At 35.4% G+C, this 288,358-nt stretch overlaps 1 long non-coding RNA gene and 2 pseudogenes across 5 annotated transcripts; all 3 read left to right on the top strand.

The window, feature by feature from the left end:
* The first annotated feature begins 121,109 nt into the window (after positions 1-121,109).
* LOC309870630 (peroxisome biogenesis factor 2 pseudogene) lies at positions 121,110-125,367 on the top strand (annotated as a pseudogene). The gene is made up of 2 exons: positions 121,110-121,119; positions 124,455-125,367. The product of its transcript is annotated as a peroxisome biogenesis factor 2 pseudogene (transcript).
* Positions 125,368-129,182: 3,815 nt separating this feature from the next.
* LOC309870794 lies at positions 129,183-251,674 on the top strand. 3 transcript variants are annotated; one of them, XR_014314820.1, is made up of 7 exons: positions 129,183-129,247; positions 151,520-151,600; positions 174,080-174,148; positions 226,639-226,780; positions 236,731-236,850; positions 237,634-237,719; positions 251,411-251,674. It is a non-coding gene; the product is annotated as an uncharacterized lncRNA (long non-coding RNA). The 3 variants fall into 3 exon arrangements; XR_014314822.1 differs by lacking the exon at positions 151,520-151,600 and having other exon boundaries at positions 129,184-129,247; XR_014314821.1 differs by lacking the exons at positions 151,520-151,600; positions 237,634-237,719 and having other exon boundaries at positions 129,184-129,247.
* On the top strand, positions 164,381-165,973 carry LOC309871940 (interleukin enhancer-binding factor 2 pseudogene; annotated as a pseudogene). The gene has a single exon. The product of its transcript is annotated as an interleukin enhancer-binding factor 2 pseudogene (transcript).
* Positions 251,675-288,358: the final 36,684 nt, after the last annotated feature.

The raw sequence follows: 288,358 nt of genomic DNA, 5'->3' as shown, positions 1-288,358 counted from the left end.
GGCTAGGTACCTAATCAATACAGATATTGGTAATATGTCATATCTAGAGTTCAGAATGACAATTCTCAAGGTTCTAGCCGGGCTCGAAAAAGGCATGGAAGATATTAGAGAAACCCTCTCGAGAGACATAAAAGCCCTTTCTGGAGAAATAAAAGAACTAAAATCTAACCAAGTTGAAATCAAAAAAGCTATTAATGAGGTGCAATCAAAAACGGAGGCTCTCACTGCTAGGATAAATGAGGCAGAAGAAAGAATTAGTGATATAGAAGACCAAATGACAGAGAATAAAGAAGGTGAGCAAAAGACGGACAAACAGCTATTGGACCACGAGGGGAGAATTCGAGAGATAAGTGGCACCATAAGAGGAAACAACATTAGAATAATTGGGATTCCAGAAGAAGAAGAAAGAGAGAGGGGAGAAGAAGGTATACTGGAGAGAATTATTGGGGAGAATTTCCCCAATATGGCAAAGAGAAAGAGCATCAAAATTCAGGAGGTACAGAGAACGCCCCTCAAAATCAATAAGAATAGTCCCACACCCCGTCACCTAATAGTAAAATTTACAAGTCTCAGTGACAAAGAGAAAATCCTGAAAGCAGCCCGGAAAAAGAAGTCTGTAACATACAATGGTAAAAATATTAGATTGGCAGCTGACTTATCCACAGAGACCTGTCAGGCCAGAAAGAGCTGGCATGATATTTTCAAAGCACTAAACGAGAAAAACATGCAGCCAAAAATACTATATCGAGCTAGGCTATCATTGAAAATAGAAGGAGAGATTAAAAGCTTCCAGGACAAACAAAAACTGAAAGAATTTACAAACACCAAACCAGCTCTACAGGAAATATTGAAAAGGGTCCTCTAAGCAAAGAGAGAGCCTACAAGTGGTAGATCAGAAAGGAACAGAGACCATATACAGTAACAGTCACCTTACAGGCAATAAAATGGCACTAAATTCATATCTCTCAATAGTTACCCTGAATGTTAATGGGCTAAATGCCCTGTCAAAAGACACAGGGTATCAGAATGGATAAAAAAACAAAACCCATCTATATGTTGCCTCCAAGAAACTCATTTTAAGCCCGAAGACACCTCCAGATTTAAAGTGAGGGGGTGGAAAAGAATTTACCATGCTAATGGACATCAGAAGAAAGCAGGAGTGGCAATCCTTATATCAGATCAATTAGATTTTAAGCCAAAGACTATAATAAGAGATGAGGAAGGACAGTATATCATACTCAAAGGGTCTGTCCAACAAGAAGATTTAACAGTTTAAATATCTATGCCCCCAACGTGGGAGCAGCCAACTATATAAACCAATTAATAACAAAATCAAAGAAACACATCAACAATAATACAATAATAGTAGGGTACTTTAACACTCCTCTCACTGAAATGGACAGATCATCCAAGCAAAAGATCAGCAAGGAAATAAAGGCCTTAAACGACACACTGGACCAGAGGGACACCACAGATATATTCAGAACATTTCATCCCAAAGCAACAGAATACACATTCTTCTCTAGTGCACATGGAACATTCTCCAGAATAGATCACATCCTCGGTCCTAAATCAGGACTCAACCGGTATCAAAAGATTGGGATCATTCCCTGCATATTTTCAGACCACAATGCTCTAAAGCTAGAACTCAACCACAGGGGGAAGTTTGGAAAGGACCCAAATAAATGGAGACTAAACAGCATCCTTCTAAAGAATGAATGGGTCAAACGGGAAGTTAAAGAAGAATTGAAAAAAATCATGGAAACAAATGATAATGAAAATACAATGGTTCAAAATCTGTGGGACACAATAAAGGCAGTCCTGAGAGGAAAATATATAGCGGTACAAGCCTTTCTCAAGAAACAAGAAAGGTCTCAGGTACACAACCTAACCCTACACCTAAAAGAGCTGGAGAAAGAACAAGAAAGAAACCCTAAGCCCAACAGGAGAAGAGAAATCATAAAGATCAGAGCAGAAATCAATGAAATAGAAACGAAAAAAACAATAGAACAAATCAACGAAACTAGGAACTGGTTCTTTAAAAGAATTAATAAAATTGATAAACCCCTGGCCCGACTTATCAAAAAGATGAGACAAAGGACCCAAATAAATAAAATCATGAATGAAAGAGGAGAGTTCACAACTAACACCAAAGAAATACAAACTATTATAAGAACATACTATGAGCAACTCTACACCAACAAATTTGACAATCTGGAAGAAATGGATGCATTCCTAGAAATATATAAACTACCACAACTGAACCAGGAAGAAATAGAAAGCCTGAACAGACCCATAACCAGTAAGGAGATTGAAACAGTCATTAAAAATCTCCAAACAAACAAAAGCCCAGGGCCAGACAGCTTCCCGGGGGGGAATTCTACCAAACATTTAAAGAAGAACTAATTCCTATTCTCCTGAAACTGTTCCAAAAAATAGAAATGGAAGGAAAACTTCCAAACTCATTTTATGAGGTCAGCATCACCTTGATCACAAATCCAGACAAGGACCCCATCAAAAAAGAGAGCTAAGACCAATATCCTTGCTGAACACAGATGCGAAAATACTCAACAAAATACTAGCCAATAGGATTCAACAGTACATTAAAAGGATTATTCACCACGACGAAGTAGGATTTATTCCAGGGCTGCAAGGTTGGTTCAACATCCGCAAATCAGTCAATGTGATACAGCACATCAATAAAAGAAAGAACAAGAACCATATGATACTCTCAATAGATGCTGAAAAAGCATTTGACAAAGTACAGCATCCCTTCCTGATCAAAACTCTTCAAAGTGTAGGGATAGAGGGCACATACCTCAATATCATCAAAGCCATCTATGAAAAACCCACTGCAAATATCATTCTCAATGGAGAAAAACTGAAAGCTTTTCCGCTATGGTCAGGAACATGGCAGGGATGTCCATTATCACCACTGCTATTCAACATAGTACTAGAGGTCCTAGCCTCAGCAATCAGACAACAAAAGTAAATTAAAGGCATCCAAATTGGCAAAGAAGAAGTCAAATTATCACTCTTCCAGATGATATGATACTATATGTGGAAAACCCAAAAGACTCCACTCCAAAACTGCTAGGATATAAAATCAATGCACAGAAATCAGTTGCATTTCTCTATACCAACAACAAGACAGAAGAAAGAGAAATTAAGGAGTCCATCCCATTTACAATTGCACCCAAAACGATAAGATACCTAGGAATAAACCTAACCAAAGAGGCACAGAATCTATACTCAGAAAACTATAAAGTACTCATGAAAGAAATTGAGGAAGACACAAAGAAATGGAAAAATGTTCCATGCTCCTGGATTGGAAGAATAAATATTGTGAAAATGTCTATGCTACCTAAAGCAATCTACACATTTAATGCAATTCCTATCAAAGTACCACCCATCTTTTTCAAAGAAATGGAACAAATAATTCTAAAATTTATATGGAACCAGAAAAGACCTCGAATAGCCAAAGGGATATTGAAAAAGAAAGCCAACGTTGGTGGCATCACAATTCTGGACTTCAAGCTCTATTTTAAAGCTATCATCATCAAGACAGCATGGTACTGGCACAAAAACAGACACATAGATCAATGGAACAGAATAGAGAGCCCAGAAATAGACCCTCAACTCTATGGTCAACTAATCTTCGACAAAGCAGGAAAGAATGTCCAATGGAAAAAAGACAGCCTCTTCAATAAATGATGCTGGGAAAATTGGACTGCCACATGCAGAAAAATGAAATTGGACCATTTCCTTACACCACACACAAAAATAGACTCAAAATGGATGAAGGACCTCAATGTGGGAAAGGAATCCATCAAAATCATTGAGGATAACAAAGGCAGGAACCTCTTTGCCCTCAGCTACAGCAAAATCTTCCTAGGAACATCGCCAAAGGCAAGGGAAGCAAGGGCAAAAATGAACGATTGGGATTTTATCAAGATCAAAAGCTTTTGCTCAGCAAAGATAACAGTAAACAAAATCAAAAGACAACTGACAGAATGGGAGAAGATATTTGCAAATGACATATCAGATAAAGGACTAGTGTCCAAAATCTATAAAGAACTTAGCAAACTCAACACCCAAAGAACAAATAATCCAATCAAGAAATGGGCAGAGGACATGAACAGACATTTCTGCAAAGAAGACATCCAGATGGCCAACAGACACATGAAAAAGTGCTCCATATCACTCGGCATCAGGGAAATACAAATCAAAACCACAATGCGATATCACCTCACACCAGTCAGAATGGCTAAAATCAACAAGCCAGGAAATGACAGATGCTGGCGAGGATGCGGAGGAAGGGGAACCCTCGTACACTGTTGGTGGGAATGCAAGCTGGTGCAGCCACTCTGGAAAACAGCATGGAGGTTCCTCAAAATGTTGAAAATAGAACTGCCCTATGACTCAGCAATTGCACTATTGGGTATTTACCCTAAAGATACAAACGTAGTCATCCAAAGGGGTACGTGCACCCGAATGTTTATAGCAGCAATGTCCACAGTAGCCAAACTATGGAAAGAACCTCGATGTCTATCAACAGATGAATGGATCAAGAAGAAGTGGTATATATACACAATGGAATACTATGCAGCCATCAAAAGAAATGAAATCTTGCCATTTGCGACAACATGGATGGAACTAGAGCGTATCATGCTTAGCGAAATAAGTCAAGCAGAGAAAGACAACTATCATATGATCTCCCTGATATGAAGAAGTGTTGGTGCAACATGGGGGCTTAAGTGGGTAGAAGAAGAATCAATGAAACAAGATAGAATTGGGAGGGAGACAAACCATAAGTGACTCTAATTTCACAAAACAAACTGAGGGTTGCTGGGGGGATGGGGTTGAGAGAAGGGGGTGGGATTATGGACATTGAGGAGGGTATGTGCTTTGGTGAGTGCTGTGAAGTGTGTAAACTTGATTCACAGACCTGTACCCCTGTTGATAAAATATATGTTTATAAAAAATAAAAGTTAAAAAAAAAGAATTGTAGCATAATAAGTTTTTATTATTTTAGGCAAAAAAATAAATTCACTGGATCATAGAAATTTGAATGATGATTTATTTAAACTGAGATGGAACTAGAACAGTGATGATTTTTGAGTAGTCCTACCCCTTCCATCATTACCAGCTCCTATAATAAAATCATTTGTGATTTTATTCCATATTTTGAATTTTTTCTCATATATTATGCAGTAGTAAGTTTTAGGCTTAGCTAGCAGTTCCTACCCCCTTTCACTTTATTGTCTGAAGACAATTAAAAAAATTTTTAAGGGGGGAGGAGTCAAGATGGCGGAGAAGTAGCAGGCTGAGACTACATCAGGTAGCGGGAGATTAGCTAGCTTGCTTATCTAAACATTGCAAACACCTACAAATCCAACAGGAGATTGAAGAAAAGAAAAACAGAAATTCTAGAAGTAGAAAATCAACCACTTTCTGAAAAGTAGGACTGGCAGAGAAGTGAATCCAAAGTGACGGGAAGATAGACAGCAGGGGGGAAGGGCCAGCTCCTGGAAAGCAGCGGAGCAACGGAACACAAAATCAGGACTTTTAGAAGTCTGTTCCGCTGAGGGACATTGCTCCAGAGTCTAAACCGGGGTGAAGCCCACACGGGGTCCGCATGGCCTTAGGTCCTGCAGGGTCACAGAAGGATCGGGGGTGTCTGAGTGTCGCAGAGCTTGCAGGTATATGGAACCAGAAAAGACCTCGAATAGCCAAAGGAATATTGAAAAAGAATGCCAAAGTTGGTCGCATCACAATTCTGGACTTCAAGCTCTATTACAAAGCTGTCATCATCAAGACAGCATGGTACTGGCACAAAAACAGACACAGATCAATGGAACAGAGTAGAGAGCCCAGAAATAGACCCTCAACTCTATAGTCAACTAATCTTTGACAAAGCAGGAAAGAATGTCCAATGGGAAAAAGACAGCCTCTTCAATAAATGGTGTTGGAAAAATTGGACAGCCACATGCAGAAAAATGAAATTGGACCATTTCCTTACACCACACACAAAAATAGACTCAAAGTGGATGAAGGAATTCAATGTGAGAAAGGAAAGGAATCCATCAAAATTTTTGAGGAGAACAAAGGCAGCAACTTCTTCGACCTCAGCTACAGCAACATCTTCCTAGGAACATCACCCAAGGCAACAGAAACAAGGGCAAAAATGAAGTATTGGGATTACATCAAAAAGCTTTTGCACAGCAAGGAAACAGTTTATAAAACCAAAAGACAACTGACAGAATGGGAGAAGATATTCGCAAACGACATATCAGATAAAGGACTAGTGTCCAAAATCTATAAAGAACTTAGCAAACTTAACACCCAAAGAACAAATAATCCAATCAAGAAATGGGCAGAGGGCATGAGCAGACATTTCTGCAAAGACATCCAGATGGCCAACAGATACATGAAAAAGTACTCCAAATTACTTGCATTCAGAGAAATACAAATCAAAATCACAATGAGATATCACCTCACACCAGTCAGAATGGCTAAAATTAACAAGTCAGGAAATGACAGATGCTGTTGAAGATGCAGAGAAAAGGGAACCCTCCTATACTGTTGGTGGGAATGCAAGCTGGTGCAACTGCTCTGGAAAACAGCATGGGGGTTCCTCAAAATGTTGAAAATAGAACTGCCCTATGACCTAGCAATTGCACTACTGGGTATTTACCCTAAAGATATAAACGTAGTGATCTGAAGGCGCACATGCACCCAAATGTTTATAGCAGCAGTGTCTACAATAGCCAAACTATGGAAAGAACCATAATTCTTTGAACATAGATGTCCATCAACAGATGAATGGGTAAAGAAGATGTGGTATATATACATAATAGAATACTCTGCAGCCATCAAAAGAAATGAAATCTTGCCATTTGCGACCATGTGGATGGAACTAGAGGGTATCATGCTTAGCGAAATAAGTCATTGGGGAGTGTATATGCATGGTGAGTGCTGTGAAGTGTGTAAACCTGGTGATTCACAAACCTGTACCCGTAGGGATAAAAATACATTATATGTTTATAAAAAAATTTAAAAAAATACTTAAAAAAAATAAAAAAAAATTTTAAATCCTCATGTTTTCCTCTCTGAAGTTTTGTTGTTGTTTATGCTTTACAGGAGTGCCCTTTGGTATTTCTATCATAAAATGTCTATAAGTATTCTTAGTCTTATCCATCCTTATGTATATCTTCATTTTGTTATTATATCAAATACTAGTTTTAAGTTATTTTTCTCAGAACATTGAAAATGTGATTAATAATTCTCTGAAGACTACTGTTACTGATAAAAGTTTTGATGCCAGTTTGATTTTTCCATGCCAGTAGATAAATTTTTGTTCTTTCTCTAGGGAAACTGCAGACTTTTTCTCTTCTATTTGCCTTCTTAAAACTTCACCTCAGTGTGGGTTTCTTTTGCACTAATGCTATATTCAATCATAAGACTTGGATTTTTATTCCTATATAGGTTTTGACTTTATTTTTTATTATTCCTTCCTTTCTGTTCTTTCTATATTTTCATTCTGCAACTCATCATTGATGGGCCTCAAAACTTCTGGATCTAACCTTTTTGTGTCTCAGCTTTTTTGTCCTATTTATCTTTTCATGGGGCCAAGACTGTCTTTGCTTATCATGTGGAGAGAGGTGGTATGGAGTTCAGTGGGTGCTTGGAAGTGATTTGCCCAACTAGTGTGAGAGCTCTTGGTGCCTCTAGAACTGTGCTCCTTCTTTGGTACCTGGTCCTTCTCCCAGACCTGAACTGATACTTCATGGAACAGTCCTATAGGCAGGCAGTTCTTTTTGCTTTTCTGTCATTTGAGAGACTGCTTTTGTCTTTCATCACCATATATACTGTGAACCCTCTCTGGACAGATGATCCATGGGCTTTCAGGAAATAGCTCTCAGGGCAGCAGTATGGGGGCAGAAGACACTACTCTCATTTGCTTTGCAGAATGATGAAGGATGAACCAAGTGAAGTGAAATAGTTTATTGGACATCTGATATTTTAGGTCTGTTTTTTCCTCTGCCTTTTTTCTATTAGTTTCATTTGCCTTCTTTCCTTAAGAAATTTTTTAAAATTTCAAAGATATGAATGACATTGGTTTTTGTTTTTGTTACCCTGTGATATTACAGGACCTTTATTTTTACAGTTTTTTTTTTTCATTTTAAAGAGATTGTTAAGTTTGAGACGATATAGATATTTGGATTCATTTCAGTATGCAGACCACTAAAAATTCCAAGACAACAAGCTGAATGCTCAGTGAGATTTTCCAGCCTGTTCAGAAGACAGATCCATGGTTGAGGATTTTCACCCAGCACTATCAAGGATAATCTCTCTCCTAGGAATTTCCTTCTTAATCTACAAAGCTCAGTAGCTCTCCTGGGATAAACAGGGAAGTATCCATGTGAATTAAATATTGTATTATAGTCTGGAACCTAGTATTTCTTTACCATAATACTTTTTTTTTAAGATTTTATTTATTTATTTGACAGAGAGAGAGATCACAAGTAGGCAGAGAGAAGAAGGGAAGCAGGCTCCCTGCTTAGCAGAGAGCCCAATGTGGGGCTCGATCCCAGGACCCTGGGATCATGACCTGAGCCAAAGGCAGAGGCTTTAACCCACTGAGCCACCCAGGTGCCCCTACCATAATACTTTTACACTTAATAATAATGTGGGTATTTTACCCACATATTTCCTGAACTGTAAAGTATTGCTCACTGTATGTTGTGGCTGACTACACTGAGATAAAGAATCTAGTAGTCTTGTATTCATGGGAACCAAGATAGGACTGTAATTAGAAACGAAGTATCCTTATCGATAGGCCTTTTTCTGCTTTTGCAGAGCAACACACATGATGGAGTAAGCTCACATATTCACCACATTCATTGTGTTTCCTGTTGCCCCAAACACAAACTACTCTGATTTCATCATTTAGAGACCTAGGTGCCTCTTGGGTCTATTAATTTTTGGTGGATTTGTGAACTTATTTATTTAAAAATGATAGAAAATAGTTTTTGAGCACTCATCATCAGGCAGGATCCTAATGCGCCATACATATTAACTAAGTCATTCTCACAACTATCAATTGGGGGAGGGGATTTTATTATATCTTCATTTTATAGATGAAGAAACTGAGAAAGAGAAAGATTACTTTCCAAAGTCTATTTGAAAGCTAATGATAGGTGATGCCAGGAACCCAGCTTTCTGACTTCAGAGCCCATGCTCTAAACCAGGGAGGCAAACAAGGCCTGTGGGCTAAATTTGGCCAGCTATGTGTTTTTGTTTTTGTTTTTTACTGATCATGAACTAAGAATAGGTTTTACATTTTTAAATTGACCATTTCTAAATGGTTAAATCAGTACCTACATGATATCCTCAACTTTGCCTCAGCCCCATGAAGCCCATAATATTTACTGTCTGGAGTTTTAAAAAAAATGAGTGCCAACAGCAGGGAGTCTAATCATATAAGACAATAATTCACATACTCCTGCATTTTATTATGAATTACATAATTGGGCATAGATCACTGTTAGCTATACTAAGATACACTATTGAGTCTAGAGAGTGAAAATAGGCAATTTATGGCTTTTATTGCTCCTCCTGCCCATTTCCTCCTCCCTTATAAGTCTTAATATGGTGTGTGTATTTTTTAAATTATTAATACTGATTGGTAAAATTTCTCCCTCTGTCTTTACCCCTGAGTGTACCTAGTTTTGTTGTTGTTGTTTTGTTTTGTTTTGTTTTTTTTCCAGGGAAACAGAGAAAGGATTGTGCAAAGACAGAGTAAATCTAAAAATAAATTAAGAGCTCTGCTTCAGGATCTCAGCTGTTGTTTTCAGAGTACACATTAGCAATTTAGCTGATGATCAAAAGGCCCTGAGAAAGGAGTAGGACATATATCTAACCTAAAATATGGAACAGGCCTTCTGCATAGGCCTTGCTTTCCAGGTAAGTAAATTCATACCTAATCCCACATTATGATTAGAGGAATTTCCTAAGCATGCAGTTAGTTTATAAATAATATCTTAATCTGTCACAGATAATAGTTTCATGGAACACTAAAAGCTGTTTGGTTTTGGGAGTCAGGGCATCCACATGGCTGAGTAAGTTTGAAAAATTTTGGTTAACAAAGTTAACAAGTTTTTTTAGCCAAAAATTCTCCTAGAGCTCATAATAACTAATTTCAGTTATCAGTCCATAAGTAGAGTATATACCATACAGTGTTTTTTAAAGTTACTAGATGATGGATTTTCCTGTTTTTTGTTTTGTTTTGTTTTGTTTTAATGAAATGACTCATGCTCCAGGGAATACAGTTTAGGCAACATTGGGAACCATAGTTAATTGCTATTTTCCATACTAGAAACTTATTTCTGCACAGCAAATCAGTACCAGTTGATTAGAGTCAGAGCACCATTTCTCCTGGATATTATAGAACAACATTTATAAATCCCGTTCTCCCTTTCCTGTTTCCTATTTTAGATTTGATGCAAACTATCCCTTCTGTGTGCATATGATGTTATATCATTCTTTTCCATTCCAATATACTTTTATAACAACAAAGTTTTCAAGTCGACAGATTATTCCTCATTGCTTTAATTCTTGATTTTACTGGCTTGTGTGTAGGCAGGGAGCTACCTTAATCTCATCAGCCTAAATCACAGTTTAAAATAGTGACAGTTAATTCTTACAAAGATGGTGAGTTTCTGCTAATTTATGTCTCCAAGGCCTTCTGTAAACCAGTATTTAGGTTTGGAGGTTTATAGCATTGGGTAGGGAGGTGTAAAACCTTTTGGCAACTGACCACATTGTTTATCTACAACATAAAGTGTCACCTGACATAAATAAACAGCTCTCACTTTTGAAATTCTATTTTACCTCTGAAATTCTATCTTTCTTTTGAATTCTACCCAAGGATTGTCTGAAATGGATTTCAATGGTTTTCTTTTTTTTAAATAGTCTTCAGATAGAGAAACTTAACCAAATTCTTTAAATAAAGATCAGTCTCACCTGCCCTGACAACCTTTGGCAATCTTGTCTCCACCCCTGTGTGGCAAAAATCAGCATTCCCTGTTTACAGTGGGGCTCCAAAAATGATAGCAATTTCCTTGTGCACATCAATTTCTCCTTGCGGATGGGCAGTCTTTTGCTATAATCAGATATGTCAGCTCTTTGCAAAAGGATTGGAAAGTGGCCTTACTCATGTGGAAATCTAATAGCTACTCCTTGTCACTCTCTTTTAGCAGCATGGCCCCAGGCTGTCAATGCAGTATCCTGTGTCATGCTGCTACAGTGGGCTGGGTCCCTGCCTGAGAAGTTGCTGAATTGGGCCACTTTGCTCACATGTGGGGAATTCATGACTTACCCAGTGTTCTCCCTCTCTTGATTGACTTTTATAAAATGAGGTTGCCAAGTCCTGGGTATTTTAGTCTGTTAGTAAACTAGTATAAATTCTGGTATCACAATTCATACAATGAAGGCCAATTAATAAAAATAGTCTAGGTATTAGTCATATATTCACTTTAATCTTTTTGTACTATGAAAAACATGGTACCCTGTTGTACTGACTGAATTGTTAGTCTCTATCAATTCCACTGAGATATTGTACCAAATGACGGAAGTAAGATTTGTAAAAAAGAAATTCAAAATTTATCTTAAGCATTCTTTCAGACATTAGATGTCAGCTAATTGATTTTTAAGTTTTTACTTTTCAGCTCCATTACACTGTATAACTCAGTATATTTTTGTACTCTCTCACATTTTGTAGAGACAGGGTATCAGATTTCTAGCTTTTAGCAGAACTGTTCAGTATATCAATTCCTGTTAACACAGCTGTTAAATATTGAGATCATGCTGCATGTTAAATGAAATTGATTTTCAAAGTAAATTAAATCCTTGAATGAAGGTGGGTGTATCTTTCCACATGAAGGAAGAAATGTTTAGAGACTTGCATATATAAACAGATCATGGAGAAATAAACTGAATTATCTATGGAACAGTCATATTAGGATGCAACAATCTTATCTTTCTCAAGTGCCTTAAAAAGCAAAATATATTTAGTATAAGTTCAAATATGGAAGAGAAAAATGAAGATTTTTAAAATATGGTTTTTGTCTAGCAGTTAGTCGGTTGTCTTTGCTTTAAAAGAACATCTGTCTTGGTCTAGAGTTCAATGCAGTTAGATTTCTCACTCATTACTTCAACCAGCAAAGAAAAATGAAGTTTGACTAAGTCATATCTGAAGCAATTATTATACTTTAATTAGCTACCTTTGGCTATAGTTGTTGGGTTGACAGGAGTCACATATAACTTTTCAAATACTGAATGCTATCTTCTGCTATTAAACCCACGTTGCCTATTGCACTCTGAAAGAATAGGTTTTAACTTCATATCCCCTACTTCTCTCCTCTTTCTCCAATTTTCTTTTCTATGTAGGGAAAACAAAAAGTAAGAAAAACTTTAAGGAGTGTGAAAGAACAGAGTATTTACCCTCCAGTTTTCTATTTTAGTATGGCAGTAAGTCTAATGATTATGTATTATACAGATCATAGATTATAGATTATATAAAAATGATATATAATTCATATTTAATTACATGCACAAAAAGACTTTATGAGGTTTTTATATTTTTTCATATTCCATGATATTGTGAAATGTAAGATAAATACTTGTTAACTCAGCACATACTTTGTCTTATGGCTTCAAGATAACGTTGGGTAATCCAGAGGAGTGAGACAAGTAGAAAAGAAGACACAGGGAAGGCCTTCTTATAACTTGTTATCTGGTTTTTGAGAGATAAAACTTACTAAGATAAATATCATTGTAAATCCTTTGATCTTTTCATGGGGGAAAACTATATAAAAGATTATTCTGTGTGCTTTCTAAATGCAAATGAATATAATAAAACTTGAGGCAACTTGAGGACTTAAGGTAGGGTGATTAGAGCCAGGAGAGTTAACTGAGGGGTCATGGGGGAGAAAAACTTGTTGATAAAAAGAAAAATCAGAAGGTTGACATAACTGTTTTTTTCAGTGAGGGGAATGGTCTAAAGAGGGGTTGGCAAATTATGATTTTGGGCTAAACTGCATGTGGGCAGTTTTTGTCTGACTTCTATTTAAGAATACTTTCATACATGTGTGTATATATTTATACAGTTTTTGTTATTGAAATAGAGTTGACATACAATGTTATGTTAGTTTCAATTGTACAACATAATGATTCAGCAATTCCATGCATTTACTTAGGGTTCAACCATGATAAATGTAGTTACCATCTGTCACCATACAGCATGATTACAATTTTTGACTATATTCTCTATGCTGTATTTTTTTTTCAATTTATTTTATTTTATTTCTTTTTAGTGTCTATGCTGTACTTTTTACCTCTGTGACTTATTTATTTTATAACTGGAAGTTTGTACCTCTTAATTCTCTTCACCTATTTTACCTGCCCCCCCCATCCCCTCTGTCGACTATCAGTTTGTTCTCTGTATTTATGAATCCGTTTCTGTGTTTTTGTTTTGTTTTTTAGATTTCACATAAGTGAAGTCATATAGTATTTGTCTTCATTTGACTTATTTCATTTAGTGTAATGCTAGTTTTTATAACTTAATAATGGTTAAGGATTTTAATTTTTAATTTTTAAAGCATTATAAAATATAAAAAGGAATATGAAATAGAGATAGTATGGTTCAGAGCCCCAAGTATATATCATCTGGGTCTTAAGAGAACAAGGTCATTGACCCTTGATCTAGAGTAATCCTCTTCAAACTTTGTATGACAATGGGAAAATTCTATACCTGTACTGATCAGTGCTATGGTTAGGAGTTACATGTGACTACTGAGTACTTGAAATGTGGCTAGTGTAACTGAAGAACTAAATTTTTAGTTTTATTTAATTTCAGTTAATTTAAAGTTTAGTAGCCATAGGTGGCTGGTGGCTACCATATTGTACAGCACAATTTTGGCCAACTGTGATGATAAAGATCATTTTATATAAAAAGAAAGGTTCTACAAGATGCCCTTCAGTGGATGAATGGATAAGGAAGATGTGGTCCGCATACACTATGGAGTATTATGCCTCCATCAGAAAGGGTGAATACCCAACTTTTATATCCACATGGACAGGACTGGAAGAGATTATGCTGAGTGAAATAAGTCAAGCAGAGAGAGTCAGTTATCATATAGTTTCACTTATTTGTGGAGCATAAGAAATAACACGGAGGACATGGGGAGATGGAGAGGAGAAAAGAGTTGGGGGAAATTGGAGGGGAGATGAACTATGAGAGACTATGGACTCTGAAAAACAATCTGAGGGTTTTGAAGGGGTGGGGGGGTGGGAAGTTGGGTGAATCTGGTGGTGGGTATTATGGAGAGCACTGATTGTGGTACATAAATAATGAATTCAAAAAAATTTAAAAAATAAATATTTAAAGGGGAGAGGTAATTCCATCAGATATTAAACTTCCCTAAGTTTCCTATAATTAAAAAAAAAAAGAAAGGTTCTAGACTAATTTTTATTCCATACCTCAGGTTGGCTGCTCTCTGTGATGTGATCTCTGAAGCAAGCTGAGAGTGACAGAGCAGCCAACTGAAAGTAAGGGGTAATATTTGGAAGTTTGAAAAGTTTTGGTAGTGGGAAGTAGTAAGAAGACAACCCTAAGTAGAGTTCCCATACCAGGGATACAGATTATGTTCTCACTGAGATCTCCAGAATCTATCTACTTCTAAAACATATGGTAAGAATTCAGAATTAGAGATCCTTCCTGGAGGAATGGAAAGTAGGTGAGTTGTTTAGAATGCAGCATAGAGGTGATTGTAATCTCAGACAGGGGATGAATCATGTAAAGGACTTTGTCATAGAAAAATATGCCAGGGGCGCCTGGGTTGCTCAGTGGGTTAAAGCCTCTGCCTTCGGCTCAGGTCATGATCCCAGGGTTCTGGGATGGAGCCCCGCATCGGCCTATCAGCTCAGCGGGGAGCCTACTTCCTCCTTTCTCTCTGGTTTTCTGCCTACTTGTGATCTCTGTCTGTCAAATAAATAAATAAAATCTTAAAAAAAAAAAAAAAAGAAAAATATGCCAGAAACTTGCTTTATATCCTTAGAAATAAGACTGACAGAGAGAAAATAGACGAATAGACCTTTTAAGGCAGCTAAGGAATAGAGAAGTGTTCCTTCTTTTCCAGAGCACCAGTATTCTGGAGGGAGGAGATACTATGGAGTAGGGAAGTTTCAGTGTCTAAGAGACTCTGGCATAAGATACCCACATGGATTTTATAGCTGAATGGGTGCAGCAGGTACCTTGAAACCTCTATTCTCTACCTTCATGGAGTAAAGGTAAGATTGCCAGACAAAATGCAGTATAACCAGTTAAATTTGAGTTTCAGATAAATAACAAATACTTTAAAAATATATCTAAAATGCTGTATGATACATGCTTATACCAAAAAATGTGTTGTTTATCTAAAATTCAAATTTAACTAGACATCCTATATTTTTATTTGCTAAATCTGGTCACACGAGGTAAGAGCCATTGATACTGCCTACTAACATTCTTACTGGTTCTGTGAAATTGTGGGGTAGCTTACTAGAGGCTCCATGCAAATTTCTAGAATCACGCGGGGGTCAACACTTATTAGACATATGCTTTTGGCCACATCACTTAAACTCTTTTAGTCTTCTGTTCTCGTTAGTGTGGAGAAAAGAAATTCACACGCTGAGAGTTATATCTGTCCTACCTTGAATATCAGAACGTTGGAACTATAACTACTTTAGATATTTTCTCTCTAATCCTCTCTTTATAGAAGTGAAGCAGGCCTAAAAAGGCAAGGTGGCTTTTCCAGGAACCCAGATTTCTGCCTGGGGTGACATGACCATTCCTGGAATCTGGGTATCTTGATGCTCTGTTCAGTGCTTTTTTCCTGTACACTTTCTATTTTCAAGGATTGTAGGAAATAATGTACATTAAAATTCATTGTAAATTTTAATATGAAAAATATAAATGTGTAGAATGGTTATTTCTAGGCTGATATCAGAGCATAGAAATCACTTCCTTACTATGCTGATTCATAGGCCGCCTTCCGGAAAAAATGTTTGGGTCTCAGCTTCTCAGGAATCCAGGGTCTTGACCTTTTTGGATTTCCTCTGGAAAGCACAATTGATAAATTAGAAACAAAGTTATCAGAAAAATACCCCCAAACTTTCAAAGTTATCAATACAAGTTACCAGTTCTAGATCTTCTAAAATCTGTTTCCCGTGGGAAACAAGCAAAACCATTTGATAAAGGTAAATGTCCTTAGATACACATAAATCAGCCTTTTGCAATTCATTGTTGACTACTCAGGCTAGCTGTAGAACTTGTATATTGCTGTGTGCCTTGCAGGAGATGGATCCTTATTGCAAGGCAAGTCACATACCTGCCAACATTTACAGCTGCTCTGTTACTGTGGCAGTGACAGGCTGACACCTCCCAGATGCCTAGATTATTTTCTCCTCAGTGCTAATACAAAGTTGGGGTGAAGGTAGAGAAATGACGTAAAATAATATCATTGTCCAGGCAATTAATGATAGAGAAGCATTTAGGTAAAGGAAGACCTGACCTGAACATGGAGAGATAAGCAAAGGCCATGTTTAAGATCCAAAATCTAAGAACTTTTTAGAGGCCCCTCCTTAGAGGAGAGAGATTTGAACCTCCTTTGTGCCATTGCCATGAATAATATCCTCTCTCTCCTACAACTGACTCATTTTGGCTCAGTTAAGGGTTTGGGAAATTTTAATCTTATATCAAGATTTATAACTGCTGGGTGGTACAACTGGTTCATTGTCTTTTGAATGCATTTAAGATTTCCTCTTCACAAATGATTCTGTGGGAGTTGGATTTATTTTTATAATGCTAGATGTTGTATTACATATGTAAATGAAATTTCACTTGAGGAAATTAGAATGGAAATATTTTAAGATATGTAAAGCTTTTAATCCAACAAATTATTTTGGAAATAAAAAGATTTTTCTTCCTGTGTGCTTATTGTTTGCTCAAAATTATATGTGCCATATATAAATATCATAAATATACTCACAGAGACGTAACAGTCTAAAAATTCTTGATTTCTTATAAAATTTTTAAAAAACTCAATCCCCTCATATTCTCTTACATGTAACAAAATATTTTGTACTTCCACAGAAGTCTAGAATCTAGTTTTCATCTCCATTGCATTTTAGTGGTATCTAGTCCTTTAGAATTATCAAGTAGATTATATATTGCTTTTCTTTATCCTGGAACAGTAGAAGAGCAGCTTTCAATTTACAAATTAAACGTACATGCCCCTTCCTTCCTTCCTTTCTTTCTTCCTTTCTTCCTTCTCTTCTTTCCTTCTTTTCTTTCTTCCTTCTCTTCTTTTCTTTCTTTCTTCCTTTCTTCCTTTCTTCTTCTTTCACCAAGCCCAGCTGGCAGTGACTGCTAAGGATTCACTTTTCTGAACCGATGTTAGAAACAGGCTCCTGGACTTCTTAGCTATGCTATTGAGGTTGCCTCCTCTACAGTGTACATTATACATATATACAGTATACACATAGATCACTAGGCTTCAATTTGATATAGTAATGGTTTGGGCTATATCACTTTGGGTTTATGGCTATGAATACCTATTCTGTGCTGATCACTGTACTGAGAGACACTATTTGAAATAATAATCATCTTATTATTCCCAAGGGAACTCCTCAAAAAAAAGCAGTCTAAAGACTGCTTAGACCAGTCTGGAAATTCTCTAACTCTTTAGATGGTGGACTAGGATTAGTATCAGTATTAGTGCTTTGGAAACTTGTGAAAGCATGCAGATTAGAAATTGTTAGGAAGAAATTAATACATTCCTCATCTTTTAAGTACAGTGTGAATGGTGTTCTCTTTTGGTGTGTGTTTTTAGGATTTATCCCCTTCTCTTCTTTCCTCTCTGCCATCCATCTTTTTTTTATATATATATTTTATTTATTTATTTGACAGACAGAGATCACAAGTAGGCAGAGAGGCAGGCAGAGAGAGAGAGGAAGGGAAGCAAGCTCCCTCCTGAGCAGAGAGCCAGACGCGGGGCTTGATCCCAGGACCCAGAGATCATGACCTGAGCTGAAGGCAGAGGCTTAACCCACTGAGCCACCCAGGTGCCCCATGCCATCCACATTTTTACCATTCTCTGGGATCATTGTAAGACTAATTTTTTTTAAGAGATTTATTTATTTGTTTTAGAGAGAGTATGTGTGGGGAGAGGCAGAGGGAGAGGGAAAGAGAGAATTCTCAAGCCAGCTCCCCACAGAGTGTAGAGCCTGACATGGGGCTCCATCTTTGGACCCTGAGATCATGACCTGAGCTGAAATCAAAAGTCTGATACTTAACCTACTGAGCCACGCAGGCACCCCGCAAGATCATTTTTTTTTTAATTAATTTTTTATTTTTTATAAACATATATTTTTATCCCCAGGGGTACAGGTCTGTGAATCACCAGGTTTACACATTTCACAGCACTCACCAAAGCACATACCCTCCCCAATGTCCATAATCCCACCCCCTTCTCCCAAACCCCCTCCCCCCAGCAACCCTCAGTTTGTTTTGTGAGATTAAGAGTCACTTATGGTTTGTCTCCCTCCCAATCCCAAGATCATTCTTATTAAACTTTTGTGTCTCTTCAGGACCCATACCCATAAAATCAATTAAGCTTATAAATAAAGAATCATTGCTTATCCTTTTTCTGAATAAGGTATAAGATTTAAGTTTTCTTATGATTGATTCTTCTCAGGATTTAATAAGCATTCATCCCAGATTTTTTTCAGAAGCAAATGAACTGAAATTAACGTTGATCAAAAAGCATTTAACAGAATCCCATGGAAAATTCCTGAGTTTCATAGAGTAGTGATTTTTAAATTGTGCTCCACAAACCTCCATTGAAGGGCTCCTTGAACGCTGATATGAACATGCTGGGTGTTTTATCTGAAACTGCCCCCATCTTAAGTAGAGATTGTGTTTCCACAGACAGAAAAAGTAATCACTTCTAGCACCAAGGTTGCAAAACTCTACAGTAGATGACTGTGGTAGTATAGACACTATGTCTTTACTTGGCTATAGAAACTAAGAATTGGTGTTATTTAATGTAAGCTCTTAAAAGGAGGGGAAAGAAGCTCTTATATAATGATGACTAATGCCATGTAAAAGGAGTTATTTTGGCACAGTGATGATGTGTTTTTCCCTTGCAGTTTTTTAAGTTTCTTAGCTGGTAGATAACTGTGTCAGAAAAGTTGCGTTTGATTTGACTTGCAAAAGAACTTAAAACAGTTCATTATTTTTGTTCTTTCAAAAGAAACCTCCAATTTTCATGTCTTCAATGAAAATCATTTCACCCGCAGTTAATTATTTACAATTGTACCACAAGCTGCAGAGCCCCCCAAGGGAACTCCTCAAGTTAGTATATTCTGCTTAGCTGTCTCACTCTCAAACTACTACCCAGATCTCTCTATCTCCTCAGATTTCTCTTGTGTCTGTCTCCTCCTTCTATCATCACTGTACCCATGCTTTCAATGCCCCTCTCTTGGCTAGATGGTTCAACAGACCTAACATTCTTTTTGTCTTGGCTCTTCCCACACTCCCGTTTATTTCCCATATTAGGACCATGGTGATTTTTCCAAAACTCAAATGTAAGCACATCACTCTAGCCCACACAGGCCTCCCTGTCTCCCTGCAGTCCTCGGTCTTCAGTCAGTGTTCCTCTGAATGCCCTTCAAGGCTCCACAGCTTCATTTTCCGGCTTATCTCTGCATTTACGTATTTCTCTGTTTATTCCCTCAGACTGAGAGGTAGCATTTTTGAACTGTATATAGCTTCAAAGTTCTATCCTGTATCTGGGCTTTTTCTCAGGTTCTCCCTTTTCCTGAACCACTTTCCCCCAGCAATTTGGTCTCTTACCCTCATTGACATAGCTAACTTCTATTCACCTTGTAAAACCCTCCCAAAGAAGAGATTACTCAGTCTCTCTTCTGAACAGTGGCTGCCTCTTACTTGGTGTTCTAAAGTAAGACTAACTGGGATCAAATCCTAACACCATCTTTTAGTAGCCATGTTCTTTTGGGTAAGTTGTTTCCTTTCCCTGTGCTTCACCCAAGGCCTCTTACTTAAAAGAATAATAATGTCTCTATCATTGGGTAGTTATCAGAATAAATAAAAAGTAAGACAGAGGAGTACTTGTTATATAGTATGTGCTCAATAAATATAACTACAATTGCTATTACTATTTTTATTAATTACTAACTTCTATATTCAATTATTATCATACTTCACTGGATTATAGTATTTACACTTCAGTATCTCTGTACGTTTAATGAGAATTTTGAGGGCAAACTCAACATTCTATTTATCTCTGTATCTTTAAAGTTGTTTTAAGGCCAAGAGCATATTAGATAGTAGGCGTGAAGTGCTTTGAAATAAACAAAATACTGTGTAAGTACACAGCAATATCATTCTACCATGAGAAAGAGAGCACGAGGAAAATTCAAAATTAGAATTGGCATAAAATGGTTTAAAATTGATATTGGTTTAAATTTTAAGATGTACCTTTTTTAGGCTAACATCAAAATATGATTAAATTTGCAAGCTAAGTGCCTCTAATGGTAGAAAAAGAGTGTTCTGATGGGTAGCTTAATTAAAAAAAAAATCCATAGTTTACATTCTTTTTTTGGGTAACACACAAAGTTGGTCGATTCTCACACAGAACTCCCAACTACTGAATATGTTGCCTCCATTGCACCCCTGAATCCCTGACCCACTACATCCCTTCTGCCAGAGACATGCTCCTGTTGTCATTCATGCATTGAATCCATTGTTCCATAAGTCTGTATATATAAACCTGTAAGTTTCCATCTTCCTGTGTGACCTCCCCAAAACTGTTGCCTGTGGTAGTAATCTCAGGCCTAACTTTTTCATTACCTTTGTCTCCAACAAATTAAGCTGTCCTTGAAATGGAGTTGTTTGGTGGCAGGTGTAGAATTCCAAATAACTGTGTTTAAAATTATCTTTTTTAGGTGATTTCCAAGTTGAGCACAGTCAAGCTTACTAAATTCATGTAAACCAATAATTGAGAATAGACTGTTCTTCACACTTTACATTTTTATATAAGCACATAAATATCAGAGCAACATAGCTTCTTATTCCAACACATTTTTGTAAATTTTCTGCATTGTCCTTGGAGAAAACATAAAAATACTTAAATGGTTGACTTAGCTAAAGTTCTGTTTGACAAGATAGGAGGAAGAGACATGGGGTTAGTGATTAAAATTAAACTGACACAGTCATAAGCAGCAACCATGAAACTACGGAGGTCATGCTTGGTACTCTGAGCTGAAACATATCTTAGTGCACATGTATCAGTGGTCTTTCTGAGACTGAAAGTTGTCAGAGACTATGTGATTAAGAATAAAATCACATCCTACTTAAGATGAAGCTTTTTATAAGTGCATTAAGGGTAGGATGTAGGTAGAATAGCTATACACAGCAGCTCTAAGAATAAATATTTTTGAATAATTTACAAACAGACCAATGTTGGTGGAATTTTTTGATTTTTGTGAAAATCAAAGACTAATAATAATAATAGCAATGAAAAAAAGAAAACATCCTAACAGTGTTTTGATAGCATATACATTTTTTTTTCTGTAACTCTAAAAAGAGCTAATGATGTGGATGTAATTTTATCAAGTTAAATTGGAAAAAAAAAAAAAAAAACCAACCACAACTGAAAATTTACTATTGGCCTGTGACACATTCCTGAATTTCATGCTGTTTTTGGACTTTGCCCCAGGGAAAGAGATATGTTATTTTGGATATGAAAGGCTGTCCAGTGCATTAGCTGTGACAGCGTTGCAGGGACACGTATTAAACTGGCCAATGGGAAGTGTTTCAGATATAGAAGACCTTGTTTCATAATCAATTGCTACAATTTTCTGGCTCTGTAATAATAGGAAGTTCTAATATGGATATGAAACAAATGATAAGAATAGATAAAAAAGAGACTCCTGTTGACAGTAAGTATAAGACAACATATGATATTGGGGGTGCATGTACCACATGGCTGGTTAATCTTCAAAGCTCATTTCATGTCAGAAAATGGAGCCAAGTGAAAACTGCCTTTTCCAAATCCAGACAGCCACACAAAAGCCAACAATCAAATGCAATATTATCTCATTAAGCAAAGCTGTTTCCTTCTGATCAATCTTCTTGAATAAAATAAAATGATGTTCAATTTTTTAACAAATATAAGATTGGTGAAATTCAAGAAAGCTGTTGGCATACTTTCAGCCTACACCATACAATTGCTTCCTCAGCATGAGCTGTTTTTCAAGAAAAATAGCAATTGACACTAATTAATACTAATTGCTCATCTTGCTCTTATTTTTTGAGCTTTTCTGCCCTTTCCAGTATGTACTGCTCAAGTTAAATACTTGCCTGAGGCCTGGAGAATTTTTTTAACTCAGTCCTAACACATGGTATTCTATTGTAATTTGGAAAAGGAGGAATAAATGGATATGGTCAGAAAAGATTAGAAATGTGCTTAGACCTCAGGGGAAGTTATAAACTTTTGAGAGATTTAATGTTTTATTATGGGATTTATTCCAAAAATAATTTTTATGTCTATATTGTTACTACAAATAGGCGAGACAACACTGAAACTATTATTGCTACTTTCCTTGGTACTATCCTGTTGCTGTTGGTACTATCCTTATAGTATCTTTACTATATGGCATTCTCTGAGTTAAAAACCATCAATGACTCTTTCACTGAGTTAAGAATACAGTTTCTACTTTAGGGATTAGAAGTTTCACACAGTTCCATCTTCCTTCTCCAGTCTTATCTTGTATTATTCCCTTTTATATTTCCTTGTAATATCCTGGGCTTCTGCTCTCTACACCAGTCATGACTGCCATCATATTCTGGGATGCTTAGTTTATGTGCCATTTTTTACTCATACTTGGCCCTTCCATTTTTAGTTTCTTTAATCTACTAAATTCCTTATGAATAAATAATTTCTTCCACTTTACAACTCACTTAATATTTTATACTTTTGTTAATGCACCTGGATGGCTCAGTTGGTTGAGCAACTGCCTTAGGCTCAGGTCATGATCCTGGAGTCTGGGATCGAGTCCTGCATCAGGCTCTCTGCTCAGTAGGGGGTCTGCTTCTCCCTCTGACCTTCCCCTTCTCATGCTTGATGTCTCTCATTCTCTCTCTTGCTCTCAAAGAAATACATAAAATCTTAAAAAAAATAGTATACTTTAGTAAAAGTGTACTTTTGCATACTTGTGTCTGGCTATCATCCAACACAGTTTGTCATGTTAGACTTGAAATAAATATTTGGCTGACAGAATTAAAACATCTAAAAGGTTAGATAGCTTTTCTACCCTTTACAAGGGGAGGTATAGATATAAAGTATTTTCTTGGTTTTAGATATATTTGTATAAAATAAGTACTTATATATGATTACAGTAGACAAATTTTTCTGGTACATAATAAGCACATTCTCCTGGAACTTGCATATTCAAAGTTCTTTTAAATTTTGTCACTAATAATCTGGTTAGCTCTAATATTTTATCATGGTTTCCAGCATACACTAATAAGGAATGATAGTGGGATATTGTGACTGGGTGGGATATTTTGTCCTAACAACTGCTGTTGTTGAATAAGTGGTCATTCCAGTCTACATCAATCTTTAAACTTAGCTTTTTTCCTACTATGGTCCATACTGTTGTAGGTTGAAATTTTATGACAGCTTTCACAGACAGGAATTTAATGGTAATAGAAACTTGTGATTTTGCTGTGCAGAAGCTTTCAATCTTGATGAAGTCCCAAAAGTTCATTTTCCCTTTTGTTTCCTTGGCCTTTGGAGACATATCTTGAAAGAAGTTGCTATGGCTGATGTTGAAGATGTTACTGCCTATATTCTCCTCTACGATTTTGATGATTTCTGCCTCACATTGAGGTCTTTTATCCATTTCAAGTTTCTTTGTGTATGGTGTAAGAGAATGGTCGAGTTTCATTCTTGTACACATAGCTGTCCATAGCTGTCCAATTTTCCCAGCACCACTTATTGAAGAGACTGTCTTTTTTCCACTGGATATTTTTTCCTGCTTTTTTGAAGATTATTTGACCATAGAGTTGCAGGTCGATATCTGGGCTCTCTATTCTGTTCCACTGGTCTATGTGTCTGTTTTTGTGCCAGTACCATGCTGTCTTGGTGATCACAGCTTTATAGTAAAGCTTGAAATCAGGCAACATGATGGCCCCAGTTTTGTTGTCCTTTTTCAACATTTCCTTAGCAATTCGGGGTCTCTTCTGGTTCCATACAAATTTTCGGATTGTTTGTTCCAGCACTTTGAAAAATGCCAGTGGAATTTTGATTGAGATGGCATTGGAAGTATGGGTTGCTCTGGGCTATAGACTTTTTAATAATGTTAATAATTCTCATCTGTGAGCATGGAATGCTTTTCCATCTTTTTGTGTCTTCTTCAGTTTTTTTTTTTTTTTTGAGTGTTGTGTAGTCCAATTTTCCCAGCACCATTTATTGAAGATACTATCTTTTTTCCACTGGGTATTTTTCCTACTTTGTTGAGGATTATTTGACCATAGAGTTGCGGATTCATATCTGGACTCTCTACTCTCTTCCACTGGTCTATGAAAACATAAAATTAAATTAAAAAAAAAAAGAAACTTGAGATTTTGTTGTATTACTGTTTAGTGTTTGTTCCTTTTCCTTCAGATCTTTCCTACAAGATATAGTGAGTGAGTCTGTATTTCTGTGAGCTCTTCTTTAATTTATACTCTGTTCAACACTTGACTCTTAATTTTACCTTCTACGTTAAGTAAATTCAGTAGAGTATTTTTTTTTACACAATCAATAAATTATAATTCTTTGTTTAATAGTTACTGTACCTTTGTTTACAAAATACACTATATCCCCTATTTAAGTTAAATCCTTGTGTGGCTAAAGGCACACATATATAACATATATATTTGCACTGAACTGCAAATATATATGTTATAAATATCCACGTGCATTATATCCTAGCAAAAAGTCTTTGATTAACATAACAGATCCTGTTGAATAAGCAAAATGAATAGAGAGAGTAAAGGGGCAGGCATTTATAAATATTGATTCCTCAAGAGAGACATGAAACATTGACATACCTTGAGAACAGGTTGGTGGTACAGCAGAAGTGGATGACATGAGAGAATTGATTATCTTTAGCTTTCTCCTTTCCTCCAGGCACTGCCAGAGAAGTAAATAACTGTTACATTGAAAACTTGCAAACACATTCTGTATTCCTGGAGGTATATTTGTCATTTTGTGATTGACCTTAGTCTGTTCATCATGTGACTATTTTAAGATGGTAGAGTTCTGTATGAATTAACTCACCTCCAAGGTAGCTGAACAGCTTTTAGTACATTCTTTTTTCTGGACCCAGAAAGGATTCCTGTTTGGGACCACTTATTCTCACATGACTGGTTTACTTATTTGAACATTTGGACCTTATTGCTATTTGAGAAAGAAGTTACTCTAGAGAGAAGTGAGATGATGAATCAGTATTAGATGATTTCAAGCAATGGAATAAGCAAGATAATAGCCTTCTTTATGACTAGTATTTATTCAGAAATCCATTTGGAATTTTATAGCCAACTTCTGCCATAACCCTTCAAGAAATAGAAGAAAAAAAAAAAAAAGAAGAATCACGGGATGGAGTACTTCCGTACACAGAGACTGCCTATTCTTATGGGAATTCTAACCCTTAAAATGAGTTCTTACCAATACAGTCCAACAGCTCCCAGGACATTTCTAACAATTTTCTGGGTGGCAGTTTATATTTATCAACAATTGCTATGAGAACATAAGATTGAGAAAAGCAAAAACTAGATATATAATACTAATCATCATTGCTAGATTGGTTAAGAAACTCAAGGACTTTAGCTTCATGCCTTTCTTCTCAAACACATACAAGTTTTAGAAGAAAAATTAATAAAACAAAAATAAAAACCTTGGGAATTGAAAAAGTTCTTCAGAATAGGAATAAATTATGACTATGGAGGCAAAAGGGTGTAGGAGCTGTGAATTAACATATGGAACACATTTCACTGTGTCCAAGCATATCCCAAAAAGTTAAGGATCACATTAAACAAAGCTTTATAACTTTCTCTCAAGTTGGCATTATTGGTATTAGAGAGTGAAAAAATTGATGCCAGGGGCAAGTCAGCCTCTTGGCAGCACCTCAGAATTGGAACACAGAAGAGAATCTTATTCTCAGTTTCATTGTCCCCAAATTTCAGTTTTGCCAGGGTTCACAATTTGGTCACAGTTAGGGCGATCAATAGAAGCTGAACAAAGCTAGAGGAAACTAACATGTAAACCAGCCCAATCAAAGGATTTACAATGGACAGTGAACTTAGAATAGAATACTTACTTATATGTTTACTCTCTAGGACAATATCTGCATTTATCAGGATACTTGGGAAGCTAACTCAGTAGACGTTGGTTGTGGAGAATGTCACCAGAAGTGATTTGTCTTAAGAGCTATTATATTCATTTGGTGAAAACAACAAAAGTGACAATAAATCTGATGAAAACAATTCTCACTATTTTATAATAAACATCTTAAATGATAGCCATTTGAGTATGCCAGATTCAGTCTCTTGCCTTTGCAATCAGTGCTGGTTAAATCATTGGTAAATCTTTTTACTCACCCTTTTCTGGTATACTTGCAAATATCCAAACTTTTGTCAGTGTTAACCAGATGCTTCAGATAGGTTATAATAAATACATGGTAAAGTCCTCTATATCTTCATTTTCTTCCCTCTCCTTTGTAGATACTCTATTTAATTATAATTTTGTGAAGAAAAAATTTAAGTATAAAGAAAAATGTAGAAAATATAACAAATATCCATAATACAGTCACCTTTCAGCTTAAATAAATTATAATAGTTTGTCATATTTGCCATTAAATGTGGATTTTGAGTGGATTTCCTGTATTGGGATAGGAAGTTCTTTACTTTCTCTTGTTTGCTAACAGTTCTTACCCATGGACCTAGAGGATATTATGCAAAGTGAAATCAGTCAGAATGAGAAAGACAAATATCATATGATTTCATTCATATGTGGAACCTTAAAAGCAAAACAGATGAATAAACAAACAAAAAGCAGAATCAGACCTGTAAATACAGAGAATAAACTGATGGTTGTCTGAAGCAAAGGAAGTGGGAGATGGGCAAAAAGGTGAAGGGGTGTGGGAGGTATAGGCTTCCAGTTATGGAATGAATTAGTCATGGGAATAAAAGGCACAGGATAGAGAATATAGACAATAATATTGTAATCGTGCTGTATGGTGACAGATGGTAGCTGTACTTGGGGTGAGCATAGTGTAATGTATAAAGAAGTTAAATCACTACGTTGTACCCTGAAACTAATGTATAGTATGTCAACTATATTCAAATTTTAAAAATTTTTAAAAAGTCTTGGTATGAAAAAATGTAAAATAACATGTATGTTGGGTTAGGTAAAATATATTAAAATTTAAAAAATAAAATTCAAAAGAGAAACAATACTTATCATGAATGGGGCAATCATTTTTCTATTTATGGATTATAACTCTGTGGTCATGAGGTTTTTTTTTTTTTTACTATGATAAATTTGACTTGCTTCTATTTAGGAATTTTGTTGCTATTTCATTATGTTTATTGTATGTCTTTACACAGTTTTAATTCTTGATTATATATTTATTGTCAAGTGAGTTGGATACCTTTCCTTTGTTTTATAGTCTCTGAAAGAATTTGTATGCTATAAGCTTTGTCTGTTTTCTTAGAAGTTTATAGTTTTGAAAAATGTTCTCTTAAAATTATGTGATCTATGCCTTCTGGAAGGGTGTGTGTGTGTGTGTGTGTGTGTGTGTGTGTTTAGTGGGTTGGATGGTAGGTATAGATGAACCATCAGTAATGAACTAAGGAAATGAGATTTTAACTATTAAATTATCTGAGTAAGTGTTTGCTTATTTTTGTTATTCAAAATTCTTCTGAAGTTAGTTTTACAGATACTTTTGTATTCTTAATTGCTCATTTCATCTTGGTTGTTAGGTTTATTGGTAGAGATTATAAATATTATTTTCATTTTTCCTTCACCCTGCCTGTTGATAGTTCTTGCTTTTAAACCATTTTCAGTTATTTGTATCTTTTCTAATTTTAAAGAAATATCTGTATTTTATAAATATTAATATCTTCAAAGAATCACCTTTTGGTTTTATTAACTTTCTCTAATTTTTTGTCTGTGTTTTCATTAATTTCTGTCTTTACATTTAGTATTTCCATTTCTCTCTCTTCTGTTCATTCTTGTTTAAACTCTCTGAATTGAATGCTTATTTTACTTGTTTTACTCTTATTATATAATGAGAGCATTTAAGATTTTACCTTACCTCTGATTAAGACTTTAGCTATTTTGTTATATAATATTTCAACTCTGCATAGGTCTTTAAGTTCTAAGTATGTTTTGATTTTCATTGTAATTTCTTCATTTTCTTTGTATTTGTTTATTTTTATAGGGTCTAAAAATTTTATAAACACTTTAAGAACTTCCAGTTTCTAATATATTTTGACAATAGTGAGAAAGTAGCTTGACATTTATTCTACAACATTTGTTATTTGGATGCTCTTAAATACCATGGACCAGGAGACAGATTTAAAGCTGTGTAAATAGTAAGTGCTATGACAATTCTGCCTTGCGAAGGTTAACCTAATTCTGGTCTAATCCAGAATAAAACATCTCACTTTTCTAGTTATAAAAATTTCACTTACTGTCACTGCAAAGTGGGGATGTATAGATTGGATGTGGAGAAATACTTTATAGAAAGTATGAGAATGAGCTTCAGTATCAAGACAGCATTGATTTGAATCGGTTTTGATATTTGAATATGGCATTGGGCAAGTAACTTGAAATCTCAATATTTTCTTTTTAATTTACATGTATGGAGCTTATGTATTTTTAAACATCATCTACTCCTTTAGAAATACATGCATTGAGGGGCACCTGGGTGTCTCAGCGGGTTAAAGCCTCTGCCTTCGGCTCAGGTCATGATCCCAGGGTCCTGGGATCAAGCCCCCCATCCAGCTATCTGCTCAGCAGGGAACCTGCTTCCCGCCCCCTGCCCCGCCTCTCTGCCTACTTGTGATCTCTGTCTGTCAAATAAATAAAATCTTAAAAAAAAAAAATACATGAATTCATCCATGCCCTGAAAGAACAACTGTGTGAGAAGGTGATTAAGTGATTTTACTAAATGAGGTGGGCCTGTTCACTGCTTTGCAATCTTTCTGTGTGAAGTTACAGTGCTATTGGAATTTGAAATGGCTACTCTCCCAGACCAGGTATAAAGATTCTAATAAAATTTGCTAGGAGAAGACTGAAAAGTCAATTTTCTTTCCACTTTGATATTCAAATGAGCAATGTGCCAACTTCAGCTTTTCTCTCCCTAGTAAGATGGTAAGAAATTAGTTTGGTGATTTTTTTCTTTTCACTGTTGGTTATCTACAACACTGGAATTTGCAGTCCTTTAAGTTTCCTTCTGAGCAGCCAAGAAATTAGTGATATTCTGACCAAATATAAGGCAATATCTCTATTTTTCCATCAGCTTTGGTTTTCATAGGCAGCTATTGCGATTTTAGCTATATGGCTCTCCCTAAGCCCTGATGGGGCACAGGCCTGTGAGCTCTGAGTCTCTAAGATGCTGATTATACTGTGATAAGCTGGGGAGCCTGGCAGTCCTACCAGTTCACTTTTAGGGCCTCCCAATTCACTTATGTCCCTGTGAGACAGCACATTTTGTGTTGGTACAAGGCCAAGGAACCCACAGCTGTGACTAATCAGATGGTGTTGTTCCCGCAGGCTTTCCCAGAGAAACTGAGGTGGGTGGAAGTATGCATATTGAAGAATTGGGTGCATATTACATTTCTCAGTGTCCTGTGGTTGCAAGGGTACACAGCAAAGTAAAGAAAGCATTTTTATTTTCCTTTTTCATGGGATAACATCACTCCAGGCTTAGAGCAAATCTTAGTCTTTTTCTTGATTTCAGAAGAGTTTTACTTTTGAGTTTTCTATTTTTGTGGTTGTTTTAAATAGTTTTTTAGAGTTTTGTAGGGGGGCAGTTTTGCTTTATCTTGGCAGGTAAGAGCATCAAAAGGCATATATCAAACTTGATAACATCTCAAAAATAGCGATACCATAAATGCTTGAACTTTTTCTAAGTGACATCTCTTAACAACCCAGTGCATTTAAAAATGTAGTTACTAACATTTTCATAATCATTTTAGGAATGCAGTATTTCTGTGGAATATGGAGAGCAGAAATCAAGTAGTATTCCTAAAATGAGGATTTATCCATAGCTTTTAAAGTAATTTTTTATCTTCAAGAAAATGTAATAGGAATAGCAGAATTGTGGGACCCCTGTAGAAGTTGGGTTTGGGCAAATATATCTTCAATATCTTCATTTGTTATTTACATGTCTATAGCAAGCCTTGCTCTCAGGAACAGACAGAGAATTCCTATTCAACCAAATGTTGCCTTTGCACCATCGTTCTTGCTTTCATGTAAGCTAAAGGAAGTTGCATATTCATTTCAAATTTGTTATTTGGCTTGCTGTGACTAGAGACATACTCAACTATGAATTTTTAAATCCATGGATTATTAAAAACAAAGTTTTGCCAATTCTTTTAGAAATGTGAAAAAACAACTTGGGAAATAGGGAAAGTATTGAGCTCTGAAAGATTGGATGGGGAGAAATAAAATGAAAAAGAAATGAGAGATTCTTCTATATAGTCAATGCTTTTGTCTTAGAAGAAATTTATAAAAAAAGAAAAGAAAAAGAAAGAAAGTGGCTTCCCTTAAGCACATGAAAGGTACCAGGATTTTATCTAATATTAAAAATCGTGACATGTATCAGATGGCTGTCAGGCTTCTGAGGCAATATTAACTTTCATTTTATGGCGGTGCTCTGCCACTACTGATTTTACGTTTAGCAGAGTCTGTTTCTTCATCTTGGCTTCAGAGCTGCTAAATTCAAGATTTATTGATCTAGTGTCAGTCATAGATGCTTTATTTTCTGAGTCCCTGCCTCACCTAACTGACTGTAGGCCCTGGAAGAGAGGACACTGTTAACATTGGTGAATGTGTGCAAAGTCATGACAAGTGAGGGAGGAGGAGTTTAGAAGGGTCAGTTTGTTGGAGCATTAGTGCTGATTGAGAGTTCTAAGTCATGGAGCTTCTAGGTCTTGGTTATTTGCTAAAAGTAGTCAGATAAAGGTCCTCTAAAGCAGCACATGCACTGGAGGGGGATAAAAGTAGTGAGGACAATGCTGGGGAAAATGGTAGAATTTTTTTTTAATTATACTGCAATATTGGTATTGGCATTTTATGAAAAAAGATGAACATAATTAATTTAACAAAACTATCAAATCTAATTAATTAATGCTTTTCAGATACTAACATTTGAACAAAATGTATCTAGTGCAAAGTTATGAAAAAATATAAAAGTTAAACAAAATATTTAAATTACTGGCCACTAGGTGACATCTCTGGGCTCTGCTGTTTGCTTGGACTCCATTGCTGTCCATCTTGGTGTCAGTGAGATCACTTGGAGCTGTGTACTTTGGTGTGGTCAGTCCAGTGACCTTCAGAATCTTCCTGTCATTTAGCTCCACTAAGTGGAGTTATCACCACTGTTGCCTCTCAGTATCTTGCCTGCTCTGTCCAGAGCTTTCACCAGTTTTGATTTGTTTGATTGCCTTCTTCAGAGAAGTGGTCAGGTCCCTATCTCCTCCTTTTTCCCCACTGAGGCATCTGCCTGTAAAATGAACTCCTCGAGCTAGGTCCATCCCAGGTTTTATTGAGTGGATTGATTTTTTTTTTTTAATTGCAGTAGGGTTGGGGGAAGGATAACAAATATGGCAGGAGGTCAGTGACAAAGAGCAGTAGGAATGGCTTGTAGTGAGTATGTCAGGAAAAGGCATGGCATAAGAAGTAGAAAAGGAGTTAGAGACTGAGAAAAAAATGCCCAACTAAGTTACTGACTTATGTCTCAAACATTTGCATGACCACAACAAAAGTACCAATGTTTCAGTTTTTTAAAATAGCAAGGTTAAATGTGATGGTTTTCAATCTTGGCCACACAGTGGGAAGCTTCAAAGATATTGAGGCTTGGGTTCTATCCTCCTAGCAATCCTGATTCAATTGGTCTGGGTTGTGGTCCTATATAAAAAGTTTAAAAATCTTCCCAAGAGATCCCAACATAACAGCTAATGTTAAGAACTCGATCTGTAAGTGAGTATCAGGATTTTAAAAATTAGTATTATAATCAGTAATTGGAAGGTGCAACTTTTACTTTTATTTTAACCAAAGGGAAACAGACTCATCTTTAAGGGGCATTTTCCGGGTGCCAGGCAAGGTGCTGAGTTACTTAATATTACCTTTTTCATTTTTATATGAAGTGGGAATAGTCAATCCCATTTAAAAGGTGAAGAAAGTGAGACTTATGGAGGATAAATCTTTAGCCTAAGCTGACATAGTGGAGGTGAAGCTAGCAGCAGGGACTCAACACAGGTCTATGTGATTAATCTTTTTCTTACCTTTCCTTTAAGACACAGTTGTAAAGTGTAGTTATCGTGGATTGCTTAAAGACATACATTCTTTTGTGCCTTATATGTGAGGATAAGAAAAGAAATCTATATGTTCTAGTTACCATAATCTGCAAGACTTCTCAAAATTAGGGGTAAATTCTTAACCACTATCTGTTTCTGTGTGGCCTGTGGAGTAAGAATGTTTTTTTTTTTTTAACATTTTTAAATGGCTGAAGAAAAATTAAAGAGTGATATTTCATGAAATGCAAAGTTTAATGACCACAAATGAAGTTTTATTGGAACACAAGTATACTCATTTGTTTATGTATGGTCTATAGCTGTATGGCAGGGTTGAGGAATGGTGATAGAGACCATAGGCCAGCGTAGCCTAGAATATTTACTATTTAGCCATTTACAAAAAATATTTGTGAATTTCTGCTCTAAAGAAAGACCAGATAGATAGATTTTAGTGTATAGAACTGATAGTATGGAGAATGCTTGCACACATTAAAAAAAAAAAAAAAAAAAATATATATATATATATATATATATATATATATATATATATAACAACATAAAAGAACTTGCAAGGTTCTTTTAAGGTATGAGGTGCCTTGGTGCATTTCAATGTTGGTTTAAAAATCATTAGGTGGCCTTGAGGTTTGGTGCCTAGAAAAATGAAAAGTGAAAGCACAATAAACCATTATTTACAGAAGAGTAATCATAAGAGAAGGTAAAACTTTTGCAAAGGACATCACTAGCAATTCAGGATGAATTGTAATGATTGCATTCCTTTTTAGCTTTCCTTGTAAATTAAGTAGTAGTTCTGTTTCATGTTTGCACTACATTTTTTCCCAGAATTTCTATTTTTTATAATATTGGTATATTCATTAGTGTTTTCAGAAATGTACCAAGACGTTATATGCTCTCTTTACAGCAGCAACTATATCCGAGTCTCTAAACGTGTGTTACACATGCATCAGAATTACTCAGGATGTTTTCAATAGACATTTCAGAGTCCCAGGCCATACCTACTGATTCAGGACCTGTGAGGACAGGATTCTGTCTTTCAGCAAGCTCCCCAGGTGAATTTCATGCACCCTGTAGAGTAAGAATCCCAAGTTAAGTCATGGGTGAAAATATTCACAGTTATACTAGGAGTGTAGATTTATAGGAGCAGACAAGCAGGGTGTGGAGATTTCTATAGAGAAATGGAGCAATATCAGGTTTCTGTAATCCCAGAGTATATAAATGAAAGCACATATGGAAACCATCTTCATAATAAGAAGCAGATTCATTCAGGTGGGCAGAGAAATAATAGAAATGAGGAAACTCATTAGAAGAATGGAAGCTGGCATGGACTGCTGCTGGTTTTTTTTCTTCTTTATCAGCATATGATTGGTTAAGGGCCTTCTTGGCATCCTTTCTTCATCTGGGAAATGATCAAGTATGCTAGGCATTTTCTGTTTGCTCTTTCAGATCCATTCTCCATCCCTTTCTGCCTATCCTATTCTCTGGGTGGACTGCATCCCCAAGGCTTCCCTGCCCAGTGGTTTGTAGTTGGAATGGCAGGAGATCAGATGGAGGTAGGACGGTGAATCTCCTTCACTGTGGAACAAACTCTGGCTAAAAATCACTGCTCTGCTCAAAGAGGTCTTTTCTTTCCTTCCCTCCCTCCTTCCCTTCTTTCCTTCCTTCTTTCCTTCCTTCCTTCCTTCTTTTTTGGGGAGAGAGAGAGGTTGGGGAACAGAGGGAGAGTAAGAATCTAAATCAGACTCCCCTCTGAATACAGAGCCCAATGGGGGGCTTGATCTCATGACCCTGAGATCATGACCTGAGCCAAAATCAAGAATAGGATGCTTGTAAATGTCCACAATAGCCAAACTATGGAAAGAACCTAGATGTCCATCAACAGAAGAATGGATAAAGAAGAAGTGGTATATATACATAATGGAATAGTATGCAGCCATCAAAAGAAATGAAATCTAGCCATTTGCAATGACGTGGATGGAACTAGAGGGTATCATGCTTAGTGAAATAAGTCAATCGGAGAAAGACAACTATCATATGATGTCCCTGATATGAGGAAGTGGAGATGCAACGTGGGGGACTTGGGGGGTAGGAAAAGAATAAATGAAACAAGATGAGATCGGGAAAAAGACAAACCATAAGAGACTCTAATGTCACAAAACAAACTGAGAGTTGCCGGGGGAAGGAGGGTAGGGAGAGGGTGGTGGGGTTATGGACATTGGGTAGGGTATGTGCTATGGTGAGTGCTGTGAAGTGTGTTAACCTGGCAAGTCACAGACGACCTGTACCCCTGGGGCTAATAATACATTATATGTTAATTTAAAAATTAAAAAATAAAAAAAAAAAGAATAGGATGCTTAACCAACTGAATCACCCAGGCACGCTTCAAAGTGTCCTTTTCTGTATCATACTCCACTGCTGTCTTCTGTTACATGCTCTTGCCTTGTCCCCTTGGGTTTGAGGGTAGTAATAGGTCCATGGTTGCAAACCCCAGATTAACTGCAGAATCCTTTTGTATTTCCCTACAACCTTCCCATGTGTTTATAAATTTTAACCCCTCTGAATTACTTTAATTTGACTATGACATTCGTTTCCTGTTTGCACTCTACTGAAACAGCAGTGAAATATCTGTAGACAAGGTCTGAAAGGAGAGAGGAGGCATGATCTCCCCATTGAGCAATGGTTTAGTTTATCAACTATGACAAACTTCTTGCTTCAGAACCCCCACACATACTATTATCCCTGTCAAAGACTCTTCCTTCCACCTGTTTGGATAACTCATGGTCAGCCTGCCTATCTATCTATCTATCTATCTAACTACCTATCATCTATCTATCTATTATCTATCTCTTAGTCCTTTTAAAAGTTTTGCTTTATATGGCAATTTCTAAGAGATGTCTTAAATGACTCTCCAAAACTACATCAGTTCCCCCTGCCATAACTTCTCATAATATGCTTTAGTTTTCTTTAATTGTGCTCACCCATATTATAAGTAATTTACCTTACATTGTCTTTGGCTATTTCTACACTGGACTGTAGTCTCTAGGAAGGCTCTGAACAGTTTGTGATTAACACTTGCCCTTCACAAGTGCTTTTGTTGAATATGTGAACAAAATAAAGTTAACCTAGTAAATTTCACTGTTATCCTTTCCCCCTGGGAAAGCCTATGACACATATGACTACATTTAGTGCATGCTATTTTCTGTGCTTATTTAAACTCACATCCTTTCATGTGACTAATTATGCCACTTCTACATGGACTTCTAAGTCTCAGGTGAATGGTTTTACTTGTTTCGCAGAAGTCTGTCTATTTTAGGAAACATTTGGTATAAGAAAGGCAGAAACTTACCAAACAAACAGTCTATAATTGATAAATAACACATTACACAAAGTGGTAGCAACTGTGTGGTAAATGTAGGACTGGTGCTGTGTCAAACTCAGTGAGTGGGCATTTACATTTTCCTGGGAAAAGATCCACTGAATTACCATTTTCTCCTTTCCTTTTCTCCAAAGAACTTCTACACAGAAACATTAACAGACAAAGGCTTCTTAGAGAATCAGAGTGCCAGAAATTTTTAGGTGGTGAATTTGACAAAACTGCAAGTTTTTATTTGCTGTGGGATTCTCTTTTTGGGACTATAATAACATTTCCTAAAGGAGTGATGTGTATTAGATGGAGAGGAAAAAAATGTTTAATCACCCCAAATATTTGGAGATTGAGTAGCCAGTGGGAACTCCTCTTGATAATGCTTCATTCTTTTTCCATCCCAAACTCCATATAATGTGGATTTCAGTTTCTTTATAATCTAACACTTTGGGAGACATAGATGTGAGTGAGAAAATTGTTTCTAGGGATCCATAAAAGCTCTCTGTTTTTCTTCAGTTTGTATTCCTCATTTCATCCATTCACAGTCCTCACCCCATTCCAGTTTCTCCCTTCATGGAACAAAAATGTCCTGGCCCCAGGGACTCATCTCTTTCTTTTCTTGAAGGACTGCAGTCACTGCAGTTTCTCTTGCCAGCTGCTACCTCATGCTGAGAAATCATGCAGATAACTACCCTTCTTCATGTCCTCACAAGCCCAGAGACAATCTTCCAGCATTGCACCAAATGCCATTGTGAGGAAAAAGAAAATCAGTGAGAATCTTCCTGTATTTTAGTATGGGCTGGCATTCTTCCTTTGTGAAACATTTCAGGGATCAAGAGAAAACTATAAAGGTCCTCTCCACTGATTTACTAATTTTTGAAATTTCTTTGTTAAAGATTGAATGTTATAAACCATGTTTTAAAACATTTTCTGTGTGTGAAGTTAACATCATTTACATCTCAATGTGAATAAGGCTGCCAGATGCATTTTGAAAGCAGATTTCTTGAGGGACAGGGGGCAAGAAAACATGAGGACCCTGTATTAGGCACAGAAAGGAGCAGAAAGGGGACATTCTTGCTCTCAGTATAAGCATTATCTACTTTTGTCTAGACATATTCCTTGTATTAGTCTCAATTTGACCCCAAATTAGGACATTTTGTCAAGTATTGAAGGTATTCCAAATAAAATGCTACATAGTAAATTTTCTCTGACTTTGGTCAAGCCAGAGAACTATTTACTTCATTATTAACAATCTTTCAATATATAATGTATGTATGTATTACAGAATATAGAAATGCATGCATTTTAGACTTGTCATTTCATTTTTTTCTTAACATGCGTTAAAATAATACATGGATTCAATATTATCCAAGGCAGTAGGATTTCTAGACCTGTAAGTAGAACAAAATAGTATGTGTTACTTTGTACCATTACCCTTCAGAACATGCAAACTGGGAACATTTATTAAGCACTTCAAAATTTGTACCTCCATCTAGTGGTAACTGACAAAGATGACATGTTTTTAAATTGATTTTGTAGGCACTGGGAGAAGATAAATGGGAAAGTTCTTGATAAACCAACATTATCAATTCAGTTATGTTTTGATAAGGAATGGAAGGTGCAAAGTCTACCTAGACATGGAGTAGGCAAAGGAAAGGCAAGGAATCTAACTCATGAATGGTAAAGTAAGCCAAAATTATTCAGGATAGAATAAGCCACATTTTCAAGAAGTATTTATGTAGAGGAAATATCACAGGACTAAAGCATGGGTGGTTTGTTTTGAACATGAAAAAGAATGTCAAGGAATTAACCCCCATTTGCTCTTTTTGCATCATCTAATGGCAACCCTTCATCATGGCTGTCTGGAGTTAGTCTCCCTGATGACAAAGAATGCTTCCAAGTGAAGTAATTTTGGGATATGAAAGAATCCCGTGGTTTCCTTAAGTGTCTCATTTGAAACCCCAGTGAGAGGGAATCTCAACAAAATGTTATCTTAAACTGATAGGAGCAAAGGATATCTGTTTTTCCAGACTCAAGCTGCTAAGGTGAAATGCTTAGTTGAGAGGGCAACTTGTTAAAAATGCATAAGTTCCTTGTCCCAGATTTTCTCAGAACCCCTTCTTACAATGAATTCTTTCCAGCATTATTCCTGAGAAGAGTAACCTGAGATTATTTAATATGAGACTTATTTTTTTAATGTGATAAAAGAAAGGATTGCTTAGATTTTTCAAATATCAAAGGGCTTTCATCTTACAAAGGATGGGAAAAACTAATAAGTCTAATGTCTAATTGACTGTAACATTTATAGGTTTATGTTATTTACATAAAAATTAATGCTATCTGTTGTTAGTTGCCTCAGTACTTGAAAAATCTAATGAAGATCTTGTATATGTTGTTTCTTAGGCTTTGCCTACATAAGAGTCAATGACCTGAACAACCCATATTTCAAAGAATTTATCCCAAATACCATGGGACTAGGACATTTATATTTTTTATTTTTAAATTTTTGTTTTGAACCATGTGTTTTGATTTTATTTATTTATTTTAGAGAGAGAGTGAGAACGATAGTGAGAGTATGAATGTAGAGAGGGGTGGGGGAGTTGCAGAGAGGGAGAGGAAAAAAGGAAGGAAATTGGACAAACAGACTCCCCACTGACTGTGGAGCCTGATGTGGGCCTTGATCCCAGGACAACAAGATGATGACCCAAGTGGAAACCAAGAGTTGGTGGTTCACCTGAACATCCAAGCCACTGAGGTACTCCTGAACCATAGTGTTTTGATTCTTGACTTGAGATTGTTTATTTAGTCACTTGCAATATAGTAATGAAGTGATGATACTCTGATTTTCCTTAGAATAATATTTTATTCATTCATTCATTTATTCTGGTTTGATTAAAAGAATTCTGCCTGGATTCACATGGCTTTCAGCTTTAGCACATATCTTTGATGTGTAGGCATTTATTTAACAAATGTTTATTTGGTGTTACTTATCATGTCTGGAATTAGGTATAAGGTTGCAATCAAAATTTTGGACTAGGTGAGAGGGACTTTGTAGGAGTTGTTTCTTCAAAAATGTTTGTGCTAAGTGCCAAAGTTCTAGTGTTTATGACATAATTAGTATTTAGTTCTTTTTTTTAAAAAAAATATTTTATTTATTTATTTGACAGAGAGATCACAAGTAGGCAGAGAGGCAGGCAGAGAGAGAGAGAGGGAAGCAGGCTCCCTGCTGAGCAGAGAGACCCATGCAGGACTCGATCCCAAGACCCTGAGATATGACCTGAGCCGAAGGCAGTGGCTTAACCCACTGAGCCACCCAGGTGCCCTAGTATTTACTTCTGATGACTTTTTACCTTTCTTTTGGTTCTGGAAAGATTTCTTCAAGGAGCTAGCTTTCTTAGTTTTTACAAGTCATAGCTTAACTCTCCCTGTAGGATCCTTCCAGTTCTTATATATCTGATTCTGTCCTTCTGAAGGTGGATCACCCGGTCACAGTGCACACTCCTAGGTCTGACCAATAGCCAAGTGGAATTTTTGGTGGAAGTTGTAGAAGGTGTGTGGACACATAGGCTAGGGGGTCCACACTGCATCTGATAAACCACTGAGAGGCTGGTCGGAGCCCAGTTAGGAAGTATAAGGCAAGACCTGCAGGCCACCCCCCAGGGATGATCACAGCTCCCAATCCTATCAAACTGAGGATCATATGAAGGTAGGAGGATAGGTGAGATTTTACTTGGTAGTCTCACTTTAAATATTTAGATATATATTTAGGTATGTATTATGTTGACTCCATTTATTCTCTTGCCCCATGTCTCTTGCCCCCAATGGCTGCTTGCCATGAGCTGTGCCACTGCCTCTCCCCAGCAGCTCCGCACTGCTGTTTCTTAGGGGCTACTCTGTCACTGCTTCTCTTGCACCAGGGCCTTTTCTGCTATTCCTCTCAGGAGGTGCTAAAATTCTCCTAGTATGAAGGCTCTTTGGGAAGCACACTTGCTCCAGGTTTGTTTTCAGTGTTATCGTCTCTCAGAACTGAACCCCGGCAGTACTGCATGTGCTCTTATATTTGAAAGAGGTGTTGTGAGAAATACCTGTTTGTTTTTATATATAGACTTCACAGGACTCAGAGATGAGTCCAGTAGAGGCAGGAGACAAATTCCCATGACAGAATATTAACCTGTGAGGAGATTGGGATAAGTCATTTGCCTAAAGACGTGGAAGTGACAGAACTATGTTTAAGTCCATGTTTCTGACTTCAAATCTAGGGCTCTGTATGTGATACCAGGCTGGAACTTGGTTTCATTTTGTCAGAATTTACTTCCTTTTGAATTATTCTTTAAGTGTTTTATTCATGTTTATTTGCATTGTTTCTTAGGAGTCAGACATTGCCAAGGCACTGTATCTTCCAGAGCATTATGGGATAGTGCTGAGAAAATAGTAGACGCTCAGAATAAATTATGGTTAACATAAGTTTAGTCTTTGGGATACCAATCTTATGTATCATAAATTTAATCTTTGGGATACCAATCTTATGTATCAAAGACAAAAATTCTTCAGAGTTATAAAAACCTGATTGAAGTCACTGCAACACTGTTTACTATTTGTGAGATCTTGGGAAAATGGCTTTATTTAACTTTGTTTTTTCATCTGTAAAATGGGCATAGTAAAAGAGAATTACCTAATTGAATGATTATGATAAATCACTGATTAACATAGGTAAAACACAGAGAATATAACATGATCTTAATAAATATGCTAGCTAGTGTCATTATTTTCTAATCAAATTTCAGAAATCACATGGATTATAATATTTTACCGTTTTACTACGGAGTCAGTTTGCCTAATAATCAAGAATAAGAGCTTATTTTAAGATTGGAGTGTTGGTAACTAGCTCTACCGTTAACTCAATGATTGCTTTAATGATGTTGACAGCTTTAATGGATTATTTCTTCACTAACATCAGTGATAAAAACTTAGTAGATATTGAGGATGCATTGCATAGATTACAGCAGTCATGCAAATCTCAAGCATATTCATTTTTGGACATAGTGAGCAAGGGACTAAAGTGGGCTGAGCTGGCATGAGGTGTAGAACTAGGTTCTTAAATAAACTCATTCTCACAGTACAAAAAAATAGAACCATATTCTTCTCTTTCTAAAAGAAAATCCTTATTTTTTTATTTTTATTTTTAAATTTTATTTATATGAAAGAGAGAGAGAACACGTGTATGAGTGGGGGCAGGAGCAGAGGGAGAGGGAGAGAGAGAATCTTAAGTAGACTCCATGCTGAGCATGGAGCCCAATGTGGGGCTTGATCCCACAACCCCGAGATCATGACCTGGCTGAAATCAAGAGTTAGATGCTTAACCAATTGATCCACCCAAGAACCCCCTTAATTTCTATTTTTTGAAGAAGACATAATAAAAGCTTTTTTTAAAAAAAATCAGAAATGGAAGTCAGGGATTCCATTTTGTCACCTCATCATAACTCTAGAAATTAACACTGGTATGGCACCTCAGAGTCTTAAAAAGAAAGCACTGTTGAAAGAAAAATTGTTTTGCATTTCTACTGTGTTAATTTATATTAGACTTACTTGAAAATTCCTTGAGGAGAGAAGCCCTGCCTTTTTCCCTACTGTAATCAGCTCAGGGCTAAATACATGGCATGAAAACCATAGCATGCAAATCTTCCCTTAGATCCCTCCCAATCATGCTTGGCAAAAGTAGAATTCCTTGTATTTGACACAGGCCACAAATAGGCCACCTTCCACTTGAAGAAACCTATTTAAAGAATTGACTGCAGTTCCCCATCTATCTTTCAGCTCCAGCTATAGATGGTTTGTTGTGCAAGATAAAAGCCTTGGGTATTCAGCTGACAGAGAAAGTAGAAACCTCTTTGTTTGTTGACAGAAATAAAATGTGTCTTGTCATAGGTGTTGATATCACGTATTAATTGCCCCTGCTGGGGAACATGGGCACCCTAGTACAGTGTGCTATAAATATTGATGGGATCACCCTGAACTGGCGGGGCACCTGGGAATCCATGAGAGGTATAGATAAAGGATTTTTATAACGGCATAGTCAGTTACTCTCCACTGTCCTTCTTTTTTCTGCTTTGAAATCTAGGCATCTCCAACTAATTTCTTCCCTATTTAGTCCCCAGAAGTCCAGTTATTCCAAAAATATGGTTGAATCCCCTCCCTCTTTTCAAACAGAACATGGAATCCTTTTATCTTTTATACTTTATATAGTTTTTACAACAATCCCAGCTTCCCTAGCTGGCTGTCTATCTGTAGAGTGAAGGGTTATCTGCCGTCAGCTGCTGGTGAGGCAACATCCAGGCCGTTTCAGCTGCAGGGGCAGAATTTTATGCTGTGATGTTATTTTCAGTTCAGGGTACACTTTCCAGTTATTGAGTTGATGGTTTTTCTTAAAGTTGCATGCCAACTGGAAGAAAATTTTTCTCTTTCTGAAGGCTGAGCAATTGCTGTTGCTCGCAGTGGCAAAGTACTAGGTACTTTGTGGCATACATGTTGTTTCACTGTTTACTAAGCCTTGCCAACCACAAGACGTAGTTTGAGTTGTGACCAGATTGAAGTCAAAGTAGGGACGCATCATTTTTTTTTTCTAAGATGTATCTATTTATTTAAGAGAGAAGGAGAGCACAGTGGGAAAGGCAGGGAGAGAGAGAGAGAATCCCAAGCAGACTCCATGCTGAGCACAGAGCCTGACAGAGTCCTAAGCACAGGACTTGTGAGCTCAGGCTCACAGCCTGAGCCGAAATGAAGAGGCAACTGACTGCACCACCCAGGCACCCTAGGGACCCATCATTTAATTATAAGGATATATTACTGCAGCAGGCTGCATTGTGAACTGTTTTTGCAATGATATACTTTACTGTTTTTGTCAACCAAATATTTATTGATCCTCCAGTACATGTCAGGCACTGTTCTAGGTACCATGAGTATAGGCATGGGCAAGTAAGGCAGACGGACAAGCTCTTTGCTCTCAGTCACATTCTCATAATAGGATCTCCAGATAAGCAAATAAACAAGGAACACAACAGTTATGAGGACTATTTATTACATTAAAATAGAATGGGAAACTGGGTGGTTATAATAGATTGGGTAGTCAGCAGCAGTCTAAAGTGTAAATTTTTTAAAAGCTACCAGCAGATTATAGATGGAGTAAGATACTATTCCAGGCAGCACTGTTAGCTTATGCAAAGGCTTTAACATGGAACGTATGGCATTTTGAGGAATAGTTTGGTCAATACCTCTCAGTATTTTTTATTCAGTATTAAGTGATATATTTTTTATTCATTAAATATTAATTATGTATATTATATTATATACATATATACATTATATAAATAATTATATACAGTAAATATTCATCCAATATTCATTAAAATGAAAATTTTTTATTCAGTATTAAATGATAAGAGAGACAAAGCCATTTGAGGATATATGAAAAGAGAAAAGGGGAACCACAAAGAAACTCAGTGGAAACAATTCCTCAAGGATATTTCACAAAAGATAACTTCAAGCTATTCCAACAAAGTTCTGAGCAACAAGAACGGATACCGAGATTACCCAGTTTTACCTAGGATGAGGATTTTGTTGACAAGAGAGACTCTGTGAGGGGTCCTCTATCTCAAAAGACTGTCTCAGCACCCTTAGTTTGGATGAAGTCCATCTGCCTTGATATCCATGACAATTCCCTTCTTTTGTTGTATCTGTTCTTAGTGCTTGGCATGGGATTTAATCAATGTTGAATGCTCAGATGATGTCAGTGAGTAAGAAAATGTAATAAATCAGCCTCCTTCCCCCAGCTGGGAAATTAGACTAGCTGGAGAAGTATGTAGAATGTCTTGTCCAAATATGTACCATTTTTGCCATTTTGAAGCACTGAGGGAGAGAGAAAGAAAGTGGGGAAGGGTTTACGGCAGAACAAGGCATTTGATTCAGTATATCACTTAAAATTGTTGTAGACCTTTATTTTTCAGTATTTGGAAATGAACACCCTATGAGGAATTCCAATGAATTGTAGTAACTAGGTTAACGTAGGCAACTAGGTTGATAACCTTTTGTGATCTCATAAATAGGTTTATTCCGGGAAAACTAAAGTTTTTTTTTTTTTTTTAGTGTAGTATAGAACATAGTTTAGATTATTCTCTTAAGAAAAGCTACAGTTAAAAATAGGTTATATTGACTAAATTTGCTTGATGTTACGTATATAGGGAAGATTTTATTTGAGGCGATTTTTTTTTTTTTTTTGGTTTAGATGTTTTCCCTGAACATAATCTATCCCCCTCCCCGATTTTTGTATGGAGCCTGACAATGTATTTGGGATGGTTCTTTTTAGAAGTGGTCTGAGAAATGTAAGTAGGCTTTGTCAGGTGGGAAAGTAGCTCAGAGAATTTTTTTGTATGTAAGGTTTGATAATGACTACTAAAAAAAAGTTCTTAAATTTAAATGACAATTGACAGCTTAAGAAAGTTGGGTTGGATCCCTCTGCCTGTCTTCAGAAGCTTAAAGTTAAAGAGATCAAATACTTCTGACTGAAAGCCATATTAAAGAGCCTGGCTAATGTGGGAAATAGATTATAGAGTCTGATCACAGGCTTTATGCAGAAATTGGATTTTATAGATATATGTGAATTGCACAAAGCGATCTATTCAGCAGGGGCAGGACCTGACAGTCCTTAGAGATTTCATTTGGAAGGGTTTGAAAATACTGGGTATTTCAGTTTATTTTAAGTAACAGATGAATGGGTGCAAGCTAAATATTTGATATTAAGGATTTTTTATTGAAATTATATTGCATTATTTAAAAAAAATTTTTTTTTTCCCAAAACTTTGGCAAAACTATAGGGCTTTGAGTTAACCCTATTCTTTTCCAGACATATTGTTTCTGTTCTGGATTGCTGAGACTGTAAACATTTATGGATATTTCTGGTTCCTGCTGAGTTTTGATTGAAAAGAGAAGAATAGGCGTTTGGATACTGATGATGTACTTTCTCTTGGGCCTTCTGATCTTTCCAAAATAGAACACTCAACTGAATTAAATGTTTTGTTAAATACTTTCTAGTGCAAGCATCTGTACATGAAGAAATGTGACTAAATGAGTAAAACAAGGTTCCTCCTCTTAAGTTGTTCAGTGCTGAGGTAGAGGGATCCTTCTGTTGTCTACTGGTGATCACTATCAGAAATTTCTTTATCGCCTTAAACTCAAACTAAATTTAATTCTCACTTTGTTTAATGTTAGTGGTGAACCACCATATCTTTCAAGCCTGAAGTACAAAGATCTTTCTGGGAGTTTCTATCTTTACCTTTTCATCCATTTAATCATCAAGTTCAGACCTTTCTTCAATATGTCTTAAAACTGAGTTTTCATTAGGGCTTAATTTCTGTTCCTGAATTATAGCAGTCATCTCCTAAATAATTTCTGTGCATATGTATAGAAGTATAAAATTACCAACTGTCATTTCTTGAAAGGGGTAGAGGATGAGGGAGAGATTCTCAGGTAGCCTCTACACTGAGCATGGAGCTCTATGTGAGGCTCAATCTTATAACTATGAAATCATGACCTGAGCCAAAACCAAGAGTTAGACACTCAGCCAACTGAGCCACCATGTGCCCCTCCACTTTTTTCGTGGTTGTTGGCACCATTCATTTTCTTATAATTTTAAGTTTCATGGAAGCTTGTTTTTTCAAAGCCAGGAAAGAGTAAGAAGTAGGTTAGCAAGATTGAGTCTTATGTAACAAAATCATAAGAGTGAAAGCCTATTGCTATTGGTTAAAAGCAAAGCACAGGTCCTGCTAGAGTCAATGGGAGGGAACTTTTATAAGCATATGACTACCAGAAGGGAGAGATTATGGGACTACCTTAAAGTTTGTTTCCCACAGCGGAATTTAAGAATTGGTTCATAATGAAATTTTTCCTGTAATTTTAATTTTTTTTCATATTCCTTCATGAATGAACATACTAACTTTGATTAATGAAGATCTAATACTGTTACCAAGTTTCTGCTGTTTTGCTAATGGCGAAGTGTACACTACCATGAAATGTTTGCTCTTTATTTTTGCAGCTTTATTGAGATATTATTAGCAGGTATATAAGTTTAAGCAGCATAATGTTATGATTTCATATACATATATATTGTGAAATAGTTATCACAATAAGTTTACTTAACATATACACTTCTTCACGTAATTACCTTTTTCCCCCTGGTGATAACATTTAGAATCTACTGTGTTAAAAATTTTAAAATATATAATGCAGTGACCTTAATCAGAATCACAATTCATTAGATCCCCAGAACTTATTCATCTTATAGCTGGAAGTGTGTACATCTACACTAAACCTCCCCATTTCCCCCACCCCTCCAGCTCCCGCCAACCACCATTACACTTTCTATTTCTGGGAGTACCAACTTTTTCAAATTCCACGTATAAATAAGTACATACAGTGTTTGTCTTTGTCTGACTTATTTCAGTTAGTATAATGCTCTCAAGGTTCATCCATATTGTCACAAGCAGCAGGTTTCCCTTCTATTTTCGTGGCTCAATAATATATTGTATGTATATACTCATTTTCTTTATCCATCCATCTTTGGTAGACATGGGTTGTTTCCATGTCTTGGCTATTGTAAATAATGCTGCAGTGGATATTGGAGTGCAGATATCTCTCCAAGATAATGATTTCATTCCTTCAGCATATAGGTATGGAAGTGGGATTGCTGTATCCTATGGTAGTCCTATTTTTAATTTTTAGGAAACTCTATACTGTTTTCCATAGTGGCCTCACCAAGTTACATTCCCACCAACAGTGCACAAAGATTCCCTCTTCTCACATTCTTGCCAGCCTCTTGTTATCTTTTGTCTTTTTGATTAAAGCTATTATAACCATTGTTAAGTGCTTTCTCATTGTGTGTTTGATTTGCATTTCCCTGGTGGTTAGAGACGTTGAACATCTTTTCATGTGCTTGTTGACCATTTGTATGTCCTTGAAAAAATGTCTATTTAAGTGCTTTGGCCATTTTTAAATTGGATTCTTTGGTTTTTTGCTGTTGAGCTGTATGAGTTCATTATATATATTTTTGATATTAACATATTTTGAGATTGCAAATATTTTCTCCCCTTCCATAGATTGCCTTTTCATTCTGCTGATTTTTTATTATTGTTTTGTTTTGTTTTGTTTTGTGCAGAAGATTTTAGATTGGTGTCTTTCCATTTGTTTATCTTTGTTTTTCTTGCTTGCACTTTTGGTGTCCCATCCAAAAGTATCAAGATTTTTCTCTATGTTTTCTTCTAGGAGTTTTATAGTTTGGGTCTTCTATTTAAGCCTTTAGTCAACATTGAGTTAATTTTTGTGACTGCTATAAGTTAGGGGTCCAATTTCATTGATTTTGAACAGTTCAGTTTTCCCAACAACATTTATTGAAGAGATTATCTTTTTTCACTTAGTATTCTTGACTCTATTATCAAATATTAGTTCACTGTATAGGCATGTGTTTATTTCTGGTTTCTCCATTCTGTTCCATTGATCTATGTGTTTGTTTTTTGATTGCCAGTATAAAACTGTTTTGAATACTATAGCTTTCTTTTTTTTTTTTTTTAAAGATTTTATTTATTTACTTGACAGAAATCACAAGTAGGCAGAAAGGCAGGCAAAGAGAGAGGGGGAGGCAGGCTCCCCACTGAGCAGAGAGCCCAATGTGGGGCTTAGTCCCAGGACCCTGAGATCATGACCTGAGCTGAAGGCAGAGACTTAACCCACTGAGCCACCCAGGCACCCCAGTACTATAGCTTTCTAATAAAATTTTGAAAACAGGAGTTTTGATGCCTTCAGTATTGTTCTTTTTCATGATTACATTGGCTGCATTTGGGTCTTTTGTTTTTCTATATATATTTTAAGATTATTTTTTCTATTTCTATGAAAGATGTCATTGGAATTTTGATAGGAATTGCATTGAATCCATAGATGGTATTTGGTGGTATGGTCATTTTAACAGTATTAATTCTTCTGATTCATGAGCATGAGATATCTTTCCATTTATTTGTGTCTTCTTCAATTTATTTCAATAGTGCCTTACAGTTCTCAGTTAACAGATCTTTCACCTCCTTGGTTAAACTTATTACTAGATATTTTGCAGTTTTTGATATTAATGTAAAAAGGATTTTTTTTAGATAGTTCCTTGTTCATATATAGAAATGTGGCTGATTTTCAGATGTTGGTTTTGTATCCTGCAACTTTACTGAATTATTTTTTATTTTTTTATTAAAATATAATGTATTTTTAGCGCCAGAGTTACAGGTCTGTGAATCGCCAGGCTCACACACTTCACAGCATTCACCATAGCACATACCTTCCCCAATATCCATAACCCCACCACCCTCTCCCTACTCCCCTCCCCCTGACAACCCTCAGTTTATTTTGTGAGATTAAGAGTCTCTTATGGTTTGTCTCCCTCCTGATCCCCTCTTGTTTCATTTATTCTTTTCCTACCCCCAAACCCTCTATGTTGCCTCTCAACTTCTTCATATCAGGGAGATCATATGATAATTGTCTTTCTCTGATTGACTTATTTCGCTCAGCATAATACCCTTTAGTTCCATCCACATCATCGCAAATGGCAAGATTTCATTTCTTTTGATGGGTGCATAGTAGTCTATGGGATATATATATCACTTCTTCTTTATCCATTCATCTGTTGTTGGACATCTAGGTTCTTTCCATAGTTTGATTATTTTGGACATTGCTGCTATAAACATTTGGGTGCACATGCCCCTTCAGAGCACTACATTTGTATCTTTAGGGTAAATACACAATAGTGCAATTGCAGGGTTATAGGGTAGCTCTCTTTTCAACTTTTTGAGGAAACTCCATGCTGTTTTCCAGAGTGGTTGCACCAGCTTGCATTCCCACAAACAGAGTGGGAGGGTTCCCCTTTCTGGGGCAAGGACAAGGATGTGTCCTTGCCATCATCTGTCATTTCCTGACTTGTTAATTTTAGCCATTCTGACTGGTGTGAGGTGATAACTCATGGTGGTTTTGATTTGTATTTCCTTGATGCCAAGTGATGTGGACCACAATTTCATGTGTCTGTTGGCCACCTGGAGGTTTTCTTTGCAGAAATGTCTGTTCATGTCCTCTGCCCATTTCTTGATTGGATTATTTATTTTTTGGGTGCTGAGTTTGATAAATTCTTTATAGATTCTGGACACTAGTCCTTTATCTGATATGTCGTTTGCAAATATCTTCTCCCGTTCTGTCAGTTATCTTTTGGTTTTGTTTACTGTTTCCTTTGCTGTGCAAAAGCTTTTGATCTTGATGAAGTCCCAATAGTTCATTTTTGCCTTGCTTCCCTTGCCTTTGGCGATGTTCCTAGGAAGAAGTTGTTGTGGCTGAGGTCAAAGAGGTTGCTGCCTGTGTTCTCCTGAAGGATTTTGATGAATTCCTGTCTCACATTGAGGTCCTTCATCCATTTTTAATCTATTTTCATGTGTGGTGTAAGGAAATAGTCCAATTTCATTTTTCTGCATGTGGCTGTCCAATTTTCCCAGCACCATATGTTGAAGAGGCTGTCTTTTTTCCATTGGACATTCTTTCCTGCTTTGTCGAAGATTAGTTGAGGATCTATTAGAGTTGAGGGTATATTTCTAGGCTCTCTATTCAGTTCCATTGATCTATGTGTCTGTTTTTGTGCCAGTACCATGCTGTCTTGATGATGACAGCTTAGTAATAGAGCTTGAAGTCTGTATTTGTGATGCCACCAACTTTGGTTTTCTTTTTCAATATTCCTCTGGCTATTTGAGGTCTTTTCTGGTTCCATATACATTTTAGGATTATTTGTTCCATATTTTGAAAAAAATGGATGGGATTTTGATAGGGATTGCATTAAACATGTAGATTGCTTTAGGTAGACATTTTCACAAAACTTGTTCTTCCAATCCATGAGCATGGAACATTTTTCCATTTCTTTATGTCTTTCTCAATTTCTTTCATGAGTACTTTATAGTTCTCTGAGAATAGATTATTTGTCTCTTTGGCTATAGGTTTATTCCTAGGTATCTTATGGTTTTGGGTGCAACTGTAAGTGGAGTTGACTCCTTAATTTCTCTTTCTTCTGTCTTGCTGTTAGTGTAGAGAAATGCAACTGATTTCTGTGCATTGGTTTTATATCCTGACACTTTACCAAATTCCTATACACGTTCTAGCAGATTTGGAGTGGAGCCTTTTGGGTTTTCCACATATCATATCATCTGTGAAGAGTGATAGTTTGACTTCTTCTTTGCCAGTTTGGATGCCTTCAATTTCTTTTTGTTGTCTAATTGCTGAGGCTAGGACTTCTAGTACTATTTTAAATAGCAGTGGTGATAATGGACATCCCTGCCATGTTCCTGACCTTAGTGGAAAAGTTCTGTTTTTCTCCATTGAGAATGATATTCACAGTGGGTTTTTCATAGATGGCTTTGATGATATTGAGGTATATACCCTGTATCCCTACACTTTGAAGAGCTTTGATCAGGAAAGGATGCTGTACTTTGTCAAATACTTTTCAGCATCTATTGAGAGTATCATATGGTTCCTGTTATTTCTTTTATTAATGTATTGTATCACATTGATTGATTTGTTGATGTTGAACCAACCTTGCCCCCTGGAATAAATCCTACTTGGTTGTGGTGAATAATCCTTTTAATGTACTGTTGGATCCTAATGGCTAGTATTTTGGTGAGAATTTTTGCATCTGTTTTGATCAAGGATATTGGTCTGTAATTCTCTTCTTTGATGGGATCTTTGTCTAGTTTGGGGATCAAGGTAATGCTGGCCTCATAAAATGAGTTTGAAAGTTTTCCTTCCATTTCTATTTTTGGGAACAGTTTCAGAATAGGTATTAATTCTCCTTTAAATGTTTGGTAGAATGTTCCTCAGAAGTAGTCTGGCCCTGGGCTCTTGTTTGTTTGGACATTTTGGATGACTACTTCAGTCTCCTTACTGGTTATGGGTCTGTTCAGCTTTTCTGTTTCTTTCTGGTTCAGTTGTGGTAGTTTATATGTCTCTAGGAATGCATCCATTTCTTCCAGATTGTCAAATTTGCTGGCGTATAGTTACTCATAATTTGTTTCTTTGGTGTTGGTTGTGATCGCTCCTCTTTCATTCATGATTTTATTTATTTGGGCCTTTTCTCTTTTCTTTTTGATAAGTCTGGCCAGGGGTTTATCAATCTTATTAATTCTTTCAAAGAACCAGCTCTGAGTTTTGTTGATTTGTTCTATTGTTTGTTTGTTTGTTTCTATTTCATTGATTTCTGCTCTGATCTTTATGATTTCTCTTCTCCTTCTGGGTTTAGGCCTTCTTTGTTGTTCCTTCTCCAGCTCCTTTAGGTGTAGGGTTAGGTTATGTATTTGAAACTTTTTTGTTTTTTGAGAAAGGCTTGTATCGCTATAAATTTTCCTCTCTGGACTGCCTTTGCTGTGTCCCACAGATTTTGAACCATTGTGCTTTCATTATTATTTGTTTCCATGAATTTTTTCAATTCTTATTTTATTTCCTGGTTGACCCATTCATTCTTGAGAAGGATGGTCTTTAGTCTCCATGTACTTGGGTTCTTTTCAAATTTCCTCTTGTGTTTGAGTTCTAGCTTCAGAGCTAGAAATATACAGGGAATGATACCAATCTTTTCATACTGGTTGTGAACTGATTTATGACGCAAGATGTGATCTATTCTAGAGAATGTTCTATGTGCACGAGAGGAGAATGTGTATTCATTTGCTTTGGGATGGAATGTTCTGAATATATGTGTGATGTCCATCTGGTCCACTGTATCATTTAAGGTCTTATTTCCCTGTTGAACTTTTGCTTGGATGATCTATTTTATTTTATTTTATTTTATTTTGATCTTTTTTGATCTGTCCATTTTAATGAGGGTGAGTGTTAAAGTCCCCTACTATGGTATTATTGTTGATGTCTTTCTTTGATTTTGTTATTAATTGGTTTATATAATTGGCTGCTCCCATGTTGGGGCATAGATATTTAAAATTGTTAGACCTTCTTGTTGGACAGACCCTTTGAGTATGATATATTATCCTTCCTCATCTCTTATTATCATCTTTGGCTTAAAATCTAATTGACCTGATATAAGGATTGCCACCCCTGCTTTCTTCTGATCTCCATTAGCATGATAAATTGTTTTCCATCCCCTCACTTTAAATCTGGAGTTGTCTTTGGGTCTAAAATGAGTTTCTTGTAGGTAGCGTATTGATGGGTTTTGTTTTTTTTATCCATTCTGATACCCTGTGTCTTTTGATTGGGGCATTTAGCCCAATTTTATTCAGAGTAACTATTGAGACATATGAATGTAGTGCCATTGTATTGCCTGTAAGGTATTACTGTATATTGTCTCTGTTCCTTTCTGGTCTACTACTTTCAGGCTCTCTCTTTGCTTAGAGTACCCCTTTCAATATTTCCTGTAGAGCTGGTTTGGTGTTTACAAATTCTTTTAGTTTTTGTTTGTCCTGGAAGATTTTTATCTCTCCTTCTATTTTCAATTATAGCCTAGCTGGATATAGTATTCTTGGCTGCATGTTTTTCTCATTTAGTGCTCTGAATATATCATGCCAGTTCTTTCTGGCCTGTCAGGTCTCTGTGGTTAAGTCGGCTGCCAGTCTAATATTTTTACCTTTGTATGTTACAGACTTCTTTTCCCAGGCTGCTTTCAGGATTTTCTCTTTGTCACTAAGACTTGTAAATTTTACTATTAGAGGATGGGGTGTTGACCTATTCTTAGTGATTTTGAGGGGGGCTCTCTGCACCTCCTGCATTTTGATGTTTGTTCCTTTTGCCATATTAGGGAAATTCTCTACAGTAATTCTCTCCAATATACCTTCTGCTCCCCTTTCTCTTTCTTCTTCTTCTGGAATCCCAATTATTCTAATGTTGTTTCATCTTATGGTATTACTTATCTCTCGAATTCTTCCCTTGTGGTCCAGTAGTTGTTTGTCTCTCTTTTGCTCAGCTTCTTTATTCTTTGTCATTTGTTCTTCTTTATCACTAATTCTCTCTTCTGCCTCATTTATCCTAGCAGTAAGAGCCTCCATTTTTGATTGCTCCTCATTAACAGCTTTTTTATTTCAGCTTGGTTAGATTTTAGTTCTTTTATTTCTCCAGAAAGGTCTTTTATTTCCCCAGACAGGGTTTCTCTAATAACTTCCATGCCTTTTTCAAGCCCAGCTAGCACCTTGATAATTGTCATTCTGAACTCTAGATCTGACAGATTACCAATGTCTGTATTGATTAGGTCCCTAGCCTTTGGTACTGCCTCTTGTTCTTTTTTTTGTGGTGAGTTTTTCCACCTTGTCATTTTATCCAGATATGAAGGAGCAAATAAAATACTAGAGGGTGGCAAAGACCCCAGGAAAATGTGCTTTAACCAAATCAGAAGAGATCCCAAATCGTGGGGGGAAGAAAGGGGGTAAAAAGAAGTTCAGAAAAAACAAATAAATAAAAAATATAAAAAAGAAAATATATATATTAGACTGGTGAATAGAACAGAGTCACCCACTTAATTTTGGGGGTATTTTGGTCTCTTAGAAGAAACTACATCCCCAAATTTTAAAGAACGGGGGAAAACACACACACACACACACACACACACACAAAATTAGGGTAAACACGATGAAGGGATGGAATATGACTATAAAGATGACTTTTTTTTTTTAATTTCTAAAAAGGGAGTTGATAAATTGGTTGGGAGAATAAAGAAAAAGAAAGTGGAGAGAAATTGCTCAGACTGGACACTAGAACAAAGCCCTATGCTAGATTTAGGGTATATTTTGATCTATTAGAAGAAGTTGTATCCCAAATTGTTTTAGAAGAAAAAACCCTATGTGCATACAAAAAATAAAGTTAGATACAATGAAGGATAAAACATGACTATAATAATGAAAGTTCAAAACATATTTTTACTGAAAGGTATTAAGATAAATTAGTTAAAAACATTAAAAGAGGAAAGAGTAAAGTTAAAAAATCTTAGCATAAAAAAATTAAAAAAAAATTAATTAACTTTGCAAGACTGAAGAATCATGGGGAGAAAGTCATGAATTCCATGCTTTGCTTTCTCCTCCTCTGGAATTCTGCTGTTCTCATTGGTAAGTGAACTTGGTCTTGGCTGGATTTCTTGCTGATCTTCTGGGGGATGGGCCAGATGTAGTGATTCTCAAGTGTCTTTACTCGAGGCAGAATTGTGCCATTCTTGCCAGGGGCCAGGGTAAGTAATCTGCTCGGGTTCATTTTTGGGAGCTTTTGTCTTGATCACTTTCTGTAAAATTCTGGAGGACAGGAATGAAAATGGCAGCCTCCCAATCTCTGCCTGGAGGAGTTGCAAGCTTGGGGCCCCACTCCTCAGTGCGCCCTCAGAGAAGAGCTCTCAGTTACTCCTATCTCCCTGGCCTCTGGCCACACTCCGAGCTCACCTAGCCTGTGACCAAGCATCTCTGAATCTGGCACACAACCCCGCCTGGAGTCTCCAAACCCAGCAGATCCTTGTGCTTTTTGGGGGGTCTTCCCGGCTCTTGTGGGGTCCCTGCTCAAAGAGCAGTATCTCCACAAGTATTAGAGGGCTCCCCACTCTAACACCTGTGAGCTCTGCAACACTCAGACACCCCCAATCCTTCTGTGACCCCGAGACCTGAGACCATGCTTCTCCACGTGGGCTTCACCCCGGCTTAGCCTCTGGAACGATGTCCCTTGGTGGAGCTGACTTTTAAACGTTCTGATTTTGTGCTCCCTTACTCCGCCGTTTGCCCTGCTGCTTGCTGGGAGCCAGTCCCTCCCCCTGAGGTCTATCTTCCCGTCACTTTGGATTCACTTCTCTGCAGGTCCTACCTTTCAGAAAGTGGTCAATTTTCTGTTTCTGGAATTGCTTCTCTTCTTCTCTTTGATCTCCTGTTGGATTTGTAGGTGTTCAGAATGGTTTATTAAACTATCTAGCTGATCTCCTGCTACCTGATGTCATCTCAGCCTGCTAATTCTCCACTATCTTGACTCCTCTTACTGAATTTTTTTTATTAATTTTGTTTTTCAGTGTTATTTTTAGGGTTTTCTATATATAAGATTGTATCATCTGCATATAGACATTTTAATTTCTTTCTGATTATAATATCTCTTCTCTCCTTTCCTCTCCTCTCCTGTCCTTTCCCTTGACTAGTTCTGTCTAGGACTTCCAGTAGTGTGTTGAATTAAAATGGTTGGAGTGGGTAATTGTTCTGATCTTAGAGGAAAAGCTTTCAAGTTTTCACCTTTGAATATGATGTTTGCTGTGGGCTTGTCATATATGGTCCCTATTGTTTTGATATACCCAGTTTGTCGAGAATTTTATCATGAATGGATATTGAATTTTGTCAAGTACTTTTTCTGTATCTGTTGAAATGGTCACATGATTTTTATCTCATTCATATATTGGTTTTTGTACATTGAACTATTTTTGCATCCCAGGGGTAACTTGTACTTGATTCATGGTGTATGATCCATTAAGGTACTGTTGAATTCAGTTTGCTAGTATTTTGTTGAGAATTTTTGCAGCTACATTTATCAGGAATATTGGCATGTAGTCTTCTTTTCTTGTATGTCCCTTTCTGGCATTGGTATTCATAGTAATAATGCTAGTCTTGTAAAATGGGTTTGGGAGTATTCTTTCCTCTTCAGTTTTTTTGTTAAAAGTTTTACAAGGATTGGTGTCAGTTCATCTTCAAATGTTTAGAATTCACTAGTGAAATCATCTGCTCCTGGTCTGTTTATGTTGGCTGATTTTTTCATTATTTGTCAGCTCGAATTTCTAACTCTTCTTGATTTAGTCTTGGTAGATTGTACGTTTCTAGGAATTCATCTTTTTCTTGTAGGATATTCAGTTTATTGGCATGTAATTACTCATATTAGTATATTGTGGTCCTTTATATTTCTTTGGTGTTGTTTCTAATGTCTCCACTTTCGTTTCTGATTTGATTCTCACTTTTTTCTTGATTAGTGTAGCTAAAAGTTTGTCAGTTTGTTTATCTTTCAAAACCCAGTTAAGTTTTGTTCATCTTTTCTACTTTTTTCTGGTCTCTATTTTGTTTACTTTTGCTCTGATCTTTATTATTTCCTAGATTGTGCTAATTTCATGCTTAGTTTATTCTTTTTCAAGTTCCTTGGGGTGTAAAGTTATATCGCTTATTTGAAATCTCTCTCTTTTTAAATGTAGGCATTTCTCTCTATGAACTGTCTTCAGACTGCTTTTGTTTTATGCCATAAGCATTTGTTTTATGCTTTTGTTTCATGTGTTGTGATTTCATTTTCACCTATGATTCAAGATATGTTTAAATTTTACTTTTGATTTCTTCTTTGATTTGTTGGTTGTTTGGAAGCATGTTGTTTAATTTCCACACATTTGTAAATTTTCCAGTTTTCTCCTGTTACTGATTTTTAGTTTTATACTGTTCTGTTTGGAAAAGATACTTGATATAATTTCAGTCTTTCAGATTTGCTGAGGCTTTTTTGGTGACATAACATATGATCTGATTTCTAGAAAAGACTCTTCTGTGGCTATTGGGTACAATGTTCTGTGCATGTCTATTAAATCTATTTGGTTTAAGCTGATGTTTGAGTTCAGGATTACCTTATTCATTTTCTATTTACATGATTGATCTACTGTTGAACGTGGGGTATTGAAGCCTCCTACAATTATTGTATTGCTGTCTATTTCTCCCTTTAGATCTGCTATTATTTGCTTTATATATTCAGGTGCTCTGATGTTGATTGGGTGTACATATGTTTATATTTGTTATATTTTCTTGATGAATTGGCCGCTTTATCATTTTATAATGACTTTATTTGCCTTTGGAGACAGGTTTTTTTTTTATTAAAGTCTGTTTTGTGTGATGTAAGTTTAGCTTCCCCTGCTCACTTTTGTTTTCCATTTGCATGGAGTATCTTTTTTTATTGCTTCATTCTAAGCCTGTGCATTTCCTTAATGGTGAAGTATAGACAGCATTTAGTTGGATCTTGTCTTCTCATTTTTTAATCTATTCAGCTACTCAAAGCCTTTTTGATGGGTTAATTAATATATTAACATATAAGTACTTGTTCATAGGCAAGGACTTATTATTGTCATCTCATTTTCTAACTTTTGTAGTTTCCTTGTTCCTTTCTTCCTTTTTTGCTGTTTTTCTTTGTGAATTGATGATTTCTGTAATCATATACTTTGATCCCCTTCTCTTTTTCTTTTGGCTGTCAACTTTTGGCTGTCAACCAAGGTTTTTGGTTTGTGCTTACCATAAGGCTTATATAAAACATCTTGTAAATATAACAGTGTGTTTTAAGATGATAACAACTGACCTTCAATCACGTATGAAAATACCTTTTACTTTCTCTCCTCATTTTACATTTTTGATGTCCTGTTTAATTCTTTTTATATTGTTCATCCATTAACAAATTATTGCAGCTACATTTATTTCTAATACTTTGATTCTTTAAACCTTTTTACTAGAGTTAATTCATTAAAATATTAAAGTATTAGAGTATTCTAAATTTGACTATATATTTACCTCTATGATTATACTTGACTGTTTTATTTTTTTCATGTTAATAATCAGTATCCTTTCATTTTAGCTTGAAAAATACCTTCTAGTACCTTGTAAGGCAGGACTAATGGTGATGAATTGGTCAGCTTTTGTTCTGGAAAGTATCTCTGTTTCATTCCTGAAAGATCAACTTTGGTGAGTAAAATATTCTTTGGCAGTTTTTTCTTTTAGCAGTTTGAATATATCTTCTTACTCTCTCCTGGTCTTCTAGGTTTCTGCTGAGAAATCTATTGATAGCCTTATTGGAATTCCCCTATATGTGAAAACTTTTTTCTCTTGCTGTTTTTAATTTTTTTTAATTTTATTAATTCGACACAGAGAGAGAGCTCTCAAGTAGGCAGAGAGTTAGGCAGAGAAAAGGGGGAAGCAGGCTCCCTGCTGAGCAGAGAGCCCAACATGGAGCTTGATCCCAAAACACTGAGATCATGCCTGAGCTGAAGGCAGAGGCTTAACCCACTGAGCCACCCAGGCGTTCCTTTAAAATTTTGTCTTTGATGTTAGACAGTTTTATTATAAAGTGTTTGGAGAAGATTATTTTGAGTTGAAATTTGGGGGTGATTTATTAGTTCCTGAAATTAAAAGTCTAAATCTCTCCTGGAATTTCAGAATTCCTAGTCATTTTTTCTTTAAATAAACTTTCTGCTCCTTTCTCCCTGTCTTCTCATACTGTGATTCCAGTAATGGGTAGATTGTTTCTATTAATGTATTCTATAATTCAGTAGCCTTTCTTACTTCTTTTTAATTTTGTTTTATTTACTTTTTGATCCTCTAACAAAATGATTTCAAATGACCTGTCTTCTACTTCATTAATTCTTCTGCTTGGTTGAGTGTTGAGTGTTCTGTTGAAACTGTCTGTTGAATTCTTCAGTTCACTCGGTGTATTTTCAATTCTATAATTTTTCTTTCTTTTTTCTTCTTCTTTTTTTTTTTTTTTTTTGGTTTCTCTTTCTTTATTGAGCTTCTCTTTTGTTAATGCATTGTTTTCATTTAGTTGTCCTATCTGTGTTTTCTTGCTCTTCATTGAATATCTTTTTTTTTTAAATTTTTTATTTTTTATGAACATATATTTTTATCCCCAGGGGTACAGGTCTGTGAATAACCAGGTTTACAAACTTCATAGCACTCACCAAAGCACATACCCTCCCCAATGTCCATAATCCCAACCCCTTCTCCCAAACCCCATCCCCCCAGCAACCCTCAGTTTGTTTTGTGAGATTAAGAGTCACTTATGGTTTGTCTCCCTCCCAATCCCATCTTGTTTCATTTATTCTTCTCCTACCCACTTAAGCCCCCATGTTGCATCACCACCTCCTCATATCAGGGAGATCATATGATAGTTGTCTTTCTCTGCTTGACTTATTTCGATAAGCATGATACCCTCTAGTTCCATCCATGTTGTCGCAAATGGCAAGATTTCATTTCTTTTGCTGGCTGCATAGTATTCCATTGTGTATATATACCACTTCTTCTTGATCCATTCATCTGTTGATGGACATCTAGGTTCTTTCCATAGTTTGGCTATTGTGGACATTGCTGCTATAAACATTCGGGTGCACATGCTCCTTTGGATCACTACGTTTGTATCTTTAGGGTAAATACCCAATAGTGCAATTGCTGGGTCATAGGGCAGTTCTATTTTCAACATTTTGAGGAACCTCCATGCTGTTTTCCAGAGTGGCTGCACCAGCTTGCATTCCCACCAACAGTGTAGGAGGGTTCCCCTTTCTCCGCATCCTCGCCAGCATCTGTCATTTCCTGACTTGTTGATTTTAGCCATTCTGACTGGTGTGAGGTGATATCTCATTGTGGTTTTGATTTGTATTTCCCTGATGCCGAGTGATATGGAGCACTTTTTCATGTGTCTGTTGGCCATCTGGATGTCTTCTATGCAGAAATGTCTGTTCATATCCTCTGCCCATTTCTTGATTGGAATATTTGTTCTTTGGGTGTTGAGTTTGCTAAGTTCTTTATAGATTCTGGACACTAGTCCTTTATCTGATATGTCGATTGCAAATATCTTCTCCCATTCTGTCAGTTGTCTTTTGATTTTGTTAACTGTTTCCTTTGCTGTGCAAAAGCTTTTGATCTTGATGAAATCCCAATAGTTCATTTTTGCCCTTGCTTCCCTTGCCTTTTGCGTTGTTCCTAGGAAGATGTTGCTGCGGCAGAGGTCGAAGAGGTTGCTGCCTGTGTTCTCCTCAAGGATTTTGATGGATTCCTTTCGCACATTGAGGTCCTTGATCCATTTTGAGTCTATTTTTGTGTGTGGTGTAAGGAAATGGTCCAATTTCATTTTTCTGCATGTGGCTGTCCAATTTTCCCAGCACCATTTTTTGAAGAGGCTGTCTTTTTTCCATTGGACATTCTTTCCTGCTTTGTCGAAGATTAGTTGGCCATAGCGTTGAGGGTCTATTTCTGGGCTCTCTATTCTGTTCCATTGATCTATGTGTCTGTTTTTGTGCCAGTACCATGCTGTCTTGATGATGACAGCTTTGTAATAGAGCTTGAAGTCCGGAATTGTGATGCCACCAACGTTGGCTTTCTTTTTCAATATCCCTTTGGCTATTCGAGGTCTTTTCTGGTTCCATATAAATTTTAGAATTATTTGTTCCATTTCTTTGAAAAAGATGGATGGTACTTTGATAGGAATTGCATTAAATGTGTAGACTGCTTTAGGTAGCATAGACATTTTCACAATATTTATTCTTCTAATCCAGGAGCATGGAACATTTTTCCATTTCTTTGTGTCTTCCTCAATTTCTTTCATGAGTACTTTATAGTTTTCTGAGTATAGATTCTGTGCCTCTTTGGTTACGTTTATTCCTAGGTATCTTATGGTTTTGGGTGCAATTGTAAATGGGATTGACTCCTTAATTTCTCTTTCTTCTGTCTTGCTGTTGGTGTAGAGAAATGCAACTGATTTCTGTGCATTGCATTTATATCCTGACACTTTACTGAATTCCTGTATAAGTTCTAGAAGTTTTGGAGTGGAGTCTTTTGGTTTTTCCACATATAGTATCATATCATCTGCGAAGAGTAATAATTTGACTCCTGTTTACCGATTTGGATGCTTTTAATTATCTTTTGTTGTCTGGTTGCTGAGGCTAGGACCTCTAGTACTATGTTGAAAGGCAGTGGTGATAACGGACATCCCTGCCATGTTCCTGACCATAGCGGAAAAGCTTTCAGTTTTTCTCCATTGAATGATATTTGTGGTGGGTTTCTCATAGATGGCTTTGATGATATTGAGGTATGTGCCCTCTATCCCTACACTTTGAAGAGTTTTGATCAGGAAGGGATGCTGTACTTTGTCAAATGCTTTTTCAGCATCTATTGAGAGTATCATATGGTTCTTGTTCTTTCTTTTATTGATGTGTTGTATGACATTGACTGATTTGCGGATGTTGAACCAACCTTGCAGCCCTGGAATAAATCCCACTTGGTCGTGGTGAATAATCCTTTTAATGTACTGTTGAATCCTATTGGCTAGTATTTTGTTGAGTATTTTCACATCTGTGTTCAGCAATGATATTGGTCTATAGCTCTCTTTTTTGATGGGGTCCTTGTCTGGATTTGTGATCAAGGTGATGCTGACCTCATAAAATGAGTTTGGAAGTTTTCCTTCCATTTCTATTTTTTGGAACAGTTTCAGGAGAATAGGAATTAGTTCTTCTTTAAATGTTTTGTTAAATTCCCCCCCGGGAAGCTGTCTGGCCCTGGGCATTTGTTTGTTTGGAGATTTTTAATGACTGTTTCAATCTCCTTACTGGTTATGGGTCTGTTCAGGCTTTCTACTTTTTCCTGGTTCAGTTGTGGTAGTTTATATGTTTCTAGGAACGCATCCATTTCTTCCAGATTGTCAAATTTGTTGGCGTAGATTTGCTCATAGTATGTTCTTATAATAGTTTGTATTTCTTTGGTGTTAGTTGTGATCTCTCCTCTTTCATTCATGATTTTATTTATTTGGGTCCTTTCTATTTTCTTTTTGATAAGTCTGGCCTGGGATTTATCAATTTTATTAATTCTTTCAAAGAACCAGCTCCTAGTTTCGTTGATTTGTTCTATTGTCTTTTTGGTTTCTATTTCATTGATTTCTGCTCTGATCTTTATGATTTCTCTTCTCCTGCTGGGCTTAGGGTTTCTTTCTTGTTCTTTCTCTAGCTCCTTTAGGTGTAGGGTTAGGTTGTGTACCTGAGACCTTTCTTGTTTCTTGAGGAAGGCTTGTACCGCTATATATTTTCCTCTCAGGACTGCCTTTGTGTGTCCCACAGATTTTGAACTGTTGTATTTTCATTATCATTTGTTTCCATGATTTTTTTCAATTCTTTTTTTTTTTTGATTTTAATATAATTTTTTATTTTTTATAAACATATGTTTTTATCCCCAGGGGTACAGGTCTGTGAATCACCAGGTTTACATACTTCATAGCACTCACCAAAGCACATACCCTCCCCAATGTCCATAATTCCATTCCCTTCTCCCAAACCCCCTCCCCCCAGCAACCCTCAGTTTGTTTTGTGATATTAAGAGTCACTTATGGTTTGTCTCCCTCCCAATCCCATCTTGTTTCATTTATTCTTCTCGTACCCACTTAAGCCCCCATGTTGCTTCAATTCTTCTTTAATTTCCCTGTTGACCCATTCATTCTTTAGAAGGATGCTGTTTAGTCTCCATGTATTTGGGTTCTTTCCAAACTTCCTTTTGTGGTTGAGTTCTAGCTTTAGAGCATTGTGGTCTGAAAATATGCAGGGAATGATCCCAATCTTTTGATACCGGTTGAGTCCTGATTTAGGACCGAGGATGTGATCTATTCTGGAGAATGTTCCATGTGCACTAGAGAAAAATGTGTATTCTGTTGCTTTGGGATGACATGTTCTGAATATATCTGTGGTATCCATCTGGTCCAGTGTGTCGTTTAAGGCCTTTATTTCCTTGCTGATCTTTTGCTTGGATGATCTGTCCATTTCAGTGAGGGGAGCGTTACAGTCCCCTACTATTATTGTATTATTGTTGATGTGTTTCTTTGATTTTGTTATTAATTGGTTTATATAGTTGGCTGCTCCCACGTTGGGGGCATAGATATTTAAACTTGTTAAATCTTCTTGTTGGACAGACCCTTTGAGTATGATATAGTGTCCTTCCTCATCTCTTATTATAGTCTTTGGCTTAAAATCTAATTGATCTGATATAAGGATTGCCACTCCTGCTTTCTTCTGATGTCCATTAGCATGGTAAATTATTTTCCACCCCCTCACTTTAAATCTGGAGGTGTCTTCGGGCTTAAAATGAGTTTCTTGGAGGCAACATATAGATGGGTTTTGTTTTTTTTATCCATTCTGATACCCTGTGTCTTTTTACAGGGGCATTTAGCCCATTAACATTCAGGGTAACTATTGAGAGATATAAATTTAGTGCCATTGTATTGCCTGTAAGGTGACTGTTACTGCATATGGTCTCTGTTCCTTTCTGATCTACCACTTGTAGGCTCTCTCTTTGCTTAGAGGACCCCTTTCAATATTTCCTGTAGAGCTGGTTTGGTGTTTGTAAATTCTTTCAGTTTTTGTTTGTCCTGGAAGCTTTTAATCTCTCCTTCTATTTTCAATGATAGCCTAGCTGGATAAAGTATTCTTGGCTGCATGATTTTCTCGTTTAGTGCTCTGAAAATATCATGCCAGCTCTTTCTGGCCTGCCAGGTCTCTGTGGATAAGTCAGCTGCCAATCTAATATTTTTACCATTGTATATTACAGACTTCTTTTCCCGGGCTGCTTTCAGGATTTTCTCTTTGTCACTGAGACTTGTAAATTTTACTATTAGGTGACGGGGTGTGGGCCTATTCTTATTGATTTTGAGGGGCGTTCTCTGAACCTGCTGAATTTTGATGCTCGTTCCCTTTGCCATATTGGGGAAATTCTCCCCAATAATTCTCTCCAGTATACCCTTTTCTCCCCTCTCTCTTTCTTCTTCTTCTGGAATCCCAATTATTCTAATGTTGTTTCGTCTTATGGTGTCACTTATCTCTTGAATTCTCCCCTTGTGGTCCAGTAGCTGTTTGTCCCTCTTTTGCTCTCCTTCTTTATTCTCTGTCATTTGGTCTTCTATATCACTAATTCTTTCTTCTGCCTCATTTATCCTAGCAGTGAGAGCCTCCATTTTTGATTGCACCTCATTAATAGCTTTTTTGATTTCAACTTGGTTAGATTTTAGTTCTTTTATTTCTCCAGAAAGGGCTTTTATATATCTCGAGAGGGTTTCTCTAATGTCTTCCATGCCTTTTTCGAGCCTGGCTAGAACCTTGAGAACTGTCATTCTGAACTCTAGATCTGACATATTACCGATGTCTGTATTGATTAGGTCCCTAGCCTTTGATACTGCCTCTTGTTCTTTTTTTTGTGTTGAATTTTTCCGTCTTGTCATTTTGTCCAGATAAGAGTGTATGAAGGAGCAAGGAAAATACTAAAAGGGTGGCAACAACCCCAGGAAAATATGCTTTAACCAAATTAGAAGAGATCCCAAATCGTGAGGGGGGAGAAAGGGGATAAAAAGAGGTTCAAAAAGAAAGCAAGAAAAAAAAAAAAGAAAAAAGAAAAAAAAAGAAAAGAAAAGAATTAAAAAACGAAAACAAATAAGTAAAATATAAAGAAGAAAATATATATATATTGGATAAGCTAGTTAAAAAATTTTAAAAAAGAAAAAGGTAAAAGTTAAAAAAAAAAAATTTACCAGAAGGCAAGAAAAAAAAAATGAAAAAGAAAAAAATCAAATTAACTGCAAGACTAAAAAAAATCACAGGGAAAAAGCCATGAGTTCCGTGCTTTGTTTTCTCCTCCTCTGGAATTTTGCTGCTCTCCTTGGTATTGAAACCGCACTCCTTGGTAGGTGAACTTGGTCTTGGCTGGATTTCTTGTTGATCTTCTGGGGGAGGGGCCTGTTGTAGTGATTCTCAAGTGTCTTTGCCCCAGGCGGAATTACACCGCCCTTACCCGGGGCCGGGGTGAGTAATCCGCTCGGGTTTGCTTTCATGAGCTTTTGTTCCCTGAGCGCTTTCCGTAGAGTTCCAGAGGACGGGAATAGAAATGGCGGCCTCCTGGTCTCCGGCCTGGAGGAGCCAAGAGCCCAGGGCCCCACTCAGTGCACCCCCAGAGAACAGCGCCCAGTTACTCCCGTCTGCCTGACCTCCGGCCGCGCTCTGAGCTCACCGGGCCCGCGACCTGTTCAAGGCAACACCGAGTTGTGAGCTTACTGTCGGCTCTGTCTCTGTAGCCGGCTTTCCCGTTCCAATACCTGCAAGCTCTGTGACACTCAGACACTCCCGATCCTTCTGTGACCCTGCGGGACCTGAGGCCACGCTGACACCGCGTGGGCTTCTCCCCGGTTTAGCCTCTGGAGCAATGTCCCTCAGCGGAACAGACTTTTAAAAGTCCTGATTTTGTGCGCGGTTGCTCCGCCGCTTGCCAGGAGCCGGCCCCTCCCCCCGGGGTCTATCTTCCCGTTGCTTTGGATTCACTTCTCCGCCGGTCCTACCTTTCAGAAAGTGGCTGTTTTTCTGTTTCCAGAATTGCTGTTCTTCTTCTCTTCGATCTGCCGATGGATTTTTAGGTGTTTGCAATCTTTAGATAAGCTATCTAGCTGATCTCTGGCCAGCCGAATTAGTCTCAGCCTGCTACTTCTCTGCCATCTTGACTCCGCCCGACCTTCATTGAATTTCTTTAAGAGGATTACACTGGATTATTTTCAGACACTTCATAGATTTTTATTTCCTTAGGGTGATTCCTTAGAGCTGTATTAGTTTCTTTGATGGAGTCATGTTTCTTGGATTATTCATGATCCTATAATTCTTGCATTTGTGCCTATGTATTTGAGGAGGTAGGTACCTATTCCAGTCTTTACTGATTGGCTTTGGTTGGCAAAGCCATTCACAAGTCAACCTGTCTAGAGATTCTGTGTAGGCCATCTGGTCATGTCTGCAGGTGGGCTTGTTGCTGATGTTCTTGGGTCGGCGGGTCTGGTGCCTGAGTCAGAAAGTGGGCAGTCCTTTGTGTACAAAGGGACAAGCCTAGTTTCTGGGTCCATGTGGATGGGCCTGGCACTGGAGACTGCTGTAGTAGGCCTCGGACCTCGATCTGTGTGGACCATGGTTCACAGGGCCAGCCAGGCCCTGGGCATGACTGGGATTGCTTGGCATCTTGATCTGCAGAGACTCATCCAGTAGTAGGACAGGCTGGGAACCTGGAGTCGTGGGGGTGGCCTAGCCCTGGAATGCGCTTAGAGATTGGGGCCATGGGAGTTGACCTGTAACCTGACTTAGGGGGCTGGCTTAGTGGTAGAGCCTATAGAGACTAGACTGTCACTGGAGTGGTCTGGGAGTTTGGGTCCACAGAGGCTTGTCTGGAGTCTAGGTCCAGGAGGACTTGGCTGGTAGTTGGGTGTGCTGGAGGTCTGAGTGTATGTAGTCAGCCTGTGCTGGGCCTACTTGGGGGCCTAGGCTTATGGGAACCTGAGGCTACAGGAGTTTCTTAGCACCATGAGAGCTCCCTGGGCCTGCTGGAGCTGGCAGGTGCCAGGGGCCTGGCTTTATAGGAGCCTAATGGAAATTACCTAAGGCCATGGAGTTAGCCTGTGATGGGATGGGCTGGTTCTGTGGTCTGTGGTGGGTTGGGTACTGAGTTTACTCTGGTAAACTCAGTGTGTATCTCTGTGTGCTGGACTACTCTGGCTTGGGAAAGAGATGATGAGAGTAGTGTAAATCAATGTTTCCTGTTCTTGTTAATGATACTTTTCTAATTTCTTTGCTTCACCCAGGTGCTATAATCCCTCACCTGGAATCCTTGTCTCTTGTGAAGTAATTTTGACATGTGGCTAGTTATTCAAATTGATGTTTCTGGAGGAGAAGACAAGCTATAATAAATTCTTGTGCTGCTGGTTTTTTTGCTGTTACTCTTCCCATATTTTAGTTTTTCTTCTATCTTAGACATTAGTTCCAAGTGTGATAAAGACAAAGGAAAAAACCCCAGCAAACTAGGGAATCAAAGCCAAAACAGAAAAAACAAGCAAGCAAACAAATATGGCAGAGTACTAAATGCCTAATGGCATAAACCTAACATTATTTGTTAATGTTTCACTTGCTCAGACTGGTCAGTTCATCCCACTGTTCTGGCAAACATAAGATTTAGGAATAGCTTTCCCACACTATTATGCGGGTTCAATCTAAGAAAAGATGTATACTTTCTAAAGGTAATAGGACCCACAGAAGTATCTATCATCTTAAAGCCTGTTGGTGCTTTCTCTAATCTCTAGTTCATTCACAGGTATGTTTTAACTATAACAACTTAGTCCATCAAGCAAAAGAAGCAAAAATTTCCTTCAAAATAATAATTACCTTCTCATTAGGTGTTTAGTTTTAAAAAAATAAATTTATATTCTCTTTCCTTTGCATTTGATTGCTGAGTAATAGAGTTTAATGGGGATATATTGTGAGTGATAGTTGTGTGAGAACAATAGCAAATACTTTAGCATTTTGTTTTCAGCATATGATTTATGCCTTCCATCCTCATAAAGATGTTTCTGGTGGTGAATTCAAAATTTCTAGTTGTGCTTTGATTTATTAGATAGTAATATGAGCAATATCAAGTCGTAAAGATTTTATAGAAATGTTTATACTACTTTGGTTTTGGTTAGGATTTTCTTTTGTTTATTTGTTTGGAAGAAAGATTTGTGAATCTTTAATTATCAACTTAAAATGCTGTATACTAATTCATTGGCTAGGCTTGCAACTCTCACCACTTATATTGAGTTTAAGTACATTTTTTAGACCCAAAACATTTTAATTTGATCTTGGTATAGTCAAAGAACATGGACTTATACAGAGAGCAGCCCTGGAAGAATTCTTTTTATTTAGAATCATCACACCAACAAATGAATAACTTGATGGCTGAACTTACATGTTTTCTAACATGGGGTTTTCTAAACAGTCAACTTCTCTGTGTGTGGATGGATAGATAGATAGGATAAGAATTTTATTTAGTAAACATAGTTGTTTGGAAAATATTTTCAATCCTTCCTTTCTAATGAATTGGTAGTACTCTTAGCTGCGTTAGGTCCAGAGAACTGTTTCTCTCATGATTCTGTTTGTTTGACTTTTTGATGGCCTGATATAGTATCATCTCAAATAAGTTTTTTGAGTTTCACCCTGATAGAGGTTAAGTTGAGAAAGCTATTGCAGATTGTCATTGTCTTTCTGATGTTTCTCAACTATATTTCTGTGGTTCTCCCTACTATTTTGTCTAATTTTCTTTTTTTACAGGTGTGAGAAATCTAGAAATTAAAGAGTTTTCTCTCCTCTAGGATATGTTTGGCAAAAGGCTATGGCTGCCCTAGAAAATAATCATTTCTCTGTGCAATTGAGACAGACATTTCAGGTTACAGATCTTGCTCTATGGTAGTTTTAGGAGAAGGAATGACCTCTAGGTTCAGTGCTCTGAAAACTGTGGGCTGTGATATCCATGAAGCATTCAGTTCAGCTTCCTTCCAGGCTTAGTATTAAATTACCAGGGTTCTGATGTTTATCTGGTTCATTTTAATGTGTGTGTGAGATGGCATCTATAGAGATTTGTAAGCTTTTCAAACCAAAGAGCCAAAAGTATCTATATTTAAAAGTCTATAAAATGAGGCAATGTGAAAATAAGATCTGAGATTTTGAATACCTATACCAGAATTCCTTCCTTCTTTACACTTAGTTCTTGACCCTATGTCTCGATTCCTATTCTTCCTCTGTACGTGTACTTTTGCTTTTACTACAGCTATTCTCCCTTCAACCTCTTAACAATAATCAGGCAACATGTAGCTTTTGGCTCCAAAATTGAAATTTAATAATTTTATAACTTCTATCTCTTATATTTTATTTAGTAGTTTCATCTTAGGAGATGGCATTGAAAATAACTCCTTAAAAGTTACATGCTAAGGGGTGTGTTTTCCTAGGCGTGTCTTGGAATTATTGACTTTTCAAGCTAAAATGTGTTATTTTAATTTAAGTAATATATTTTGGAAGAGAGAGGCCATACTGGCTCTGTAGTGAGTCAAATGTGAATAATGACAATTAACAATCCTTGAACTATGGAATATTGCTTAATGTATAGTAGACAAGAAAAGTAGTTCAATGCCTTAATTTTCCTCTTTTTGAATAGTTACTTGGCCTCGGAGGCCATAAAACCCCTGCAATGGGAAATTTCAACTCTAATAATAAGAAAAATAGAATAATAATGAGGTACAGATAAACATCTTGGCTATTTTAGATAGGCTACCATATATGTTCTTCCAATTGTTCATTTTTTGCAAGGATAGACCTCAAGTATCCCAAGAAACAGCCAGCGTAGTGAGAGATGTGGAGCTAGCAATGCATAGATGAAGTGTAGGTATATTCTCTAATTTGATTTTTTTTTTTTTTTACTATTTCTTAGGAAGACCCAAGGCATTACAGACATAGAAACATATTTATTGACCTCATAGGGAGTTTAAAAATAATCCAGTATTAACCTTATATAACTTCATTATTCTTTCCAAATATATTTTACATTAATATATTGACTGCCTTTTCCTTAGTATGTTTGGTGCAGATACATTAAGTAACATTGAGATGAAATGATTACAAGGCCTCTAAGTTTCAAAAAGATTGTGTCTATCTCTAAAGCTAAAGAAAAATTATCACTTCTATTCAAGGCTAATCAGTGCATATGGAAGGTAGAAAGAAAAAAAAATCTAGAATTTGTCTTCCTTAGAGTCAGTTTGAAGGGATACTTTGCATTTCCAAATATTTTCTTTAGACCATGTATAAGACTTTTCTCAAAGACAATACAGCAATATCTAATTTTCCATTGGAAAATTGTATTTTGAGTGAACACAAGTCAGGTAATTATTGAAGAGTAAATAGATTTTTCTCCTTAAAGTAAATATGATGTCCATTGTTTTGGCTTGTCTCCATTCATGGGCTCAGAAGTTTGTAGTTCTAGCTTACCAAACTTATTTTAAGGAATAGCTGATTCCAGAATCTCTCTGGATATGTGTATTGTGTATTTATTTGTATGTTTCTCCTGCCGACCAGTGTGTTAAAGGAAGCTATGGTTTTTTAAAGCTCAAATATCCACCTGGGAATATTTGAGATTCTGAAGCCTTAACAGCAATACAGTATTCCCTCAAACTAAAGGTGGAAAAACAGATTTTTAAACAAAATATCTGCTGAGCTTATGAAAATATACTCTTCTCTGAAGTTATAGTAGTCATGACTAAACATCATAGGATAATGGAGCTAGAATAACCTAGAAATCATTTATTCTACTCATAGTATTACAGATTATAAAAGTGAGACTCAAGATGTAAAGATGAAGGTCCAAAGTAATAAAGGTAGTTATTGGTCAAATGAGTCATAATAACCATATCTCTTGCTCTTTCTTTTTCACCATATGATGCAAAATAGATTTGAAAAGGTATTTGGTCAGGAAGACTTTTCTTAGAAATCTAATTACATGAGAATTACAAGGCTGAGAAATTGTGATAGCTCAATGTCAACTCATCGATCTAATGCAGATTCACAATGAATGTAATTAATACACCATTATGGAATCATCACATACCAATATTAGGTCCTTTCATCTTAATTACTTCTAGAAAATACATTTTATTTTCCTTTTCATATACAGAAATGATCCACACTTCACAGCACTCACCAAAGCACATACCCTCCCCAATGTCCATAATCCCACCCCCTTCTCCCAAACCCCCTCCTCCCAGAAACCCTCAGTTTGTTTTGTGAGATTAAGAGTCACTTATGGTTTGTCTCCCTCCCAATCCCATCTTGTTTCATTTATTCTTCTCCTACCCACTTAAGCCTCCATGTTGCATCACCACTTCCTCATATCAGGGAGATCATATGGGAAAGTCAAATTCTTAGTTACCTTTGTATCTAACAATTTTTACTATCTTTCAAAAAAAAAAAAAAGTAAAAGCAGGAAACATCACTGAGCTGCCAAGGCATGGGTTGATTATTGCAAAAGGTTTCTCCCTCTAATCTTTAAAGTGTAACTCAGCAGCAGCTCTCAATTCTTACTGTGTATTGACAAAGTGTTGAAATGACTCTGTCATTGAATTTATGAAGGTAACCTTCACTTTGACCTGTCTACACTGATCACCCACTTCTACTCAATAGAATTACAGTAGTTATCACCTATCTGCTTTCTTGTAAAGACCTTTGAGATTATCTTTGCAAAATATTTTGAAGCCAGTAAGAGAGAGACACTCCAACTCTATGCTGGCATTTTCTCTTCCTAAATTTCAGTGCTCATCTTAAAAGTTAATATTCCTGGAGTTCTTGGGGACAGTATCATAAACTGGCAGAAAAGTTTTCAGGAGTATGTTATCAAGCACCCATGCTCTTTTTGCTAACAGAAGAGGAAAACTGAATTTCTTGAAGCTTGTCATTATGCTCAATAAAGTGCAAGTATCTAAAATGTTGTCTCTAGAATACATAATTGGTCAGTAGAGTATTTACCTCTTAAAAGGTAAAGTCAATTCAAAACAGCACTTCACTGGGGTCATTTGCTGGCAATAGCATTCTCAGAGCTCTGATGCCCTTTATTATCGATATAGAGGTTCTTGCTTTTAGCCTAACCATTTTCCTCTTGGGTTTTTTGGACTAGAATGTAAGGTCACTCATATGCTTTGGTATCCTGACTAAGACAGATGAGAGAGGAAACATAGACAACTTTACTATCACCAATTTTGTTATCTCAGTTGTGGTATAGGTATTTATGGTTTAGATGGTTTCAGTGCCTCCAGGCTTTGTAACAGATGCCTCTCTATGATTTCCTCCTCCAACTTTTCCTTCCAATAACAAGTCTAGTTTTTTTTAAAACAATGTCTAAACATGCTGTTTTACTACTCAACACCCATCACTGATACCCACTGCCTACATATCAAATCCAAACATCATCCTGGCCTCCCTCATTTCTACAATATGGCCCTAACCTTCTTAGTCTTAATTCGATTGTTCCCTAGATGAATTGGTCATCTCTACAAACTGGTATTCTATTCAGTGTGTGTTTAACCTATTGTTTAAGTTATTTCCCCCAATTTATCAGCCTTTACTTTTCCTGTTCCCATAATTATAGGCCATGTTCAAATCTCACCTTTTCCAACCATCCTAGGGAGAAATGACACCTATATTTTTGAAGGTTCAGTACTACCCTTAAGTATAAATACTATTGTTAGTATTGCTACCATTTTTATATGTTTCTTACATCTCTCTAAACTCACTAAAAGGTCCATAGGGCAGAATTTATAGATCAGCAGTCATTATCATCTTGACCAGATAATATTCCTAGTCTGTGTTCAAATATGTATTTATTTGAAGATACCTAACGCCATTTATCATACCTTTATGGTTAGTGTTGCAGGTGCTGCATCAGAAATTGTAAATATATATATTTTTATTAATTTAATAAATTGTCGCAATGATACAGTAAGTTAATTACTTTACTATTATTTTTTTTTTTAAAGGGGAAACAAACTAGGACTAAAGAAAAAAAATGAAGTGAACTGCCAAGGTCATAAAGTGTCTGGGACAGAGTCTTGAACACATATTTTGTTTAGGAATTTTGTCCCACTAAAGTTTAAGATTAAAATCCACTGAAGATTTTAGTATAAAAACGAAAACAAAAGCGCAGTCATTTTTGCAAAGCTTGTCAAGATGGTTTATGAGACCTCAGCCTCCCAACATTCCTCAGGCAACCTGAGTATGAGAAATATCCAGAAATTGAAACATTTTAGGAATAGTCTCTTGTTACAGATTGTATGCATATGCTATAAACACTTCGAAATTTGAATTATGCTTTACATAATGAGAGAAATGGATTCTCTGCTTATTATTATGCTTGAAGCTGGAATATTTTGGATCAGCTGTAGACCAATTTGTAAAGGAGGAAAAGGTTGTGTTTTTATAGAATCAGGTCAAATTTACTGGGATATGGCCTGACCTACTTGAGCCCCTCCAAATTTTTTTTACTCTGGGAGCAACTAGGAGTCCTTGTTCAGATCTGATTTCTGAACTAATGTCAATCAAAGCTGGCACTCTGGGGTTTAGGATTATGTCACCTGTCTCAGATCTGGTAGCTGTGTTGTGATTGCTAATTCTGATTTTGTTCCCATGGTCCCTTTTCTGTCAGGATATATCTTGGTACATTTGGAACTGATTTCCCTAGGGAAGGAGTTTAGATGTGGACAGGGGAAATGAAATCTAAAGCACAGTGTGAGATTTGGCAAGGGTGTAAACAATCAAGTTGTTTTAGAGCAAAACTGTTGCCCAAAATGGTTTACTAAAGGAATAGGATGAACAATAGTTTTAGGTTGCGGAAGTAGTAGCGAGTGATCTATAGCAAATGGGTAAGCACTTGAGAAGATCTGGGTTAAAGAAGTCCAGGACTAGGAGACAAAGATGAGGGGCAGGGAGGGTCAAGGCAAGAATGATTTTTGGGGACCCATGATGTGTTTCTGAGATGAGTGATAATGCCATAGGCAAAGCTTGGTATTTTAAGAGCTTATCTTCCTCTTTACTTGGCCTCTGCTTTTCTCTTTTAAAGTAGTCATTTTTACAAGTTTCTCTGTTATCTTATTTACTTATTCAAAATATATCCATGTGATGACTTCCATCAGTTATTCATCCCTTTAGCAGAGGGAATATAGTACCATTCGTAAGGGAGTTTTCAGTCAAGTGGGTGAGAGACAGAAATTAAAAAATTATGCATAATAGAATTTAAGCAGTTGAATATAATTTTGAAAGCTTGTATAAAGGAAAAGAACCTAGAAGACGCCATGAGTAAGAATCATGGAGGATGAAACTGAAGGTGACATATTAACCACCTATAAGATAGTATGTGCCTCAGGCAAAGGAAACAGGAAAGCCATGGCATATTTGAGGAGCAAAGAAAAGTCTGGTGTGTCTGGGCCATAGCAAGGGATAAGCCAATAGCATTTGAAAAGACTGGAAAGGTGCACAAGGGCCAATAACTACATATGGAAAACAATTAAAATGATAGCAATTAGCACTTAGAGAGTACTTAATGTGTGCCAAGTACTCTTCTAAGTTATCATGATATATTCGTATCTATATCTATCTATATCTATATCTGTATCTATATAGGTATGTCTATATATATGAATATCTATATCTATATATATCTATATATATAGATATATCTATCTATATCTATATCTGTATCTGTATCTATATAGGTATGTCTATATATATGAATATCTCCATATATGAACCTATCTATATCTATATATATGAAACATCTGAGGCTTAGGTAACTTACAACTCCTCAATTCATCCAGCTAGGAAAGAGTAAAAACAAAAATTGAATCTGGGCCATTTAGCTATGTCTGTAACTGTTAGTCATGAATACCTTTATATAGTACCTGTAGACTATATTAGTGTTTAAACATAATACTAAAAGCAGTGAGGTGTTAATAGCAAAGTGGGATAATTATGGTTCATGATAAAAGATAATCTGGGCTAGTACATACAAAATGGATTGGGGAATGACACTAACTAGCAGGCTGTTAGAGTAGGTATAATATTTTGCTATCTAACACACTTTTACATTTCCTTATCACCTGATTGGATGGGAGCTTTGAGATCACTAAACTGTTTTCCACACTTTGAGAGCACTTCAACTGTTCATCCAAGAGGAGGTTGAGAGTCTAGTGCTATTTTCCCTGAGTCACAATTTTATGCTGCTGCTCTTCTTGTATAGCTATAAGTAGTTTGCAGGATTGGCAAATTATTCAATATTCCAATATTTCTTATTGCAGGCAGAGTAGTTGCCAGTAAGATTCAGATCAATTTTATCAGGCATTCTTTCCTGAAATCATCAGACACTTACATAATTCAGACTAATTTTGGCTGAATTTTAACTCTGTGATATAGACACAGGCTCAAGAAAGTATAAATTCAAGAGGTAGTAATAGTATTGTTTTAACATTTACTGAACACTTTCTATATGTGCTAGGAATATAGTTTTGAAAAATATCTATACTATTTCATTTATTTAATCTATATATCTATGTCAAGAATGTTCTATGTATCAGGCTTTATACCCTAGTACTGGGTATATAATGGTGAACAAAACAGATAAGAATTCTTCTCCTCATTGAGTTTAAAATATAATGGAGACATATATTGGTGATGGGAATATAAATTGGCACAGCTGCTGTGAAACAGTTTAGTGGTTCTCAAAAAGTAAAACAGAATTACCACAGAATGCAGTAATTCCACCCTTTCATTTCTTAAGAGGAATGAAAATATTTGTTAATGCAAAAACATGTAAACAGATATTCATAGCAGCATTTATAATAGCCAAAAAGTAAAAACAACCCAAAGGTCCATCAACTAATGAATGAATAAACATAATACGATATATACAGACTTCCAGGGAAGATGGTGGAATAGGAGGAACTTAAGTTTCCCTTCTCCCACCATATAACTAGAGTACATTCACATCAGTGTAAATAAATTCCCCAAAGACTGTCAGAATAGACTCTTCACAGCTAAATGTGGAGAAGAAGCCACATCAAAATGGGGTTGGAAGAGCAGAGACTTGGTCTGGAGCCAGACTGATCCACAGGACTGTCATCAGAAGATGAATGCAGCAGTCATGTAGAAGGGAGACAACTAGACCCCCACCCCAGGCATGGGGCATCCACACATGGAAGATGAATCCCCATAATATTTGGCTTTGAAAACCAAAGAGGCCTAACAATCACTGGGGCTTAATACCTGGAACTTTAAAAATCAGCAGGCAGCTCTGGGAATGGTGGAAGGCAATAGGAAACTGAGTCTCTGCCCTTAAGCACAACAAACAGTCCTGCTGAGATATAGTATAGAAGCAGCAGTTTGAAAAAACACCTGGGATATACTGGAAGGAGATTTATTTATTAATCTCAAAACATGTGCTAGAAGGGTAGGGATTTTGGGGAGATGGGTTTAAGAACAGAAGAGCTGAAGGTTGCCACTTCCCTACCCTGCTGATCAGGCTAAACACACAGACCCTGGAGGAACCAGCACAATATGAGAACTCTCCACCTAGCTTGTTAACAGTGTGCCCTGCCCATACATTCTTCTGTGAACCCATTCCCTCCAACTCTTCCTCCACAGGAATTTTCCAAAAGTACCACAAGCCTGGTGGAGTGCAAACAGCCCCCCAAAATGACATCATCACTTGGGACCACAGCTCTGGCAAACCCTTAGTCTGACCCAACTCAAGCCCAAGGTGGTCCCAGACTGGCCCACTAACAACACAGGAACTAAACCCTTTTCACAACAAGCAAAGAGATACACTTCGGACAACTAAGCTGAAGGCAAAAATGGCTTAGACACAGATAACACATCCCTGAAGCTCCAGGTTCTGGTGAACAGGGAACATTATACTGATGGGCACTATAAGAGCTCTTCATAAGGCCACTATTTTCAAGAGTAGGAGAAATACCTGACTTTCCTAACAGATAGAAACAGACATAGCAAAGTGATGAGATTGAGGAATATTTCCAAATGAGAGAAGACAAAATCACAGCAAGAGAGATAAATGAAATGGAGATAAATAATATGAATGATAGAGAATTGAAAGTAATATTCATAACTATATTCACTGAACTTGAGAAAAGAGTGGAGGGCTTCACAGAGACACTCAAAGAGAGATAGGAAACATAAAAAAGAATCAGAAAAATAATGCAATAATTGAAATTAAAAATATATTTAAAGATACATTTCTTCTTTAAGTAGTAGACTAGAAGAAGCAGAAGAAAGGATCAGTGAGCTGGAGGGCAGGGTAATGGAAAGTAATCAAGCTGAATGGAAGAGAGAAAAATAATAAAAAATAAAAACAAACTTAAGGAACTCAGGGACATCATCATCATAATCCTTGAAGTATAGGGATCCCAGAAAGAAAAGAGAGAGAGAAGGGGACAGAAAATTTATTTGAAGAAATAATAGTTGAAAACTGAAAATTTGGGAGAGGACACAGAAATTCAGACCCAGGAGGCAGAGAGAGACCCCAGCAAAATCACAAGGAGGTCCACACCCAGACACTTAGTAATTAAAATGGCGAAAGGTAGCGATAAAGAGAGAATTTCAAACACACAAACCCACAACCAGACACATCATAGTCAAACTGCTGAAGACCAACACAGAGAAAATCTTGAAGGTATCTAGGCAAAAGTTAAATTGCATAGAAAAGAACAAAGGCAGCAATAGAAATGATAAAAAATAAAATACATGGAAAGATATGAGTAAAGGACAGACAGAGCTAGGTAGGGAGAGATAGGTAGGGGATCATGGGATCAGCCTCACAAAATTAAAAAATGTGGGAGACAAAAGGAAACCAGAGAAAAAGGAACAAACCAGATTATCCTGTCCTAGGTGTCTGAGGTGGGGTCTTGTTATAATAGCTACTTATGACCAACAAAATTACCAGGCCTTAAAAAGGAAGTAAGCTGCATAGTATTCCATTGTCTATATATACCACATGGGGGGAGGGGGTTCAGGAGAAGGGGGTGGGATTATGGACATTAGGGAGGGTATGTGCTTTGGTGAGTGCTGTGAAGTGTGTAAACCTGGTGATTCACAGACCTGTACCCCTGGGGATAAAAATATATGTTTATAAAAAATAAAAAAATTAAAAACAAAAAGGAAGTAAGCCATTAAAGATGTTATCACTTATCCTTGCTCAAAGGTGCTATCAATAGAGATGTTAAAAGGATTTATATTCCCTGGTTAGCTTTCTATAAAAAGACCATCTCTTAAAAGTCTCCAGGGGCAACCCTTGTCAAGAGGCGTTCACTCCTGAGAGGTTTTTCTGTATCGTCACTTAATAAACTCTATCCATTTACTCAGTCTCCTTTTCCGTGAGATTCATTCTTGGACTCCACAAGACAAGAACCTTGCTTTCCTGCTTCAGAGATGACTGAGAAAAAGTGATAAAAGCATCAGTGAGTTGTGGAAGAAATTAAAAGAACATACAAATGTATAACTGAAGCCCCAAAAGAGGTTGGGTAACAGGGAGGAGGACAGAAATTATTTAAAGAATAATGACTAGATTTTTCCTCTAAATTTGATCAAAATTATAAAAGCATATATTCAAGATGTTCAATGAGCTACAAACACTAGAAACATGAAAAAAATCATTCATAATTAAATTGATTAAAACCAGTTATAAAGAGATCTTAAAAGAAACCAGAGAGGGAAAAAGAATCATAACAAAGAAACTGAGATGTGAATGATTGCAGACTTCTCACTGGTAACAGGGGAAGGAAAAGGACAACATCTTATGTACCAAAAGAAAAAAAAAATACTGTTCCGGTTGTATATGCAGTATTACTCTCAAAACTGAAGTGACTGATGTCATTAGGAGTGCCAGCATATTTTTGGACTTCCAAAAATCCACCTCTCACATCATTCCAAATAATAGTCTTAAATCACGGTATACTATTCATAAGGGTAAAACTTCCTTACAAAGTGCTTCCATTGTAACTTGTTTTTATAAGGGTAATACTGGAAACTAACATATAATTTTAGCTTTATTTGTACCTCCAAGTAACATGGGATAAAGAAAAAAAGCACTTTGGAAAGTTTGAAATGGCACATACATTTGAGATATCTTTGCTGTTTCAAGTTCTAAATAATTCATACACTTACTGCTTTATACATCATCCATATTGATTTCAAGTACCAACTGTTTGGAGAACACCCAAGGTTACACAAAAGTGAATTTCTACAAGGAAAGTAAGGATTCATTTTATTTTATAGATAGTCTACATAGATTGAATTAGTTAGAAAATTGCTAAATTTCATCTTCAGTTACTGCAGCTTAGGTGGAACAACATTACTAATTTATACTAAATAACCACTTATTGAAGTAGAAGAGAATTAGCCTTAAATGTCATACTTAACAGCATTAGCTCTAAGAATATCACAGTTGGTTATGAAGATGAAATACATCACAGATATTCACAAAACCTACCTAATCATACCAACATTAGAGTTCAAAAGGGACAACAATTGATTTCCTGAAGAAAAAGGTTTTTGAGAACAGGATGAACCCAGTGAAATGCAAAATCTTTACTAATAATTAATAACCTAGAGGTTCTCGATTCAGCTATAGCTATTCTTAGCAAGTAAAGGTTGCTCTTAACAGAGTATCTGCCAACTGCCTAACAGTTCCCCCCAAGAGTTACTGAAAACCAATATTGTTTTAATTGCAAAATGTGGAGAACTTCAGAGTGTTTGAGAGATGAGGTTTTTTCTTTTTTCTTTTTTCTTGACATTTTATTAAAAGTTTTGTAAAGCAGGAAAATATCAAGACCATGTTTTCATATAGTAATATGTCATTCCTGCGGGAGTATTAGCCTGTGTCCTTTTAATTAGATGGCTCACTGACCATTATACAATTAAATCAACAACTGAAAAGGGATAAAATGCTTTTAATTTGCATTTTCTTTAGGGCTTATCTGTGATCTCCATGGACAACATGACATATTTTTTGTGTATGTGTTAAATTTGTATTATATAATATTAATACATATAAAATATACATCCATGCATATATGTGTTATATAGTATGGGATAAACATTGGTGAACCCATTACATAGTTTACTAGCTAGAATATTAAAAATGCTATTGAAACTCTTGTGTACTCCTGATAGATTCAGTCCATGCACACTACCACAGCCTCATGTCCACCAAAGGCAATCAGTATCTATTTTTTAAGAGATTTTGCCTTCAATGTATTTAACCATAAACCATATATTCTTTTATTTATTTGTTTATTTATTATTTTTTAATTTTTTTTAGTTAACAAAAGTAGTATTACTATAGGTAGTAATTGGAAATCACTCATTTCACACAATATATTTCTAAGATTCATACAGTTTAATATATTTAAGAGTAGTTCATTCATTCTTACTGAAAAATTTATTTCACTATGATATACAACAATATGATATCTATTCTCCTGTCAATAAACATAATTGTTTCAAAAAAATTTTTTTGCAACATTCGTTTCAGCAAATTTTCTTGAAAAATTTTAATCCCCACTGATACATATATATATATATGTAAGAATTTCCGCAGGGTGAGGCTTTTCATACTGTGGATCACATCCTAATGCAATCAGTGTAGTTACTTGCAACATTTTTTCATGTTTTTAAAAGGAACAGAATATTTCATTGATTTCTGCTCTGATCTTTATGATTTCTCTTCTCCTGCTGGGCTTAGGGTTTCTTTCTTGTTCTTTCTCCAGCTCCTTTAAATTTAGGGTTAGGTTGTGTACCTGAGACCTTTCTTGTTTCTTGAGAAAGGCCTGTACCACTATATATTTTCCTCTCAGGACTGCCTTTGTTGTGTCCCACAGATTTTGAACCGTTGTATTTTCATTATCATTTGTTTCCATGATTGTTTTCAATTCTTCTTTAATTTCCCGGTTGACCCATTCATTCTTTAGAAGGATGCTGTTTAGTCTCCATGTATTTGGGTTCTTTCCAAACTTCCTTTTGTGGTTGAGTTCTAGCTTTAGAGCATTGTGGTCTGAAAATATGCAGGGAATGATCCCAATCTTTTGATACCGGTTGAGTCCTGATTTAGGACCGAGGATATGATCTATTCTGGAGAATGTTCCATGTGCACTAGAGAAGAATGTGTATTCTGTTGCTTTGGGATGAAATGTTCTGAATATATCTTTGGTGTCCATCTGGTCCAGTGTGTCGTTTAAGGCCTTTATTTCCTTGCTGATCTTTTGCTTGGATGATCTGTCCATTTCAGCGAGGGGAGTGTTAAAGTCCCCTACTATTATTGTATTATTGTTGATGTGTTTCTTTGATTTTGTTATTAATTGGTTTATATAGTTGGCTGCTCCCACGTTGGGGGCATAGATATTTAAACTTGTTAAATCTTCTTGTTGGACAGACCCTTTGAGTATGATATAGTGTCCTTCCTCATCTCTTATTATAGTCTTTGGCTTAAAATCTAATTGATCTGATATAAGGATTGCCACTCCTGCTTTCTTCTGATGTCCATTAGCATTGGGTATTTACCCTAAAGATACAAACGTAGTGATCCAAAGGGGCACGTGCACCCGAATGTTTATAGCAGCAATGTCCACAATAGCCAAACTATGGAAAGAACCTAGATGTCCATCAACAGATGAATGGATCAAGAAGATGTGGTATATATACACAATGAAATACTATGCAGCCATCAAAAGAAATGAAATCTTGCCATTTGCAACAACATGGATGGAACTAGAGCATATCATGCTTAGCGAAATAAGTCAAGCAGAGAAAGACAACTATCATATGATCTCCCTGATATGAGGAAGTGGTGATGCAACATGGGGGCTTAAGTGGGTAGGAGAAGAATAAATGAAACAAGATGGGATTGGGAGGGAGACAAACCATAAGTGACTCTTAATCTCACAAAACAAACTGAGGGTTGCTGGGGGGAGGGGGTTTGGGAGAAGGGGGTGGGATTATGGACATTGGGGAGGGTATGTGCTTTGGTGAGTGCTGTGAAGTGTGCTGGTGATTCACAGACCTGTACCCCTGGGGATAAAAATATATGTTTATAAAAAATTAAAAATTAATAAAATATTCAAAAAAAAGGAACAGAATAGGAATGTTTCATGAAAAATGGTTCCCGTTATTTTTATGTACCTATACACATATATAATTATATATGCATGATTGTAGTAGGGTCACAATGTAAAAGTTGTAATGTGGATTGTGTTCATGAAAGTTTGAAAACACTACATACTATGGAATGGAACTACTGTGTTGCAATGTAGGTTCATACTTTGCATTAGAGGCTAAGGCCCACATGTTTTCAAATTGGTTTTAAATTGGTTTGTGTACACTGCCAAGAGTGTACACATTTCCCATTTCATTGCTAACACTTAGTTGTTACACATTTTAATTTTTGCCTATCTAATAAAAAGAAAATGGTTTCTCATTTTGGTTTTTTAATTTGAATTTCTGATAACTACAGCTATTTTTGTGGGTTTTTTTCATCTTTTGTGTTTTAATTTCAGTATAGCTAATACAAAATGTTATATTAGTTTCAAGTGTACAATATATTGATTCAAAAATTCTATGCATTACTCAGTGCTCATGATGATAAGTGAACTTTTTTTTTCAAGATTTTATTTATTTATTTGACAGACAGAGATCACAAGTAGGCAGAGAGGCAGACAGAGAGAGAGAAGGAAGCAGGCTCCCTGCTGAGTAGAGAGTCTGATGTGGGGCTCGATCCCAGGACCCTGGGATCATGACCTGTGCTGAAGGCAGAGGCTTTAACCCACTGAGCCACCCAGGCAGCCCGATAAGTGAACTCTTAATCGTCTTCACCTATTTGACCCATCCTCTGCCAACCTCCTCTTGCATTGATTAATTTGCAAATATTCTTGCATCCCCCCCAAAAATCCTCCTTGACCGTGGTGATGGTGTTTAATGTATTGTTGAATTTGGTTTGCTAATATTTTATAGAGGATATTTGCATTTTTGTTTCTCTGATACACTGGCCTGTAGTTCGTTCTTTCTTTCTTTCTTTCTTTCTTTCTTTCTTTCTTTCTTTCTTTCTTTCTTTCTTTTTCTCTCTCTCTCTGTCTTTAATAATGTCTTTATCTGGTTTCAATATCAGGTTAATGTTGGTCTCATAGAATAAATTTGGAAGATTTCATTCATCTATTTTTTGAAATAGCTTGAGAAGAATAGATAATAACTCTTCTTTAAATGTTGGATAGAATTCACCTATTAAGCTATCTGATTCTGGATTTTTATTTGTTGAGAGTCTTTTGATTACTGATTCTATTTCATTGCTGATAAGTAGTCTGTTCAAAGTTTTTATTTCTTCTTGATTCAGTTTTGGGAGGTTATATGTTTCTAGAAATTTATTAATTTCTTCAGAGTTGTCCAGTTTGTTGGCTTATAGTTTTTCATAACATTCTTTTATAATCCTTTGTACTTCAGTGTATCAGTTGTTATTTCTCTCTTTCATTTCTGATTCTGTTTATTTGACTTCTTTCTCTCTCTCTCTCTTTTGTTGTTTTGTTTGATTAGTCTGGATAAAGGTTTATCAATTTTGTTGATCTTTTCAAAGAAACACCTCCTGGTTTCATTGAGCTTTCCTATATTTTTTTATTTTCTATTTTGTGTATTTCTTTTTTAAAAAAATATATTTTATTTATTTATTTGACAGAGAAAAAGAGATCACAAGTAGGCAGAGAGGCAGGCAGAGAGAGAGAGAGGTGGAAGCAGGCTCCCCACTGAGCAGAGAGCCTGATGCAGAGCTTGATCCCAAGACCCTGAGATCATGACCCTAGCCGAGGGCAGAGGCTCAACCCACTGAGCCACCCAGGTGCCCCTATTTTGTGTATATCTGCTCCAAACATATTATTTCCATCCTTTCACTGCTTTGGGGTTGTTTATATGTAAGATTAGGTTATTTATTTGAGATTTTTCTTGCTTCTTGAATTAGGCTTGAATTGCAATAAACTTCCCTCTTAGAATAACTTTTGTAGTATACCAAAGTTTTTGGACCATTGTGTTTTCATTTTCATTTGTCTCCAGGTATTTCTTTTTTGGCGATTCTTATTATATGAATGTTATTATACTTGATAGTGTCACTGAGTTCCCTATTTTCTTTCTTCTTTTTTAAAAAAATTTCTCCTCTTCAGCTTGTTTGTTTTCAGTTACTCTGTCCTTCCAGGTTGCTGATTCATTATTCTGCTTCCTTTAGTTTACTATTTATTTCTTTTGTGTATTTTAAATTTTGATTATTGAGTTCTTCATCTCTGATTTTGTTTTGCTTTGTTTTCTATCTCTTAAGGATCTCACTGAGATTTTCCACTGTTTTCTTAAGTCCAGTGAATATATTTATGATCATTACTTTCAGTTTTTTATCAGGCACTTTACTTATCTCCATATTGTTTAGCTCTTTTGCTATGATTTTCTCCTATTCTTTTATTTGGGGCATATTCCCCTACCTCCTCAATTTGTCTAACTCTCTGAGTCTGTTTCTCTGTGTTAGGAAAGTCATCTATGTCTCCTGCTCTTAAAAATAGTGACCTTATGAAGAAGAAGTCTTATAGTGTCCTGCGGGGCAGGGTCTTCTGTTCACCAGAACAGAGGTGTGATGTGAGCATCCCGCTGTTCTGGCTGAGCTGCTTTTGCCTTCAGTCTAGTGAACTGCAATGTATCCCTTTGCTTGTTGTGGGCAGGCTTTATTCCATGTGTAGCTGTGGATGGATTCCTGCTGAGGGTGTGTTGAAGGGGATTGGTCTGTGGGAGAATATGGGTGTGGGTGTTGTGTGTCAGCAAGGTTTGTGCTGGTCTGCTTGTGGGAGTAGACCTGGTGTCCCTTTGGAGAAATCCTGCCAAGGGGGATCTTCAGAAGACCAAAGAAGCAGGTTGCATGGTGTTAGCAGGGTTTGCTCTGGTCTGTGAGGGGGGATCTGGAGCTCCCTTACAGAACTTATTGGGAGGACTGGTTGGAGGAGGCTGGTCTGCAGGATAATGTGGGAGAAGCATGCTGCTGTCAAGCTAGGTAGAGGGTATTTGTGTTATCCTGTTTCTGCCTAGTGTTGCTGTATCTAGGCTGGAGTGACTTGGTGCTTGCCAGCTTTTTTCTTTTTTGCAAAGTCTCCTAAAGATCCCTGGTCCACCAACATATTATTTGAGATTAGTAAATAAATCTCCCTGCAATATACCGGAAGCATTTTTTCAAACTGCAGCTTCTATGCTATATGTCACTGGGGCTGTTTTTGTATGTTAAGTGTGGCGACTTAGCTTCCTGTAGTCCTTTGACTTTCCTAGTGCTGTCTACTGATTTTTTAAAAATTCCAGATGTTGGGGCACCTGGGTGGCTCAGTGGGTTAAAGCCTCTGCCTTCAGCTCAGGTCATGATCTCAGGGTCCTGGGATCGAGCCCTGCATTGAGCTTTTTGGTCAGCCAGAAGCCTGCTTCCTCTTCTCTCTCTGTCTGCCTCTCTGCCTACTTGTGATCTCTGTCAAATAAATAAATAAAATCTTAAAAAAAAATTCCAGATGTTATAAGATTATAAGAAGTCATAAAGTTAAGCCCATCTGTTTTCACTGGTAAATGTTATGGGGATTTGTCTTCTCAGTGCTGTTGCACTGGGGTGCTTGGTATGAGGTCTGCCCCTCTTCTTTCTTGATGCCTGTGGTGTCCCATCCTCCCTCAGACATTCTCACAGATCATTTTGGTTCCTGAATGTGTCTCTGCATTTTGTACCCTTTTCAGTGTGGCCTCTTCTCTACATTTAGCTGTGGAGAGTTGTTTTCCAGGTTATTACAGTGATGTAGGTATTATCTGGGTGTGTCTGTGGGATGAAGGGAGCTACGATCCTCTTACTCTACCATATCCTAGAATAGTAAAATTGAAATTCCCGCAATTATTGATCTGTTCTCTAATCTGTATATATATGTTTTCTTTTTATTATGAACTGTGTTGCTGTGAGCATCCTTGTACATGTATCCTGGTGCACATATGAAAATGTTTCTCTAGAGTACAGGAGTAGAATTGCTATTTCAGAAGTTATGTAAAAATTCAATTTTACAAAAAAATGAAAATTTGCTTTCCAAAGTGATTGTGTCAATTTATACTGCCAACATGACTGTTTAATTATATATATTGAATCACTTGTTGGTCATTTTCCAGTTTTAATAATTCTCGTGGTTGATAGTAATTCTTCACATAGTTTTAACTCACATTCCCATAAGTAATGACTTTGAGCTTGTTTTCCATATTTTTATTGACCATTTTGATATATGTTTTGGGAAGTGTATATTTAAGTCTTTAGCCCATTCTTCTATTAGGTTTTATGTATTTTTCTAATTGATTTGTAAGAATCTCTTAAAATGATATGTATTCTGGGGCGCCTGGGTGGCTCAGTGGGTTAAAGCCTCTGCCTTCGGCTCAGGTCATGATCCCAGGGTCCTGGGATCGAGCCCCACTTTGTGCTCTCTGCTTCGCAGGGAGCCTGCTTCCGCCTCTCTCTCTGCCTGCCTGTCTACTTGTGATCTCTGTCTGTCAAATAAATAAATAAAATCTTTAAAAAAATGATATGTATTCTGGGCATAAACTTTTGTCAAATTTGCCAATATCTTCTGACAATATATGTCTTACCTCTTCACTTCTCTAATGGTATATTTTTGTGGACTTTCAGTGTAGTTCTGTATATCTATTTTGTTTGTGTGTTAGTGTATTTTAACCATATCTAAGAACTCTCTTTATAGTTCAGATTCTTCTATGAATTTATTCTGTGTTATTATCTAGAAATGTTAGTGTTTTGACTTCACATTAATGTCTTGAATTAGAATTTTTGGTATGATGTGTAGTCATGCTCTATTTTTCCCTATATTTGTATTCAGTTCCCAGAATCAACTTTGTCATGTGTTTTCTGTATCTTTTTTTTTTCATAAATTAATCATTCATATATATAGGCTTCCTATTTTGTTCCCTTTGTCTTTTTAACAATATTATAGTATCTTTATTACTATAATAAAAAAAAATCTTGATTTTCTTTTTAACAACTATGGCCAGTGTGTCAAAATCATCTGATAGGAAAGTTCACTTGGAAGAATACATGTGATAAGATCAATGGCCAGTGAGAAAACCAAATCTACAGTGACGGGACCATGAAATACTACTTTCTGGGGATGCCCGAGTGCTTTGGTCAGTTAAGCATCTGCCTTTGGTTCAGGTCATGATCCCAGAGTCCTGGGATCCTTGCTTGGCAGGGATCCTGCTTCTCCCTCTGCCTGCTGCTCCCCCTATTTGTGCTCTCTCTCTTTTTTCTCTCTCTGACAAATAAATAAGTAAAACCATTTAAAAAAGAAAATAAAGAAATACTGCTTTCTGACAGAGTGTAAAACAGTGAGTAAACCCAAGAGAATAATAGAAATCATATAAAAAAAGAATATTCATCGTGTTCATCTTTCTATCTGAAACTGATGCTCACATATATTGAAACACAGACTTTGTGTTGAAATATGGACTTGAGCTAATGTGTTCTTGAAACCTTGCTCTTTCTACTGAATGTACACTTGAAAAGGGGCTGGCTGTATCTCCAATGAACTTTATAGATACGAAATAGAGAAAATCCAACTGCTTTCACCTACCACTTATCTTTAGTAGCAGTGTATTCAAACAGTATGAGCTAACTACCAGAATGACTCAATCTTGGGTCAGTGGACTGTATACTCTACGAAGAGTCTTTATAGCTGATGATTTAAGGTATAAGTGATTATGGATATATGTATTGAGAGTACAGATGCAACTTTTTTTTAGTTTATTATGTATATTGGGGAAAATTCATAGGGTTGAGTTCCTGTGCTGTTGCCAGGTTCTGAGCTTGAAAATGCTAGTGATGCTTTTAACCTCAGTTTAACATTGTTAGAAAGTGCCAAGATCAAGGACTTCAGTTCAAGGTGATTTTTCCCAACCATCTTTACCATAGTAGGCTCTATATGTGAAAAAAATAATGCCCCAGCAATGTTTTGGAGTTTTGGGGAAGGTGAAAAGTATAAGATTTGAAATTAAAAATTTTCATTCAGCCAAACAGGGAGTTGAAAAGTTAAAATTTGCAATGTAATTTAAGAAACAAAGATGACCTTAAATCTGGTTCACAGAGCATATTATCTCCATTGCTTTTGAATTTATGTGCTAATGATATGGCATATCATGGCTAATTATATCAATAATAATATAGTATACTTAATATCTATTTGAATAATAAAAATTAAAATGCAGTTTCAGGATTGAAGTTCAAAAGTCATTTTATTTTTAAACATTTAAAGAGAATGTAGACATTAGACTGTGAAAACAGATATCTTTGGGTCATAGTCAATCTGCAGTACTTTTTCTAGAGATTCATATCTGCATCTATTTTTATAATATAATTAATGTATATTCATGAAAGTGGATCTGAATTAGGGCTGCTTTTTTAAAAATATTTTATTTATTTATTTGACACAGAGAGAAAGAAAGAGGGGCAGATAGGGAACAGGCAGGGGGTTAGGAGGGAGAGAAGCAGGTTTCCTGCTGAGCAGGGAGCCTGATGCCTGCCTCCATGCCAGGACCCTGGGATCTTGATCTTGACCCAAGCTGAAGGGAAGTGCTCAATGACTGAGCCACCGAGGCGCCCCCCACGGCTGCTTATTTTCTTTTCCATTTTTTTCTTGACCAACTTTTGAGTAATAGTTTATTCTTCTTGTCCATTGAGAGGTCATTTTAAGTCATACTGACCATACAGAGAAGTGAAATACCATAACCAAATAATGGATAGTAATAGCCTCATTATCTTGATGTAAGTTTGTCAATGGCAAAGATGCAACTGGTTTCTTAAATTGCTTGACCAGATCAGCATTGTGCCTTTATATTCTTGTTGTACCTGTAGAATGCAGTCAAGTCTATGGAAGTCGCCCCATTCCACACTCCCATGAAAGCCGTCTAAGTTAAAGATGGAGAGGTAGTGTTATAGCATCTGTCATGCTCTTTGACCACCCCATTTTTTTTAATTGGCTATAATACATTAAAGTACACAGTATCTGTGCAGCTCAATATACTAATATGTGAAAATACCGGTGTGGTCATCACTGTGGGCAATAAAATGAACATTGGAAGTGCTCAAGGAGCTCCTAACCTATTTCTTCCCAATCATTAGACCTACTATTCCGTCTGCAGTGTATGAGCTTTCTGGTTTCTCTAAATCTTTAGCAACATGTAGTGTTGTCTGTCTTTTTCATGTTAGCCACTCCAGTGGCGATATGATGTCATTATATTGCAGTATTAATTTAGGGAAATTCCTAATGAAATTTGGTCCCATAATTCTCTAAGTCCTCTAAGCCTAATTCTCTAGTCAGAGATTCTGAGAATTACTAAATATCATTAATGTGTTTAATTTCTACTTAAGTTATTTAGAATGACATGTATTGTTTGCAGCTAAGTATCTTGTTGATACTGAGGAGTAAGAATATATAATGTTTGGAAGTAATTGATTAAAAAAGAAAGACATTTACAGAGAATATATGGCATGAAGGGGCAGTGTACAAAGAGAAATAAACAGTTGTCCAATGGGTTGTTAGAAATAGGTAAGCCCAGGAAAATATATTATCTTTAAAAACCAGTTCTATTTTTTATACTGTCCTTTTACATTGATTAAAATAGAATTGTTACCATTCTATATGCTAGAATATTTTGAGAAATACATATCTTTGGAAAAGTGAGCAATAAATGTAGTGGTTGGAAAATGGGCAGAGTTTGCTCAAAATATAGTATTAAAGAGATAAATCACTGCAGTTAGAGCTGAAGGAAATTGTAAGGATACTTTCAAAAATTCAGCTTTGCATCATGAAATATAGGTGCTTCTTGGTACCTTCCATAATCCATAATCCATTGCATTTTCATATATAGCGTTCATACATTAACACACTTCCTTTTAATCTTGCAAAAGAAAATAAGTACTGTTCTTGACCAGTGTTTTCCATACCTGGCTGATAATTAAAGTAATCAATTCTGGTCTTAAACTCAGGTATAATAAGTCAGAATTTCTGTATAGGCTCTGGGGGGAAGATGTTTCTTGTAGCCTTAGATATTTTGGTGATCATGAAGTTTTGAAAGCTATTGGCATAAACTTCACTTCATACAAATCAGTATTTTATTTAAGAAATTTTGGGAACATTTTCTCTTGAGGAAAACACATGGAATGTGTTAAATCCATAAGACAAATACCATTTATGATAGAATTTAACAAACTTGTCTGGCCATTAGGTGTTAATTTTATTTTGTCTTTCTTGATTTCTTTCTGAAATTTTATTATTTGATAAAGTAAAAAACATAAATACTGGAATTAAAGTTAGAAGGAATGGATTTGGGTATATCTTAGCTACTTTCTAGCCTTGGGAAATTATTTAACCTCTCAAGCATCTTTTTCCCCTAATGTATTAAATAAGAATATTGTCAGACTGTGTGGACTTTGAGTTATGTGTGTGTGTGTGTGTGTGTGTGTCTTTATCTGTGTCTCTATGTGTTTGGCTTATGTATGTATCTGTGCATGCCAGTTTTAGTTGGACTGAAGTCAAGTGTTTCTTTACTTTCTTAGGTGTCATTTTATTAAAAGTTAGGATGAATAACATTATCCTCTTGCTTCTCAGTACCCTGATTGCATGACAGATTGGCTGATGACACTGTGTATAGTATTTAATTGGTATTATATAACAGCTTACAATTTCCTTCTATAAACTAATAAAATAACTGTGTTAATGTATCTTGAGTCTCTATCAGATTATCTATACAAAGGCAGCACTTACATGACTTCTTTAAGAAACATACCTTAATATATGCTTTGGTGAGTGCTGTGAAGTGTGTAAACCTGGTGATTCACAGACCTGTACCCCTGGGGATAAAAATATATGTTTATAAAAAATAAAAAAATTAATAAAAAAATATATATGTTTATAAAAAATAAAAAATTAAAAAAAAGAAACATACCTTAACTTACAATGGTGTTTATTCATTCAAAAAATATTTATTGAATACTTACTATGTCTTAGGCATTTTTCTTGTTTTTGGAAGGTATAGTAGTAAATAAAAGAGACCATGTCGGAGGGATTAAATTCCAGTAGTTGGAGAATACATATTGTAAATGGGAAAATATCAGTTTCTCCAAGACTCCTGATATCCAAGCTCATATCTATTATAAGCATCTTAAATTTGACCACTGACTTGCCTTTTGCTAAATTAACAATTTCTAACATGAGAAAAGAATTTTGCAAATGTATAACTTTTGTTCGGTTTAGCACAGTACTGGATAAATAAGTAGAAGATAAGTATTTCTTATCAGGCTATGTTGACAATGAAGGTGTATCATTTATAAAAAATTCGGTGGGAGAAAGAGCAAAGTTTTTTAAAGGCGCTGCTTGAAATCATGGTAAGAGGTAAAAAGATTTTCTCTTCTCCAACCCTGATGTCCTAGAGCCAAAGATGAGAAGTGGGTTAGATTCTGTGAATCTAACAGCAGAAGGATCCTATGAGGACAAGACAATTCAAGCCTTAGACCAGAATCTAAGTTGTAAACAGATAGGGTACATTAATGTAAGTCAGAAAAGTGGTCATGAAATGAGAAAAGAATCAAGTTTTTTAGCTGAAAATACATGTAAACCTAGATTTAAAAACTGAAGATGGGAGACCAAAAAGTAAGCAGAGAGTTACAGTTAGGTATGATGTGGTACAGAGACAGGGTGTCTAGGAATAATTTTGGTTATAATAATATTGCTTCAAACAGCTGTGTCCTTTTGAGTCAGTCATGCATGCCTGCCATGAGGCTTTAAGTTTTTACATGAATAAGTAAGGGGAAAGGAATTGCTGTCCCAGTCTGTTCAGTATTTAATAGATGTTTATATATGTGCCATATTATTCAATTTATATTCCTTATTCTGAGTGAAATACCAATATTTATAAAGTTCTTTTCTATTTTGTCATTTGATACCAAGTCCTGCTTAGAAAAAAAATAATGACTCATCCATATCTAGTCTACATATTACAAATGTAATCTTCTCATTTATATTAAAATACTTATTGGGGCACCTGTGTGGCTCAGTGGGTTAAGTCACTGCCTTCGGCTCAGGTCATGATCCTAGGGTCATGGGATCAAGTCCCGCATCAGGCTCTCTGCTCAGCAGGGAGCCTGCTTCCTCCTCTCTCTCTCTGCCTACTTGTGATCTCTCTGTCAAATAAATAAATAAATTCTTTAAAATACTTATTAACCAACTGCTAGGGTCAAAGCAAAGTATTTGTATCTAATAAGTTGTGCAGTCATGTGCAAGAATAAAACACTTCCTAAACTTAATTTTTGGGAAAAACTAAACTCATAATGACAACTATGAGTTTTGTAACTTATGAGTATTGTAATCTTTATTTTTTACCTTTGTTTCAGAAAAGAATTTGATGGTGTTTGTCTTTTGTGAAAATAAATTTTTCCCTGATAAGATTATTGATGAGCTAATAGATTAAGATACATGAAGGAAAGACATGGGGGGGGGGAATTCCAGGAAAAACAAAGGCAAGAGCCTTTGCAAAGAATCTGTGGTGTAAGAGACATAAATTCTTCAAAAACTTGAAGAAGCCATGTGGCTAGAATGCAGAGAACTGAGAGGACCATAATGTTAAGGGTGAGGCATGATAGGAGCAAGACCATAGGGGAATTGGAAGACCATGGGAAGAATTTTGGTCTTTAGCATAAACTCAGAAGAAGCCAATGGATTATTTTAATAAGGAAGATAGAGAATAGTCTCACAAAATTAGGTTCATAATTTTTAGATAACTCTGTCTATGGATTGAACACTTACTGGAAGGGGTTAAGAGTACATATAAGGAGGCCTGTTAAGAGGCTGTTGTAGTGGTGTAGGAAAGGGAATTGTAAGAGAGGAATTATGGTGGTTTTGGACTATTGGATTTGACTGGAGGGGAAAGAAGGACTCTAGAATACTTCCTGGATTTCTCACTTGTATAATTGGATAGAAGTTGTGAATATTCATTGAGGTGGAGAACGCTGGGAAGGAAAAGGTTTATTTTGGATATGGGTCTTTATGTTATCCCAGAGGGAGGTTATGTTGGAATATGGTCCTGGAATTTTCAAGAATGGTCTAACCTGGAGGTACAATTTTGTCAAATTATTAGTGTATTGGTGGGAATCAAAGCCTTCAGTGAGGATGAAATTCCATGGAGAAAAAAGTTTTGATGGTGAAAGAAGAGGGTTTTGAGTTAACCCAGAGATGACAATGGGACAAGTCTAAAACTCACCAAGAAGTGTATAGTATCACCTACCTCAAAGAAATCTTATAAATGACAGTGGATAACAGTATTGAATCCTACTGAGAAGTCAAGAAAAATAAAGACTGCAAAATGACAGTTTCTGCTACTATCTATATTCAGTTAAGCAGGCAGCCAAAATGAGGTTATTCATGTCAAAGAGTTAGGGCTCTCTATTTCACAGTTGTTTAATGCGAAAGAGAGGAAATGTATATTTGTGTACAGAACATTTAGAAGTGTCATTATTTTGGGGAGCAAATGTGAGGATACAACTGAAGACCCTAGGAAACAATTCCAAGGAAAAGAGACTAGATTCTAGCCTTGGAGTTACTGCCTGGCACTAGCACTAAATTAGATTTCTCCTGCTGTTTCCTTCTCAGCAGGGTTTTCCATGGCAACCAAGTGTAAATGGTTCTGCCAGGTGAACAGGTCAGTACAATTACAGCCATTTGTCTTACTACTCTTATTTTTCATATTACGAAGCCTGTAGTTTTGTTTGGGAGCCTATTAAAATTTAGTCAAATTTCTTGTCATAGTTTCAGTCAAAGCTTTTAAAAGTCCTTTTGCAAACAAGGAAAAATTGTATATATAATAAAACTAAATCTAAGTGAAGAATATATATAAATTGGAATCAAGTTTTGAATAGAAGAATAACATGAGTTTTTAAAACCATATATATAAATTTGAATTTATATAAATTGGAATCAATATATAAATTGGAATCAAGTTTTGAATAGAAGAATAACATGAGTTTTAAGTATAAACGAACATAACCCTGTTATGTCTTGGTGGAGGACACATAGAGCTAGCTTAAACAGCTTTAAATATCAAGTAACAGTCAGAAGTGAAATATATGACTATGTGAAGCTTAGCACACTCTTAGAAATTTATTTTTCTTACTGAAGACAATAGACATAATTGATGAATCATTAAACTGAAAACATAAACATAGCAAACTTTTCATTTATGAAAGGAGTAGCACATTGATTTTAATCTTCACACATACTACTCAACACTGAAGAAAAAAAAAATCCCAATGTAATATTTTGACTGACAAAATGGAGATGATTTTCCTAAAGTGACCTTAACAGTATTTTGAGGGATGCCTGGGTGGCTCAGTTGGTTAAGTGTGTGCATGCAAATTATTCATGCAAGCCTATAAGGTGGCACTGAAACCTAGCACGGATCTGTTTAGTCATATATGCTGTTATGTACACTGTGAAGTGGCAGATAGTTTGCTGTCACTATTCACATGCCAGTAATTTTGACCAAGTTTTAAATTGATTTGGTTTTGATTTCTAGGAACAAACTAACTGTAAGGGTCTTGACTTAATTTATAGATTTAAAAACTGCCATCTTGAGATCTTCCACAATTCCTTCTAAGTTGAATGTTCCATTTGAAATGAAAATGACTCAGTTTAATTTTAGGTCTCAAGAAAAATATAAACTGAATTTGCAACCTTTAGAAATCACAAGCCATTAATGCATAACAAAACTGAAAATGGGTTAAAGCCTAGTTATTCATTAAATATTTAGTACAGTTGAGGGTTTGATTTGATTACCTTATGTCAATTTCCAGGAAAGATAATACAGGTTCGGATTTATCTGTGCCCTGAGCTACTGATTATTGTGGATCATTTGTTCTGGGCATGATCTGAACTTGGAGGTATTTAACTTCTTCTCAAGCATTTATGATAAAAGAAAGAGGGATTGCTTGCTCAGAGAAGTGAGCAATAATGTGTAAGGTTTCTATTTTAAGCTAATGGATTCCACTTGGGACAACAATGCTCTAAGATGCAGGGAGAACTAAACACTTGACTCATGAAAGACAATATTTTGAAAATCCTACAAGGGAGAGATTTTTACAATTCTGAAAGACTATGAAGATGGCAACTCTCTCATTTCATTATATTACACTGTTTCAAATTATGCTATTAACATACATATGAAAACTTTCTTGGTAATGACAGTAATGATGGGGTGAAAGTTTTTGGTTGTAAAGTATCTCCCAATCTCTTCCCCCACTACACACACACACACACACACACACACGTACACACACGCTGTATACATGTGCTATAAACTCTTTGAGCTTTATTCTACCACCACTTTGGTCACAGTAACACAAGAATTTTTTCTATACCTTTTTGTGTACAGAATAAACAAATTATTAGAACCCCTGGGACTAACAAGAATTGAAGCGAGAAGGGAGAATCCTGTACATCTTATATGTTTTCTTTATGTTATTTCTTGGTTTATAACTAAGCAAAACAGAATGAGAGTCATATCATGAATCACTAAAATTATGGTTTAATTAAACTTACATGCCCTGATCCCCAAAGCAGTGTAATGATATTAATTTTAATCTATTTACATTATGGAACATTAAAGTAAGGCTCTTGACAGGGTGGATGAGATGGTTACTGTCCTCTTCCATCAAATACTATTTGTGCACGTATTCTCCATAGATAGATTTTCTATTAGGGAGATATTTTAAAATGACTGGCAAACCATTATTTTAATGTTTTGCTTGGCTTTTCTTCTTCCTGGATCCAGCACTTCATAGGAAGCTTTATGTTTCTTATGTTCTGTAATAATCCTGTTAACATGGGCTTTATTACTGGCATCTCGGTAGAGATTTGGAAAGCAAAAGAGTAGCAGGGGACTTTTGTTATTTGCATGTCTGGAAGATTGACAATCTGTCTCTTCTGCTGGTTATGACTTAGTATAGAGTAGTTCATAGTAAGTTAGCTGTTTTTAGTAATAGAGTTGAGACTCAGTGTGTCACAACTGTATTACAAGAAATAAGTTACTTATACAGATTACTAAAAGTTGCACAATAAAATCAAATTGGGATAACCTATCAGATCATCATTCTAATTATGCATTTTCCCTTACATTCAGATATTAGTTTTTGAGTGGGAAATACAATCTTGGGATAGCATCACAAACAAAAGGTCATAATCCTGGGTAGGTATGTGAGAAAATATGGTGCATATGATAACATCATATGTGTGTCTATCAGTGTAAAAATTGTAGAATTACTGATAAAGGATGTGGAATGGTGATTCTAAAATTTTACATGTATATATATATATATATATATATATAGAGAGAGAGAGAGAGAGAGAGAGACAGATAAAATAGATTTTATAAACATGTGAATATGTATGTATGTGTCACAGGTAAAATAGAAAAATCAACATTTCTTTTATCATAGCACTTTCATTACTAATCACATTGTATATAAATCTTCTGTTAAAGATTTTGTTACTGTAAGTAAATTGAAAGTAAGGACTATGCCTTGAGTTTTCAGTGGCTTATGGAAGGGATGCATTTTGCAAGCCCATTTAAGTAAGTGAACAATGTTTTGGTACTCATTTATTTGCTTAATATCATAGACAAATAATGCAAATTCTGTTCCATTGGCTGCATATGACACAACTATTACATTTATGCTTCCAAATTCAGTTTCTATCTTTCTCTCCTCTGTGCTATGCTCTTGAATTTGATCTATATGGAGTACATCAGCTTTAGTCTATGGGGAATTCTGGCAGGACATCTGAGAGAAGAAGGGAGGAGGGTGAGGTTAGGACATTTATTACTCCAACTCACTTTGGTAGCTCTGTCATCGTCTGGCTGAATCCTTAAGTGAAGATCATAGCTCTGTCAGGTAACCATCTACACAAAGTGCTTTCTCTCTCTCTCTCTCTTTTTTTCTTTCTTTCCATCCCTCCCTTCTTTTTCACCCCTACCTTTGCTGTTCCCATGCCCTGCTCCCAGGTTCCAGTAACTCATTTCCAATCCCCTCTCATTGGGCCCAAAACTGGTGATGATACCCTACTCCCTGATGTTAATAGGTTGAGGACCTGCAGTTTCTTGAGGTCTCCCTTAACCATGTCCACACTTCTACAGTTTCTTTATTAAATGTTTCTTAAATTATCCAGTATGATGTGCCTTGTCTATCATGCTGGTGTCTTATCTGATACACTAATCTCAGTGAAATAAATTCTGAAAATAGAAATGTTCTGGACATTGCCAAATCATGTTGATTTATTTAACTGTTACTTTAATACTTACAGAATTGTAATTTTTGTTCTAAATAGAGAGTCATGTTTTTATAAAAACCAATTTCCTAATGGCATCTAAAACCAAAGCTCTTTGACAATTTTCATATTAAAGAAGCAAACAATACATGGTATTCAGTTAAACTACCATATTCAAAATGATGCTATTAAACATTTACTATAACTTTTCACTCCTGGGTGTATATAATAAAAATATTTGAGATTAGTGAGGCATGGTTACTCTGCTTGCCTCAGCTTGTGATGCCAGTGCCTTCATTCCTTCCTTTTACCCACAGTAGTTTACTGTGGCTGTTTGAACATGCCAAGCTCATGTTCTTTTCAGGACCTTTATATTTGTATAGGTATATTTTATACATCTTCTGTGTCTTCCTTCATTTTACTCCTTCATACTACTTAGGTCTTAACTCGAATGTGACCTTTACAGGGGCCTTCTCTGTTCTGTCTAAAATATTTATTCATCACCCATTGTACTCTCTATCTTGACGCTAATCCATTTGCTCTCTAGCATATTCACTGTCTAAAAATATATTTTGTTATGTTATATTCATATTTATTTGTTACTGGTCTTCACCTTCCCCCAGCTAAGCTCCATAGAAACATAGATAATGGTTTCCTCAGAGGTAGAATAGTCCCTGGTAAGCAATATTTTAGCAGATTTATTGATATAGTTTATATATATATATGTATATATATGTGTATATATATATACACACATATATGTGTGTGTGTGTATATATATATATATGTATACACATATATATATATATATATATATATATTTTGTTCTAAGTTGAGTGGTCCATTTGAAGTGAGAAAAAAAAGTCAACATTTCCTAATGGGAAAAAGACAGACTCATCAACAAATGGTGTTGGGAAAAATGGACAACAACACGCTAAAGAATAAAACTGGGCCACTTTCTTACACCAAACACAAAAATAAATTCAAAATCAATTAAAGCCATAAATGTGAGACTTGAAACCATAAAAGTCATGGAGGAGAACACAGGCAGTACCCTCTTCAACATTGGCTGTAGCAACTTTTTCTAATCATGTCTCCTGAGGCAAGGGAAACAAAAGCAAAACTAAACTATTGGGATTTCATCAAAATAAGCTGCTGCATAGTGAAAGAAGCATTCAACTAAAAGGCAACCTATGGTATGGGAGAAGATATTTGCAAATGACCTCTCTGATAAAGGGTCAGTATCCAAAATAAAGAACTTACCAAATTCAACACCCAAAAAAACAAATAATCCATTTAAAAAATGGGCAGAAGACATGAATAGTTATTTTCCAAAGGAGAATGGCCAACAGACACATAAAAAGGGGCTCAATATCACTGATCATCAGAGAAATGCAAATCAGGATTACAATGAGTTATCACCTCACATCAGTCAGAATGGCTAAAATCAACAATACAAAAAACAAGTGCTGGGAGGATGTGGAGAATGAGGAAACTTATTGCACTGTTGGTAGGAATGCAAACTGGTGCAGCCACTCTGGAAAACAGTATGGAGGTTCCTCAAAAAGTCAAAAATAGAACTAACCTATGATCAAGCAATTACCCTGCTGAATATTTATCCAGAGAATATAAAAATACTAAATCAAAGTGATACATGCGCCTTGACATTTATAGCAGCACTATCAACAATAGCCAAATTAGAGACACCTCTGGATCCAGTGGAAACATTAAATTGTCTTTTTACTTCTCCACTGGGTTTACATTTTTTAGCTGTCAGTGGCATTTCAAGTCTTCTGAAAACAGTGTGGCAGTATGTAGGTCCATAGCACAGTACAAGCAACATCTAATAACAGTTTCCATTGTAGAATGATTTCAGATACTTGAATAAATCAAATATTTAGTTGAGAAAAATAAAATACAATAGCCAAATCATTGAAACAGCCCAGTGTTCATTGATGAATGGATAAAGAAAATGTGGTAAGTGTGTATACACACACATAATGGAATATTACTCAGCTATTGAAAAGTATGAAATCTTGCCATTTTGCAATGACATGGATAGAGCTAGAGAGTATTATGCTAAATGAAGTAAGTCAGTCAAATTCTGTCAGAAAAAGATAAATAGCATATAATTTTACTCATATGTGGAATTTAAGAAACAAAACAAGAGAACAAAGGGGGAAAAAGAGAGAGAGGGAGGCAAACCAAGAAACAGACTCTAAACTATAGAGAACAAACTTATGGTTACCAGAGAGGAGGTGAGTAGGTGGATGAAAAAAATATGTGGTGGGGATTAAGGAGTGCACTGGCTGACATGAACAAGGGGTGTTGGATGGAAGTGTTGAATCGCTATATTGTACACCTGAAACTAATATTACACTGTGTGTTAACTAACTGGAATTTAAATAAAAACTTAAAAATATCAAGTATGCAGCTTAAAGCACAGAACTGAGCATCCATTACCACAATCAACTTTAAAACATTTCATTACTTCAAAAGAAACCATGTACCTCTTAATTGTTTCCTCTGCCCTCACCTCTTCAGACTCCCAAACCGTGACAAACACTAATCTTGTATATATCCAATTGATTTTCCTGTTCTAGATATTTAGTATAAATAGAATCATACACTATGTGGTCTTGGTCTTTTATGACTGACTTCGAACACTTGGCATAATGTTTTTAAAGTTCATTCATGTTGTAGCATTTATTACTATTTCATTTCTTTATCTGAATTATATTCTATAGTATGGATATACCATATTTCAGTTATTCATCACATGATGGACATTTAGGTTTTTCCTATTGATTGGCTATTATGAAAGATACTGTTATGAACATTCACATATGTTTGTACATGGTCATATATTTTAATTTCTCTTGAATATATACCTAAGAATGGCACTGATGGGTCATTTGATAGCTCTTTGTTTAATTTTTTGAGGAACCACAAGACAGTCTTCCAAAGTGTCTACACCATTTTACACGCCTACCAGCCAAGTATAAAGGTTCCGATTTCTCTATTTCTTCCCCAGGTAACATGTTTCATTATCCTTCATTTTGATTAGAGCCATTCTAGTAGATGTGAACGTGACCACTGCTTTTGATTTTATATACAACTCTGCTTATTTTGAGTCAAAAGTTAAAGCCTTGAATACAGTCTTTTATTATTTTTCTTATTTTTTGTTTCTTTTTATCTTTTTTTGTTTTTTAATGAATGCATTGAATTTAGAGACTAATAATTTTTTGGAAATGTTTGAGTAAATACTTTTTGCTTTATCTCATTACCAGGGATCTTCTGTGGACTACTGTTATGGAGTACATATTTGTGTCCTTGTGGAATATTGAAACCCTAATCCCCAATGTGATCATATTTGAATATGGGACCTTTGGGAGATACCTGGGTCATAAAGATGGAGCCCTCACAATTGGACTAGTGCTCTTCTAAGAAGAGACACTGGAGATCTTGCTTTCTCTTTTTATTTCTCTCTCTACCATGTGAGTCCAGAACCAAAAAGAGAGCTCATCAGGAACCAAATCAGCTGACACTTTGATCTTGGAATTCCCGGCCTCCAGAACTATAAGAAGTTACTATGCTTAAGCCACACAGTCATTGGTATTTTTTTAGCAGCCTGAACTAAGACAACTACAATGAATTTATTTTTCTAGACAGTGTCTATTACGGAATGGATTTACTCCAAGTGCTTTATGTTATGTGACAGTGGATCTGAATTTGGCAATGGGAAAGAGAAATCTTATAGTCAATTTAAAAATATCAGTGAATTTGAAGACAGGGGCAGAAGTTTACCTGGGGAACAACTTATGTGAATATGTCTGTGCGGTTGGAAGGCTGAATATTTTCTTGTTGTTAGGCATTCCCCCAAAAGATATAAATGTATCATTTTTAGGACATTTCTTCTTAGAACACTATTTTTACCCTTTCAAATTCAAGGTGTAAGGAGACTCATTTCTTTTACAGGATGATAAAGGGGTGCAGGTTACATTTTAATAATGCAAACTGTCAAATAATAGAGGCACATATTTAGAAGAAGGGTTTCAGCAATCTCTGGGTAAATTATAATCCCAGGTCCAACTCTTTTATGATAATAAGAAAGAAATTTTTATGAAGAATTCCAGTGAAGATTGATAATAAAAAAGAATGACAGTTTCTAAGGAGGCAATAAATTGGTACTTTTTTCTTTTATATTTCATGTTTATCAAAAGAATGGCATAAATTTCAAATGCTAGTGGTATTTTATAATCCAAACAGTGAATTGCCTTCTATAGTTTTCTGTAGCATACACAGGAAATATATACTCTTTTTTCTTTTTTTTTTTTTTGACAATGATCATAACCTACTGAAGTAAGTGTGATACAGCTCCTTCAGTGAAAAGAAAAATGTGTTTTCCACTAAAGTTCAATATGGATTGATAACAATTAACCTCAAAAGGATCACAGAAAAACTGTATACATCATTTATTCTTATTTTCTCTATTAAATCACCTTAATATTTTCATCTACAGTATTTGGGTTGTATTGGAGGTGTATTAAAATATTTTCCTGTAATTTACTGTTGCAAAAACAGAGAAATTCTGCTTTTTGGTCTTTTGTGGACGTATTTAATAAATTCAAGACAATTTCTCTACCTTTCCTTTCCTTCCTTTAACTCCAACTCCCCTTACTCCTATTAAGCTTCTTCTAGTTGGTAGAAAAGACAATTAAAATATATAACAAATAAATATGAACATGCAGATGAAATAAGGGAGGGGATGAAGGCTGTGGGAGGGCTTTGAACTGATTAATAACATCTAGTCTGTGTTTTCAAGGTGTCACTCTAGCTGCCGTGTGAAATGTAGACTCTGGTGGGGGTAATTGTGGAAGTAAGATGACTGGTAGGAAGCTATTGCAATAAGAGAAATAATGATTTTTTTGGACTAGCATGTAGGTAGTAGGGTTAGTGAGAGGAATACATAGAATAGTATATCTTGCATACAGGAAAAGAAAAAATGAAGAGGTCAAAGATGGCCTATATGTTGGTGGGGTGACTTATAATTTTTAGTGTTATGGTAAAAAAAAAAAAAAAACATTGATGCTTAGTCTATTCTGTGGACAAAGAAAATAATTGGGCAATTCCACACTTTTAAAATATAATAAGAAAAATTAATTCCATGGGTACTTAATTAATGTCAGGTGATGTCCAATGGTTGTTTGATTTTTATCAAATCACATTAATTTTCATATTTCCCTATAGCTTTTCATAGTTTTCTGAAGGAATAATTGAAAGCAGATTAAGCATTCTTTGATTCAGTAGGCACTTTGTAGAAATTCTGCTTTTCTCTCTCACAATTGGTATTTCTGTAGTAGACATTAGAACACCCTCTGCCAAGAATATAAAGGCTCTAACACATTGAATGCAAGATGATGCAAACCTTTTCATCATGTCCTGAAACAAATTAGCTTTCTGGAAACAGAATCGAATCAAAGCATGTTAAAATGACCAGTAGTTTGAAAAAGTTGAAGAAATGTGCTGTTAGGTGTAATTGTGTCTCTCCTTTAAATTCAGAATATAATGGACTTTTTAACTAGTGGTTGAATTGTCAAATATTTAGAAACCCTCAAGATTTATACAAATTCCATTGTTCATGTAATATTTTATTGAAACAAAACTTTGCTTTTAATGAATTTGAGACTTAGAAAATTTATGAAATTCAGAGTGATTTCCTTAAGCAATGTTGCTAAATATAACAGAAATAGTCTTGCTTCTAGATATTTCCAGTCTTTTGCTGCTGACTCCTACATTATTTTGAAAGTTAGAAACTAGACCAAGGATAGAAGTAAGCAAATATAAACTAGAAGGTTCAGGTTCTGCTTTGAGAAGTCCAGATAACCAATGTCTGAGTATTTAGGGTGAGGTCCAGGATTTTACGAAGTTCCCCTCCTGATGTTCTTCATGTAATATATCATATTGCACTGCTTGCTTTATATCAAGGGTCAACAGAATACAACCCCAATGCCTGTTTTTATAAATAATATTTTATTAGAATACAGACACTGACACTCATTTAGAGTTTTGACAAAGACATTATGGCCCGCCAAGTCAAGAATGTTGACTCTCTGGCCCTTAAGATAGGTAGAGGTAGATATCTAACAAGTTTGCTGATTTGTGCTCTATACTATGGATCCAGGTCCCCCTGCTATGCCTCTGATGTTGTCCACTCACCACGTTCTCCAGAACTATGCCATTGCCCCTTGATTTCACTCCTAGGAGGCATGAACCCCAGACTTAAGTTTCAAAAATATAGCTAACACCAAATAGTGATATTTAACAAAGGTATACAAAGTAAGTTAGGATAGTGGTTTATGAGAAGCAGTGACAAGCAAGATAATATTGTTTCCTTAACTGAGTGTTGGCTACATTGGCTTGTTTGGTTCTGAAAATTCATTGAGTTGCATACTTATAAGATATACACATATAACAATTTAAGAAAAAGCAAAAACTGTGTTGAGAACTTGTGTGTAAAGAATTATTAAACTGGCAGAGAAACGAATTTTAACCAGGATTTTATTTCACTTAACCATGGGCCATGCTTCTCTGTTTGGGATGCCCCTGTCCCTTTTTACTTAGAGGCAACTTTTTAAACTTGATTAAATATATAGATATATAAATTTTAAGTATACTTTTGCCACACTTCTCTGTTTGGATGCTCTTGTTTCTCATTCTCCATAGCTCAGAGTTGGGAGTCCCTCTCAGTTGTACAGAAACTCCCATAGCTCTTTCTTTTACCCAAATCCAGACTCCTCACCTCTTAGTTTTCCCAAAGAGGAGGAAACACTTTCCCCTCCAAACCTTATAATAATCCGTACAATAATGTACTCATGATCACAATGAAGTCATTCTCTCACATTATTACAATTATTATTTGATTATTTGAATGTCCATTGTGAAAAAAAAATTCCTTTATCATGAAATAATTAAAATGCCTATTAAAGGGCTCTCCCCCATTCAGCAAAGAAAAATACAAGAGTTATTGACCTTTATGATGATTTCTCCATGCCCTGAGCAGCAGTTGGTTAATGTACACTTTGACAGCTTTAAAATACCAGCTTACCCATAATGAGAAGCTCCCAGATCTGTTGGAAAATTGTCAGTGGAGTGCTTAAACAGATTTAGGACTCAACACTCCATCTTTTGTGAAGTATTGCTTCTTGCTTTATGTGAGAACCTATGTCTGGACAGCTTATAGAAAAAATTATTCTAGGCAGATACCTATTTTAGGGTACAGTATTCAAAACAGTTTTTTTTTTTTTTTTGGATTTGGTCTGAATCTCACACTACTCTTTGAGCTTTTATTAATAAGGTAATAAGGTCTCACTTTTCATCAAGTCAGTAGGGTTTTTTTTTTTTTAACTTTTTATTTTTTATAAACATATATTTTTATCAAAACAGTTTTTAATAAGCACCACTGTGTGTGTAAATTAGTTACTTAGAAGCAAACACACTGATGAAAAAAATATTTATTGGCAACTGTACCCACAGTTTAAACAGAGATAGTTTTCCGGGTTCTACCACTGAAAAATGAAAACTGAAATTACCCTGACAACAAAGGAACAAATACTTGGGTATACTTAAAATGATAAGTATTCATTTTGAGGCTGTCACCCTTAAGCAACTCTCGGTTCTCTCAAACTTAAGTCCATGGAAATTGGATCATGAATCTTCAATGATCCTTGCACTCAGAAATGCTTCAGGCACTTCTGCCCTTTTCAACCCCCACCCTTAGACACATGCACTGTTTATTAAGAAGCTCTTCTCTCCTAATCCCTCCTAATTTTGCATGATCCTGCCTTTGTACCTTTGTACGGGGAATACTGGATTAATCTGTTTTATATGGGGTGCTTCCAGGGATGTTGCTTCCAGTAATTGTTGGCTGCCCTTACACTTGGGCACAGGGACCTGAGATAGCTCACTGGGCTGTACCTCAAATAGACCTACAGTTTCTCTTTAAACCCAAGTAGTGTTTTTGTTTGTTTGTTTTTTAAGGGAGTTGGGAAAGCAGATGTTGCTGCTTTAATCTTCATCTCATATCACCTCACCTCTAACAAAGCTGCTCAGTGTTCTTTGTAAATGAGTGTTCTTCCAGGCAGGTGGTTTAGAGGAAGAAATATGCTGTTAGATAAACCACTTTTACCTTTAGAGATATGAACCTCATAGGCTGAAGATCCCTGTTCAGTGTGGACTTAGATTTAGGCATGATCTATAAATGGTATCTCATTTTGTTATTAATACAATGATGGCATAGTGAGCGCTCCTGAGTATTAGTAATCTGTACTAGAGGTGGATGTGGGGATGCAAGTAAAAGCATGCATAAAGCACAGTCTCTTGCTCACAAACTGTATTGTCAGTTTAAGTGTCTGCCTAGTCTGAATTCTAGGAGGGCTGTGGTGAGTGACCAGATGATTTCCTTAGGACTAGTGGATTTTTAGGACATGGACTTTCAGTAGTAAAACCAGGAGTCCCAGACCAACAGGAACAGTTGGTCACCCCAATGGAGAAATTTATTTACTTTCTTAAAAACTTCCTCCAAAAGGAGATGCTAAAATCTTTGGGAAAATATGGTATAAACGATGTTTTATCATAGAGTCAGACTAACTCTATCCAGATGTAATCACATACAATATCAACTTTTTGTATAAAGGGCCCTGAGGGTCATATGGTTTTCATTGTCAACTACTTGGTTCTACCATTATAGCATGAAAGCAGCCAATGTATAAGTTAATGCACATGCCTGTGTTCTCCGAAAACTCTATTTACAAAAACAGGCCTTGGGCTGGATTTGGCCCACCGGCTATAGTTTGCTTACTCTAGAGCTAAACTCTTCTTATTTTAAAATTGTTTTTAATATTCTCCATTTATGTTTAAATATATTTAGGTAAATGCAAACGTGTTACATTTAGTTTACAGGGCTTATCAGTATCACTGCTATTATTATCTAATTATAGATGTGTCATAGAACTTAAAATAGTGCAAAGAAACTGTAGGAAAATGTAGAACATAGAATTGCCGTTAAAAATGATTATATTGGTCTAATCTCTAAGGTAATTTTTAGCTCTTACAGTATTCTAGTTATTCTAATACTCTCACAGTATTCTAACTTATTTATTGATGTAAAAGTCTGAGAAGAAAGGAGGATCTATGAATTGGAAGAGGCTGTATATACTATATACTTCTATATAGCCCGTGGTGTTTGACTATTTTAATTGTACTTTGTAACTTTGACTTCCCTAATCAAAGTACACATAATCATCTTGAGAAGTATTTCCCCAATCCAAGATGCAGGCAATGGCACCTTACAGAACAGCAGCTTAGTTGCACACCATACTCCCTTCCCTCTCTGCTTCAACCAGGGCCTCAATAATCCCATCTTGTTCCTTCTACCTGCTGTGCTTCCTTCAACTATGCATCTTTTATTTCCTTGCTCTTTCCTATTCTTGGAATTTTCTTCTATTTGCTTTTTGTCAAGTGTCTATCTACAGATGGATGAGTAAAGAAAAAGTGATATTACACACACACACACTGGAATAATATCCAGCCTTAAAAAAGGAAATACTGGGCACCTGGATGGGTTAAGCTTCTGCCTTTGGCTCAGGTCATGATCTCAGGGTCCTGGGATCGAATTCCGCTCTGCTTGGCAGGGAGCCTGCTTCTTCCTCTCTCTCTCTCTGCTTGCCTCTCTGCCTATTTGTGATCTCACTCTGTCAAATAAATAAATAAAATCTTAAAAAAAAAAAAAGGAAATACTATTTCTGTGACAACATTGATAAACCTTGAGGATATTAAGCTAAGTGAAATAAGCCAGTCAACAGAAAGACAAATACAGTATGATTTCACTTATATGAGTTATTTAAAATAGTCAAACTCATGGAAGCAGAGAATATAATGCTGGTTGCCAGAGATTTGAGGGTGGGAAATTGGGGATTGTTATTCAAAGGAAATAAAGTTTTAATTATGTTAATTAAGTTCTAAAAATGTCCTGTACAACATAGTGCCTATAGTTAATACCATATTGTGAACTTCAAAATTTGTTGAGAGTAGATCTTATGTTAAGTACTCTTACCACAAAACAAAATGAAACAAAACAAAAGGACATAAGGAAATTCTGCAAAGTGTTAGAGATATCTATTACCTTGATGGTGGTGATGGTATCATAAATGTTTGCCTATGTCTAAACTCATCAAATTATACGTTAAATTTATATAGTTCTTTATATATCAATTAAAGCTCAGTAAATCTGTTTTTAAAAGGACAAAAACCTGATATCCTTAAGATTGTAGTTCTAGAGTTGCTTCTGCAGGACAGTCTTTTCTGAGCTCCCTGACGAGGTCAAATTCCCCATTTTAGAGTCTTATATCATAGTGTTTCTTGTTTTAGTTTTTTTGTTTTGTTTTGTTTTGTTTTTTTAAGCATTTGTTACAGCTACAGTTTTATAATTTTATGTTTGATACTATAGTTATTTCACATGTATCTGTCTATCCTTCTATATTGTAAACTCCCATATATCTGTCTATCCCTCTGTTGTAAACTCTAACAAGGCAGAGACTATATCTGGTTTTCTCACCAGTCTATTCCCAGAGTACAGCATAGTACCTAATATAGTAAGCATTTAATTAGTCAATTGAATAAAGAGGTATTGAATGAAAGAATAAGGAAGTGAATGATAATTTAATTTGAAGGCAATAAGAAACAAGATACTTCAGATATAGGAAAATTTATTTTGGTACAATTAGTATTGGAAGAAATTTTGAAAGAATGAATTTTGACTTGCCTTTGCCATGTAAACATTTAAAAATTTGTGTGGGGCACACCAATGGACAAGATTATCTTTGCTTTTTAATTATCCTACAATCCTACATACTAATAGAGAAACATGATTAGTATGTAAAATGTTTCAGATCCATAATGAGTTTTTATAGTGAGCATAATCATTAGTGTGGAAGATATCAGCCTAACTGAAGATCGTTTTATAGTACTGCATTATTTGTAGATCAAGATATTGACAACCAGTATTATAACTCAATCTCTCTCTCTCTCTCTCTTTTTTTTTTTTTACTTTTCTGGCCCACTATTAGCATTTGTTTGTTTGCAGATATGGATATTACATAAAGTGTTGCTTTTCTGTAATAATGGGAAGATTGAAGCTGTTTCCATATTCAATATGAAACTGAAGTTGAGATTCATTATGAATTATCTATCATTATGTGCATATGTCAGTTAATGGCAGGGTATGTTTAGAAAGCTGTTTTTCTTTCCTGAAGACTATAGTGAAATAAGGCCAGCAAAATGTGCATCCAATGATAGAAAACATGAGAGGGCAATTATGAACCACATTTGTAAAGTTACCTCAAAGTTGCCTAAAGAACCCCAGTAGAAGATAATCTATACAGCGAAGGGTTTTGCTTGATTTTTCCGGCGCTGATGTTTTTAGTGATTATGACATCTGTTTAAGTACTTGGATACTAAACTGAAGTTAAGAAGAGGTAGGCTTAAATTTTGTTTGTTAAGCCATTAAAAGGCAATCTAGGCCAGCGGTTCTCACTCTTGGCTACACTTTGGGATCACCTACGGACCTTCAACAACTATTGATGCCAGGACCTACCACCTCAAAATTCTGATTTCATTGATTTGGGATGTGACCTGGGCAGTAGGAGTTTTGAAAACTCCTCAGGTGATTCTACTGTGTAACCAAGTTAAAAATCATTTATGTAGGACAATTCAGACTAAGTGGGATCTAAGAGAAATCTAAAGAAAGCAAGCTCCTTTGTATGATGGTGATTGACTTTATTTCTTTGTAACTGTTATTCATGGAGTGTTCCCGTGGCAGCATCGACATCAGCTGGGAACATGTTAGAAATATAGAATCTCAGATTTACCAAGTTAGAATTTGCATTTTAACATGATCTTCAAATGTTTCAAATGAACATTAACATTTGAGAAATGTTTTTAGCAAATTTATTTCTCTGTTGCTTTTCTCCTTGAAGTGTTTGCTAAGCCTGCGTGTCTTCCATTAAATGGACATTAGGTATCACTGGAATAGATGGCCAATCTCTTTTCTAAAAATAGCTCATTGTTTATGTTAAGTTCCTTAAATTAGAGGCATCTAATCAGAAATTGCCTGTCCACTGTGAACAGTCTGTATTTCTTTAACTATAGAAATGTACTTCTAGTTATGAAATAAATATCCTTTCATATAAAATATCCAAAAAATATCTACTGGTTTTGATTAGGCGTAGTTCCCACTGATGGTGAGTGTTAGATTACTTATTTAAAGCATTTTAATATGTATTTCAAATTCTGGTCCATTTTCCTGTTGAAGGATGTTTTAGCAAGTTAGTGACTTTTTGTTCTGAAGATTGATGTTTCAAAGATAGAACGCTTTTGAATGCTTCTAATATTTTATCTTGTTTTGAACCTCAACAAAGAACTTTCTTTAAACACTCAGTATTGGCCATGATGAATGGTTTGAAGCTTTCAGTTACCCTTCACTTACAGGACTAGGGAAATTTGCATCTGTTTGAGTGGATGATTTTGTTATTTAAGTCAATCCAGTAGTAGAACCATTCTGATGCAGCTTTATCCTGCATTACAAATTATAGTTTAATGGTCTAGTGATTACATTGTGAGTACTTCTTTTTGTTCTTGAATTAATTGTAGAGAAATTTCTTTTGTGCTGAATCAGTGCTGAGTCAGTACTTGTCACTCCATCTAAGTTGGAATTTTATCTACTCCACTCCCTTCCCTTGATGGCTTGCTGTGAGTATACTCCATATTGTAGATTGATAGGAGTTACATGGAATGAGCTTACCTGGTATACTACAATGACGAAAATGAATTGGTTCGTGCGGTGCATAAACAATAAATTCTGTTGCACTGAAAAGAAATAAATAAAAATAAAAAAATAAATTTATTTTTTCTTCTTCTACCCACTTAAGCCTCCATGTTGCATCACCACTTCCTCATATCAGGGAGATCATATGATAGTTGTCTTTCTCTGCTTGACGAAGTGTGTAAACCTGGTGATTCACAGACCTGTACCCCTGGGGATAAAAATATATGTATATAAAAAATAAAAAGTTAAATTCTCAAAAAAAAAAAATAAATAAAAAATAAAAAATAAATAAATAAATAAATTTAAAACAACAACAAAAAAATGAATTGGTTCATTACCAGGAATGATGATATGGTGTCAAGTTCCCAACCATATGGTTTTCTCACACATCTTGTGACATTTTGCAACAGTTCATTGCTAGTTGTATTTTGTATAATGTAATGGTAATGGAAATTATTTTTTGCAATTCAAAGTTGTCATGCGTGATAAGGAGAAACGGGACTTTATGAAAAGGGAAGCATTTGGCAGAAGTGGGGACTTGTTAGATTTTCACACTAACCTTTATTAGTGTGAAATAAAGTCAGCATGGACATGAAGAAAAGTTGAATTTCCTCATTTGAAGGGATTTTTCATATAATTGTATAACATAATATCATATACCTAAGTCTCTGATCACTTACATTAAAGTCATATTTCCTGGCTATGTTATGTCACACTGGGAATGAAGTTCTCATTCAGTTTCATGATTTGTGAGCCATGGTGTTCATGCTGCCTAGTCTTTTAACAACTTTCTTCATCGTGCTGTGGAATTTCCAGTCTTTTGATTTTCACCCATTAAATCACACATGAATTCTTGCCTTTCGTCAGGCTTCTTTGGACTGGTGATTTATTTAGGTATTGGACCTCACCCTTTTAATTTTGCTGATCTATTTACTCTGAATTAGTTTCTTGCCCTGTAGCTCCTGGAATCTGCAGGGTAGAACTCCTTGACTTCAGATTCCTATTGGTCTTGAAGGAGGAATTAGACACAATTTGACCCCTACAGATTTTGGATCTTTTGCTTATCTTGAGTTAATGGCTAAAGCTCAGTAAATGAAGGCATAACATTTGATCTTGGGATGTTTCTTCTTTAGGTGGAGCTCTACCAGGAACCTTAGGTTGTGTTCCTGGCCCTACTGGTGTGAAACACAGTGAGATGAGCCACTTTTCAGAGTCTTTTTAGGCTTCTTGAAAGTGATGACCAAGGTGTGAGGTGAAAAGGTGAGCATGACTTCTGGGGATTTTAAGCTTCATTATTATTTAATGGAAAATCATTATACATTCCCACACTTGGCTCTCCCAATAAATATTCACTTTAAAGGAGATAAATATTTTTTAAATTTTTGTAGGTAGCTGCTCTTTCCTAGCTGCCAAAGTCCTTGTTTACTGACCCTATCTTGCCTTATCCAGTTTGGCCCTAGAGTTAGGGGAAAGGGTTTTTAGGGTATTCTTGTCCAAGTGGGGACCGAGTGGGCCTCAAACTCATGCCTACTTCTTGAAAGCTGGCTTTGGAAGCCACAGTAAGAAAGGGAACTCTTACCATCACATCTGTCTTTAATTTTGGAGATGCTACCTCCAGGATAATTAAATCCCCCATGAGACTGTGATCTTGCCTAGAGTTTGTGAGCTAAAAGTTCAGCTCACATCAGACCTTGCTGCCTAGGCTAAAGCCAGTAGAAGCAACTCCATATAGTTGGAGGTACATCGGTGCTCATAATTATAGGAACTAAAAATTCAGAGTCCCTGAGGGCAAATCTTCTTTGTTCGTTTGTTTTAAATCTGATATTTAACAGAGCACTTACTATGCCAAGTCCAATCTTACTCATTTTGCATGTGTTATCATGTTTACTCTTTATAGCTGAGTTGCTTTGTTTACCTTGTCTTCTTTGTATATGAGGAGATTTAGGCTTAGAAGGGTTATGTAAGGAGTTAAAAGTTCATCTAGGTTCTACCTGATGGAAACTGCTATTTGACCCAAGGGTTGTCTGACTTCAGAGCTCAGGTTCTTAGCCCACTGTATGATTCTGTACACCATGAAGAGCTAAGGAAGCCTTCTCTAAGATGACATATAAAGAAAGAGCCCACTTGGAAAAGCTTTTATCAAAGTATTTCAGTTGTCTATTACAACATTTTCAGAACATTGAAGACCACTTGCAGAGATTACTGGTGACAGTATACCAACATCTATGATAGTTATTCCTTGGTCATCACATCAGGTAACTTAAGAGGCTGCTGCCCATCTTTCCATCCTTGACATGTTCCAGGAATATCATTCATCCAGATCTGATATCTAAGTTACTCTACTCAAATATTGGCAAGACTGTCCTGATGATGGCTTAGCACCCTACTGAATATGGCACATTTTATCTTCTGTGACCAAACTCTGCCATTCTGTTTATCATTAAACCTTCTATTAGGATACTTGCTCAGAACATCAGATATCTGACTTCAACCCCCAGTCATCCTGGTTTTGACATTCTGAGTTCATTATCAGTGCTTAATGATTAGAAGTATACCAGTTGGACATTTGATGTTGAGAGGGCCTTGGGTAACAGCATGGAGTTTCTATAGCAAGATTTACTTGTTATTTCTTACTGTGCCCCCATTTAGAAAACTTAAGCAAATAGGTTTAGATATTCCTACTCTCCCCCTGGGTTGATATTCTTTCCTACACTGGGAACTATTGCCGTTTTAGAAATTATTTCCAATATGAAAAGAGGTAGTTTAAAGGGTGGGCAAATGGGTAAAATTACTCATGTCCATGGCTTCTCAGTGAGATGCTCTGCAACCACGTTGAGGCTCTCTCTGGTTTTAATTTAGGCCCACCCATATAGAAAGCTGTAGGTACCTTGGTCCACATCTTCTCTCCATATATAGACAAGAGATAAAAAACACTTGGCACATTTGTCATGGCTCTCTCTTCTTATATCCAGAAGAATGAGAACTAATGAATCATAGCACTGTATCTCCCTAAACTTGGCTATAACCTCACATTCTTCACCACAGTCCAAGCAGCAATTTATAGGCATTGGCATGTAAGATGAAAGCTCCTTGCCATTCATTTCAATTTCAGATTGAGGCGTATGTTTGGTTATCTGCCTGGATCTTTATTTCAGTTTTGCTATCTCTTGGTCTAGTTTCTCTTTTTCATTTTCTGCAGCTCAATATTCTTTCCCTGCCAGAATCCTGATATACTCTTCATCAAGTGGATTTCAGTAGCCATGCTCCTCTTCCCAATTACCTTAAGTATTAATCAAAGAACTGGTAGCCACCATGCATGTCTCCCAGAAGAAACAAACTTTATAGTTAAAAAAACATCATTTTCATCACCTCATATTGTGCATAGTTTACCAATAACTTGAAAGAGGAAAAGATTTCATGAATTTAGAATGAGAGTAAAAATAGGAGTGAACGTCAGAGCTAATCAAAAGAGAAAATAGTTGCGGCCAGCATACATGAAAAGACATGTAAGAATTTCAACTGTATATTTTTAAGTGAAAGCAGCCAATCTTAACAGGCTACATACTGTATGATTCCAATTATAGGACAGTTTGAGAAAGGCAAAACTAAGGAGACAGTAAAAAGATCAGGGGTTGCCAGAGTTCAGGGAGGAGGGAGAAATAAGTAGGAGGAGTACTGAGGATTTTTAAGCAGAGCAGCTATTTTTTATGTTACTGTAATGGTGGATTCAGAGTGAACCTTAATGTAAACATGGATTATTGAGTGATAATGATGTATCAATGTAGGCTTATCAATTTTAACACATGTATTATCCTTATGGGGTGTACTCATAGTGAAGGAGGCTGTGCATGTTTGCAGCCTGGAGGCATATGGGAACTCTTTGTGTACTTTTTGATCAGTTTTTCTGGCAATCTAAAACTGCTCTGAAAAATGCAACCTATTTAAAAGAAATAATAAAAAATAACCAGTTCATATTGCTATTCCTGGGAAGACTAGCATAGTTACAGTGATCATATTTTTAGAAATGATTATCTAGGGGTGCTTAGGTGGCTTAGTGGGTTGGGCCTCTACCTTCGGCTAAGGTCATGATCTCAGGGTCTTGGGATCCAGCCCTGCGTCAGGCTCTCTGCTTAGCGGGGAGCCTGCTTCCCTCTCTCTCTGCCTACTTGTGATCTCTCTCTCTGTCAAATAAATAAAATCTTAAAAAAAAAAATGATTATCTAGACCTATACCTTATCAAAGGGCTGTTTTCTCATTTGTAAATACATTTATGGGCAAAGAGTAAACATTATGTTACATTACTCCTAACCTGTTGTATATTCTGTGGGCCTCAGATATTAATAGATATTATATAGAAATATTTTATCAAATATATCTAGGAAATGCTGAACAAAGTAAGTTTTCTTTTTTGCAGGATTTTTGCGATCTTTTAATTTTCTAATGCGCAAAGTGAATCTCTAAGCCAAAGTAGTGTAGTATGTTTTGCCATGGAGCCATTTTCTGTTTGGAAGAATATTTTGCTGGATTAGTGTGCCATGGGAAGCACTTTGGGAACTGTTGATCTAGAATATTCAGATAATTAATGCGGATGCCACTTAAATGTTTCACCATTTCTAAATTACAATGGATTATCTTTGACAGTTTTCGTCTGTAGTTCTGAATAGCAAAACCTCAGGGAAATTTTCTTTTTTAAAATCTTAATACAGGTAGAAAAGTTCCCAAATCACTTTCTTACTGATTTTTTCTGAACCTTTGTAAATCATGAATCATAATAGGAACCTGGCTTATGAAACATAACATACGCTATACCTTAAAATTTCCAGAAATCTGCACAAGAGTTGGCATTCTTAACTGACAAAACATAAACTCACAGAAGGTGGAAGGTTACTAGTATTCTCTCAAGAAGAAGCTATTAGTTTCAGAAATGATGTACAATTTACCATAACTGGTTTGCCCTGTTCTATAAAAGGAGTATTTTAGTGTCTTCACCAATATCCTAAAAGCTTGAAAAATGTATACTATAATTTTTACCTGGAAGAATAGCAAATGCATTGTTTTTGTTTTTGTTTTTTTTATTTTTTTTTTAATTTGTTTATTTTTAGAGAGAGGGAGGGAGTATGAATGAAGGTGGGGGCAAAGGTAGAGGGAGATAATCTCAAGCAGACTCCCTGCTGAGCATGGAGACCACAGTGGGGTTCCATCCCACAGCCCTGAGATTGTGACCCCAGCAGAAATCACAAGTCAGATGTTCAACCAACTGAGCCAGCCAAGTCCCCTACTGATGTGTTATTAATGCTATTATGGGTCCCACTATAAACTTCAGAAAAGGGATTCTGAAGTTAAGCTATTAAAGTCTATCCCACAAGTGATGTGATCAAGTATCATATGTGAGAGGGAAATAAGTGATCAAAGTGCCTAAAAACTATCAATACCTTTTATTACCATCAATATCAAAGTGAAGTGATCCTAATTCTAACCTCAGTGAAGACACATTGGTATATGATTTAAATTCATTATGTGGAAATCTATCCAGTTAAATTGTACTCACTAGTGAAAAAAGGTGTGTTTGCAAGTAGGTTTTTTAGTCTGAACAGAGGCAAAATGAACCACTTACTAGATTTTCCTGGGGAAAATTATGAAAATATACAAATGCTAGTGCTCTACGTTTGGTAATATTGTTTTAGTAGGTCTATGATGGGGTCCCAAATTTGTAATTTTAATCAGATTCTCAACAGTTCCATATGCAGCCATCCACTGCCTTTTTTTTTTTTTTTTTTTGAATCTGCTTTTAAAGTCAATGATGTAAAGCTGTGAAAGCCCAAAGAGCCAGAAGTACGCAGCATTGATCTATCAGTAACTGGAGGAGAGACCATGAATCTAGTGAATATGGATATAGTCACAAGAAAATTATAGTCTGTGTGGATCAGGAATAATTAGTTGAGTTGCCACAGTATTCACCTCTTTAGCCAAGTTTTTAGTTTACTAATTCAATATCCTATACTAAATTGTCAGATAAAAGGAAACATTTTGTCCTGGTTGTCACATGAGCACTGTAGTTAAGTGAAAGTGGCCTTACCATACAAATTAATAAACTTGACTAATCTGATCCATCAACCCTAGGCCCATCAACAATGGACCCTGCAAAACCAGAGAGCCTAATCCTGTGCGATAACAGATTCATCCAGAAAATGACACCTAGTGGGCTTCTCTGGATTTAAGCATTGCATTTTCTCCTGATGAGTCCTGAAGGTGAGGAGAGATTTCAGTTTTCTCACCCTTTTTCACAGTCTGCTGCTCTGTCCTGGATATCCCCTCACTGCTTGGATTTCCTACAAAAGCAGAATGGGACAAAGAAATTGAAAGAAAAACCAACAGTAATTAGAAAAGTTATTTTTATAATTTGGACAGTTATTGTTATTATTATACAGATTTTTCTAGGTATTGGTTAAGCAAAGTTTGATCTTTTTGCCTTTATTTTTTCCTTGTGGTACATAAGCCCCAGAGGACTGTAGAATACAGTAAAAACTGGCATATTTTATCAGTTTTGCCATTTCCTACTTGTATTAGCCATAGGGCCAGACTATTGATCTTGAGTAACAAATCAAAGCAAATTAGTTTGCTGTTGTATCTTCAGAGCGTTCTCTGGAAGTCTCTAATATTTCACACACACATATTATACAGTGATGATGGACCTCCAAAGCCCTTGTTCTAATTTGGTGCTCATTTTTGTTCCCTTCTTCCTCTTTCTCCATATCTACACTGTCTTATTTCTCCAGCCTGTTGCCATAGATTGCTTGTCTGTAATGAAACCCTGCCTTAAAAAATGTCAAACATAATGAAAAAAAGGAGAAAAACATGGCAAAGTTACCACCAAAATCCTGGGATTCTCATAGTCATAAAGGACACTGGTTTTGCAAATTCATCAGCTAAACTTTCAAATGAAGGTATGGTCTTTTGGCTCGTGACTCTGGGCAACTCTTAGTTTTTTTTACTCATTCACTCTACTGAGATTATTTCACTGTGAAATATAATAGTGAATATTTGAGAGCTTGATTTTATATATATATATATATGTATATATAACTTACAATTTAAATCAGAATTTAGCCCTGAAAGGTTTTAGTTGGAAGGAAAATAGGAATTTAAACACTATCTTAAGAGAGAATATTTTAAGTAAATATTTTGTTTTTGTTGATAGATTATAAAAATTATAAAAAAAAACTTTACCTCTTCTTAAAAAAATGGGTTAAATATCCTGACTACCCACTAAATGTTTTGTGTTATACTTGTCTTTTATTATAACTTGATACAGAATAAACATTGGAGCATTTAAATACCTAATTAATGTATGTATTTTACTCTTGCTCCAATATATTACCTTAATGAATGATATCTTTAGTACTAGACCTTGCCAATAGAATATGTATATAGTGCTAGAATATGTTTGAGAGAAGGAAAATGAAATAAAAGTAATCTGAAGGAAAGAATTCTATAACTGTATATTTTTATTCATGCATAAAGATAGTCTCTTTCTACTTATGTCTTATAGAAACATTACAAAACAATAATGAATGAAAAGATGACTCTGGGTAATTTTTCTTTTTAGCTTGCAAATGACCTGAGAAGAATAATACATCTTCCACTTAAATATCAATTAAACACACTTGAACCACCTACTTGTATGAGTTACTAGGCTTTGAAATATTTGTATATTAGCACATTTAACCCTATGTTGAGTAGTTATAATATTCCTTTTAAGACTAGAAAACTAAAGACAAGAGTTATTCATAAATTTCCCTTGCTATGTAGCTATGTAGAAATACTACTTTTTGGACAGCTGTGGTAGATGAATACTTATGGCTAGCATTTTTTTGCTTTCAGAATTAATGCTTTTTTCTCAATGGCACATCTTTTAATTGTACTTTAATGTAATTAGAGTAAAAAGGCAAACAATTTATTCATTTGTTAAACTTTAATTATTCCCCAAAAGCTTAGCATCATGTTGGGTAATTTTGGGGAATCACAAATGAAGACAATGGTGGCCTATCTTCAAGATACTTACAAAAATAGAAGGAGAAATGAAATATCAGTAAATAGCTACCTGTTCTACCAGTGATGCCCAGCTGCCTTTGATAATTTCCTATTGATTGTTTCCCAAAATGTTGTTAAGGAATCCATCTCACCTCTCTTTTTCAGTTTCAGTGACAGTGACAACATATAGTACTCAATTAGTTAGTGGCTAACCAACTCCCAACTCTTCTGGCTTAACACAACGTAATCCAAATCTGTGCAAAGCAAGTTAGAGTGGATTGTGGGGAAAGAGGAGCATGGGAGACACTCTGCTTCAATTACTCAAGATCTCAGTGTCTCTCTGTTTGTGGTATTATGGTCTATACCTGATCTGTAAAACTAACTGAGGAGAAAGGATGATGCAAAAAATATTTTTATGGTGCTAATTTTCATCCATGTATCACTTGTTGGACTATAATTGCATGGCCCTGACATAAAGGCACAGGAGTTGGAAAGTATATATTAGCTGTGTTCCCAGTAGGAAAATAGAATGATTCTATGAATCAAAAAAGTTGTCTTTGCCACAAGTACTTTTGCCCCCTTGTTAATTTGAGAGGTTTGATTAACAGAAAGTAAACCTAAAATGCAGATTTAAAAAAAAAAAAAAAGTTTTCTAGGGTTTATGTAGGCATGGAGAAATCTTAGGTTTTGCATCTGTTAAAAAAAAAAAATCCATATACTCAATTTTCTACTCTTATATCCCCTGTTAACTGATACTTCATTTCTTACAGGATCTGAGCAGTGGCGGGGAGGAATTGCACTTGTGTTTGGCCTCATACAATTCCCTGGAATGCACTTCAAGACTGAGGTTTGGAAGTATTCAGGGACCTTCTTTCATCTCTGTCTAGGGAAAGTGATAGGTCTATACATCAATGTCTCTTTTTCACTTATTCACTGAGTTCTAAAAAAAATATGTTTTTTAAAAATTTATTTATTTATTTATTTGACAGACAGAGATCACCATTAGGCAGAGAGGCAGGCAGAGGGAGAGAAGAGGAAGCAGGCTCCCCGCAAAGCAGAGAGCCCAACACAGGGCTGGATCCCAAGACTCTGGAATCATGCATGACCTGAGCTGAAGGCAGAGGCTTAACCAATTGAGCTACCCAGGCACCCCTTAAAAAATGTTTGATGTCTACTATGTACTAAACATTAAGACTGAAAGTTTATATCTCTGTGTGTGTGTGTGTACCTAAAGAGTGGTCAAAATGGACATGGCCTCTTGGAACTTACAGCTTAGTTAATGGGGCACAAGGGGGCATATATTAAAGCTATAAAAGGAGGTACTTCTAAAAGCTGATACATATTATGAAGGAAGTTACTAAAGGCTGTGCAATATATTACAAGAGGATTTATCCAAATCTTAGATGATTTTGGAGAACCAAAGAATAAGTGAGAGTTAACTAGGAAAATAGGAAAGGGGTACTGAGCAGGGGGCATGCTCGCCTCAGTCCCATTCCCAATACAAATGACGGGTGCCTCCACTTACCATTTTATGTGAAGCCACGGACTCTGCAGCAGTAATCATGTAGATTTTCTACCAGTGTGACAGGATAAAGAAAATCATGTGAACCTTCTCTGAAGTCTCCAGTGAATGAAATTAATCACTTTTGATGAATAGGAATCTTTTTTCTCCTATAAGTGTAACACATTTATTCTCTTGATCCGAAAGTTAAATTCTGTTTAGATTGGTCTTCTCTGTGGACTTTCTGACCATGTAAATCTTTTAGTATCCCTTTTCTATTCACTCCTAAATAAACCTTTTTGCATATTTTACAACAAATGGTATGAATAAGACATCAATATAGTTCTATTAATGTTTAACTAGGAAATGATTGTAGAAATAAATGGATGTAGGTGTTCACTTAAGTGCCATAAAGTGCTTCAAACATTGAAGAAGGAAGTAAATTCTGAAGTGAATGCATCGATCCTATAGTAGTCAAGGCTGACACTTTATAGATAGGAAAGGAAAATTATAATTATGTTTTAGGAAAGCTGTAGTCAGTTGGTGTGGAGCTGGCTAATAGTGATGCCAAGTTGAGAACTGATTGGTGATTTGAAGAATTGCTTTTAATTTTTGTTTTATTTGTAGAAAATTAAAAATTTATATCTTTCAAGCAATGATTAACCTGATTATAGGTATTAATAGCCAAAATACCACATTAGTTTTATTTCCATTTCTGAAATATAAGAATATAATTTTCTAGCAGGCTTATAAAATTCAAGCATAGTTGAAATTATAATGGACACTAATGACATGTAATCAAGGCTGAGCCTGTTAGCTAAATAAACAATTTTAATTTGTGTTTGAAGTGTAAACAGAATGTAATTCATGAAATATTTGTTCCCTACTTGTATACTAGCTGACATTTTGTCTTTATCCTAGCCATTAGTATGGTGAAAATGTTTCCAATTGTTTTTTTGTTATGAAGGGATCTTTCTTTAAAGTCATTCATAACTCATTGAAATATTTTATTTGACAGGATAACTGCAACCCGAATACTCAGCAATGTTTTTAAAACCTTCAAAGTAAAAGATAAAAAGGTGTTTATTCAGCAAATATAATATCAAGCACAGAGATTAGAAAATTTGCTTCACCCACTGTGTTTTGAGTTAGAGCATGAATAACCCATCAACCACGAGCTTTAGGAAACATATTTTCCTCTAGAGTGAGTGACTGTCATCTTGCATCACAATATATTAGAATCTTTCCTGCATCCGTGACACCAGATGAACTTCCTTGGTTGTACCAAGTATCAAGAATTTGATTCACTATCCTTCTGAGGAATATTCTACATAAATATGACTCTTTATATTATAAATAACCAAAGCACTCTATTCATGGTGGCATAAACAGTAGTTATTTTATTGGCTCATATTACTGAACCATCCAGATAAAACATCAGATTTAGCTTCTTTTAAAAAAGTTTCTTTTAATTTTTATTTATTTATTTAAAGATTTTATTTATTTATTTGACAGAGAGAGATCACAAGTAGGCAGAGAGGCAGGCAGAGAGAGAGAGAGGAGGAAGCAGGCTCCCTGCTGAGCAGAGAGCCCGATGCGGGACTCGATCCCAGGACCCTGAGATCATGACCTGAGCCGAAGGCAGCGGCCCAACCCACTGAGCCACCCAGGCACCCCTAAAAAAGTTTTTTTTTTTTTTAATTTAATTTCAATTAGCCAGCATGTTTGCACAGCCGAGTCCCCATTTCTCTGTTCTTTCCTCTGAGGAGTGCTGGCTTTGTCTTGGGGGGTACTTCTCTCAAAGTAGCAAGATGACCACTGCTAATTTGTGGGCAACATGATTTTGTGTTTATATTCACTGGAAGAAAAAGGGGGTTTCTTTCACTCAAACATAATAAGGACTATGTGGACCAAATTAAGAAACTGCCGTGAATTTAGGCTTAGAATTATTATTCATTCATAAAGTGGTAACTATTATGAAGAGTAATTGAGTCACCCTGAGTTCTAGGTAATTGGTTCTTTCATGGTAAAAGAGGAGATGGTGGAAGGTCAGGAAAGCACACCTGTTATCTAACAAGTGCTTATTTTTCCGACTAGTCCTGAATCTGATACATTCTATTCTTATAATATCATTGCTAGACTTCTGCGCATAATGTTGAAAGTCATTTTACTATAAATCCTAAATGGGATAGAGCCCCAGAATGTATCTGGTATTCACTAACCTTTACTAGTTTGAAAGGTATACAGTTTGCATAGTTTTTCAGATTAAAGAATAACATAATACCACAAATGTACATTTTTCCTCTTAATAAGGTGACGAAAATTTTAATGGAAGTCAGGCCTTAAGTGAAATGTTGGAAATTTTTAAGATCATATGTTCTTGTTCCTCAGGGCTTAAGAGAGGGAGGAGCAAAGAGAATTTTGATCATTGAAAAAGAAATGTCCTAGTTTTTAAAGTGGTATAGATTCTCATCATATTTTTGGAATTACTTTTTTCTTGCCTTGAAACTATAAAGTTTTTAATATTTTCATGCACTTTTAAACTTTCATATTGTGGGTGTGCTGGAAACAAACCTTCAGTGGCGTTTAAAACCAAATTAAAGTTTATAAAAAACTTTAAAATTGTGGAGTTTATCCTATTTAAGATTCTGCCAAACATGAAGAAGAAGGGATGAGATGTGAAAGGAAAGTGTGTCTTCTGGAAGACAAAATGGGATGGGGTGGGGGTTTGGAGAGCAAAACAATTATGACCATTAATGTGCTCTTTCCATGGAGATCACAGACACTTCCTAAAGTAGTAACATTCATAGTAATTACATGAAAGTTCAGAAAAGCACACATTCCCTGGAGTATAGTTAATCACATATGACACAACTTTTTTCTTTGTAGACTCTAAGTGCATGTCACACCGTGAATTTAAACTACCCACCTCTGTTGTTACTTTCTTATCGTTATGGACAAATATATAAAATATTGTTAATATTCAGAGTGTTCTGGGGATGTTGAGAATATGCAGTATTATAAATTGTTAGTGTGACTACAACATTATACAACATTTTCTGGGAATAGTTTTAATACATACAAAGGCCTTAAAATATATGTACCCACCAGTTCCACTTTCAAAGAGTTGTGCTGAAGTAATAATTGGACGAGTGTGAAAAACATAGGAAAGATATTCAATAAGGCATAGCTTATAAGTATGAAGGAATGAAAATGATCTATATAATAAAGTATTATTTGTAGTTAAATGATAATATAAATCGATATTTATTAGAACAGAAAAGTGCTAAATGTTTTATCTACATTGATGAATAAATTTAATGTGATTTCCAATAAAAAATGTCAATAAAAATATAAGGTAAGCTAAAAAATTAGAAAATGAATAATAATTAGAGGGTGTTAAAACTGCCACAAATAAATATAGGAAAACACAATAGAAAGGAAAGAAAAAAAGAGGAATGAAGGAGGGAAGGAGGGAGAAAAGGAAACAAAAGGGAGACACAGCACTGAAGGATTTCCAGTTCCTATTGCTGCGTAACAAACTACCCCGAAATTTAAAGGCTTAAAACCACAATCATTTACTATGACTACTGAGTCATGATGATGGAGTAATCTCAGTTGTGTTGCCTGGTTCTAGGATTATTTAGACGGACCTCATCTGAGGCAAATGAGTTCGTTGGTCCTGTTTCACCCGATATTCCTTTCCAGTGGGTTTGTGGCAATGACAAAGTACAATAAAACAATAGAAACATGGAGTCTTTTTGAGGCCAAGACTCTTAATTGGTATATTGTAACTTCTACTACTTACTATAAGCCAAAACAAGTCATAAAGTCTCAGAATGAGGAGGTTAATATAGGAATGACTGAATTATAGGATGAAGGGCATGGATAAAGTGTGAAGAACTGGGGGCATGAATACAATCTATGAAAACAGCCATGTAACAAATTACATACTTTTGTAATATGTAAAGGGTTCTTACACAGCACTCAAAGATTAATTACTCAGAAGAAAAAAATGTGTAAAAAATAAGAAAATATAATTCATTCAAACAGGGATATAATAGCCTTACAAACATAAATCTCATTAATAAACTTCAACTTCATTTATAATTAAAATAATGCTTATTAAGATAATGAGATACTTCAGGGCACCTGGGTGGCTCAGTGGGTTAAAACCTCTGCCTTCGGCTCAGTTCATGATCCCAGGGTCCTGGGATCGAGCCCCACATTGGGCTTTCAGCTCAGCGGGAAGCCTGCTTCCTTTCCTCTCTCTCTACCTGCCTCTCTGCCTACTTGTGATCTCTGTCTGTCAAATAAATAAATAAAAACCTTAAAAAAAAAAGATAATGGGATATTTTCTCTTATATCCAAGAGACTGACAAAGTTTAAAACTTTGGTAGTAGATTATGTTGGCCAAGATGTGAATGTGCATAAACTTTCCCATTCCCTCTTGGTAGAAACCGATTATTAAGACCTCATTTGAAGATAATTTGGTAATATCCATTATAATATGAAATGCATGTATTTTTCAAACAACAGTCTTCTAAGAATATATATGTATGTATATGAATATATGTGAATAAATATATGACAGATATTAATTATAATTACAAAACACTCAACACAACTCAAGTATCCAATATGATTATGCTTTCTCGTACTTTGTGCTTACATAAATTATGATGCATTCATTTACTAGTATAGCTTACAAACATCAAAACAGTGAAGTAGGGCGCCTGGGTGGCTCAGTGGGTTGGGCCGCTGCCTTCGGCTCAGGTCATGATCTCAGGGTCGTGGGATCGAGTCCCGCATCGGGCTCTCTGCTCAGCAGGGAGCCTGCTTCCTCCTCTCTCTGCCTGTCTCTCTGCCTACTTGTGATCTCTCTCTGTCAAATAAATAAATAAAATCTTTAAAAAAAAAAAACAGTGAAGTAAATCTATATGCTGTTTTTTGTATAAGGTTTTTGTTGTTTCTAGAAATAATTTTAATTTGAATAATATAAGGTGTCTAAAGTTGGAAACAGTTTCCTTTTCATTATATACATACTTATACTGTTGATATTTTATAATGTATTATTCAAAATGACCTTGAGAAGCAAAATGTGCATGGCATATTTCTTGGTAAAGCATTGAATGAACAAAAGACCATTTAGGTATTATCCTTTCTCTATAGAATTATACACATAAAGACACATGCACATAGAAAAGATTGGAAAGTTATGCACCAAATTATAAAAGGTAGTTTTGGGGTAATCCAGGTTCTGCTAGGAGAATCCAAGCTTCCCAGAGAATGTCTCAGAGAACAGGGGTGGAACAGGGGTGTTTTGCAGACTCCTAAGACCTCTCCCTTCTTAATTGCCTGTGAATAAGAGACTTCTAAGAAGACCTGGCTTCCAGAGAAGAGAACATGAAAAGGACAAACACAGTGCTAAGAATAAGTCATTTGGATGCACTTGAGCTGAACAAGCCCCTGGAGCAGCTAGTTTGGTCCCAGTTTCCTCAGTGCTTTCATGGATTTAAGCCAGGACTGTTAGCCCACTTTGAGCCAGAGGTAAAAGCATTGCTGTGGCTTTTCTTGTGGCAATTCACCATCTATTCTCAAAATGCCACTGTGGGACAATCCATTTTGAATATTCAGTATAAAAACGATTTTTCCCCAAAGCTGAGGTACCAGCCAGTAAGAATCAGAAGCTGTGGTATGCTATGTGTACAATTGGCAGGACGTGGCTGGAAGAGCCCTGCTATGACCTGTTTCGAAACTGTCATTTGGCATCATTTGGGAAAGCCAGGCAGTGTGCGAATATCATGGTTGGACTTTTTAAATTATGTGGGCTGATTAATTTCCTGATTTTCCTTCAGAGGGGCAAGTTTGCAACTTTGACAGAATGTCTCCTATGCATTCATCCTGTATTTTGTGAGCCCCCAAACGTACGTGAAGTTGGCTTTGAGCATATGAATAGGGAACTTCTCTGGCATGGTTTTGCTGAGTTTCTGAGTTTTCTCTTACCACTTATTAATATCCAGAAATTGAAAGCTAAGTTGTCTTCATGGTGTATTCCTCTTACTGGTGCTCCTAGTAGTGACAATACATTATCAGCCAGCCAGTGGCAAACAGTGTGGAGAGTGGCCCAACCATGCCTCACACCATAAGATGTGAGCACATCTTCTGTTAACTACTGTGTTAACAGTAGTTTCTTATTTGACGTGTACTTTACTTGTCCTAAGTGTGGCACAGAGGTACACAGTGTGCAGCCACTGAAATCAGAAATTGAGATGTCAGAAGTGAATGCTCTTTAGAAACTAAGATTGTTTCCTCTGAGGAAAACTATATTATGTTCAAATCCTTAATATTAGTTATCCTAAGCATACTGTTTAGGTATCTTTTATGAGGGGATGTGCTTCTCAGCCACTGTCTTCTTCTTTTCCTTTGCAGGTATGACAAAATTCTAATCACTAGAAACCGCATGACTCTGTACATATTGTGCAAACAATAATGTGTTACTTTTATTTAAATCATTGCATTCAATGTTTTAAAATTTTTTCATTTTTTTTTGCATTCAATTTTTAATGTTGAGAATAATGGACAGTTTTTGTCCGACTACTAAAAGCACTCTTTCATTTTGTTACTTCCTAGAAAGAAGTTAGATTCTAAAATAATTTCAGAGACTCGGGTGAGTGTGTATTTATTTTCAAAGATGGCATTCATTATAATATCATAATCTGACAATTATAAGACCCTGTTGTTTTGAGACTTAAGATCTAGTGCCCCAGTTGTAATTTTAAGTTACAGTCTAAAACCTGTTTTTAAAGGATTCAGTTGGCTTCATTCTCAGGCAAAATGATGGCCACCAGGAGCTCCAGACTGATGTTTTGCCAGCTCTCTGATCCCCCCAGGAATAAAAGCCTCTTGCATAATATTATTGGCTAAGTCCAGAACCTCATTGTCATTGGTCTGCCTGGGATTACACATTTGTGAACAAGGACAGAAAAGTACTCATCTGGATTACTAGATGTGTACCTTGTGGACCCATAGTAGGAGAGAGGCAGTTCACTACAGGAAACTCAGGTGCCATTGTAAGAATAGCAGAGGATGAGCAGGTAAAAACAACAGATCCCTACTGGAGTCCACATTTGCCTTTTCTCATATCAAAAGTCTGTATGTATCCTTTAATTTTGCTGGTGATCTAAGGTGATGAGGATATAAATAACAGAATGGTTGACTTAGATTAAAGATTTAAAAGGATTAAATAAATATTTTGTTATACCAATAAAAAAGTAGTTTTAATGAATATCAGGTTATTTTGTAATTATTTCCATATATCATTTTATTTTTATTTTATTTTTAAGGAGCACGTAGTATCTTTCTCGTGAAAAGCTACTTTTATTTATTCATTTATTTATTTAATTATTTTTATTGATGTATTATTTGCCCCAGGGTACAAGTCTATGAATCATCAGGCTTACACATTTCACAGCACTCGCCATAGCCCATACCCCCTCCCCAGTTTTTACAACTCTACCATCCTATCCCTACTTCCCACCCTCCAGCAACCCTGTTTGTTTTGTGAGATTGAGTCTTTTATGTTTGTCTCCCTCCCGATCCCATCTTGCTTCATTTTTACCTTCCCTATGCCCCACATCCCCCCACCCTGCCTCTTAAATTCCTCATATCAGAGAGATCATATAATTGTCTTTCTCTGATTGACTTATTTCGCTCAGCATATTACCCTCTAGTTCCATCCATGTTGTTGCAAATGGCAAGGTTTCATTTTTTGATGGCTGCATAGTATTCCATTGTGTGTGTGTGTGTGTGTGTGTGTGTGTGTGTGTATCTACCACCTCTTCTTTATATATTCATCTGTTGATGGACATCCAGGTTCTTTCCATAGTTTTCCATAGTTTGGCTATTGTGGACATTGATGCTATAAACATTCAGTTGCATGTACCCCTTCAGGTCACTACATTTGTATCGTTAGGGTAAATACCCAGTAGCGTAATTGCTGGGTCATAGGGTAGCTCTATTTTCAACTTTTTGAGGAACCTCCATGCTGTTTTCCAGAGTGTCTGCACCAGTTTGCATTCTCACTAGCAGTGTAGGAGGGTTCCCCTTTCTCCACATCTTTGCCAACATCTATTGTTTCCTGACTTGTTAATTTTAGCTATTCTGACTGGTGTAAGGTGGTATTTCAGTGTGGTTTTGATTTGTATTTCCCTGATGCTGAGTGATGTGGAGCACTTTTTCATGTGTCTGTTGGCCATTTGGATGTCTTCTTTGCAGAAATGTCTGTTCATGTCCTCTGCCCGGTTCTTGATTGGATTATTTGTTCTTTAGGTGTTGAGTTTGATAAGTTCTTTATAGATTTTGGATACTAGCCCTTTATCTGATGTATTTGTGAGTATCTTCTCCTATTCTGTCAGTTGTCTTTTCGTTTTGTTGAGCTACTTTTATTTTTTAAAGTCACATCTTTCTAATCTGCATGTACAGATGGTACCTTTGAATATATTCCCTTAACTATCATTTAACAAATTTTGAGTGCCTGACCACTCTGTTATCAGGAGGTATTCTGGGTGTTGCAACTGCATCCAGTGTAAGAAGCTAATATTCTAGTATAGGAACTAGATAATGAACAAAGAATAAGAAAACGAATGAGTAATATAATTTCAAATAGTGGTTAATACATTTAAACATTTGAGAAGTAACCTGGTTTGTTTCCTGCTCAGAGGAGCTTCATTCTGCCTTGACCCAAAGTTCTGAGACAAATCTCTGATTCTCCTGGCCATTCACACATATTCCTCTAACACACTTTTTATTCATTGACTATCTACTTTAGGAAAGGCATTGTGCTCGATGCTAGAGATATGATCTTAAATGAAATATGTCTTACCTTTTAGTACTTATAGTCCTTAGTGTAGTAGGCCATTTTTCTACTATACCTATTTTTCTCAAAAGAAGAATTTGACCTGATAATAGTTCTTAAAATGGGGGAATATAGAGAATTTAAGCACAATTTGGGATTTTTATCAAAGTACACTTGACAGACTTATATTTTGTTCTTGCAGTCTATGGATTCACACCATTCTTTTGGGTTTTTATTTATAGAAGCTGAATGTGTAGGTGGTATATATGCTTTAGACACACCTTAGGTGATTTTGATGTATCTCTCTTAATTGGAAGCCACTGAGTTTGATCATCAGTATGGTCATTTCCAGCTTGAAAATGGGACATTGCTTTAGCTTATTTAGTCAGCCAATGGGGAAAAAGGTACAAAATTTATATCTCTGTTTCTGTTGGTATATAAATAATTCCTATGAAAACACTAGTTGAAATTACTCCCCCAAGAATTGTCTGGCATGATTCTTTATGTTCAGAAATGATGCTACTGACTACTAGCAAAAATGTGACTTCAAAGTCAGTGGGCAAAGGGAGCATAAATATCTCCTTGAATATAAATCATAATGTCAAAACAACTTACTGTGTCAAGAGTCAATGGGAAGACGAGACAGCTTTATCATTTGTGTCATGAAGATAAAGCCACTTTTTGAGTTACTGGTTCATTGTGTAAGTGCAGTTCTGGTGACAAGTGTGGGCACCTGTGGAGTTTCACTTTTCCAGAAAAAACACAGAGAGAGGGGGATAGGAAGAAGAGGGAGAGGAGCATTGTACTAACAGCATCTCTCTAATTTCATAGGAGTATCTTCAGTATCTCTGCAAACACTGAACATTTATTGTGTTTCCAGTGTTGAACTCAGCCCTTTGCCCTTTTTTCTTCACTTGAATTTCAAGAACATAAAATATTAGGAAAGTAATGACCTGGAACCCTGAAAACTTTGTCTAGCTACCTCTAATTCCAGAATACTCATCTTTGAACTTTTATGTAATAGAGAAATATATTTCTATTTGTTAATATGGTGTTATTCAAATTTTCTTTCATATGTACCCATACTGAATCCTTGATGATAGAAGTGATGATACATGTAAATAAAGTAACCGTGACAGACAAGTTTTAGGTTGTAAATCTAATTATGACTCGTACAGGTTCTCTTCTGATGTAACAGAGGCTTTCAAATTTTATAGTTAAATTTTTAAAAATCCATACACATTCATCAATGACTAAAACAGTAACACAAATATTTTGAAGAGATGAAACTGAAGAGATAAGATTTAAGAAGCAGAAAGGTCTATAGAAATTTATTATAGTAATAGTAATAAAAATAGGAATGGTAGTTCTAACATTAAAATTTTTAAAGTATTTACAATTGAGTAATAACATTTAAATATTCACTAAAATGTAATAATGCAGTTGCAAAAGTATATTGGCTATGTTTGATTTGTGAATAATTTTCCATTTAAAAATTATATTGAGATATATTTCACATGCAACATTATATATGTTCAAAGCATATAGCATATTGATTTAATACATTTATATTGTACTTTGATTGTCATTGTAGCATTAGCCAGCACATCTGTTGTCACATAATTATTTCTTCTAGTGTTGGGAATGATTAAGATTAAGATTAAGATTCTAGTGCCTTATTAGTTTAATGTTTATAATACAGTTTTGTTGTCTGTAATCACTTTGTGTGTATTAGGATTTCAGGAATTCTTTGTCTACCAGTTGCAAATGATTTGTGAATGATTTTAGTGATGGATTAGGGAAGGGATGATTTGATCTAATGTTGTTTGTCACCCTTAGATGACTACTAATCAGTCCCCTTCTAAGTATGGCCCTGGTTGTCTACTAGATGTTTTAATATCTTGTGATTAATTTCTCTGGACAGAGAAGTATATAAAGTAAAACAAAAATTCCTGTCATTGAGATGGGATGAGATCCTGCAGGGATGTGAGACTGTGAGTCATATATGGGAGTGTCTGTTATTCCAGTACATAGCTTTTCTCTTTAAGCATTTCGAAGAGGAAGATAAAGCTCAAAGTATGTGGCCAAGAGTCCTTGACAGGAGAGACACCATTTAATTAATGAGATATGATGTATGGTTGATTGATTTTGGAGCATATTTGGTGTTTTTCACAAATGATCCATCTTAATTTAGGATATATTATCAATATATTCAGCAAATGTCACTGATGATGCTGACATGTTTTTCTATGAAAAGTCTAATTTTCCCCATAATTCATCATTTGTTTTTAGTTCAGACCCAGTTTTATGGATTTTCCCATAAATACTGATCTTGAAAGAAGTAGAGGAGAAGCACTGTTTTACTATTGTCCTTTGTTAATGTTAAATCCAAATACTGCTATATAGTAATAGTGCTTCGTTGAATCTGTCGCATAAAGTGTTAGGTAAGTTATTAAGTTTTGTTTTCTGCATAACCGTGGGCTTGCTTTTGGACCATTTTTTTCTGTTCTACAGGTCATTCCTTGCATCTGTATTCTACTAAGTTAATGTAGCATGATAATAATTCTCTTATCTCATATGACAAGGACCCCACTTGTTTATCTTCCTCTTAAATACACTGGTTCTTTTAGGGACTTGGATTTCCTGCATAAGTTATACAACCAGCTTCTTAAATTCCTCCCCCAAAGGTGATTTTTTAAAAGTTGAGAATTTTCATGAATTTGTAGGTCAATTTTTGAGGAAGTGGCACCTTTGTGATTTTAAATCTCATCCACAGATAAGATACATGTAGGTATTGATTTAGGTGTTCTTCAGTAGTTTTCAATAAAATGCAAACATTTGGTCTATAAAGTCCTTGTGGGTTTTTTTTTCCAGATTTATTTCTGAAAATAGATTTGTATTTTATTATTTATGTATTGTTTATATATTATATGTTTTATTTACATTTTAGCTGCTCAAGTTATATTTTTTAATCTGTTCCTAGTGTAGAGAAATATAATTATGTTTGTATTTTGTTTTTGTATTCAAAACTTGCTAATCTCTCTTACTAATACTAGCAACATATCTGTAAAATTTTAGGGAGCAACTATGAAGAGCGGAGGTTACAAAATGCATTCTGTGGACCAAATCTGGCCTCTGTTTTGTAAATAAATTTTTATTGATACATACTTATTTGTTTATGTATTATGTATGGCTCCCTCCATGATATAAATTTATTTTTTTAAGATTTTATTTATTTATTTGACAGACAGAGATCACATTAGGCAGAGAGGCAGGCATAGTGGGGTTTGGGGGGTGGGGAAGAGGCTCCCTGCTGAGCAGAGAGCCCGATGCGGGGTTTGATCCCAGGACCCTGAGATCCAAACCTGAGCCGAAGGCAGAGGCTTAATCCACTGAGTCACCCAGGCATCCCCATGATATAAATTTAAATAGCTATAGCACTGATCACACAGACAGCAAAATATTTACTGTCTTGTTCTTTACATAACATTTTTGCTAACCTGTGATGTAGAGTCATATCCTTCTTCTCCCAAAAGAGCCACAAAATTTTGGTTTTTTTCTTTATAATCTTTACACCTTTCAATTATTATTCATAATAATAAAATGGTAGTGTTTCTATTATGATATTGAGAAAAATATTCATAGTGTGTCACCTTGTCTTGTTCCTGCTCTATACAGAATTGCTTTGACCACTTTGCCGCCAACTATGATATACTATAACTACTTAAATCAGACTAAGTTCCATATTATTTCTAATTTGCTAGGAGTTTTATTATGAATGAATATTGAATTTTGACCAATGCCCTTCTACATATATTGACATGGTCATATGTTAATTATACTTTTAATGGTTTTATGTGGTGATTTACAGTAATCAATATTCTAATGTAAGTAAAAAATTGCATACCTGTCATAAAGTCAGTTTGGTCGTATTGTGTTACCTATTTTAGAAAAAAATAAAAAAAGTGGATTTAATTTTATAACGGAGATAGGAGTGTTCTCTAATTTTCATTTCCCATATTGTCCTTCAGTGGGTTTGCGGTCAAATTATAACAGTTGTATCAAATGTTTAAGATTAGAATCACTGCCTTTATGCATGTTTGTTAAAATTCACTTTTTAGGACGGGAGTTTTCTTTAGGATAAGATGTTTTAACTACATTTTCAGTAATTCTAGCGAATGTAGAACTACTCAGGTTTTCTATTACCTTTCTAAATTTATTTTATTATGGTAAGAAGACAATATGAAATCTGTTCTCTTGATAAATTTTTAAGTGTATAATGCAGTAATGATGAATATAGATACAATGTGCTATAGCACATCTCTAAAACTTACTCATTTTGCTGAACTGAAACTTCATGTCCATTAATTAGTAATTCTTCATTTACCCTTACCCTGAGCCTTTGACAAACAACATTCTACTTTTTGAGTCTTTGGCTATTTAAATTTGACTATTTTAAATACCCCATGTAAGTGGAATTATGCTGCATTTGCCATTCTGTGATCATTTGTTTATCTTTGGAGAAATGTCTATTCAAGTCCTTACCCCACTTTTTATAATTGGGTTTTTTATTATTTAGATGCTCAGATGATTGATTCTTCAGATTTTATCTTTAATAGGAATTATTTGAATAATTATTATAGTTGTAACAAAACAAAATTGTACTTTGTTTTTGTATTCAAATATTTGTATACATATGTATACAAATATTTATAAAAATAAAAATAATTACTTGAATTATTATTATAGTTGTACTCCACCATTTTAGCATATAATATTTGTATTATTTTTCAGTTCTTAATTTTCCTTGCTTTGCTGTCAATTTTGCTTTTTATATTTTGAGACCAAATCTTTAAATACATACAATTGTACTTCTCTAATTCTGGTGAATTAAAGTGTTCATCATTTTAAATTACCTTCTTTTATCTTTAGCAATGACTTTTTCCCTTGTATCTATTTTGTCTGATGTTAATGTAGTCATACTCTATTTTTCCATCAAGGCAATTTTCAGTTACTCTTTCTTAGTATATCTTTTTTCCATCTCTTTACAGTCAAACATTCTGTATCTTTATGTGATAGATAATGCTCTAAAATTTTAAATCTGACATTTTCTCCATTTCATTTTTTTGTATTTACCATTTGTTGTGCTTCTTTTCGGCCTACTTGCATATTTATTTTTCATCATTTTTGCCTTTGTTTGAATTGGTTGTGATTTCTTTTTTATTGATTTGTTCCCCCTCCCTTTACTAGTTTGGAAGTCATGAACTGTTTCTTTACCTCTAGTGTTTACACTACAGGAGCTTTGCAACATTAATGGTTCTTTATCAGATCTAATGCCATATGATTATTGGTACCTTAACTTTTTTTATGGAAAATACAAGGGACTTAGAAGATTTAATTATACTTAACCTCCCACTGACACGTGCTTTGGTTTTTGCAATTCATACATCTGAATGTATATATATTTACCATTGATTTTCTCATCTTTCCTTCTTGCTTCTTTAAGCTTTTCTCTGGTATCGTATTACCTTCAGCCTAAAGTACATATTCTAGAATTTTCTTAGCTCATGTCTGCTGATCTGAAATTCTTCTACTTTTTGTGACATTATTTGTCTCTATTCCTTAAAAGTATTTTGAGGATTACAGAATTATGATTTGACAGTTACTTTCTTTCAAGCCATTTACAATGCCATTCCATTATCTGTAGGATTCCAATATTATAGTTAAGAAGCCTGCTGTCATCTTTCACTCTTTTTAGATTCTCTTTTCTTTCTTCTTTTAAAAAATAACTTTCCCATGATGTGTGTAGAGAGATTATTTTTAAATTAAGCTTATTTGAATGTTGAATCTTTGAATTGGTGTATTTTATTTGTTTGGGGAATTCCTTAGGTATTATCTCTTCAAGCATTCTATTTGCTTCATTTCTTCTCTCATCTTCAATTAAAGAGATATTTGATAGTCCTATTTTATTCTCTGTTACCTATTCTTTCTTTTCTAAGTTTTAACCTTTAATTTCTTCATACTCATTTTGAATAGTTTCTGATCTATGTCTCAGTTTACCACTTTCCTATCCACTATGTTTAATAGAAGATTAAACTTGTCCAAGGAATTCTGTTCATTTTTCCCCCAATCTGTTATTTGTCTGTTTTCCAAATAGGGCAAATTATATTCTTATCTGTCCTCAAGTTTACTGAGTTTATCCTCCCTCATTTCTACTCCACTATTTAACCAATTAGTGAGTTTTTTATTAAAGTTATTGTGTTTTTCAGTTCTCTACTTCCAGTTTGGTTAATTTTAAAGAAATAACTACTTTACATTTTAGAATAGACTTAGATTTACAGAAAAATTGTGAAAATAGCACCACGAGATCCCATATGTTCCATAGCTAGTTTCCCCTTTTATTAATATCATATGTTAATATGGTACATTTTGAAAAATTCATAGACCAGTATAGCTTCATGCGCTATCCTGATAGACACCACCTACACCACCTAGCAGTTGACTCTCGGGACCCACTGAAATCACGAACTATGATAGAGTGTGTGTGTGTGTGTATGCGCGCACGCGCGCGCTTGTGTGCACATGCAGTTTTTCCATTGGTGTTTCAATGGAGTATAGATGATATTTCCAAAAAACTTACTCTGTATTAGACATTCTTTTCTCAGTTCTTTTGGTTGTTTTTGACAAGCTTTTCATGGAGGTTTCTTTTATCTATTCCTGTTGGCTCTTCTGTATCAGAGACCTCTGTAGTGCCCTGTACAGAATATATTGGAGTGGGGGGGGGGGTGGAAGGGGCAGTGAGGAAACAGTTATCTCAGGACATGAGGAACAACAGTGAGGTTCTGTTATTTTATAGTCTGTGTCTAGTAATTTCGGTATCTGAAGGCCTGGGTATGTTTTTGTTGTCTGTTATTTTTACAAGTTCTGAGTCATTGTGTCTTTCTTCTCATATGTCTTTGCCTTTTTCTTTAGTTTTGTATTGTTTTTTAGGTTTAAAAAATGTTTATTTAAGTATTTTGAATATTTGACTAGGATGATGCTGCCCAAGTAGTTATATAGAGAAGTGTCTTTTGACGTGAGACAGTGGATCTTATTTTGCCAAAATTTGATGATTTTACTAAGAAAAATATGCCTCACCAAATTTCTAAGCTGAAAACTACTGTTGCTCTATAGAAATAGAAAATACTGTAAAAAAAAAAAAAAGGAATCTTAACTTTATTCATAACCCACTGTATCCAGTGGATAAATTTGAACATCTGAGTGAGATCAAAGTTTCAAAGGATAGTTTGCGATATTTTTTATATTCTAATTAGTTTGAGAAAATTTTTGTAATAGATACTGTGAATTGGTGTTAAAAAATGTTATCTAATTTTTATTTGGTGAGGGTTTTAAAGAAAAGTATTTTATTATAACAGATTTCAAATGGCAAATCAATTTTCATTTTCTTGTGTAGAATATGAATTCAGGCTTTATTTTCTTGACCTCATATTTGAAAATATCCTTGGAAGCTTGAAAGAAATTTTTCTGTTTTGGATGGCATTTGTCAAAAGATCATCAAAAGAAACTTAGGGAACTCAAGTGTGCCTTATTTGTCAGACATAATTTTCAAAGTTTAATACTTCACACCATAAAATATATTATTTACCCCCAATAAATGCACATGGTTTTTGTTTGTTTATTTTACCCCTTATACCTCCTTTATGTTAGTAAGAAGTAACAAAACTGCTTTTTATGGCTTTTAAGACTTGGACCACAGCGGTATCAAGACTCATATTATTATCATGTGTGATGGATAATTAAAATAACTTGGCAATGTAAAAATGATGATTTCACTATATAATTTTTATTTGTATTTTGTCACAATATTTAATTAATTTTGAAATACTTTTAAATGGGATTGTGACTTTTTACATTTTTCAAAAGGAGGCACATGGATTAAAACTTAGAATTCTAATTTTTAAATTAGTAGATAGTATAAGGAAATTTAATACTTTTAAATTCTTATAGAAAAATAAAGAGTAAAAATTATGAAATGAAGTTTTTAAAGCAAGATATTATAAAATAGAAAGCAAAGAAAATCTCTAAGTTACATGGGGAGGGGATTATGATTAACAAAAAGGATGTAAAGTATTAAAGTATAAAAAACAATGGAGTTAATAAGTAAATCCAATAAGTGAATTTTTCAAGATCATAACAATTTTGATATTATATGGCCAGTTCTGTAGAGGAAACAAGAAAAAATATCTATGACATAAAATTGAAAATGTAGACATTACAATAAAGGAAGAAGTAAAATGAGTTACAGTGAAAAACTGTGTTTATCTGTATGCAAGTGAATTTTAAATCTCAACATAGTGATTAGTAACCAATATTACTAATTCATGATAGGGCAGTAGTTTGAATTGTTGGGATAAAATAAATCATGTATCAAAGTTGTAATAAAATATGTATTGTAGGAATTAAATTGTTAAAAGCAAAAAAACAAACCAACAAACAACTAAAAATCAAAGAAATATGAAAACTAGGTGAATAATTATTTGATCTTCATTTGAGAGCCTAAGAATACATATGACATTTAAAAAAACTCCAAAAATAAGTCCTGAAAATCCCAGTATTTACAAGTAATTACAAACCATTAACAACTACACAGTATTAAATTTTGTGATTACTTTTTACAATAAAGTTATTAGTTCCATGATTTATATCATTACTGTTTATGTGCTCGAGATTTTTTATACAGATAGAAAAATGGTTGGGATCAATGAGGCTCAGTGTTTGGCTAGCTAAGTATAATGGAAGGAGAGAAGACCCAAAATGTTAAGGATATTTGTAAGGCATACCATTAAATTTAAGATGGATATGATGAAGTTCTAGAATCTAGGTCAGGTTCGGTGAGGCAAGATCTGGAGACGATGACCAAGAAAGAATTCTTGAGACATCTCTGGTGCAAAATGGTGATTTATTAAAGCAGGGGGACAGGACCAGTGGGCAGGAAGAGCTGCCCCAGGTTGTGAGGGATGGGAGGTTATGTACAATGCAGTTGGAGGAAGGTAAGGGAAAGGAAGTTTCAATAGAACTTTCATATGCTAAAGAGGATCTACAAGGTACCTGATACCGAGGTCTTGCCTGTGTCAAGGTTGTCTTTCCCTTTTAGCAAGCCATTAACATTAAGGTAATTGGGACATTCTTAAAGAATGTCACATTTGTCCCACCCAGGAGTCCGGTTGAGGGGGAGATTGTGAGGTGTCAGCCTTTTGCTTTATCCTCAGCCAGCCGCCTTCTCCCTCATCAGATATAAAGGAAAACAAGATAAAGTGGACAGATACTGAGAAATAGGAATATCCTTCATTAATTCAACTAATATTTATTGCTTTTTTATTATATCAGAAAATAAGGTGAGGAGAAAAAAAAAGATTGACTTTGGGACTTGAGGTTTGAGCAGATAGCAATCTGAGAAGGATATAAACACACTAATAAAAAACAAACAAACAAACAAAAAGCAAACAAACAAACAAAAAAACCCAACTAAGTTAAACCCTTTGAAGAAGGACTTTATAATCTTAAGATTATAGTGAGGGAATTTGATCCACATAGGGAGTGTCAAAGAAAAAAATTGTACTGGATAGAATTAGACAGGCAAGGAAGACTTCATTCAAGACTATTGCAATAGGGGAGAACTCCGCTCCTTTGAAACCAAAGCAGGAAGTTTTTTTAAAAAGCACTGAAGTGAACTAGTTGAAATATACTGGAGGATTTTAGGGGTGCTATTTGGCACTTACCATAAGTAATGCCCCTACACTTTCATAGAGACTGGTAAATAGGGGAACTATTTCTTGATGATTACATTTCAAAAGAATGGCTCCAAGATCATTGAGACAGACATTCCTGGGTTTGAATATTGACAAGTGTCTGTGAGATTATTTACATTTCAAAGGACTAAAGAAAGAATTCACAATTTAAGTTTTCTAAAGTACATGCTTTAAGAAAAGGTAGGTCAGAGGCTGATAACCAGGAGGAGACCTGTATGAAGGTTAGTTAGGCTGAGGGCAATATTAAAGTTACCTGATTAAATGTCAGCAAAAATATTCCTGAAAAAATTTAAGACTTTAAAGAAGAATGACTGCTAACTAGAAAAAGAATTGATGGTGGAGGAATGTATTGGCTAAGAAATTCCAAGCAAGATCAAAAGTTTTTGCACAGCAAAGGAAACAGTTAACAAAACCAAAAGACAAATGACAGAATGGAAGAAGATATTTGCAAACGACATATCAGATAAAGGGCTAGTGTCCAAAATCTATAAAGAACTTAGCAAACTCAACACACAAAGAACATATAATCCAGTCAAGAAGTGGGCAGAGGACATGAACAGACATTTCTGCAAAGAAGACATCCAGATGGCCAACAGACACATGAAAAAGTGCTCCATATCACTCGGCATCAGGGAAATACAAATCAAAACCACAATGAGATATCACCTCACACCAGTCAGAATGGCTAAAATTAACAAGGCAGGAAATGACAGATGCTGGTGAGGATGCTGAGAAAGGGGAGCCCTCCTACACTGTTGGTGGGAATGCAAGCTGGTGCAACCACTCTGGAAAACAGCATGGAGGTTCCTCAAAAAGTTAAGAATAGAACTACCCTATGACCCAGGAATTGCACTACTGGGTATTTACCCTAAAGATACAAACGTAGTGATCCGAAGGGGCACGTGCACCCGAATGTTTATAGCAGCAATATCCACAATAGGCAAACTATGGAAAGAACCTAGATGTCCATCAACAAATGAATGGATAAAAAAAGTGGTATATATACACAATGGAATACTATGCAGCCATCAAAAGAAATGAAATCTTGCCATTTGCGACAACATGGATGGAACTAGAGGGTATCATGCTTAGTGAAATAAGTCAAGCGGAGAAAGACAACTATCATATGATCTCCCTGATATGAGGAAGTGGTGATGCAACATGGGGGGCTAAGGGGGTAGGAGAAGAATAAATGAAACAAGATGGCATTGGGAGGGAGACAAACCATAAGTGACTCTTAATCTCACAAAACAAACTGAGGGTTGCTGGGAGGAGGGGGGTTGGGAGAAGGGGGATGGGGTTACGGGTATTGGGGAGGGTATGTGCTATGGTGAGTGCTGTAAAGTGTATAAACCTAGCAATTCACAGACCTGTACCCCTGGGGATAAAAATATATATGTTTATAAAAATTTAAAAAAATAAATAAAAGAAAAAAAAATTCCAAGCAGAAGAAAACAGGTACAAAGGCAGCTGAGTCTGTGGGAGACATGAATGATGAGCCATAAACCAAATTTGGAGGAAGCATAGTCACCTTGCATTCCTGGGAAACCTTAGGAGACCAGTATTTCAGGGCAGAAGTGTCAATGGAGTCAAATGCTGCTGAGAGTTCAAGAAAAATTAGGATAAAAATACTGAATTTATTTTTGTAGAAATAATTGGGGACATCAGCAAGAGCTATAAGTGGAGGAATGACAGGGGCTGAAGCTACTTTGAAGTACGCTTTTGAGTGAGTCTAAGCTTAGGAACCAGGGAGGTAAAGAAACAGGATGGAGATTTATTCTTTTTTTTTTTTTAATTTTTTATTTTTTATAAACATATATTTTTATCCCCAGGGGTACTAGTCTGTGAATCACCAGGTTTACACACTTCACAGCACTCACCAAAGCACATACCCTCCCCAATGTCCATAATCCCACTCCCTTCTCCCAAACCCCCTCCCCCCAGCAACCCTCAGTTTGTTTTGTGAGATTAAGAGTCACTTATGGTTTGTTGGAGATTTATTCTTGCAAGATATTTTCTTATGAAAGTCAAGAAGTTACATCATAGTGCAGAGAATGTGGCATTAAATTGTTATTGGTTTTTTCATGTGTGTGTGTATTTTTATTTTTTATTTGAGAGGGTGAGAGAGAGAGAACACGAGCTAGAGGGAGGAGGCAGTGGGCGAGGGAGAAGCACTCTTTGCTTAGGAAGGAGCCTAATGAGGGACTCCATCCCAGAACCCTGGGATCATGACCTGAGCAAAAGGTAGACACTTAATTGATTGAGCTACTCAGAGACCCCAGTTTTGAAAGGTTTTGAATAAAGCTAAAAAGTACCCAGGAAAAGTGCTTGCATGTATTACTCAGTCACTGTTAATCTTTCTAACATGGATATTTCTGTTCTAATTCCACAGTTTTAATGTTACAAGAATTAAACCTATATTATAACATGTTTAATAAAGCATGGATAATTTTTTGGTCCCATACCAAGTGAGCTATGCCTTCTTGTGTATGCCTTATACACAAGCATTTGGGTTTTGACCATTCAGTAATAATGTAGCAATGATATTCTAATTTTAGAATATAGAAAGAAGTGGAGTAATGTTTGTTGCTTTTCTCAGGTTGGAAAAATCAATAAAGTTATTTTTATAATTAGCTTAGGTAGAAATATAAAACATTGATAAAAATCAGCAGTATTATTTGTCATTGCTGCTATGAAAATTAGATACTATATATTCTTATATTTTAATGTAGCAGTTTGCCGCACTGTTTAGTAAAGAAAAATTATTCAATTTAAGTATCATTGTTATTTGTATGGTAATTAAGCTTAAAAGGACCAAAACTTATATTTAATATGCATAATAAACAGAAACATTAGGGTGGTAAATAAACTTAAAAGGTCTTATTATTTATTACTGTACATATTATGGCTTAGAAATGTTAAAGGTAAAAATGTTATGGAATTACAATTGTTAACTATCTTAATATACCAGGTAGTAGGAATTTTAATTTCACACATGAACAAAACTTCAGTGTTTTGAATAAGTTTATAGGCAAACATTTGACTCTATGTTGTTTGTAATTCAAGTTTGTTCTAAACATAAAATATGAGTCTTTCATTTTCTATCAGTCTTTAATCAACAAATATGGCACACACTCAACCAAGCCCTATACTGGATACCAGGCTGCAACCCTGACCCTAACTATAAGACCTAATTAAAGCCTAGAGTTAACCTTGTCATTTGTGGGGCTGATAGGAAAGTAAACAAATAATAAAAAAATAGAAAATCATATGATAGTTGGAAACATATGCAAAATCAAATGGAGAACTAGGGTAAGGGAACCTAAATCTTCCTGGGAAATTCCAGAAAGACTTCACAGAGAAAGCACTGATTGAAATAAGACTTCGTAGAATTCACATTCTTAATTAGAGACTGTTGGGGAGGATAAGAGGAGAAGTTGTCCTTGGGGTATAGAAGTGTGAGAGAACATGGTATGTTCTGATTTTGTTATGGTTTAAGTACAGGATTCTTTGGAGAGAATAACAAATAGTTAAGCAGGAGAAAGATGGTATACAATTCTGTGGCCTAATGCTAAAGTATATAAATGTAGATGTAGAGGTAGCACTAGAGCTAGAGATCTATACTATTTGTTCCTTTCTCTGGAGAACCCTGACCAACACCCTTCCCTCCCTTCCCTTCTCCTGCTCTCCTCCCTTCCTCTCTCCTTTTTTCTCCTCTTCTTTTTTTTCTTACTATTATCTATCTATCTTTCTATCATTGAGAGGAGAATGAGACAAAAGAGGGATGAGTGACAGAGACAGAGAAAGACCAAAAGAAAAAAAAAAAAAAAACACTATAGTAAGAGGGAAAATTATTGGTGAGTGGTCATGAATGGGTAAGATCCTATAATCATGTGATAGCTTTTCTAAGATAATTTTCGGGACAGATACTTGATTATTTCTAATCTGATGTTGATATGATGCTGAACTTTTGGTTCTATAAATTGACTTGGAATCCTTTATTTTATCCTTTAAACTACCCTTGAAATTGGTTTCTCTGGCCTGTAGTATTTGAAAGTGGTTTCTCTAGCATGCAGTCTTGGCTTCCTGTGGATTCATCTGGGCATTGTATTTTCTGGCTTTCCCTCTTCAGATCACGTTGAATCTACACTTTATCCTAGTTTCTAGCCTCAATCCCAGAATACCTATTTAAAAAAGTCAATACTTTCCTTTTTTTGAAGATCTATTTATTTATTTTTTGAGAGAAAGAGGAGAGAGAGAGAGAAGGAGCAGAGGCAGAGGAAGTAGGAGAAAATCCTCAAGCAGCCTCCCTACTGAGTATGGAGCACAATGTGGGGCTTGATCCCAGGACCCTGAGATAACCTGAGCCAAAAGTGACTCAATGAACTGAGCCATGCAGACACTCCTGAACAGTCAGTATTTTCAAATGAAGCAGAGGCACTGTAATTTAAGTAATAAAAATTTGTGTTCTGATTTGCAAACTTAAAGAATGGGTGACAACAGTAATTGAGAATTAGTCTTAGAATCTGACTTTAGGAGGTTTAAGTAAGGGATTCAAGTGAGGAATTCAATATGACATATGTTGGCTGATTTCAAAATTTTGTCTGTGAGGAGACAAAGAGAAGGTAGTAGCTAAAAGACTATTTTTTCCTAATTGTGATTCAACTTATGATGATTGTATACAGAAAGAAAGGAAACTCCAGAAATGGAATATTATATGACTCTGGCAAAATAAAAGATAATGGATAGACTCAGATTCCAGAGGTAATGGCAGTGGCTAAGATACTAAGAATAGTTAGAAGTGTTCGTCTTTGGTGTGAAAACACCTACCTCTCTGCAATCATGGAAAGAAGGGTTGAGTGAGTTGTTAATTCAGCTAAATTTCTAAGTAGAAAGGGAAAAAAAGTTTTATTTTTATGGCCCTCATTTCCTTGTGAAATAAAACTCTTCTAAGAATAAATTACATAACAGGAGTTAGAAGGTTGAAAAGAACAAAATATTTGGAATAGCTTTTGAGAAGAATCACAAAAGTCTAGGGAATAGATACAGAAGTAAACCCAGGAGAGAAGTGATAGAATCAGAGAAGAGGCATTGGTCATGAACTCCATATCATAGTCAATTAAGAGAGTATGTATAGAGAAACCAAGAGAATGAAACAGCAAAGGGACAGGAGATTATAGTAGAATGTACAACTCTTGTACCTGGGATTTTTAGATGTGAGGCTATCTCAGATGATGACTAGTTTAAAAGACTGATCATGGTTCCTAAAATAGACAATGGATGACAGTCCCTGAAATCAACTGGATCCAATGTAGAATGGGTACTATTGAAATTATCAGGAGACAATGACATTTGGGATTGTGGGGAGCCACTGTGATGAATTTTTTAAAGCTGTGCTAAGTGTGTTGAGTACCCAAGAAGTCTGTAGATAAGGCAGGCAAGAATATAGAATATATTCCATATAGAATAGTACAGACAGATGCTATGTGCCTAAGAAAAAGGAGTGAATAATGAGTAATAGTTGAGTGAAATAGTTGAAAGTGACTAAGGAAATATTCAAAGATCTGAGTTTTCCCCAGCTTTTGTACTCAAGAAATACATAGATAGGGGCGCCTGGGTGGCTCAGTGGGTTAAAGCCTCTGCATTCAGCTCAGGTCATGATCCCGGAGTCCTGGAATCGAGCCCCACATCGGACTCTGCTCAACTGGGAGCCTACTCGCCTCCCCTCCCCGCCTCTCTGCCTACTTGTGATCTCTGTCTGTCAAATAAATAAATAAAATCTTTAAAAAAAAATAAGAAAGAAAGAAACGCATAGATAAGCCTAGAATTTGTTTTACTCTCTCCTTGGTCTGAGACTAATTTTGAGAACACTTTATTAGTGGGTTATAGTTCCAATTCCTCCACAGTGTGAGATATGGAGATGTTGGAAAATCTTAAATAAATGTCAGATTATCAGTATGTAAATGATTGCTAGTACAAAAAATGAGAAATTGAGTATATGTATATGCAGATCAACTCTTACACTGGTATAGATCTGAAGAGGATACATCTTTATTAAAGTAAATGATGAATGTATATGCAGGTCAACTCTTACACTGGTATAGATCTGAAGAGGACACATCTTTATTAAAGTAAATGATGACTGAAATCAGAGGAATTGAGTTGGCATTTATAAATGACTAAATTTAAAAAGAAATGTTGATAACAAACAATAGGGGTTTATTATGCAAGCAAAGCATGGGGTTTGTCAGTGAGCCTGAAAGAAAATTTTAGAAGGATCATGTCATGATATAAACAAAGTCTTGTCTTTGTGAAATAAGGGATGTTTACTTAAGTGGATAAAAATGTAGAAGTTTATCTTGCTGTATGCTAAGACTTATGTACTTTATTGTATACAAAGTATGCCTCATTTTATTTTATCTTAAAGATTTATTTATTTGAGAGAGAGAGAGCAAGCATGTGAGCAAGGGTAAGAGCAGAGGGAGAGAGGGAGAGAGAATCTCAAGCAGATTCCCCACTGAGTGCTGAACCCTACATGGGGCTCAACTCGCAACCATGCAATCATGGCCTGAGCTGAAATGAAGAGTCAGTCATCAAACTGACTGAGCAACCCAGGTGCCCTTGGGGGAAAAATAAGGGGGAAAGAATTGAATTAAGGAGACAAAAATATGAGAATTCAGGCTGATATGTAATGGAAACTCAGTAAAAGAAGGAAAGACTACAAAAAAAAAAAAAATCCCCCCCCCCAAAAAAAAACAAAACAGAAGAATTTAAAACTATAGTAAAAGGAAAAAACAGCAACATGGATACTACTTGCTGTGGACTAAACACTTTTGTTCCCCCAAAATTTGTATGTTGAAATCCTAATCCCCAAAGTGAGGATATTTGGGCATGGGGCCTTTAAGAGTTAATTAGGGAATGAGGATGAAGCCCTTATGAAAGGGATTAATGCCATTATAAGAAGTATACTTCAATTTTTTTTTTTTAAGGAAGCACAAAGAACTTTCTTCCTCTTTCTCTATTCTTTGCCATGTGATGATACAGTGAGAATACAGACATCTGCAAGCCAGGAAGAAGACTCTTACCAGACATGGGACTTATCTGCACCCTGACCCTGGAATTCCCAGCCTTCAGAACTCTGAGAAGTAAATATTTGTCATTTAAGGCACTCAGTCATGACATATTTGTTATAGCAGCCTGAACTGACTGACTACTGAGAATGAAATCCATGATAAAGAGAATGAACATGGAAATTAATGGTAAAAATCAAGGGAGAACTCTTGGAAATCATGGAGAGAGATGAATGATATAAGGAACACTGTAGAGATTCATTTTATTAGAGCTTATTTCCAAAGAAGAAGCCAGGACAAGTTGAATATAGTGATAATTTATGGTTTAAAAACAAAAAAGAATTTAAAAACTTTCTGAAGTGAAAAGCAAATTCTTCAGGTTCAAAATTTTCACTGCTTCCAGGCTTAATCAATACAAAGAGAACTAATGTTTAGTCAAATCTTGGTTACACTTTCAAATTTCAAACGCAAAGTAAAATCTTATATACTCAATTAAGGGTTTTTCTCATTCTGCCATTCCACTTAAATTCATACCAAATGACAATAGAGTAGCACAAACAGAGTTGTGGTGGTTGATGTTTGACTCAAGTCTTATATTTTCAACCAAATGATTAGCACATTATTGGAGACAGGCTAGGAAAAACTTCTCAGATATAGCAAAGTTCTGAAAAACCTATAACATAACTTTTGAAGATACATGACTGATAATTTCAAGAAAAGTTGTGTTGAAGTAAAGGTCTGTTGAATTAAAATTCTAAGGAGTGGCTGAGTGGCTCAGTTGAGTAAGCGATTCTTGATTTTGGCTTAGGTCATGATCTCAGGGTTATGAGAATGAATACTTCTGTCCCTCCTGCCATACCCAGTCCAAGATTCTTTCTCTCCCTCTCCTTCTGCTCCTCCCCACTCCACATACACTATCTCTCTTTCTCAAAAAAAAAAAAAAAAAAAAAGTTGAAGCACCTGGGTGGCTGCCTTTGGTTCAGATCATGATCCCAGGGTCCTGGGACTGAGCCCTCCCAATCATGCTCCCTGCTCAGCGGGAAGCCTGCTTCTTCCTCTTCCACTCCCCCTGCCTGTGTTCCCTCTCTCACTATGTCTCTCTTTGTAAAATAAATAAATAAAATCTAAAAAAAACCCTAAAAATAAAAATTAAAAAATGTAATGGCCAATATTGGATCAAATCAAACATGTATAATTAAACCAATTTTATATTAAATACTGAGACACATTTTAGTAAATATTCTAAAATGTTTCTTTTTTTTTATACATGAAAAGCTTTTATAATAAAAGTAATATAAAAACTAGTAAGGAAGGTGAAGATTACTTATTTTTCTTTTTTTCATATTTTTTGAGATATAATTGACATATGTCACTCTCTACACAGTTTAAGGTGTATAGCATAATACTTTCACTTATATGTATTATGAAATAATTACCACAGTAAATTTAGTTAATATCCATCATCTCATATAGATACTAAAAAAAGAAGAAAAGCGTTTTTATTCTTGTGATAACTCTTAGAATGTACTAGTCTCTTAACAACTTTCAAATATACCATATAGCAGTATTAACTATAGTCATTAAGTTGTAGATTACATATTTATTACTTATTTATTTTATAACTGGAAATTTGTACCTAACAATGTATCTTTCTCTAAAATGTTTCTTATGGAGAAAATACAAGTTTAAAAAAATTCAATGATAACAAACTATCTTATAATCTGTGTTAATTTATCACATATAACTGAGCTAAATTACTTACTATATCAGTCTTAAATTCAAAAAGTGTACTTTTGAATTCAATAAGTATAAATTTAACTGCATTTTTTAAGTAAAGTAACCAGTAAGCATTTAATTTATGATTATATCAGTTCTTATAGGTAGAAAAAGAAGAGTACATAAACTACTCACCAAATTGCTCAAAGAAGTCTGTTAGACATAGAACAATGAATGGAGAGGAACATAGTACTAGCAAATTTCATATTTTGTACACTTTAGCAGATTAGGCAGAATTTATGAAAAAATATAAAGTGTATCAGTTATATATATATAATAAAAGTATTCAAATATCTTTTGATATATGTGTTTATGTATATAATCATGTTAGTTTGTAAAAAATCATGTAACTTTTTCTTTGAGGAATAGTTATAATATTGGTCATTTTACAAAGTGGTTCCAAAGTGGTACTTGGAAACAAGGAGGAAATATGTAGTTCCTATCTTATGTACTTCTATAATATTGGCTTTTAAAGTAGTTATATTATTTATATAATATTTTTACATGTATTGTTAAATACATAATAATACTTAGACCAAAATACAAACCATGATACATTCCAAAAGGAAAATGTCAGAGACATAAAACTCTTGTAAGAATAGTGAAAATAGTACAGTTTAGAAAAGACATTCTGACTACAATACTAGAAAAATCATAAATGTCTCCAATATCAGTAAAGAAATCAAAACAGAATTTGTATACTAACAATTTAATACTAAGAAAATGAAAATGAAATGTGATACATTAGAATTATAGAATATAGCCAAAATATATTCCAGATATTTTCTTAGATTTACATATTCCTATGTTAAGAAAAACAGTTTCAACTCATTAAGTAACAAGATCATCAAGAAAACAAATTCGTGAAGAATAGAAGGCAAATAATTAGCAAATATATTTTTATATAAAATTATATTTTAAATTATTAAATAGGAAAAATATAAATTATATAATAGGAATATTAGATTACATGAATTATATGTTTCCTAGGGCTACAGCAATAAACAAAACAAACTGGGTAGGTATAATAATAGAAATTGATTTTCAGATTTGGAAGGTAGAGGTCTAAAACCAAAGTGTCAGTATGGTTGGTTCTTTTCTGGGCTTTGAAAAAAATCTGTTTATGCCTTCCTTCTAGCTTCTGGCGACCTTCTGGTAATTCTTGGTATTCCTTGTTTGTGGGTACATTGCTCCAATCTCTGTCTTCATCTTTACAGGGCATTCTCCTCTTTCTTTTCATGCTGTCTTCTCTCTGCCTGTGTCTGCCACTGTGTCCATATTTCCCTCCTTTCATAAGGATGGTAGTTAAGTTGGATTAGGACCCACTCTAAGGACTTCATTTCAACTTGATGCACCTCTGTTGTAAAGACTCTGTTTCCATATTAGGTCACATTCTGAGTTACTGACATTTAAGATTTCAACATGTCTTTTGGAGGGAACATAATTTAACCTATAAGATGAATGATTATGAGGTTATTTGGGGAATAGAGTAAAAAAGAAGATGTAAATAATTTAATGAAAACACTAAATAATAATGAAAAAGAACATAGTACAGATACAGTGGTTATTAATATATATGCTAAAATGATATGTCATTTATATGTATATATGTATATATTTTAATACAAATAAAAATACAAGAAAAATAACTATAACATTTGTAAATATAAGCTCAAATGTATTTATTGAAACAAATGTAATTCAGGATAAAGTACAAAACCTAGCAGAGTTATAGCTATTACATAGTACTATAAAAGACATTATCCTTTACCCCTAACAAAAGACAACTGGATCTAAGAGTGGGAATTCTTTCCCATTATTTATCTCAAATATTTTATATCTTATAAAAATTTACATTTGTAGAACATTCCCATTAATGCTATCCTTTCATGTATTCAGTAATATACAACTAGATGTGGGACATAGTAATTTTAAATGTCAGAGAAAAAAACTGATAGTACCCTCTGCCATGAAACACACTTCGTATATTTCTTTTTTTAAGGATCAGGTGAATTACATTTCATATACTCTGTTACCAATATAAACTGATGGAAAACACCCCATTTCTTTTAAAAATTGTTTTATAGCATTCATAGTGAAAACCAAAAGAGTTAATAGAAAGAATAAAAACAAAACAACAGTAGAGATCAGTCTCACAAAGAGAGATGTAAAACCTTAAATAAAATGTCACCCAAATTCTGCTTTATATAAAAAAATAAAAATGATACAGTGTATTAATTGTATCTAAATCAAGCAGCCCTAAATTTTTTTAAAAAACACAAAATAAAGGGGGCTCCTGGGTGGCTCAGTGGGTTAAAGCTTCTGCCTTCAGCTCAGGTCATGATCTCAGGGTCCTGGGATCAAGCTCCGAGTCAGGCTCTCTGCTCAGCAGGGAGCCTGCTTCTCCCTCTCTCTCTGCCTGCCTCTCTGCCTACTTGTAATCTCTATCAAATAAATAAAATCTTAAAAGAAAAAACACAAAATAAAGCTTTTTCATCCATTTAGATGCTTAAAATTCAGCATCTATTCTCAGTAAAAGTAAGTTTATTAAAATGATTAATCATATTTATCTAGAATAAAAACAACCAGCCATAATGTTAAATAGAACATGTTAGAGACATTCACAGTAATATCAGGAACAAAGTAAACACATCACTAGGTAAAAGAATAGGTCATCTCTGGGCAAACACATTATGTCATCATCTACCTAGAAAATCTATAAGATCATCTGAAAAAATAAGATGATTTTGAAGAGAGCTTACTAAGTTAACTGATGCAAAAGAAACAGACCTTGATAATATCAGCAATGACTAGTTAATCTCAGAAGTTTGTGGACTAGAATCCTGGCTGAATTTTGAGATGTAAAATTAATTTTGAAAATTAATTTAATTTAATTTAATTCCTCAATTTCTAATTACTTACGAAAATATACTTTAAAATAATTAAAAGCAAAAACAGTGCCTGTGTGGATTGGCCCAAAAGGAAATAAATTTCAAATTAAATTCTACTAGACACATAATAGGATCATGAAATATGGCAAAATCCTGATTTATTGATGGATTGGTCTGCAGTAATTAACGAAGTCCCAGAAATAGCAGAAGAGTATCAAATATCTGTATACGTGGGTATGAAATAGGAATTATTTGGACTTCTTTGCCTTGAACTGTCTCTGAGTCAGTTTATCATCACAGATAACATTTTGTGAGACCTGCATTTTATGACAGGGAACTTACTAAACCAGAAAAATGATGTGAACTTATAAGTACTTTGGTTTCTGGAAAGGGGAGAAAAACAGATATTTGAACCTTTATAAGAACTCCAAAGCAGAAATTTTGCATATCCTTTTTGCTCTTTTTTGTTTCATAATCCTTAGTTCAGGTTTTAAACCTCTAACTAGGAAAATTGAAAAAAAAAATTTTTTTTTTTCTCCCTGAAGTATGCCATGATTGGCTGAGAAATTTTAGAGAAATACTGCTTCTTAGAAGGTATAAAGGGAACATAAAACTGCTTATTCTGTTGTAGAAGAATAGACTCTATGGCAAAAGCTCCAATTATGCATAATCAAGAATGTATTTTAATCAATTTTAAAGAAAGGTTTATTCTTCCACTATTTTTTTTCTAAAGTTTCAGTCATCTGATTGAAAAAGAAGCTGCCCTTTTTTTTTTTTAAGATTATTTATTTATTTATTTGACAGACAGAGATCACAAGCAGGCAGAGAGACAGGCAGAGAGAGGGGAGGAAGCAGGCTGCTCATTGAGCAGAGAGCCCAATGCGAGGCTTGATCCCAGGACGTTGGGATCATGAACTGAGCCGAAGGCAGAGTCTTTAACCCACTGAGCCACCCAGGTGCCCCGAAAAAGGAGCTTCTTTAAAATAGATTAAGAATTCTCAGAAAAAAAGTATGAAAATAATAAAATGATTTTATAAAAATTATATATAATTATAAAAGAATAATTATTTATAAATAAATAAAATAATAAATACAATAAAAATTAAGAATTATCAGAGAAATTTCTGATATATTGAGTTTTCTAAAGAAGAATTCAATATTTTGAGGCCACCAATTATGTATGAAAAGTCTCTTACAAGATGGTCAGCAAGTGAGGACTCTGTGGTTATATATTCAGAGGAGTTGTGAGAGATGGGCAGTGGAGTGAAGGATTGAAGCTGAGGGGCAAGCATTAGAATGAAATGGGTAGAAAATAACATTTTGGCTAATCTTCATGAAGAAGGGATTGTAAAAGTAGTTTTCTATGACTTTTTTTTCTTTTTAATTCTACATGCAAAAATTTTCCTAAGTAAAAAGATTAATTTTAAAGATATGAGTTGCTTGCAGTGGCATTTGTTCACAGAATACTTGATTTGATTTTAGCTCTTAATTTGACCACTTAGAATTACCCAGTGAAAATATTCTTATTTATTTTGATACTGTTATTAAATGAAAATAAGATATCAAGAGATTTTCTAATACTATGTGTCAGTGTCAGGAACTATATTTTACTTTTATACCTTTTAACATCATATGATTAATTGTCTTGAAAGTTTAGAGACATTCATGATTCAAGTAAGGAGAGACTAAAGTACAAAATACAAGTAGACTATTAAGTCCTAGGCCAATAAGAATCATTTGGTTATAAAGGATGCATTTCCGTAGATAATAATTCTCCTTCCACCTTTTCTAAAATGATCTCCAAATTTGACTATAAAAGATGCCAGATTTTTCCAATATTTCTCTTAGATCTTTACAGGGAACTAGGAAACAATTACATAGATATAATGGAAAAAACAAACATTTTATGGATTGAGCAGGATGATCATGTCTTTTAGAAATGTACCTTAGGCTGTTTTGTATACTTTATCGCCGATTTCCATGCTCTATAAATTATAGTTGACTATTGTAATTTCACTATTTTTTTTTTTAATTGTATTCAGCAGAAGAAGAGGAGTGACCTTCTATCCTTACATTGTCATCCTGGTCATGGGACAGGACATTTCATAGACAAAGTCAAGGCTCATGTGAGAAGGATGGATGGTCTCCGAATAGTATTCAGACTTTCTAGTGTACTCTACCACCTTCATCTCCCAACCACACTCCCAGAACAGGATCAGTTGCGCAAAGATGCCACAACCTAGTGCCATCATTTCACACATGGAGCTTATTTTGTTCCCTTCTTTTGCCTTTGTCTTTCTAGTTTTTGTTGTGTTTCAAAAATGTTCCATTACATAACATAATACAGTGAACACTCACATATCCTCTACTTAAGTGTAAGAATTAATATTTTACCATATTTGCTTCATAGGTGATTGTAAATGGATATTAGATTTTTATTATTTACAAATCATTTAAAGGTAGTTGCAGTCATCATGGTCCTTCACAATACAATGTAACATGCTTCTCTTCAAAACAAACAAACAAACAAACAAACAAAACACATTTTCTGGAGTGCTTGGATGCCTCAGTCAGTTAAGCATCTGAATCTGGCTCAGGGCATGATCTCAGCATCCTTGGATAATGACTGGTGTCCATCCAGTCCCAAGTTAGGCTTCTTACTTAGCAGGGAGTCTGCTTGTCCCTCTGCCTCTCCCCCTACTTGTGCTCTCTTAAATCAATCAATCAATCAATCAATCAATCTTAAAAAAAAAAAACTTTTCTTACAGAATTGCAATACCATTATTAGAGCCCAAGAATTTAAGTAATTTCTTATTTTAATGATCTCCACATGTTTTGATTGCCCCAGTTATTCCAAAATCCTTTATAACATTTTTATAATCAGGATCTAATCATAGTTTATATAATACATTTAATTATGTCTTTTTTAAGATTTCAGCTTTATTGAGGTATAATTGATCTATAAAATTATCAGATGAGTAAAGAATACATCATGCTGATTTGATATACATTGTGAAAAGATTCCTCTATTTCAGTTAATTGACATGTCCATTACCTATATATTTGTCTTTTGTTTGTTTGTTTTGGTGAGAATGTTTAAGATCTATACTCAGTAATCTGAAGCATATAATACAGTATTGTTGACTGTAATCACTATGTTCTACATTATCTCCAGAACTTACTAATCTTATAATTGCAGATTTGCACCCTTTAATAAATATCTTCCTAACTCCTCACCTTCCAGAACAGGGTAACCACTGTCTATTCTGTTTCAGCTTTCTTAGATTCCACAAATAAGTGATAACATACAGTATTTATCTTTCTCTATCTGACTTTTATCTCAGTTGTCATCATGCTCCCAACCTTTATCCGTGTTACCACAAATAGCAGGATTTCCTTCTTTCTCATGGCCGAATAATATTCCATTGTGTAAATATATTACATCTTCCTTATTTATTGGTTGATGGACACTTCAGTTGCTTATATATCTTCATTATTGTAAATGGTTGTGATGTGAGAGTGCAGCTATGTCTTCAATATCCTATTTTCATTTCTTTTGTATGTACAACCAGAAGTGAGATCATATGGTAGTTCTATTTGTATTTTTCTGAGTGAAACTTGCACACTATCTTTCACAGTGCTGTACCATTTTACATTCCCACCAACAGTGCACAAGGGGTCATTTTTCTCCATATCCTTGCCAAAACTTGTTATCTGTTTTTGTGGGTTTTTTTTTTTTTTTTTTTTTTGATGATAGCCATTCTGACAGATACAAAGTAATACATCATTGTGGTTTTGATTTGCATTTTCATGGTGATTAGTGATGTTGAACACCTTTTCATGTACCTGTAAGCCATTTGTATGTCTTATTTAGAAAAATATCAATTCAGTTTCTCTGTCCATTTTTTAAATCAAATTGTTATTTTGCTATTGAGTTGTAGGATTCTTTATGTATTTTAGATATTAATCTCTTATCAGACATATGATTTGCAAATATTTGTCTCATTCTGTAGGTTTCCTTTGTTATGCAGAAGCTTTTTTAGTTTGAATAGTTCCACTTGTTGATTTTGCTTTTGTCTTTGGTTTCAGATCCAAAAAACCATTGACAAGACCAATGTCAAGGAGATTACACCTGTTTTCTTCTAGGAATTTTATTGTTTTAGTTCTTACATTTAAGTCTTTAATTCACTTTAAGTTGGTTTTTGTGTACTGTATAAGAGAGGGTCTAGTTTCATTATTTGCCCATGCCTGTCCTGTTTTCCCAACTTAATTATTGAAGAGAATATTTCTGTGTTATATATTCTTGGTTCCTTTTCATCAGTTGATTGAACATATATGCAAAAGTTTCTTTCTGGGCTCTGTATTGTTTTTTTTCATTGTATGTGTCAGTCTATGATAATACTATGCTGCTTTGATTATTATAGTTTTGCAATATAGTTTACAATCAAGAAGTGTAATGCTTCCAGTTTTGTGCTTCTCTCTCAAAATTGCTTTGATTCTTCTATGTCTTTTGTAGGTTTGTTTTTAGGATTGTTTTTAATCTATTTTTGTGAAAAATCACATGGGGATTTTGATAGGGATTGGACTGAATCTGCAGATTGCTTTGTAGAGTATGGATGTTTTAACAATACTTATTTTTCCAAAATACAGAATTTTTCCAAAGTACAGAAAAGTACAGAATACTTTCCATCTGTTTGTGTCTTAAATTTCTTTCATTGATGTTTAATAGTTAGTGTTCCACGTATAGATCTTTCACCCACCTGGTTAATTTTGTTCCTAAGTTTTTAATTTTATTTTTTGTTACTAATGTAAATGAGATTAATCTCTTAATTTTTCTTTCTGACAGTTCCTTTAAGGCACAGGTATAGAAATACAACTGAATTTTATATATTGATTTTACATTTTATATTTTGAAAATTTACCAAATTTGTTTATTAGTTTAACAGGTTTGGTGGAGATTTTAAGATTTTATATGTATCGCATCATGCCTTTTGTCTTCTTCTTGCCTGATTGCTCTGGTGAGATCTTCTAGTACTGTGGAATAAAAGTGATAAATTATGCGTGTAATTTTCTTGTTCCTGATCTTAGAGGAAATCCTTCATCTTTTCACCATGTAGTGTGTTAGCTGCAGGCTTATCCTGGAGAGCCTTTATTATGTTAAAGTACGTACCCTCTATACCCACTTTGTTAAGTGCTTTTATCATAAGTGGATGTTGAATTTTGTTAAATGCTTCTTCTGCATCTATTGAGATTATCATATGTTTTTTATCCTTCATTTTGTTAATGTGATATATTACATTAATTGACTTGCAGATGTTGAACAGTCCTTTCATCCTTGGAGTAGATTCCACATGATCATGGTGTATGATTCTTTTTTTTTTTCCCCTTAAGATTTATTTATTTATTTTAGAGAGAGAGCACATGTTTAAGTGGGGGAGGGGAGGATTGGCAAAAGGAAAGGGAGAGATCCTCTAGCAGACTCCCAATTGAGCACACAGCCCAACATGGGGCTTAATCCTAGGACTGGAGAATTATGACCTGAGCCAAAATTAAGTTGCTGCTTAACCAACGGAGCCACCCAGGCACTGTTGATTCCAGTTTACTAATGTTTTGTTGAGGACCTTTATGTCTATGTTCATTAGAGATATTGGCCTGTAATCTTTTCTTGCACTATTCCTGTCTGTTTTTGTTATCAATGTAATGATGGCCTTGTAAAATGAATATGGAAGTGTGCTTCCTAGTTTTTGGAAGAGTTAGAGAAGGACTAGTATTACTTTGTCTCTACATGTTTAGTAGAATTTGCTTGTGAAGCCATCTGGTCACTTTTATTTGTTAGGAAGTTTTAATTTCTGATTCAGTCTCCTCACCAATAACTGATTTCTTCAGATTGTCTATTTTTTTTTTTAATAATTGAGTTTTGGTAGTTTGTATGTTCCCAGGAATTAGTCCATTTAGTCTCAGTTGTCCAATTTTGGGGTGTATGATTGATCATAGTAGTCTCTTATAATTTTTAATTGCTCTACTATCTTGTAATGTTTCTACTTTCATTTCTAATTTTAGTTGTTTAAGTCCTCTTTTTTTTCCTTGGTGAATATAAAAAAGCTTTTCTATTTTGATTATTTTAAAAAAATGTAGTTTCACCTATTTTATTTCTTTTTAGTCTCTATTTCATTTATTTCTCCTCTGATCTTTGTTATTTATTTCCTTCTACTAACTTTGGGATTTGTTCTCCTCTCTCTAGTTCCTTTATTTTTTCTTACTTGAAATATTTTATGACTTATAAAACATAACAGAATTGGAAAAAAATGAGTAACAGCATAACTTTAAACATTATAGAACAATATTTTTACTTCTAGCTTATGTAGTGCATAGATGTGAAATAGAGATTAAAGAAGCAATGGACGGACAAATAAATAAAGAATTTTTTTTTAAATGGAGACATTTAAAGATTTCAAAACCTACAAAGAGATTAATTAAAATTTTGTTTAGAAAAATTGCCACTGTTCTTCTTTGTAAATGCATACTGTCGTTATCTTTCCACCAAACCACAAAGGGCAGATTTTAAAACTAGATGTGCTAATCTCTCATAAGCATCACAAAATAATATATTGTGCATGTATTTTTCAAAAGATTTTATTTATTTATTTGAGTGAGAGAGATATATAAGGAGCATGGGGAGGAGCAGAGGAAGGGGAGAAGCACACTCCCCATTGAGCAGAGAGCCAGATGAGGGGCTTGATCCTCGGACTCCAGGATCATGACTTGAGCCTAAGGCAGATGGTTAACCAATCAAGCCACCCAGGCACCCCCACATATTTTTTTTCAAAGTGTGCCATCTTAGAATTTAATACCTTAAAAGATTGTCCATGGTTTCTTAAAGTGTGTAGGTGGCTATAAAATTATCAGTGGTATATCTTCACCATTTGATCAATATACCCTCAAAATAAAATACTATTTTATTGTTTATATATGTAAAATGTATTTAAAAATTTATCACTGCCTCTGTATATCCCATACTCACCATTAACTGGGACACCTAATTAAATACATCAGGTAAAAATATCTCCAGGGAAATCTTGTTTAAGTGTGTGCATTGCAATTGTTAAAAGAAAATATTCAATGCAATTCATATAATTCAAAAAATAATAAAAATATAAGCAAGCAGAATCATAGTGTAATGATAACTATCCTACTCCATTAAACATCTCTAGTACCCACATGGACAATAATAATAAAGAAAGCAATATGCTGTGAATTCAGGCATACACATAATTTTTGAAAATAATTCAAACCTATATGTTATTATGTAACTGTTAACAAACAAGTTTACATTATAATACTCTGCCAAATAACATTGTATCTGGAGTATTTTATGAGTTGTGGAGGAGTAGCAATACTATGGTACTCAGAAAGAAAAACTCCACACACATAAAAAAAATCAAAGAATATATTTTAAATTATCAGAATTAATAAAAGCTATAATGAGGTTTGTTCAGATTTTCAGGAAAATAATATTGGAAAATAAAGGATTTATTTTTATTTTAGTATTTTGATCTTTAGAAGTAGTGAGTAGGCAATTGCTTCCTCTCTAGTTTAGCATTAAGTAATTGTCTAGTGAATTTGTAATTATAGACAGATAACAAGGTAATACATGTGAAAATGTTGAGAGACTTAATATGCAAATGGAAAATGGCTAAACATATACAGAAATACAACTCCGGGGGTGCCTATGTGGCTCAGTTGATTGTGTGTGACCCTTCATTTTTTGGCTCAGGTTGTGATTTCAAGGTCCTAGGATCGAGCTTTGCATTGGGCTCTGTGCTCAGTATGGAGTCTACTTGAGGTTTTCTCTCCTTCTCTGTTCCTCTACCAGTTCTTTCTCTAAAATAAATATAAATCTTTGAAAAAAAGGAAGATAAATATAACTCTGGTCCATAATCTGCTGCAAGCAGCCCAGGAAACTCACCTTTGTACAGTAACCACCTCAGGAATCTAATTTAGTAATCTGTAAATCAGACCTGCAGGGATTCAGACCATCACCTCTAGCAACAATCCAGAAAGTCAGACAATAATCCTGTAATGACTGACCTCAGGATCCAGACCTGATTAACAACTGACAGCTTCTCTAACTTTTATACCAGCTTTCAACTATGATGAACCAGAGAAATCCAAGTATGTACCTCTAACCTATCATGTAGGATGCCCCACTTCTACTTAGCCCATTTATACTTTCCCCATGCTAACAGCCTCCAATCAGGTTATACTCGAATCCATCCCCTTTTTCTACTCTTCTAGGCTTTCTCATTCCTCTGCCCATTATATTGTTGGGAAAAATATTACCAGGTCTAGAGAAAGGAGGTTAGTGAAATACTATTAGAATCTGCCATTTACTCTCTTAGCTTCTTCATTATCATTCAAGGCATCTTCTTACCCAAAATGCTCCCTGTCTCATCATCTATGGAATTCCACTGTGGCTGTTTTCTTGTATCTGCAAATTATCAGTTCTAATATAAATGTCTTCATTCTTTCTAATTGGTAAATAATGTAACTCTATTCTGTTTTCTACTTTGTTCTTTTCAAGAGTCAGCAAAGTATTCTGGTGTTTTGAACCAGGTGGTAATTAACTTCTGCTTTCCGTAGTCAGACATTTGCTTTCCTGAATTTCTATAATTAGCTCATTTAAATGACCTCAAATGGGATACTGGGTGGCTCAGTCGTTTAAGTGCCTGCCTTTAGCTCAGGTCATGATCTGGGAATCCCAGGATCAAGCCCTGCATCAGGCTCCCTGCTCAGTTGGGAGTCTACTTCTCCCTCTCCCTCTCCCTGTGGGCTTTTGCTCATGCTTTCCCTTGTGCTCTCTCTCTCTCTCTCAAATTAAAATAAAATAAAGATGACCTCAAATGTTGGCTGTAGAATGCCTTTATGATTCTCTCTCTTTTTAAAATTTATTAATTAATTTATTTATTTTGAGAGATTGTGAGAGCAGGTGGGAAGGTGTAGAGGAAGAGGGACAGAGAGAATTTTAAGCAGTCTCCCTGTCCACTGCATGAGCCTGACATGGGGCTTGATGGCATGATTATGAGATCATGACCTGAGGTAAAATGAAGACTCACACTTAACTACTAACTGAGCCACCCAGGTACCTCTGTGATTCTCTTTGAAATTCAATGTTGTAGTAAAAGAGGACTACCAGTGCCTCAGGCTTGCAGAAAGAATGTAGATCTAGGACAATATCATTTGAAGCTTGTTAGGACTGAAGCTTTATTTATTTATTAACATAAAAAAAAGTATCAGGTTGCAAAGGGCCTTAAAAATAATCTAATCAAAACTCTAATTGTGCCAAGAAGGAAATAGAAGTTCAAGAACATTTCACAGGTTGGACAATGTAATAGTTCTCTAGAATCCTTCTAATACCACTGCTCAGTGTTCTCAAAGCATTTAGTTAAGTACCTTGGCCTGATAGAGACAGATTTCCTGTCGTCCTTCCTCACACAGATATGGACAGAATCAGGGAAACTGGGGTATTTCCAGTGATCTTTAATTAGCTACCTCTTCAGATCAAACTTAATACTGTAACATTTCTCAGGCAGGTTTCCAGTATCAGAAAAAGAAAAGAATGTCTTCATAATATATAACAGTGAATGACAAAAGCTATCAATGACAACTTAAAAGAAGTACCTACATATACAGAAGCAATGACACAAAATAAATTGAACATGATTTTGTTTTCCCTGTGGTGAATTTCAAAGAATTAGTTCCCAAAGTAGCATTTTTCTCTCTTCCTTAAAAAATGGCAATACAATTCTGAATGGCTACAGAAAGACTTATGCCATAGTGGGATTGTTATTATTGAAGAATTCATTTTCCATCCAATGAAAAGTAATTCTCTATAATTATCAATTATATTGCAATTGCATTACTGTATCAGAAGAATCAAACATTTTATTCAAAGCAAACATCTGGGACTATATAAATTAAAAGTTAGGAAGAGTAATTCTTGCCAGACAATAGTGACAAATACAGGTAAATCTCCTGCTTTTCCAAAGTTCATGTTCATCCCTTTGCTTCTACAAAAGACCTGTGTTAGTACCTGTTTTCACTAACTGAAAAAATTTGGAGAGAAATTTTGTTTTCATGAAAAAAAGACAAAAATAGCATTCAGCATTTGTTTTACAACAGGCCATTACAGAGGCAGCCATGCCTAGAGCAAAGTGGCACCTCAGATCTTCTTCCCCGGGAACTATGCCCAGCATCTCAGCATCAAGCTACTATATCTTTGAACTATGTCTGTGAGCATCAGTGCCTTATCTTGATTTATTCTGTGTATGCATTATCAAGATGTGTCCTAAGGTATCAGAAAAGCTTTAATCCACTGAGCCACCCAGGTGCCTCAAGGTACCAGAAAAGCTTAAGAGAGGTGATTTTGGGGGGCTGGGAATGCTCAGAAAATTTTCCATATCAATAACTGGTAATTGTTTCTTTGCTTTATGTCATTTCAGCTTAGGAAAACTTTCCTAAGAACACTCTACTTTAAGACAGTGGGGGAAACCTGTACCAGAAATAATCTATTTTTTAAAGATTTATTTATTTATTTGAAAGAGAGAGAGCCCATGAGCAAGGGGAAGGGCAGAGGGAGAAAGAGCAGGAGAGAGAATCTCAAGCAGCCTCCCTACTGAGCACAGAGCCTGACTCTGGATCATGACCTGAGCCAAAATCAAGAGCCTGCCAATTAACTGACTGAGCCACTCTGGTGCCCCTAGAAATAATTCATTATAATCACATTTTTCTCCTACTTTCCAATTTAATTTATAGGATAAATCACGAGAATTAGTATTGCTACAAAGATAACATTTTCAATTTATCCAAGGTTTACAAGGTATTGGCAATAAAATAAACATATATGCTAAAGTATGGTAGGTAAAGAAGCCCTCTCCAACTCTAAGTTTGGTAATCATGATGTTTACCTCATGAAAAATTGCTGTTCACTAATTTGCTTTTTAAAGCAAAGATGATTTTACACACTATCAAGTAGAGTAAATAATGGGTCAGTCTTTTTAATGTCTATGTACAGATGGTATTTTGTATCTTGGTATTTCTACCAAATCATAAAACATACACACAAAAATGGTGTCATAAAATTTTATTCAGAACACATAGTTCTTTTAGGCACAGTAATTTAGTTTTCTTAAATTAGTTGCTTTTCTCAGAACCTATTGTCCTAATTGAAAAAGGTAAGATCATATAAACCTTGTAAGTAGATCATTAGTATCCCCATTTTTTTCATCATTTCATCATGGGAATGCATTTTGTGGCTATAATATGTTACACTCATATATATATACAAAGCACTACATTTGCTTTTATTTCTTCTACTCTAAATGACAGATTCATTTTCCCCTATATAACTAGTGAAATTGTTTTTATAAACTATAAAAAAATTATGTGAAAATACTTTTATGAAGTTAAGCTTGGTTTCCATGGCTACATAAAACTACCAGTGTATATTTACCATAATCTAGAAAAATGCAATTGCTATTTTTATTGTTATATACAATATTTATTTGACTCGAATTGCTAAGAACCATACTCTTAATGTTTAACAGGACTTGGTTTAGCAAGTTGTTGTATCCCATCCTTTAATTTAAAATATATAAAATCTTTTTTCTCTTTTCTTTATTTTCACCTTCTTTCCTTCCTGCTTTCCTCTGCCCTTCCTCCCTCCCCTTCTGCCTTTTCTTCATTCCTTTATTCCTTTCTTCTTTCCTTCCTTTCTTCTGTCCTTCTATGTGAGACTTGAATTGTGAAATGTCTGTGAAGCCAGACATTAAATTCATGGTTTCTACAACTGGTATCTTCAAAGTGTGGCAACCATGTTTCTATTCTAGATCTGGTCTATTTATTATAGAACCACTTAGCAGTTGTGTATGAAAAAGCTCCATGGATATATCATCAAAGATTTATATGTATACATTTGAAGGAAAAGAAAAGAACACCTAGATTAGTACAAAATCAATGGTGTCTTACTGTTACTAGTGCCTCAGGAGCTGAGCAACCAGTTCAGCTTGAGGTCAAGTTAAGGAAAGAGCAAGAATAAAAGCTCAGTGATGCAACTTTATTTTGTCAGCTGTGTCATGAATTCAGACTTGAAATATTATCTGGGACAAGATGGGTGGAGTAGAGAGGAGCTTCCTTTGATAGGATATAGTACACTACAGTATCCTGATAAGCTACTTGGTTTCCAGGGATTATGTATCTGCTAGTACCTAAGGTATTGAGAAAAAGAAATTCCAACCTAATGTACAGTTCAGAAGCTTATCATTAGAATACAGAAAGGAAGGGATCCTAGAGGCAGAGTGGGTGGACATTGAAGGAAAAAGAAATGTAAGAATATCCAGTTAATTCCTGGTAGAGGGGAAAGGAGAAAACAGAAAGTTTAAAGCAGTGGTTCCCAAATAATGATTTCTTGTTAGCATCACCTGGCAAGCTTTACAATAATATCAATGGTGGGGGTGCCTGGGTTACTCAACTCGTTAGCATCTACTGTCAGCTCAGGTCACGATATCAGGGTCCTGGGACTGAGCCCCATGCAGTCTGTGCTCAGGGAGGAAGCTGCTTCTTCCTCTCCCTCTGTGATTTCTCTCACTCTCACTCTCTTTTAAATAAATAAAAATAAAATCTTTAAATAATAATAATAATAATATATATTTTCAAGTCCTACCTAAGACCAATTAAGTTACAATTTCTCAGTTGAGTCCCTGGAATTAGTCTTTTAAAATGTCTACCCAAATGATTGCAATGTGTAGTTAAAGCTAAAACAAGCTCTAAGACCACTGACCAAAAGGGATATCACACTAAATCAGAATATAGGATATATACTTTATCATTAGTAAATTTGACATTGCTTGTTAGTCTATTTCATTTTGTTTGTTTTGCTCTCTCATATTTACATATGTAAATTGTAATTTTTTTTTTTTTTGACTATCTGGATGGATGAGGGTGTGTTTGACTCTAGGTAACCATGCTTCATGTAATTTGTTAACTTTGTTGTCCCACTGTAACAGCTGCATTTTAACTGAGGCGTAAGGGTTTGAGGACATCTTATGAGGTATCATATATTTTAATTATCTCCAAAGCCTTCTTCATTGTTATAACCCATGAACTCCAGAAAAATGGTTGATTTAGGACGTAATGTAATTTCGGGCATTAAATGATTCAGAACTTTCTTATGGTTTAAGCTGTGCTCCAAGACCTTGTGATCCTTTCGTTCCCCTTAGAGACAAGGTAGAACCCAGTGTCTGGCCTTCTATCGCTACCTGAAAATACTTCACTGAAATCTCTTCTAAAGAGAGCATGATCAAAGAAGTCTACAAACAAAACCTGTTGTCTACAGAGACAAGCAATATGTATGGATTTGCCACCCTCCTTTATAATTAGCAAGGCCAATGAGAGGCTCTCCCATCTGAATACCTGTTATAGCTGCAGCTATATAGGCTTAACTGCCCAGTGTGTCCAATGGGTCTGGTGAGATGTGGGAAGAACAGTCAGGGAGTCCAGAAAGCACTGTGTTTAGGGTAGGGGAAGGCTCCCAGGGAAGGCGGCAGTGAGTGAGTGGATAGAGCTCCTGGCAGGTACAGATTGCAACAACAGCCAAATATAATCTTCCTTCATACATATTAGATTGTGTGTGTGTGTGTGTGTGTATGTGTGTGTGTGTGTTTATAAGAAAATACTATTTTTTCCCCCCACTGGGGACCATTAAATGCCTTCAAATTCCCTTCAGTTTACATCAGTGTGCCATGAGAATATTTTCACTCTTTGTGTGCCATGACATAAAATAAAATTGGGAAGCATTATACAGTTTAATTTTGCATACATCAGAAGCACTTTATAAACAACACAAATTGTTACATGGTGTTACTGTATCCCTTGACTATAATTGCCAGTAATGTAATTCCAACATTTTTCATTTTCTCTCTACTATGGCACTGCTGTTCAAGTACTCCTCTTTGACTTCTGGATAACAGTAGACTTAGCACCTCATAGATCCTTGGTTTTAATGGTGATCCAGTGTAAAAGGAGCAACTTCATCTAGGGAGCTATAAAATTAAGTATTATATGACAACACATATTATACTTTTAATATGTAATATAAATAAATATAATAAACTATGTAGTAAATGGGAAGAATATCCTGCAGTTCCTAGATACTTGAAGGCAAGACAGTAAGCAGCCAGAGATAAGACTGCTATTTTCAGTGAGTTCATTTATTCTTGATGTCCTTTAAGTTTTTATTGACAAATATAGAAAACTTTACTGAATCAACTTTGAAGAGACTAATGATCTGTGTTTGTCTCAGAAGATTTTTGTAAATAATCTTTACAAGAAAAATAAGCAAACTTCATTTACCTGAACAACTTGATTTAACAGATATTTATTGGCTCTCTATTAAGGGAAAAAACATGGAATGTTCAAAAGCCTTGTCAGCATCCTTTGCCAAAAATATTATGACTTTGATTAGATAAGGAGTTATATAGTAAGTAGGACAATGACTTATTTTCTCCCAGATATGTTCCACTTGAGAGACAGAAATAAGTTTAGTAAAATAAAATTGAAACCAGATAAAGCCTTTTCTTGCTTTCTAAAGATATTGTTATTTGCATTTTATTTCTCTACAGAAATTGGTCCATAATTGTTTATACAGTCCGAGGCTTCCTCCTTTAGGTCACTTAAGACCTAGCTGTCCACAAAATAAAAATATCAGGGTTGTTTTTTTTGTGTAATTCCCTTCTTTAACTCTTCCAACACCAGTTAAGACCCTACTACCTAGGAAGCCTTTTCTAGCCAAACCATCTTTGAGATAAGTACACACTATTAGTTATGCATTCCTTAGCTGAGTTTAAGATAACATGGTGGTTTTGAGTGTCGGCTCTTATAAGGAGAGGGGCGGTTGTTGTGGCCTCCATTGTTTGGGTTTTAAGGGTGACAGAGGCCATGGTCGCAGCAGGAGCTTTGGTTCCTTAGGAGGCCCAGGAGAAGGGTTCAGGCTCTTTGTGCCACATGTTCTGTTTTATTTCTATTTGTGTGAAGTGGCCTTTCCCGGACCAAGCCAATGCCTGCTGAAACTTCTTTTAGTGAGATACTGCTGAAGAGGAATCAGGACCTTGCTCCTAATTCTGCTCGACAGGCCTCCATCCTTTCTCTGGTAATGAGAGTAAACAGTGTGATTGACAATTTGATTGTGGCTTCAAGGACATTTAGAGTACAAATTGAAGAAGTCAGGCAGGGGTGATCATATAAAAAGGGAACAATGACTACAGAACACATTGTGGCTGACTTGGTTGTAATCCTAAAGATTCTGCCAACATTGGAAGCTGGTGCTGCCCTAGGGAAAGCCTAAGAACACAGGATCCTTCAGAAGTTTTGACCACGCTGACCAATGAAACTGGCTTTGAGATCAGTTCTTCTGATGCTATGGGAATATTTTCATTGCAACAGTGCCACCTAGTCTTTGAAAACTGGACCCAGAACTCCATTTGGATATCAAGGTGTTGCAGAGTGACTTAGCAGCCATCAGACATGCTGGTTGGTTTGAGCAAAACACTTCTCAGTCCACAGTTAAAGTTCTTATCAGACTGCTAAAAGAGCTAAGAATTCGTTTTCCTGGCTTTGAGCCCCTCACACACACTTGGGCACTATGCTCTGATGAACAATCCCACCAGAGAGCCTTTGGCCCTAAACATGGCATACAGGTATTGCTTAACAGATTCTGGCTGCAAGACTGTTCCTGCCAGGGTCGGTGGGTATCACTGACCCCTGTAGGAGTGGCAGCTTCAGAGTACACACAGTCTTGACTCTGGAACAACAGGACATGATGTTTTACACAGCTCAGGCTCTGGTCCAAATTGTCTCACATTGTGGTTTTCAGAAGATTCTTGGCCAGGAGAGTGAAGCCAACCATCTTGCTTCTGAAATCTCTACCGGGAATGGAGTAATAGTGACACCTTCAGAAAAGGCTTATGAGAAATTACCAGAGAAGAAGGAAGGGGAGGAAGAGGAGGAGAAGAACCAACTCAAAGAGAAGAGGAGGAAAGCATGGAGACTCAGGAGTGATCTTGCTTTCTCTTCACCCCCTTTGTTTTCCAAGGGGAAGACTGCAACCTAAGCTAACCTAAGCTACTAGGCTTTATATGGGGGCATTTCTGAGGGATGGGGAGACAGGAAGGAAAATAAACTCTACAGAAAGAAGTGTCATTCCCCTGGGTTCTGATTGGCTCAGTAGCCAGAAGTCTCCCATTTATGACCTATGCCATCCATCTATAGTGAAGCAGCGTACCAACTTTTCTCCCTAAGACTTCAAAGAACCCAGTTCTTTGGAAACCTTTCTCAACCAGTACTTCGTTGTGGAAATGTTGTGGACTGTTAGTGTCTGGATTTTTTTTTTCCCCCTAAGAAAAATGATTAAAGTACTTCCTAGTTAAAAAAGAAAAAAAAAAAAAAAAGGCTAACATAGTGGTTTTACCATTGACATTTATATTTTATTTATTTATTTATTTTAATTTTAAAGATTTTATTTAGAGAGAGAGAGAGGGAATGAGCAGTGGGCTAGGGACAGAGAGAGAGGGAGAAAAAGACTCCGTGCCGAGCAGGGAGCCCAACGTGGGGCTTGATCCCAGGACCCTGGGATCATGACCTTAGCCACCTAAGTGCCCTGACATTAATATTTTAAAACCTATCTTTAAAAATGAAAGAATGTACTCTTTAAAGGACTTCACCTAAGTAAAAAATTATAAATTAGAAAAAATATCTGATAAAGGACTTCCTTTGAATTTAAATTTCATGCATATCTTGGCCCAACAATTCAGGAAAATACAAAGGTACATATTTACCCAAGAAGTTTCTTGTCATATATTATTATTTAAAAGTAAAATTTCAGAATCTGTAAGTCTAAACAATATTAAATATAACTTATAATCAGTTTAAATATACATATTTCAATCAATGTTATATTTTAATCTTCACAGGTTTTATTAAAAAGTTTGAAATATTGGTAATTGATTTTGTTACAAATAAAACATGCTCATGTATGGGGTGCCTGGGTGGCTCAGTGGGTTAAGCCTCTGCCTTTGGCTCAGGTCGTGATCTCAGGGTCCTGGAATCCAGCTCTGTATCAGACTCTCTGCTCAGCAGGGAGCCTGCTGCCCCTCCACCCCTGCCACGCCTGCCTCTCTGCCTACTTGTGATCTCTGTCAAATAAATAAATAAAATCTTTTTTAAAAGAAAACACAAACATGCTCATGTAAAAGTTCTGTAAGTTACCTTCGTAAAATTTTGAAGTTAATAAAACATTCTACCTGCCAAAAATTGTTTTCAAAGAAGAAACATCCTTCTTCAACTGCTTTTGAACATTCCACCTATTTTGTTAATGCAAGGAAAATTATTCTTCCAGTAAGTACCTTTTGATGAGACAGAAACCAGATATAGACATTATCATTTCCTAAAGAAGCATATTCCCAGGCTCTTAAAAAGATCCATGAGTTCTTGATATATGGTAAGCTAGTTATTTTCACCAACGACCCCAAGAACATTATAAAATACTTATTAATTTTCAGGCAGGCAAATAAAATTAACTTGCTAATAGTTACCTACTAATCATTTTGTCTCCATGAAAGAGTTGTAGAGTGAATAGAATGTAAGTTGATGATGCCATGCTTTTGGTAGTAGAAATAAAAGATAAATTTAGAGATAATCTAAAAATTAGCAGCACTATCACTCTGTTAATTTGGTAATTCATAAAAAATCAGATGCTAAGTAAATCTTAGGTATGTAAGAGTTGTGGGTGGTTTTTTTTTTTTTTTGTCTTCATAAATCTCGTGATTATAAATCTAATGGTCTTTTAAATTCATGTACAGTTGAGACAGTCAGTTCTACTCAGATAGCTGAAAAATACCATTATTCATTAACCAAAGGCATTTCTCTCTCAGCAAACTTTAATTGCATGTCAAATACTGAACAATTGATTTCATCAATGACTAACCCCTTGAAGAAAAATATACATTTTTATGCATTAGTCATCCAGTTAAGAAAGTATTTTTTTGTTTTTGAAGTTTCACTTTTTTAGATGTGAAGTATATGATTCAGTTATTGAGGGTACATTTCCTTTTCAACACATTAGAAATTATAACCTTTAATTACTTTATTTTATTTATTTATTTATTTTGAAGATTTTGTTTATTTATTTGACAGAGATCACAAGCAGGCAGAGAGGCAGGCAGAGAGAGGGAAGCAGGCTCCCCGCTGAGCAGAGAGCCCGATGTGGGACTCTTTCCCAGCACCCTGAGATCATGACCTGAGCTGAAGGCAAAGGCCTTAACCTACTGAGCCACCCAGGTGCCCCACCTTTAATTATTTTAAATACGTTATTTAAGCGGCTTTTTAAAAAAGAAATTGTTTTATACGACAGAGAGAGAGAGAGAGAGAGAGAGAGTGAGCGCACAAGCAGGGGGAGCAACGGGCAGAGGGAGAAGGAGCAGCAGGCTTTCTGCTGAGTGAAGAGACTGATTCTGGGCTCGAACCCAGGACCCTGGGATCATGACCTGAGCCAAAAGCAGAGGCTTAACCAACTGAATCACCCGGGTGCCCCAAATGCTTTATTTAGGTTTTACAATGATTTTCCCAATAGATCTTCAACAAATGCTCATTAAAGCATAATTCTCCCCAATGAGTTATAAAAAATACTTATTCTGAGAATAGTGGAGAGCTTATAAAATTATTCATGTGATTAAAAATATTTTTATTTGGATACCTGAGGCCAAGGTACTATATAGACCTGAATTATCTGGATAGTAGTCTTCTTTATTCTTATCAAGCAATAATCTACCTACGTGCTGGGTAAGTTATCTGTTACACAAATCAGTATGTGTGTATATTGCCCTAAATCTAACAAATAGTATAAATCCTTCTTTTCATATATGGAAGGCATACATAGAAAATGTGTGTCATTCCCCAAAGTAATAATTGCATTAACTCTTTTCTCTGTAAACACAAGGGTAAGATATATAGAGTACTTGTGCTTTATGCAATATATATGTATACATAATATAAAAATGAAGCAGATTAAGAAAATTCCTATTTGTGACTTCTTTTTAAAAGATCATGCCTCCATGGTGTATGATCTTTCTTCAAACATAGTATATATGTGTTCTGTCACTATTTCAATGCCACATTGAGTTTAACATCATCCCATTGATATGAAATGACAGAACAATATAGTGCCACACATTAGAGGTAAATGGCTTTTAAAAAGATCTAAACATAAGACCAGATATTTTTTTCCAATTTAAGACCAAGCTTAAACTATTTAGTCATCCCTGATGACCTAGAACCTATCTGTGTAGAAAGGTATATAGCTCTGGACCCTGTCATTCAGTTAATTTCCATAAAAGCACCAGGTGAGCAAGGCAATCATGTGCCAAACTCTGAGATGGAATCTTTGGCCTCACACTGTCATAATTTAGAGAAAGAGAGACAGAAAATTGAATAACTAATTTCAGTTTATTTAGCAATTATACTTAGGACACATGTCTAGGTAATTTGCTGTTATTAACTTAAGTAATCTTCAGTATAATGTTATAAGAAAGGTAATATAATTTTACAGATGATTTTGGGGCACCTGGGTGGCTCAGTCTGTTAAGTGTCTGCCTTTGGTTCAGGTCCTGATCTCAGGGTCCTGGGACTGGCCCCGTGTTGGGCTCCCTGTTTGGTAGACAGTCTGCTTCTCCCTCTCTCTTTCCCTCTGTTCTCTCTCTCTCTCACATGCACATGTGCTCTCTCCAATAAATAAATAGAGTCTTTTTAAAAAAATAATAATTTTATAGATGATTTTAGGTGATTTGTTTACACTGAAGAGACTGCTAAGTAGCAGAACTGGAATGTGAATCCAGGTTGTGCTGACTTCAGACCAGCTTGTAGCTAATTGTGCTCTGCTGCTTCACGGATATATCCCAGCTATGAAATGAGCCCTGAGAGCTCACACAGAAAAACTTCTTCTTATTTGAACTGCCACACAAGAAGGGAGCATTTTGTTTTGTTTTGTTTTTTTCTCAAAGAGGAGGCTAGGTTCTTCCTTCTCAGTATAAACAATTTGAAGTATCATTCAGGAGTACTGAATTAAAGGACACTAGTTTTAACTAGTAGTTAAAGGATACTCATCATCACTATAATAAGGCATCTATTTCCAGTAGAGCTTATTTACTTATGTGGACTGTATTCTTTTTTTTTTTTTAAGATTTTATTTATTTATTTGACAGACAGAGATCACAAGTAGGCAGAGAGCAGGCAGAGAGAGAGGAGGAGAGGAAGCAGACTCCCTGCAGAGCAGACAGCCCGAGGCGGGGCTCGATCCCAGGACCCTGGGATCATGACCTGAGCCGAAGGCAGCGGCTTTAACCCACTGAGCTACCCAGGCGCCCCTGTGGACTGTATTCTATTGGCCACATTTAAAGTATGTAGGCACAAGTAAATCCTGATGACCAGTGTGGTGTGACCATATTCTTTTACATACTGGGTAAAAATACTGAATAAAAAAAAAAAAATACTGAATGAGTCTGTATACATGGTAAGAATCGCAGTCTTCATTTGGACAAGGTGTGACCCAGAGCCTTGAAGTATAAGTAGTAAAAAGTAACACATGTGTATATAGCATAGAGATAGGTGCAGGCACCCATCAACCCAACATGTCACAGTATAGTTTAATCACTAAATTAGGAACAGAATTAATTTACCCATCTCTAGGATGCCTACAGTTCTTCAGCCTCTTGTCCATCTATAAAATGCAGATTATGTTATATTGCTATCTGAGAAAATCAAATGAGACTCCAGAATTAAGATAATGTTTGCATGTATCAGATATGCTTCCTTACAACTAATTCCTATACTTTTTGACAAAAAAAAAAAAAAAGAAAGAAAAGAAAAAGAAAAAAGAAAAGTTAAGTTTACCTAAAGAGTATGAGGGAGTCAGATTTAGGACTGGGTCACTAAATACAAATACTATTGTATAAATGAAGGGAAAATGCTAATACAGAGGATGTCAACTTTATATGAGTCTACACAATGGAAGCATCACAGGTTATTTTTTGCTTTGTTTTTGTTTTTTGCTATTTGTTTTTTCACATGTATATTATATCCAGGAAGGTTGTGATTTGTCTTCACTCATCCCTATTGAAAAAGTTGGGGATCAGTCAGTATGAACAGAGTGGTTCAGGCTCATAGCAAATGTTCACATTTTCACTATTTGGAGACAAGAACTGCATTCAGTTCTTGTATACAGTGCTATTTTGGTGTTTGTCTTTAAATACACTGTTGGATTTGCCTTGCTAGTATTCTGTTGAGGAATTTTGCATCTATATTCATAAATGATATTGGTTTGGGGTTTTCTGGTGCTGTAAAGTCTTTCGCTGGCATTGGTATCAATGTAATGCTGCCCTAATAGAATGGTGTTCCCTCTCCTTTTTTGTAGGTGTTTGAGAAGCACTGGTGTTAATTACTTTTTAAACATTGGGTAAAATTCACCAGTTAAGCTAGGCAGTCCTGGGTATTTCTTTGTTGGGAGGTTTTTGATTACTCACCCAAACTCTTTACTTGTTCTAAGTCTGTTGAGTGTTTCTATTTCTCCTTGAGTCAGCAGATGTCCTGAATGTTTTGAGGATTCTATTTAATCCATCTAGTTTATCTAATTTGCTGGCATACAGTTATATAATTGCCTGCTCAAATATGCTATTGAACCCCTCCAGTGAATATCTCATTTCAATTATTGTACTATTCAACTGGAGAATTTTTCTCGGTTTCTTTTTATAATTCTATTTATTAACAGTCTCATTTTGTTTGTGTATTTGTTTCCTGGTTTATTTTAGTTCTTTATCTGTGGTTTCCTTCAGCTCTTTGGCATATCACATATTTAAAATCACTGATTTAGAGTATTTGTAAACTAAGTCCAAAGTCTGCTGCTATAAGGATGGCTTCTATCAGTTGGTTTATTCCTTTCCTTTAATTGACCATACTTTGCTTTTTTGTGTGCTGTGTAATTTTTGTTGAAAATCAGACATTCAAATAATATAGTGTGATAATTTTGGAAAGTCAGATTCTCCCCTTCCTCAGGGCTTGCTTTTCTTGATTGCTGCATGTTTTACTTGGGTTTGCCAGTGTTTTGACTGAGATTTCCTTGAATACCAGAAGTCTTAACAAGAACAGCAACAACTAAGCCACTTCTTTTATGTTTTGTGCATTGGCTGTGGGCTAACACACTCTTAACACTTAGCCAGGCTGTTTATAATTCTGCCTCAGCCTTGCACTGAGAGTATACATCAGCCAGTGGCGAAATCTGAAGTCTTTTCAGTTCTTTTCTAAGCATGTGCCCTATCCTGAGTATGCATTGTTGCTCTCTTTATTTACCAGTACATTCAAGTACTTTGAATGTCCTTGCTAATTGCCAAAGAAACTCTGTTTTGGGCTCTTTCCCCCAGGCCTTAGAGGCCTCTTGTCTCTCTCAAGTATAATCTTTTGCCCAAACAAATGTAGAGTTTTTGACATCTTGCAATATTTTCAGTGATACCCACAATGTCCCTAAGCAGGTTCTGAGATAGACAAAACAAGAGACAAGTGATTTGCATCAGTCCTTCAGGTACCCAGACAGCTTTAAAAAAACAAAAAAACAAAAATCTCCAAATAAGATTTCCTCTGCTCCCTCCAGATCCAAGGACCAGAGTCTGACACTGGGAACTTAGGTTAGCATCTTTAGGACTGAGATGGGTTTAGGGAAAGCACAGACAAAATAACCCAAATATTTCCCATTTTTAAATTAGATTTTTTTCTTGGGATTATCATCTGTTTGATTGCTGTAAAGTTTTAACTGTTAACAGTTTTGGCAAAGTTAGTTCAGATGGCTTTCTGTTTTCCTTTTTCCCTGTGTTTAGAGCTTCCTACTCTGTCATTTTGCAGGTGTGTATTATTTTTATTATTTACACCAACATGTATGTTAGAAAAATCTCCCCAGGACTTCCTACTTATTGATCCCTCTATTTTAATCCTTTCTACTAGACTCCTGTTATATTTACTTCCCTCATTATCCAGATTCATTTCCATATTGCATCATTTTAACCACGTTTCCCCAATGTCTTAAATTCTTTCTGTATTTCCTTTCCATATTCTATTTATTTGGCAAATGCCCAACTATGGATGAAACTAGTTCATTGCTTTCTCCATTCCAAATGCAGGCTTCTAGCTCTGACAAGGATAACACCTATTTGTTTAGAATTGCTCTTAATTCCTACTCATTAACCTCAGCTGGGTTCCCAATACTACTCTGCTAACTTTCTGTGTGTCCCATCAGTTTGCATCCTCATATCTACCTTTCACATTTTTCTTTTTAAGATTTTATTTATTTATTAGACAGAGATCACAAGTAGGCAGAGAGGCAGGCAGAGAGAAGGGCCGGGGGAAGCAGACTCCCCCACTGAGCAGAGAGCCCGATGCAGGGCTCTGTCCCAGGACCCCAGCACCATGACCCAAGCTGAAGGCAGAGGCTTAACCCACTGAGCCACCCAGGTGCCCCTCACATTTTTCTTAACATCTCTCTTCTTCCACCTTTTGTTACTCTGATTTCTTTTTTACTTCACAAAGGAAAAAGGTACTACCAGATGACAAATTTTTGACTTTTAGGTACTAAATCCATAAACCAAATTATATTTGTGCCCATCATGTACTTCCCACTAATAAAATTAAAGAGGTTTCCCTTTTCTTATCCAAGGCTAAATCCTTTATATCTCCATCCTTTCTTCTTTATGTCTTCTCAGCAGCCCTGTCTCTATGGTGTTATCTACTTAGTTTGCTGAAACCAGTTTGTAGTGCCTTGCAAGAGCTCATGAGTGAATTTTAAGGAATTTTGGAAATTAGTTGATATCAGTTTGGTAGGTCATGGTCATGACCATTGGCCATGGTCAGAATATATACCCCAAGTAAATCACCAAAGGCTATATAAACATGTGCTTAAAAAAACTTTCAGAGAGATGGATATTAGACATTTATGAGCACATCACTGTTTATCTTCTACCCCTCCATTAAATTTTATTCCAAGTAACATATTTAAAGTGTCAGTCTCTCACAACCTAAAAACGGAGAACAAAAATACTAACAAAAGCTCATGTCTCTCAGCTCCTATTGAATCTCCCATGAGTCTGCAGTAAAATATATCCTCAATTTATAGCATAGTATACTGTACATTGAAGGTGATAAATATTTTTGAGTCAACATTCTTTGGGCCAGTGAGTTAGATATTTTCATTTAGTACTGATTGAATATTTTGGCAACAGAGGTTAAAAGCCTTAAAGATGCCCCCTGTTCTTTGATTTATGGCATGTTGGCAAATCTATCACAAGGAAATAATCCATGTGTAACCAACATTCAACTCACATTATTTTTAATAGTGAAATGTCAGAAATAATGTAAATGTCCAATATTAGGGACATTTTTAAATGAATATGTTATATTCATGCAGTGTGTGAATGTATAGTCAGTGAAAATGAAGTGATTATAACTATAAGTATAATTTCTAGGAGAAAAAGCAGACTGGAAGGAAATTTGCTTCTATGTTAGAATGGAGAAAGAACAAAAGCCCTAATGAGGTAAGAGAATATAAATTTTCATGAAGGATAAAATCATAGAATTAACTCTAATAACACAGAGATATTGTTATATTCAATTAATATAGCTTGATTAAGCTGCCTGATGGGTTTCCATGGGGTGAAAATAGTACAACTTGCAATATATTAGCAAGGGGAATTAACCAAACTGAAATTTATATTGAATTAATTTTTCCTTTCCCCTAATGCATCTGTCAACTTGGCTGAGGAGCATAATGTATTTCAAGATATCCTGTAGCAAAGTGTATAAAAACATTAGTAACTTATTCTAGGAATACTTTAAAAATTAACAATACAATCTAATTAATTTGCCCACTGGGACATGATAAAGGAATAAGCTTCTGCCTGGTAACTCAACTTATTTATCTTACACTGGGTTTATAAACTGTTATTTATTTTTATTAAATAAATTGAACAGTAGATATAATATTATCACTATCTCCAGGAAAATCTCTAAACACATTGAAGAGATGTGAGAGTGAATTTGAATGAAGCATTACAAATACATGTGATCTTGAATAATTGTAAAGCATTTGGTAGTTTTCAATTACCCCTCTTTAGAAGATATTGTCATTAATTTATTTTACTATATGGAAAGGATGACACATTAAAAGTCTAATTCAGTGTTTAGCCTTTTCCTTTTAACTTTGAAATTATATCATTAAAATTAGTTAGGAACTTATTTTAAGTGTTATTCAAGATGCTATCCATAGTTGTAACAGCTAAATGAGATAGAAAAGTAGTTGCTAATTTTCTTTGTAAAATAGAAAAACAAAAGATTATTCCAACTGTTTCACACACACTTATTACTTAGCAAATGAGTATCAATGTTAGAAAAAATCTGCTTCTAACTCCAAGGGCCTACTCTATATTTGTATCTATATCAAATATGGCTATAGAGAGAGATAGATATAGATATACTTGATTTTCCTTTAAAAGGCAGACTAGCTTTATAACAATGATATTTTAATATATTCCAGATCTGTTGTAAATTTTAAGTGCTTTGAAACAACATACTCTTTGAGTTGGAGATTGCCCAGGTTCCATCAACTATTTCTTTTTTTTTTTTTTTAAAGATTTTATTTATTTATTTGACAGAGATTACAAGTAGGCAGAGATGCAGGCAGAGAGAGAGGGAAGCCGACTCCCTGCTGAGCAGAGAGCCTGATGCGGGGCTCGATCCCAGGACCCTGAGATCATGACCTGAGGCGAAGGCAGCGGCTTAACCCACTGAGCCACCCAGGGGCCCCTCATCAACTATTTCTTAGTAACAGTTTGATTATCTATTTTAGTACAGCACTGTGTCCAGTTTAAAAAAAAAAAATCATTTCCCAGTTTTCTTTGCAGCTAGGTGTAATGATGTGACCAGATTCTAGCAAATAACTTAAGCAGAAGTCATTGCATGGGACTTCAGAAAAGCTAGAATGGTGGAACGGGAAAGATTATAGGAACTTAGTTTCCTGAGAAAGATGGGGCTGCCATGCTGGTCCTATTTTGTCTAATGCCTGGAAATGTTTTATATGAAAAACTACCTTATTTAAGTCATTGTTTTAGGGACTTCTGTTATTATTATTACTTGAATGAAATTTCTAATGTACCCTGTCTGTATGTTCTATATTCTTCCATTATTACTAGACCCATCTCTCTTTATTACTTTCTAGCATATCCAGTTATGTTACATATTCTCCAGTTCCCCGTTACTGCTGGACCTAATATGTAATGGATATGCTATTTAGGCATTCATAAGTCATTTATTCATAGCTGTCTCTAAATAGCACAGAAACAACTAGATAAAAAATGTGGGAAAAGACCCTTGCATTTGATCATAGTGAAAAACATTGGCACAACTCTTTCTTCTAGAAGTAGCACCCTTGCCCCTCCTCTCCCACCTTCTTTTGGAGATCTGTTTCCATCTCAGTGAAATACCTCAGGAGGCCTTATCATGTTCAGTGATCCCACCTCCTCATCATTCCCTGTTATTTATCCCCTCACCCAAACTGAGGCAATAGTTACAACCGCTCTTCCTGATTTGTTCAGACAGTTTAGCACAAAGCCACAAACAGAAGTCAAGAGTATTTTTAAATAAAGTTTATTTTTAGCTGGTGCTAAGAGAAAGGGAACATTGCTTTCTCGTGTCAAAGATTGCAAAATGTAAACTAAGAGTTGGTAATAGCTGTGATTCCAGTCTTTAAACAAAAATTGGTGTAAGAGAGTAAATGCTATAGAACAGACAGAGTGACTCAATAAAGCCCAGTAGCTTTTGGGTTTCAAAGGCCAGTTGTCCCAGAAGCCCTTATTATTATTTAGTTGTTAAGAGTCAATAATTCTCCCGTTATACTAACTTTGTCTCATTTTAATTTCAAACATTTTGCAAATGTTTTTGTCTAAACTGTTTTCTCTGAAATTCGTCATAGGAATCTTAAGGAAGGCTCATTCCTAGGTAACTTGAGGCTCCTCCAAATAGCTTACATTGATTTGAGGACTCCTCCATAGCTATTTAGTCTTCCCTGGACTAACAGACAGTCTAGGACATATCCACTTACTTTTCCTTCTCTCTCCATAACTCTGGGTCATACTTGCTTCATATATATATATATATATGGCTTTCTCAGCCTTTCCAGCCCTTGCCTTATTTTCTTTCCTGCATTTCCACAATAAAATTAGATCAGGAAGAACTATTGCCGGCTTTCAGAAACACGAGAAATACAAACAAACAATGCTGGAGATTTCAGTTTCCTCTATCAGCAAATTATAACATTTGCAAGAGCTCACAGGGCTGCCATTGAAACTCTATCATTCTATCTATTCCCACATCTATGTTTTGGAAGAGAATAATGGCTTCTTCTCCCCATGCAAATTTCTTAACTAGAACCTTTTAGGCAAAGGAGCCTGGAAAATGGGGTCTATTTCCTATTATGTAGGGGAGAACATAGAACACAGGGGTTGGTGTTGAGGACCTATACATAGTGTCTAGCACTGATAGTTAGAAATAATTTGAAAGAAGTGTTGCCAAAGACCAGATTTTCTTGGCTAGCCATTTTACTAAATCCATTCTATTTCTCCTGTGCCATTTTTAATTTTAGATTTTATTCTTTAAATGACTCAGGGTCAGACATCGAAAAGTCCTGAAAATAACTGTCATTCTAGGGTTCTGCTTCACTCCTTCTATTACCTGAATGTTTCTTTTTCAGTCTTTCACATTCATTCTTTTCTAGTTTCCACATCTTCTGCAAGTGACTTTTGTGCTAAGATGTAGTAGTAAATGGATTTAGAGAGAGCAGAACATCTACCTTCTTTATCAGTTTGAAGGCAAAGACTTTATTTTCCTAACTTGTCTTCATGTTTTACTAACTTTCTGGGCTGTGAAATAGTGGTAATGAATACTTAAAACATTTAATCTTCGGATAGCTTAGTTAACTTCTTCAAGGGAAAAAAATCTGAGTGTGGTCTGATAAAAAACCAAGAGACTGCATTTTTTTTCTTTTTATCACATCTGTAACATGACTTTCCTGTGGAAAGATGTGTTAATTATTGAACATGTACCAACTTTAAGTCATTTTTTATTCTAGACTCTGAGAATAGAGTGAATAAGACAAAAATATCCCCCTGCTCTTATGAAACTTTCATTTCTAGTGATAAGAGCCATCAATAAATGGTTAAATCAGTTAAATGAAAAAAGAACAATGATTTAAGACAAAAGTAAAATCTATGGGTAAATAAAACAAAGCAGTATGAAAGAATGGATAGCTGGGTATGGGTACAGCATCCTGTTGAATACCTATCCAAAGCATTGCATTTATTTGGGAACTGGAAGAAAAAGTTTCCAGCTACCTAGGGCCCAAACATTCTAGGCAGAGAAAGCAGCATGTGTAAATATCTTAATGCAAATTTCCGGACAGAAAAGATTATATGTTTAGCAATACAGAAGGTCAGTATGGCTATATAATAAAAGAACAAGGGAGACTTAAGAGAGTTATGAAAGATGAATTTGGAAAAATAAGCCAGAACCTATAGTGTTCTGTAGGTATGTTAAGTTTGTATTTTATTCTAAGAGCAAGTGTATATCATTGTAGTAGTGAAAACACAAATGTCACATGCTCTGGTTTGTATTTTTTAATTTAAAAAATGGGACTTAAACTAGTGAACCATGTTTTTTATGAAGCTTTTATTCTATGTACTTACTATATTTTAGAATGTATTAATTTTTCTTTATCCTTAAAACAATATAATGAACATTTTATCATGGGTTTTGGTTGTATTACTTATGAATACATAGAATATTCTGACACAATAATATGTTAAAATCTGATATATTTTTGTTGATAGATATTTTTTAATTTCTAAAAGTATACTAAAATTAGAAGACTATGACAATAGTGTTTAATTATTACTTATACACTGCTTAAATATTGCAGACTTATTGATCACTTGTTCTGGAAATATCACTAGAGATCCAGACTGACTCAAGTTCTATACAAATAATCTTTGTAGGAAAAAAATTACAAAGTGATACGAGATAGAGAAAAGGGAAAGTATAATAGCGAAGGGAAGGAAGTAAGCATTATATAAAGAAATCCATCAGATAACGGTACAGAGTCCATCAGAACGTTACTGGAAATTACTTGCACTAGCCCTCTGTAGTATTCCTGTAAGAGGGAAGAATATAAACTTTATTTTCAACTAAACAGTGCTTGTAATTAAAAAAAAAAAAACAAGTGGGGAGGAGTCAAGATGGCGGAAAAGTAGCAGGCTGAGACTACTTCAGCTAGCAGGAGATCAGCTAGATAGCTTATCTAAAGATTGCAAACACCTGAAAATCCATCGGCAGATGGAAGAGATGAAGAACAGCAATTCTGGAAACAGAAAAACAACCACTTTCGAAAGGTAGGACCGGCGGAGAAGTGAATCCAAAGCGACAGGAAGATAGACCCCGGTGGGGAGGGCGGCTCCCAGCAAGCGGCGGAGCAATGGAGCACAAAATCAGGACTTTTAAAAGTCTGTTCTGCTGAGGGACATCGCTCCAGAGGCTAAACTGGGGTGAAGCCCACACGGGGTCAGCGTGGCCTCAGGTCCGCAGGGTCACAGAAGGATCGGGGGTGTCTGAGTGTCGCAGAGCTTGCGGGTATTGGAACGGGAAAGCCGGCTACAGAGACAGAGCCGACAGTGAGCTCACAGCTCGGTGTTACCTTGAACCGGTCGCAGGCTCGGTGAGCTCAGAGCGCGGCCCGAGGTCAGGCAGACGGGAGTACTTGGGCGCTATTCTCTGAGGGCGCACTGAGGAGTGGGGCCCTGGGCTCTCAGCTCCTCTGGGTGGGAGACCAGGAGGCCGCCATTTGTATTCCCCGTCCTCCGGAATTCTACAGAAAGCGCTCAGGGAACAAAAGCTCCTGAAAGCAAACCCGAGCGGATTACTCACCCCGGCCCGTGATAAGGGCAGTGCAATTCTGCCTGGGGCAAAGACACTTGAGAATCACTACAACAGGCCCCTCCCTCAGAAGATCAACAAGAAATCCAGCCTAGACCAAATACAGCTACCAAGGAGTGCGGTCTCAATACCAAGGAGAGCAGAAGAATTCCAGAGGAGGAGAAAGCAAAGCACGGAACTCATGGCTTTTCCCAGTGATTTTTTTTAGTCTTGCAATTAATTTAAATTTTTTCTTTTTCATTTTTTGTTTTTTTTTCTCGCCATCTGGTTAAATTTTTTTTTTAACTTTTACCTTTTTCTTTTTTATGGTTTTTTAACTAGTTTATCTAATATATATATTTTTTCTTTTTTATATTTTTCTTATTTGTTTTCGTTTTTTTAAAATTCTTTTCTTTTATTTTCTTTTTTTTTCTTTATTTTTCTCTCTTCCTTTTTGAAACTCTTTTTATTGCCTTTCTCCCACCTCATGATTTGGAATCTCTTCTGATTTGGTTAAAGCATATTTTCCTGGGGTTGTTGCCACCCTTTTAGTATTTTACTTGCTCCTTCATATACTCTTATCTGGACAAAATGACAAGACGTAAAAATTCAACACAAAAAAAAGAACAAGAGGCAGTACCGAAGGCTAGGGACCTAATCAATACAGACATTGGTAATATGTCAAATCTAGAGTTCAGAATGACAATTCTCAAGGTTCTAGCCGGGCTCAAAAAAGGCATGGAAGATATTAGAGAAACCCTCTCGAGAGATATAAAAGCCCTTTCTGGAGAAATAAAGGAACTAAAATCTAACCAAGTTGAAATCAAAAAAGCTTTTAATAAGGTGCAATCAAAAATGGAGGCTCTCACGGCTCGGATAAATGAGGCAGAAGAAAGAATTAGTGATATAGAAGACCAAATGACAGAGAATAAAGAAGCTGAGCAAAAGAGGGACAAACAGCTACTGGACCACGAGGGAAAATTCGAGAGATAAGTGACACCATAAGAAGAAACAACATTAGAATAATTGGGATTCCAGAAGAAGAAGAAAGAGAGAGGGGAGCAGAAGGTATACTGGAGAGAATTATTGGGGACAATTTCCCCAATATGGCAAAGGGAATGAGCATCAAAATTCAGGAGGTTCAGAGAATGCCCCTCAAAATCAATAAAAATAGGCACACACCCCATCACCTAAAGTAAATTTACAAGTCTCAGTGACAAAGAGAAAATCCTAAAGCAGCCGGGAAAAGAAGTCTGTAACATACAATGGTAAAAATATTAGATTGACAGCTGACTTATCCACAGAGACCTGGCAGGCCAGAAAGAGCTGGCATGATATTTTCAGAGCACTAAATGAGAAAAACATGCAGCCAAGAATACTATATCCAGCTAGGCTATCATTGAAAATAGAAGGAGAGATTAAAAGCTTCCAGGACAAACAAAAACTGAAAGAATTTGCAAACACCAAACCAGCTCTACAGGAAATATTGAAAGGGGTCCTCTAAGCAAAGAGAGAGCCTACAAGTGGTAGATCAGAAAGGAACAGAGACCATATACAGTAACAGTCACCTTACAGGCAATACAATGGCACTAAATTCATATCTCTCAATAGTTACCCTGAATGTTAATGGGCTAAATGCCCCTGGCAAAAGACACAGGCTATCAGAATGGATAAAAAACCAAAACCCATCTAAATGTTGCCTCCAAGAAACTCATTTTAAGCCTGAAGACACCTCCAGATTTAAAGTGAGGGGGTGGAAAATAATTTACCATGCTAATGGAATCAGAAGAAAGCAGGAGTGGCAATCCTTATATCAGATCAATTAGATTTTAAGCCAAAGACTATAATAAGAGATGAGGAAGGACACTATATCATACTCAAAGGGTCTGTCCAACAAGATTTAACAAGTTTAACTATCTATGCCCCCAACGTGGGAGCAGCCAACTATATAAACCAATTAATAACAAAATCAAAGAAACACATCAACAATAATACAATAATAGTAGGGGACTTTAACACTCCCCTCACTGAAATGGACAGATCATCCAAGCAAAAGATCAGCAAGGAAATAAAGGCCTTAAACGACACACTGGACCAGATGGACATCACAGATATATTCAGAACATTTCATCCCAAAGCAACAGAATACACATTCTTCTCTAGTGCACATGGAACATTCTCCAGAATAGATCACATCCTCGGTCCTAAATCAGGACTCAACCAGTATCAAAAGATTGGGATCATTTCCTGCATATTTTCAGACCACAATGCTCTAAAGCTAGAACTCAACCACAAAAGGAAGTTTGGAAAGAACCCAAATACATGGAGACTAAACAGCATCCTTCTAAAGAATGAATGGGTCAACCGGGAAATTAAAGAAGAATTGAAAAAAATCATGGAAACAAATGATAATGAAAATACAACAGTCCAAAATCTGTGGGACACAACAAAGGCAGTCCTGAGAGGAAAATATATAGCGGTACAGGCCTTTCTCAAGAAACAAGAAAGGTCGAGGTACACAACCTAACCTTACACCTAAAAGAGCTGGAGAAAGAACAAGAAAGAAACCCTAAGCCCAGCAGGAGAAGAGAAATCATAAAGATCAGAGCAGAAATCAATGAAATAGAAACCAAAAAAACAATAGAACAAATCAACGAAACTAGGAGCTGGTTCTTTGAAAGAATTAATAAAATTGATAAACCCCTGGCCCGACTTATCAAAAAGAAAAGAGAAAGGACCCAAATAAATAAAATCATGAATGAAAGAGGAGAGATCACAACTAACACCAAAGAAATACAACTATTATAAGAACATACTATGAGCAACTCTACGCCAATAAATTTGACAATCTGGAAGAAATGGATGCATTCCTAGAAACACATAAACTACCACAACTGAACCAGGAAAAAATAGAAAGCCTGAACAGAACCATAACCAGTAAGGAGATTGAAACAGTCATTAAAAATCTCCAAACAAACAAAAGCCCAGGGCCAGACGGCTTCCCGGGGGAATTCTACCAGACATTTAAAGAAGAACTAATTCCTATTCTCCTGAAACTGTTCCAAAAAAATAGAAATGGAAGGAAAACTTCCAAACTCATTTTATGAGGCCAGGATCACCTTGATCCCAAAACCAGACAAGGATCCCATCAAAAAAGAGGGCTATAGACCAATATCCTTGATGAACATAGATGCGAAAATACTCAACAACATACTAGCCAATAGGATTCAACAGTACATTAAAAGCATTATTCACCAGACCAAGTGGGATTTATTCCAGGGCTGCAAGGTTGTTTCAACATCCACAAATCAGTCAATGTGATACAACACATCAATAAAAGAAAGAACCAGAACCATATGATACTCTCAATAGATGCTGAAAAAGCATTTGACAAAGTACAGCATCCCTTCCTGATCAAAACTCTTCAAAGTGTAGGGATAGAGGGCATATACCTCAATATCATCAAAGCCATCTATGAAAAACCCACTGCAAATATCATTCTCAATGGATAAAAACTGAAAGCTTTTCCGCTAAGGTCAGGAACACGGCAGGGATGTCCATTATCACCACTGCTATTCAACATAGTACTAGAGGTCCTAGCCTCAGCAATCAGACAACAAAAGGAAATTAAAGGCATCCAAATCGGCAAAGAAGAAGTCAAATTATCACTCTTTGCAGATGATATGATACTATATGTGGAAAAACAAAAAGACTCCACTCCAAAACTGCTAGAACTTATACAGGAATTCAGTAAAGTGTCAGGATATAAAATCAATGCACAGAAATCAGTTGCATTTCTCTACACCAACAGCAAGACAGAAGAAAGAGAAATTAAGGAGTGAATCCCATTTACAATTGCTCCCAAAACCATAAGATACCTCGGAATAAACCTAACCAAAGAGGGACAGAATCTATACTCAGAAAACTATAAAGTACTCATGAAAGAAATTGAGGAAGACACAAAGAAATGGAAAAATGTTCCATGCTCCTCGATTGGAAGAATAATTATTGTGACAATGTCTATGCTACCTAAAGCAGTCTACACGTTTAATGCAATTCCTATCAAAGTACCATCCATCTTTTTCAAAGAAATGGAACAAATAATGCTAAAATTTATATGGAACCAGAAAAGACCTCGAATAGCCAAAGGGATATTGAAAAAGATAGCCAACGTTGGTGGCATCACAATTCCGGACTTCAAGCTCTATTACAAAGCTGTCATCATCAAGACAGCATGGTACTTGCACAAAAACAGACACATAGATCATTGGAACAGAATAGAGAGCCCAGAAGTAGACCCTCAACTCTACAGTCAACTAATCTTCGACAAAGCAGGAAGGAATGTCCAATGGAAAAAAGACAGCCTCTTCAATAAATGGTGCTGGGAAAATTGGACAGCCACATGCAGAAAAATCAAATTGGACCATTTCCTTACACCACACACAAAAATAGACTCAAAATGGATGAAGGACCTCAATGTGCGAAAGGAATCCATCAAAATCCTTGAGGAGAACACAGGCAGCAACCTCTTCGACCTCAGCTGCAGCAACATCTTCCTAGGAACAACGCCAAAAGCAAGGGAAACAAGGGCAAAAATGAACGATTGGGATTTCAAGATCAAAAGCTTTTGCACAGCAAAGGAAACAGTTAACAAAATCAAAAGACAACTGACAGAATGGGAGAAGATATTTGCAAACAACATATCAGATAAAGGACTAGTGTCCAGAATCTATAAAGAACTTAGCAAACTCAACACCCAAAGAACAAATACTCCAATCAAGAAATGGGCATAGGACATGAACAGACATTTCTGCAAAGAAGACATCCAGATGGCCAACAGACACATGAAAAAGTGCTCCATATCACTCGGCATCAGGGAAATACAAATCAAAACCACAATGATATATCACCTCACACCAGTTAGAATGGCTAAAATAAACAAGTTAGGAAATGACAGATGCTGGCGAGGATGCTGAGAAAGGGAAACCCTCCTACACTGTTGGTGGGAATGTAAGCTGGTGCAGCCACTCTGGAAAACAGCATGGGGGTTCCTCAAAATGTTGAAATTAGAGCTACCCTATGACCCAGCAATTGCACTATTGGGTATTTACCCTAAAGATACAAACGTAGTGATCCAAAGGGGCACGTGCACCCGAATGTTTATAGCAGCAATGTCCACAATAGCCAAACTATGGAAAGAACCTAGATGTCCATCAACAGATAAATGGATCAAGAAGATGTGGTATATATACACAATGGAATACTATGCAGCCATCAAAAGAAATGAAATCTTGCCATTTGCGACAACATGGATGGAACTAGAGCGTATCATGCTTAGTGAAATAAGTCAAGCAGAGAAAGAGAACTATCATATGATCTCCCTGATATGAGGAAGTGGTGATGCAACATGGGGGCTTAATTGGGTAGGAGAAGAATCAATGAAACAAGATGGAATTGGGAGGGAGACAAACCATAAGTGACTCTTAATCTCACAAAACAATCTGTGGGTTGCTGTGGGGACGGGGTTTGTGAGAAGGAGGTGGTATTATGGACATTGGGGACGTATGTGCTTTGGTAAGAGCTGTAAAGTGTGTAAACCTGGTGATTCACAGACCTGTACCCCTGGGGATAAAAATATATGTTTATAAAAAATAAAAAATTATATAAAAAAAAAAGCCTTTGTGCCCGTTATTAGAATGAAAGACTAAGGATCATGACCTTTGATTCCTGTTCCCCATGTGGACAGCGCTCCTTTTATCACCTCCAGTACTCCAGCCCATCTTGTACTCAGCAACACTTTCTGTGCTCAAAAGTACTTCTTTCTAGCACATTGTACAGAACAGGTATTCAACACATGAAAGGTTTTCAGTTTCTCTAGGGGAAGATAAATAAAAAAATATTAACATCCTTTTTTCAGATTTGGGATTAAGAAGCAAATTTGGCAGGCAGACATCTGTGATGCTATAACTTGGAAGCTCTTTTTATTCCTGAGCTGAATGAAACTTTCACATAATGACTTCATTTTCATACTTCCTTTTCCTGTACTCCTTCAAAAACATGCTTTAATTCATTCAATCATTTAGAAGTGTTGAATGTCTACTTTACATCAGGCAATTAGTTTTCAGCATTGAGTGAGTTGTGTAGAGAGTAAGTTGATGTCAGGTGTGTATGTGCTTGTGAGTTTGTGAGTGCTGGTGTATTTATTATCAGGGTAATATATTTACCATCTTATTTTCTATAACAGTGTGTTAAGAAATAGATAAAGTACTGTGTAATAGAGCTATTTGGTGAGAGATAATACATTGCTTATACCAATTGCATTTTAATTTGGAGCAAGAATAAAATTCTATTTAATTTTATTAAAAAAATGATTATTACGTAGACTACAAAACTTACCTTTCTCATAGAGCATTTTTTAAAAATATAAATGCACATTAGTTTTTTTCCAAATGTATACTGCCCCATTTCATTATCATGTTTTATCTCATCAGACACCTACCGAATAAAGGGAAGGAGTTACCATTGATTCCACTAGCAGAGACAGTTTATATACAATGGGATAGAAATTAAATAATTAAAACATTTCTCACTGAATTCTCACTGAAAATATAACTTAAAATCCTTATGTTGCTCATAACTCATATGATGTTCTTGTTCTTTATTGTCCAAAGTCATACTTTTGTTAGTGAATATTTAACCAGTGGTCTTTTCCACTTTGAGCATATAATCTCTGAGACCAGTCACTTGATTTCTTGTGTCAACTTTGCTTTTTCCTTTAAAATATAAATAATACTGCTTGCCATCAGTCTGCCTTAACTATGTAGGTTGTCTTCTTAAAAGAAAGGATTAATGGTATGCTTTACTTCAGGGATTCCTAAAAATATTATCTACCTATACCCCAACCTGGCTGTGACCCAAGGTGTCTGCCAAAATTATTTTTATTAAGTACACCCATGGCTTCCATGTCATGGAAACAGGTCAGTCTTCATCTGATACTGCATAGTCCAGCCACCAAAGGGGAGGGTAGAATTCCTCTCAGCAGCACAGATATGGGACTGATACCATTCTACATCCTTTGCTTACAATCACTCCTCCTCTGAAGAAGAGTCTCTTTCTTTGCCCTTCAAAATACTGAATCCTGAAATAATGGCACCATCACTGACCCAGGTTCCAGTCATAAACTGTGAGCTATACACTCATGACTTCCTCATAATCTGTTTCCCAGCATGTAAGGACACATTTTCGGCTTCTTAATGTGCACCACTGGTTTTCACCTTTGGGTCACATTTATATATTAACTGTTGTAGTCCTACTCCATTATCCAGCTTTTCTTTCAGAAAAGCTCAAGTGGCTACATTTTAGGATTTTCCCCCTACTTATTTAGCATGAGAAAGATCATTAGAGGGGTGCCTGTGTGGCTCTGTCCTTAAGCATCTGCCTTCAGCTCAGGTCATAATTCCAGGGTCCTGGGATCCAGCCTCCCATCTGGATCCTTGTTCAGTGGGAAGCCTGCTTCTCCCTCTCCCACTCTCCCTGCTTGTGATCCCTCTCTCTCTCTCTGTATCTCTCTCTGTCAAATAAATAAATAAAATCTTAAAAAAAAAGATCACTAGAATTTGTTTAAAACAAAATGTCTAGAAATTACCATGACTTGCTACAGAAAGCAGGAGGAAATTAATTTAAACATTTAAAACTGGATGACTTGAGCATTGGTATTTGAATTTTATCTCAAAAGATGAATTAGACTGAGCTTGAAAGGAAGTCTCATGGACCAGTGGATTAAAAGGCACAATTCTCAGAGGAAAACATTGACAACTTTTTAATGATGGCTTTAAAAGAAAGTACAGCATTATTTCTCAAAACTGATTCTTATTTACACATGTCCCACATAGAAGCAGAACTTCCAGAATTTATGTGTGTCTATGTGAAATACAAAATATGATTTAAAAATGATTTTTTAAAAAATGCAACGTACAGTTACTAAGCTTTATATGACATACATGGTGCAGGTGTTCTTAAAAGCACTGCAGAGCCAGAATGGGGCAAAAGGCTTTGATTACTCCTGCATTGGATTAATTTTAAATATCATGTGCCATTAAATTCAGTTATGAAGAACAAATATAGGGTGTTGTTAATGGAGGCTATTTGGGGTGGCATAGTAAGTTCATGTTTGATGTTCTTTTATAAAAACACAAAGCAACCTTGATCAGAATTTTAGGGAAAATTAAGAAGACAGAGCTGAGCCCAAAACAAGGATAAACTTCTCTAGAGTTCAGAAATAAAAAAGAGAAACTAAACAGTGGATGATGTTGAATCTGTACTTAACTGGGCATGAGCTTTTTCCTCATGTCAGGTCTGACATAGGATCTGACATGCTGCTTGTTTGCATCCAGAGCTGAGATAGATTCCCCAAATGCATGAACCTTAAAAATGATAAAGTATTATTTTTTACCTAATATCCTGAATCTATAGTGTTAAAGTAAGCAGTGAGTCTAAGGAAGAAAAAAGTAAAGGCACACTTCTGGTGATAAGAAATAAAATCAAGTCATTCTTTGACTCAGCAAATTGACCTATGATCTCTCCCATGAAGCAACAGGGGAGAGGCTTTGGAATACCATAGTAAGAACTGGTTATAGGCTTCTGGGGAACATGGCAGAGTAGGAGGATTCTAAGCTCACCTCATTCCACAGATACAACTGAATAACACCTGCACCAGTATAACAAACCCAGAAAGTAAACCAAGACTGGCAGAACAGACTTTCCACAGTTAAATATAGAGAAGATGCTACAATTGAAAAAGGAAGGATGGTGATGTGGTCTGGTGCTAAAGGAACCCATGGATCTGCAGGGTAGTTGGCAGGAGGGATATATGCAGTAGGAGTGGTGAGGGGAAAGAAAAAGTCCCTCACATGCAACCTAGGCACAAGTAAACCATATGAAGAAGATGAATATTTGGTTTTGCAAACCAGAGGGGGCTAATTTTGTGAGTTCTTACAGTTAGTGGGACTTAACCTAGAACTTAAAAAATCAGTGGGCTCTACTCTGGGAGAGCCAGGAGGTAAAAAAGAAACGGAATCCCTGACCTTAAAGAGACAGCATAGCAGACAGCCTTGCAGAGATACAGCACAGAAATAACTATTTGAAAAACACATGGTATATACAGGAAGGAGATTTTTTAATACTCTCGTGCCATAGGCTGGAAGGGCAGGTATAGTTGGGAGACTTTCCAAGAGTAAAAGAGCTGGCAGGCTCCATTTCTCTATCCTGCCACCAAGCCTAGATGCCCAGACATCTGTGGGAGCTGGCAAAGCACCAACACTTTTCACCGAATTACATACATTCCATACCCTACCCTGACACTCTTCTGCAGTTCTGCCTCGTCCAGCCCAGCCAGCCTCAGAAGGATATTTGGGTGGCTGAAGTCCTCTCCTACAGTGAATTTGCACAAATCTTCCTGGCACCACACACCCTATCTCCATGCTCTCCTGTGGATTCACCCCCTCTAGCTCTATGGTATCAGTTTTCTAAGGCAGCTCCATGTTGCCTCCCATAGCAGAACTGTGCCAACCTTGGTAACACTGCACACTCCATTCTGCATTCTCCAGCAGAAGCTTCTCAGAGGACAGCACAGTAAGAGTGCCCTACAGATGAGTAAAACTGCATCCCTGAAAAACACCTGCTCTAACTCAACCCAAACTGAAGGTGGCCCGAGATTGGCATACTAACAAGAAAGGTATCAAACTCTACTCACAACATGCAAAGAGAACCACTATAGATGAAGAGGAACTGGATGGCAAAATGAAGAACTGATGACAAAAGCAGTTAAGCCACAAGTAGGGCATATGCAACAGACATAGGAGACACACTTGAAATGCCAGGTTCTAGTAACAGGGACACTGCACTATAGACCACTACAGGACCTTTTTTCATAAAGTCACTACTTCTAAGAGTAGGAGATATAGCTGACTTTCCTAACAAGTGGAAACAGACACAGAGTTAGACAAAATGAGGAAGCAGAGGAATATGTCCTAAATAAAAAAAGAGGACAAAATCATAGCAAGAGTCCTAAACAAAACAGAGGTAAGTTATATGCCTGCTAGAGACCCTTAACAAGAGATAGAAAACATAAAAAAGAACCAATCTGAGATGAAGAACTGAATAACTGAAATAAAAAAATACATGAGGCAGGATAAATAGTATAATTGAGGAAGCCAAAGAAAAGATCGGCAATGTGGAGGAGAGAGTAATGAAAAGCAATCAAGCTGAAGAAGACAGAGAAAAAAAATAGTGCAAAATGAAAATAGACTTAGAGACTCAGCAACATCATCAAACATAAAATATTTGCATTATAAAGATTCCAGAATGAAAAGAGAGAAAGGGCGGCAGAAGATATATTTAAACAAATAATAGCTGAAAACTTCCTGAATCTATAGAAGGAAACAGGAATCCAGATCTAAGAGGCACAGAGAGCCCCCAGAAATATCAACCCAGGGAAGTCCACACCAAGGTACTTAGTAATTAAAATGGCAAAAGGTGGGCACCTGGGTGGCTCAGTGGGTTAAGCATCTGCCTTTGGCTCAGGTCATGATCCCAGGGTCTTGGGATCAAGTCCCACATCGGGATCTCTGGTCAGCAGGGATCTTGTTTCCTCCACTCTGTCTGCTTGCCTCTTTGCCTACTTGTGATCTCTCTTTCTGTCAAATAAATAAATAAAATCTTTTTAAAAATGGCAAGAGGTTGTGATAAAGAGAATTTTAAAGAGAAAAAAGAAATTTAAAGAGAAAAGAAAATTGTTATATACAAGAGAAATATCATAAGGCTAGGAGGTGATTTTTCAGCAGAAACTTTGTAGGCCCAGAAGGGATTGCAATGATGTATTCAAAGTGCTGAAAGAAAAAAAAGTTCAGCCAAGGACATTCTGTCCAGCATACACATTCTGTCATTCAGAATAGGGGTGATGAAGAATTTCACAAACAAAAGTTAAAGGAATTCATCACCACTAACAGTCCTACAAGAAATGTTAAAGGGGACTCTCTGAATGAGAGAAAGAACATTAATATGAGCAAGAAAAGTAGGAAACACAATAGCAGTAAAATTAAGAATATCAACAAAAATCAGTCAGTGGTGGGAGGGGAACCTGGCTGGCTCAGTTGGTTAAGCATCTGACTCTTGGTTTTAGCTCAGGTCATTAGCTCAGGTCATGACCTTGGGGTCCTGGGATTTATACCTTTGTCAGGCTCTGCAACACAACAAGGAGTCTGCTTCTTTTCTCTCTCTCCCTCTGCCCTTCCCCCTGCTTGTGCTCTTTCCCTCTAAGAAAAATCAATTTTTAAAAAAAATCAGTCAAGGTATTCATAAAATAGAAGGATGTAAAATGTAATACCATATATGTAAAACATGGGGGAGAGAGGATTAAAAATGTGCTTTTAGAATGGCTTCAAATTTAAGCTATTTTTAACTTAATATAAACTTATATATGCAGATGTTATATCCAAACTAATGGTAACCACAAGTACAAACTAATAGTAGATATGCAAAAAATAAAGAGAAAGGAATCCCGGTATATTACTAAAAAAAGCCAGCAAAGCATGACAGAAGAAAGCAAAAGAAGAAAGGAATAGAGAAGAACTATAAAAACAATTGTAAAACAAGAACAAAATGGCAATAAGTACATGCCTATCAATAATTACTTTGAATAATAAAACATTAGTAGTAGGGATTTGAACACTCCACTTACATCAAGGGGTAGATCATACCAACAGAAAGTCAACAAGCAACCAATGGCTACAAATGACACATAGATGGACTTAACAGATCTCTTCAGAACACTCCATCTTAAAATAACAGAATATACATTCTTTTCAAGTACAGATGGAGCATTCTCTAGAGTGGATCCACATATTAGGCCACAAAACAAGTCTTGGCAAATTTGAAATGATTTAAGTCATACCATACATTTTCCTGACCATAATACTAGAAAACTAGAAATCAGCCATAAGAAAAATCTGGGAAGAACACAAATACATGATTAAATCAAGTGCTACTAAACAATGAATGAGTCAACAAAGAAATCAAAGAGGAAATTTAAAAAATGCATAGAGACAAATCAAATTGAAAACACAATAGTCCAATAATCTTAGGATGAAGCAAGACCTGTTATAAAAGGAAACATTATAGCAATACAGACTTACTTCAAAAGCAAGAAAAGTCTCACATAACCTTATACCTAAAGGAGGTAACCTTATACCTCATACCTAAAGGAAGTAGAAAAAGAAGAGCAAACAACATCCCAAACCAGTAGAAGGAACAAAGTAATAAAGATTAGAGCAGAAACAAATGAAATATAAACAACAACAACAAAAAAACAATAGAATTGATTAATAAAACCAGGATCTGGTTCTTTGAAAAGAGAAAAGCCAGACTCATCAAAACCAAAAACCAAAACCAAAACCAAACCAAAACAAAACAAAACAGAACAAAATAACAGAGGGAGAAAGAGAAAGAGCTCAAACAAAATCAAATTAAACAGGAGAAATAATTGCCACCACCACAGAAATACAAAGGATTATAAGAGATTATTATAAAAAATTACATGATAAAAATTTGGAAACCTGGAAGAAATGGATAAATTCTTGGAAACATATAAATCCCAAATCTGAATCAGGAAGAAATAGAAGACTTGAATAGACCAATTAGCAGCATTGAAATTGAATCAGTAATCAAAAAAATCCCAACAAATAGAAATCCAGGACTAGATGCTTTCACAGATTAATTCTATCAAACGTTTTAAGAAAAGTTAATACATATTCTTCTCAAACTCTTTCAAAAAATAGAAGACGGAAAGCCTCCAAGTTAATTCTATGACACCGGCATTACCTTGATACCAAAACCAGATAAAGACACTATCAAAAAAAGACGAAGGAGAAGGAGAAAGGATGAGGGAGGAGGGGGGAGGAGGAGGACGAGGGAGGAAGGATGAGGGAGGAAGAGGGAGGAGAAAGGAGGAGGAGGAGGAGAAGAAAAAGAAGACAACTACAGGCCATTATCTCTGATGAACATAGAAGTAAAAATCCTCAATAAAATATTAGCAAACTGAGTCCAAAAATACATTTACAAAAATCATGCACCACGATCAAGTGGAATTTATTCCTGGGATATACGGTATTTCAGTATTTGCAAATCAGTCAATATAATACATCAAATCAACAAGAGAAAAGATAAAAAACATATGATTGTTTCAATAGATGTAGAAAAAACATTTGACAAAATGTAACATCCATTTATGATAAAAGCCCTAAACAAAGTAGTTTTAGAGGGAACGTACCTCAAAATATTGAAGTCCATAGATGAAAAACCCACAGGTAACATCATACTTAGTCTTGAAACACTGAAAAACAGCTTTTTCCCTAAGATAAGGAACATGATAAGTATGTCCAGTCTTTTATTCAACACAGAATTGTAAGTTCTAGCCACAGTGAGCAGATAAGGAAAAGAAATAAAAGGCATCCAAATTGGTAAGGAAGAAGTAAAATATTCAGTATTTGTAGGTAATATAATACTATATATAGAAAACTAAAGACTTCATCAAAAAACTTCTAGAACTGGTAAATGAATTTAATAATGTTTCAGGAAACAAAATCTATATACAGATATCTATTACATTCATATAAAAAAATGAATGACTTGTAGGCTCTCTCTTTGCTTAGAGGACCCCTTTCAATATTTCCTGTAGAGCTGGTTTGGTTTTTGTTAGATCAGAAAGGAACAGAGACCATATACAGTAACAGTCACCTTACAGGCAATACAATGGCACTAAATTCATATCTCTCAATAGTTACCCTGAATGTTAATGGGCTAAATGCCCCTGGCAAAAGACACAGGCTATCAGAATGGATAAAAAACCAAAACCCATCTATATGTTGCCTCCAAGAAACTCATTTTAAGCCCGAAGACACCTCCAGATTTAAAGTGAGGGGGTGGAAAATAATTTACCATGCTAATGGACATCAGAAGAAAGCAGGAGTGGCAATCCTTATATCAGATCAATTAGATTTTAAGCCAAAGACTATAATAAGAGATGAGGAAGGACACTATATCATACTCAAAGGGTCTGTCCAACAAGAAGATTTAACAAGTTTAACTATCTATGCCCCCAACGTGGGAGCAGCCAACTATATAAACCAATTAATAACAAAATCAAAGAAACACATCAACAATAATACAATAATAGTAGGGGACTTTAACACTCCCCTCACTGAAATGGACAGATCATCCAAGCAAAAGATCAGCAAGGAAATAAAGGCCTTAAACGACACACTGGACCAGATGGACACCAGAGATATATTCAGAACATTTCATCCCAAAGCAACAGAATACACATTCTTCTCTAGTGCACATGGAACATTCTCCAGAATAGATCATATCCTCGGTCCTAAATCAGGACTCAACCGGTATCAAAAGATTGGGATCATTACCTGCATATTTTCAGACCACAATGCTCTAAAGCTAGAACTCAACCACAAAAGGAAGTTTGGAAAGAACCCAAATACATGGAGACTAAACAGCATCCTTCTAAAGAATGAATGGGTCAACTGGGAAATTAAAAAAGAATTGAAAAAAATCATGGAAACAAATGATAATGAAAATACAACGGTTCAAAATCTGTGGGACACAACAAAAGCAGTCCTGAGAGGAAAATATATAGCGGTACAGGCCTTTCTCAAGAAACAAGAAAGGTCGAGGTACACAACCTAACCTTACACCTAAAAGAGCTGGAGAAAGAACAAGAAAGAAACCCTAAGCCCAGCAGGAGAAGAGAAATCATAAAGATCAGAGCAGAAATCAATGAAATAGAAACCAAAAAAACAATAAAACAAATCAACGAAAGTAGGAGCTGGTTCTTTGAAAGAATTAATAAAATTGATAAACCCCTGGCCCGACTTATCAAAAAGAAAAGAGAAAGGACCCAAATAAATAAAATCATGAATGAAAGAGGAGAGATCACAACTAACACCAAAGAAATACAACTATTATAAGAACATACTATGAGCAACTCTACGCCAATAAATTTGACAATCTGGAAAAAATGGATGCATTCCTAGAAACACATAAACTACCACAACTGAACCAGGAAAAAATAGAAAGCCTGAACAGACCCATAACCAGTAATGAGATTGAAACAGTCATTAAAAATCTCCAAACAAACAAAAGCCCAGGGCCAGACGGCTTCCCGGGGGAATTCTACCAAACTTTTAAAGAACTAATTCCTATTCTCCTGAAACTGTTCCAAAAAAATAGAAATGGAAAGAAAACTTCCAAACTCATTTTATGAGGCCAGGATCACCTTGATCCCAAAACCAGACAAGGATCCCATCAAAAAAGAGGGCTATAGAGCGTTATTCTTGATGAACACAGATGCGAAAATACTCAACAAAATACTAGCCAATAGGATTCAACAGTACATTAAAAAGATTATTCACCACGACCAAGTGGGATTTATTCCAGGGCTGCAAGGTTGTTTCAACATCCGCAAATCAGTCAATGTGATACAACACATCAATAAAAGAAAGAACAAGAACCATATGATACTCTCAATAGATGCTGAAAAAGCATTTGACAAAGTACAGCATCCCTTCCTGATCAAAACTCTTCAAAGTGTAGGGATAGAGGGCACATACTTCAATATCATCAAAGCCATCTATGAAAAACCCACCGCAAATATCATTCTCAATGGACAAAAACTGAAAGCTTTTCCGCTAAGGTCAGGAACACGGCAGGGATGTCCATTATCACCACTGCTATTCAACATAGTACTAGAGGTCCTAGCCTCAGCAATCAGACAACAAAAGGAAATTAAAGGCATCCAAATCGGCAAAGAAGAGGTCAAATTATCACTCTTCACAGATGATATGATACTATATGTGGAAAACCCAAAAGACTCCACTCCAAAACTGCTAGAATTTATACAGGAATTCAGTAAAGTGTCAGGATATAAAATCAATGCACAGAAATCAGTTGCATCTCTCTAAACCAACAGCACGACAGAAAAAGAAATTAAGGAGTCCATCCTATTTACAATTGCACCCAAAACCATAAGATACCTAGGAATAAACCTAACCAAAGAGGGACAGAATCTATATTCAGAAAACTATAAAGTACTCATGAAAGAAATTGAGGAAGACACAAAGAAATGGAAAAATGTTCCATGCTCCTCGATTGGAAGAATAATTATTGTGACAATGTCTATGCTACCTAAAGCAATCTACACATTTAATGCAATTCCTATCAAAGTACCATCCATCTTTTTCAAAGAAATGGAACAAATAATTCTAAAATTTATATGGAACCAGAAAAGACCTCGAATAGCCAAAGGGATATTGAAAAAGAAAGCCAACGTTGGTGGCATCACAATTCCAGACTTCAAGCTCTATTACAAAGCTGTCATCATCAAGACAGCATGGTACTGGCACAAAAACAGACACATAGATCAATGGAACGGATTAGAGAGCCCAGAAATAGACCCTCAACTCTATGGCCAACTAATCTTCGACAAAGCAGGAAAGAATGTCCAATGGAAAAAAGACAGCCTCTTCAATAAATGGTGCTGGGAAAATTGGACAGCTACATGCAGAAAAATAAAATTGGACCATTTCCTTACACCACACACAAAAATAGACTCAAAATGGATCAAGGACCTCAATGTGCGAAAGGAATCCATCAAAATCCTTGAGGAGAACACAGGCAGCAACCTCTTCGACCTCTGCCGCAGCAACATCTTCCTAGGAACAACGCAAAAGGCAAGGGAAGCAAGGGATAAAATGAACTATTGGGACTTCATCAAGATCAAAAGCTTTTGCACAGCAAAGGAAACAGTTAACAAAATCAAAAGACAACTGACAGAATGGGAGAAGATATTTGCAAACGACATATCAGATAAAGGACTAGTGTCCAGAATCTATAAAGAACTTAGCAAACTCAACACCCAAAGAACAAATACTCCAATCAAGAAATGGGCAGAGGACATGAACAGATATTTCTGCAAAGAAGACATCCAGATGGCCAACAGACACATGAAAAAGTGCTCCATATCACTCGGCATCAGGGAAATACAAATCAAAACCACAATGAGATATCACCTCACACCAGTCAGAATGGCTAAAATCAACAAGTCAGGAAATGACAGATGCTGGCGAGGATGCAGAGAAAGGGGAACCCTCCTACACTGTTGGTGGGAATGCAAGCTGGTGCAGCCACTCTTAAAAACAGCATGGAGGTTCCTCAAAATGTTGATAATAGAACTGCCCTATGACCCAGCAATTGCACTATTGGGTATTTACCCTAAAGATACAAACGTAGTGATCCAAAGGGGCACGTGCACCCGAATGTTTATAGCAGCAATGTCCACAATAGCCAAACTATGGAAAGAACCTAGATGTCCATCAACAGATGAATGGATCAAGAAGAAGTGGTATATATACACAATGGAATACTATGCAGCCATCAAAAGAAATGAAATCTTGCCATTTGCGACAGCATGGATGGAACTACAGCATATCATGCTTAGCGAAATAAGTCAAGCAGAGAAAGACAACTATCATATGATCTCCCTGATATGAGGAAGTGGTGATGCAACATGGGGGCTTAAGTGGGTAGGAGAAGAATAAATGAAACAAGATGGGATTGGGAGGGAGACAAACCATAAGTGACTCTTAATCTCACAAAACAAACTGAGGGTTGCTGGGGGGAGGGGGTTTGGGAGAAGGTGGTGGGGTTATGGACATTGGGGAGGGTATGTGCTTTGGTGAGTGCTGTGAAGTGTGTAAACCTGGTGATTCACAGACATGTACCCCTGGGGATAAAAATATATGTTTATAAAAAATAAAAAATTAATAAAAATAATGAATGACAACAGAAAGGAAATTCAGAAAACAATCCCATATCAAGTGCATCAAAACAAAATTAAAAACCTAGAAACTTGACTAAGGAGGTGAAAAACCTATACTCTGAAAACTATAAAACACTGATGAAAGAACCTGAATATGACACAAACATGTGGAAAGATATTTCACACTCATGGATTGGAAGAATAAATAAAATGTGTATAATACCCAAAGCAACCTACAGATTCAAAGCAATCCCTATCAAAATACCAACATATCTCTCAGAACTAGAAGAAATAATCCTAAAATTTGTATAGAACCACAAAAAACCTTTAATAGCCAAAGCAATCCTGAAAAAGAACAAAAAAACTGGAGGTATTATAAATCCAGATTTCAAGATATACTACCAAGCTATAGTGCTCAAAAGAGTCTACTACTAGCTCAAAAATAGACACATAGATGAATATAGAATAGAATAGAATAGAATAGAATAGAATAGAATAGAATAGGAGAACCCAGAGATAAACACATGATTTAATAGTTAATCTTTGATAGAGGAGGCAAATATGTTCAATGGGAGAAAGACAGTCTCTTTATTAAACAAATGGTGCTGAGAAAACTGGAGGTCCAAATGCAAAAGAATGAAAGTGGACCACTTTTTTACACCACACACAAAAAGAAGTGCAAAGTGGATTAAGGACCCAGTGTGAAGCTTGAAACCATAAAAATTCTAGCCAAGATCACCAGTAGTAATTGAGATCCAACATTAGCTATAGCAGCATCATTCTAGATATGTCTCCCGAGGCAAGGGAAACACAAGTAAAAATAAACTATTGGGGGAGGTGTCTGGCTGGCTCAGTGGGTTAAAGCCTCTGCCTTTCGGCTCAGGTCATGATCTCAGGGTCCTGGGATCGAGCCCCACATTGAGCTGTCTGCTCTGTGGAGAGCCTACTTCCTCCTCTCTCTCTGCCTACCTGTGATCTCTGTCAGTCAAATAAATAAATAAAATCTTTAAAAAAATAAACAAAGTATTGAGAATTCATCAAAATAAGAAGCTTCTATACAGAAAAAAATTAAAAGATAACCTAAGTGGGGGAAGATATTTGCAAATGACATGTGTGATAAAGAGTTTGCATCTAAACTATATAAAGAACTTATACTATTCAACACCAAAAAATAAGTAATCTGGTTAAAAAATGGGCAGAAGACATGAAGAGACATTTCTCCAAAGTAGACATGCAAATGGCCAATGGACACATAAAAAGATGCTCAATATCACTGATCATCAGGGAAATGCAAAATGAAACTACAATGAGATATCACCTCACACCAGTCAGAATGGCTAAAATAAAAAACACAGAAACAATAATCTTGGCAAGGGTTTGTATAAAAAGGGACTGTTGGTGGGAATGCAAATTGGTACAGCCACTCTGGAAAACTGTGGCAGTTCCTCAAAGAACTAAAAATAGAATTATCAAACGATCCAGTAATTCTGCTATTGGGTGTTTACACCAAAATATGAGAACACTTATTTGAAAAGATATATGTACTCCTATGTTTACTGCAGCAGTTTTTACAATAGCAAATTATGGAACTAACCCAAGTGTGCAGTGATAGATGAATGGATAAAGAAGTGATATGTATACATAATTGAATATTACTCAGCCAGAAAAAGGGAAGAAATCTTGCCATTTGCAACAACATAGATGGAATTAGAGAATATAATACTAGTGAAATATGTCCGTCAGAGAAAGACAAATACCATACGATGTCACTCATATTTGGAATTTAAGAAATAAAACAAATGAGCAAAGGATAAAAAACAGAGAAAAAGCAAGAAACAGACTCTTAATTATAGAGAATAAACTGATAGCTATTGGAGGGGAGTTGGGTGGGGCAATGGGTAAAATAAGTGATGGGGATTAAAGAGTACATTATGACTAATGCATAGAGTTGTTGAATCACTATATTTTACACCTGCAACTAATATAACACTGTATGTTAACTATATTGTACTTAAAATAAACATAATTTTAAAAAGGAAAGAAATTTAGCTGTGAAAGGGTAGAAGCAAAGAATGGGACTACCCTAAATTGGTAGTAACCAATACTCCTGTCTTCATTTATTTTTACATTTTATTTTATTTATTTTATTCATTTTTCATTAAAATCTGATTTTTGTCCCAACTTCTATACCTGACCAAAAAAATAAATGAAAAAAAAATCCAAGCATACAGAGAAGTACAGAAGACAATGTGATAACTGAACATTATCAAATCTTGGTATTTGCCACATGTGCTTTTCATTATATTTAAAAAAATAAATCATTATAAACACGGTTGAAGCTTGTCTGTAGTCCCATTCTTCTGCTTCTTTCCCATGTAGGTTTTTATTCTATTACATTATAAGGTATCTGTGTGGAATACACTATACTATATTTGAAGTTTAGAAACTTTGAACAAATTTTATCAGGCAATATGTTTTCTGCCCTAACTTCTTTTTACTATTGGGTAAAAGTTTAAACATTCAAAGGTTTTTTTCATTTCCCACTATAAATATATGTGAGTCCCCATTTCTCTCCATTATTAAAACACTTAAGTTCAATTTAATTTTGGCCAATCTAATGATTTAAAATGTTATTATTTTTTTAATTTGCATTTCCCTGATTACTAGTGAAGTTGAGTGTCATTTCCAATGTTTATTGTTCATTCACGTTTCCATTTCTGTGAATTACCCAATAATAATTGTCAATTTCATAAATAAATTTTCTGATATCGAGTACTCCCTGCATTTCTGATGTGAATTTTTTCATATTGCTGAATTCAATTTACAAGTAGTTTACTTAAAATGCTTACATTCATGCTTATAAATGGAATTCATATACAATTTACTTTCTTGAATTGGCACTGATTGTAGTATTTATGGAATTAGAGAATATAATACTATTAGAGAATATAATAATAGTGTGAGCTCCACACTATTGCTCAAATACTGTTCTTTTTGTGTGTGTGTGTGTATCCATTTTGATCTCCTTCACTCTCATTAGCACGTCTCATAACTACTCTTTCATATTCATACCTTTATTTATGGTCTTCACTTTGAATGATGTACTAAATATTTATCTTCTAATTTATTCATTCTCCAGCTGTGACTAATCTATTGATTATCTTATTTTTATTAACTTTCTTTTTTTTTAAAAAAAAGTTTTGTTTATTTATTATTTTAGAGAGAGAGAGAGAAAGAACATGCAGTGGGGGGAAGCAGAAGGAGAGGAAGATAGAGTCTTAAGCAGACTCTTAAGCGGGGAGCCTGACATGGGGTTCCATTCTACAACCCTTAAATATCGAACTGACCCAAAAGCAAGAGTCAGATGCTTAACTGACTATACCACCCATGCACCCCGTATTACATTTTTGTTTTAATTGTAAATTATTTCTTCATTTATAAACATACTATTTCCTTAAACTAATCTGATCTGGAGCAAATTTAAATTCAGATCATTGATTCTGTTGGCTTTCTTTTCTTTTGGAATTTAACTATTTATTTATGCTTGACTTTGGAATTTATTTTGGAATCTTGGTGTCTGTTTAATTTTGAGTAGTAAAAGGTTTTATTGTCCTCTCTTCTCATCTCTTTCTTCCCTGACTTCCTCTCCTCACTTATCATAGTTGTCTACTTTCAGCCCACAAATGTTCCCCTGTCTACAGCCAGTTCTTATACACACACACACACACACACACACATATATATATGTTTTATTTTACTTCCAGTATAATTAACATAGAGCGTTACATTAGTTACAGGTTTACAATATAGTGATTCAGCAATTCTATACATCACCCAGTGCTCATCAGGACAAGTGTACTCTTTAATCCCCATCACCTATTTCACTTATCCCTCCACCCACTTCCCGTCTGGTAACCATCAGTTTGTTCTGTATAGTTAAGAGTCTGTTTCTTGGTTTGTCTTGTTCTTTTTTTCCCTTTGCCTGTTCTGTTTCTTAAATTCTATATATGAGTGAAATCACATGGTATTTATCTTTCTTTGACTGACTTTTTTACTTAGTATTATAATCTCTAGCTCTATCCATTTTGTTGCAAATGGCAACATTCATTCCTTTTTGTAGCTGAATATATTCATTGTATATATACATCACAGTTTCTTTATCTATTCGTCAATCAATGGATACTTGAACATAGACACTTGGGCTGCTTCCATTATTTGGTTATTGTAAATTTTATTTCTTCTTTTTGCCTTATTGGAGTGGCTAGAATTTCCAATACTATGTTGAATATAAGTGGTGAAAGTAGAATCTCTTCGTTTGTCCTAATGTTAGAAAGAAATCATAATGTAAATATTAGCTCTTCAGGCTGTAGAAAAAAAAGGTCAGGCCATAGACAGACAGACAGACAGACAGACACACACACACACACACACACACACACACACACAATTTGGTAGGACAAAATCAACCAGAGAATCTCCATGTATTTTGGTTTGCTTATGAATATATACCTGAGTATGTAAACTAATTGTAGTTAGTAAGGAATTTTAATCTAAATATTATGGATCAGGGTGACCTCAGTAGGTGAAGGAATCCAGACATGTATTTGATGATTGTACATAGTCAGTTCTTGCAGATTTTCACGAGGGGGGGTATCTTCCAGTTCCATTCCATTCCCTTTCCTTTCCCCTCAGTAGCAGAGCACATCATGTACTGTTAAGTAGTGGTGCTTTTGCAGGGAAGATGGGAAAACAGAGGTTTCCAGTGTGATTGACTCTAACTCAGCCTTGTGAGTTCTAGTTATCTTTTGAAATAGAATACAACACCCTGACCACTGAATTTTTCCAGTGGCTTCTGAATTACTGGCTATCTGGTCATTAAGAGTATCACATAAATCCTTATTTGTCACTTAGGAAAAAACATGAGGGTCACCAGAGATTTGGGGCCTTACTTGGTGGCCTCCTTTGGAAGATTTACAAGTACAAATCTCAAGACTATCAAGGAATCTCATGATGGAGAGTGAAAGAGAAAGGAAGATATGGCTCCATGTTAGTGCTTTTTAAGTAATGGTCTAATGAAAATATTCCAGTTTGGAGACAATTTCTTCTCCCAATGGACACCACAGATGAAATGTAACAAGGAGCGGCACCTGGGTGGCTCAGTGGGTTAAAGCCTCTGCCTTCAGCTCAGGTCATGATCTTAGGGTCCTGGGATGGAGCCCCGAATTGGGCTCTCTGCTCAGCAGGGAGCCTGCCTCCCTCCCCACCTCACCTGCCTCTCTGCTTGCTTGTGATTTCTGTCTGTCAAATAAATAAATAAAATCTAAAAAAAAAAAAAAAAAAAAGAAAAGAAAAGAAAGAAAGAAAAAGAAAAAGAAAAGAAATGTGACAAGGAAGACAGACTTGTGTTTTGGAAAATTTTAGTGAAGCTGAATGGAATGTTTTCTACAGGAGCTAAGTGAAAAATCGGAATTGCTAAAACTTACACAAAAATGTTTTACCTCTAACAGAAAAACACCTGTGTTTGAAGTATATTTTGAAAAATTCCCAGGAAACGTTAAGAGAAGACAATCAAAAGAATTTGTATGTAAGATGGATGTGTACTTCATGGTTTAAGAAGAATATTCTGGAGTGCCTGGGTGGCTCAGTGGGTTAAGCCTCTGCCTTCGGCTCAGGTCATGATCTCAGGTCATGATCTCAGGGTCCTGGGATTGAGCCCGGCATCGGGCTTTCTGCTCTGCAGGGAGCTGCTTCCTCCTCTCTCTATGCCTGCCTCTCTGCCTATTTGTTATCTCTCTCTCTCTGTCAAATAAAATAATAAAATATTTTAAAAAAAGAAAAAGAAGAATATTCTGAGTTTAGGTAGAAAGTCCCTCAAGAGTCTTTAAATTTCCCACTCTTTGCCTCTCCTCCTCAGTTTTCAGTCTCTAACAGGTTGCTACTACATCATTTTTTCTCTCTACTGCTTTAAGACAATGGTCTTAAAACTGTGCCTTGAAGAGCAGTAGGAATTCTGTGTAGGTTTCACAATGATGAGCACCTGCAGTAAAAGAGAGAGATGGTGATCATCATACTATTTAACCAGAGCAAGTTTGCTTCTATCAGTTTATTTGTTGATGCTTCTAGGCACGATTTTTTTTTTTAAGCAAAAAAAATAGTTTGAGTACAAATGTGTTGACAAATCCCTAGATCCCTGTTGTAACAGAAAAACTGTATCAACATGCTTTGCTGTTAAAAAAAATGATATCCATCAATAATATATCTTGCCAGAATCCATACAGTAAGATGAAAATCCCCATTTTAAAGTGTGAAGAAAAAAAAATTATTTCAAAAGAAGTTGATAAAAGTAAATATTAGGTCTGAAGCTTAATGTAGAATTTATATTCCTTATTACTTCCCAGTTTTGTTTAGTTAGTGAAAGATGAGAAAAATAGCACACTCAATTCTACATGACACTTCACCCCTCAAATTACAATCAAAGCCCGTGCTAAAATAGTTTTTGTTTTATTGTTAATAGTATAATAATAATAATTAATAGTGTTTTAGGTATATTTAAAACTGTGCAGGCCCTCTTAATCTTATATATGAATGTGAGTACTCCATCAGGAAAAATTATCTGTATCAGGGATGTTCACCATGATTCCATGATTGTAGCTTTTGCATCCTGTAAAGGGAGCTCTAAAATTTGGGTAGATCATGAGAAAACAGTATGTTCTGTTGACGTCTGAAGATGATTTCTGAATGTTTTCATGATGTTGAAGGAGAAGCACTGTTTCTAGAATAAAAGATAAGAATCCCATTGTATTTCAGCCTAGCTAGAACACTTCTGAAATACTGTGTTTTGTTCTTAATAACATACTTTAAGAAGATCATTGACAAACTGGCACATGATCAGAGTCCCAAGCTCAGAAAGTGTCGGAGTAGAGTGGAATACTGTGTCACCTGATGGGCAGTACAAGGGCCTCTGTAAAAAGTATGGTCAAGAGAAGACTTGGAAGGTAGAGGTAGAAATTTTGACTCTCTTCAGTCAATTTAGAAATCTATAAGATAATTGAACTTGTTAACCAGAGGGCAGAACTATTACAATTGGAAGTTTTATGAGGTGAATTATCCTGATAGGAACAAAAATTTTGTACATGTACACATATGATAAAAAATAGAATTGTTGCCTTCTGAAACCCTACATTTCTTAAAGATTTTAGACAACAAATGAAATAGAAATGGTGAAGATTGGTGAAAGGAAAAATAATATAACTTGACATTGTAGATTCAATATGGGTTAGCACTCCAGGTATCTTGGAAGAAAATAAATATTATGAGAAACATATGCACATCCAGAAATTGCCATTCCTTCTGTGTCATTGGTATGTTATATTCCTAAACGTGACTCTTAGAATTATAAATAAGCATTATCTTCCTTTGTAGTGTTTTGGTTGAAGATGGCTTGTGAGCTATATGTGAATTCTGAGGGAGGAAAATGTGTATCCATTTGTCTTATTATTACTCTGTAGTTTGAAAGAGTTTGCAATAATAAAACAAGAAGATTAAAAAAAATAAATTATATCACTAACTTCCTGTTAGGAATTTAGTGTTTATTTGTTTTAAATACCCATTTTCAACTATATAATTAGAATTTCCCATCTTGTAAAAAAAAAAAAAAAAAAAAAAAGAATTTCCCTTACTTAAAAAAAAAAAAAAAGATTTGTATTTCCCGGATGCCAAGTGATATGGAGCACTTTTTCATGTGTCTGTTGGCCATCTGGATGTCTTCTTTGCAGAAATGTCTGTTCATGTCCTCTGCCCATTTCTTGATTGGATTATTTGTTCTTTGGGTGTTGAGTTTGCTAAGTTCTTTATAGATTCTGGACACTAGTCCTTTATCTGATATGTCGTTTGCAAATATCTTCTCCCATTCTGTCAGTTGTCTTTTGATTTTGTTAACTGTTTCCTTTGCTGTGCAAAAGCTTTTGATCTTGATGAAATCCCAATAGTTCATTTTTTCCCTTGCTTCCCTTGCCTTTGGCATTGTTCCTAGGAAGATGTTGCTGTGGCTGAAGTCGAAGAGGTTGCTGCCTGTGTTCTCCTCAAGGATTTTGATAGATTCCTTTCTGACATTGAGGTCCTTCATCCATTTTGAGTCTATTTTTGTGTGTGGTGTAAGGAAATGGTCCAATTTCATTTTTCTGCATGTGGCTGTCCAATTTTCCCAGCACCATTTATTGAAGAGGCTGTCTTTTTTCCATTGGACATTCTTTCCTGCTTTGTCGAAGATTAGTTGGCCATAGAGTTGAGGGTCTATTTCTGGGCTCTCTATTCTGTTCCATTGATCTATGTGTCTGTTTTTGTGCCAGTACCATGCTGTCTTGATGATGACAGCTTTGTAATAGAGCTTGAAGTCTGGAATTGTGATGCCACCAACGTTGGCTTTCTTTTTCAATATCCCTTTGGCTATTCGAGGTCTTTTCTGGTTCCATATAAATTTTAGAATTATTTGTTCCATTTCTTTGAAAAAGATGGATGGTACTTTGACAGGAATTGCATTAAATGTGTAGAAATACAAATCAAAACCACAATGATATATCACCTCACACCAGTTAGAATGGCTAAAATAAACAAGTCAGGAAATGATAGTTGCTGGTGAGGATGCGGAGAAAGGGGAACCCTCCTACACTGTTGGTGGGAATGCAAGCTGGTGCAGCCACTCTGGAAAACAGCATGGAGGTTCCTCAAAATGTTGAAAATAGAACTGCCCTATGACCCAGCAATTGCACTATTGGGTATTTACCCTAAAGATACAAACGTAGTGATCCAAAGGGGCACGTGCACCCGAATGTTTATAGCAGCAATGTCCACAATAGCCAAACTATGGAAAGAACCTAGATGTCCATCAACAGATGAATGGATCAAGAAGATGTGGTATATATACACAATGGAATACTATGCAGCCGTCAAAAGAAATGAAATCTTGCCATTTGTGACAACATGGATGGAACTAGAGCGTATCATGCTTAGCGAAATAAGTCAAGCAGAGAAAGACAACTATCATATGATCTCCCTGATATGAGGAAGTGGTGATGCAACATGGGGGCTTAAGTGGGTAGGAGAAGAATCAATGAAACAAGATGGAATTGGGAGGGAGACAAACCATAAGTGACTCTTAATCTCAAAAAACAAACTGAGGGTTGCTGGGGGGAGGGGGTTTGAGAGAAGGGGGTGGGATTATGGACATTGGGGAGGGTATGTGCTTTCGTGAGTGCTGTGAAGTGTGTAAACCTGGTGATTCACAGACCTGTACCCCTGGGGATAAAATATATGTTTATAAAAAATAAAAAATTAAAAAAAATTACAAAAAAAAAGAAGTTGAAGCAAATGACTGCTAGAATTTTTTTAAAAGTTACCTTCCATCTGCTTGTTAATCATGCTTTACCTTTCAAAACCTACAAATGTTTCAGTTATATCCATACATACATTTCTCAATAAAGTTCAAGCTGGAATTCCTTTTTTTCACTTTTGAAGAGAAGGATAATAATTTCTAAGAGCCACTATCAGAATGTTTATTTCTAGCAATATACATTAAATAACCATCTAGGTGTCTTTGTTTTTAAAGTAAATCTGTGTTCATATAGGAAAGAAAAATGTTTGTGAAATCAGGAGAGAGACATGTGGAATAAAGGAAGAAAAAAGTGAAAGCATGAGTGAGAGTGAAAATAAGAATGAAAGGTAATGTGCAGGTGAAAGTCATTAGAAGCAGAAAGAAGAGAAACTATGACCACTTTTTCTTGTGTCCCACCACTTGGAAAGGGAGATAAGACATGTTTATTGACTTTTTCTCTGTATTTCTTGAATCAAAATGAAAATAGTCTAAATTATCCCCCATGTTATACTTGTTTCAAAACCATTGTAGAATCTTAAGAAGCTTTCCCTTATAGTGCAGGCGCAGAAGTAGACAGCCAGTAGTAGAGACAGTTGGTCGAACTCAGGCCAAAGTAGTGTTTTGTTTGGCCAGCATTCTAGTTGTTTGTAATTGAAACCAAATGCTCCAACCTCTCTAGTGAGCTCCAACCTCTCTAGTTTTGGTGAGCTCCAACCTCTCTAGTTTTCCTTAGTCTTCACTGTTTCCACTACTGTCCAGTCTACTTTACTCATTTGTTTACCCTGCCTGATCTCTGGAGTCATGTAAGTTTCAGAACCTTGATACAGAGAACAAATCACATGGAGCAAAAATCAGTTAGATATGGACTATGAAAGGAGTAGCTGGAACCCAACTTAATCAGAGTGCCTGATCTAGACATTTGTTTACACAAATGTGTACTAATGGGTAAGAGACTGCTGATCCTAGCACTAGAATTCGATTCAAGTATAATTCTGGTATGTGTTCATTAAGCACCATGTCTGAACAGGCATCATATTCTATTGTAATCCTTGAATTAATTTTCAGAATTTCAGACTGCATTGTTAGATGTGAGACACTAGAGATAGGAAAATGGCTTAATCATTCCTCCATCGTAGTACCTGATAATTGTCTGTTTGATATAAGTAAACTGAGATGCTTTTGGCCATTTTTGAGGTAGGCAGAGTAAGCTTGGAGTTATCAAGCCTATTTTTGAAAGCCTGCAAAAATAGTATGGGAAAACAATAAAGTCAATTTGCAATACTGTCTAGATGATCACTATGTCTCAGATGAATAACAGACTGATCTGTTTTCATTTTGTGAAAAAGGTGAAAAAAAAAAAAAAGACAAACCAAAACACTATATCTGGAATGTGGAAAAAATCTTGTTGGAAGTTTGTTGTTATGGACTGAATGCTTTTCTAGCCATTTGGGTTTTTGTGGAGGAGGGGAGGATAGCATTTGGATAAGTCTAGTATTGAGTAGGGTTATCTAAATGTTAATTTTAAATGAGTTATGATTTTTAGAGGCTTTAATAATTCAATAGAGACACATATATTAAATATATTGATAACACCAGCTAGAGAAGTCTCAATAATGTCCTAGAGGAAAAAGGGAAGGAATTTAATTTACATTGGCAGAAGTCTATAAAGAAGTTGTTTCAACAGAAAACAGCACAGGAGAATGTGACCATTTGCCTAAGAAAAAGTAGACAGATACAAAATGAAAAATAATTCCTATGACCTGGTACAGCAGGAATAGTTTCTATGGAAATAGAACAAAAGGTTATTCCTTCACAAACATAGAGCCTTACTTGTCAGGGTAATTAAAGAGGGTGCAAAAGCCCATTTGACCTGCCATATTAAATAGCCTTAAATATTCTTCTCCTCATAGTATTAAAACCCTCTAATAAATGTCTATGTCTATGGAATTTAAAATAAAACCTCATGCCACAGCATGCCCTACCAAGCCCTCCAAGTTCTGGGACTGCCAGCCTCTCTGATAAACACCTTCACTTTCATTGCTTAAAGAGGTCTAGTCTCCCCAGCCATTTGGAGTTTTTCACCTTACGGCTTTTTCCCTCAGTGCTTCCTCTACTTGATAAGCTCTTTAAAAAAAAAAAAAATTAACATGTAATGTATTATTTGTCCCGGGGTACAGGTCTGTGAGTTGTCAGGCTTACATACTTCAGAGCACTCACCATAGCATATACCCTCCCCAATGTCCATAACCCCACCACTCTTTCCTGATCCCTCCCAACCCTCAGTTTGTTTTGTGAGATTAAGAGTCTCTTACTGTTTGTCTCTCTTGGTAAACTCTTTATCCAGCTCTTTATCTATCTAGCTTTATCTATCTTTTTGCTGCTTCCCTTCATTCAGGTCTGTGCTCGAATGTTACCTTCTTCGAAGACATTTCCTAGCCAAATGTCAACAACCCTCTACTTCTGCTCCATCCCACCCCCTGTGTATTACACTGTTTTCTTCATTACATGGATCAATATCTAATGTTACATTAAGTTGTTTATGTAGGTATTTACTGCTTGAATTTTCCAACAGAATCCAAACCCCATAAACACCAGGAACTTTTTCTCTCTTATTCTCCTCTTTTCCTGTCATTGGGAATGTGATTCGTATCATATGGAACAAAATAAATATTTGTTGAAGGCATGGCTATTTGTAAATTAGTCATTTGGAGTAAAAGCTTAGGAAGAGCTTCCCCCTTCCCTACAAGGAAACTATCTGTATGGATTTTAATGTATTGATAGGAGTTTCTGAGGGACATTAGGGAAACATAATGAACACTGAGTTTATTTAAGATGGTTTATTAGATTAAAAGTTATAGACTAGGTACCCTGTTTTTATTCCCTTCGTAGCTTTATTTATATGTTTATTTTTTCAGTAGCCACTCATCCTCTCTCTCAGAGGAAAGCCCTAATTACCCTCTCTTATTTTGAGGCCCATTTAAAATGCCCAGGATTATAATAAAAATGGACATTCTCTCAATTTTAGAAAAATGTGTGGAATTGTTTCAAAATAGAGCATTAAATGTTGAAGTCATTTGTGACATTTCAGTTTTATATGAAAGACTCTTATTTAACATGGTAAGGATAGTCTTTTTCAATATACCATGTTGCAGATATTAAACAGTAAAAGCATAAGATCATTATGAATGCTCTGCAATAACTCATGATGATTTATTTTTAACTCATTTTTCTATATAGGTTTTAAGACATATGTTTAAGAAATATAGATTATTTACTTAGTAGATTGAAAAAAGATTCTTTTCCGTATTAGAGTACCAAGAATTTTAGTTCTCAATGGACTGCACTATTTGTTAGAAAGTAACATATAGAAAAAAGTTTCTCTATACTGTTCTACTACTTGAATTGTGAGATTCTTGGTATGCCAGAACCTGTTAAAGCTAATTTACTCCAGACTGTTTTCTGTTTGAGGTCAAGATTTTATCTTCCGTTTGAGGAATTTACACAGAACTTAGTAGATCTATTCCCTGTTTATTTATGTAAGAATATATATTTTGGATATACTCTACAAGCATTACAATCTACATCTACAGTCTTCTCAGGCAACCTGTCCTAAACTCTGGTTATAACATACCTGCTGAGATTTACTTTAATACGTTACCTCATGGTTACCTGATAGCCAATGATCTGGCTCTCTGTGATGTTTCTTAATAATACACACTCCTTCAAAGGTGTGGTGTTAATGTAGTCTCTCTAAGTACAGATGCTTTACACCACATCCTTCAGATCCTAAGAGGGGATGTAGGATAGCACACTCCTTCTTTTTTTTTTTTTTTTAAATCTTAAACTAATGATAAGTCTGGACATATGAAAATTCTTTGAAAAACATGCTCTGTATCTTTTTCCTGATCTTGTGGAAAGAATCTTGTCCCCATTTTATGACAACACTTGAAATAAAAGCTGCTAATTTAATATCTATGATACATTATAAAAAAAAAAGAATATATATTTTGGGGTATTGATTGCTTAAAAATATAATAAATGTTACTTAAATAGAATTTATATTCTTGATTAAAGTAGGTATCATTGTTGCAATCTATACTACTAGTAAAAGTGACTGTAAGTGACATCGTTCATTTTAGTATGGTAGTAATTAACACTTCGATTTTCAGTGAGCTTGTATGTAACAACAACAAAGAACATTTAAAATAATGAGAGATTCAGTGAAATCATATACTAAAAATTATTACCTAAGGGCCTGAAAATGCTTCTCCTCCCGTCAGTGATGCATTAAAGAAATACCTGCCTGCCTTTTATTATTTCAACATGTAATCTTTTAGCTAATGTGTCTCTTCTCCTTTTAGACCTTGCAATTTTCATGCATTCATTTTGATACATGGTTTTAGTACACTTTGAGTTTAGTGAATTTTTTTCTTTTTCTTTGTTTCCTTTTCATTTTTTTTTCTTCTTTTTAATGGTAAAGGACCTTCAAAGCAGCAAACATTCATTGATTATATGTAGCTATCTATGCAGAATTTCTTTGGTCGCACACTGAGAAAACCCCATAATTACAAGGATATTTATGATAGCAGCACTGCTATTTCAGGGAACTACATTATAGTTCACACTAAAAATAAAAGGGCAACACATTTTGCATGCTGGTAGCTGGTTTCCCTTGATAGATGCACTTGCTTTTTCTATAGACTTAAATTTATCCTTTACCATCTGCTCTTCAAGTACTCCAGAAAATACAATATTGCATTTTGAATTCCCCTGAAATTAAGTTACTCCTCCTCTCTACAGATTTCTTTGTAGGATGCATACTTTTACCTGCATACAAATGCCCTATATTTGGGGACCTCTTGTAATTTTGTACTTTAATTTAGAGAAAACTTGGGAGAGCATCCAGACAGTCACTCCCATAATGCTTTGGGGACGATTGAGGAGATGACATAGGCAGTTGTGTTTTAACAATGGCTTAAAAAAAAATAAAGTTATTGCTAAAGTGGCTATATATATATATATATAGCCTTTTAAAAAATTCATTTATTCATTCTTATACCAAAAATTTATTGAAATATTTTTTCTTGAAACAGTTTGGAAAGAATTGCACTAACCCTGTTTACATAGAATAATTCCATAGTGTGATTTGCATTATTTGCAGGACAAATAATACAGTCTACCTAATACAGTCTCCCAGTCCATGTGGTACAAACCAAAATTTTATTCTTGGATATTTGGTCCTTCCGTTTCTTTTGGAAGTATCTTTTTAAAAACCCTCCAAACCTGCAAGCAGCCATCTTAATTCTTTTTATGTGATTAATTTCCTAAACAAATGTGTTTCAGAGCTATCATAAAGTTTTCATCCTTGGAGAGGGAGACATGATAAATCAGCTTCTGAATACTGGGAGGACAATCTTTTATATCTAGTTCAGGTCAATAGATATTTGTTGAAGGAAAATGGAAGGGTGAATTGAAAACATTAGGATGAATCTGCCCCATTTTAAAATAATGCCGTGAGCCAGTCTTTTTTCTAGGCATTCAGACTTTGCCTTTAACTTTCAAATTCAAGTGAAGTTCTACTTCATTTCAGTTACAGGACTGTATCTTTTAACAGGGAAAGAGGATGCTTCCCTTGGCATTTGATAATGGTAAGTTTCCAGAGTTTTCAGACCATTATCATATAGATCTTGATGAGAGAACAACCAAGGAATTCTTGTGTATCAATAGTTAGTCCTAAAACTCTCATGTTCAAAAACTGCACCAGAGGTTACTGCAGAATTTGTAGACCTTTAGAAATGGTGCACTTGGTGTGTCATGGATTGGTGAATGTCTGAGAAAGGGAATGAGTTTGCATGTGAGCTGCTGATCTAGAGATCAGATGAACTTGATAAGAGTTCCCTGATTGTTCATTTGTGAAATAGTAAGGTCAAACTTGATGTCTCCAGAGTCACCTTATGTGCTTTAACTGTGAATGCAGCTCTTTTCTTTGTAGGCATAGAACCAGCAAATGTTCAGTGCCAGAGGAGTGGGGGAGGATGCAAAATCTCCCCATTGTGACTTTTGGTCGAAGGTCATCTGAGAAAGATTCCAACATGTGACCCTACAGAGAGAATCTTCCTTTTGCCAAGGGCATTGGTTTAGTTGAGAAAAATCACCATATTTGGCACAACTATTGTCTTTTGTTTGTTTGTTTTTATATAGCAAATTAGAAAACAAATCACTATTTTAATTTCACATTACTTTTTAGAGTGTTCTATTTAGAAACACATAATTTTAAGGCTGAATGAGACCTCAAAGGCAATGTCACCTTTTTCTGATGCATAAATCCTTCTATATCACCCACTAAAATGATTTATCAGCTCAAGCACTTTAAATGTCTTGGAACTTACTGTCTTATCAAACATCCCATACTACTTTAGCCGCTTTGTGTATAAGAAAGTTTTATATATATAATATATTGAGTTCAATATATTACATATTGAATATATATTATATATTGAGTTTAAGTCTATATTCCTCCTCCTCTGTAACCTGAACCCATTAGTCCTAACTTTGCTGTCTAGAAGTATACAGAAATAAATAAATAAATAAATAAATAAATAAGCTCTCATTTACTTAGTAACCTCTCACATATTTTAAAGCGTCTATACTCACAAGGGCTTTTTAAAATAATGAATCACTCCAAGTTTCTTTCTTCGCCCACCTTTTTTTTTTTTTTAAAGAAATTCACAGGTTTTTTTAAGAAATGGAAGGGATTTTAGAAGCCAATTAGTCAATTTTTTTGGCAATGGCACTTCTACAAAGTACTAATTCTGAAGGTGATCATAGTAAAAAACATGCACAGTAAGATCCTGATCTTTAGTCCAGTCTACTTCTGCCTGTGATTCTTGAACTGGGGACTCATCTTCCTTTAGTTATATGAAGGGATCCCTGGGACAAATCTGATGGTTCTTTTTTCTTTTTCTTTTATATTACTTTATCAAAGAAGCCTCATTATTTTTTATATTAGAATGAAATATTGACATAATATGAATTTGAGTAGAAAATTGGCATGAAATATGAGACTCCAAATGCTTTCAAATTTTCAGAGGACTGCATTATGTCCCCCTGAGATTTATATATTGAAGCTTCCACATTCAATGTGACAGTATTTGGAGATGGGACTTTGGGAGATAAGTTGGTTGAGATGATGCCATTAGGATGGTCCTCATGGTGGGAGTATTGCCTTTATTAGAAGAGATACCAACAAATTCTTTCTCCCTTTCTCTTTCCCTTTACCCCAACCCCCTCTCCCACCTCTACCTACCTATCCACCTACCTCTACAACTCTTTCTCCCTCCTTCCCCCTCTCTCTCTCTGTCTCTTGAGAACAACTAGAAACTGACCATGCTGGCACCCTGGTCTCAGACGTCAAGCTTCTAAACTGTGAGAATATGATTTCTGTGTTTAAGCCACCCATTATTGGATACTGTTTTATGGAAGGCTGAGCAGCCTAAGACGACAGCTTGGTCTAGGCCAGGTGCTGTCAGCCAAGGATGATTTGGCAACATCCGAAGACATTTTGATTATCATGATTTGGGGAATGCTACTAGCATCTATTGGGGAGGGGCCAGAGATGCCACTAAACATTCTATAATACACAACAAAGAATTATCTGGCCCTAAATGTCTATTCTATTGGGGTTGATAAACTGGAATTGGCTATCAATAGGAGTAACTCAGTGAGATGTTTGTTACTTATCTTCATTTACTATTCATCTGCTAAATGTACAATATGAAATACCATCATAGAGGAATGGTCTGTCTAAAATAAAAGAAGCTAGATGTCTTTTCTCTCTTTACCAACTCTATAGCAATCCATGATTATCTCTAATCAAATTTTTTATTCTGATCTCAACAGAATCTTCTATGTTGTCCTATGAAGAAGGTCAGTCATTTCATATCTCAACCTTAAATAACAGGGCCCGTAACATTAAGACTATGTTTCAGATAGTGCTAGTATTAGGGTTGTTCAGAGAAACAGAAAGAATTCCCTAAAATATGTTTTTTATATACTAAATACATATTTTAGGGATCTTATGTATTTTTAAGGAATTAGCTCACACAGTTATGGAGTCTGGCAAGTCAAATTTATAGGGTGGGCCAGGCTGGAGATGCTGATGCTGCCTTTTCAAGTCCAAAGACCATCAAGCTGTAGAATTCCTTCTTGCTGATGGGGAGTTCAGGCTTTTGTTTTATTCATGCCTTCAACTGATTGCATGAGGCCCATCAACATTATGGAGGTAGTCTGAAATCACCAATTTTGATGTAAACCTTATCCAATCATCATCACGAAAATATCCAGAAAAATGTTTGAACAAATATTTGGGCACTGTGGCCCAGCCAAGTTGACACAAAAATTTAACCATCATAGCACTTCCCTTTCAAATGCATTGTATTCCATCTTATGTTCACATAGAGTTTTGTAGAAGAGACAAGTGACATTAAGTATGTTGGAAGTCTCTACAAAGATTCTACTTTGACAGGTTTTCTTCAGCCTGGAAGGCAATTATAGTAGTTTGGCTTTAGTTCAGTTGGTGCCTGAATCCGTGTTTCACTTTGCATTGTGACTGATCTGCCTTTGTTTGCATGTTAGGGAAAACAATAAGGTCACCCTCTGTTGATGAGTCCCATCTAGGCCAAAAGGTCCACCTCAGCTTGCAAGTAACCCCAAAGATTCTTTTCAGTCTTCCCCTGACATCCAGTGAACTTCTTCTAGTGAGCAGTAATTTGGGTGGGAGATGCTTATGGTTGGCGGCAGTAAAGATTATCTTTTGCTTGCCCCCTCCTAGGTAATAATGCTTCACTTTATCCCCTCACAGAGGTTTTATTTGTATTGACTAAGATAGTGTTACTATTTCAATCAGCTTGGCTAAACTTTAGATAGTTACCTATCTTTCTGTTGGCTTCTGATCTCCCTTTTCATTGAGCATTTACTTCAGAAAATTACAATTGTTTTTTTTTCTGCCACTTTCAAATTCTCCCAGCCTCTGGACAGTTTTACAACCCAGAAAATGTCTTTATCAAAAGTCTGAGAGTTATCCCTTTGAAATGTAATCATCAGGGAAGCTACTCTCCCTAGTTCTCAATCTCTTATGAGAATATAGGTATCAATGATCAAACTCAGATAACTTAATTATGGAGAAAAACATCTGCAAACTTAATGATAACTCAATGTGTTGAACATATCCTATTGATCAACCCTTCCACTAGTGTCGCTCTCGCCAGCAAGAATGACCAGGAGACCTCAGCGAAGCAAGCTTTATTTCTGCGTAGCTGTTGGGATCTCTCTCTCCCCCGCCCGTGCATGTCTATATATACCAAGGTTGCACAACCAATCACTCGCAGCCACATAGATACAAAATCCTAAGTTCTGCCTACTGGCTCGCATCCAGCCGCCATCTTAATGGCGTGTTTACTTTTGGGCACTGAAAAAGTTGTGCGGCGCCCAGGGCCCCCCCGCGGGCCCAGCCAGAGCAGCTCCGCACCGTCGCCACCCGGCGGCGGCAACAGTTTGAGGCAGCGGCTGCTGAGGCAACCAGCGGGCACAGCGGAGCCCAGAAGCATCACCGCACATGCGCTACAAGCCACTCGGGCACCGACACACTAGTCCTCCAAGTACTTTTCCACTAATTCCCACAGCACTTAAAAACCTTTCTGCCTTTTGTTTCCGTGAAGTTGAGTTCAAACTCTTTTCCCTATTGTAATAACCTGAAAAGAAAGTATTATTTGCCCGTTTAACATTGTCAGATGGCACACTTTTTATTTGGATAATATTTAAGTTTATTTAAGTAATCTCTACATCCAACATAGGGCTTGAACTCATGACCCTGAGATCAAAAGCCACATACTTTATTGATTGAGCCAGCCAGGGACCCTGGCAGTATTTTTAAAGTAGCACTCAGCTTTCTATACTCTAATCATAAGTAATGATGGAAATTTCAGATATCATTATAAGTCAGAAATCAGAGAATAAGCAGCTTTCTGTGGTAGGCCAAATATACTAAACTCTCCTAGTTTTTCAAGAAAAAAACTGGCCAGTTACTGTTTTTGAGGCATGACATGCAGGAAAAGGCAACATCTTCCCAATACTTTCAGCATTTCCTAGTTTTTAAACTGTCTTTCCTCTGAACACCTCAAGTCACTACCCAGAAAATGCTAACTTTAAAATTAATTTTAGGAAAAAAAAAAGAAAGGACAAATACCCAACTTTTGTAGCAGCATGGACGGGACTGGAAGAGATTATTATGCTGAGTGAAATAAGTCAAGCAGAGAGAGTCAATTATCATATGGTTTCACTTATTTGTGGAGCATAACAAATAGCATGGAGGACATGGGGAGTTAGAGAGCAGAAGGGAGTTGGGGGAAATTGGAAGGAGAGGTGAACCATGAGAGACTATGGACTCTGAAAAACAATCTGAGGATTTTGAAGGGGTGGGGGGTGGGAGTTTGGGGTACTAGGTGGTGGGTATTATAAAGGGCACGAATTGCATGGAGCACTGGGTGTGGTGAAAAATAATGAATACTGTTATGCTGAAAAAAAAAAAAATCTCAATTCTTCCCAAAAAAAAAAAAAAAAATTTAATTTTAGGACTTTTCAAATATTAAAAATACAGGTAATATGATAGACAAAACAAAGGCAACAAGGAGCAAAAGCTCCTTGTATAAAAATGTTTAGAAAGAATGTGAGAAGTGATTTAAGCTATATTCTTCAAATTTGGAAGGACAGCCATAGACTAAGGAATTTAATTTAGCTTACAATTTCTTACATTATTAGTCAATACATTTTCATTTGGACCTATTACCCACCACTCTTTTCCTTAAAACTGTGGCTTTAATAGTGTAAAATAAAGATCAAGAAACAATATATTTACCGATCTGATCATGCTTGGCTGTATTTTATCTTCTTTCTCTTCCTAGGTTCCCCTTGGTTTTAAAGCTTTCATTTTGTACCTGACATTGCTATAATTAATTATAAATTCATAATTTAAAATTTGTTGTTGTAAAGTTTTTATATTATGTAATAATGAAAGAAATAACACTTTTGGAAAAAAATAAGATAAATTTTTGTTATATTCATTAATTTTTACTCTAAACATAACCTACCATGGGTTTCACTTAGAATATTCCAAAACTGAAAGCAATTTATTTGAATAAATGTAAGAAGCCCGGCCTGTAAGTAAACATTGGACTAGCCCCTCTGCTTGGAATTGAATATCTTCCAAACTCAGCTTAGTAAAACTCAATTTATTCCTTGCGTAAATTAGAAAGAAAATAAAAGGAATCAAAATAGTTTTCAGAACTTTCTAGCACCAAGGACATGCCAATTACTTAACAGTTTAAAAATCATTTAACACCACACGTGCCCTCCTTAATACCCATCACCCAGTTACCCCATTCCCCCACCCCTCCCTTCTGTAACCCTCAGTTTGGTTTCCCGAGTCCAGAGAATCTCATGGTTTGTCTCCCCCTCTGATTTCTTCCCATTCAGTTTTCCTTGCTTTCCCTTGTGGTCCTCTGTGCTATTCCTTATGTTCCACATATGAGTGACACCATAATAATTGTCTTTCTCTGCTTGACTTATTTCACTTAGCATAATCCTCTCCAGTTCCATCCATGTCAATGCAAATGGTAGTACTATATACTGGCTAATTTAACAGAATAATAAATAATAAATAATAATAATAATATATAATAATTAAATAATAATTTAAAAGATACACAAATCCTAAAAAAATAAAAATCATTTAATAGTAAAATACAACTCCTATACCAGAGAAATTCCTTTTTAAAATACTGGATATCATTTTCTTATAATGTTCAGGCTTAGGGCTGTGCACATATCTATTTTATAAAGTTGCCAAAATTTTCAGAGCATTTCAGTGGATTTTTAATTAATTTTTTGTTTGTTTTTTTGGATTTTTAATTAACTTTTATAAACAAATTTGTTTTTTTTTAAATTGCTTCTGTACTCAAGAGAGCCTCCGTAGTTTATCTCAAGAAGTCTTAACTGTGTATTAGTTACTACTCATTTTAGTGTTGAAATTTTTTCTTCTAGCTTATTAGCCATTAACGCCATTAGTATTTAAATAATGCATATAAAGCACCACAGAAATCTAGAAAAATTCTATGTGTATTTAATGTTTAATGTGTGTTACTGATATGAAAACCCATACTTACTACAAAGGTTTTTGATATTAAGAGGTGACTTTTAGAGAGTCGCTCTTGACTTTGGTATTGTCCCTTTCTCTGGTCCCCTCCTTTCCAAATATTAACCCCAAAGATGATATTACTCTCTACCCTTCTTTGGTTTCAGGATTTATATATATAATTTTCCTTTCATGGAAATGTAATCTGCCCTGTAAATCACTACAAGGCCTTCAGAATAAATAAATCTGAGAAACAGATCTGTACTGAAGGTGGGTGGTCCTTTATTTTTGTATGATGTGTCATCCACAGTTTTCTTTGGTTTGTTCCAATTGGGAAAGTCTATTTGGCCTTTCATTCTTTCTTCATGAAATAGAATGAGTAACTGACCTGTGTTCCAGTTTTATTCAATGAACTATGTCAGAGGAGAGTTTCTGTTCTTACTCAGTATATGAAGGACTGCTTTTCATAACCCTTCAATCTGAGAAAAATCTCAAAGGTATTCTCAAAACAGACCTAAAATTGTATTTCGTGCTGTATAATTAGAATGGAATTTTTAAGTTAATTCAAATTTATTATAACTTCAATTGAACCAAAATAAATGATTTCTCATATATTTATGTGGTCTCCGGTATGACAGTAGTTATTATGAAGAAACAGAAATGATTAAGACATGGGGATGTTCTCAAGAATCTTACATTCTAGATATTCAGAGGAGATAATTTAACAAGTGATGATATTTCAAAGCAGTATTTGAAACCTGCTATCACAGACAAATCGTATTAACAAAATTTAGAGGAGTTTGTGATCATTTTTGACTCATTTTTGGTAGGGCTTGGGGAAGTGATGGAAAGCTTCAAATAGGGTAGGTTTTGCTTTAGAGTTATTGGAAGAGACAGGATGTATTTTCAAGGACCACCGCTGCTCTTATCAAAGGCAGTAATTTCCTCAGGAAGATCTTCATTGACTTATACAAAATCTGATTAGTCATTTATTTGTTCAGCTGTTGGACACATCTGACTTCAGGGGCTCTCTAGCAAGACTTAGGCTTCCTTTTGATAATTTTAGTTTTAGACCAGTAACATACAATGTTTTTGTTCTGCAGAGAATAAAAAATTACACCAATTCCACAATCACTCTGTTTGTTTGTGGGGGCGGGATGAGCAGAGGGTTTAAGTATGTAGAGAGTGAAGGGTGGGGAATTAGAGCACTATGCAAACACGTCAAATTTTGGAGGTGGAACTCTCAGATGTTTATTAACCTGAGCAGCAATTTGCCCCTCCAAAGTAGAATCATCTACAGAGCAATAGATAAAAGCTTTCTGCTTCCAAGAAAAATAAGATTGACCATTCTTCTTTCTACTGTGCTACATAGTCTTAAGGTGGAAAATAGGGGAATGCTGAGTTGAAACATAGCTGTAAAGAAAAGCTGTAGCATAAATGCTATGAGGACCCAGGGGAGAGATCACTGGATCCTAGATGGTTCTGTTACTAGTTTTAAAAAATTACTTTGACATTATTGTAGATTTGTAGAAAATTTGCAAACACTGTACATGGCATTCATAGATACCCTTCATCCAGCTTCTCCAAATGTTAACAGCTTACATAACCAATTACAAATATTACAATCAGGAAATTAATGTTGGTATAATATTATTAACTAAAGACCTTATTAGCTGCTTACCAGTAGTTTTAGTCCATAATGTCATTTTTCTGTGCTAGGATCTGATCTGAAAGCTGCATTGCATATAGTTGTTGTGTTCTCCTGGTCCCCTGGATCCATGATGGTTCTTCAGTCTTCCCCTATTTTTCATGACATTTTTATGAGTACTACTTAATTATTTTGTAGAATAATTTGGGATTATTTTTCACTTTGCCATTCTCTGATATTTTCTCATGGTTAAGTTGAGATTATACATTTTTTGAGAGAATACCACAGAAATTATGTAGTATCTTCCTCAGTAAATAATTTTAGGCAGTAGATAATGTTGCTATGTGTTATTATTGTGATGTCAATTATAAACACTTGATTAAAATGTCTTTCAATTTTCTCCACTGTAAGGGTACTGTTATTCTCTTTGTAACTGATAAATATTGAGGGATATACTTTGAAATTCCTTCTCCCTCTGCTCACACTCTCTCTCTAAAATAAAATAAATAAATATTTAAAAAAGAAAAAAGAAGTATTGGTGAGGATGTGAGTAAAGAGAATCCTTATACATTATTGGTGAGAATATAAATAATTGAGGCAGCCACTATGGAAAACAATACGGACTTTCCTCAAAATAGGAGAAGTAGAACTACATATGATCTTACAATCTCACTTTTGGATATATATCCAGAAGAATTGACATCAGGATCTCAAAGAGAATCTGCCTTCCCATGTTTATTGCAGCATTTTTCTCAATAGCCAAGATATGGAAACAAATGAAATCTATCCATTGACAGATGAATGGATAAAGAAAATGTGGTATACACATACAATGGAATTTTATTCAGAATTGAAAAAAGAAGGAAATCTTGCCATTTGTGACAACACAGATGGACTGAAAGACATTATGCTAAGTGAAATAAGTCATACACAGGAGGACAAATACTGCATGATTCCTATTTTATGAGAACCCTAAAACAGTCAGACTCATGGAAGCAGAGTAGAGTGGGCACATGATGGTTTACCTAGCTTTTATACATTATTTATATTTGTCCCTGTAAGTGTTATAACTCCAAATCTTTATATGAGTTAAAATTTAAAAATATATGGGATAATTACACAGTAAATAGAGCATAGTCAAAATATCAGCTCATTGGGAGCCTGGGTGGCTCAGTTGGTTAAGCAACTGCCTTTGGCTCATGTCATGACCCTAGAGTCCCAGGATCGAGTGTTGCATTGGGCTCTCTGTTTGGCACGGGGTCTGCATCTCCCTCTGATCTGCCCCCCTCACCCCATGTTCTCTCTCTTTCTTAAATAAATAAATAATATATTTTTTTAAATCACCTGATTTTCTGTTACCACTTTCAGACAATATGACTTAGTTCCATGGCCAAATTACTCTACTACTATCTAACCTTGCTCACAAGCATATGGGGTAAGACCTCTAAAGAGAGAGAATTACATCTCCAGTTTATAATGTATGTGTGAATCTATACCAAGCAACTCCAGACAATCAAAATAAATGACTATAGAATGTCCTTTAGGTATTTGCACCAAAGACCTCCTTCATTTCCTTTGAAATTCTCTGAAACTCGCTGTTTTTTCTATACTTCTGTCAAATGTTATTGTCAAAATGATATACTTCAAGGGCTTATCTCCTTTAGTTTATTTTAGTGGTAGTGAATAAAATCAGTGGTTTCCAACTTGGCTGTCAATTAATATCATCTAGGAAGATTTAAAAAATACTGATGAGGGGGACTTCTTTGTAACTGAAGACAAGCAGCTATAGAGCTATCTAACACTCAATATTTTCTTTCCAAGTCATATGAAAGACCAGGTAATGCTTTGATCGCATGATAAATGCTGTGTGTTCAAACATTCATCAGTTACACAGCAAACGTTACCTGGTTGGACACATGTTCAAACAAGTGTGTTTCGTACACACATGCATACATGCACACACACACACACACACACACACACACTCACTCCCCTATGTATATTGCAAAAGTTAGTACATAAGTAGGAAAGTTTGTTTTTATGATTACTCAAATTCCCATTTTATGAGAAGGAGACTTTCTGGGGTGTAAATAAGAACAGAGTTCACTTCCTTCTTGTTCTTCTTGTTCTTGAGATCAGATATATATTTAGTGATCTGCAAATTTTAAATGTACAATACACTGAGTTTTGACAAGTAACACCCATGTAATTCACACCCTTGTGAGCATGGAGAGAACATTTTATTACCACCAAAAAACAGTTCCTTACCCCTGGGACTGCCATTTTTCTCAATTTCTTTCACCATAGATTATTTCTCCCAGTTCCAGAACGTCATAAAAAATGGAATTATACAATATGCAGTATTTTGTGTCTGTCTGTTTTTGTCCAACACAAATTTGATATTTGTCTATGTTATGGCAATTATCACTAGTTCTTCCCTTTTTATTTTTTTGATGGTATTCCATTTAAGGAATATACCTTAATTTTTTTTATTTCTACTCTCTGGTTGGTGGATATTTGAGTTATATCCAGTTCTGGACTAGTATGAATAAAGTCTCCTTGGATACGCCTATATTAAGTTAGTTTGTTTGCTTTTGTTGAGGCTTAATTTTCATCATTTTTGAGGGTGGAATTTTGAGGTTATATTTTATTTTATTTATTTTTTAAAAGATTTTATTTATTTGAGAGAGACAGTAAGAGAGAGAGAAAGAGAGAGAGTGCACAAGCTGGGAGTGAGGCAGAGGGAGAGGGAGAAGCAGGCTCCCTGCTGAGCCCTATGTGAGGCTCTAACCCAGGACCATGGGGTTATGACCTGAGCTGAAGGCAGGAGCTCAACCAACTGAGCCACCCAGGTGCCCTTGAGATTATATTTAAAGTGTAGGTTTAAGATCACAAGAAACTGCCCAACTTCTTGCCCCAAGTGTTTTACTATCTTTACATTCTTGCCATAATTTTATCAAAGTTTCAATTACTGAACATTTTTGCCGGCATATGGAATTGACAGTCATTTTAAATTTAACTTTTCTTTTTGGTGGGTGATGGTATCACACTGTGGTTTAATTTGCATTTCCCTGATAACTAAAGATATCATGAATCTTTATGTGCTTCTTGGCTATTTATATAACTTCTTTAGAATTGTCTATTTAATTCTTTGCCTATTTTTGTGTTTTTTTTAAATTGTTAAGTTGCAAGGGTACTTTATATATTTTTGATTCAAGTTGTTTGTCAGATATATTTTTCCTTAATTTTTTCTCCCAATTGGTGATTTACACATTTATATTCTTATATTTTTCTTTAGATCATGTAAAAGTGCAGAATTATTCATAATCATATAACAGAACTTGAGCACTCTGAAACAGAAGTTGGTTTGGGGGATTCATTGTAAGAATATAACCATGTATTACAAACTAAAAAAGGGGAGACACTATCAGTTCTGAGGAAAGAACTAGAACAACAGACTATCTTAAATGGCAATCCTGTTTCTGCCATCAGAATTCTTTTACCAATTTTCTTTTTCTGCTTCCCTCTTCAATTTAAGGACCATTGTCACAACCAGATATTCTAAGGTAACATTTTTATCTTGAGGTTAACTAATTACACCTTTAATTCTATCTGCAATCCTAATTCCTTCTGTCATGTAACAACATACTCATAAGTGCCCAAGATTAAGGTGTGGACATCTTTGGGTGAGATGTTATTCTACATATGAAATGTGAAATTTTCTTCTCTAGGACAACAGTGCTAATAATTAAATGCCTCAAGGTATGCAGTGGATGATAATAATAATAGATGCATTCAGTCTTAATGGACTTTGATATTGCCTTAGACTAGGAGGAGACATTACATATATATACATTACACACACAAGAAAATCAAATGGATAGTAGACCCCGGAAGACTTTTGATTAATCTTCCTGGGACTTTTGAAACGTTATTCCCAGGTTAATCATGTTTATATTTCATATATTGCTTATAAGAAGATTTAGCATCAAGTGACAGAAAACAAAAATAACTGTGTTTTAAGTAAAATACAAGTTTACTTCTCTGTCTCCAAAACCTAGGCCATCTATAGCTGGGATGATCTTCACAAGTGTCAGGAGCCCTGGTTCCTTTAACTTACTGAATCATTTTTAAAACATTCATTTTTAAAACATTACATGTTTGCATTCATTTGTTACAATTTATTTTGTCCTTTAATTTTGCCCTATGTAAGCAAATATCAGCTATATTTTAAAAAATCTTTGTTTTTTAATAATAGTTTCAACTCAGATGTGCTTATTTTAATTAAGAGTATACTTTAAATTATTTCTGCCATCTTAGTGTGGGTTTTGTTTTCTTTTTTATATATCAAGTTTTCCTTTGTGGTTTTTTTTTTGGTCCTCATTTTTAAAAGTAAGGTCTTGGATGTTTTTGTTCTTTGTTCCATTTTTTTCTCTTTTAGTTTGTTAAGTTTAGTCTAATTCTTAATATATCTTCCTCTTGCTCATTTTCTTCCTCCTCCTTTTCTCCTTCCTCCTCCTCTTCTTCTTCTTTGGGGATTTCTTTGTTATTCATAAAAGAAATTGTTATTCATAAAAGCATCAAGTTTTTTTCCCCTAACAAATGGATTGAGTAGGCCTATCTTTCTTTGGAAAGGGTCAAAAATGTTAGCATACTTATACTTTCCTCTGTAACTTTCCATCTCCCAACTGTTGTTATTGTTTCAACTTTATTTATATCATTACCCTAATATTCCTAATGTACTTTAGCTTTGTTTTATATTTTATATTTTTTTCATCTCTTTGCTCTGTATTCCAGGAAGCTTCCACTGATTTTATAGCTCACTATTTCACTTCTCAGGTCTCTCCAGTCACCTCAGTAGTAAATCTATTAAACTGTTTCTTGTTTAATAGCCATCAGCTTCTGTGTCATAACTTTTTATTCCTTTTTGGTTGCTTTCACTTTATTTTTCTGTAGAAGACATTAAATCGATCATTTTAAAGTTCTTTCCAGGTTCTACTTTTCAGGTTCTACTTTTTTCTAGGTCTGAATTATAGCTTTTTATTTTACTCAGTTTGTGTTACTCTTTCATCATTTTTATTTCCTTAGTACTTTATAATTCTTGGTTGGAAGGTCCTCTTCAGGCAGATATTCCTTTATTATACATCCAGGAAATACATACCTGCCTTAAAAATGATGGATCTTTGCCTTTTATATATGAGACTTCCAAAATAGGCTTTACATGATTCATATACTATTAGCTTCTGATTCCATGTGGCTAATTAATTTCTGGATTTATTTAGTCAAACACATTATACAATTCTAGGTCCACTTCATGTATAAGAGATTCTGCTTGAGTATGTAGGCAACAAAAACTCATTTTTCTCCTCAAATTATAATATTGTAATGTTGTAGTTTGCCCTTATACATGCTTATAAGCATCCTTAAAATAAATTACAGATTCTATTACATTGACAATCCCTACCCCACCAGCCCTTTGATTACCTGACCTAACCCAGAATACTTAGTACATGTATTACTTCATTTCTAGTCTGGAAGATGCTCTTTCTCTTTTTTAAATTATGGTAATTTTGGTTTGATGATACTTGTTCTTTCATTTTTATGTATTCTAACTGACATCTTGGGAGGTTTGAACAGTTATGCAGTTTGCAAAATTGATCAGAAGTCTTTTTACTATAATTTTAGAAAGCTTATTTTTCTGTATTTTAAAGTTTTATCTGTTTCCTCCATTGCTCTCTGGTTGTTCTTATAACTTCCTTCTGTGATCACTGTGGCTAACTCAAGAGCTTCGTAATTATGATTAATTTTAATATATTCATAGTTAGAAAGTTTTATAGGTGGACTTTATAAAATTATGACTATAACAGTAAAAAATATTGAATTAAGTATCAAGTGCTTCTTTGGTGAATAGTCAAATCAAGTATTTTTGTTAAATCAAGTCAAATCAAAAGATATATAAACATCTCTTTGTTTTTATAGGCCTTTCTTGATTATTGCCAAGTTCTCAATGATGCTCTGAATCACTGAATTTGCAAGATAAGTGACCTTCAGATAAATGACATGTTATTGCTTTATTTTCTCTTCACCAGGACACTTGAGACATGATTACCATGAGCGAAAGGTCAGTGCATTTTCTGCTGTAGAAAAAACATGTTGGCATCTTTCCATTTTAGTTTTTATTCCAGTTATACAAAATGAAGTTTGTTTTCAAGTCGTGTGTGTGTGTGTGTGTGTGTGTGTGTATACCTATATATACCTATATATAATAGTTCCTGCACTGAATTGCAGCTAAGCTCATGTAAAATACAAGTTGGCTGAAATTCTCCTGAGCTAACTCAAATATTGGCTGAGATGATAATGTGTCCTCATTTGTTCACTACAAATTCAATCATAATGTGGCAATTTTGCCATTATAAAGCTATTTGCAAAGGCATTCAATGACTACAGGAATATTTAAGGACCAGCTCAAGCACTTCATTTTAGTCACCTTTTTACTGAATCGACCTCAAATGATGCAAGGACCTTGAGGCCTGGTGATGAATGCTTAAGTGAAAACAGTTGAGTGCATTTGGTTCTTAAAGCGAGGAAACATTACCACTTAGTGGCATGCATTTAAATCAGTGAAGGAATAGAAATAAAAAAGAACTATCTTCTACTTTTTTTTTTACATTTGTGAGCAGTAATAGTCAACTATTATTTTATTACTCTGTGTTAAGTTGCTTAGGATCCTTTTACAATTATAAATTAATATGATAGAACTTGGGCTCTGGAAGTGAATAGCTTACCTGGTTAAAATAATACACAAGGTGTGTTGTTTAACACAGAAGATAAATGGAAGGGGAATCTCCAAGTGGAAAAAACTTGCAGTCTCTGAGGAAGAAACTTTCTCAAGTTTCTCTCCCTGCCTCCGGTGATAACATAGAATCCTTGATGCTCCTTAGCTTGTAAACTCATCACTCTAATCTCTGCCTCCATCTGCATATTGCCTTTTTCTGTGTCCCTGTGTCCTTTCTGTCTCGTATCAGGAAGGAAGGACGTTATCATTGGGTTTTCGGCTAACACTAATCCAGTCTGATTTCTTATCTCAATCCTTGCCATGATTAGATCTACAAAAAACATATTTCCAAATACAGTCACATTCTGAGGTTCCTGACTGGAGTGGATTTCAGGAGTGACAAGATAAAACCCAGTATACGTGTGATACTTTCTTTCCTTGCTGTTACCATCAAAATCCAACAGTAGTGTGTGTGTGTGTTTACCTAGCTATGCTGTTTTAGTGTAACTGCCTCCTTGGCCATACTGATTGGCTAATTTTGAGAGCCCAACTAGTATCTATTAGTAAGCGGACCTCTTGTAGAGATTTCAGGTTGAATCAAGAACTCCCACTCCATTGTGAATGAAGCAGTTGTAAGTAAAAACTATGGATAATCACTATCTGCTGTGTGGACTAAAAAAGCCAAGAATCAGAAGAGGGCAAAATCAAGAGAGGGAAGAAGGATTCCTATTTTGTATAAAGTCTATTATTCTAATTCTTTCCCCAAGCCTGATAGTATCTCCTCCCTTAAAAAAAAAAAAAAATGTAACAATTGGCCACCAAATGCCACCATCTTTTGTTACAGAGAGCTCAAATGGGGTTCTCTTTTATGATCTTGAATAAGTCTGAACTTTTATAGCATTCTTGCAAAGACATGGGCAAACATCTCATAAGGGAAGCTATACAATGGCCTGGTAAGGAGAAAATCTAGATGAGTGTAACTTAAAGGAAGGTGCAAACTGAAGGCAGAGTCTGGTTCATTCAGACACATGGCATCTTGTTCTCGAATTCTTCTTTTCCTGAATTTTGGGAGGTTCTGTCCTTTTGTCCCATTTTGTAAAATGGGAATTCATTCTTTGAAACCTACACCTATAAGTATCCCACAGATGGCTAGCGGGACTCTGGAGAAATTAGTAGTTATTGTTTAATATAATATTTAAAGAACTTAGAAATATTAAAACAGATATGAAAATTATGTTGAACATAATTTGAATATTTGTTAATACTTTAAGCCCCTAAAATTCATAGTGTCTAATATCATAACTAGAGTCCATAATTTAACAATTAGCTAACTCAGAAATTCAAGTCATAAAACCATTATTAAGTACCACCTTGCTACTCTGCAAGGTGCAAATTTTATAGGATATAGTGAAGACAAAATTGGAAATCTTATGGAATTTGACAGTAGACAAATTATGGAACACACACACACAAAAATCTGTGCTTCAAAAATAATGATTAGGATTTTATGAACAATTAGTATTTGTCTGATACTATTATATGAATTTATGTAATGAATTATGTAATTTATTTAATCACTAAGAGAATCCTAAGAAGAAAATGATTTATTTACATTTTTAATTTTAATTCTACTATGGTTAACATACAGTGTTATGTTAGTTTCAGGTATACACTACAGTGACTCAATAATTCTGTAGTACTCGGTGCTCATCATGATAAATGTACTCTTAATCCCCATCACCTATTTAAGGTGATATCTTATTCCCCTTTTACTGAGAAGAAAACTAAGACACTGAGAGGCTAAGAGAATCTTTTCTATAACAAAATCAGAAATTGTGGATAAAATGAACTCAGGCAGTATTTCTCCCAGCCTGAGATTTGATTTCACATATCTGATAATGGGTACTGGAATGCCCAGCTAACTGTGGCTGTGATTGAGATAAGAATTCCCAGAGCAGGTAGCACTCCAATTCAGTCTTTTTTTTTTTTTAACAGCTTTATTCAGGTACAATTGATAAACGAAAACTACGTATTTAATGTATACAATTTGAGAAGTTTGAACATATGCATATCCCCATGAAACCATTCTGACTTCAAGGAAGGGATTTATCAAGATTAAAAGCTTGAATGAGAGTATTTTGGAGGAAATGGCAAATGCAAAGGCGCAAATAAGTTGGGAGGAAAAAAAGAAAAAAAGTGAACAAAAACTGGCATATTTTGAATAATGGGAAACTGAGGAAGAAGATTTAAGCTGGCTAATTAAAACCAATATGCACTGGTTTTGGATACCAATAAAAGGATATATTTTTAAATTTTTCCATGCGTTTCTATTCCTGTTTCATTCATAAAATTTCAATATTCTATTTAATTATTTTTCTTTTAGTTTTAGTGTATTTTTTACATTAAGTTTAATAATTCTTACTTTAACAGTTAGTTATGAAGTAAAGAACCTACTTTAATAGTAATATTAAATATGTTATAAAATTAGTATGTGTGGTACTTAACAGTTTTATGATTTGAATTTCTGAGTTAGCTAATTGTTAAGTTATGGACTCTAGAAATGATTATTAGACACTATGAATTTTAGGGGGCTTAAAGTATTAACAAATATTCAAATTATGTTCAACATAATTTTCATATCTGTTTTAATATTACTTACTTTATTATTTACTTTATTTTAATAATGCATCAGTTCCACACACCTGGATTTTCTTACTGTCAGTGCCTAACAGAACATGTTTTCAATGGCTAAAAATATATTCAGTGTTCATATTTTACGTACATATATTTTAATTGAAGTCCACTATGCATCATCATTCTACAGTACAAGTCCTCTTCATAAAGTGAGCACACCCATGTAAGTAGCATCCAAATGATGAAATAGACCATTCCCAACATTCCCAAAAGCCCCTTTAAGCCCTCTGTGGTCTCAAGGTAGTCATTTAAAATGTGATCATTTTACTGACCTCTTAAGCTATAGATTAGTTTTGCATTTTTTTGGTACTTTATATCATTGGACTCATACATTATGTACTCTAATGTGATTTCTTTTGCTCAATATTGTGTCTATAAGATTAATTCATGCCATTGCTTATGGTATTGATCACTTTTAACTTATGATAGTCCGTCATTTAGCTCTCTTAGCACTTAAATATATTTATTTTAAAATTTTGTCAAGCTGTTCCATAAAATTCATTTTATCAGACAGAAGTACGTAATTCTGTTATTAGTTTGGTTAAGGTACCTAGCCCTGGATTGCTTCATGTGTTTGGGAAGTCTGTGTTTCAGGATTATTTTGAGAGAGAGGTTTTCTAGGTTTCTATGTCTTTCTTTTCCTAAGAATGGGATGGTTACAGGGGGCCCTTAAGTTCCCAGCTCTTTAGGTCTCCAGTCCAAACTCAGGTCCTCCCACATTGTTTCAGCACTCTGACTCAACTATAAAATTGGAGGTTTTGATCTTACAAAAATGATTGTTTTATAACTTTCTGCGAGTGCATGTGGTTGCGAAAATCTGTGTTTCAGTTGCTAACTGATTTTGGTCTAAGTTAATGGCATGACAGGCATGGGGGCGTTTTCATTAAATAAAACATTAACCCAAAGTAGATTTTTTAATCAAGTAAATTAAAATGTAAATGATCCCTTGGTGATGTTTTGGTAAAGTGGATAAAGAAGATATAACAGTAAATAAGACCTTGTGCTTGGAGTCATCCATGTTACTTTAGTTGGCAGGAAATAATTACCAGAAGAGCTATAAAAATGCATCTAGGGCATAATACATTCTTGCATTATCAAGCCAAGAGTTTAAATACCAACCACTAAGTTGAACAGCCGTTTGACCACCTGTCATGTAAACCTCATCAATTTTTCCCATCTCCGTAACTACAAATAATTATAAATATAGGGAAATTCCCTTTCTGAATCCACAAAATATATGAGGCTCTGAAATGGTATCTTGACTCAGGGGAATCAATTCTCTTAGTATTAAAAGATCATGAGGTGCCTGGGTGACTTAGTCAGTAAAGCATTCAGGTTTTGGCACAGGTCATGATCTCAGGGTTGTGAGATAAAGCTTGGGTCAGGCTCTGTGCCAGGAATGGAGCTTGCTTAAGATTCTCTCTCTCCCTCTCACTCTCCCGCTCAGCCCCATCCCCTTCTCTTTCCCTCTCTCAAAATTAATTAATTAATTAATTAATTAAAAATAAAGATCAGAACTGAAATATTGTAGGCAACATGCCAGCCAGTTAGAGGGCCTTTCTGACTCATCAGGTCGTTCTGAAGCCGACTTCTTTCAGAAGTTGAGCATAAAGCATGTGGTTGCTTACTAGATGGGAGCTGAAGTTAGGGTGAGCCCTGAATTAGAGTTCATTTGTTTGGCTCAATTGCTTTGAAATGAATGCTCACCCATACATTTCATGGCCATACTAGAAGTATTTTTATTATTAGAGGCTTTGTAATGAATGAGAATCACAGTAAGATTTCCCTAATCTGCTAGGATTTGTTGTTATTATTTGCATTGTACTTCTAATACAGAAGTGTATTTTACACTCAAATTTCTTACTAGAAACCATTTGAGGGACTTACAGATTTATGTTTAGAAAGAGAATTTTGTGGGTTAGCCACCAAACTCAGATACATAGGGTTTAATCTCCATGTTCTACCTAGTCTAGTCTAAAACCTAATCAGTGTTTGCTCAATTTGAAAGATAAATACAATTATATAATGGAAGCAGTTGTGAAGATTAGAAAGTTTCTAAGACTGGAGAATTTCATGTAGGTTTTGGATATGATTTTTTTTAGCATGTGCTAAAATGACATTAAGATATTCTAATGGGGCTTAAGTGGGTAGGAGAAGAATAAATGAAACAAGATGGGATTGGGAGGGAGACAAACCATAAGTGACTCTTAATCTCACAAAACAAACTGAGGGTTGCTGGGGGGAGGGGGTTTGGGAGAAGGGGGTGGGATTATGGACATTGGGGAGGGTATGTGCTTTGGTGAGTGCTGTGAAGTGTGTAAACCTGGTGATTCACAGACCTGTACCCCTGGGGATAAAAATATATGCTTATAAAAAATAAAAAATTAAAAAAAAAGATATTCTAATACAATCAAACACAAGGAGCAGAGTATAATAGAAGGAAAAAAGGAGTTAGCGAACGTCTTCATGTAGTCAGATTATGCATGTAGCTACACAAGCAATTCAGATACAACACATCCAACATCAAATTTTCTTTTGTTTCAAATATACTTTCCTATGTTTCCCATTTCTAATAGATTTATCATCTATCATTTTCCAGGTGAAACATCAGAGTATTGTGAGATGTTTTCCTTTCCTTTGTCTCCTCAACAAACTACCTCCTCCTGTTCATTCTTATCCTGAAGGAGCTCTCAAGTTCTTTCTTTCCCCTGTCACTATTGCTCTCTCAGATCACAACCAAATCTTTTCAGGCAGGTTATCATCTTAGCTCCCAATGGCTCTTCCTGTTTCAGCCTCCCCTTTATCTGTCCATCACCCACGCTGTCATCAAAAATGTTTCTAAAACCCACAATTGATCATGTAAGCCCTCAGTGGCTTCTCCGTGCCTAAATAATTCACTTCTTCTCAGCACATGCATGATCTTTCACAATTAGACCTGAGATGCCTCTTTCAACCACATTTCCTATATTCCTTGGCAGCTCTGTATGTTACTCCATACCGAAGTAGTACATAATCTCCTGAATTTGCCATAGTTTTTCATGTATGTTGATGTGTCTTTCCTCTTCTTGCATAGACCATCTGTTCTTACCATCTCAACAGACAAGCAAGCTCCTGTTCATTAAAATCACTTAGCGGCTACCATTTTTTAACATACCTCTATTATAATACTCATTATGCTGTGTTTTAGTTGCATATTTACTTTTCTTTTGCTCCCCCACTAGATCAGTAGCTATTTAAGAAAAGTCCTTTTCAAACTTTATCCTCCCTTTGTTGCCACAACCCTCCGGATTCTAGCACAGTCTCTGGTAAATTATAGATATTAATATTTATTTAAATGAAAAATAATGACTAAATTTAGGAAATAAAGCAAAGATGGAGTAGAGTTCTTGTAGCGGTAGAATTTGTTGAGTAGGATGACAGTTCAGCTGATTAAGTATTTAAAAGGAGAACAATTTTAGGATATTTGTAATTGCTTTTAATGTAACCATATAGTATTCTTTTAAAAGAATTCTTATATTTACTGAATATTAAGCAACAAAGTTCTTAGTGACTTTGCCTGAATGGGGCTTATACATTTGTCATTATATAAACTAAGGAGGTTTAAATGATTTTTTGCAATGAAAGATGATTTTCTCATCTAACTCAGATTATCAATTAATTATCTTAAATATAGAATTTTATTTCCTCCCTTCATAGGTACATTCTTGAGACCCTCTGTTAATTGCCCTCTGGTTTCTACATGATAGGTGGCTGCATTTACTGGAGTGTGACATATTTATCTCTTTTAAAGGCTTGTAACATACTTTTTGACCTTTGAGAGAAAATTGTTATCTGTCCCTTGTCATTATCATGGGAACATCCAGCTATGAAAAAGTTTTTAAATATAATCAAACACTCTTACCTAGAACAAAATAATATAATTATTTGTTGTGAATAAGAATGCTTAGCTACTGTAGCTTTTATTCTACTGAGCATGTACTCTTGAACATCTCTGTTACATTGATCTATGTTAAAAAGTTCTCTTTACTCCTCCATGCTGACAAGCCAGTATCCTGCTGTTTTATAGTTATCTCAACAAACCACATCCTACTGCTCCATTCATTTAACCAGTAGTAATAATTTCATTGATCAATAAGAAATTATAAGCGTTACACAGGAGCATGTCATATTTTTTCCCTTTTATTTCTCTCATCCCTGTTCCTTGCAACCACCAATCTATCTCTGTATCTATAAACTAGTATCTTTTTTAGATTCTACATATAAGAGGGATCATATGGTATTTGTCTTTCTCTGTCTGATTTATTTCACTTAGTATAATGCCCTTAAGGTCCATCCACGCTTATCACACACACAAAAAGATTTCACTCTTTTTTATGGCTCAGATATATATATATATATATATATATAATATATATGTCACAATTTCTTTATCCATTCATTCATCCATTGATGGTTGTTTCCATAGCTTGTCTATTGTTAATAATACTGCAGTGAACATGGGGTACTTATATATTTTTGAGTTATTTTCTTTTTTTTTTTCCAGATGATTATCTAGATGTGGAATTGCTAGATCATGTTAGTTCTGGTTTTAAGTTGTTGAGGAACCTTCATACCCTTTTCCATGGTGGCTCCACCAATTTACATTACCACCAACAGTGCACAAGGTTCTTTTTTCGTCACATCCTTGCCAATACTTACTATTTCTTTTTGTCTTTTTGACAGTAGCCATTCTAACAGATGTGAGGTAATAGCTCATTATGGTTTTGATTTGTGTTTCCCTGATCATTAATGATGTTAAGCATCTTTTTATGTACCTATTGGCTATCTCTATGTCTTCTCTGGAAAACATCTTTCATATCCTCTGCTCATCTTTTAATCAAATTGTTTATTCTTTTGCTGTTGGATTGTACAAGTTCTCTATATAATTTGGATATAAGCCCTTATCAGATGTATTATTTGCAAATATTTTCTCCTATTCAGTAGACTGCCATTCATTTTGTTGATGGTTTCCTTTGCTGTGTAGAAGCCTTTTAGTTTTATATAGCCCCACTATGTTTGCTTTTGCTTTGTTACTTTTGCTGGGGTGTCACGTTAAGAAAAATCATTGTCAAGACATTTCAGAGTTTAAAGCCTGTTTTTTTTTTTCTAGTAGTTTTATGGTTTTAGGTCTGATGTTCAAGTCTTTACTAGATTTTGACTTAACTTTTGTGTATTCTGTTATATAGTGGTCCAATTTCATTCTCTTGTGTGTTGCTGTTTGGTTTTTCGGGAGCCATTTATTGAATAAACTGTCCTTTCTCCATTGTATATATATTCTTGGCTCCTGTTGCAAATTAATTGATCATATACACATGGGATTACTGTCAGGCTCCCTATTCTGTTCAGTTACGTATTTGTCTATTTTTATGCCATTACTTTGTTGTTTTAATTACTATAGCTTTGTATTATAATTTGAAGTCAGGGATCATCATTAAATATTTTATATCTAAGACAACTCATGGTGAATTAATGCCACTCAATTGGACAAGGTTGCAAAGAAGATGATAAAAGGTAATTGTCATTATCCCTCCACCTCTTAAGTTCGCTATGTCTCTAAAGTATTCATGAATGAAATTGCCAAATAAATTAAGAGGTTAAAGTTCTGTATATTTAAATTAATGTGCTGAACTATATTTAGTTTTTCTCCTTTGGGTTAGAAAAGACATTGAGGTCAACAAGCAAAGTAGGGAAATTATAAGTTTCAGTATCATAATAAAAAAATAATCACACCATGCTGTATTCCTAACCTGTGTATTTAGCTCTATAGTAGGACATAAATGTCTGCATGATATTCATCTTTGTCATTATTTTGTAAAATGCACTTAGAGGGTAATATTTCTAGGATCTAGCCCTAAACTATAGATCTCTTAATTTTATTCATCTCATAATGTTCTTTTTAACTAAATAAATCATCAAAATTAATGAGCAGCTTTATAATTTCATGTTTATAAACAGAATTCTCATTTTCAAAGTTAATTTCTCTAGCTGTTTTAATTTTTTTTCTTGTTTAATTAATGTTAAGCAATAAAGTGGCAGTAAGTTACAAATTTACATATGAATGGGATTTTCCCCTTTTATTGCAATATCAACTTACCTTTTATGTATTAAGCATTGTATTGGTATGCACTATTTCTAGCTATGTGATATATTTTCATGTTATTTGTGAGACACATATTTGTCTTATTAGCCAGCATGTATACTCATCTGTAGTCAAATTTTCTTTCCACTTCTTCAGTTGCATATCATATGATTGGCTTCAGTAATGTGTGTGTGTGTGTGTGTATTTCATGTGCACACTTTAATATGAATTTCATGTAAACTTTGCTTATTGGTTTTTTATCTTTAATTAGTTTTTAAATCTTTTACTGGGAAAAATAAATCTGGGGAGAAAGCGGTTCAGCTAAATGTTCACTTGATTTTCCCCAAACTAAAAAATCTGCACCTATGAAATTAATCATTGAGAGGCTTGATGAAATGGAACAGGACATACACACGTTTAGCCTGACTTTCTGTCCAGAAAGGTGGATAGAAAAATTATCACAACAAAGTTATTTTATTTCTAGTTTCTGTGTTGCTGAAGAAGTCCGTCAATGAGAAACACCATGTGTATGAAAGGCAAATCCTTCCCTTGTAAGTTCATCTCACGTATGCCATGGAGAAGGGGTCATATAGTACTTCAATGGGTGAGTTTCTCCTCTTTCTACCCACAGGTTAGCAGATGTAGGTAGGAAGAAAGGTACAGACTATACAATTGGTTTCTCCCATTTCCAACAGAGCAACACTGAACTTTTAGAGAATTGAGTAAATCCAAGATATATCAGTTTTTTTCTATTTAATTTAATCTGTCTTGGTTAGATTATTCCTTAATTAAATCAAAGTAGATGATAATGAAATGTAGAGGTATCTGTAAGATAGAATGAATTTGCTAAGTGAAATATTCACTTGGGAAATTGAAAGCAAAATCTTCCCCTTCATGATTATGTTTTCTAAAATTAAAAGATAATTTTAAAACTAAAGCAAAGTTTGAGACTCAATTTCAAAAGTATCATTTTTGAATCACTTTAATAAATTTTTCTTTATAAAAGCAAAGCAATAAAATTAAACATTTAAATATTTCATGACTATTCATTCAGATTATACTCACTACAACAAACTGACTTTGCTATTTTCTAATTTGAATTTTATACTTGTTTTCAATTGACCTTAGCTTTTCATATTGTATTTTTATATTCTCACAGTCATTTGATCCTTTTGGAACAAATTTGCCTTTAACTAAGCAATAATAAGCAGCCTGAATCCATTTTTTTCTTGACTGATGACAGCTTTTAAACATTATCTTATTCCCTGTTCCCTATTCCCCTATTCCCTATTCCCTATTCCCCATATGAGCAAGCAGATTAGAAAGCCAGATAATCTCCCTTGGTTTTAGCAGTAAGTTCAAACAACTTCTGTTAACCTTCACCCAGGTCTCATCCCTTAACTGCTATAAAAACCCAAGCCATTTTCAGATCACCCTGGGAAATCTGCACTATCTCCCCAGAAAACATAGTTTGTGAGTAATACACCTTTTCCATACACTCTTGGTATATGGGTGGCATCATCAGTCTTGACATCTGACCCAAATTTTGGATAAGGATCTATTCTGCTTCTTCAGGGTGACACAAAACAATGAATCCGTCATTACTGTCAGATTCCTGTGTACCCAGTGCTAGGTTTATGAAGAATTATTGCTAAATGGTTAAAGATTCTTTTTTCTTATTCTAGACCATATAATTTTTGTCAAATATAAAATTAATTATTTAATTAATTCATACTTTAATGGGAGGGGAGATGTTTTATGTGGTTTGCAATTATACAGCTCAAACATGAATATTTTAAAAATTATTTTATTATGGTAATAACGTTTAACATGAGATCTACCCTCTTCACATATTTTTGAATATACTTCACATATTTTTGAATATTTTTGAATATAGTATTGTTGACTATAGATACAGTGTTTTACAGGAGAACTTTAGAGCTAATTTATCTTGCTTAACTGAAGTTTTATGCCCATGAGTTAGTAACTTGCCATTTCTCCCTCTGCCCCCAGCCTCTGGCAACCACCTTTCCACTCTCTGATTCTGTGACTTTTACTGTTTTAGACAACTTACATGAGTGGAATTGCAGTGTGGTCTTTATGTTATTGGATTATTTCACATAGTACAGTGTCTGTGAGGTTCATTCACATTTGCATATTGCAGAATTTCCTTCTTTTTAAAAGCTGATTCATTTTTATTATATGTTTATATCACATTTTTTTCCTAAAGATATTATTCATTTATTTGAAAGAGATCACAGGTAAGCAGAGAGGCAGGCAGAGAGAGAGGGGAAGCAGGCTCCCTGCCCAGCAGAGAGCCCGATGTGGGGCTCGATCCCAGGACCCTGAGGTCATGACCTGAGCCAAGGGCAGAGACTTTAACCCACTGAGCCACTCAGGTGCCCCATTTATACCACATTTTTAATCTACTCTTCTATCACTGGGAGTTTAGGTTGTTTCCATTTCGTAGCTATTATGAATAATGCTTAATATTGCTTAATATGGAGGTGCTTAATAATGCTTTGAGATCTTGATTTCAATTCTTTTGGATAAATGCCCAGAAGTAGGATTGATGGATCATATGGTAGTTCTATTTTTAATTTTTTTGAAGGAATTTCATACTGTTTTCACTAGTGACTGCACTATTTTGCATTCCCACCAATGGTATGTAAGTGTTTCAGTTTCTCCATATCTTTGCCAACACTTGTCTTTAGTTTAGTTTTTTGATAATATTCATCCTAATACATGTAAAGTGTTGGTCTCATTGTGGTTTTGATTTGCATTTCTCTGATGATTAGTGACGTTAGGCACATTTTCATATACCCATTAGCCATTTGTATGTTTCCTTTGGAGAAACGTCTATTCAAATCCCCCATCTAGTTTTTAATTGGGATTTTAGGGAGGATTTTTAAAATTTCGTTTCTTTTTTTTATTTTGCATTGCAGAAGTTTTGTATATATTTTGGAGATTAACCCTTATCAGATATATGGTTAACAAGTATTTTCTCCCATTCCACAGATTTCTTCTTCATTGTTGATTTTTTCTTTTGTTCTGCAGAAGTCATTTAGTTTGATATAGTCCCATTTGTTTATTTTGTTTTTGTTGCCTATACTTTTAATGTTATTTCTGTAAAATCATTGCCAAGTCCAATGTCATGAAGCCTTTCCCCTGTTTTCTAGGAATTTTACAGTTTCAGATATTTTGTTTAAGTTTTTAATCCATTTTTATTGGATTTATGGTATGACATAAGAGCTCAACTTCATTCTTTTGCATGTTGATATCCATTTTCCCAACACCGTTTGTTGAAGAGACTATCCTTTCCTCATTGTGTTATATATGGCAATGAATGTGAATATTTATATACCTAGCTCTAGTTTTGGCTTTATAAATGCTTTGACTCTTAGCATTCTTATCTGTGAAATGGAGATTATATCATACTGCTTAAGAGTTCTGGGAGGATTGAGTGGCCTAATATAAGTACATCACCCAGGGCAAGATTGAACATACAGAAAGCACAAAAGTTACTTTGCTCCTCCACTCTTCCCTACTGGCTATAAAAGATGTGTAAGATATGATGCTTAAAATTTACTTAAGAGATAACATATAATCATAAAATAAATATCATAATAAGATTCATATTCATATATATGAATATGAATATATTATATATTATATTCCTATATATTCATTTATATATCATATATATATATATATATATATATATATTCCAAAATGTGTTAAAGTTTTATATGCATAGTGGTGGAGATGAGACTCAAACATCTGCCCAATGGAAACAGGTTTAGGCTTATGCTGGGTTAACTCTTAGGCCTATAAATAATAATACAGGAAGACAATTCATGGATTCATTTGGCCCATTTTATGAATCTCTTGAGGAATTGAATCTCCAGCAAGTATTTTAATAAAATGAAACCAGAATTGGTAAAAGACATATGTGAGGAAAATGTATAAATTAACTATATTATGACTTATGTATGTCTTTGTGAGAAGGGGGAGTCTTTATGTAATTGGAAAATATGGCTGCTGCTGTGGTATCTAGGCTCTGCCAAGGTCTTTTATCCTGAAATTTCTCCCAGAAAAAGCAAAGCCCGTAAGGACAGAGAAAGTTGAAAATGTAAATTACCTCAGAAGGAGAAAACATCCATATTTAGAACAGAAATGCTTCATCCCAACCTCTTGTGACAGCTATTGTTGGAACCCTCAGGCAGGACTCAGGTTCCTGCATAGCAGCAGGAAGGGAATCCCTTGAGGGGTACAAAAGGGTGAGGACTAGTAAGGTCAGTGAAACTCAAGGAAAATGTTACAGGCTTTACATTGGGTTGTTGTTGAACTTATATATCTGTTTTATAGATTATTTATAATTCTGTGCCTTTTTAAAACTAATAAAGGAGAAAGTGTACCCTTTATTTAGCATGGATATAAACATACTTTATAATGTTTATTCACTGCCAAACAGTATTAAATTTCTTTAAATTCTAAATACCATTTCTCTTGAGACTTTTTATATTGATTTCTTTCTGTGGACTTCATCCTCCCATCTGAAAAAGAAACAGCCTTATCTTCTACTTTCTTAACATTTTGTTAGAATATATTGACTTTTTCTTCATATCTCTGTCATTTGTTGAAAATAACAAGAATGTCTTTCTTTTTTCTTATTTGTCCTTCAGGAGTATAAAAAAAGTAGCTGTGGCTCTTCTTAATTGATTAGTTGGAGCAGTGACATTAATTCACTGGAAATGACACCTGCTGCATCAAAAATGATGCCATTAATGGGCAAGGAGCTATTCAGCCCCCTCCATCATATTCCCCATTGCCACAGAACTCTAAACCCTTTGTCCCAAATGCCCTTTCTTTGAGCTATGCCTACTATGGTGCTAACACTAGATTCTGAGCCTACTTTCTTAGATCTCTCATTGGCCTTCAGCAAAAAAATGTTAAATAATAGAGAGAGTCTAGGTTATTACATTACTTTTAAAAAATAGTTGTGCATTTAGTCCATTTTTTGGGAAAGTAGCTTTTAAAAAGATGACAAGCAGAATACTGAAACTTTTTAAGTTCCTATAAAAATTATAGTTAAGTAAGCTTATTTTAGCCCTTTGTTATAGAAATTTTTTTTTGTAGTTTCAAGTCTTTATTTAAATACCAATTAGTTAACATTTAGTGTAATTTTAGTTTGGGGAGTATAGAAATTCTTTATTATAATGGAAATAATTCTAAATTTTAAGATCTCGTTACATGACAAATGAGTACCCCAATTAGGAATTTAGAAACCCTAGCCTTTTAAAAAGTCATAAAAATCACATTTCTCTGGCATATTCCCAATTATACAAAATGAAGAAATAATCTGGAAGGAAAGAATTTTTTTTTTTAATTTTTTATTTTTTATAAACCTATATTTTTATCCCCAGGGGTACAGGTCTGTGAATCACCAGGTTTACACACTTCACAGCACTCACCAAAGCACATACCCTCCCCAATGTCCATAATCCCACCCTCTTCTCCCAAACCCCCTCCCCCCAGCAGTTTTGTGAGATTAAGAGTCACTTATGGTTTGTCTCCCTCCCAATCCCATCTTGTTTCATTTATTCTTCTCCTACCCACTTAAGCCTCCATGTTGCATCACCACTTCCTCATATCAGGGAGATCATATGATAGTTGTCTTTCTCTGCTTGACTTATTTCGCTAAGCATGATTCGCTCTAGTTCCATCCATGTTGTCGCAAATGGCAAGATTTCATTTCTTTTGATGGCTGCATAGTATTCCATTGTGTATATATACCACATCTTCTTGATCCATTCATCTGTTGATGGACATCTCGGTTCTTTCCATAGTTTGGCTATTGTGGACATTGCTGCTATAAACATTCGGGTGCATGTGCCCCTTTGGACCACTACATTTGTATCCTTAGGGTAAATACCCAATAGTGCAATTGCTGGGTCATAGGGCAGTTCTATTTTCAACATTCTGAGGAACCTCCATGCTGTTTTCCAGAGTGGCTGCACCAGCTTGCATTCCCACCAACAATGTAGGAGGGTTCCCCTTTCTCCGCATCCTCGCCAGCATCTGTCATTTCCTGACTTGTTGATTTTAGCCATTCTGACTGGTGTGAGGTGATATCTCATTGTGGTTTTGATTTGTATTTCCCTGATGCCGAGTGATATGGAGCACTTTTTCATGTGTCTGTTGGCCATCTGGATGTCTTCTTTGCAGAAATGTCTGTTCATGTCCTCTGCCCATTTCTTGATTGGATTATTTGTTCTTTGGGTGTTGAGTTTGCTAAGTTCTTTATAGATTCTGGACACTAGTCCTTTTGATGTATATCCAAAACTGTCCTGCTTGTGAAGGATGTTAAACAGTTATAAAATCTAGTTTTCAACAGTCAGTCCACTGTTATTTTATGTAAAATGACTTGTATTTTACTGTAAGTGATTTTTATATGGTACATTTATCTTAGCTCTATCTTTATATTACCTAATATATACATCTATATTGACATGTCACTATCATATATTTTTTATTCACATTTTCCTTAAACTTCTCAATTATAGTGTATTCATTTCAAAGTAATTATCTGATCTTGGGCCTTTAGAAAAATATGACACACAGAAGATACTTTTGCTTTATTGTAGTCACCCACCACTGCCATATGTGACTTCTGGGTCAGTTTGGCAGTTGATGATATATTTTCCCACATACACATTATTTTTTTTTTTTTGTCATCTTCTCTGATGGAGAAGAAAGTACACAGATGTGTATCTATTCAGAAAAAGATACACATAATCCACAGATTATAAACACAGAATTGAAATTAAGATTCCATATAGAATACAGATGCAGATTTCTTTTTCCCGTGATGACTAGCTATAATAAGATATGTCAGCAAAAGTAAGATTATTCTAGGATTCTTTTCTAGAGGCAACTCTTGATAGTTCTTCATTTCTGTCTCTTCAAGTTTTTAACTTACGCCTTCAACATCTTGTTATTTAGTTTTTAAATAAGGTCTCCTCTACCATTGAGTCAGCTGTGCTTCCTCAAAATTAAAGCTGGTCAGTTTGCCATTTTTATTTTGGGACCATAGTAAGGCCTTTCAACTGAATTTCAACTTACCGCAAATATCATTCTCAATGGAGAAAAACTGAAAGCTTTTCCACTAAGGTCAGGAACACGGCAGGGATGTCCATTATTCTGGAATATTCAAAGCTCACTTTAAGAATTTGGGGAAAGACATTTCCACAGAATAATTCTGTAAAAAGTGTTGATGTGTGCTGTGTGATGTTAACATTCTAGAATATAAATTAGACTTCAGAGGACTCTCTTGAATGTTTGGTAATGTGAATTTGCAATTTTCTTTCACAAAGATGGATAACCACATCAATATCATAAACCATCTGAGACATAATAACATTATTTAGCCAGAAGTGCCAATCTTCTTACATTTTACATGTATTTTGCATCTCATTATGAGATAGACAGGTTTTAGTTGTAAGTTGTGACAACCATCATGTTTGTCTCCATGATATGTTAGGATTTCCGAAAAATAGTGCTTCAAAGCAGACTGATTATCATTTATTGTGTTAAATGTATATAGCTTAGAGAGCCAGAATGAGAGGTATACATTTTAGATATAATGGCTGGATTTGCCTCTTGACAACACAGATTATGTTTGTCAAAGAAGACTAAACATTTTAATACATTGATGCTTGAACCTCACCCTGAAGTTTTCTGTAAGAAAATTAAATTAATATTTTAGCTCCCAAACAGGCAGATGCTGGTCCTGTTCAAACAGGACAGTATGTTAAAATAGTGTATAAGGTAAAAGTTTTTGGTTCTTTTGAGAGAATGAAGGCACATCAAAGTGGATAAAGAACACAAATGGTCACATGATATGTTAGGATTTCCAGCCTATCTCTTTACTGATGGCAAGAAGTACTCAACAAAGACGGTTTTGCTTTTTAAGTCAAAACAGAGCAGTAGACAAGATCCTTAATAACATTCCTAGGAATCATTATTTACCAAGCATGTAACTTTTCATAGGACTATATTCCACTGTAGACTCTGCATCTGTATCTCCCCTAGTGCCCCAAGAACTAGTACTCATAAGTTCTATATGCCACTAGCCTAAATGTTGTGTGTCCCTTGGTCTTTACTCCTTCCTTTCTCCAACTTCAGGTCTATTTATTCAATAAATTTTAATAAATTCACTAAGCTAGGAACATCTTTGAAAGAGAAACAACAATGAATTTGTAAATCTTTAAAGTATAATATAGGAAGGGTAAAAATAATTAGTACCAGCTGTGCAAATGAGAAACCCAAGAGAGGGGGAATTTAAAGAACTTGCTCAAAATTACAAAGAAGGGAAACACAAACTGAAATTGTATTTATCATCATTAAGAAATAGATATTCCTTACACAACAGCATACCCAGAAAAACTTCATTGTGACCTGGAAAAAGTTTTATAACCTAGTCAAACATCTTTAGGTTATAGTATTCATTATGCAGTTTCATTATGCCATCAGAAACACACTGACAGAAGAGAAGGGCATTTTAATTCCATACCAATATCATATGAATTCTACAAAGAAAAATAATGCTGTACTACTGCAGGTAATGTAAGATTGTGAATAATAGATGAAGATAATGGTTTTAGAGTATTGTGAATTCTTTGAAATTCCCCTGCAACTCAGGAGAAAGCCTGAATAAAAATTTACAGCATTCATATTTTAATAAAATAATGTTAGGTTTTTATAAGTTTCCATTGAGATTTGCTCATAATGTCATCCAATTGGCACAAATTTGAAAAATAACAAATTTTGTTCATTAAATGTGTAAATTGGTGAATGGGCCATTGAACTATTTCTAAAGACGTCTTCTTGAAGACATATGAATGTACAATATACATTCCTATTAATGGTGATTATTTACTGTCAATTGTTAACATATTAAAGAACATAACATATAATGATCATATTGCTACTATGGATGAATTGCAATTTATGAAACTCTTGTCAAGGGCTTTAGTGTTATTAACATTTTCCATTTTTTATTCTCATGAACCAATGTATATTAATGTACTTTGGTGAATGCTTCTTGCAGATGTCCTTTTGAGAACTGACCTAATTTGGGGTCAGTTCTCAAAACTGGGCTAATTTGGGCAGTCATGGTTACCTGGTTCTTCCTTGTAGATATTGGTGGCTTCTCATGACTTGAGATAGACTGTCTTGTCCACAATATAAATATGAAATTATGTCCCAGGCTGAATTCTACAATACATACAGACATTTACTAGCAAAAAGTCACTACATAATTTCTTATACATTTGCTGATTTTCCAACTCTAAAGAGTTTTAGACTATTGGAATTGCCATATTTGTATGTTTCTTTGTGTCTTTATAATATTTCTGAGAAATCCTCTGATACTAAAAACTTCTGATTTCCTCTAATAAGATTGTTTTTAACATTGTTAACTAACCATTCTGTTATTCAGTTGTTTATGGTTCATGTTTGTTTTGACTGTCCTAGACTCTTAATTGTGTTCATTGAACTTTTCATTACCCTTGTAGTGTGTATTTTTGAGTAGATTACCTCAAATGTGAATTAACCATCAGCAGTGCATTCATTAAAATGGATTCATACATAAAGGCACACAGATATACCCATCCTATAATGTATGTGCTTAAAATAAATTACAGATAACATAAAATATTCTGGGAAGAAGTCTTTTTTTTTTTAATTAGAAAAAGTTTTGAATCCCCTTTTAAGTTATATGTTATAGAAATTTCTTTATTTCTAAGTATGGTAGCTTTCTCTAGTTTCCTAATGTGCTACAGATGTTTTTCTAATTTATAATACTCTGGATATTTCAAGTTACCCTGTCCCTGAATTCCATTTTCCTTAATATTTGAAGATAACCTTTTAGTAGTGAGGATCTACTACCTGTCTGTGTGTCTGTACTCATGTCTGTATGTATACTTTCAAAATGACCAACTTTAAAATTTGCATTTATAACTCCTAGATGAAGGCATTTATTTTACACCATTTTGTTCCTACAAAGAATACACACACACACACACAGAGAGAGAGAGAGAAAATAATGCATAAAACATTAGTAAAGGGATGCCTGTGGCTCCATTGACTAAAGATCTGACTCTTGATTTTGGCTCAGGTCATGTGAGATCAAGCCCCATATTGGGCTCCATGCTGGCATAGAGCCTGCTTAAGATTCTCTCTTTCCTTCTCCCTCTGCCCCTCCCCACTCTGCACATGCTCTTACTCTCTCTCTTAAAAAAAAAAATCTTAGGGAAAATTCTGTGATACTTAAAATTTTAGATATATAGTTATTTATACATTTTATAGAATTATAAATTATTTCTTTAAATAATTATACATAATTTATTCATGAGAGACTGTGGACTCTGAAAAACAAACTGAGGGTTTTGGAGGAGAGGGGGGTGGGGGGCTGGGTGAGCCTGGTGGTAGGTATTATGGGGGGCAAATACTGCATGGAGCACTGGGTGTGGTACATAAACAGTGAATTTTGGAACACTGAAAAGAAAAATAAAATGGAAAAAATGCTAAATTTCAATAACCTTATTTAATATTTTATCATTACATAAACCACTTTTTAAATGTCTATATGATTTTTAAATAGATTTAGAAATAGATTTAAAATCTATTTAATAGAAAAGTAATAGAGGGTAAGTGCCCAATTTATAAAAACAGCAGTGCTGCTGTAATTGTCAGTTTTAAAATGATAATTCAAAGTATTTGGGAATAAACAACATTTTGCCTCACATACAAAATATTAAAACTAACATATAGTCTGTGTGTGTGTGTGTTTCTATCCATCCATCCTGTTGATGGATAATTCACTGACAGCTCCTTATTCTTTTTTCCATTTTCCACATTTCACTAAAGATGCTGAGTGAGATATTTTCTTTCCCAGTTATTGGTGGCCCTGAGATTCAGTTCTAGATCATATGATATAGGAAAATTTTCCAAGAAGCATCTAGAACAGTTCTGGCTTTTTAAAATAGAGAATAGATGGATCTTACACTATTCTTCCTTTTTCTTATTAACCTAAATGAGTTATGTTATTTTCAAAGCTGCACCAGCCAGCTTGTTAAAAGGAAGAGAAAAGCATAGAGTGAGACATATCCGTATATTAGTGACAGTGACACAGAAGGAAGCCAGGACCTGATGTTAATCAGATGAATAAATGCTAGTAACTACCTGCCTCTGGACTTCTTCCTTTAACTCTAAGTCATTGTTGGTCAAGCTGTCTGTTACTGACAGCCATAATTATTCCAGTCGATGTGTATGTGTGTATATAACTTATAATTTCTTTGAATATTTGGTGCCTTTATGATTTGAATTTATTTAGCAAGATTACTAATTGCAGGTAATAACTTTGTTTTTCTTAGTTAGAACTAAACCAGTTTTAGGTTCACAGAAAAATTGAGGGGAAGGTATAGAGAGTTCCTGTGTATCCCTTGCCCCTACATTTGTATAACGTCCTTCATTATCAGAATCCTCTGCCAAAGTGGTACATTTGTTATAATTGATTAATCTAATCTGACACATTGTAATTAACTTGAGTCCATTGCTTACATTGTGCTTTACCTTTAGTTTTGTACATTCTGTAGGTTTGAACAAATGTATAATGACATTTGTCCATCATTATAATATTGTAGAGAATATTTTCATTACCCTAAGAATCCTCTCTGCTCTTTCTATGCAACCCTTTCCCCCAAATTTAACCCCTGGCACCTACTAATATTATTGTCTTCAGAGCTTTCCTTTTCCAAAATGCCATATAATTGAAATCACATAGTATGCAGTCTTTTCAGCTTGTCTTCTTTCACTTAGTAATACACGTTTAAGCTTCCTCCATGCCTTTTCATGGCATGATAGCTCAATTCTTTCCAGCACTGAGTAGCATTACATTGTCTGGATGTACCAGAATTTATTAATCCGTTCACTTACTGAAGCATATCGTGAGGGCTTCTAAGTTTAAGCAATTATGAATAAAGCTGTTATAAAATCTGTGGGTAGGTTTTGATATAGATGTAAGTTTTAAACTCCTTTGGTAACTACTAAGAAATGTGATTGTTGGGTTGTATGGTAAGAGTAACTTTGGTTTTGTAAGAAACTTCCAAATTCTCTTACACAGTGGCTGTAACAATTTTACATTCCCATCAGCAATGTATCAGAGTTCCTGTTGCTCTACATCCTTGCAAGATGTCTTGCAAGGTGCCTTGTTGTCTGTGTTCCAAATTTTGGAGATTCCAGTAGGTGTAGATTCCACCAAGATGCCTTGGTGTCTGTGTTCCAAATTTTGGAGATTCCAGTAGTTGTGTAATGGTAGCTTATTGTTATTTTAATTTGCATTTTTTGATGATATGATGTGTTGCATCTTTTTATATATGCTTGTTTGCCATATATATGCATATATATATATAAAAGTATATATATAATCTTTGGTGATGTGTACGTTAAGTATTGGCCAATTTTTACTTAGGTCATTTGTTTTCTTTTGTTGTTGAAGATTTCTCTGTATATTTTGGCTAGGTCATCTTATCAGATGTGTCTTGCAAATATTTTTTCCACTCTGTGGTTTGTTTTCTCATTCTCTTGATATTGTCTTTTGCAGAGAAGTCTTAATTTTAATGAAGTCCAATTTATTAATTATTCAATGGATTACATCTTTGATGTGTGTCTAAAAAAGTCATCACTATACCTAAGGTCATCTAGGTTTTCTCCTATGTTATCTTTAGGAGTTTCATAGTTTTGCATTTTACATTTCGGTCTATGATCCATTTTGAATTAATTTTTGTGAAGGGTCTTTTAACCATTTTGAGTTTATCTTTGAAGGGTATAAAGTATGTTTCTAGATTTATTTTTGCATGCGATGTCTAGTTGTTCCAGCATTTTTTGTTAAAAAGACTGTCTTTGCCCCATTGTATTGCTTTTGTTGCTTTGTCAAGATGAGTGCACTATATTTATGGAGACCAATTTCTAGGCTCTCCTTTCTGTTACACTGAGCTATTTGTCTGTTCTTTGACTTCGCGGTATTCTTTCAATACCACACAGTCTTTTACTGTAGATTTATAGTAAGTCATGAAATGGCAGGGGCATCAGCCTTCCAACTTGGTGCTTTTTGTTCTATATTGTGTGAGCTATTCTGGGTGTCTTGCCTCTCTCTGTGAACTTTTGAATCAGTTCTTCAATATCCACAAAATAAGTTGCTAGGATTTTGATTGCAAATGTGGTGACTCTATAGATTAAATTAGGAAGAACTGACACCTTGATAATATCAAGTCTTCCTATCTATGAACATGGGATATCTTTATTTAGTTTTTTTTTTCTCTATTTTTTTTGTTAGAGTTTTATAGTCTTTCTCATATTGGTTTTGTACATATTTTGTTAGATTTCTATCTGATTTTTTTGTTTTGGGGAGATATACTGAAATAAATTTTTTAAATTTCAAATTCCACTTGTCCATTGTTAGTATTTAGGAAAGCAACAGACTTTTGTATGTTTACCTTATGTTCTGCACCCTTGTTATAATTGCTGATTAGTTCCAGGAGTTCTTTTGTTGATTATATCAGATATAAAATCCTATATACTGCAAACAAAGGCAGTTTCATGTCTTTATTCCCAATCTATAAAACTTTTCTTTTCTTTTCTTACTTGACTGTGTTAGTAAGAATTTCCAGGACAGTGTTGAAAAAGAGTGGTGAGAGGAGACATCCTTGCTCTTGTACTTGATCTTAGTGGAAACACTTCAAATGTCTCATCATTAAATATGGTGTTAGTTGTGGACAGTATCAAGTTGAGACTGTTGCCCCTCCACCTCTAGTTTACTGAGAGGTTTTAACGCAAATCAGTGTTAGATTTTTGTCAAAAGCTTTCTGCCTGTTGATATGATCCTGTGATTTTTTTTTTTGTCTTTTTTGGTCTGTTGCTGTAATAGATTATATTAATTTATTTTCAAGTATTGAAACAGCCTTGCATATCTGGGATAAATCCCATTTGATTATGGTGTATAATTATTTTATACTTCTTTTTATTTGATTTGCCAATATTTTGTTGAGGATTTTTGCACCTGTGTTCATGAGCGACATTGCTATTTTTCTTTTCCTGTAATGTCTTCATCTGTTTTTGATATTAGGGTAATGCTAGCCTTGATTAATTAGTAAATATTTCATCTACTTCTCTTCTCAGAGAGATTGTAGGAAGTTGGTATAAATTCTTCCTTAAATGTTTAGTAGAATTTACAAGTGAACCTATCAGGGCCTGGTACTTTTTATTTTGGAAAGTTTGTTTAGCTTTTTATTTCTTGTTATAATGAATGGGAACTTCAAACTCCTTATATATAGATTGGAAACTCTAAGTCATAAATTTTGTTTTAATGTTGATTTTGTTTTGTTTTGATTGATATTTGAGTTACTGTGAAGCTGGTTTATACTGGATACTCCAGCTTAATATTATCTAGGATTTTGTGCTATTTCTGAACATAAGACCATTTTCTCTAAATTCCCAATAATTGATGCCTATGTGATATTTGTAAAAATTCTCATCTGTCTGCGTACTCTAAATATAAATATTTGTTTGGCTATATATCTTGATGTCAACATATGTTTTTACTGAAAGAACAAAATTAGCATACTAAAAATATATCAATAATGATTTATCAATTTTAACAAATACCCCATACCAATGCAAGTTGCTAGTAATAGGGAAAACTGTGTGGGGGGGGGGGGAATGAGAGAGACAGTGTATGGGAACTTACTGTACTTTTGACTCAATTTTTCTATGAAATTAAAATTGATATAAAAGTGTAAATTCTCTTAATTGTAAGAAAAGGAATGAAGTGATGATACATGCTATAACATGAATGAGCCTTGAAAACATTATTCTTAGTTAAAAGAGCTAGTCATAAATGTCACCACATATTGAATGGATATAATTTGTATGAACTGTCTAGAATAGGTAAATATAGAAACTAGATTGGTGGTTGTCAAGGCTTGAAGGAGGAGTGGGTGATTGGGAGAAATAGGAGTCATTATTAATGGATGTGGGGTTTCTTTTTGGAGTGACAGAAGTGTTCTAAAATTGATTGTGGTGATGATTGTTTACTTCTGTAGACCTCTGAGCTTCCTCTCTGGGCCATGTGACAGCAAGAAGGCAGCCCACTGCATACCAGGAAGAGGTCTATCACCAGGAACCAAATCTACCAGCACCTTGACCACTTCTCAGCACTTCTCAGCCTCCAGAAATGTGGAAAAATATATTTCTGTTGTTTAAGCCATCTGGTCTGTGGTATTTTTAAAAATGACACACTTTAAATGGTTAAATTTTATGATATATGAATTATATCTCAATAAATCCATTTAAAAATGTAAAAAAAATTAGCGTACTACAGAATCACTCTTGGACAGAAAAATAACACTTATAGAATTTTTGTATACTTACATTTTGTATATATAGTGTTGAGTAGCAGGCATTATTTGATAACTTCAGTTAGCTTAGATATACAGAATAATGAGGGAAGATCTACATCAACTATATCCATAAGAAAATACCACAGCATAAAAATCATGCCTAGTGCATAATTCCTGAGGAATATATGGAATGGAATTTTTTTTCCATTGAGAGATATGTGGGAATATCATGTCCCACTGTTCATCATGTTCCTTTCAACCCATCCAGTTCTTCCTTATTGTAAATCATCCATCCAGCTAGGAAACAACAATTTACATAGGCTCATGACTATCAAAATCAAGAGGATTGTAAATTCCCAACTATCTTTTTACCCCTCCTAAAGATGAGCAGAGAAAAAAAGAATAGTTTCTAATGTACAATTCCTATTCTAACTTAAAATCTGTAATAAAAGTTATAGATGACTGAGTGAAAAAATACTAATGGAAGTTGAGTTCTTTGCCAAAATCTTGTGAATCATCATTTATCCCCTTTGACAGAAGTGGTCTTAACAGAGCTTTATACCCAATATTTAAAGCCAATAACTGGGATGCCTGGGTAGCTCAATCAGTTAAGCTTCTGACTCTTAATCTTAGGGTTATGAGTTCAAGCCCCCTACTTTAAAAATAAATAAATAAATAAATAAAGCTAAGAACAGCACTTAGTATTCTAATGTTATATAAAAAAAAAATCACCATAACTTTCACTAGAAACAATATGGCTTCTTCTTTACCCTGATATAATAAGTATTTCAGTTCTTAATTTGAGACACATTTTAAATTGGTATTCATGATTTTAAAATTATCATTAGTTGAGATTGTCTCAACAGCTAGCTGTCTTCAAAGACTTGTCTATTCCAAAGGCAATGATTCATGCTTAAACAAAGTTCATTTACTACCTAAAATATTTCTTTGCCAAACAGAAGCTGATGTATTGAGCCAATTGTTGGGTAATAACAATCAAATAAAAATGAGTGAAGAAGGGAGTTTTGTTTGTTTGCTTTACCTTAAAAATTTTAAAATTCTTTTTCTTTAAAGAAAAGCTCCTCTGTTTTCCTTACCTTGCCACAATGTTTTCCAGGATTACCATAAAATAAACACTAAAACGTTATTGATTATCAGCTTCCTTTTTTTTTTTTTTTTTGTCCTGTGTTGGCCACAAAAATAAACCTGAATTCCACATTTAGTCACACAGACTTTAAAGAATTAAGGATTCTGGGGAGGAATTAAAGTACTATATTTTAGTAATGTATGTTGACTTTCCTAGTGTTCATATTTATGTCAATGTTAGAAGCTGAAAAAGATATATATATATATTTATACACACATATATACATTTATTTTAACTGTATATACATATATACATTTATTTTAACTATAAAATCATATTAATTATTAATTGCTATTCTAAATAATGAAAATAAATCATTTTAACTTCATGCTTTGTATACCAACATGCAGCAATCTCATGGTTTCACTGGGTGAATGTAGTTAGCCCTGCAAATCAGTGTGATATGCTTTGGATTTCTACATATTCATCCAACAGAGTAGTTTACTTATAATTAAATTATAAGCTCCTTATTTATACTGTTATTGTCTTATAAAGTATTTTTAGATAAGTGTATGGATTAACCAATTTACACAGTATTTTTCTTATTCCAAATACTTAGTTTAACTGAGTTTAAGAAGGATTATTAAAGTGAACTAATAGAATTAAGCATGACTTCACATCTCAGCAAACTGAATGATGTTCTATGAACTCAGTTAAATACTTACCTAATGAGAGAACTGAGTTAAGCCCTATGGGGGAAAATAAGAGAAGTGAAACTGATTGGTGGTAATTTATTGGTTCATTTAAGAGAGTATAATGTCCCAAAATACCTAAGAAACTATAAGAACAGTTGTAGAATATGATGCAAAATGAGCAGAGCTATTTAGCAGTACGAATTTCCAGTTATTCAGTAGGAATATCCCTCTGCCAAGAAGGAAGCCACTTTTTGGCATAAAGATTTTAATTTTTAATTAAGCTTCTAACCATAAAGTGTCAGAGGCAGCTTAGAAGTAATTTTATAAGCCTATCACCATTTTTCAATAATTAAGAAACAAAACATACGTGCACGCACACACACATATACACACACATGCACATACACACACAGAGGTTTGTACAACAGAAATAAGAAATGAATCACATGAGCATAAAGAAGAATATGTTCACTATGATGTTAATCTAATAACAACTGGGCCAGCTTAAGGCAGATCAAAAAGGAATAGAAGGGAGGGAAGCATATAAATATGGCTTCATGTTTTATGTCCCCTGCTAGCCAGGCTTCTGGTATATGCATCTCCAGATCCTCTCCAGCATTTTTTGTTTGTTTGTTTCTGGTAAGCCCAACAGTAACCAATCTTCACATCCCTTCAATCAAGAATTCCTTATTCTGTTTCAGTAATTATACCACACCTAACTTCATAACATGTTCTCTCTCTGAAACTTGTGTTCTAGTCATTTCATTAACAAATTTGCATATAATATCTCTTGTTTTAAATTTATTGTGTATTATGTAAATAAATACATAAATGTATTTATGTAAATAAATACATTATGTAAATAAATACATAAATACATAAATGTATTATGTGTTCCATAAGTGTGGAATACATATGGAATTCATGTATTCCATATGAAATTATGGAATATCTTACAGATATTCCATAATTATGGAATATATTTCATATCCATAATTATGGAATATCTTCTGTGTACCAGGAAATGCACAATAAATGGAAATATGAAGCTTGTAACATGGAAAGAAGGAAAAAATTATAATAGAAAGTATTAGTATGTTAAATAGATACGAACTTAAAGTGCTAGGTGAGTACCTAACTCCTGGTAGGGATAGGGTCCAAAAGAGGAAGTGGCGTTGGAGCTAAATTCTGAAAGATGAGTTGTGTTAAGTAGCCAGCTGCACAACATTTAGAAAATGAAGAATTATTGAAATGTTTAATACATGAAAGTGATATGATAGATTTGCATTTTAGTAGGATAGGTCTTACCTTATAAAAGATGGATGGGAATGATAGGCATATATGGGGACCAGTGGATATGTGAGTTTGAGAGCAGCATCAGGTTCAGACAAGCCAACCAGCCAATCCAATCTGGATAGGCTAAACAAAAATTTGTGGGACATGGGTTTATTTTTTAAATGGCATGGAAGAATCATTGAAGACTTTGGTTGGCATTTAGAGAAATATCTCTGGAAAATCAGTGTAAGATTGATTGGAAAGATAGGTGCTTGCTTCAGCAGCACATATACTAAAATTGGAATGATTGGAAAGATAGTAAGGGTGGAGATGGGAAACTGACTCAGAGTAATTTACAATAAATTGAATCAAAGAATATGAGGCTGAAGTTGGGTAAAGTCAAAAGTTATAAAGAAGAGAGAATGACTCAGATATTCAATGCATAGAAAGACTTTGTCTTCCTTATTTAGAGTTTTTTTCACTTGTCACTACATTTTATCCTATATAGATAAATTTATTTTGCTTATTGTTTCTTTTTTTTTTAATTTTTTATTTTTTATAAACATATATTTTTATCCCCAGGGGTACAGGTCTGTGAATCACCAGGTTTACACACTTCACAGCACTCACCAAAGCACATACCCTCCCCAATGTCCATAATCCCACCGCCTTCTCCCAAACCCCCTCCCCCCAGCAACCCTCAGTTTGTTTTGTGAGATTAAGAGTCACTTATGGTTTGTCTCCCTCCCAATCCCATCTTGTTTCATTTATTCTTCTCCTACCCACTTAAGCCCCCATGTTGCATCACCACTTCCTCATATCAGGGAGATCATATGATAGTTGTCTTTCTCTGCTTGACTTATTTCGCTAAGCATGATACGCTCTAGTTCCATCCATGTTGTTGCAAATGGCAAGATTTCATTTCTTTTGATGGCTGCATAGTATTCCATTGTGTATATATAACACAACTTCTTGATCCATTCATCTGTTGATGGACATCTAGGTTCTTTCCATAGTTTGGCTATTGTGGACATTGCTGCTATAAACATTCGGGTGCATGTGCCCCTTTGGATCACTACATTTGTATCTTTAGGGTAAATACCCAATAGTGCAATTGCTGGGTTATAGGGCAGTTCTATTTTCAACATTTTGAGGAACCTCCATGCTGTTTTTAAGAGTGGCTGCACCAGCTGCATTCCCACCAGCAGTGTAGGAGGGTTCCCCTTTCTCCACATCCTCGCCAGCATCTGTCATTTCCTGACTTGTTGATTTTAGCCATTCTGACTGGTGTGAGGTGATATCTCATTGTGGTTTTGATTTGTATTTCCCTGATGCCGAGTGATATGGAGCACTTTTTCATGTGTCTGTTGGCCATCTGGATGTCTTCTTTGCAGAACTGTCTGTTCATGTCCTCTGCCCATTTCTTGATTGGATTATTTGTTCTTTGGGTGTTGAGTTTGCTAAGTTCTTTATAGATTCTGGACACTAGTCCTTTATCTGATATGTCGTTTGCAAATATCTTCTCCCATTCTGTCAGTTGTCTTTTGATTTTGTTAACTGTTTCCTTTGCTGTGCAAAAGCTTTTGATCTTGATGAAATCCCAATAGTTCATTTTTTCCCTTGCTTCCCTTGCCTTTTGCGTTGTTCCTAGGAAGATGTTGCTGCGGCAGAGGTCGAAGAGGTTGCTGCCTGTGTTCTCCTCAAGGATTTTGATGGATTCCTTTCGCACATTGAGGTCCTTCATCCATTTTGAGTCTATTTTTGTGTGTGGTGTAAGGAAATGGTCCAATTTCATTTTTCTGCATGTGGCTGTCCAATTTTCCCAGCACCATTTATTGAAGAGGCTGTCTTTTTTCCATTGGACATTCTTTCCTGCTTTGTCGAAGATTAGTTGACCATAGAGTTGAGGGTCTATTTCTGGGCTCTCTATTCTGTTCCATTGATCTATGTGTCTGTTTTTGTGCCAGTACCATGCTGTCTCGATGATGACAGCTTTGTAATAGAGCTTGAAGTCCGGAATTGTGATGCCACCAACGTTGGCTTTCTTTGGCTATTCGAGGTCTTTTCTGGTTCCATATAAATTTTAGAATTATTTGTTCCATTTCTTTGAAAAAGATGGATGGTACTTTGATAGGAATTGCATTAAATGTGTAGACTGCTTTAGGTAGCATAGACATTTTCACAATATTTATTCTTCCAATCCAGGAGCATGGAACATTTTTCCATTTCTTTGTGTCTTCCTCAATTTCTTTCATGAGTACTTTATAGTTTTCTGAGTATAGATTCTGTGTCTCTTTGGTTAGGTTTATTCCTAGGTATCTTATGGTTTTGGATGCAATTGTAAATGGGATTGACTCCTTAATTTCTCTTTCTTCTGTCTTGCTGTTGGTGTAGAGAAATGCAACTGATTTCTGTGCATTGATTTTATATCCTGACACTTTACTGAATTCTTGTATAAGTTCTAGCAGTTTTGGAGTGGAGTCTTTTGGGTTTTCCACATATAGTATCATATCATCTGCGAAGAGTGATAATTTGACTTCTTCTTTGCCGATTTGGATGCCTTTAATTTCCTTTTGTTTGATTGCTGAGGCTAGGACCTCTAGTACTATGTTGAATAGCAGTGGTGATAATGGACATCCCTGCCGTGTTCCTGACCTTAATGGAAAAGCTTTCAGTTTTTCTCCATTGAGAATGATATTTGCGGTGGGTTTTTCATAGATGGCTTTGATGATATTGAGGTATGTGCCCTCTATCCCTACACTTTGAAGAGTTTTGATCAGGAAGGGATGCTGTACTTTGTCAAATGCTTTTTCAGCATCTATGGAGAGTATCATATGGTTCTTGTTCTTTCTTTTATTGATGTGTTGTATCACATTGACTGATTTGCGGATGTTGAACCAACCTTGCAGCCCTGGAATAAATCTTTTTAATGTACTGTTGAATCCTATTGGCTAGTATTTTGTTGAGTATTTTCGCATCTGTGTTCATCAAGGATATTGGTCTATAGCTCTCTTTTTTGGTGGGATCCTTGTCTGGTTTTGGGATCAAGGTGATGCTGGCCTCATAAAATGAGTTTGGAAGTTTTCCTTCCATTTCTATTTTTTGGAACAGTTTCAGGAGAATAGGAATTAGTTCTTCTTTAAATGTTTGGTAGAATTCCCCCGGGAAGCCGTCTGGCCCTGGGCTTTTGTTTGTTTGGAGATTTTTAATGACTGTTTCAATCTCCTTACTGGTTATGGGTCTGTTCAGGCTTTCTATTTTTTCCTGGTTCAGTTGTGGTAGTTTATATGTTTCTAGGAATGCATCCATTTCTTCCAGATTGTCAAATTTATTGCCGTAGAGTTTCTCATAGTATGTTCTTATAATAGTTTGTATTTCTTTGGTGTTAGTTGTGATCTCTCCTCTTTCATTCATGATTTTATTTATTTGGGTCCTTTCTCTTTTCTTTTTGATAAGTCGGGCCAGGGGTTTATCAATTTTATTAATTCTTTCAAAGAACCAGCTCCTAGTTTTGTTGATTTGTTCTATTGTTTTTTTGGTTTCTATTTCATTGATTTCTGCTCTGATCTTTATGATTTCTCTTCTCCTGCTGGGCTTAGGGTTTCTTTCTTGTTCTTTCTCCATTGCTTATTGTTTCTCTCTAAAACTGGAATATTAGTCTATGAATCATTTGTCTTTTGTTTGTTCAGTATTTTATCCAAAGAACAATACCTAATGCAAATTTGTTGATTGAATGAAAAAAAAAAAGGTATCGAGTTACAGAGATCTGAAGAACTTTGAATCTTATCACCTACATAGCATACCGCCATACTCTGAAAATTAGGAAACAACTCTCATGGTTGCTAGTCTGATTCTTATGGGGATATTTTTGTAGTTTGAAAAATAGTCACTTTAAATATTATTTTTTAAAAATGCAGTTGATTATCATTGCTTGTAGTATGTTCTATAAAGTCACTGTGCATACTGAATTAGTGAATATTGATCTGTTGGCCCTTGAGGAAATATGTATACATATCTTACATAAATTATGATCTTAAATTCTGAAAACACCTCATCCTGGAAGATTCTATTTTCTTTCTTTTGCAAAACAGAAAAGTCAGAACTGTGGCCACTCTGGTGATAGGTGCCAAACTTGGGATCTAAACCCTGTGCAGCTGGCCCCAGAATCAGAGCTTTTTACACTACACTGTGCTGATCCTTACCATCTTTACCCTCTCGTTATCTGTGTGAAAGCTGATTATCTGTGCGACAGGATGGCTTAGCACTGGCCTCTTCAACCTTAGCTTGGAAAATGCATCAGAAACTCAAATTTTGTACATGTCTGTTCTGTGCATGCATTTCCATGAATGATTGCAAAAGCACAACAGTGGTATTGATTATCAGGTTATAAATACATATATACAGTACATACATACAAAAAAAAGGAGAATTTTCAAATAAAGAACCCTAAACACAGAATCCGTTCATAACGATAAACTATACTTACTTTTATGTGGATGGGTAGAAATCAGCTACTTCTACATTCCAGAATAGTGTATCTCAATTCAGGTGTTTCATCTAAGTAATATGAGAATCAAACATTAGATGGTATTATTACTATATGTATTACCTGATATTTGATTAAATAAATTATCTTGTGATTTTTGTTACATATAGAAACAGCTGAATTGCTCTATGTTACTTCTTTTCTCAATGGATTCACTGTCTAGAAAAAGTTCTCTCTATACCTGTTCTTTCATAAATTTGTCTTAAACTCTAAAATATACAGTCTCAAATGTGATCCATAACACCTGCCCCCAATTACTGGCTTTTAAAAATTTATATATTTACCACAGTATTAAAATGCCAGTTAATTAAAATCTCGGATATAATTTCAGCCTTATCAGAACTTATCTTTTTTTTTTTTTTAAAGATTTTATTTATTTATTTGACAGAGAGAGAAATCACAAGTAGGCAGAGAGGCAGGCAAAGAGGGAGAGAGGAAGCAGGCTCCCTGCTGAGCAGAGAGCCCGATGCGGGGCTCGATCCCAGAACCCTGAGATCATGACCTGAGCTGAAGGCAGAGGCTTAACCCACTGAGCCACCCAGGTGCCCCTGGAACTTATCTTTTAATGTTAAAACATGGTCTAAGGAAATTACATTCTACACAAAATCAGAGGGATTTTAGCAAGTGAAGATGACCCACAAGACTTATGTGCAGAGATCATCACTCAGAATCTCTTTTAACTACTTTTAAAAATACTTTCCTGGAACATCTTCATTTTGAAGAAATACTATGCTCTTCTATAGAGAATAATTGGAATTTTCTTTAATTTATTTTTTAAAAAATTAATCTTAACAACATATTGTAGGTAATTTTCAACACTGAGAATTAGGAGAGAGAATCTCTGGTTAGATGGTGGTGTGTGGCATTGATTGACATGAAACCAAGACTAATTGTATTAAAATTTAACTGTCTGCCATAGATCAGCTGGAGCTTTTAGGGATAGTTGCAGTGTCTGGCACATCACTCTCAGTCGTCACTTCTTGTTTTCAGAGAAACAAACAAGGATATTGCTAACTTGTATATAAGACAGATGAACTGGGAAATAATCAAATTGGGCCTGAGAACTGGGGAATAATCAAATTGGGCCTAACTTTCATGTGTCCATTATACTGCTGGGTCTCCTGCAACAAAAGTTTTTTTCAAACAGTTGAAAGGCTGCTTGCTGTTGATATATGCAAGCTCAATGAGAGGGGTTAAGACTTTATCTCTTATGTGGCAATATCTGGCTTTTTTGTTGTTTAATGTACCAGCATTCTTCATCTACTTGTGTCCACCTTACATCTCAAATAAAAGAGCAATCAAAGTCTTTGAGTTAAAACCATTTTACCATTTTGTGGTAAATACTAGTTACCCATATTTTTTGTTGGCCCAGGACCACCCTCAATCAGTAATCATGGTTTTCCGTGTGAAACTTCCATACACATTCTTTATCTGGTTTCCAATTAGGAGGCACCTTGGGAGTAGAAAAGAGTAGGCTTAAGTTGTGATACTAACTCATTTGTCATGACCTCTTATAGACCAGATGTTTGTGTCCTTTCCAAATTCATACATTGAGCCACCCCCCCAACATACTTGGAAGTAGGTCCTGTGAGGAGATAATAAAGGGTAAATGAGGTCACAGGGGTAGGGCCCTAATCTGATAGAGCTGATGTTTTTAGAAGAGGGCACACCAGAGCCCTTTTTTTCTGAACACACACTTAGAAGAAGGGCTACGTGAAGACCAAAGGTCATCTGCAAGCCAGGAAAAGCATCCTCACCAGAAACTGAACCCTACTGGGACCTGATCTTGGACTTTGTGGTCTCCAGAACTGGAAAAATGAATTTTTTGTTGTTTAAACTGCCCAATCTATGTATTTTGTTATGGCAGCCCAAACTGACAGCCATGATCTGCTTCACATTCCCAGCTGGATTATGAAACTCAATTACCTCTTACATTTCCTCTCTGAATCTGAAGTCATATATGTTGTATATTTGCCTCCCTCCATCCGTCTACCTTTGTCATTTTTTCTTCTTCCTTTCTTTTCTTTTCTCTTTTTCCTTTTCTTTTTAAAAATTTTATTTCATTTTTTCAGTGTTCCAGCATTCACTGTTTATGCACCACACCCAGTGCCCCATGCAATATGTGCCCCTCCCTTAATACCTACTACCAGGCTCACCCATCCCCCACCCTCTCCCCTCCAAAACCTTCAGTTTGTTTCTCAGAGTCTAGTCTCTCATGCTTCATTCCCCCCTCCAATTTACCCCAATTCACTTTTTCTTTCCTTCTCCTAATGTCCTCCATATTATTCCTTATGCTCCACATGTAAGTGAAACCATATGAGAATTGACTTTCTCTGCTTGACTTACTTCTCTCAGCTTAATGTCCTCCAGTCCCATCCAGTTGATACAAAAGCTGGACATTTATCCTTTCTGATGGCTGTGTGATAGTCCTTTGCATATATGGACCATATATAGCTATCCAAGCCTCACTCAAAAAAATTGAAAAGTCTCAAATACACCAACTCTCTTTACACCTTAAAGAACTGGAAAATCAGCAACAAATTAAGCCAACCCCACATGCAAGAAGGGAAATAATTAAGATTAGAGCAGAGATCAATGAATTAGAAACTAGAAACACAGTAAAAGACAACGAAACTAGAAGCTGGCTCCTTTTCTTTCTCTTTTTCTTTCTTTTATTTTCCTTTCTTTTCTTTTTCTTTTCCATTCTTTTCTTTTTTCCTTCCCCAAAATGATTTTTTAAAAAGCCTTTCAAAGAAAACAGAATTCCTTTTCTTGTTTTCTTTTTATAATTCCTTCCTCCCTTCCTTTCTTCTTTCCTTCCTTCTTTCTTCTTTCTTTCTTTCTTTCTTTCCTTCTCTTTTGAAGAGAGAAAGAGAAAATGTGAGTTGGGGGCAGGAGGGGCAGAGGGAGAGGGAGAGAGAATCTTAAGTAGGTTTCATGCCATCACAGAACCTTACGTGAGGCTTGATCTCAAGACCCTGAGATCATGACCTGAGCCAAAAGCAAGAGTCAGACACTTAACCAACTAAGGCACCCAGATGCCCCAATATGATTCTGTCCCTTTAGTTTTACTCCAAGACTGAATGAACTGCTAGTTAGCTGTCTTCTATCAAGAGACACGCAAGGTTTGGCCTTTGAGCTGCTTGCCTATTAGCTGCTCATTTGTTCATTTAATATGGAACAGACCACTTTTGTCACTAAGAGATTTTGAATGACATTAGAACTCATGGAAATTTAGCCTTGGCTACTTCTCTCCAAATAGATACTAGAACATTTTTTAACAGAGTCCAATAAAAGGGCAAAAATTTTTAGAAAAATGAAGAAATTGAGGAAGAAAAAAAGAGACATCTCTTGATGCAGGAGAAACAGCATAGAAAATTTCTGACTGGAAACTTGAGGATTTGGCTGGTATTTCTTTTCTTTTCTTTTCTTTTCTTTTCTTTTCTTTTCTTTTTTTTTTTAAAGATTTTATTTATTTATTTGACAGGTAGAGATCACAAGTAGGCAGAGAGGCAGGCAGAGAGAGAGGGGGAAGCAGGCTCCCTGCTGAGCAGAGAGCCCGATGCAGGGCTCTATCCCAGGACCCTAGGATCATGACCTGAGCTGAAGGCAGAGGCTTTAAACCACTCAGCCACCCAGGCACCCCTTGGCTGGTATTTCTATATTAAAGGGGGAATAATGATTTTTCTTAGATTTCATTTTCCATATCATTGGTTGTACATGGTTTCATGGAATGGAGAGAATTACATGTATTTTCTTCACAAAGATTTATTTTTGTGAAACACAAGGCAGTTGTAATTTCTTGTCGCTTTCAAGAACAATGATCATTTCAGTAATAGGTAGTGGACCTTGTTTTGAGCACAAATTCTGAAAGAGATTTTGAAAAAAATGTTCCATTTGGAAAAAAAGGTTTTGAAAAACATGTTCCATTTGGAAACGTTTTGTATAAATTGATATATTAAAGTCAGGAAAAGATTATTTCCTAGACAGGTTTAATGAAGCCCTTATATTATTGTCAAAAAATATTTTAGAAGATCATTTATCCTCATTCAGTTCTTTGTCTTAATTTCTGTCCTTTATCATAAAACCTCCATCAGCTTTAAGAAACAACCACATTTTTTTTACTGTGTTCTACATACTAGTCTCCACATTTAGAGGAAAATAATAACAAAAAGAAAGAAGCACATTAAATGATGACAACCACATCATAAAATACATGCTTAAGAATTCATGGTTTAGAAATGCAAAGAGAAAATGAACTGTGTTACGTGGAACGATCATGTAAGGGTTTATAGAAGCAGGGAGATGTATTGCACGGAGCACTGGGTGTGGTGCATAAACAATGAATTCTGGAACACTGAAAATAAAATAAAATAAAATAAAATGAAGAAAAAAAAAGAAAATGGACTTAAGCAGAGTCTTGAAATGCTGAAACTATTTTCATTTACTAAGACTTGTTTAAGATAAGAGAAGAAACTGAGCAGAAGGAGGTATAATTAGATGAAAGTGTGGATTCAGCACCTGTCCTTAAAACCTCATTCTGAGGGCACTGCACATTTTGGGTGGTGTAGGTTGTAGATAATAGGTTGTAGATAAATTCTTTTTTTTTTCAAGGAAAGTCATTTTTTATGGTATCAGTTGTGGTACTGTTGATAGTTGAATTTAAAGGCTTGATAAAGCAACAAATAAGAGCATTTTGATCAAACTATGGATATTATTTTTGGTTTCTGCTTTCCTGATTTATTTTACTTTATCTTTAAAATGAAACAAACAAAGCAACAAAAGTGCCTGATTGGTTTTAAAATTTTATGTGTTATTTTGTGTTACAACTTTGAATTAACATTTTCCCAGACTTACCTCCTTTACCCCTACCTATTTATTTACTACTGCATGTAAATGTCTGCCCTTACAGTATTTTAAAAATAATATCCAGTACTTAATGAGTAGATGATCTGGTATGTCTTTGAAGTATAGGACATTATTTCCACTAAGGACTCTAACGGTCACAAAGTTTTCTAGGAACATAACTCTAGTTCTTCAACTTTTTAAAAAAAGTCTAGTTTTATTGAGATATTGATGATATGTAATATTGTGTAAGTTTAAGTTGTAAAACGTGATGATTTGATACTTTTATCTACTGTGAAGTGATTACCACAATAAGTTTCGCTAACACATTCATCATCTCACAATCACAAGTGTGTGTGTGTGTGTGTGTGTGTGTTTAGTAATAATTCACTCTCTTAGCTACTTCCAAGTATATAATACATTATTGTTCATGGTCATTATCATGCTATCTCTAATTTCACTATTTCTGAAATGCTCCTTATGTCCCTCCCTCCGCCCAAGGTTTTTCCATGTGTGCATCTGTGTTTTTTTGTTCTTACCTGTTTCATTGATCCATTCTTTAACTGTGTCTATTCTATTGTTAAAAGCATCCATTGAGTCCTTAATCTCATGCTGTTTTGCTGGGTTTCCCCCCCAGTTCTAAAATTTTCATTTGATTCTGTTTTATAGTTTCTTGTTCTATGTGAAATTCTTCACTTTGACATCAAACTTCTCCCTTGGGCCTGTACCTACTGTTGACTGTTTCTAAAGTCTTGTACACATCTGGTCATTTTTGATTATTTATGAAAAATTATAGATAAAATTTGAGGCTCTAGGGTGGCATTTTCTTCCTTCAGCCCCTCTTTCTTTTTTTGATGGCATTAGGGGAAGAACAAATGACCATAAATCCAAATGGGAAATGGGTTCATTTGAAACTGACCTTTGGTCTATAAGGTTTGATCAACTTCTGGTTAATACTGGTTCCATATAGTTGCCCTTTGAGCACCTCAAAGCTCAAGTTGAAGCTTTGAGTTGAAAGTTACGGTGGGTGCCAGGATTGTTGTATCTCAGTGGACTTTGAACATCTGTTTTTGTTTCCTTAGCCTCTGGGACATTTTCAAGACCTTTTCTCAGTTTATCAGCAATTTGGCTGAGGACATTATTATAGATTTGGCAAATACTTTAGGACATAACTATGATTTGTAATATCATTTTTTTATATTAGGCTCTTCTTTTTCTCTACAATATGTACCCCCCCCCATTCTCACTCAAACCTCAACTGGTGGTTTTTTGATGTCTTCAAGTAGTTTTTTATAATGTATACAGTATTTCCAATTGCTCTTGGCCATGTAAAAGGTAATCTACCATAGCTTGAAATGGAAGTTTCTCCCAGTTTTTATATCATTGTTTTATTCTGTTTCATGATGATCATACTCTCTTTTGTCTTATAAGAACACTAAGAAAGTGAAGCACAAAGTTTTTCTCTGGTTCTTGAAGTAATTCTTTTTTTTTTTTTTCAGGATTATTCTCTTTTAATTTGGGGGTCAAGTTTTTATTTTGTGTGTGTGCCACATCTTTAGTCGATTTTTTATTACCATGTTTTTCTAGCTACTCATCACTGCCTTTGAAGACATATTTAGACTCAATATTTTCTTATGGATAAGGTGAGTTTGTGGTTATTAGCCTCCCTCACTGTCCACTGATATGTTGTTTGCTAACCCATTTCAGGACTATGACTTGAAGATCTAATTGATGTGCAAAATACCTTGCTTAGCTTGAAATTGCCAGAAGTCATGGCTAAACTAGAATCTGCCTAGTCAGATGCTCAGAAGGATAACATAGATAAAATAGGTGCAAGAATATTGCTCCTCCGAGACAGCAGGACTATGATGAAACAACAGGAGCATGCCTGCTTTCCTCTGCTGATATCATTTGTGTACATTTACATTTTATATTATACTGGTTCCTAGCAAATAAACAAGATAGTTTATCTGTCACTTTTCACCAGAATGCAGTTAGGGCTCCTCTTACCCCAAATGTAAGTTACTTAATAATCTTACTGAATCCTCCTGATAACCCTGTGATGTAAATACTATTATTATTCCCTTTACTACCTGAGAGAATTATGAATAATAAGTGAATTCATATATACAAAGCTTTGGTCTTCACATCTCATGAGAAAGCTGTACATGTAAAAGTCCTGGATGTTGTCATATTTATGGCAGTTTTATTTTACTTTTTCTGAACAGTATTGAATACACACAGAGTTTTAGGACAAACCCAAGCACCCAAGCAAAATTTGGTTGTTAGGTAGAAAGCAAAAGAACCATGGTCCCAGGGTAAAACACTGTCTTCTTCCTGAGTGTTTACTTCTAATAGAGTAGTCCCGTTAGGAAGCATGTCTTTGAGAGACACATTTGAAAGTGCATTGGTGAAACTGTGAACCATATAAAAAAAACTGTGAAATGCATCTTTTTTTTTAAGTGTCAACAAAAGTTTAGCTGGTCTGTGCTAAATAAGCAGGTGGAATATCTTTGCATACTATATTAATTCCAGGGAAGTTTTCTTATGAGGAGTGTGTACTCTCTAAAACTGAAACCAATGCTGGTGAGACTTTTCATAGTAAGGATGAAAATACCATTATCCTTTTGTCAATATCCAAAAGCACATTATTTAGCATAATTATGTTTTTAATATCTACAATGGAAAATCTAAAGACTTACATATGCATAAGTAGGAACTAAGTTATGTGTGATTCCTCTATTATTAGTTGGACTATCATATACTAAATAAAGTGGTTTCAACAATAGGGAGTGCTTTTTTTTTTTTTTTTTTTTTTTAATTAAAAGAGAGAGAGCAAAAGCTGAGGGTGGGGAAGAGGAGAGGCAGAGGAAGAGAGAGAATCTTAAGCAGACTCCACACCTAGTTCAGAGCCTGACTGGGGCTCCATCTCATGATGCTGAGATCATGACCTGATCTGAAATCAAGACTTGGATGCTTCACCAGCTGAGCCCCTCAGACCCCTCAAGGAGTGTCTTTTGTTTCTAATATGCTGTTCTTAGTAGAATTAATTGTCAGAATGTTAATGAATCATAGAAAAGCAAACTTGTTAGTAGTTTATTATATTGGCAAACCCTTTAAAAGCCCTAAATGTATGTTTTTAAAAAGAAAATATTTTAAAGACTTTTTAATTAGGTAGGTCTTCTAAGAAGCAAAATATAGGACCAAATATGATTCAGTTTGTAAGTCTGAAAGCAGCATCTTTGGCTGAATAATAACCTGTGTGTGTGTGTGTGTGTGTGTGTACCGCATTTTCTTCATCTATTCATCCATTGAGGGACATTTAGGTTGTTCCCATATTTTAGCTGTTATAAATAATGCTGTGAAGATGGAGATATATATGGCTTTTTGAATTCATATTTTCTTTTTCCCTGGACAAATACCTAGAAGTGCAATTGCTGGATCACATGTTACTTCCTTTTTTAATTTTTTGAGGAATCACCATACTACTTTCCAGAGTGGCTGCACCAATTTACATTCCCACCAACAGTACACAAAGATTCCCTTTTCCCCACATTCTTGCCAACATTTGTTATTTCTTGTATTTTGATAATAACCATTCTAACAGGTGTGAGGTGATACCTCATTTTGGCTTTGATCTTGTACAGTAGGATTGACTTTTAAATCTACATTGTGATCGTCAAGCACAGGGTTTAGTAATGCATAGTCCTTCTGTAGCTATGCAGGACTATAGTATAGTGTCAGGAACCTACCTCACTAACAGGCCACTATTATTGACAGCAGGTCAGATCCAGGCTTTGTGGGGTCCTAAATTTACAGGATTATGAACACTGTCTTTAATTTTTTTTAAAAAATAAAAGGTTAAAAAATAATTGACCACTTTGAACAAAAGAATAAACAAATATTATAAATCCAAAATAATTAAATACCATAAACATCACAATCTCAAGGAAAAAATGTTTTTATTAACTAATTGACACAAATTAATCATACCTTTTCCCCTTACATTTATAGTTGATTCTTTTCATACCAATGATTTCTTGAAATCTCTTACACAGGGAGAATGGAAATGGTCAGTTTTTTCTTTACCAAAGTTGAACAGTTCTTTTTGTTTGTTTGTTTGTTTGTTTATTAATTATTAAGAGTTTTGAATATCTTATTTCCACTTTACAACTCATACTTATGGTATAAGCTTCTATAAACACAAGAATATGACAAATTCTATTTCTCATGCTTATTAAAAAAGCTATCATGCATTTATAATTATATATGCTGCATGGTCAGGTACAGTATGACAACAGAACTTGCATTTTGAGTGGGTATTTCTGAAGCCTTTTTTTTTTTTCATTTTTTTTCCTTTTATTATTATGTTCAGTTAGCACAATGGAATTTGATGACTGGAAGTATTCTCCATAGAGAACTTTTGGGTACCAAATATTTCAAACATTGTTTCTCCTCCAAATACTTCTAATGCTGATCTCCAAAACACATTCCTACTGATGTATGACTGTATTTTTTTTTTATTGCTACATATAATTTACTGCAAATTTTGTGGCTTAAATCACATATTTTCTGTAGATCAGACATTCAAAAATGACATAACTGGCATATCTGTTCAGTGTATCCCTGAGTTAAAATCGAAGTGTCAGCCAGGACTGCAGTTCTCATCTGGGCTTAGGGTCCTCTTCCACCTCTTGATGTTGGCAGAATTCAGTTTCCTGTGAGTACTGAGGTCCCTGTTTTCCTGCTGGCTATTGTCAGGGTAATGTTCTTAAAAGTTACCTGGAGGGCCTTGTCTCATGATCCCCACAGGCACTTCCTAATATGGACATTAGCTTTCTTCTATGCCAGCCAGATGTGGCCTTTTTTTACTTATTTTTCTGTGACGGGGGACGGGTGGGGAGGAGTTATTTTATTTTATTTTTTTAAGGACTTATGTGACTAGTTTAGTCCAAACCAATCTCCTTGTTTTAAGGACTGATTCGGGATCTTAGTTACATCTGGAAAATCCCTATAAAATAGTACTATATTAGTGTTTGATTAAGTAAGTGGAAGAAAGTATGTGCTCCTGGGGCCAGGAATCTTGGGGGACCATCTTATAATTCTGTCTTTAACAGTGACATTTGGATAGGTAACTCTAACAAGGTAAGGTGTTCTGGCACAATAGGCAGTAAGAACTTCTAGAGTAGCAAGTACTAAATTAACAATACATGGAAGTGAACTCAAACCACATTATTATATCCCACTAAGTTCAAACTAAATATATCCAAATTCTGGCTTCCCTAAACTGAATCCCAAATGTGCACTTTGCTGCTCAAATACCATCCTATATGAGATGAAGCATAATGAAAGGAAAATTAGGGTAAATAGAGACTGTGTTCTTAACCAATAACACTAAAGTATTTTATTTTGCAGATTTCAGCAGGGGTACACCTGAAAGCACTATTCGGATCTCTTTCAGGGCCTTGAAAAAAGCCCTAATGTATAAGCTTAATTATCATCATAGTGACATTTCATTTGATTGATAACAATATAGAGAAGCTGTTTTTGAGCTGTTTGTTAAGAATTGGAAAGTAACATAATTTAATGAAAAAGATTAGGTGATACTATGGAAGAAATATTGCTGTTTTGTAGTGATAATGTTAGTTATAGTTTTGTTGATCTGACATCCTTTCTCTTTTGTTTTTGTTATTGTTGTTATCAGAACCCTTCTTTCTTGTGGGGAATCCAGTATGTAAAGTTTGATTGGAGACAGTGTTGACACATACAGTGGCAAAGCAAAATATCCTACCACTAGATCTTACCATTCCAAATGTATTCAACTAGAACCTTCCTCTGAACCTCTCTTGAATGACCAGGAAAGATATGTGTTTGAGGGCCTTCCTCATTGTAATCATTAAATGTAAACCTAGAGCTGGCAGTGAGCACTTTCACCACTGCATTTAGAAAATTTGAGAATGAAATCAAGCAAGAAAAGCCCATATGGATAGTTCAATGACATTATTTGTCATATAGATTCAGCCAGTCAGTTTTATAGATCAATATATTTCCATTGTTTGTTTGCTTGCTTGCTTGTTTGAGTGAGTGAGTCAGTTTGAATTGTTTGTTACTTCAACCTGAAACTTCTTTACTCCTACATTTTCATTCTCTGTGTGAACTGAGTTGTGAGACATGCTGGGATTTCTGTGTAACAGAGGTAAGTGAAAAGTAGCTGGAGAACAGTGGATTAGGACTTCAGTAAAAAATGTCCTTCTACTGTTATCACTCCAGCAGACCAGTTCTTTCTGTGCAGCTCTTTGATAATAGATATCACATTGACTTGTCTTTTGAGTTCAAAGAAAGCTTCATTACATCTTTTCATCTCATCCATTTGAAAATTCCTGGAAGAGAATCCAAACTACTGCTAATTGAAAACTTAGGAGAGGGGTCCAAAAACTATTGCAAATAGGCCAAACCTAGTTTGCTGCTGACTTTTTTAAAAATAATTTTTATTTTATTTATTAACATATAATGTATTATTAGCCCCAGGGTACAGGTCTGTGAATCACCAGGTTTACACACTTCATAGCACTCCTCATAGCACATACCATCCCCAATGTCCATAACCCAACCACCCTCTCCCTACCTCCCTCCCCCTGGCAACCCTCAGTTTGTTTTGTGAGATTAAGAGTCTCTATGGGATCTCCTGATCCCATTTTGTTTCATTTATTCCTTTCCTACCCCAACCCCCCCACATTGCCTCTCAACTTCCTCGTATCAGGGAGATCATATGATAATTGTCTTTCTCTGATTGACTTATTTTGCTCAGCATAATACCCTCTAGTTCCATCCATGTCATCGCAAATGGCAAGATTTTATTTCTTTTGATGGCTGCATAGTATTCCATTGTATATATATACCACCTCTTCTTTATCCATTCATCTGTTGATGGACATCTAGGTTCTTTCCATAGTTTGGCTATTGTAGACATTGCTGCTATAAATATTCAGGTGCATGTGTCCCTTTGGATCACTACATTTGTATCTTTAGGGTAAATACCAGTAGTGCAATAGCTGGGTCGTAGGGTAGCTCTATTTTCAACTTTCTGAGGAACCTCCATGCTGTTTTCCAGAGTGGTTGCACCAGCTTGCATTTCCACTAATAGTGTAGGAGGGTTCCCCTTTCTCTGCATCCTCGCCAGCATCGGTCATTTTCTGACTTGTTAATTTTTTGCTGCTGACATTTACAAATAAAGTTTTATTGGAAAACAACCAAACCTACTTATTTTCGCATATATATGACCACTACATGCTGCTGTGGCAGAGTTGAGTAGTTGCAACAGAGATTATATGGCCCACAAATGCTAAAATATTTAGTAACTGGACTTTTATAGAAAAAGTATTTCAACTCTTGGTTTGGGATTTCATAGAATAAACCAAGCAACTGATCCACTCTGTGGAGTGGGGAAGGTTCTTAGAGTAAAACATTCAACAGATATCCTGAATGATACTTTATATACCTGGTGAAGTAATTGTTTATTTTTTTATGATGACCAACAATCCAGATCAGTAGCCGAAGTATTGTTAGAAAGCTCATAATAACCTAAGTAGATTAAGTGGCATGGAAGGGGCTTGAGACACAGGAGAAACAACACTTTCCACTGGTGAGTTCAGAACCACCATAATGATACAAATGCAATCCATGATTTTAGATCATCTTAAGGATTTGGGATTGTCTTTTTGCTCATACCTCAAGGAATCAAGGTTTATGGGGGGAGAATAATACACTTTCAGCTCTGCAGTGGGTACTGGTAAAAGGAGGTAGAGTTCAAAACAGAAGATTCAGGAAATTAAGATTCAAATTTAAAAAAACAGCACAGGGGCGCCTGGGTGGCTCAGTGGGTTAAAGCCTCTGCCTTCGGCTCAGGTCATGATCCCAGGGTTCTGGGATCGAGCCCCGCATTGGGCTCTCTGCTCCGCAGGGAGCCTGCTTCCTCCTCTCTCTCTCTGCCTGCCTCTCTGCCTACTTGTGATCTCTATCTGTCAAATAAATAAATAAAATATTTTAAAAAAAGCAGCACAGAAAATTATTGTGTGGACTGAGGAAATGTGTTGAAGATTAAGAAACAAGACAACAAATCCTTTGGCACACACATACTCAGGGTACACAGCAGCTGGTTTGGATAGCTGCCTTGGGACAGCAATACTAATTTTGTGCTGCCTTGGCTGCTGAGTCTGAGTTATTGGAAAATACTTGATCAGGGTTTGTGCCAGGACTATGCATAGTGACCTTATGATGGTTCCATGCTCCACTATTAAAAAGGTCAAGGAAAAGGCAGGGAAGGAGGATTATACATTATGAAAAGGAAAGCATCAATGAAATCAAGAGACATGAATGATAGCTGGATTTAATGCACTGGAATAAAGTATCTATATTTTTAGTTCAGATTTTCTGAGTTGTTGAACCTAAAAATTAAATTTTTCACTTACTTTCATGGCTAAAACCACAGATTTTGAATCCAGTGGGCAAATGCACTGACTGGTTAAGGATTCGGAAGGATTAATAAGAGGAATATGTATAGTCAGAGAAGTATGTCTTTGTGGTGTCCTGATGCTAGAAAAGACAACACGATTGTAAAGGAAAAAGGCTATTTGTAATTATAGAAGGAATATGGTGTGAATGGAAGTCTTCTATGCAAGCAGTTTTAATTACACAGAAGAACTATTGTGACATTCATACATTCATACATACATACATGCATTCATGCATATATTCAGACATGTACACATACATACATGCATGTGTACATAGCAAATACCAACAATGTAAAGCAAGAGAATGAAAAGGGCTGCAGGGAGGTTACATAAAATCATTTTTCTAGGCATTGCTCTTTTTATCTTTGGTGTCTCTTCTGCACTCCATGATATTGTCAAGCCAGAAAAGAAAAAAAATCATAGGTGAATTAGTGGCAAGACCTCATAAATCCAGCTGTTTTTCTCATTTTACAGATGACAAGACTTAGGACTACCAGGTGAGAATAAACTGCTTCATGTCACAGCCTTTCATATCCAAGTGCAATATTATTTTTGCTGGAAGATATGATCTCCTTGTGCCAATCACTTGGGAGATTCTTCTCTAGGTTTTCTCACATTTCAAGTGTTGACTGCCATCTTTACAGGTTATGGGGAAAAAGTTAACAGTGGTTTATGGCTTTGGGGTTGGATATTTCCCTGCATACAGGCCCACTCCTCTTCCTGCCTTAATTCACTGGCCTCACTCATTACCTATACCTGTCTGTCTCTGGCTTTGAACCATGATTTCTCCTTTGCTGTCTGAACACACTGCTACCCAGTTTTGTTGGCATTGTTTGGAATATGGTAACTCTGTGTTGTTGGCTCTTCTTAGCTGACCCTTCATACGGACCTAGAGGAAATAATTATGACTGAGAGAGACAGATAGTATATCATTTCACTCATAAGTGAAATCCAGAACTTTTTGTATAAAATTGGTCCCACACCCACCTTTTAACACCATACACAAAAATAAACTCAAATGGATTAAAGACCTAAAGGTGAGACCTGAAACCACAAAAATTCTGGAAGAGAACACAGGCAGTAATTTCTCTTATATCAATCAACCATGGCAACATTTTCCTGGATAGGTCTCCTGAGGCAAGGGAAACAAAAGCAAAATAAATTATTGGGTCTACATTAAAATAAAAAAGCTTTTGTATAACAAAGGAAACTATCAACAAAACAAAAAGATGTTATTGAATGGGAGAAGATATTTGCAAATGATATATCTGATGAGGAGTTAATATCCAAAATACATAAAGAACTTATGAAACTCAACACCAAAAAAACCCAGACAATCTGATTAAAAAGTGGGTAGAAGAACTGAGTAGACATTTTTCCAAAGAAAACATATAGATGGCCAACATCTATTAGAAGGCCAAGAGATACACAAATAGATGCTCGATATCACTATTCATCAGGGAAATGCAAATCAAACTACAGTGAGATCCCACCTTATACACCTTTTAGAATCTAAAACCAAAAAGAAGAAATAGCAAGTGTTGATGAGGATGTGGAAGAAAAGTAACCCTTGCGCACTATTAGTGGGAATGTAATTGGTCCAGCCCCTGTGGAAGACAATAGGGAGGTTCCTCAGAAATTTAAAATAGAAATACTATAATAATAATTCCATGATTGGGGATGCCTGGGTGGCTCTGTCAGTTAAGCAGCGGCCTTTGGCTCAGACCATGATCCCAGCGTCCTGGGATTGAATCCCACATCAGGCGCCTTGCTCTGCCTCTGCCTGCCATTCTGCCTGCCTATACTCTCTCTCTCTGACAAATAAATAGATAAACTCTTTTAAAAAATTAAAAAAATATTTCACTATTGGACATTTACCCAAAGAAAACAAAAACACTAATTCAAAAATATATATGTACCCCTATGTTTAATTTCAGCTTATTTGCAATAGCCAAGGTATGGAAGCAAGATATGGAAATACCCATTAATAGATAAATGGATATGGAAGATGAGGTACACACACAGGCACGCATGAAAACACACACACACACACACACACACACACACACCTAGAATATTACACAGTCATAAAACAGGGATGAGCTTGTGCCATTTGAGACAAACATGGATGGACCTAGAGGAAGTAAGTGAGACTAAGAAAGACAATTACTCTATGATTTCACTCATAAGTAGAATCTAAAACAAAACAAATGAATAAACAAGCAATTTGTTATTTTTAAATAATAAAAAAAGATAATCAGACCTATAATTACAAAGAACAAACTAATGGTTGCCAGAGGATTGGGAGTTGGGCAAAATGGGTGAAGGAGAGTGAGAGAAACAGGCTTCCAGTTATGGAATGAGTAAGTCAGTCACCAGAATAAGTATAAAGAATATGTAATGCTGATGTATGGGGACAGTTGGTTGCTATACTTGTGGTGAACATAGCATAATTTATAAACTGAGTTGAATCACTGTGTTGTATACTTGAAATTAATGTAATGTTCCATGTCAACTATACTCAAATAAACTTAAAAAATATTAGTCCTACACCTGGAATACTCCTTTCTTTGAAGTCTACTTATTGGATCAGTTATGAATAACATTGAGTTTGGAAGACTTGTTCTATGCTGAAACAAAGATTAGAATCAACCAAAAAGGATTCATTCTCCTGTATTCTAGATCTCTCTTGCCTACCATGCAACATTGTAGGGCTGATATGTTCTTAGAATATCTACATATGATTGACCAAAATAACTAATGAGCCTTAACCTATCATTTTTAAAGAACACTTTATGAAGGAAGTAATACATTTAAATTGCTTGGTGGAGAGCAGGATTTCTCAGCCTCTGCACTACTGACATTTTGGGCCAAATAGTTCTTTGCTGTGAAAATTGTCTTGTGTGTCCTATGTAAACCAGCAGCATCTCTGGTTTCCACCCACTGGCTCCCAGTAGCATCCCACCTGGTAAAGACAATAAAATCTTTCTCCAAATTGTTAAATGATTCTTGGGGGATAAAATTGTCCCCAGTTAAGAACTCCTGGTGTAGAGTATGGCACATAACCAAAAACTCAAAAATAACATAATAAAAAAATTTTTAAAAGGGACTATTGAAAGAAAAAAATTAGCAATTTTTAAAAATAATTTTCAAAATTTTATTGGAGTAAAATTTGTGTATGGTAACATGCACATTTATTTATTTATTTATTTATTTGACAGAGAAAGGCAGAGAGGTAGGCAGAGAGAGAGGATGAAGCAGGCTCCCTGCTGAGCAGAAAGCCCGATGCGGGTTTCAATCCCAGGATCCTGGGATCATGACCTGAGCTGAAGGCAGAGGCTTAATCCACTGAGCCACACAGGCACCCCCTTTTAAGTATTTTTTTAAAAGATTTTATTTATTTATTTGACAGATAGAGATTACAAGAAAGCAGAGAGGCAGGCAGAGAAGGAGAAGGAAGCAGGTTTCTCGCCAAGCAGAGAACCCGACTCGGGTCTCTATCCCAGGACCCTGGGATCATGACCTGAGTTAAAGGCAGAGGCTTTAATCCATTGAGCCACCTGGCTGCCCTTGCTGTTTCTTTTTATGCCTACTAATTTTTACTGTATGTTGTGAAGTTGTGGATACTACCTTTTAGTAATCTGGACTATACTATCTTTCCCTAAATAATGTTGAGATTTGTTCTGGCAAGAAGTTAAATTTCTAATGGATCTGATTGGTTCTGTCAGGGTTGGTTTTAGATGATACGTTTTTGTTCTTCCAGTTTTAGGGCTTGATTCTTAATCTAGAGCATTAAACTTCACTCCTACTGTGTGATTTTTCTGAGATTTCTACCAATTGTTCAGGGCATTTAGTAACATTTCTCCAGTCTTGGTAGGCTAAAACTCCATGCTCACCAAGCACAGAATGATTTCTGGAATTTTCTTTAGCTCTCACACCCATGGTACTTACTCCTTACAAAGCCTTGTCATATAGTCCAACCTTCCAACAAGACCATGTGGATCCCCAGTACAAATTCCTTAATCACCAGGACCCTGATCTGTACATTCCAGTCACATCAGTAGCCCCCAAATCCAATTCTGCTTCCTTGGCTCAGTGAGACCATCATGCTCTCCTTGCGATGAATATTCCTGCACTGCAGTTTATAAATTATTTCAAAATAGAGTACCAGAGGAAATGTGGAATTCAGTTCATGTGTTCCCCTGAACATAGAAGAATGTATAGAGTTGTTGAGCACTGTGTTTTACACCTGAGACTAATGTAACATTGTGTGCCAATTGTGCTTCAATTAAAAAAAAAAGAGTAACAGTCCTGCACTACCTGTTGACCAATTCCTGAAAATGCTTGCCTCCTGTATTTTATGGTTGCTAATGGCAGAAAGACAAATCCAGTAGCAGTTTATCTGTTCTGCTGAGAAATGGAAGTCCCCTGATCTTTAAAAACATGTTTTACTTATTATAAAAGTAGTAAATATTTATTGTAGAATCATTAGAAAATACCAAAAAAAATGTAAGCATATGATTCAAAATATCTATAGAAAGAACACTTAGAGAACAGCAGTTAACATCTAGTTTATTAGGGACTTTTTCCCTTCTTTTCTTTAAAAAAAATATTAAAAGTTTGGGTCCCTGAGACTTTTGGTCAGGAACAGACCCGAGATGGGACAGCAATTGCTTCTTACTATTTAAGGTCTATTGCAATCTTACTGACTCAAAGTGGAAGTCATCCTTAGCTTGTTTGCACATCTTCCATCTCTCCTTCTTTTAGCTGTAGATCTCAGTTTTTGTTGCAGCAATTATCTCATTGACCCTCTTATCCCAATCCTCACTGACTGATATCTTAGTCACTTAAGGAGCTCTGTACTCCCTTGATCAAGGAGCAAGCTTGTGATCTGAGTTTGGTCAATCAAACTTATTCTCTTAGGAAGTGATAAAGACAAAAATGGTTGTCATGATTTACCCAAGTCAGAGTGTGAACTATACTACAGATTGGATCCTACCACTTGGACCCTGGAGCTACTCCTTTTTGATGTATTTTTTTATGTCATTTTTCCCTCCTTTGAATCTGTTAACTGCCCCCATGATTGGGCTTATTTTAGCCCAACTACCATTTAGTCTTGCAAAAAAAAATTAGTCCTGGGGTGGGCAAGAGATCTTCAAGAAAATGTTGAATTGATTACTGGTCTGAGATAAGATGAAAGGCTCATATGAGGCTAAGGTCAGGAAGTGACAAAAATGGAAATGACTACTGTAATAGGTCACAGGGTGCAAGGTAATGAAAATTCAGTTGGGCTAATTAACCCCAATGTAGGGTTAATTGTTCCTGGGTTCTTTTTTTTTTTAAAGATTTTACTTATTTATGTATTTATTTAGAGTGCATAAGTGAGGGTGGGTTCAGAGGGAGAGAGAGAGAATCTCAAGTAAACTCCACACTGAGCCCAGAACCCAATGCTGGCTCAGTCTTCTGACCTTGAGATCATGACCTGAGCTAAAATCAAAAGTCAGATACTTAACCAACTCAGCTACCTAGGCCCTCCTTGCTCGTGGGATTCTTAAGAATGAAATCAATATATTTCTAAGATTTTACCTAATTTACATAATCCTAATACTCCACATATGGCAAATTAAAGAACAGATCTGAGATTGCAAAAACAGATCTGAGAATTATGGGCCTTCAGTCATTTTTTAGACTTGAGGCAATTTATCAACCCATGAACCTTAAATAAAGACAGGGCTACCTATTTTGGAGGACAGAATTCACTAGAACACTATGATACATACAGTGAATTTCTCCCTAGTCTTCCTCAAAGGAACCTGAAGCAGTTTACCAAGGCAACCAGGCCCTGGGAAGGGTTTGTCTTAGTTTTTTCATCTGTAGAATGAGGTAATTATATGGCTGTAATAGAAATTGTTTTGAGGCTTAAGGAAAATATAGTATCTATGAAGTACATAAAATAGTACCTTGTTCATAATAAGAGTTAAATGATGTTGGTTATTATTATTAAATATAAGTTTTTACAACTTTTCTTCTCCCAAAGAAATGTGTCATGTATGGACTTTATGAAGTTTTTGCTGTTACCTATTTAAAAGAATGATTGTTTAAAAGCATTTTGAGGGACACTGAGGTGACAGTCAGCTAAGACTCTGCATTTAGCTCAGGTCATGATCTCAGGGTCCTGGGATCAAGCCCTGCATGGGTGGGTTGGCAGGGGGCCTCCCTCCAAGCAGGGAGCCTGCTTCTATCTCTCCCTCAGCTTGCCGCTCCCCCTGCTTATGTGCTCTTTCTCTCTTCCTCTCTCTCTCTCTCTCTGGCAAATAAATAAATAAAATCTTTAAAAGATAATAAATTTAAAAAATTCAAAAAATAAAAGCATTCTAAAGTACCACAGTGGGACAGAGTGAAAGATTTTTTTTTTTAAAGTCCCTCAAATTGTCTCATGTTTTATTACATATCTACTTTCCTTGAACTTGCAAGTGGCCACATAGGTAAAATATGTCCCTGATTCCCAGAAGAGGTAATCTCATTTCTTTTAAATCTAGTAGCACCTTGTATGTACTTCTGTTATATCACTGATTGCATTCCATTATAGTTAGTTGCTTCTATGTATGTTTCCCCTAAAGATGAGCTCCTATAATTGAAGGGAAAATGTGGCAGGAAATTGGGATTAAAGTCTGCATTCCTCTACTTATTAGCCATTGCATTTTACCCATTAAAGTACCATCTTCTTTATTTTTCAAGTGGGAATAACAATATAACTAAAATTTCTGCTGGTTAGTCTTATATTTTTATATGTTGAAATGGTAGGAGCATGGACAGAGTCAGTCTTCCTGGGTTTGAACTCCAGCTCCCTGCTCCCCCATCACTAGCAGTGTGACCTTACTGAGTTACCCACTCTCAGTGTTTATGCCTCCCCCTCTCTAATTGAGGGTTGATTGATGTGAGGATTAAGAGGGCCATCTCATACAAAGCATTGAGAGCTGGTGTCTACCTAACACATAGTAATTGCTCAGTATATGTTAAATTACTATTGAAAAAATAAAATAATACATACATGGATATGTTTCATAAACTGCTAATATAGCTATTCATTACTAGGATAAATTGTTTTAAAATTGAATAGAGACTGAATGACTTAATAAACAACTTTTTTACCATTTTTAAAATTATATGTGTATTGATTTGTGTAATTAAAAAAAAAATTCAACCAGAACACATTGGTGTATACAGCTTTCAACATTATTTAAGACTGACATGGTGAACTACAACTTCATATTAGGAGAAAATGAAGGATTGTTGCATCCTGCCTTAAAAAAATGCTATACCTGGGGCGCCTGGGTGGCTCAGTGGGTTAAGCCACTGCCTTCGGCTCAGGTCATGATCTCAGGGTCCTGGGATCGAGTCCCACATCGGGCTCTCTGCTCGGCAGGGGGCCTGCTTCCCTTCCTCTCTCTCTGTGATCTCTTCCCTTCCTCTCTCCTACTGTGATCTCTCTCCTCTGTCAAATAACTAAATAAAATCTTAAAAAAAAAAATGCTATACCTGAAGGTGTCCATGACCTTAGGCAGGACAGTCAGGGTCTATGTTTACAAAAGAAGGCAACTAGTCCTCTACTATGTGCTCTCCTGCCATTGTTTTTATAACAACCACTACTGCCCCATTTTTTGTGGGGCAAAACTAATTCCCCTAGTTTTGTGGAAGAAAACATTTTCTTTTTGTGTCTTTATACAGTTGAGTGGAGTGGCTTTTCTTCCTTAAGAAAGAATATTCATTTAAAATACCTGGCATCCTGAAAATAAATTTAACACAACAGTTGAAAGTTTCCTTATGTGTTTAGATATATATTTTTTTCTTTTAAAAAACACTACTTTTTTTTCTATTCTTAAACACTGCATGGTGTGTAAGTAACATTTGCAATGTAACAGTAAAGTGATGTTTTATATGCAGCTTAAATAACTTTTTATGTTTTAGTTCATGATTTTATATAGTGTCCTACTGACATTTGCCATCCATATTTGAAATCCCATATTATCACTGGTTTCATAGATTGCAGCTATAAAATAGTACGCAAGATTGAACATTTACCACAAATCTCAAAAAGCAGTAGGAGGAAATAGGTTCTAAAATATAATGTTTTAAAATGACTTAGTGAAGCAGAGGTTTCAGTAAATTTCCTTTGCTAGAAAACTACTGCTAAGATTGTCCAGCATTTAGAATAATGAGTAGAACTAGACATTTATAATTAATAGCTTATTTTGAAATAATTCAGAACACTATTATTTTGAGTAAAGTCCTTTGAAATAAAATTATATCTCATTCTAATGGAGCTTATGATAAAAATGTTCTAGTTTAATTTTCCCAATTTTTACTTCTTTTAAAAATATTCAGAAATGTAATGAATTGAATTATTGATTTATTTAATACAACCGTGAGACCATATTATGTATCTATAGTCTCTATCTCTCTTAAGAACTTTCTTAACAATATTCTTTGTCAGTCTTCAGAAATAGTATGGGTCACACCAATAAAATCTTGAGAGATCTCTAAAATCCCATAAAGTACAACAAATTAAACTGAATTGACTGAATCTTTCAGATGATGGTTTTCTCTGTTTGCAACTGGGCTTTCATTTATTGCAAGAATTTATTTTGAATTTCAATAGTAAAATCATTCTTCCTGAAATATCTAAATATATTTTTCTTGAATATATCATTTTATAAAATAAAAAAATAATAATAAAAAATAATAAAATAATAAAATAAATTTATTATCTTCAGAGCTAGAATATTAAGTTATTTGGAGGAATAAGAGGTCATCAAGTGTGAGAGATAAATTTGTGACTGGAATTCCTTTAGAGCAGGCAAAGTATAAATAACTAAAGCAAAGGTGAAGGTAAATGATAAAAACACACCAGTACTATTTCAGATTAAATATGAGGCTTTATTTACTTGCTCTTACTGCCCTAGGAATCTGATGATAACTAGATCATATTCAAAATCCATAGTTTTAAAATAAAAAAGTTTTCAGGATATGCTTGTGTCACAGTCTGTTTGAATTAGACTTTGAGGCTTTATGGTATTAAAGAATTTGACTGGTTTGTTAGCCACTTCCAAGATGGCTCCCAATGATTTACACATCTCAGTAGTCATATGTTTGTGTCATCCTATCCCACCATTGTGTGATGTGCTCTCTCATTTTCTCTCTTGCATCACTCAGTGTGGAGAAAGAGAGGTACCAGACCTTGAGAAGTCCTATGAAGAGGGTTGGTAATAACTAAATTTCCCTGACAACAGACACATGGTGCATTTAGAAGAGGTTCTCTATTCAGTAAATAACTATAGCCCTAGCTGTTTGCTTGACCAAAACCTCATGAGAGATTTCAAGCCAGAACCCACCAATCGAGTCATTCCCAGCTTCCCGACCTACAGAAAATGTGTGGGATAATTGTTTGTTGTTTTACGTGGCTATGTTTTAGGGTAATTTGTTATATAACATTAGGTAAATAATTCAACGCACCAAAAAAAAAAAAAAAAAAGGCAGCTCCAAATTTCACATCCTTCATAGCAAATCAGGATCAGTGATAAATAATGGTTAATTAAATGGCTTGAGGACAATGAGCAAATCATTTTGCTCTAAAGGAAATGTTTTTCATATGTATATAAAAGTAGCAGGATTACATTATTAATCTCATGTGACACCTTTCTGGGAAAGATCTTTCTGAGTGGCTTCCAGAGCTTCCTATGCTCCCTGGTCCCACACTGTACATTGTGATCTCAATTCTATTCCAGTTCTTCTTCTTCTTCTTCTTCTTCTTCTTTTTTTTTTTTTTAAGATTTATTTATTTGATGGGGGCTTAAGTGGGTAGGAGAAGAATAAATGAAACAAGATGGGATTGGGAGGGAGACAAACCATAAGTGACTCTTAATCTTACAAAACAAACTGAGGGCTGCTGGGGGGAGGGGGTTTGGGAGAAGGGGGTGGGGTTATGGACATTGGGGAGGGTATGTGCTTTGGTGAGTGCTGTGAAGTGTGTAAACCTGGTGATTCACAGACCTGTACCCCTGGGGATAAAAATATATGTTTATAAAAAATAAAAATTAAAAAAAAAAGATTTATTTATTTGAGTGTGAGAGAGATAGAAAGAAAGAGAATGTGTGAGCAGGGGCAGGAGGAGAGGGATAATCTTTAAGGAGACTCCCTGCTGAGCCTAACATGGGGCTCTGTCCAGGACCCTGAGATCATGACCTGACCCAAAATTCAGAGTTAGCCAATAAAGTAACTGAACTACCCAGGATCCCCTATTCCAGTTATTCTTTACCTTCATTTTTAGATTGTGATTTCTTGAGAGCAGGCATTTTCTTTTTTATTTCTGTATTATCAGCAGTCCTTGCAATTTCTAGTATATAGTAGTTACTTAATACACATCAGCCAGATATGTATCTAAATTACCATATTTCAGGTACCATGAGATCCAAACAAGAAAAAAAATACTAAAATAATTTTCAAAACACCTGGGTGACTCAATCATTTAAGCATCAGATTCCTGATTTTGGCTCAGGTTGATCTTAGAGGTTGTGAGATTGAGCCCTGTGTCAGGCTCTGTGCTGAACATAGAGGATGCTTAAGATTCTCCCTCTTCCTCTGCCCCTTTCCCATTCCTGTGCATGTGTGCACACTCTTTCCCACTCAAAAGAAAGAAAGAAAGGAAGAAAGAAAGGAGGAAAGAAAGAAAGAAAAAGAAAGAAAGAAAGAAAAGGTGTCATCGTAAACACAGTTTAAAGTAAATGAAATTGAACACCTGTGAAGGATATTTTCCTGACTCAATGTCTGTTAATAGTCACAACCCCAGGTTCCATGTCTCCCTGCTCTAGACAGTCCCAAATGCATGCTGACAAAACTTGTCTATTTTATGTTTGTCTCTCCTGCCACTCTTCTTTTCTTGATACATTCCTTAGCTCTAAACATGTGATTCGAGAATGCATTTAATGAACTCCCTTAGCCAGTCCACATTTGAAAAAAAAATGCATTAAAAGCAGCAATATATTTATTTGGGTCCTTTCTCTTTTCTTTTTGATAAGTCGGGCCAGGGGTTTATCAATTTTATTAATTCTTTCAAAGAACCAGCTCCCGTGGGAATGCAAGCTGGTGCAGCCACTCTGGAAAACAGCATGGAGGTTCCTCAAAATGTTGAAAATAGAACTGCCCTATGACCCAGCAATTGCACTATTGGGCATTTACCCTAAAGATACTAACGTAGTGATCCAAAGGGGCACGTGCACCCGAATGTTTATAGCAGCAATGTCCACAATAGCCAAACTATGGAAAGAACCTAGATGTCCATCAACAGATGAATGGATCAAGAAGATGTGGTATATATACACAATGGAATACTATGCAGCCATCAAAAGAAATGAAATCTTGCCATTTGCAACAACATGGATGGAACTAGAGCGTACCATGCTTAGCTAAATAAGTCAAGCAGAGAAAGACAACTATCATATGATCTCCCTGATATGAGGAAGTGGTGATGCAACATGGGTGCTTAAGTGGGTAGGAGAAGAATAAATGAAACAAGATGGGATTGGGAGGGAGACAAACCATAAGTGACTCTTAATCTCACAAAACAAACTGAGGGTTGCTGGGGGGAGGGGGTTTGGGAGAAGGGGGTGGGATTATCGACATTGGGGAGGGTATGTGCTTTGGTGAGTGCTGTGAAGTGTGTAAACCTGGTGATTCACAGACCTGTACCCCTGGGGATAAAAATATATGTTTATAAAAAATTAAAAATTTAAAAAAAGCAGCAATATATCTATATCTATATCTATATCTATATCTATATCTAGCTAAGCTATCTGGTGGCATTGGTGTGAACCATTAATGAATCCTTTTTGTTTCTTGCCCTGGAATACCAAACATACATCTTTGCCAGGCATCTTGGTGTATGGCATTTTTGAAGCAATTGCACCGGGAAATGGAACCATCCCAGTTATCCTCCATATTTGCCAAACATGGGACCAGACAGATCATTTGGCATGATATTCTAATAAAAACGCAGAAAAATAGACAGAAAGCAAAAAATAAGCTGAAAACTTATTTTATTTAAAATGATAGAAAAAATAAGATCTGATAAATTCCATGCCATAGTTTTTATAAGTTACTTTGTCCTAAATAGATTAAGGGGTTATTTCTCCCTGTATTTCAGTTTGGATCACATTGACTATTTACAAGGCTGGATATTGGTATCTATTTGATCTAATTGATTAAATACTTGGATTTATAATCCAACATCTTCTTCCAAGTAATTGCAGGTTTCCTGACTTAAACTGAGGAAATAAAGTTTGTGTGTTAAATGTAAAAATGACTTGTGTGTTAAATTTAAAAATTCCACCAGTGATTTATTTTATTAATTCAGTAATCCTTTCAGCTGCAATAACCTTCAGTCACAGGCAGCTAATGGTGCAATAATGACTTTTGGAAGAAGCTAATACGGGAAGCCTCTAGCCATATTTGCAAATAAGTCCATGTATCATGACACTCAAAGACTGACCTAGGGGAAAACAAGACTTTGGTGATTTTTGCAGACAGTAATTTTTAGAGAGTCTGAAGATTGATTAAAGAGAAAACTAGCCACAGATTCCTCCAATCTTATAGTTTTAAAAGTCTGTGAATGGTCTGCATACTATATACTACATTTATCCTAAAATTAGCTCATCTAAGGTCAAAGTAGTAATAACGTGTCAGATTTTATTTTTCTTCTATTTTACATGATAAAATCAGTGTTGCAGAAGTAGGTCACTCATTCTGAAAGACTAAGAGAAGTCAGAAAATTACATAGAAATTATTTTCAAAGTATTTCAGACTTACTGGCTTGATATGTATAAAAACTCCCCTTTAATCAATGAACTGAGTATGACATGGATAAACATTTGGGTAAAAGTAAACTGAATACCTTTTTAAAGAAAAGTACAAGCAAGCCTGCATTTTCCAGGTTCTCCTTGCTTTGCATAGTGAATGAAATGTATTTAGTACTTCTAAATTAAAAGTCACTGTTACACTCTAAATAGCTCCCTCAGTACTTCTCAGCATTCTTTATTATTAATATGAATACTGTGAAAATAAATACTTCTTTTCCATAGTTTATCAACCAGTGTGTATAGATTAAGACAAGCAGACGTCTGTTTTAGTGGGGTTTTTTAGATCACTTACAGTATCTAAGACATTTTTTGTGTTTCTGTGTATCTATGTCTATGTTTTTATGCTTATGGTTTCTCATATAAAAGTGGGAAATATCTGCATTCTAATACTTGTATTGCATTGAGAATGAATCTGTGGTATGAAAAAATGGGGTCATCTGGATGTTAATGACCTGCAAATTCACATTTGTTCCAAATGATTCCCTGAACTTCATACAAGCAACTACCTATTTGGCATTTCCACTTATATGCTTAAAGCCATTTCAGATTCAGAATACCCAAAATAAAACATGTACTTTTACTCCCTGCTTCTCTCTTTCTCTAATCAAAGCTGTCAGACAACTCCTATGGCCTCTGAAGTATTCTTGCTGCATATTCTTGTGCTTTCTTCCAATTTTCCCACTTCCCGCTGTCTGAACCATTTTTTAAAAATACAGATACAATTTGCAGTTGGTTCTGAAAACTGTCACTCAAGTTTTAGAGCTGTTTCTTGATCAATCTTAGGTTCTTTTACTTTTGTGCTGAAGATGAAAAAAACACATATATGCAAAAAAAAAACCCCACATATATGCAAGTTCAGACAAGCAAGCTTGCTTTTTATTCTATTTCTTTCTTCATCCTTCAGCTCAAAAAAGGAGAGTCAGTAATGGGTCAGAAGGACCTTGCTTTTAGATGAGGGTAGGTCTCATTCTTTTTCATCTGTCAGAGGGAGAAATCTTAAAAAGGATAAGGAAAATAAGATCTAGTCTCATAGCTTGATGGTCCCCAAGATCATCTTTCAGTCAAGGGAGAGATAGCCTTGCCATAAGCTGATTTCAGTGGTATCAGGAGAGACCAGGATGCATATTCTCAATGGGACAAGGTTATCCATAAATGAGCCACAGTATTTCTTTGTATAGAGGATTAATTTGCTATAGTTGAAGTTCAAGCAGTTTTTATTGGATATTCTCAGTTGTTGACTCTTACCTTTGTTATGAGTCTTAGTCATAATACTTCGTCAATTTTATACTCAGAATCATCTATTAATTAGTGAATAGTATGGGGACTAGTTTAAGGGGGTCTTTTTACCTGATGTTGAAACAAAACAAAACACTGAGCAAGCTAGTACTGTTCTTTCGTCCACTGATTGTGTTATACTCAGTGTCTCAAATTACTTTTGAGATAAGGAAAAAAAAATCTTACCACAGCATATAACTCCTCTGGCCTTTTAAAGTTTCTAAACAATTTTATGCTTCTTTTAGCCTCAGGGAATTTGCAAATGCCATTTTACTTTACCTTATATATTTACCCCTCTGCCTTCATCTAGTAGGTGCATCATTCAGGTCTCAGCTTTTATGTCATTTCTGCATCCAAGATGAAGTCATATTTCTGGATTGCATGTGTCAATTCACTCTTCTGCTGCAAAACATTCACTGCTATGTTTATACATGTGATTTTTGAATTGATGCCCATCTCTACCATTAGCATGTAAGTTTCAGGAAGCCATGGGCTGCATATACTGCTTACAACACAAAGAAGTAGCGATCAATGAATACTTGTTACAAGAGGTATTGCATAAACAATGAATCTTGGAACACTGAAAAAAATAAAATAATAAAAGAGGTAGTGCTCAATGAATATTTGTTAAATGGATCAATTAATTTAAATAAGATTACAAAATATAACTAGATCTTATTAATATTTAAACATATATATCAAATGTAAAAATACAATCTCTACTTAGGTATTGGTTATAGGCACTTAGATACCGGAAAAATAAATGTCCTTGTTACATACTCTTTTAAAAACAAAACCTTTAAAAAATCTTTTTAAAAAGTTTTTATTTAAATTCTAGTTAGTTAGCATATAGTTTAATATTGGTTTCAGGAGAAGAATTTAGTGAATCATCACTTACATATAAAACTCAGTGCTCATCCCAAGTGCCCTCCTTAATACCCATTGCCCATTTAGCCCACCCCCCTGCCCACCTCCCTTCCAGCAGCCCTCAGTTTGTTCTTTGTAGTTAAGAGTCTTTTACGGTTTGCCTCCCTCTCTCTTTTTTCCCCTCCCCTATATTCATCTGTTTTGTTTCTTAAAGTCCACATATGGGTGAAATCATATTTGTCCTTCTCTGACAGACATTTCACTTAGCATAATACACTCTAGCTCCATCCACATCATTAGTGAGCATAACATCATGTATAGGGAAGTCGAGTCACTATGTTGTACACCTGAAACATATAACATTGTGTGCCAAGTACACTGCAATTTTAAGAAAAAATATTAGAATATAAGAGAAAAATGAGAATTATCAGAATTGTGTAAATAAATATGTACCCTAATACTAATTTTAAATTTTTTTTAAATTTTTATTTATTTATTTGACAGACAGAGATCACAAGTAGGCAGAGAGGCAGGCAGAGAGAGAGGAGGAAGCAGGCTCCCTGCTGAGCAGAGAGCCCAATGCGGGGCTCAATCTCAGGACCCTGAGATCATGACCTGAGCCCAAGGCAGAGGCTTA

This window comes from Mustela nivalis (assembly GCF_964662115.1).
Source record: "Mustela nivalis genome assembly, chromosome: 8".
Lineage (NCBI taxonomy): Eukaryota > Metazoa > Chordata > Mammalia > Carnivora > Mustelidae > Mustela > Mustela nivalis.
Note: the sequence above shows the minus strand (reverse complement) of the source record. Positions and strands in the feature narration are given on the sequence as shown.